This window comes from Oryzias latipes, chromosome 1 (assembly GCF_053564925.1).
Source record: "Oryzias latipes strain Hd-rR chromosome 1, Olatipes_Hd-rR_3.1".
Taxonomy (NCBI): Eukaryota; Metazoa; Chordata; class Actinopteri; order Beloniformes; family Adrianichthyidae; genus Oryzias; species Oryzias latipes.
The window spans coordinates 22681713-22970070 of NC_136237.1; the positions used below are offsets into that span (position 1 = coordinate 22681713).

The 288358-nt window shown below is 39.7% G+C and overlaps 7 protein-coding genes and 2 non-coding genes across 10 annotated transcripts in view; 4 read left to right on the forward strand and 5 right to left on the reverse strand.

The window, feature by feature from the left end:
- Positions 1-16804: 16804 nt before the first annotated feature.
- Positions 16805-20894, reverse strand: LOC144994315 (U6 snRNA-associated Sm-like protein LSm6). The gene is made up of 4 exons (XM_078951776.1): positions 20796-20894; positions 20275-20378; positions 20041-20154; positions 16805-17014 (listed from the first exon to the last, which is right to left on the reverse strand). The coding sequence occupies exons 2-4, from the start codon at positions 20366-20368 to the stop codon at positions 16980-16982; spliced, it is 243 nt and encodes an 80-aa protein (XP_078807902.1). The 5' UTR covers positions 20369-20378; positions 20796-20894; the 3' UTR covers positions 16805-16979.
- A 7183-nt stretch (positions 20895-28077) lies between these two features.
- On the forward strand, positions 28078-28150 carry trnaf-gaa (transfer RNA phenylalanine (anticodon GAA)). Its single transcript has one exon. It is a non-coding gene; the product is annotated as a tRNA-Phe (tRNA).
- A 6253-nt stretch (positions 28151-34403) lies between these two features.
- On the forward strand, positions 34404-34476 carry trnaf-gaa (transfer RNA phenylalanine (anticodon GAA)). The gene has a single exon. It is a non-coding gene; the product is annotated as a tRNA-Phe (tRNA).
- A 6315-nt stretch (positions 34477-40791) lies between these two features.
- Positions 40792-111791, forward strand: LOC144994316 (zinc finger protein 827-like). Its single transcript, XM_078951780.1, has 14 exons — positions 40792-41193; positions 66807-68051; positions 69972-70144; positions 70960-71449; positions 80067-80336; positions 89163-89417; positions 92288-92342; positions 92437-92537; positions 98033-98170; positions 100453-100624; positions 100960-101126; positions 103048-103257; positions 103964-104141; positions 107121-111791. The coding sequence occupies exons 1-14, from the start codon at positions 41151-41153 to the stop codon at positions 108118-108120; spliced, it is 4497 nt and encodes a 1498-aa protein (XP_078807906.1). The 5' UTR covers positions 40792-41150; the 3' UTR covers positions 108121-111791.
- A 16561-nt stretch (positions 111792-128352) lies between these two features.
- LOC144994317 (methylmalonic aciduria type A protein, mitochondrial-like) lies at positions 128353-134312 on the reverse strand. 2 transcript variants are annotated; one of them, XM_078951783.1, is made up of 7 exons: positions 134197-134312; positions 133457-133882; positions 131982-132104; positions 131655-131825; positions 131068-131153; positions 129869-130018; positions 128353-128789 (listed from the first exon to the last, which is right to left on the reverse strand). In XM_078951783.1, the coding sequence occupies exons 2-7, from the start codon at positions 133860-133862 to the stop codon at positions 128505-128507; spliced, it is 1221 nt and encodes a 406-aa protein (XP_078807909.1). In that variant the 5' UTR covers positions 133863-133882; positions 134197-134312; the 3' UTR covers positions 128353-128504. The 2 variants fall into 2 exon arrangements, with proteins under 2 accessions (XP_078807909.1, XP_078807907.1); XM_078951781.1 differs by having other exon boundaries at positions 134160-134282.
- A 2001-nt stretch (positions 134313-136313) lies between these two features.
- LOC144994330 (mothers against decapentaplegic homolog 1) lies at positions 136314-156449 on the reverse strand. The gene is made up of 7 exons (XM_078951885.1): positions 156153-156449; positions 150015-150576; positions 145189-145452; positions 144970-145086; positions 141270-141503; positions 140200-140456; positions 136314-139051 (listed from the first exon to the last, which is right to left on the reverse strand). The coding sequence occupies exons 2-7, from the start codon at positions 150412-150414 to the stop codon at positions 138908-138910; spliced, it is 1416 nt and encodes a 471-aa protein (XP_078808011.1). The 5' UTR covers positions 150415-150576; positions 156153-156449; the 3' UTR covers positions 136314-138907.
- Positions 156450-174002: 17553 nt separating this feature from the next.
- LOC144994318 (nephronectin-like) lies at positions 174003-181549 on the reverse strand. Its single transcript, XM_078951787.1, has 7 exons — positions 181342-181549; positions 180295-180419; positions 179399-179491; positions 179160-179282; positions 178856-178975; positions 177223-177354; positions 174003-174556 (listed from the first exon to the last, which is right to left on the reverse strand). The coding sequence occupies exons 1-7, from the start codon at positions 181425-181427 to the stop codon at positions 174348-174350; spliced, it is 888 nt and encodes a 295-aa protein (XP_078807913.1). The 5' UTR covers positions 181428-181549; the 3' UTR covers positions 174003-174347.
- Positions 181550-194437: 12888 nt separating this feature from the next.
- LOC101155746 (hedgehog-interacting protein) lies at positions 194438-229585 on the reverse strand. Its single transcript, XM_023957598.2, has 13 exons — positions 228869-229585; positions 225032-225224; positions 221505-221649; positions 219957-220158; positions 215480-215631; positions 213882-214055; positions 213616-213759; positions 213343-213461; positions 211792-211915; positions 210663-210808; positions 208954-209035; positions 197139-197287; positions 194438-196597 (listed from the first exon to the last, which is right to left on the reverse strand). Exons 1-13 carry the CDS (start codon positions 229151-229153, stop codon positions 196401-196403), a joined length of 2112 nt encoding a protein of 703 aa, XP_023813366.1. The 5' UTR covers positions 229154-229585; the 3' UTR covers positions 194438-196400.
- LOC144994319 (uncharacterized) overlaps positions 228503-288358 on the forward strand; it is a 79720-nt gene continuing 19864 nt past the window's right edge. The window contains exons 1-3 of the mRNA XM_078951800.1: positions 228503-228583; positions 230228-230268; positions 233257-233318. Of these exons, the coding sequence (XP_078807926.1) occupies positions 228577-228583; positions 230228-230268; positions 233257-233318 (110 nt within the window). The 5' untranslated portion in view covers positions 228503-228576. The remainder of the gene's footprint in view (positions 228584-230227; positions 230269-233256; positions 233319-288358) is intronic.

The following is a 288358-nucleotide window of genomic DNA, read 5'->3' on the forward strand; positions in this document are numbered from 1 at the left end:
GCTTTAAAATTAATGCCAGCCCAAAGGAAATATAGAGATACCCCCACTCCCATAAAAAAAAAAAAAAGTTCACATGATGGTGTTCTTACTTTAATCTCCTTGAAAAGCGATTTTGTTCGTACTTGTCGGCTTGTCGGGCACGGTGGCCGTGGACGTGCTGCAGCACAATAACAAACAGGGACATGGTTGTCTGGCCTCGGCAGCCTGCCTGCCTGTCTGCTTAGAAAGTTCTAGTGCTGATCAAGCCAGCAGCCTTTTAACGACAAACTTCCATTAAACACTTAGAGAAAAGAGGAAACTCCTTGAATCTGGGACACTTTAGGCTACTCAAAGATACTTCTTCAGAAATTTGTCGTAGCTCTTAAAATAGGATAAAACCTTATTTTGAATAAAAAGAAACATTCAAATAAATCTTCATAATTATTCTCTCATCAACTACGCATAATATAAACTGTTTTTTTTTTCGTGTTTTGCCTATGCCGTCTACTCTTTCTTATTTTTTACCACTTCAAACTCACCTGCATGCCCCACATTGTACATTTAGAAGGGACATCAGAAGCGCTGGAATCTGGGAAGGGAGTCAATGCAAATGCAGCATGAAAAAAAAATAAAAAAAGGATTAAAAATTGATCACCTTTCCATTTGAATTCAAGGTAGGCATCACTCTCCATAAGCAGGCCTGTCTCTTCAAATCAGAGGAACTGTCACTTTTGTGACTGCCTGTTTACAAAATATGAGCCTGAAAATGAGACCTGCTCCCTGCGGACAAGCTCCTTGTATAAACATAAATAATGAATATTCACTAAATTATTTCTGCCCTTTAATAATGTACAACTTTGACGAAATTCATGAAACAGGAGAATCTCACTAAAAGTAGATAATGCAGTGGCACAATAGGGGTTAGAGTGTCGCAAGCGGTAGACAGGAACGGGACAGGTTAGTGGCCCGCGTGACCCTCAGCTCATAGCTGTATGCACTTTACTGCTAAAACCATTCAGAATATTCAGTTTCCCTGATGTATAAACTGATGAGGAAGTGATGAATTAACTTGTCCTTTGGTTTTTGTTTTGTTTTAAAGACTGTTAAATTGAACTGTGTTTAACAATGTAATAGAAGGCTCCATTACATCCGTGCTCCCTCTAGGAAGCAACGGAAGTGTGGAACAGTCATAGAGAGCCCGGGTGTCTTCTGGTAATAAATGGGATGTAAAGTTGATGAATGGTTTTCCATGAAAAACCTTGCGCCAAAACTAAAGCTGTGATTAGTCTTAATTGGCTAATTAGGTCAAATTGGAGGATGGCATAACCGTAATTACATGACTTCATTTGCATTAGTGCAAAAATGAGTAGTAAAGACGAAGCTGATTAGGATGTGTAAAAATGAAACGAAAGAAAACCTGTTGTTTGGTTGCCTGATGTCACATTTTATTAAACTTGAGCAACTTTCTTGTTTGTTTGTTTTTTGGGCTGCTGACTTTTTTTTCCTCTAACAAAACCCTGAGTGAAGGAGTTTTTCTTTCCTCCAATCTGTTGATTCACAGCCTGCATAGATGGATTGGACCTCCCCTCTAGTTTCAGGTAGTTGAGAAAGACAGGAACTTTCTTTCCTCCGCACACCTCCTTCCCCTGTCTGAAACACCAACACAAACTCACACAGTGTATTAACGCAGCTCGGCTCAAGGTGCTCAGACTCTCTGCTAATAACACCATCTAGAATTCACGCCCTCCAAATAGGTTAATGTGTTTTTGCCCAGAGGGCCCTATCTACCTCGACAGGAGAACTCTCTCTGCACTCCTATTAAGCCAGAAGACTGCCGCCTATTAGCTGTTTTGGGGCTTGAAGTGAGAAGGTGAGTACAGACACAGATTTTGTGTTTGTGTGTGCAAGCTGGTCTGCCTCTGGACCACAGAGCTACTCTAAAGGTGTCACAACCTGAGCTGCACGCTGCACTGTGTTAACTGGTGCAGGAGAACAATGTTTTGGCCCTTGACAGCTTGTTAAAGACTTGACTGTGCTGTCTACAGGGTTGTGTAAAAACACACTGCAATAGAGCGCTTGTTTTTAAGCACACATACACTCACAAGACTGCAAGAGAAGAGAGAAATGCTAGAATGAAATGTGTGGGGAAAGAAGCAAAAAATTATGACACAAAAAAGTATTAGTTCTTTTATTTACATGTGGATTTCTGATTATTTTTCTCAATATCTTGCTTTTGTCTTAATAAATTACTGTTCTATTTGTAAATGTTATATTCACTTTAACTATTTAACTTTTTAAGTAATACATAAACTCAAATTAACACAAGTTTTTTAATCAGTTCCAAATTGAAAATAAATGGGCAAAGTCAGTAATCTCTATGTAATTCATATCACAGGCAAAAATGCCGACCACATGTAGTTTTTATTTTCTTTTTCCAATGTTTTTACATTTCTTAAAGCGCAAAGAAATGCATTTCTTAAAAAAAAGGGGGTTCCTGAATAGGTTTAGATTTGTATTTTGTGCTTTTTAAAACATTAAGTTATTGTCCAATAAAGTACAACTTCAAATGATGTTATTCTCTCAGAATACATTTTTAAAAATGGGCCAGGGGAAAACTTTAAATAGATTCTAATTTGCAGAAGCAAAAACTTAAATTGTAGATTTTATAAATTATCTTTTAGAAGTCATACTGTTTTAGCCTATTATCCATAGTTGTTTTGAATATAAGAAGATATGAATGGCAGGAATACTGACATTCAGATCAGGAAGTATCTTTGTCATAGCTAAGAAAATTTCTGACCGTGCAAGAAATTTGATTGATATCTTTTGCAATCTTTTTTAAAAGAAAAATAAGAACTATAAAAAACTTAAAAAAACTGTACAAACTCAGATATGGACGGAAACAAAATCATCTCTTTTTTTTCTAAACTGCAAATATCATATTTGGTACAGAAATAACGGATCGCAGGGAATCTTTAGCCTCCTGTGAAGACCAAAGAAACCAAAATTAATCAGTAACAAGGGTCCTTCCATTTTCTCCCCTTGACTTTTTCTATTTCTCTTCGGCTCTGAAGCTTTTCCAACAACCAGAAGCCTCGTCAAAAGATTTAAGTCCTTTGCAGAGTATAGTTTGTCAAAAAACAAGTTGTGTGATTTGAAGGATCTTATTTATACAATTAAAGAAAAGCCAGAACATCAGCTGCTCACTGTTGTTCATTTTTAATGTCTTTTTTTGCCACCAAACTACATTTTTGTTTTAAATAAGTAGAATGTACTTAAAGTGATTAAATGTCTACTTTTAAAGCCACAAGACAGAATTTGGGATGCAAGTTCAAGAGAAGTTTTATGTGATTTTGGCTTTATTTGTCAGCCCCAGATTCTTTTCATCTTTAATTTCCACTGCTGCTTCTCATCAAACACACAGTTGTCAATGTTTCAAATAACAACAGTGGTTTCATTCTTGTTTTGTTTTTTTGTTAGCGTTCCTTTTCTTCATCTACTCTTATCAACTTTGACTTTGTTTTGTTGTGTTAGTTCACAGAGCTTCTCATTACCAGAAAGCATCAAATGTTTAGAGTCAGCCTGACCCCTAGTGGTCATGCAGACCACCAACTCCTGCACAGCGTCTCCACTTGCTTTTCGGTCACATCCAAAACCACAAAATGAAAACGACTATAAAACTTGTATAAGTTTTGTTCAAATGAATAAATCATATGTTTGGATGTTGTGATTGGATTTCGCAAACACATGTCCTGAATTTCTGTGCAGAAAGAATTGAAGGAGAAATGCCTCAGGCCTTCATCGCTGGTCTGTCTCCATGTAAAATACATCTGTATTTAAGCAGACTGACCCATTATTCATAATGATACATGTCAAGATCAATAAAAAACTGTGCATAAATGTTGAGCCAGATTGCGCTCCATTCGCACAACTGTGCTTTAGCGAGTCTGGATGCGAAAACAATAATACAAACACTAAATATGAATTAGCGTGCGAATCATCCTCATGCATTGAAACACTTATTTGATTAATTCCATGAATGAATGACTGCACGTCCGCAGTGAAATAGATCTGGCCAACTTGGAGACAGCAGAACTAATTAAATGGATAAAAAATATCTACAGCCTTCTTGGACTATGTAAAATTAATAGTAGACCAAAGAACTTGCCTCATAGCCCCTTCATTCACTCTGAAGCTCTTTTGTCTGCATTGTGCTGAACTTTGAAGGGGAGATGAGGCTACATTTTCGTGGTAGTGAATTTATATTTCTGAGCTTTGTGATGCAGTAAAGTTTTTATTTTATTTTATTTTGTGAATTTATCTGCAAATGGTGTTAAGGTGTGTGCAATGATTCCATTTATGTGTGACTGTGAAAGTCTATTTGACTTAAACGTCAAAAAGCTTAATTGCACAAGCTGTATTTTTCTAAGTATAAAAAAAGAAGCGGTGTGGAAATATTTACTACTTCTTCACTTTTTTAATTATTCGGCGACTTAGATTTTAAAAAATGAGCAAGCACTGCCAAGATTTTCTATAAAATTATCACTTTTACACTAGGTTTTCAACCAAAATCAAACAGGACCAAAACGAAGTTATGTTTTCCCAGTGTGAAATACTTGGAATAATAAGAAGGAAACAGACAGTCTGCTGGCAACTGTTGTGTAGCCAGGGCCCCGTCTGGCTTTATCAAGTACAAGATAATGCTGAAAAACCCCAGCCGTCCAAACGACAGTGGAGAGTTTCCTGATCTCCATGCAGATTCTGGCATCTTTACTTAGGACCAAATCATTACACTTGAAGAGAAAACAAGCTATTTTACTGATCATCGGAAAAAAAAATTGCATGTTCTTATAATAAAAACAGGACATGATAGAAATCAATACAAAAAAAAACCAGATGCTAACATTTTTTTTATATTTTCTTAAAGTTTGAAAAGCAAGAGTTCACAGCTGGTCAACTAGAAAAAAGCTCTTTTAATCAGTAAAGTTGGTCAAAACGAGATCAACGGAAACATTTTAAATAATAACTTTCAAAGGAAAAAATAAAAGTAACTTTCAAAAATAACTTTTAACTTGGCATTCAGAACTGTTTCTGACCCTTTGCTGTTTGCTTCGATAATTTAAACAGAAACAACACAGACTGAATTCTAAAGACAAACCAGCATCTATTTCAAGTGAAAGAAACAATTTACAGCCATAATTGTTAAATATAGAACGAAGAGTGAAGTATATTTCATAATAGTCACTTTGCATCCAACTGCTCACTCAGACCCAGATTTACTGGACAATGACACAGCTGACATCTAGAGCCACCCCCCCCTCGTTTCTATAAATATGACAAACTGGGTCAGGCCTGCTTCATTTCAGTCTAGGACAGCAGGGTTTGTTTGTTTTTGTTTTTACCCCAAATTCTAGCAAGCTAAGTTGCATTAATTAGAGACAAGCTGATTAAAACCATGACCAAAAAAAAACACTTTTATTTTGAAAATAAGAACTTGTGCACAGGTTTGTGTGGACAGTGGTTGCATGCAGTGTTTATGAAGATTCACAACTGTAGGAAAATGTGTTTGTTCCATAAAATCCAGCCCTTGTGCGATCATATTCATTTGTAATTGACAACAACAAACATCAAGCAACTTTTGTTCCTTACTCTGTTGTTGTAATCCGTATTTAATTTTTTTAGACTGTTTTTATGGTTTTCTGTGACTCCCCTTTTTTATATGTAAGAACTCAAAGCCTGCACATGAAGACAGTTTTATTGTCTTCAGATAATGCTATTCTGCCCACCACCACCTCAGCAAGAAGAAATATTTCTATGCAATCTCATGAAAACATGCTCAATGATGGGGAGTTTTGTTTAAGTTTGGTGCATGTGATGCTTTGTGCACACTGACTTTTATTATTTGGTCTTTTTTTATGTCTACAGTGACCTGGAGAGACCTGAAAGACGCTTGAAATTACATGTATTATTAATAATGCTGGCAGTAAGATGAAGAGTGATGTCCAAGCAGCATCAGCAAGTGGATCAAAACATGATTTATTACCTGGTGTGGAGTGTAAGTGTAAGTGTTGCATCTGAGAATTTTATCATCCATTGATCTAAATGGTTTTATGTTTGATTTAACAATTAAATAAAACCTTGTGACAAAGCCAGGGTTCATGTATTAGAGATGTGCAAAGATACGAGCCCATTCATTCTAAAGTCCTTTTTAAGTGAACTTGGAGCTTGGCTGCATAAAAACCTGTCATAAAGTCCACAGATGTACTGTGTGAAATCTATACAAAGAGAAGCTTAAGCCCAGAATATGCCGTACATGTTTCCATGAAACCCATTACAGTTTGGCTTGGTGACTAGCACCAGAAGCTGTGTCCTCGCTGCAGGAGACCAACTCCAACTGCAACAAATAGCCTTTATCAATATGCCTTCAAAGTGTTGCCAATTAGGCTAATTGACCTGATCAGGCAAAACAAGAAAAGGGCACAACCTTTCTCCCGCTAAGAAAGCCGGTTCAATGACCCAATAAGAAAACCACCTTTGGGACCACTTGTGCACAAGCCTCTGCAAATAAACAAAAATAACAGTTGGACAAGATAAAAAATAAAAATAAACCACTCTTAGCAATCCACGATAGGGTACAGTATCCTGCTGCTTGTTTTTATGGAAGAATGTAAAAAAAAAAAAAAATAAATAAACTCCAACAAGGAAATGCTTTCATAGATGTAGGTCTTTCAAAATAATGACTAACAATTCTGACAGTTTCCAATGAGGATTTTGCACATTTGGCCAAACACAGGTTACGTCCCAGTCCAAAGTATCAACAAATCCAAAACTGAGTTGCTACAACAATCATCGGGACTACTCATACCATTTGTTTCTTGGTCGCTGTGATTGGTCTGATTCATGGAAAATCTATCCTGCCTGTAGAGACTTCCCACATCCCCATTACCTGGACCTGAGAATGGTATTGTCCTGCTGTGAGCGCAAAACATCACAAAGATAATCGTGTTATCAAGGCTCTATCAGTATCTGAATTTTAACAAATATGTCTCAAACAAGATGAAAAAGGGGTCTGTCTGGTCTGTTGTTAAAGTTGAGTGTTGACTTGAAATGTGGTCCAATGAGACAATCCAGATACAAAACAAAACACCAAAATATAACTTATTTTTATTCAGCATTACTGATCGAAGTCACACATTGCAATATTTAAAAATCAGCATGTTGGTGGCGTAAGTAAGCCAGGATGTGAATCTGACAGAATGTGCAAACACCACCATCCACTGCGCCTGCATCAGCATACTGTATGTAATCTCTGGATGTGAATTGTAAAGGAGTGTTTTAAGTGGAGCCCTGTAAGGAGGGGAAATTAACCTGCCGTTGCGTTGTGGATCTAGTACAAATAAGTTGCTGTGAGTGTGCTTATAGCACAGCCAAGAAGTGATCAATCAAAAAAACTGAAAGACCAGACGTAGACTTTTTATAGTCACTCTGATACACAAAGTTACAGGTTACCTAAGAAACGTCAGCATCAAAAATGAGCCCCAACTCACATTGGGTAAGTTTGGTCAGTTGGTTTTGCTTAACAACAAAGTCCAAAACATTTCATTTGCCATAGTTTGGTTTTACACTCTGCAGTTCTTGAGAGGGAACCAAAGAATGAACTGAAGTGGACTTTCCCTCCTAAAAACTCATACAGTTGTAAAAGCTGCTCATTTAGGGAAGTGTTTCCTGAAAAATCAGAAACGAAAAAAATGTTTGATTGAAGTTCAAAGAGGGATACATCTAATTATTTTTGTGGCTGTTGTTGCTCTTTGAGAGCTAAAAATACTGCTACATGGCCAGGTTGGTCTCAAACATTGACTGTATATGAGATCTGGACCAAGTGAGAGTGACGTGGTCCATAGGAAATGGATCCATGGATCAGCTCCAACGAAACAAGATCAGTTCAGTTGACATGCTGGAACTAGAAGTCGTAAGTAAGCAGTGATGGCTCCAAATTGGTTTGAGTCATCATTTCTATGGCAACCACTCTCACTAATCATGAGTGAGCTTGTTGGAAGTCCACACCCCTACCACTTGAAAGCGAGTTTGGGTGAATCTGTCAATCAAAAGCTTAATAACTTGCACTACAGCAAAAATATCATGAAAAAATAAGATTAGCAAGAACATGTTAAAAAAGGTTGATACAGAATGCAAGGGGGAGAAGTCAGACAGTCCAGTTCTCAGATACAGTCAACTCAGTCATATACTGAGCACTTTATCCATTTTGAAATATAACTGTAGTTAACACAATTCACCACCAGAGGGAAAGCTTGAGAGCATATCTGCTGCACATTTTAAAGCAGTGGCAAACCCTGCCAACTCGACTGGCCTTGACCATGCACTTGGGAAGCCATCATTTATTTTTGGAGCCTTAGGCTGCGAGGCTGCTACGAGTCTGGCAGAGAGTGAGGAGGGGAAGAAACGCAGACAGAGGGGTTAGCAGAAGCAACCCGCACCATCACCAGTGACACAAAAAGCATTGTCCTGATTTAATGGCTGTGAAGTCTTGCCTCCCTCTGGTCCAAAGTGCTGCTGACGCTTAATTAGGACAAACATCCATTCAACGACACACAATAAAGCCCACGCATGCACAGGCGCACTTCAGGCGCAGCCCTGCCAGGTTTCTTAAGCAGCTGAGAGGAAAGATGTTTCAATCAAACTCTACCGTCACTGGAGATGAGTTATTAAGACAGAACAGCTTTCTACTGTAGCCTCACACAACATATTCACTCTTTGTCTAATATGGGGGCCATAAAGTTGTCTCCGGGTTTTTAATGTGAACAGTTAAATCTCTTATGAGTCATCAGGAGGAATCAGACCGACCCATGGTGTGTGATTCATGAGCGCATAGGGAGATGTTTCTGTAATGATAAGATTTAACTAAGATTTAACTTAACGGCAGAATTTCTTTTATTTTAAGTTCACTGACTTTTAAGATCCAGCAGCATTTACCACATTCATATTGAGGCTACTAATTAAACATATTTTGTATTGATTCTAATTTATTTGATTTTTTTTTTTTCTTTTTTTAATGGACCGGCCAAGATCACTGACTGCCTTATTTAAATGTAGACACAGAGGACTGCTGACAGCATTAAAACCTAACAGGTTGTTGGCAGTCTTTAAATGCAGCACCCAGATGAGCCTGTGTCTCCTTAGCACAAGTTTCTGATTATTTTCCATGTTAAAATAGATGGAAACTATGCATGAAAATGACTCTTTGCTCAGACACAACCTCATGTGTAAGCATCCACCGCTCAATACAAGTAAATGTCAAAATGTTTTCTTTCATAGTTTCACAGCCAAATGTATTTTAATGCTCTTCCCTATTATGTGGAAATGCATATTTCTTAATTATTCATCTTAAGGCATTGAAGCACCCCAGTCTTCTAAATTTTTTATTCCTGCTCAGCTTCAAACAGGAGAGCTTTGAATGAGGGACCCAGTTTTGGGGTGTGGGAATTGCTGCAGGGTGAAGCTGAGAGGATTTTTACTCTCCGGGCTCCTTTCTCTCTCTCTCTCTCTCCCTCTTTTTATTACAGCAAAGCAAAATTACAAATCCAGGTCAATGTAAAGGAGTGAGAGGAAGTCACCACCAATATCTGCCACAAGATGGCATAAAGAGACTAAAAAGGCAATCGGAATATGAAAATCCACAGGGTCATCTAATGAATGGATGAACACAGCCTCTCTTTACCATCAATTTGAAGGTTATATGGGCTTTTCTGAAGATTATCACATCACTTGTCGGAGCAAACATCCCAAAAAGCATGATGTAAGACTGTGTTTCATGTTTCAGCTTTTGTGCTCAGTTAAAAGCCCTTTCCTATCAGCTCTCATCATAAAAGTCTTCAGCTTGTCTCGTCTTTCAAGGCTCAACTTTACATGTGTGTTGCCTGTAAAAGCTGGCCCTGCGCTTCCACACGCCCTTTCCATCAGGAGTGTCTGTGAGTGTGTCAGCGTCTCCTCATCACTTTCCCGGTCGGTCATTAAAAACTCTCAGAGTGACACGCCCACATAAAAAGCATCAGCCGCCAACCTGAGGAAAGTCACTTTAATTTTAATGGCCTCTTGTTTCCGCACTGCACAGTATAGAACATTATACCTTCTTCATCTTCCTCTTAATATGTCATGACACGTAGCTTCTTCACGTGCTGCACATTACTTCTTTATCTGTCCCGGACACGTGCACCCAATATAGACCTAACCCCAGCCAGAGCCTGAAAGGCTGTAACTGTGTTTATGGCTGCGCCCTGACTCGGACGCTGGCCACGGGCCAGCTTGTGTTTGTGCTCAAAGAGTGTTCTTGTGATCGGTAAATGGATGTTTGTGTGTAGCTGAGTGTGTGAGCCTCTATGTGACCCCCACCACCACCCCGATGGTGTGATGGGCCCAAGTCATAACTCTTCTGCTGGGCTTTACCCTTGAACAATATCACAGACAGTCTGAGTGCAGCGAGTCAAACTGCAAAGCTCCCCTCTATAACTCTGGACACACAAACTGAAAAGACCTCACACACACACGTATAGATAGGATTTTTCAGTGCGTTTCTTACACACTGAAATGGTCACAAACACAAGGAAAATACTGCTCTGTGGTGAAGACCTGGTGGGATTTCTCACTTTTGTGGAATTTAACGGACTTCCACTTTCCGGATCGGTCTCAGTCAATGAAAATGTTGATTTCAGTGCGGCTTTACCGTCAATTTAAAAAATCATCAATGAAATCATTTAAAAAATCATTATATTCAATAGCTACATATTCGGCACAACCATGCGTCAAAGTTATAGGATCCATGTTAAAAATTTTTACTTCTGCGATTCTCCTTATTTCTTAAGATTGTTCATTTTCAGCCACCAGCTGACTTTTTGAAGATGTTTTAAGAAGAAAAAGTATGAAATTGCAAAGAAAGGGGCTGCAAGGTGATGTAGTGGTTAGCACTCTAGGCTCACAATGAGAAGGCACTGGTTCAAATCCCAGCTGGGACCTTCCTGAGTTTGCACATTCTAATTTTGAATGTGTGTCCAAATCATCATCAGGATTGATCGGGGACTCTAAATTCTCCCTGAGGTGTAAATGTGAGTGTGGGTTGTTGTGTAGCCCTGTGTCACACATTTGCCCAACAACAGCTGGGATAGGCTCCAGCAACCCTGTGACTCAAGGGTTGCTGGTTGAATGTGAACATAGTGTAAATAAAATTGGATTTGAGCTAAATTCTTTGAAGTTACATTTTATAACCTTTAGAGAAAGACCAACCTCACTGGAGACAACAATTAGAGAGTGAAATAAATAAATTGCCCTAGCAGTGTCACATACAGGCATGATATAGTTTTACATATTTAAATACAAGATCTTGCAGGTTTCTGTTGGTTTTCTGTTATATTTGGTTCCGATCACCTTCACAATCAGTTTTTTTTTTTTCATGAAGACAGCATGAGAATTGTGAGGATCCTGACATGCAAGTCCTGAACCCTCCCCCTCCCTAATTTTAACAATTAATTTGACAAATAAAGTAAATAAAAAAAGTTTGAAATGTTTTTATGTTTTGATCACTTAAGGGAAAATGCAACATCTAGTTATTAACCTTTTCAATCATTTGGAAAAAATTGTTTTATTTATTTTATGTCAAAATAACATTTCAACAAAAAAATGAACCACTAAAACAATGTGAAATGTGTGACAGAAGCACGTTAGGAGCAGAAGTCCTGAAAATTTTCACCCAGTGACACAGCCACCGCCTGTGGATCAATCGACTCAAAACAGCAACAACCAAACTGATTCATTACCATTATTTCCATTTTGGGTGCTTTCCAACAACACTTCACACCACCTTCCATGGCAGACAAATTGGCAATCAGAACAGCCATGTAATGGGGGCTAATTGCCTGAGTGTAGGGTTACTGTGTACTCCATGCAAATGTGCTGCCCATTGTTGTGTGACTTGGCTCACAAAGACTCCTCTAAAAACAACTCCTCTACCTCAGATTTGTTAATTGTTGTTCACAAGCTCTAATGAGCTTGCCCTAAAAATTTTAGCCTTTATACAAGAGATGCCAGGCAACCACTGCTGTTATCCCCCCCAAACTTAAAAAAAAAAGTTTAAATTCCCTTGAATTTGTATTAAAATATAATGTATAATTTAGGAAGCTTAAACTCAGAATGGTTTTCCCTTTTAGAGTTTAGCAGTACTATCCCATAATGAGTAGTTAAAATCAATTGACATCTAATAAATGTTTACCAAAAGTCTGAAAGTTTTTCCTTCAGTTTTCTTGTACCAGATTTAAACCAAAACCACCAAAATGTAGAACATCACATGACTTTGCATGTCTCAAAGCAGCTTCTGCATCAGACATATGCAATTAATTACAGCTCAAAGCATGACAAATGTGAGAAAATGTCAATGAATAATCATTTGGAAAAAAACTACATTACTTTACAAAAAAGGGATTGTTTTCTTAGAAAAATAAAAAACAGAAAAAATATCATAGTACAAAACGTCTTTGCATAATCTGTGTTCACTCAAAACCCTGATAATTTTCTCAAATTTGATTTTATTCTTTTGTTTTTTTATGTTCGTAAGGGATTTTATTTTTATTAGTAACATTATGAAAATACATTCTACAAATAGTGAGCTGCATCCTCCGACCTGATTGTGTTTGTTTTGTTTGTATTTAAATTACACTTCATTAAGGGGTTTTCTGAATTTCACTCACACATTTTTCATGTTATTATTATTGTTGTTAATGTATTGTTTTAGTATTAGAATGCCTATTTTATTGTATATTTTATTTTTTATTCTTTTGTGTTGTCTATGCTGCTTTTGTCTCATAATTGTGTTTTGTCTAGACACACACATCATGTTTTCAGTGAAATGCATGACTTGGATGTATTTTGATGTGGTGGCAGAAATAAAAGTTGCATAAAAAAGGTCATGTAGAGGTCTCTTAAATGGTCCCTAAATTCTATCACCAGTCAGACCTACTGTATATTCTTCTACTCAAGTTTTACCATAAATCTACATTTTTTTTAAACATAAAATTATATATTTTACTTAAAACCCTTTTAAAAAATGATATATTCAATAAACAGAAAGGTACTTTAAGGTTTAGATGAGTTGGTGGAGTTCATCAGAATCTTTGGCCTTTTTCTTCTTTGAAAAATTCACATCAGAACACGAACAAAGCAGTTTGGCCCTGTCACAGCCAATAACACAATACAGTTAACTTTAGTAAGCAAGTGTGTTTCCAAAATAGACCCTACTGTTATGGGACAGCTGCAGTCTTTTGTATTTGAGGTTCAAGGACTCACATGGAGCGACTCCTTCCTGCCTTAGTCTTAATAAGTCTAATACTGCATTGAGATTTCAACAACATAAGACTGGAATCATGCCGCTCTCCAGCCTCCAGAGGAGCACCTAGTTACCCTCCTCTAACCTCACCATTTGCATCAAGCTGCCATTTGGAGCCAAGAAAAAAATCACAGAAGGCTCTGTCCATGCTGGGAATAGAAAACGCTTTTAGATAAGTGGGTCAAAGGTCACGATTCTGGCCAAGGTTGACTGTCCTCGGGGGCCAAATAAAGAGCCAGCAGTTGCAGAGCAGCACAGGCCCTCACACTCAATTAGGATCAAAAGAACCATCCAACGTGAACCGGGATTAAGGCTTTTGGAGAATCAGTTGAGGAATTGACAACCTGGTAGCTCCAAAAAAAACAACTGCAACTCTTTCCTTATATCATCACAGAGAATTGTTCTTTTGTCCTGTTCAATTCAGGCTCCAAATGATTGTTATTACTCTGAAAGAAGTTTGTTTATTCTACTTAAACCTAATGGGACCACAACCCAGCCGGCAGACTGAGGTCAACCTAAAGACATGACAGTCTGCCAGGGAGAGGTCAATGGTGCTCAAGTTCACATTCACAGGCAAGAGAACATGCTCCTCAAAAAAAAAAAAAAAAAAAAAAACAGGGGGGAGGGCATTATTACAATGCAGTTTTAACAATTTTTCATCCTGTTTCCTTCAATATTTGATCCAATAAATCCCCGTTTTAATAAATAATTTTTGTTTTAGTCAGGCAGATTTTAGGGACAAGATTGACAAAATGATGTATACTTTTTTAATTTTCCGTTGCATTTGATCCGGACGAAAAAGTATTCTAAACAGATCTGAATCATTTAAAGACCCACTCCGATGCAAATTCATTGTGTTTTTGGGTGTTTTTAACCTGTTTTTGTTTCATTTTTCTCGTGATTTTAAGTTAAGCTTGAAATTGCATTTACTCTAATCATTAGGAATTAGTAGCACACAAAAAATGCCGTTGGAAAAAGCTTTTAGTTGTGACGTAGAAGCTACAACGGCAAGCCACAAGCTTCCTGTTCCCATCTGTCCTAGTTCATCCACTTGTAGACAGCTCCATCGATGCACGTCTTCATTTTCCTTGTCTGAACCGGCATCTGGCTCCAACTGTATACGACTGGATAGCTCCGATATCGCTCGCCCTTTTTTGTTGCACCGGTAATGTTAGGTTGGGGCTATTAGGAGCTGTAAGCTAGCAGGGGAGAACATAAACAATTGGATGATGGAAAGTTGAGGCAGGCTACCTCTGTGTCAACAGTCCCACCCACACCTCAGAGGACCGTGTCTGATGAACTCCTGCTGCTCTGCAGAAACTATGTCCTAGAAAACAACACAGGGTTTTGATTTTAGCCACCAAAAAAAAAAAACATCATAATCACAACTAAAAGACAACTGGGAATGCTTTTACAATAGATCAAAAGATCATCAGAGTGGGACTTTAAAAAATAAATAGTCTCATTGCAGGGATTTAATAAAGGAAATAACTAAACATTTCATGAAACAAAAGTCCACAGATTTTCCTCTTGTCCTTGTCATCACTGATCCCCAGTGGAAATGCTAGACAGTCCTGCTGCAGCCATCCGTCAGGGTCAGATGCTACTCCGTTTTCCTCTCCCTCCTTCCAGTGCCGTCTCTGCTGTAGTTTTGTGGTTCTGACAGGTGGTGGTGCTGGAGGACTTCTTCCCCCCTCAGCTTTTTTTCCCCTCCACACATAACAAGGCCATCACCTATTCTATCCTCCTTTGTCCTCTCCCTTCCATCACTCACCTCCCGTATGTCAACAATGAGCCACTGCAGCATCCAGCTTTACCCTCCTATGATAGGCTGAGTGCAGACCAGGGCGCCGACACAAACAAGCCCGGACAAAGTAGGAAAGGAAAAACAGCTATGTAGACTAAAAGGGGCCAATCACCATTTAGCCTTTTCTCTGTGATGTAATAGAACAAATCCAGCGACTGCAAAGGATTCCTGTGTGCTAAAATAAGGACCGATACATCAAAATGCAAGATGAAGCGTCTGCATCATTTCAGAATGGAAGTTTTTTAAGGGCAGCACGTGGTTAAGTCGTATAATTGCCATGAGGTCATGATGTCCCTAAATGATATTAATTTGCTTTCTGTTGAGGCCACACGCTCAGCAGCTCATTTATGTTTTCAGTGGGTAAATATTTGTCAGTATGAAGGCTCACTAGGTGCTGTAACGATTCCTTAGGTTGCTTTGCACACAAAGCTTCACTGTACAGATCACTCTGTGCCTGTCTTCCTTTGCGTCTGTCTGTGTAGCAGCTCAATGCCCCACCACTCCATATTTTCCCTTCAACCGCAGCACGCCAGAGTTTGATCAATAATGTGTCCTTCATTCTCAAGTCAGGCCTGACCTTGGCAGCCTTTTGTCTCATTCTAGGGGCCAGAGTGCGCATGTACAGGTTGGAGAACAAGGCTTTTCAAAAACTGAAATTTGACCATTTGAGGTAAACAAACTGCCTTCACAATAGTCTTCTCATCAAGAAACCGGCAAAGCACATATTTATTGGCTTCTTATCTCAGAGTATTGAGGTGATTATAGTTTTAAACTCTGTTGTTGAGGCCAAACAGAATTGGAGAAAATGTATTTTCTTGGTAAACTACACAGCTTCACTAACTTTCAGAGGCTACAGCAGAGAAGCCAAACAGAACAAAGGAACACTATCAACAGTTGGTGATGGAAGTGCTCTGCATGTTTGAAGGCATAAAAAGGCTTTAAAATGGAGACTGCTGCAGAGGCCAGTGGGAGTCGCTCTGACAGGTCCGCTTACATGTTAATGTGGTCTGACACAGCCTGCAGGTGGCACCATTTATAGATTACTCCTGCAGTCACATGTCATTCATTTATATGCATTTGCATTACCTGCAGCTCCTTTCACAAAGAATGTCTGGAATAGTGCAATGAAACGAGCAACAGGTTACTTTAGCCTGGAAAGACGGTGTGGGACATATATTCATTTTAGATATTAGAACAAAACTAATAGTATCCAGCAGAGCTGCAGGATTACATTATTAATGCTCCATTTAAAAAAAACTAAAAAATAAACACTGGATAATTTGCCTTTTTAAAAATGTGAGCAAGAAATCAAAGATGATATCTAAGTATGAAACCATGTGTACACAAATGCACTAAAAGTGCATTAAAATCCATTTAAAAAACAACACACTTTATGGAATATTGTTAGATAATTCTCGTTTTTTTTACCCCAAGGCTGCAGAAAAGCTGCTCCATGGAACAGTACATCAACTTAGAGAGTTCTCTATTCAAGTTTGAATAGACAGACAGCACAACACAGTTCTAAAAGACATGAAACTTCATCCTTGAATGAGCATCAATATTTTGTTGTAATTTATGAAGAATAAACATACTTCTTTATACTGCCTGGACAAAGTTCACATCATGCAGAATCTTTAAACAATTTGCTTTATTATAACAAAACAAGACAACCCAAATAAAATGCATCAACTTTAAAACTTACAAAAAAAAACATCTTGCAGAGCTTTATCATTTTAAGAACTGAAAACTTCCACATTGACTAGTATTTAACAAAACAAAAATATTTTGAACAAAAGGCAATATCCATCACACCTTCCTCTTCTGGGTGCTGATGTACAGAACTGTGAGGAGAAGAGCAGGAAAGGGAGCAAAGTTAGTCATCAACTTTAAAAATTTTTTTCTATTTTTTCAAGGTAAGAAAAATTAGATCAAAGGAAAAATACTTTTTTTTAAGCGCAAAAAGCCTATTCTACCATCAATGGATGATTAACAGGGGTGTTAGTAAAAAACATCGTTTAGACGATATATCACAATATTTCATTTGGCAATACTTGTATCGATTCAAATGCTGTCAGGATGATGTTTAATTATTTCTGAGCGTCCTTCAGCGTCTGACTTTGTTTTCCACTTAAACCTCCGACAGCTAGTTGGCAGCAGAGCACACTGAGCCTCTTTGAGCAGCTCTACACCACACAAAACAGGAAGACCTCAGCTAGAGGCAGCTTAGTTTTTACTTGGGATGGTACTGAACCGAAACTCTGTGCCATGTTGCTGCCAGTAACATAAAATTCCGGTGCTTTTTAGTGAGCTTAGATAAGAACGAGTGAAGCAGCTTCACAGCTGCTAATGCACAGAGCAGCAGCCAAAATGCTGTCAGCAAAGCGGGCCAAAGTTCTGCAGAACCTCCCAGCAATAAATTCTAGTTTAGCAACCTGATGGATCACAACGATGTGTACAACGGTCTGAAAAAAGGCAGACATCGTGGCGATGACCTTTACTTCTGCGTGTGAGAAAGCGGAGCTGCAGCGGTGCAGACTGTGATGTAAAGAAAGCATCTTCTCCACATTAAAGCAACTTTCCTTCACCCTGTCATGCTGCCTCATCATCAAACATTATTGTTTCTGGAAAGAATTGGTGTTTTTTTTTTGTTTTTTCCCACCCTTTATTTTTGAAGTACCGTTCAGGCTCCTGAACCATTTAAAAGAACCGGAGAAGTTACATTAAGCAATATTGAAAATCGCACTTTATTCCTCAATCATACTTTTAGAACCTTGTTGGTTAAGGCTCACTCATTCTTTTTTTTTCTTATACTGAAAAATATTTTGTTGTGGAAATCAGACAATGTTGAATGTTCCCTATCCATATTTTATGTTACCAAAATAAAAGCACTCTGAATTTGCCTGGGTAAAAGCAACTTGTATATGAGATACAGTTGCAGTGCTCAACATTGTGATCATTAAATGGAATTTGACCATTTTTTTTACAATGAAAGACATATTGAAATTAAGTCAGATATTTTTCTAAGTCATTTTCTTTTTAAAAAAGAAAGAAAATGTGCTCCGGTACTATATAAGGATACGCATCGTATCGTCAGACTCTTGCCAATACACACCTCTAGTGCTTAGGCTGTCTCTGCAGATGAAGTAGTAACATTGGTATTGCCCTTATATAATTTTTTTGGATTTTTGTGTTGTCCACACATAGGAATAAAGTGTGTTTCTTTAGAAAATAAAAGGACAAAAAAGAGAAAGCTTACATCATTATGTAAGGTTTCCTTGATTGTGTTGTGTCAGAATATGCTAGGCTAGCTCTCCATTAGTGGTTAACATTTCAAACAAATTTCAAATATTCCCCAAACACAGATTTTGTGTACCTAAAGATGAAATCTCACAGCAGATGGTATAAGTTAGTGAAAGAATTTACATTTTTAAAGGTAAAGTGAAATTATTTACTGCAGTTTTAGAAATGCCATTTACAGATGTATCCAAAGTCTTTTTTTTAATATATTTTCCATATGCAAAAGAAAAAACTCAGATAAACTGGGAAGGTGATAGTTTTACCTTTTAAGACCCGAGCTAATATTTGAGATAACCCTCTACACATAGTCACAGGGCCCCAGTTAAGCAAAATTAACAACTGTGGTAATATGTGATGTTCGCACATGTGGACATCAGGTCTTAAGAGGTTAAAGATATTTTAGCCAGCCCATTCTATTCGTTTGCCTCCTAAACAATCTGCATCTGATCGTTTTTGTGTCACACCTATAGATCATCCTGCTTCGTACTGCCTTAAACCTTTAAAAATTTGTGTCATTACTGTCCATTTGGTTAAACCAATATAAATCAATCATGCACTTAAAATTGTTAAGATTCATTTCTATCACTTTGAAACGTTCCTATTAGCAAAATTGTCAACTTTTTTCTAATACTCCCCAAATAGTTTTTTGTTGGTTTAAGACATGGGTAGGCAACCTGCGGCTCCGGAGCCGCTTTCATCCCTGTGCTGCGACTGTCTGTATTTTTGTAAAATACCTATCATGTTCTAAGATTGTTGTAGAGCCTTTAACACCGTCGGGTAGCGCGAGCGGTCAGGAGGAAGAGCGCAGCGTGAGCACGCGGAGGGGGCGTGTCTGCACATGTGAATACTGACCAGAGTCTGGTATGGGATGGAAAGTTCTTCTATAAAGACAGTCAGCGGTAATCTCGTAGGGGCACAAGATCAAGGTTGTGTAAAATGGACAAAAGATCAAAGGAAACATAAGGCTCATAAATAATTAAAATAAATAATTAAATAAATATCCTGACAGCATTTTGAATCAATACAAGTATTGTCAAATGAACTATTGCGACATTTCAAAAGCAAAACGCTTTATTTCTAACACCCCTTGTGTTGCGGTTCCCTGTGCTTTCATTTCTGTGGGAAACGGCTCCAAATGACTCTTTGAGTGGTAAAGGTTGCCGACCCCTGGTTTAAGACATGCATTAAATCTATTTGATTAGGCTACTTTTACCTAATCATTTCTGCAAAGAAACAACTCCAAACCACATCTCTCTACCATAGTCACCTAAACTTGACCAATAATTCCAATTTCTTTAAATGAGTTCTTAGGCATGCCTTATGCAATGTAAATATTTTCACCATATTTGCATGTTTCAGACATACATCGCTGTATTTAAAAATAAATTAAAACTATGATGAATAGGTCAAATATCATTAACCAATGATTTTGGGTTATTTAACTGACTATGCATACCTACTATTCAGTGTAAAGTTAAAACATATAATCTAAAGGCATACCCCCTTGACTAACGTCATTATGTGCAGAAGGCTTAATCAGTATTTTTATTGTAAAAATGTAACCTCTTACCATTGTTTCCTCTCAGAAAGGCATCCCCATACTTGTTCTTGAGCTGTCCATTAACATACTCTTCTGTCTGTTCAATGGCGATGTTCATGTAACCATCCAGACAGGCCAGAACACCTGCATAAGTTATAGCAAACAGGAACAAAGTTTTGGTTAAAGTCTCATTCCTTAACAGACATTTAGAAATAACAATAAAGGAGAACCGTGCGGCTGAGCCTGGCACGCCAGGTGTTTTACCTCTGTAATCCACACCAGAGTTTAGTTTGACCACCACTGGTCTACCAATTATCTGCTTAAGGAAGTCACTCGGCGTTTGTTTTCTCATACTCATCTTGCTTGATCTGAAAAATAAAGGTTTTTGTATATTAGCCTTTTAGTTTCTTGTGCTAGCATCGCCATCGTCCTCCATGATTAGTTTTATGTTTAATAGCGTGGATTTAATACATAAAAAACGATGTTTTATTTCCGCTAAAATACCACATAAAAAGCCCAACTCTCATTTTTTCCAACCACGTGCTGAACTACAGAAATAAGCATCAATGAACAAATTAAATCACTGAGCAAGCGGGAGACGTTAGCTGCTACTGCTAGCGTAGCTAACCATCTGGCTACTGACGGGGTTAACTGTCTAATGTCTGTAGAGATAATGCCGGAGGTTCTTTAAGATTTTCTAAACAATTGTATCTGCAATGTAAATAGGCTAAACGCATGTTTGCTTTACAAGCAGAGGTAAATGGCTTGGTTTACATTCCACTCACCTGCTATTACGTCTAGCAAACGACTGTTTTCAACGACACCCGCGAACTACCCAATCATATACGTGCAGTCTATGGTAGCCGGCCGTTGTCAAAAATATCGAAATCGCATTAAGTAGCAAACGCGCTAAATTTAGAAAATCTGTTAATAATAATAATAATAATAATAATAATAATAATAATAATAATAATAATAATAATAATAATAATAATAATAATAATAATAATAATAATAATAATAATAATAATAATAATAGAACTGTTTACTGTTTTCAAACCATTAAACTCTTAACCGGCTTTTTTCTAAAGCAGGACACATGTCAAGACATTACATTCTAATTTAAGTCCTGTAAAATAAAATAAAAAGTTCAAAACTACTTTTTTTTATGTCAACACCGGTTGGATCAATTCACAATTTTTTATCCCAGAACTGAAGAGTTTAGCATATTACGTTTTTGCTGCATGTTGCACCAGTTGCTATTCATTGGCAAAGAGAGCAATAATTAGTAAGGGTTGTTTATAGGCAAATGTTAGGACTTAGAATAAGGCAGTCAGAGGAAGTTATTATTGAGACCTGAAATGTCAAGTCACATGCCTGTTTCAGCTGAAGAAACATTTAGTACCTTTGGACAATCTGTAAAGGCTTGAATCTGCAGAATAAACCTGTTAGACGGACAATGTTACAACCTAACTGGATGTTCTATGGCTTCAGCAATTAAACAGTGAGAAAAAAAAAACAAGTGAGCAATTGATCGAGCTCACTTATGTTTAATAAGCTGAGAAGGCCACCAGGAGAAATCCAGTTAGAGCTGGATGCATTCTTTTGCTGGGATGCTTTTAACATTTATTCACATAGTTTGGATTTAAACAAGTCCTAAACTGTGTCAGAGATACACAACTCACAAAGGGCAGAGCAAAGCATTTGATTAATCATCATTAGCTGCACTAAAATCAAGACAAATTAAAATTTGGAACAGTAGAAAACTTCATCAGCCAGCAAAACAACGCCAAGAATGAATGCCACACAGAAGACCGTGGAACAAGCAGAACATGCAAAGAACTGCAAACATTGTTGGATTCAGTTGAGGTCAAAGCGCATGATATTTTACACTTTCTGATTGTGACAATGTATTTGTGAAAACCTATCAGACAAGAAAAATAGAAATGCTAAGATTAAGTATTTGTTGTGTATAAAAGAAGTTTAAGTAGTTACAAAGTTTATACGGACAACATTTGGAGTAAGTTCAGTGATGAGGCAATCAAAACCACTACTTTATTGTTTTTGATGTTCTCACTGGAATGTCTATGAATAAAAACATCAAGGAAAGTTTAAAGTAATATCTAACACACTAAGTTTGACTGTTTTATATATGAAATATGGCGATCCGTTTTTGGACAAAGAACTTCCGCTTTTGCTAGGTCATGAAGATCAGCAATCTTGAAACTCTAAAAATCATTTCTAAAATAAAAACAAAGTGGTGGTAAGATATCAGAGCCAGTGTTTTTCTTTTTATTTAGGTTTTTTTCACAAAGTCCCTTTTTTCAGTGTAAAGTATACTATGAGTAAAAAGGTTTGTCTTTTTTTTTGTGGAGACAAATTAAGTAATCAGCTTCATGTCAAGCTAAGATTTATCTCTGGATTGTTTTATCCAAACAATGGCTTAAAACATTATTGTTTTAAAATAATACTACCAACCTGGCAAACATGTTTTCAAGAAAAAAAAAATGAATGAATATTTACACTTTGAATTTCAATTCATTTTAATTTTTGTCACCTCACTAAAATCACACAACAACTTTAGCCCCGTCAAAAAAGTCAACACAGTCAGTTCTATTGGATTCTGGGTAGCATTATTAGGGACCAAAGGAACAACTTCAACCTTTTTTGGTCTTGGTAATGGGGCTCTGTTACTTTATTTGTGTGGCAGTTTTCATACTAACCCTTTTAAACTTCCTCTCATTAAAGTCCTGTGGCAGCTAGACAATGGGCCACATTTATATCACTGGTTTAGGCTTGAACTGTAAACAAACAGAGGGAACACTGCTGGAATGTTGCCATGTAAAAAGTATTGTCAGTTGCTCATTATCTAAAATGTAGTTTCTAATTTTTCATCACAGATTTTCCAGTAAATCAAATTAAAATCAAAGCTCTTTTTAAATTGCATACTCTAAGTTTGTTTTATAGAATCAACTGTATGCTCGTGGTTGTTGAAATTAGCTTTGATACAAAATCAAATCCCGGTACATGTTTTGTTCTCCTGAGTCAGTGAAATGTATGAAACGATGGGAGGATTTGCTGGGGAAAGGTGAGGTCAAGAGAGAAGGAAAGAGAAAAAAGAAAGGCAAAGGAAAAGAAGGGGGATTGTGAAGGGGGTAATCATAAAGTACTTCTTGTGTGTCTAGACAGGTTGCTTGTTAGCAGGGCATGGATAGCCCTGTGGAGGCTAGAGGTTAATTTGGTATCTGCTGCTGTGTTAAACTAAGGTCAGTACTACAAGTCCTTAAGTCATAAACAAGAGTGGTTAAGAGCCATGTATACACCTAGGCACCAGTTAATGAATATTCAATAAGTTACCCCCCCCCCCCCCCCCCCCAATTGGTTCTCCTTTTCCTTTGTTACTACTTGCTTTGGGGGGAAATTTTTGGAAATAAAATAAACGGGTTATATCTTTGGTTTTCCAAACCATTCTTGTTGTGCATGATTTTAATATTAACAAAGCATAAAAAGAGGGGGTTTTTTTAACCTATTTTCACCCCTGACACACACTTCAGTCCTTGAACGAAACTAATCTAAGATTGTTTCTTGCAAATATCTTCCACCAAAAAATTTGTGAAAAATAATGTGGAAAAACACGTGTTGTGCTTTTCATGCAGTAAAAATTGCAGATTGTTATATTTTATATCATATATATATATATATATATATATATATATATATATATATATATATAAATATATATATATATATATATATATATATATATATATATATATATATATATATATATATATATATATATATATATATATACTCACCTGACACTTTATTAGGTTCACATTGCAAGTACCGGGTTGGACCCCCTTTCGCCTTCAGAACTGGCTTAATTTTTGTGACATTGATTCAACAAGGCACTGGAAACATTCTTCAGAGAGTTTGCTCTAAAGTGACATGATAGCATCATGCAGTTGCTGCAGATTTGTTACCTGCACATCAACGATGCCAATCTCCTGTTCTACCACATCCCAAAGGTGCTCTTTTGTATTAAGATCTGGGGACTGTGGAGGCCATTTAAGTCCAGTGAGCTAATGCTAATTGTCATGATGATTCCAGCTTTATGACATGGCGCCTTATCCTGCTGGAAGTAGCTTCCAGAAGATGGGCACAATGTGGTCAAAAATGGGATGGTCATGTTCAGCAACAATACTCAGGTAGGCTGTGGTGTTGTAACCATGCTCAGTTGGTACTAAGGGGCCCAAAGTGTGTCAGAAAAATTTCCCCCACACCATTACACCACCACCAGCAGCCTGAATCGTTATTACAAGGCAGGATAGATCCATGCTTTCATGTTGTTGATGCCAAATTCTGATCCTACCATCTGAATGTTAGAGTAGAAATGGAGACTCATCAGACCAGGCAACCTTTTCTTCCATTGTCTAATTTTGGTGAGCTTGTGCAAATTGTAGCCTCGGTTTCCTGTTCTTAGCTGACAGGAGTGGCAACCGGTGTGGTCTTCTGCTGCTGTAGCTCATCTGCCTAAAGGTTGAACGTGCTGTTCTGTCAGAGATGCTTTTCTACAGACTTTGGTTGTAACCAGTGTTTATATGAGTTCCTGTTGCCTTTCTATCATTTGGCCAATCTCCTCTGACCTCTGGAATCAACAAGGCATTTCTGCCCACAGAACTGCTGCTCACTGGATTATTTTCTCTTTTTGGACCATTCTCTGTAAACCCTAAAGATGGTTGTGGATGAAAATCCCAGTAGATCAGCAGTTTCTGAAATACTCAGACCAGCCCATCTGGCACCAATAACTTTGCCACATTCAAAATCACTTCACTCTTTCTTCCCCATTCTGATTGTTCGGTTTAACTGCAGCAGATCGTCTTGACCATGTCTACATGCCTAAATGCATTGAATTGCTGTCATGTAAATGATAAGAAATTTGAGTTAAAAAGCAGTTTTTCTAAGTCACTCTGGTGCATTTCTCACACCAGAATAAAACTTTGCAAAATAGTTAGTACAACCTCCCCAACATTTAGTGATTTGGGTATAACCTCGTGGCAGTTTCATGTTCTTTTTGCTTTTATCAAATCTGTCAAAAGCCAATTTGGACATACAATACAGAACACCTATGGACTTTATAGGGTCTTTATAGGGACATAATCCCTGAGAATGAAAGGGATAAGGCTGGTGACAACCTAACAAAGTATGTAGTAGTTTGGAATAGTGTGAGCTTCCACAGAATGCTTGTAGAGTACCTTTCTCCCAACTCTATTTCTTACTGTAATCCAATCAAAGAGTCTTTCTCTTCCTGGAAGTGGAAGGTATACAACTGGCATCCACATAGCCAAATGACCCTAGTAGCAGCCATGGATGCAGTTTATGATGACATCACAGCAGTGTTCTGTAGAGGGTGGAGAAAAAACTGCTTGTTACTGTTACTCAAAAACTATTGTTAACTAATTTTGTGCTAATTGTACTGTATTTATGATAGAGATGTTTCAATTTTATGAATGTATAGAAAGATTAGCACATCCAAGGCATGTAACACTGGAACAATATGTGCTTTTTTTCTTTGATGATTAACCCCTTTCTCTGAGAAACTTTTTGTTTTGTAAATAATATAAATATAAATATGTACATATATTTGTTTAATCGTTTTATTTGTTTATAAGCAATTTTATTTGGTATCAGCAAGCTTTCTTTTTACAGTTTTTCCCAGTCGCTTTTGTACAATTCTCACATCAGAATGAAATTCCCAAAACTATTTGTTCAATCTTCACATCATGATGTCACTTGTGCACATCATATAAGAAGTTTCTCACTTCTTTGAACAAGTTGCAATTGCTTTGGTACATCCATGCAAATGATTATGTACAATTCTCTGCTCTTTGCTACATTATCAATTGTTTATGTCATGTTGATCAAAATGTATTATATAGTTCACTGTGCAATAGTCTTACTCCTCAAAACACCTAGTCATTAGTTCATAGTATAAGTCATTAACTGCAAAATGGTTGACCAAGTTGTCATAATGTCATAAACATATTTCGCTGCATTGCAAGAGAGGATATTCGCTGTGATGTGGATGAGAATTTGTGGCCTAACATACAGGAACGACAAGCGGTGTAGGAAGACCACACCAATTCCTACTGCACTGCTTGTACTGTTGTACAGAATATTGTCCTATCTTTTTTTTCCCTTTGTGTCACTGTTTGCAGTGGGTTTTTTCTATGTTGGTATGACATGGTCTGTCAACAAATTACAATATGAACAATAAAAGTGTAAATGGGAATCTTGTCCAGTTTCTTGCAATCAAACAAAAAAGGTGTAACTTACATTTTACAATAATTGTCATCAAAACTTTAGCCATAGTTTACATCAGAACCTCCCTCTAAAGTACACAGTTATATTGACAACATGACTAAGTAATTTGACTGTCTTGTTCGTAGACAATGACACAAAGACTTGACATTCTGATGGCACTGATATGTTCAATGACAAAGACTTCGTTTTGAGAGATGAACTAATGATTTTGAGCAAGTTACAGGCTTTTGCAAGAAATCCATAGTGTTTTGCTGTTTGTACAAATTGTTTTGAGAAATGTACACACGTTTTTGCAAACTTCAATTCTGATCTGAGAATTGTACTAAAGCGACTGAGAAAAACTGTACTAACCATGTTCCTGTTATTTCAATTATGAACTGTAATTGAAATATTTGGAAAAATAACATTGGTTATTGATTCTGATGATCTCCTTGATGATGTTTTTTGTAATTTGATGTTCTGTTCAATAAAGTCGGGGAAAAAAGAAAAGAAAAAGATTTCCTCAGTGCATTCACAGAGCTTGTATTTGCTGTGATGTAGATGGAAAATATGTGACCAGACAGACATGAGCATCTAGTTGTCCATGATTGATTTAGAGCACTCTGCTTTACAGTATTCACTAAGCCAAAGGGTTTATTTTTGTTGTAAATGTGTTTTTCTAAGTGCACAATGATGTGAAAATTTGCAAATATGCATTATAAAGTGCATGCTCCATGTCTTCATTTTTATTTAATTGTAGTTTTTTAACAAGGCATGCATGGCATAAGTCTGTCTTTTCTTTTACATGACATTGGGGAGCACTTCCAGTGGAATCTGTCATAATGAAAACATTTGAAATCTTTTGACTTGATTGTACAAAGATGCTGGAGTCATAACTTGCCATTTTGACAAAACTGACACCTTCATTGACATAAAAACAATTGAACAATGGATAGATAGATAGATAGATAGATAGATAGATAGATAGATAGATAGATAGATAGATAGATAGATAGATAGATAGATAGATAGATAGATAGATAGATAGATAGATAGATAGATAGATAGATAGATAGATAGATAGATAGATAGATAGATAGATAGATAGATAGATAGATAGATAGATAGATAGATAGATAGATAGATAGATAGATAGATAGATAGATAGATAGATAGATAGATAGATAGATAGATAGATAGATAGATAGATAGATAGATAGATAGATAGATAGATAGATAGATAGATAGATAGATAGATAGATAGATAGATAGATAGATAGATAGATAGATAGATAGATAGATAGATAGATAGATAGATAGATAGATAGATAGATAGATAGATAGATAGATAGATAGATGGAGGAAACTTTGGGCCACATGTATACCCGGGACCCTGTTTTTCAAAAATGACCCAGAGCTTACGAATGTAGTGTTGTAACAAAGGTTGACAGGTAAATTGAGGGATGGACTTTTTGGTTCAACTCCCTTTACACTACGGTGGACTGGTACAGTGACCGCAGAAAAGTGAACACCTTGCCAATCCAGTTATTGATCTCCCACTGTGATCTTTCCTCACTCATGAATGAGTCCCCAAGATACTTAACTCTTCCAGTAACTGAGACAGTAGCTTTTCACATCCACATGACATGCATATTCCAAAGAAAGAACATACAGTGGTCACTCGTTCATCGCGGGAGTGAAATTCTTAAAAAAGAAACACAAAAGGGCAAATCCGCAAAGCAGGTCAATGAACTGCAACCAGCCGAAATAGCTCAGTTGGGAGAGCGTCAGACTGAAGATCTGAAGGTCCCTGGTTCGATCCCGGGTTTCGGCAGCAAAGGGATTTACAATTTCAACCATTTTTGGGCTGCAATTTAGCAGGTTGTGGCAGTTTAGCCAAGGCAGTAAAGCAGGTCGGCAAACAACAAAAGGGTTCCTTCCAATGCACGTCGATTCTATCCTAGATAGATAGATAGACAGATGGATAGATAGACAGATTGACATTGCTGTAACCAGAAGAATAGACCCTCATAACAGGCAACCTCAAGAGGGTTAATTGTAATCACTGACACTTTTGTCTAAAATCATAGCTAATGTCACAGACCTATTAAGCATGAAGTATGTGTCAATGATGGCTATACATTTAGCAGCTTTAACATTGTTTGAAAGGAAACTGTGTGGGAGTACACATCTAGATAGCCAAGCTTTTATGTGCAAAATCATAGAAAACATATTAGAGGAATGACTATACATTTGAATTAAATCTGTCTGTTCAGTAAAGACAGGTCAGGCAGGTATGTCTGCAATGTCATCAACATTCAGACAAGCCTCTTCACTTAGAGGGAGCGTATGTGAAAGAAGAAGGTTATGGGGAAAGGAGATGTTATTGTAGGTGGGAAATAGGCAACTAGGCAGAGGCAAGGGCTTTGGGTGAAAGGGAATAAAGGGAAGGTGAGCATCCTTCTCGTATCCTAAAGCAATATTCAGGGTGTGGGGGAAGGGGAGAATTTTGGACTTCATTGACCCTTCTGAGGCCAGGTTTTTTCTTGAGGTCATGTTGGATATGGAGAAGATAATGGAAAAGCTTGAGGGAGTTTCCACAAAAAAAGAAAAAAAAACTGATTGGTAGATAGAGTGGCCCTGCTCTTCTGTCTGTGTAATCCCTTACTGTATGGAGGTAATAGCTTGGAAGTAATAGGAAACCTTTCTGCCATCGAAAGAGGTCTGGAAAGCTTAGTTGCATGATTTTATGCTTGGATCTGTTGTCGGTGTTGCACAGAGGGTTAGTTTAAATGGTTTACTTGTTCAGAGCTCTTACCACTTTTCAGTGCCTTCCTTTTGTTCCTTTTTACAACAATAGAGGCCTTTTCAAACAGGTGGTCCGATCTTCACACCCACAATAACAGATCTGAATGCTGTCATCTTTGTAGGCAACTGCTTGCTGTGAAAATCTATATGCACTGGTAAGTTGCCCACAGAGTGCAACCAGTGTCCCTGCAGTCTAGGTTTTGCTCCTTATTATTTCCATACACATCGCTGAGCTTCCACTTAATGACTTTGCCATGAGCACTGACAGCTGACAGTGGTTGGTCGACCTAGGGGTCTCACAGTGAGAGGGACATGGTGCAAGGCAGACCAGGTGGGACGTAATCACTACATGTAATTTGGAGAAAATTTACAGAGCTGTTCAGAGTCAAGATGAAAAGCCTCCTCGTGATCCATCTCCTCACAGAAACCAAGCTCCACTGCTTCTGAAAAGAGAGGCTCTGAGAACCAATTCTGCCTGGTTGGCATCCCCCAGAGGCGTTAGTCTTGAGACCATCTCAAATCAGCTACCGCCCTGGAGCCTTGTTCGTTCCCCAAGGAGTGGCACAGCAGCCAGACAGTCCAGCACTGTATGGAACCTGGCGCAGCCAGCCACACAACTCTCCTGAGATCCTCCTTTGAAGAAAAGAAGCTCCACATATATTACGCTACAGATTCGCCTTGTATCGGCCTGCTTGTCCTTCTCCCAATTGATGTGGCCCTATCTCCTCCCAGTACACTGTATTTCATCAATCCACAGCAAAGAGGGGAGCTTTTTAGAGCTGGATACGTCAGAAAAGGAACAATGATTTTCGTTGATATACAAGCCACTATTGGCAGGCATTGAAAAAGCATCTGCTGAAATATTTGTCAGTTTATTTTATAGTCTAAATGACAGTCAATTTCATGAGAAAATTTGACTCGAGCCATGAGCAGATTGCCCAGTTTGATCACTTTGTCACATAATGCCATCCTACCAAGTTGTCAAAGAGACACTGTAGTGGTTTTGCTTGATAGATGGTGAATGGTGCTTATACAAGGAGCCACTCCAGTGCGCCCATAAATATGCATCGTGACATTTGGAACAAAGCCGCTCGTCCTCTCTTTCCTGATGAGCTCTGCCTGCATACTGTAACATATTGCCATACTGTCACACCTTGTGTTTCATGGCCAATCTCTCTGTTCATCAACTTGGCAGATAACCTCTAGATGTTGACAAATGATATGGGGAATGGCATTAGGGCTCTGTTCTATGCAAAGCCAGGAAGCAGTTTTCCAACAGTGATGCTCACACAAATGGTTAATCATTGATGCTTGTAAGTTTATGATATATAGGATGGACCAGTATATAGGAGTTTTAAAAGGAGGCCATGCCACTGCAAGTTTACAGTCTTGCTTTCCTTGAGAGCTTGGAAAAAAAGTCAATCTATTTCCCCTTTTCACCAACAACAGGTTAGAGGTGAGGACATGTTTTCACAGAGCATGCAGAACAGCACTTTCTGCCCACTGTAGCACTGAGAACGTATCTGGCCAATTTCTCCCAACGCTTCCTTTGCTTTACAGGGGAATAAATATCCAAGACAGCCAGAAGCAGTTCCTTTCAAATCCCACACACACATATATATCTCACTCCCTTCCATGTTTTTTTCCTTTCTCTCCCCCCGTCATTTGACCAGCAGTGTTTCCTGCCACCGAGGACCTGTGACTCAACAGCCGGGATATAGCAATGTTCTTTTTGCTCATCCTCTTGAATATTCATGGCAATAAGAGAACTGAAGCTGAGTCTCGTCCATCTTGTATCCATCTGCAATTTTATAAAATAAGGAGATGTGTATACTCGCAGGTTTGGGGGGTTTACAGGGTAGTGCTAGATATCTGAGTGGGTAGAATGCGGGTGGCAGGCCTGTTTTACACTAATTTCTTTATCCCTTTCACAGGAGTGCCATGTTACAAGAGAATTCCTGAGGCGAGCCAATGGCCCGATAAATCTGCCGGAGCCTCTCTCAATTTGTCTCTATGGAATGTTAGCTGGCAAGTGCCCAGACACTGAGAACCTCGTCTTACAATGCGCCAATCTAACAGACGAGATCTCATGCTGGAGCTACAGTACAAGGACTGGCGTGGATAAATTGCCACGTGCCTTATCTATGTCTCTTTATGTCTAACTGTCTGAGGTCTCGCACCTCCGAAGGCCACATTCTCACAGACCCAGCAGTTAACCTAAACGGCTGAGTGGGTGACAATGATAAAATGAAGGTGTCACCACAGAGGAACCTGTGATATGACACAGATGCTGTGTCAACCAGTTCCACTCCATATGACCTGCAGTGTGAACAGAAATCGCTCCGTTTGGTGTCGTTCATCACTGCATGCTGCAGTCTCCCACATAGCTCGGTCCAGGTGGCGGAATGGCAGAGTGGGAGAACAGACCATGTTTGTGTGAAGATGCAACAACTATCGCTCTGTTTTTCGCTCTTTCTTTCTCCCTCCTTCCTTCCCCTCTCCTTGTTCAAACAGACTGCTGTAGCACTCTTTGTGCTCTACTTGAAGGTTGTAGGTTAGCAAACAGGATGACTCCCCACCTGTACCCTAAATGAGTCATGATCCATCTATTTACTAATCTATTTATGTGCATCAAGCTTCAGAAAATGTAGATAAGCACAAACAGAATGAAAAAAAGAGCATTTTAACACAGGGACATTGGTTTTGTATTAATCTAAGTTGGCTATTAAATTTTGGTTATGTCAAACGTGTATGATTAATTTACCAAGTAAAAATTGGTGCAAATTTGTGGCATGTAAGCACTTTAGAAAGTTGAGTTAAAAGAGGATGTAGACCCTCTTGGGCCTTTTTCACCGCAGTGCTGATGTGACATGATTATGACTGCATGATTTCAACACAGAGGCTAAAGCTAAAAAAAACAATGCGTTACATGTTTTTATTTTCCAAACAAAAACTATTGTTTTTTTGTCAATGCCTTTCACAAAATCTTGCAAACAGCACAATACTTTTTGGTTCATTATTAGCTGCTTTAATAAATGAAAAAATATTGGATCGCATTGTATGTTTTATAATGTGCACTTCACTGGACCTTGGTGCCCAAGATTAATTGCTAAAACACAAACCCGTATTATGACCCATCCCTCACCATGCTTTATAACTGGTATGCAGTGTTTTTTGCATTTAGGGCAGAGGTGGGCACTGAGGGCCGCATTCCTGCATGTTTTCCAGCATACCCTGCTCTGGCATGTTCTAATTGGCTGGACACACCTGAACCAGGTAATCAGCCATGAGTAGGGCAAGATTATTGGCTGGACACACCTGAACCAGGTAATCAGCCATGAGTAGGGCAAAACTATCTGGAAATCATGCAGACACACCGGCCCTCGAGGCCTGGAATTGCCCACCCCTGATTTAGGGTATTTGATTTTCATTTGACATAAGCTGGTTACCTTTGTGTGTTGTGACTTTATTTTTAAATGTATTTGTCCAAAAGAAGTTATTTTAGAAGTCATTAGCTTAATTCACATGCATATTTGGAGACTTTTGGTCTTGGTGCTGCATTTAAAAAAAAATGCTAAATAAGCTACGTTTTTTTCAGTCTTTCAGACTTTTAGCATGGAACTGAGGTCAAAGCCGAACTTATTGGCCTTGGATTTCTCCCAATTTATATGAGGACTGCAGTAGTCTGAACGAGGTAAACTTGCTGAGATGTTCATTCCTAGGAAGACTAGCATCTGTCTTACTATGAATTTCATATTGTTTGTAATAATCTCTTGTGCTGCTCAAAGATGGACTCCAAAGTTTTTTTTTCAAAATGAACCTAAATGTGGTGTTTCTCACAAAAATTGTTTTGACGTAAATCATCTTCTTTGCTTAAATATGCTTCCAGTACTTCAATTTTGTGAAGTGTGGTTACACTTGCTGATGATAGATTTGGCAAACAGTAATTGGGTACTAGTTGTGTTAATTTCTATAAAAGAATTGGACGTGTAAACAGTTTTCTTGACACTTTTAAATTTGAGTTGAAAGAAATTTGAGAAATCATGTGACAATACCCTAATTAGCCATATGAGGGACACTTTGCTGGTGGATTAGACCCATACTTGGCTTCCGAAGAACTATTTTATAGCTGAGGTTGTTGGAAACCAACTTTCAAGATTGTGTTCAATATGGACATGACATCATTGTGCAACATCAGAACGTTTATCAGCCAACAATGCTGTGAGGTAAATTTCCTTATAGAGAATATGTGAACAAGGCCCAGTCATTAACCATGCTGAATGAGGTTGCTGTATATACTTAAAGAATATATTGTTGTATCCCATACTATGATCATTATTTATAAATGGCATTCATCCATTTTCTTCTCCTCATCTGGGGTAAGGTCATGGGGGCAGATGCTCAGACATTTCTCTGCCAAGCCACTTCCTTTAACGGAGTCCTGATGCATTCCCAGGCCAGCCAAGAGATGTAGTCTCACCAGCGTGTCCGGGTTTTTCCCCAGGATCTCTGCAGGTGAGAAATGCCCCAAACACTTCCCCAGGGCAGTGTCCAGGAGGCATCTGAACCAGATGCCCCAACTGCCTCAGCTGTCTCCTCTCGATTGGTAGGAGCAGCAGCTCAGCTGAGCTTCCTCTGGGTGACAAAGTTGCTCACCTTTTCTCTAGCACCCAGATAGATAGATAGATAGATAGATAGATAGATAGATAGATAGATAGATAGATAGATAGATAGATAGATAGATAGATAGATAGATAGATAGATAGATAGATAGATAGATAGATAGATAGATAGATAGATAGATAGATAGATAGATAGATAGATAGATAGATAGATAGATAGATAGATAGATAGATAGATAGATAGATAGATAGATGGAGGAAACTTTGGGCCACATGTATACCCGGGACCCTGTTTTTCAAAAATGACCCAGAGCTTACGAATGTAGTGTTGTAACAAAGGTTGACAGGTAAATTGAGGGATGGACTTTTTGGTTCAACTCCCTTTACACTACGGTGGACTGGTACAGTGACCGCAGAAAAGTGAACACCTTGCCAATCCAGTTATTGATCTCCCACTGTGATCTTTCCTCACTCATGAATGAGTCCCCAAGATACTTAACTCTTCCAGTAACTGAGACAGTAGCTTTTCACATCCACATGACATGCATATTCCAAAGAAAGAACATACAGTGGTCACTCGTTCATCGCGGGAGTGACATTCTTAAAAAAGAAACACAAAAGGGCAAATCCGCAAAGCAGGTCAATGAACTGCAACCAGCCGAAATAGCTCAGTTGGGAGAGCGTCAGACTGAAGATCTGAAGGTCCCTGGTTCGATCCCGGGTTTCGGCAGCATGGGGATGTACATTTTCAACCATTTTTGGGCTGCAAATTAGCAGGTTGTGGCAGTTTAGCTAAGGCAGTAAAGCAGGTCGTCAAACAACCAAAGGGTTCCTTCCAATACAGGTCGATTCCTGCTCTCCCCAGTCAGCTGTCACCCCCTCGAATGCGGCAGCTCACTGCTCCCCCCAGGGGATGGGTCAAAATGCGGACAAGAATTTCCCCATTGTGGGGTAAAATAAACTATCACTAGATGTTTTAAGGCTGTAAAATCCATCACTACACAATACACTTTTTTCTCAGACAGACATGAATAATTTTTCACTTTTCTCTCTTCTTTAAAGTGTCACATTTCAATAGTAAATAAGTCCAGTATTAGAATGAAAAAAAGATCTGCTTGCAATCTACGATTTGTATAGATTTGGAAAGCTGTCTGCATTCTCTGCAGGAGACACTGCACCGAGTAGATTGATTGACAATGGTCTACAGCCAATCGGGATGCAAATCACCATTTTTTACATTTGTTTTCATCCTTTGTAGCAGCAGAAAAATACCAATTTCCAAACATTTTAAACCAGCATCCATTTATGACATGACACAACCTTCACTTTTGACAAGTCATTGAAGCTAGAAAAATGTCTGCTGTCTTTTAACTATATGCTTAGTTAAAAATAAAAAGTAAATCTGCAGTTAAAGGCATGAAGGTTGTTAGCTTACGGTGGAACATTAGTCCACTGGAAGCTGGCATCAGAAGCTTGGGACACTGGCCATAAATGGACAGACATCTCCGGCAACAGCCCAGAGGTAGGCTTTGGCATTTTAAATATGCTTAATTGGAATCAAAGTGTGTGCCAAAATGTGGCAGAAAATCAAACCTCTCATGAGCACCACCATTTAAGATATTTCTCTGCATGCTTTGGGTGTAACAGGAGGTTATCTGACGTATAGTTGTCTTTTTCCTATCACAAACCAATCTACAAACTCTGCTGGGGCACAAACATAGTATTTTTATCCATTCTTCTCATTGTTTATCCTTCCTTTTCTCAGATCATTCTCTGTAAACTCTAGAAATGGTTGTAGATAAAAATCCAAGTAGATCACATTTTTGAGAAAAACTCAGACCAACCAGTTTGGGAAAAATATAAATAAATACATTTAAATTCCCCTTTTTCCCATTCAGATGTGTGGTTTGAACCTATTTAAAATTAAACATTTCTTTGCGGCGTACATACATCATCCAACAGATGATGTATAATAAAAAATCCAGTGTAAACAACCCTATCATACACAACTCTGAAAGTTCAACAGACCCAATCACACAAATGTATTTAAAGGGTTCATGGTAGTGCATGACAGTTGGCATGGCTGTGGAAAAAAAAAAGCATGTGCCAAGTAGAGCTGCCAGTGCTCAGCATGGCCGGTTTTAATATTTTAATATGCTACATTACAACATTATGGGCTTGATAGCCTTTCTGGGGTCCAGACAATTGTCTGCAAATGAACAAGATTACATGACAAGCCCTGAATGACAGAGCTTCCCACTGTTGCCTGCCCCAGCCAGTTATCTGATGGTAGCCTAGCAACAGATCCGTGACCTGGCTTTGACCTGCACCCGATAAGGTCAACACCTGAAGGCTCCCTCATTGGAGGATAAGCTGAGCGAGAGGCGGAGCCTGGAGATGTGGGGAGACAAAAGACTCACACAGGGACGGCAGCCTTTTCTGCATAGGGTTGCTTGCAAAACTGCTTGAAGTAAAGCAGATTTTGTCACAGGCATTTGCTTTTATGCTTCAAATGAAAGACGGTTGGCGTGAAGAAACGACAGAAAACATAAATTATCCAGAAAAAAATGCCACCCCCCTCTAGATATGCCTTTTCATAATCTGAGCCTTTGTGGAGAGAAATAAAAGCAGCACATCATGCAGGACAGGCTAAAAGTAAAAAGTAATCAAATAGAGTAGCCATTGCTTTGGATTTTTCTCTTTTGTGTCGTGTGTGTGCCCGCATACAAAACCAACTTAAAATAGAGACAGAGATATGAAAGTTTATTCAAATTGGATTAGAGGCAACATTACATTAAGTCGCTGTAAAAAACAGTGAGCCAAAGTTGTTACCAACTTAAAAGCCCACTTGAATCCAGCTGCAGAGATCTTTAAACAAAAACGCGTAAAGAAGCATCTAACTTCTGGTGGAAGGTAATGATGAATGAAAAAAAAGGATCTTAAGAAAATGCATAGAAAAGCACTGCAGTGACATGTTAAATCAACATATGTGTTTTTAGTAAAATTTCAAATTCACAACGAAAAAAAAGGAAGGCAGAGCAGAATGGTGGACGCAAAGAATCACACTCCTGTAGTAATTGTTTTTGCTCATCTTGCAATAAAAAGTGATTTAGAAGCAGGTAGCAGATAATATCTTTGTGCTTGGAAACGTTTCCTTTAAACCTGAACTGCAAAGTAATCCCACATGCAAACCGCTTGAATTGACAGGGAAAATTATTTTTAAAAGCACAAAGATTGTGTTTCTGATCAGCTTTAAAGTTCCAATTGCTTATGTTTTTTTAAGTATGTTTTCACCGTAGGACTACATTTCAATTGCTAACACCTCGTTATTTTTCACAGTAAGACAGTCTGCAGAATGATCATTCAGCCCTTTTAAGTTTAGCACCAAAATAACTTTTGTCTCTGAGTCAAAGGACCTTCATTTCCCTTCTGAGTCATTTTGCAAGACCTCTGCCCCAGTTCACCCTGGGCAACTTAGGCTCCTCCTTTGGGAGTGAGAGTGTGCGTTCACGATTGTGTGTTTGTACTGTCTCCTTACTGTGGGGAAACTGTTAAAGGTCAAAGGGCAGGAAGTTGGCCACCTGCCTCTGTCATACTGGTAGAAACAGTTGAGCAGAGACAGTTCGTGGTAGCAGGAGACATGACACAGACCAAGAACGCACACTGATGTATGTGTGTATTCCTTTGCCTGACAGTTCAATAAACAAGCTCAGATGGACTGTAACAACAAACAGACTCAAAATACATCATTGTCTTTAGACATCATGTCCCCTAAAATACGCTATGCTTTTTTCTAACCTTTTGTCAATGAAAAGGTATTTATCTAGCAAACGTTCATTTATCTGATCTCTTGGCAGGATGCTTGCTAAAAGTTAACAGCAATATGCTTTTGAGTTCCTTGAAGGGGCTGCAGAAATACCTCCATACAAGGATCCCTCAATTGGTATTTGCTAGAGGCGACAACCTTGCTTGCACCCAGCATAAATGTGCCAACCAAGGACAGGAGCGAGGAAGGCCAGAGGGCAAAAAGGGAGTGAACCACCTGCTTCTGTCAGACTGTCAGGATGAAGGCGGCTGAGTGCAAATAGGGTGAGGTGTGTACTGTATGTGTGAGCGTTGGGTTGTGGACATTGTGTAGGAGTGGGACAGTTGGCACGGAGGACAGCACTGGCACAGGCCACCCCAGGATTTATCACTCAGCGACAGTCACGGCTGGGCAGTGGACAGATGTTTCTGTTTACCCGAGGGCAACATCTGACTGGTCGAGCTTAACGTTACCACAACCAGCCAGTGGACCACACAGGACAAGGCAATCAAGGATGAGAGGAGAAAACTAGAAGAAGCACGCTTCAGGAGACTCATCAGCAAGCTTACTTATTTCTTTAATTCTAATAAAGCAACCTCGTGTACCGTGCATACAAACCTACTCGATGTAAATCCATATGCAGCAAAAATGCATTCTTGCTCAAGCAGCTCACATTTAGACATGTCAATGCAGCTATCTTTCCTGGTGCACTGCGAAATAACCTTTAGGTTCAACCTTGAGTGAGGTCATGTCACTGTTGCCATGGCTACTATCAGCCGACTGCCCTGTTGCTAGCATTACCTCACCTGCCTGGCATTGTCAGGGTCAGAGAACAGGCTGTGACCTCCCAAAGGTGACCAAACTCACAAAGGAACAAAAAACACCACCAGGATAAACAACACCAACCTTCTATAGCTTATTTGGCATTACTGTAAATATTTTGTGTAGACAGTTGTGTGAAGAGTTTCTCAGCCTGATGAATTGTGTTTAATCAAAAACACAGTATGCCGTTGTTGACTAATTGTTATATGTGGTAATATTAGGCCAACTATGTTCAAAGTATGAGATCTTAGAGAAAAGGGTAAATTTCAAATGTGTAACAAATGTATGTATCTGTGATATACATGCAAGCATTTGGAGCAATTCAAATATAGAGTGTTTCATGAAAAGTGTGTCATTAAACTGTGTATACCAAACTTGAGAACTGTTTTTCTCAAGGTAGCTGAAGAATCCTATAAAAACCATGCAGCAAGTGTTAGTCAAACCAACCCCTGAAGAAAAAGTTATCTTAAACATTTTGATTTTTTTTTTAATTTCTCACAACAGCTCATGCTCTTTCTGGTCAGACCATCTGCCAACAGGCAGTCCATGGCAGGTGCAGGTGAGAAACACAGCTGTTTGCACAACCGCAATGACAAAAGCCAACTAAAACAGCAACATAAATCATTGTAATATTCAGTATCACAGCCAAACATTACTCTCTCCACTACTGAAAAGCCTGTTAGGGATGTCTTAGTTATTTCATGCAGGAGATGCAATAATAAATCGCTCTTTGCTATTTGTGGAACATGTTTGTCCACTCTTCTCCTGATAGGCCCCATTTAATCATGTTGTTCTGTTTCCTAATTAGCAGAAATGCAAAGTGTCTTTGTCACCTGTGGACAGCCAAGAGGGCTAATTTGGGCTTTTCACTAATTGCCACGGTAACGAGCCTCCTGCGCCTCCACTGGGGGTGGGTGGAAGGCATGGCAGGAGGAGGACTCGAGCATGAAAGGATAGAGGGATGAAGACACAGCTCTCCTCACACACGGCCGAGGTGTGAAAGAACGCGGCAGGCCAACAGAACGCAGCCTGGAGGAGTCCAACAGCAGGGAGTGGGGGACAGCCTGGGCTGTGAAAAAGCCCCAACACCCAGATCAGGGGGAGGAGGACTCGGCTCTGGCCAGTTTCACTCTTGCAAAATTTACATGGAAATGGCTAAATTAGTTTAGAGGATTTTTTTGGAAAGATTTCTAACACTGACACCTATTTTTTGTTACCTACTTTTATATTTTTTCCTTCAGGGAATTTAAAACGTCCCGTTCTATTCCATTACTTCCACAAACTTGATACTTTAATAGGAAAAAAGTCCTTTGATTGACAATTAAAATGACTCAGTAGATAGTTTCCAACAAAATGAGGTGTATGAAACCTGTGTGTGTCCCATGTGACTATAGGGAGGTACACTTGAGTAAAACCACATCCTAGAAAGTCAGTGATAATTGTCTCTGGGAAGAAGTAGTGTTATTGCTTTTCCTTTTTTTATGTTACATGTTTTATGTGATTTTCTTAATTAAAACCAAATATATCTTTGAAGATCTACCAGGGGAGTAGTGCAAATAATAAACCGAAATCCCACGTGTGTTGGTTGCACAATGAATGCAGACATACAACAATGGTGTTAAAATTGCCTAATGATCATCTTCAGTGCTTATGAGCAAAATTGCTTAATTTGCTTCAGTTATGCATCAGACTAGTTCACAGTAGACAGCACACGTGATGGGAACAAAAAAACATTTAGTTATCATTACAATACAATGTTTGGAAACACGGAATTTTGCAAAGACGTGACCATACAGTGCGGTGGAATCTTCAAATGTTCCGTTTGCATTATTTTTATTTGTAAGAACAGCAGTGGGGGGAACTTTATGAAACTGAAATCTGAATGGATTTGCCATTAATTCTCGTTTACTTGTACTCATGTTTACTTAACACTTGATTATCCTGCGAGAAATACAAGGAATCTGGAAAACTTTGTCTGATAGGTATCTATCTCTGAGTAACACAGATATACAGGTTGAATTTTTAGCTAAAGATGTCCTGGATCGATTCTAGGTCAGTGAATCAGATCGTTCGAAATACATCAATAACAACTATGAATCATGTGTGTGTGTGTGTGTATATATATATATATATATATATATATATATATATATATATATATATATATATATATATATATATATATATATATATATATATATATATATATATATATATATATACATACATATATATATACAGTGTATATATATATATGTTCTGTTCTGTTGTTGCTGCTTAACATCCTTTGATATGTTTTCTTTTTAGCGATATACCCCGAAAGCTTGGGGGCACCTTGTCCGTGCGCTGTTCTCGGGGGTGAGCTCCTTTAGTGTATGTGCGTGCACGCCACAGTGTGTGCGAATGTGTTTGTGTGCGTGTGTAAGGGAGAGCGTTAGCGGGCTACTGTGTGTCTGTGTGAGCGCGCGCGCGCGCTTGCGGCTGTGCGCGCGCGCGTCTGCTCTGCTGTTGCTGCCCTTTGATCCCTGCATTAGTGTTAGTTAGGGGCTCGGAGACACACTTGCACCGAGAGCAGCCATAGTCAAGACACGGCAACAACAACAGCGGCACCTCCTCCGCCCGTGTTCCCATTCCCCAACAATACACTTAAAAAACCGAGCAAAGCCAGGTGCACGACCAAGTCCCTGCCATCACTGGCGCCTCCAGTCTCAATGGGAAAAACCTTTTTTCTTCTAATCCCCAAACAAGGACGAGAATGTGATTAAATACGGAGGAAAATGCCAAGGAGGAAGCAGGAGCAGCCCAAGCGCCTGCCTTCACGTAAGTCGTTGACTCGATTCGTTCAATTTTAAGGGCTCTCCGTGTGTTTTGCGCAGTAGTTTAGGGTTATAGAGGTGAAACAGACAAAAGACTCGGCGTAGGTTATTTCTCCCTTTTTAGGTCCGAGCGAGGCAGCCATGTTGTTGGCGATGGGTTAACATTAGCAAAGGCTGCGAGGAGATAAACGATACGTGGCTTTAATAAGAGTATAATCGATAAAGGTCCGGTTCTGTAAAAGGTTGCGGTCAGTTGGCGTATGTGTCGGCTGTGTGTGTGCGGTTAATGGACGAGCGTTTTCGGTTTATGTGCTCGCCTCCGCTTGGTCGCTTTTCGGGTAGAAAGGGGAGGATCTGGGAGTCTGGCCGCAATAAAACGAAGGGTCAGGCGGATCAGACGAGCCAGACTCAGGCTACCCATACCCCAGTGCTCCGAGTTAGCTATGGCGCTATGTAGCAACCCCGGGCAAACTTCATTTCCTCGGCTATAAAACGTCCAACTTTTGCCTCAGTTTTTGAGCTCAAAGTCGCTGAAATTGGTGCGCGCTTGTTTTGTCGTCGACTTTTGAAAAAGTGTGGCGATATTTCTGCCCCCCTCCTCCTCCGTTTTCGTGTCAATATGTTTTTTTTTTCTACCCCTCCCAGTCTACACGAAGGCTATGTCAGAGCCATGGTCGGTCACCTGAAGTTCAGGGTTTTTCCCCCCTTCTCTTTGCAGCCATTCATTGCAGACAGACTACGATCAATAACGCGGTTGGAAAAAGGAAACGACTTGAAGCTCCTCCACCACGCCACTCTCAGTCACGCAGTGCCGCATCACACATCTATTTTACTTCGCGAGCAGTTTAATTTAAGGGGAAGTTGCCTTTAGTTTTCTGCATTTGACCCTAGATATCCTCGATATTGAGCCTTAATGGGGGCCAGATAAAGCTGCAGTGGCACACTACGTCCACTGGAGGATTCCTTACAATGATTATTAGTGACAAATATCTTATCTTAATAATGTTTCCTCTAAATTCTTAGAAAAAAGCTCTGTTAGTTACAGTGCTATGTAAATGTAATGAAGGATTTTACTGCTCAGTGACTGAATCCATCAAGGTTTGGTGCATCTCCTCATGTCATGATGGTGCAGCCGGAGGTCAGCATCACTACTAATTTTGACATTTTCTGCTGGTTCTCTGGATGAACTTGAGGTAAACTTGTTGGTTTAAAAAAGTAGTGGTTAATAACAGAGGTACACACAGTGGTAGTTAGTGTTTCTCTGTATGTGTGTGATTGGCAGTGGGTCATCTGTGCTGCATAAGAAGTAGAGAAACTGAGTGGATGAGCAAGGTTTGATTTATGGTAATAATAACCCATTGAAGTTATTTATTTATTTTTTTTAATTGGGGCAATGCATCCATGCTCTTTTCATGGTGCTCATAACAAAAAAAAGCTATTTTGTGTTGCAATCCCATCGCCTTTTTCCACACCTGCTTAATCCCTTTTAGGTTATGTGTGGTTGCTGGAGCCTATCCCAGTTATCGTTGGGCAAAGTGAGGGTGCAACCTGGAGTCACCAGTCTGTTGCAAGGCATCCTTCAAGGAAATGATAAAATAAAGTGCTGATATATTTGCTCCCAATATCCCAACTTTTAAACTTGAGTTGCAAATATTTTTACAATTTTATTTTACAATGTGTGGCTCTCTGATTACAGAAAGCCAAAAACTTCAAACTGTGGCATTTTATTAGGTGTAAATGTGTTTTACATCACTTTTTGACATGATATGCACATGTGATTTTCTAACATTCTGGGATTTTTTCCCCCCATGAATGGATAAATTAATAATTATATATGTACTAAAGCTCCAAAGTGTATTACAATCATCAAAAAAAATCCATAAAATTTGAAAAAGCAAAAAAAAAAGAATACAAAGAAGCAAAAAGTTTTTAGATTAAATTAAAAAGACAAGTTTTTAGTGCATGATAAGTAATATTTTTTGTTATACTTAATGAAATATTTGCAGTGATTATTCACTAAATTATTGTATTTTAAATAAAAGTAATAATTTTAAAACTACTTTGCAATTAAGCTAGTATAAGGAGTCTGGTAAAAAAAAGCATTTTATGATCAAATTACACATTCTTAAAAAATGAAATGTTAGAGCCCACATTAAGATTTAATAAGGGTTTTAAATTTTTTTAACTAATCCAGCTGGTGTTTTAAATACCGTAAGTGCTTATGTCAGTCTTAATAAAAAAGAAAAACCCAAAAGGGCTAATCGATTATCTAGTTTAGGAATGACAATCCAAGACACAATTGAAACATGTCCTTTAACCTTTCGTTTTATCACTCTGTATAAAACATGTGTAAGAAGAACATTGTGTAAGAAGAACACAATCTCTTTAATAGGAGTGGCTATGCATGTGTGTGCATGGTTTAAAGCTCTTTTCTCTCTTTTATGAATTTAGGAGTTGTTTCCCCTCTCAGTTATCAAACTGTCACGGAATTTATGAATTTGTCAGAAGATTTCTTCACTTTGTTTTGGATCTTCTTACTCTAGGATGGAAGTGTCACCTCTTCCCAGCTTCTGTCAGTCTGTGTGTTTTCATTATGCAGCCAACAACACCCTGGTGGTGTGCCAGCCAGCATGCACAATATCAAGCTTCAAATCTCTTCATCTGTGGTGAAAAAGGGCAAGCTAATACACTGGCTTTAATGCTTGAGGTGTTTTATCTTAGCAAGGACCCAGATATATGGGTCTTGTTTCCTTGTGTGCACTTGGCTATTGTCTATAGCACAGGCTGTTTAAAAAGGGACTATTCTTTAAGTGTGTAAGCATGGCACGCACATGTCACAGTGAATACACAGCCCCCTGTGTGTGTGCATGTCAGTGTTTGTGTGTCTGAGGGTACATAATCTGGCTATGGAGGTCACACTACAGTATGGCGCCTTCATTCTGACAAGCAAACATGACCTTTGGTGCCACAATGAAAACTGCCATTCTTTTTGACCTTGCACCGCACTATTGTTGAAGTAATTTTGATGCCGTATTACTTACTTTTAAAAGCTAGGCATTGTTGAAGTGCTTATTTTCTCTTTCTTGTCTTTTTAGATTTTGTGACGAAAAGTTGAGTCTGTGAGGAAGTCCTAGTGCTCTTTGTTATAGTCCAAGCAAGAAGGTACAAGTGGTTGTGGTTTATATTAATCAGTGAGTTCTCCCTAACACCTCATAGTGTCAGGATTATCTGTTGAAGGAGCACAAAGTTTGAGGAGCACTCATATTCTTTGCTCTCTTCTCTTGATTATATATACTTACAATGAAGAGATGCCAACATTTGTGGACCTAATTTCTTTCCTTTTTTTTTGTCAGTCAATAACCGACTAACTGGACAGCTCCCCGTCTTACTGTAATAGTGGGTCGCTGGCTACCATCCACTTGCTATGATTATAATGACCTTGGTAGGACTGGGGCTTAAAAACATTGGATTACGGGGAAATGAAAATGATAGGAGGTTTCCATTTCACTCTTGGCATAAAGTCTTTAGGTACTTCTGCCAAGAACCCCCCCCCCCACACACACACACAAACACACATACCCCATACCCCTCTACTCTAAAACACAACTGTCATGCTTCTCATATCCCCCCGAAGCTTGATGAGGGGTAAGGGTTACTGGTAGTGTTGGGTGAACAGATAAACAAACGCTACCAGGGCTCCAGACTAACTTTTTTCACTAGGAGCACTGTGGCCCCCAACTGAAAATTTTAGGGGCACAACCAGAAAATCTAGAGGCGCATACCGTAAATCAACATTCTAACCAGATCTACTAATTTCCACTGTATTACGAATAAATACTTTAATAATAGATGCAGAAATTACAATGTGCTGTTTGAAATTCAGTGTCACATTTTATTCTGCACTTTTGAAGATGCAACAACAAGGTAAACTGACAGCACCATTGCTGTCATGACAGTACAAATAGTAAACAAAATACCATACATTCAGAATAAAAAAAAGTGCTTAGTAACAAAGTGATTACCGTAGTAACCTTTCGATCATTTCACAGTTACAAACAATACTTAAATGTATGTAAACATTAGGGGATGGAAATTCATGTTGGCGACACCAAATAGGTGCAGCCAAGATGGACAATAAGCGTGTTTGAGATCACCCAGATGGACGCAACGCTTCACAGATCACTTGGTGTGAGACATATTTTAGTTTTTGCTCCAACATCACCTGTCAATCAAAACAAAAATATCACCAGAAAGGGGCGGAAGCAAGACCCCAACCTGAGCGAACGCAGCTGGAAATTTAGTACTGAACTGACTGAAAGCTGCCCTACAGACTACAAAACAATGCATTATGGGACATGTGTCCTGATGGTTTTTTTGTAGTTCACTGATCAATTATAACAATTTAAAATACCAGCTGATTAAAAAAAGGCTACATCCATTACAAAACATTAAAATAATTATAAAAGATGTAATATCACAGATCATACTTAGGGGGAGAGGCATATTAAAACTAAATTGAATGTTAAGGACAACTCCTAATTCCTGTTCTCATTAAGTCTCGCTTTAGCTTCGCCTTCTGCGTGCGTGTGCGCTCGCGTCTCATTGATGATTTCATTGCTCATTTCATTGAGCATTGACTTGCCCCTTCCACGTTTAATGTATAAAAAATACGGAGGGTGGGGGAGACAAATTTACTGGGAGCACATGTGCGACTGGATGTAAAATTCAGTCGCACACTCTCAAATTTTGGTCGCAAAATGCTACCAATTGGTCGCAGTCTGGAGCCCTGGCTACACAAGCTGGAGGTCGGGAGTAAATCGTAGCACAAGGAAAATGTATTTTACATCTTGAATTAGGGTTGGGCGATGTCCCCTAAATTGGCCGTTGACGATGTTTGCTGTCAACCATCGGGATGGACGATGACATCGTCGGGGGGGGGGGGTATTTTTACATTTTTCGTCCTTATATAACTGCTATTCGTTTTTTTGCTTTTTTCATTTTATTTTCCAACTAATGACTAATCCGCGATGATCCAGTATAAACTGAGGGAAGTGACTTTAACAAAAAAAGTAACAAACAAAATAGAAAAGAAGTAGTCCGCTCCCGCACTTCACTAGTGAAGTGGACCGGCGGAGCGCGGATTTACAGCTTTGTGTTTGAGGGGAAGGGGGGGGGGGGTGCTTTGTTACATGAGCGGTATGTGTGGGAGATTTAAGACTGCGATCCGTCCCGCAGCTCTAGGGGTACAAGCAACCGAACTCAGAACCGGGTCTAAAAGTGTGTGTCTGAGCACAGCTCGGATCGTCAGCACACACAGCGGTTTGAGCTTCAACGCAGAAATGTCGCTCAGTCCTTAGAAAACATTCAAACAATCACGCGGATTTGTGTTTCCAGTCGTGTCCCGACTAAATAAAGGCTGATGTTATTCTTACATGTTTACGTGCAGCCAGCAAGCAGCGCCACCCAAAGCTAATGTTGTTAGCCCGTGTTAGCATACTGCTAATCCTGGCTACGTTCAGAAAAAGCACTGACCACACGGATTAAAATTCAAATGATGAGCGAACAGGTGTTTCATAATAACCGTAACATTATTAAAAGCACGTTTAGAAGATCGTCTCGTATATTACCGAGCTGACATGTCAATGTATATAGCCGCTCGGCGCTGTTTAACATTGTTTTGTATTGAATTGTTACATACAATAAAGTTTGGGGAAAAAAAAGCCGCTCAGCGGAGTTTATATCCTTCCGTTTTTCAAACCCTACTGCGCATGTGCGAATGATTTATTCCGACGGAAAGTGTGACCTTAGTGAACGTTTGTATATTCTGAAAACATTTTTCTGGGCCCATCTACACGGTTGGATTCTAATCCGACCATTGATTCCATCAAGATATTTTGCACATGTAACCGCGGCTTATGGTGTCGACGCGCAACGTGGCGGGGGCGTGGCATCACGATGGTGGTCTCTCCATCGGGATGTCAGTCACCCATCACGATGGACGATGATATCGTCCATCGGCACAACCCTATCTTGAATGTTATCTTACCACAAGAACAATCAGATACATCTAACAGACACAATCTAGTAACTGGCATTTGTGTTTCACTTTAAATGAGTGAATGGTTCGTTAGACTGGTTTTTATGGGAGTTGTTACACCAAAGTAGTATAGCTTAAAGACAAGGATCCATATTTAGACACAAATTTTACCTTTATGTGCTATTTTAAAGTGTGAAGCATATAGACTGGAGTGGTATGTAAAATAATTTTAGGCTTTGGCAATGTCCGAATTCCCTCCCTGCTCCCTATCCACTAAACAACGATATAGTGCAGGGCTGTCTTGTGTGTTGGATTTTAACTGCAGGGCAGTAAAAACCTAATAAGTATGAACATTTTACTATTTATCAATCCTATGTGTTCTGATAAAGAAAAAGTGGATGTTTTATAATATATTATATATATATATATATTATTTATTATATATTATAAGTTTAAATCGAAACACACACTTTTCACATGAAAATTTTTCTCAAACGCAATGCATTGTGGTCTATATTTCCCTGTCTAGTGAGCATTGATGCACATTGGTTTTTCGCAGAAACTTCTAGGTAATTTCTGGGGCATTGGATTTTGGAATTGTAAATTCAGTCAGCTGTTCAAAATGGGGAACGGACTTTATAGTGCACAAAGTAGCGAGTAGTGAAAGTGTTTGGACACAACCTTTGTCTAACATTGGAAACCTTCATAAAAATTACTTACCATCTTCACCTTACTGTTAAAATATTTTTGAAAATTATTTTGGAACTCATTTGTCACTAACATTTTAAGCTTTTTAAGTTTGTGTGGGGCTGCACGGTGGTGCAGTGGTTAGCGCTCTTGCCTCACAGCAAGAAGACTCCCGGTTTAAGTCCCGGCTGGGGGACCTGAAACAGAACATCAATGGGGGACCTTTCTGTGTGGAGTTTGCATGTTCTCCCCGTGCATATGTGGGTTTTCTCCGGGGTCTCCGGCTTCCTCCCACCATCCAAAAACATACTTCATAGTTAATTGGTCACTCCAAATTGTCCATAGGTGTGAATGTGAGTGTGCCTGGGTGTGTGATATGTGTGACCGTGCAAAAGACTGGCAACCTGTCCAGGGTGGTCCCTGCCTTTGCCCATAAGGGGCCAGGATAGGCTCCGGCAGCCCCGTTACCCCAAACCGGAAGAAGATGAATGAATGAATGATAAGTTTGTGTGTTTAACATAACCAAAATAAATGTCTCTCTCTCTAACTTCTTTATTATTTTGTTATGTATATTAACCACTATGAATATGTAGTGGTTAATTGTATGTTTGAATAACATCAAGGAGTTGCAGTCTTATTAATAGAAAAGCACACTTTAACCCTTGATGGTAAATATTCTTTGGTCAATCTTCTAAGTGGGATTCATTTTTAGTCTGTGCTTAAATTAAAAAAAACAACAACTTAGGTCTTTGTTTAACTTTTGCATCAATGTTCACCAAACTAGCTCAAAGAATATGTACTAATTTGTCAAATGTAACCCTTGACACCTGAATTTATTTTCAGCTATAAAAAAAATCCATAATGTTTTTGCTTTCATGTAGATGTTGAAGTTGGAAAATTTTGGAGCTGAAGTGGTTTGATGTATATTTGTATAAATATATGTCAAGAGATAAAAAAAATAAGCAAAAACAAATCAAACATTTGGGAGAGTGGTTGCAGGGGGCAACAACCTATAAAGCATGAGAGAAACACAAGATGTAGAGAACAGGGTAACAGTTGTGTCGTAAAAATGAACATTATAACGATTTAAGCCAATTTGTATTTTTGAATGATGATGTACTATATTAAACTTGGTATAGAAACTGGGAAGTTTAAAGTGTTTTCATTTCAGCCTTCCAGGTTCCTTATAGTTGAAGAAAATAATGGTTTTGCTGGAAAAATCTATTTTTTAAACAGTTTTTCAGAGCCGTAAATTGCAGTGGGATAAATGTTTTTACAATTTAGGTTTAAAAAAAATGTGACCAGGCCAATTTATTATTACTGTAAGACTGACTGTCTGAGAAAAAAGAAGCTCAAAGAGTTCATTGATAAGGCCCTCTCTACATCCAACCGGCCATTCTTTCCATTCTGTTTAGAGTTGTTATTGCTTTACAAAACCCAGTTTTTCACTGTATCTGTGTCAGAAAAAATGACTCAGCACTAACCACATTAAATTATAAAGAATAATAAAGTGCATACATTTTCATTATTCAATCAATCTTTCTTGATAAACAGTTTCACACAATCCTGTAATCGTTTACTGTAGCTGCCTTTTGCAGCAACTGTTGCTGACGTGTTTCAAATTTTACCCAAGAGCACTAGTAAATTGTAAATATTTTGATTTCTAAAGGTTATTTTGCAAAATATGGAACTTGAACGAGAGGTTTTTAGTTGATCAAGTAATGCAGCAGTCTAAAGGCAACGCCCTCTGGAGGCCAGAAAACGACACTTGTCCCATGGCAAGTCATGAAGGTTAAAATTCCCTTACTTGAAAAAAATATTGTTGAAATCACATTGAATGCTCTCATTTTAGAGCAGTCAGGGCAAGACTTTGTTAGATTACATTTTGTCTGAGACAAAAAAAAACACTTTAGAGAGAAAGTGGTTGTCGATTTCTGCGATTAAACTGGAGGATATGCCTGGAGTGAGTTGGCAGGTTATCACAATACACTTGTATTTGCTGGTAATAAGCTCAAATAAAGCCTATTTTACATATCTTGTCTGACAATTTTATCATCATAATGATATAATTTTTGGATTTTTACTATTGCAATGTACTAAAACCATGTAAACAAAGATGTAAAAACAGTCAGTTGGTGGGGTCTCCTTTCAAAATGAAGGAGTTGCTTACCTAAAAGAAGAGAAATCAGCTCCTGTAATTTTATGTAATTTAAAAAAAAAATGTATCTACGATCTTGGCTACAATGGTCCTGAAATTGGTGGTATGTGTTTAACAACTACAGTTAAGGAGTACCTCTTACATTTTATTTTAGAATGAACATTAAACTATTTAGACAAAAAAAAGCAATCATTTTTGTGAACTTTTATTTTGAGAACTGTCAGTAATGGAACTCTGGATGGACCATGGCTGTTTGAAGATATTGGAATAGTTCCACAGGTCTTGTAACTAGTTCAAAAGAACAAAAAACGTTTTTTCTTGTGTCTTTTTTACTTTTATTTTTGAGAGGAAGAACAAAAGCGCCGAAACAGCGTATCAGCTTTTGCCGTTCTCTGGCAGAAAGTGCACTGTATGCAGCCGTGTTGGAGCATTGTTTTTCTTTTTAGTCACGTCTTGTGACTGACAGCTATTAATAATGTGTCATCAAAATACAGGGACTGGTGTCTACAGTGCCTGTGTGCAGTTAAAATTACATTTTTGGGCCTCTAAAGTCAACAGACTTTCTTTTAGTAGGGAATGATTAAAGTCTGTTTAAAGTGACACCATTTCTGAGAATATTAGCTTACTGCAAACATAGCTTATATTTTGTTTACCCAATTATACGGTTTTTCTATCTTCTATTATATGCATTGTTGGTTGCAAAACTTTGATAAAAAAAGGGCATTTGCAAACTCAGTTAGGAACCTTATGGAATTGTCATAAAGTGCAGCAACAGCATAGAGCATAAACTATGCAAGGACAGATGCACTGATGGAATTGCTGCACGTCTGCCAGAAGCATTTAGTAGTTGTCAGGAGGCCTGTGGACAAGGCTAAGATTATTATAAAATTCTATACAACCGGCCTCGCTGTGATGAACTCGTCTGTGAAACGTAAGGATCAAGTTAAAGGGCTCCTTTTTTATTGGTTTTGATAATCATGGAAAGTTGTGGTAAATTAATTAGCATATATTTTGACCATTAACATTGAAAATTAATGACAGCTTTAAAATTAAATGTGCAACTTGTCATCAGATATGATGGTAAGGAGAAAAAAAACCCTTAATTGGCCTAAATTTAAGTTTGAACCTGGCAGCTTTATGTCTAAACAGAATTAATTCAAGAGATAATTAACGGCCATTGTAACTTCGGGATGTGCAAAGGAGCATGAAGCACCTGCATATCATCAAATTTATAGCATTAAGTATGGCTTCAGAGAAGTACTAGATGTTACTGTATGTAAGCAACATATCATTTCCATCCAGTTAAGTCTGCTTTTTACGCATTGATCTTAACTTTAACTCAACAAATGGTCATTGATGTCAAATATTTATGCTGCATTCACACCAGACACGATTCACTCGTAAAAGTTGCGCCTGCAGCCTCTCTTTTGATGCGCGTCAATTTTACTGCCCGACGCCGATCCCCTTGACTTCCCAGCCACAGAGCAACAGCCAACATTTTTCTGGACTTTATTTGTTGCCACATCATGGAAAACATGGATGATGTTGAGGGAGTAGCTTGGGTTTATGTGTTTTGGAGAGCTCTATAGAGGCACCGGCAAGGACGTCACTGTTTTTGGGTTCACCAGATCCTTCAGTCTCTCCCGGCACAGTGTACTTCCCTCCTGCAGCAGGAGCTACGCCTGGGTTACGGCCGTTTTAAACGTTACTTCCATCTATCTGTGACCCAGGGTCCGCTACGACAGCACCTGCGGCGGCTCTCCATCTGCCAGGCAGCCAACTGCCGGCGGGCCAGCATAGCGAGCACCGCCGGCAGTTGGCTGCTAGCTCTGCCGGACCCAGGGCAGCGCAGCTCGCCATGTTGTCCACCTGGCGGCTGGCTAGCGTAACAGGCTCGATTGCGCCAGCGCCATGGGCTCTGTGACAGGCCTGCGACCTGTCCAGGGTGTATCCCGCCTTTGCCCAACAGTAACAGGGGAAGTATCTGGCAAGAAAGAAAATAGATGGAAGTTCTGGACGAAAATCACCACCATGAGTAGCCATATTAGATCTTTTCTTTCCATCCTTTGATCGAATCACTGAAAATGTCATGTGCCCAAAGCTGAGTCCCTGATTGGTTGACGTGCTGTGTCAACCTCGCAGAGCCCGACGCCCTTATCACGCGACAGGACCTCAGATCGTGTCTGTAAAGTGAATTAACATTGAAACTTGACGGACAAATCGCGTCCGAGTTTAGCAAAAGATCTCTGCAGTGTTAATCTTACATTTTTCCCATGATGCTATTTGTTGTACCTATGTATATATTATAAATTTTAGAATTTCTTAACTTTAGCTCACCAAAACAAAGGTTGTTTGAACACTTAACAGCTCAAATATTTTTTTTTTGTTAGAGGTGGTTTGAAATTGTTCATATGTTTATTAACAAGTAAGAAAACCTAAATTTGTTTCTATCTGAAATGCTCTCTGTACTTTCTTGAAACTTTTTATGCAATGGCTGCATTTATTAGTAGTAATGCAGAGATTTGACTTCTTGTTTTTTCAAATATTCAACGTACTAGCAGTGTGCTGGCATCTCCAGAGCCCTAAAAGTCAACATGTCCCCTCACTTGAGCATCAACTCCTTTGCAATACAAAGTCGGACATCAGAAGTCACCCTAAAACCTCCAGTACTGTAACTGCCTGAATGTTTGGTCACATTCAGAACCCGTCCTGTGTGGAATGGAAGTGCCTCTGTCTCGTTAACGATTTTTTCCTGTGTTGACAAGTCACAACATGGAGATCTACAGCTCAGAGAGCAGCCCTTTGGCTACACAGAGCCCTGCTTGCACTGAGTAATAGCAATCTCACAGGAGTAGCAGGCTTTCAGCTGGCAGCAGTTCATACGGAACAGCTCGCCGGTGCAGCTGGGAAAGACAGAGCAGTGAGGGAGAGAGGAACTGGTGGTAGTAGCAGTGGAGATGGAGAGAGGGAGGAAATGGAGAGGAAGAGCTGTTAAGAGCTTTGGGCGGTTTCTCTGTTGTTGTACCACACAAGTGCATCCAGGCCCTGTAGGACAAGCCTTTAACAGGCATGAGGGATGGTGAGCATGAGAAGAGTGGAGGAGGCGGCAGCGGAGGAGGTAGTGGTCTGGGGAGCTGAAGCAGGCCGGTCGTGCCAGACGCCTGCTTTAAACAGGGATGTGATTTATTGTTTGCTTCTGTATCACGTATCACTCCTAAAAAGACACAAAATTACATTAAGATGAAGAACTTTAAAAAAAAAATCCAAAATGAAATAGCATCTCTTGGGAACCAATTCCTAAGCACGTTGAACACCATTAAGTACCGCTTGAAATTGGGAGAATTTTGGCACAAGATGAAATCTACATTTATTTATTAATCTTTTTAAACTGTTTTTGTTTTTTTAGCCTTCACACAAATACACCACTTTAGTGTATTAAACATTGACTGTTCAATAAGATACTTCTGAAACATTCTAATTTAATGTAGGTCGTCAGTGTGTGTGTAATTGCTAGGAGGCTGGCCAACACGTTGATCTTCACGGCCCTTGCTGAACACACTGCACAGTACAGTGTTAGGAGATGACCTCACTTCCTGTGTGGGTAGAGGAGGGCAAGAGGCCTCTTATACACACATGCACACACATTCCCTTCTGAATCACAGCCTGGCTTCTGTTAGCCTTTAGTGCACTCGCCAGGCTTCCAACCCCCCCATCTCTCCTTACAGTGTAAAAGTGTTTCCACATTGCACATTTAGGCAGTCAAGAGCAAAGCAGGGGCTAATGTCCTCAACTAGCTGGCCAAACAACACCCCATCTGGAGCTTTTAGGGACCCATGATCAGCTCAGTTGAGAGATTAAAAGTATAGCGAAGATATGGGGGCTGCTACAGACACAGCATTGTAGGGCTATAAGGCAGTGACAGCTCTCTAGGGAAACAATATATCACCTCTAAAAGGGGAGTGGAAGCGTTTGGCAGCAGGACAAAAAATCCTGGGAAGTTAAAATCATTGATGTGATGTCATCTCCAAAGAAGCTATTGTCTGTGGATTGTGATGTTATTTATGATGCCTAAGATACAGGTGAGCATCTTGACTAATTCCGTGCTCTATATAGACTGTGCCCTCGTTTTTACATTGGGGTTGTTGTTGGTTCTTGAAAAGACAGATTTCTTTTTGGCATTATTGTTTACCAAGGACTCGATTTAATCTTTTTAATTTTTATTAGATTAAGCGACACACTGGATATGTCTTGGTGACGATCTCTTTAAAGCCAAATAGTATGGATAGGACATATTGAAAGTGTAGGCCCCGGAGGACTAAATCAATGAAGGAATGCATATATGAAGCTGTTGAATAGTTGTATAAAGAAATAAATGAAATATACTGCATTTGTCAGTTCCTTCTTTCACCAACAATTGTTGTGAATGGAGGCCATGCTGGTTCAGATTGCTGTCAATCTGAAAGCTGTTAATCTCTTAAACTCTGCAGGGGAGTGGTCAGCAGCAGGTGTATTTCCCCCCCCAAAAAGGTTTGTCAGATGATTTTCAATCCTCCCAGAAAAAAACAATGCAAAACCTCAATTTGGCACGCACTACCAATCAATCTCATTGGCCAGGAGTAGCCACTGCTTCCTACACATGCCAAGCTTTTTCTACTGTTGCTGTTTATTTCTGGTCTTCTTTGATCCTCCCTGACCCTGCTCTTCTCAAAGTTTTGTCCACTTGCCTTTTACTTATTAAACTGCCCTCTTCATTGATTTTGACAGCATTTATGTGTTGATACGGCTGTGTAATTGTTTGGAAAGTCTGCTTTGCCGTTTGCTTGTAGCATGCAGTCGCTTTTCCATTGTCAGTGTTTTGACCTTGCTGTACCTGCCAGCCTGAAATGAGATCATCAGAAGAGAAGACAAGAAGCTGACATCTCTTCTCCACCTACCCGTGGCTTTAAGTGATGGTTGTCATAGCAATCATTATGCCACAGAACAGACTCAGTGGGTGAAGGATGGCTTTGAATACAGCAGCCTCAGGTCACAACCTAGTTATGACAGAACCACATAAACCTGTGAGGGTTGGTTGCAGTGCACATTCTTCACTGAGTAAATAGCTCCATGCATGGCTCATAAAACGTAGTAAATTCCTGGTTAAGATTTAAATTGCCAGTCTTCTTTTTATTCCATGAAAGCAGGGAAATAGGTATTGGTTTAGATGAGAGGGTAAGGTCAGCATAGGAGTGATAAAAGTCCCAGTTGAGGAGAAGGAACTCTTTTCTTTGTTCCTACAACTTTTGGAGAATGTTTCATGCCTGTTTTTTGTGTTTGCACAGAAGAAACTGCAGGCAAGTGTGTTTTAAAGTAGACCTGTCTTTCCACAAAGATTGGAGGTTTATTGATTGTTCTAAGAAACTTAACTATGAGCTCGTCTACAAGTAAGTTTCTAGAAATATAAACAAAACAGGAGTTTAATTGAAATTTAATTGAAATTGAAATTTCAAAGCTAAATTTAATTTGTTTATCTAAGCAGATGTGGAAATCCCTTATCTCTTTACGTGGAGCTGGTGGTTGCATCCGCTTTGTGCATTGTGGAAACACAGAGCCCATAAACCTCAGAGAACCTTGTTTGGTCCAAATGTGCCTACTGCCTCTCATTCCCATCAGCTGTCCCAGCTACTATTTAACATGGAGATTGGAAATGGAATAAGCTCTTCCACCATTCTCCCTGGACCTGCATGTCAATTAGGTTAGCGGTGAGCATTTCCTGCTGTGCTGCTGAGTTTCTTCTTCTTTCTATCTCATTTCCTTTTTTCTTCTTCTTTTTTTTATGTAATAGCATAAACTGCTTCTCTTTTCCTGGGGAAGGGACCAGGACCCATCTTTGGTTATTGTCCCTGTCATAATTGACAGACTGAAATCAGGCTGAGCCAGCACCGCCCTCAGTGCTTTTGCCAAAGAAATACCTCTGTTACAAAATACACCCATCATTTTGAGTTTTTTTTCTCCTCTGCGTTTGGTCCTTCTCCCTCATCCGATCCTCTTCCCTGCTGTTCTTTCTGAGTGCCTCTAATAGATGCTGTCTGTTCTGCACTGGTACACGCTCCATTTAAATACACAAGTGCATGTACAGAACTGTCTTTGCCCCAACTCTCATTGGACCCTTACTGTATATTCCTGGCGTTTGTGGCTGGTTTAGAGCCTAGTGTCCCTTTTTGCCAGCTGGTTGATTTACAAACAATACATGAAGGCTGTACACACCCACTTTCCACCCTCCTACTCTCGCACTGTCCTCCATAGAAACACGTCTTCTATGAGGAGCTTCAGAATGGCTGAAAAGTATGCAGCACAGTGATAGCGGATTTCCTTTACACTGTGTTAAGGACGTAGGCCATCTTTTTCAGAAAAATAGAGCAGCATCCATATCTCCGTAAATTTGTAGAATCTTGTGAGCCAGCAAGAAAATCTGTATAAACTATTTGGTTTACCAGTTGGGCTAAATCATAGTTGTTTTTAAAATTCAACAATCCTCTATAATACATTTGTAAATATAAAGAAAAAAACATGTTAGTGCTGTGCTAGCTGTATTATAAAACCATTTATGTTTATGAATTAGGGTCAACGAACCCTTTTACAATGGCAATCTGTAGAAAACATCCAACAACATGATCCCAGGGGACTAATGTGGAACAATAACTGGACACCAGCATTTTTTAAGATAAAAATCTGTTGCATTTACTGAAGCTTATTCCTTTTATGCGGGATAATTTAAAATGTTCTGCATGTTTTTATATGTATTCGGTTTCCAAAAGCAGAATCTGATACATATGTGCTTCATTGGATTTAACTAAATTGTCGAAGTTTCCATGAAATTCAAAAAAACCTTACAACCCTTAGACTTTACATTAGCGTCTTTTGAAAAAGCAAACTTACAATTTTCCCCTTCACCTTTTGACTCTTAAGTTTAGCTTCATTTTGCAAACATTTCTAAAGATTGTTACCACATACACTGGTTTACAAAATGTAAATTATAAACCTTGTGAAGTGTTAATCTTTTTGTAATTATTCTAAACCAGTTATTTGTAATTGAAAAAGACTTTTCACCAGCATTCACCTCATTGCCCGTTTGTATTTTATCCAAATTAAAGGACTTCATGTGTGCTTTTAGTTTGTTTAAAGAAATGGTTCTGCTGAAGTGAGTTTGGGAAATGCTTAGTTCAGAGCCTTTGCTCTTTGTCATCCAAAATGAATCTCAACACCATCTCACACTAGTTTAACAAATAACAAGCATAGTTGTTGTTTTATTAACAAATAACTATCTTTAAAGGATGAGTTTTCTTTTAAAAGCCAAAAGTTATTTTCTAAAATTTGTTTTTTATCAACATCAGAAGTCTGAGTTATGAAAAAAGTGTGTTGTGTTAGAAATCAGATAATTATTGATATGCCTTAATTATACTTTTTAATTTTCTTATCTTGTTTCACTTTTGCCACGTTGATATTCTTGGAGCTGCAGCTCTGCCCTCCACTCTGAACTTTCACCTTGAGAGCATCAGCGCAGCTCAGGCAGATTATTTGGTACCACCTTGTGGCCACAGATGCGCTCTGTGCATCTCTACATTTGCTTTCATGTTTTGTTGCAAAATCCATTATACGCATTATAACTGGAACAATTTAGAACATCCTTTGTGATGGGAGCTTTTTATGCAAAATTGCCTCTCTACTCTGTGTTCCCCATAAAAAGGTAAAGAAACCCAACTATGGGTGCTTTTGGAATGGTACTTTTAGTGAATCCAGCTGACTAAAATTTGGACTCAAACCAAGATCACAAAGAACACCATTTATTTGCCATCTGCCATCATGTTCAGGGAAATTTGCTTTAAAATGTTTTGAATGGAAAGTTGTTGACATTTTTTAAAGTGATTTATGGTTATTTAAAAAACAGAACCATTATTTTGTGTTGAAAAAATAACAGCTTTCTATTTTATTGTAAATTTTTTCCTTTTATGTCATACAAAATTAAGCTTAGAGAAAATAGCTTCTGATGAAACAATAAATGTGTTTTACAATTTCTGATATTTTTGATATATATATATTTTGCTTTACAAATGAAAGCTATAAACAGCTGGATAGCTAAGTTGGTTAAGTGCAGGACTGGCACACAGAAAATCAAGGTTTGACTCCCAGTCATCCAGTGTGGGTCCTTTGGCAAGACCCTTCACACTACTACCTAGCTGTGTAAGTTTGGACCCCCTGTGCCAGTCCCCAGCCCAGAAAAAATACAGGGTTGCGTCAGGAAGGGCATCCGGTGTTGTTAGCAACAGTGCTATTTTTTTTAAGTATTAAAAAAAGTATCTGTTTTCAATATTGATGAAAGAAACATCATTGCTAGTGATGACTTCCAGACAGACTCGCCTGGAGTGCCCAAATAGAGACCTATCCAAATAAAGACTATCACTGTGCCCAATTTCTTTACAAACTGAGTAGTTTACTAAACAAGCAATATTAACTGATCATTTTTTTTCCAGTAAGACCAAAAGATGCATTAAAAAACAACTATTCAAATAAGTCAATTATCTTTCGTTTGACCAGAAAACGCTCACAAAACTTCCATTTATGATTGTTATTGCAGTTATTTGCTAGCTTGTAACTTCTAAAAAGAACACATGATTTTGTATCTAGTAATCCTAAGAGGCCATCTTTAATTATTTTTTTTGTACAGCTAAAGTTACTTAAAGGAAAGGTTAAGAGTTTAACGTTAAATACAGCAGCAAGCAGGAAGAATACTGTCCTTTACAGATGCGTTATAATGCTATTCTCTAAATTTTCTGATTGTACAGTAAAATAAAAGCAAACGACTAAAACAAATTCATCTGAATTTAATGACCTTTTTTCAAAATCCTGCTAAAGCTCATTGTTGCTCTTTCAACACTTTCTATTAAATACGTTTCACAGGTTTTTGGTGTCATCGTTTGTAGGTTCCCTGTTCTCAGTTGTTTAGACCTTGAAGAGTAACTTTCTATTAAGAAAACTGTATGCTGAACATGTGCAAGTAAAGAAGGAACTGTGGCAACACGACTGAATTCTCTGGTTCTTCTGAATCTCTTTAAGAAATGGCATTTTGTCAAATAAATGTTTTAATGAGTTCAACATTTGATAAAATACAAACATTCAAAGTACTGAAATTGATTAATTTTCCCAAATATTAACAGTGGAGAAGGATGATCTTTGTTTATCCAACTCCCTTCTTTTCTAAATAGTTTGTCCCAAACAACTTCTTTTCTTTTATGATAAACAAACTTCCCTAGCCCCTTAACATGTGATGGCCAGTTCTTCTAGCCTAGCAGGGAAATGCAATATTTTGCAGTCTTTGCATAAAAAGAGTATTTGGTGGGTATATGCCCTTAAAACAACAATATTTTCTTTCACTTATCAATGCGTTCCAATGAGGGGAGGGTAGTTCACTGCTGTTTTGATTTTTCTTTATCAACCTGTTTATGAAATGATGTTTGGATTAAACCAAATGCTGCATCTACAAGCATAACCTTGAAAATCTGTGATAGTATATTGCAGTCATTAAAAATCAGTGGATCAGTAAACAAAGGCCTGACTTGGCAGGTTCTTGTTGTTGTTGTTGTTTTTTTGCAATCAAAGTTTATTCATTTGGAATCAATTTTAGTCTATTAACTGGGACCTTGCTTAAAAAAAGTTTTTTCTAGTGGTTGGCAAGTAAGTGTGGCTGGGTTTTGGTTTGATTTTGACTGTATTGTCACTAGCTTTGTTATAGAAATGTGTTAAGAATTCATTTTTTAGTAGTGCTCTACATCAACTTTAGTGCTACTTGGCATTCGCTGATGTCAGCTATGATAAGGTTTGGAACACAGACCTGTCAAATATAGAAATTCATTTGTGAGACATTGCATTGTAAGAGAAACAAGAATGAGCTGCTTTACTCGGTTAAGAGGAAGTTTAATGGAATGGTGGGTTACACAATGTAACATTTTGGCATGTAGTGCCTTTTTCAAATAAACATATTTTAACACCAGAATAGTTCTTGGTATTTACTTAAAATTGTTACATGGATTTGGTTAATTTCTCTTTTATGGGATCAACAAAGTTCAGTTCATGTCATTTCATGTTAAAGCTCGCAATGTTGCAACTACGCTGCACATATAAAATGTACATATTTACTTAGTTCTTTAAAGACTTCTAATCAAAAGTGCTTAATATTTTGGGCTGCTAGTCACCCCACCCCCCACCCAACCCATATATTTGTTTAATTTATTTGTTTTTGACATGAGATACTAAAAGCTGAATGGAAAAATAAGATGGTGGGTAAAGTGCACTTCTTCTGCTTTGAGGAATTCCGGAGGTCTCATGCTCTTGGTTGTCTCATTCTCTTCCAAGAACACTTCTCCTTCCTGTTTCACCTCTGGCATGCCGCCCAAAGTACCCACAAACCACGAAGGCCAAGGCCGAAAATACACACATGGTAATTTGCACTACATTTCAATATGACTCAAGCACCAGTATATATAGCCCTGCTGCTTGAACCCTGATCCTTTCTAAAAGTATCATCTCACCCCTCTATGGTGGCCATAAGATTGGCTCTGTGTAGTTTTGTCACAAACAGAGGTAGGCCAGAAAGAAAGTCAGAACTGTGAAAATGACACAGCTAAATACTGAAATGTCTAACATGAACCCTGAACCGTATTGGTGACGCTTGTTTTTCCGTTGGAGCTATGGTATGTTATCGAAACTAAACACATTTGATTTGTTTCACACATTTGATATTTGATTTGTTTCATTTTATACTTAAGCTCAAACAAGTTTTTATTTCTTTGAAATTCGTAAAAATAATTATAAATACTAGAATAAAACTATTTGAACTGTACAGTGTTCAAGTTTCGCAGTCTCTATGTTTTTGGGGAATTTGCATGTTATAGTTTTCCCCTTACACGGTATTGTACTCTGCTTCCTGACCGGCTGTAGACTGTTGTGAGTCAATCTTTTCCATGTCATGTCCCTTACAATGTGTCCAGCTCGCTAGATCTACATAAACCTTCAATTGCAAGCAGTTTTTTTTTCTTCTTCTTTTTGAGGGCTGTACAGTGGTGCAGTGGTTAGCGCTCTTTCTTTACAGCAAGAAGGCCCCACTTTAATTCCTGGGTGGGGGACCTGAATCAGCAATGGGGGACCTTTCTGTGTGGTGTTTGCATCTTCTTCCCATTTTCTCCGGGGAATCCAGCTCCCTCCCATTATCTAAAAACATGCATCATAGGTTAACTGGTTGCTTTAAATTGTCCCTGTGTGAGAATGTGGCTGTGTGTCAGACTGTCCAGGGTGTACCCTGCCTTCGCCCATGAGTGGCTGGGATAGGCTCTGGCAGCCCTGTAGACCTAAAAGGGACAAAATAGGTTCAGAAGATGAATGAATATTTTTCTTTGAACCAAATTGGTTCCATTTTTCTGTGAAGGATTTGAACTATGAGAATATTTATAGGAGAAAGAAAAGTTTGAAAATGATTATGTCTGACTATAGAAAAGTGTATAAAGTGTGTAGTCAGAACATTTACAGCTTTAAAACATCTAAAAGATTTGCAAAGAAAATTAAGTTGACAACTTTGCAAATGTCACCTATCGCCTATGTGATTTTTGGAACATAACTCCAGCGGCATCAGTACACCTTTTGGTGGGTATTCATTTTAGACTAGTTGATGATGATGGGTTTTTGTGCTGAACAACAGACCACCAGACTTATTGCCTAATTGATCGTGGGCTTCAAAACTTTAAATGCTATCACGCTTTATGAGATTCCAATCCAATACATTTATTAAAAAAACTCTGATTGTCTGAGGTTTGTTTTTGTGACCAGTAATAGCATTAAAAAAATTAACATCACATAAATTTTATTGATTTATTTTGCTTCTCAATGTTTTTAATATTTGCAGTTTTTGCTTTCTGAGAGAGTACTTGGACGCCAAAGGAGAATTCCATCTGAAAGGGACAAAACGAGTATCAGATTATGCAAAAGCGATCCCATTAATGGAATTATCTTCACCCCTTGAAAGATTTGGTCATTTGCTTCGACCAGACTCTGCCAGTGGTGCATCTTTCCCACCATATTGTCCAGTAAGAACTTAATAAGGCAGTCTTGACCACTGGGTGTGCTCATTAGCATAGCCCGCGGCCCTGGCAAGCCACGGTAAGGCTCAGTCGGACACTTAATTACTACTAAAGCTCCTTCCTCTCTACTTCCATACTCACTTCTTTCCTTCTTCTGTCCTTACCCTCTGCTGAACCTCCTTAACCCACCCATAAAGATGCACACATGCGCTCAGTGCCCTTAGCAGGAAAAAGAGGCTAATCATTTTGGTGATGTAAATGTGATGACTCAAGGCTGGGTGTGTTGTGGCAGTATTTTAAGTCGTCTTACTTTGTAGGGCTTTGCGGTCAGCAATCTTTGTGATTTTAGTGAGTATCTGACCTGCTCTACCTCTTTCTCTATTTCTGGGTCTCTCTCTCTCATTCTTATATTAGCTCATGGGCATGACTCTCCTTTTGACATCTGCACAGTATTGATGCACCTCATCCAACCTTAATCGGCTAATGGCTTCTTCTTCTTGTCTGCCCAGCCAAATCAACCCCTCCTTTCCTTGGCCTTGCCTCTATCAGTCCCTTCCTTCCTTTGCCTTGTTGTCTCTTACTCTCTCCATGCCTGGTGTCAGCCATGCCAATTTTCAAGCCTGTCTAAGCAATACAGAAGCTTTGAATGTGTTTTTTAGCAGTCTCACACAAGTCATGTAGTGGAGACCTCATGACCTACCTTTGCTCCAATTTTCTCCTCTCAAATTGCTTCTTTAAGCTTTGTCATTTCTTTTACAGAAAGATATTTTATGTGAAAAGTTTGGATTTGTGTAAATCCTGATGCTAAGTTTATGTTTATACATGTATATGCATAATACATTTAAATCCAACTGACCTAAAAAAAAAAGAGTAGCACTTTTGTCAAGTTCAGCATGAACGTTTGTACTGCTTAATGATTTATTTGTAGACTGCAGTTTCTTAGTGCCTTCTATTCTTTTAAACTAAGATACAGATCTTCTTTTATACCTGCTTGCTAAAGGGGTCACCACAGCCAGTCATCCGCCTCCATCCAACCCTATCCTTTGCATCCTCCTCACTTACTCCGACTACCCTCATCTTCACCTTTGTTTGGTCTTCCTTTAGGGCTCTTTCCTATTAGCTCCAACCTCAGTGTCCTTTTACCACCAAAATCACTGTCCCTGTTCTGAATGTCTTTAAATCATCTCAACTGGCATCCCTGTATTTATCTCCAAACATCTAACCTGAGCTGTCCCTCTGATGTTGTGATACTTGATCCTATCCATCCTAGTTACTCCAAAAAATAATTAAGAGATAGATTAAGTACACAACATACAAACTACGTTTTTGTTTCACTTTTTGTCAAAACAAAAAACATGGTATCGGTTTTCATCCATGTTGGGGCTTGTCTGAAATATGACTTATTATTCTTGTAGTATTTTTATTTAAAAAAAAACACCTCTCTCACTAGGCCTGCACAATATACCGCAAATTTATCGTTATCGCAATATCCAGCTCTGCAATAGGCATATCGCAAAAGACTGCGAATATCGCAATAAATTGTAAACCCAAAATGTGTTAAAACAATCTTATGGCAGCTTGATGCTTTTAACAATCAAATAAATCCCTTTATGCTTTGACCAATCAGATGGACGCCTTCCCATTGTTTACCAATCAGATGGAGGCCTATTATGTTAGATGTTTGTCACTTATGTCGATGAGGGTCATTTGGAGTATAATTTTAAACTGTTGCAATGAAATGGGAATGATGTTTTTGGCATTTTTCTATTTTTTATATACCGCAAATTATATCGTTATCGCAATATTAATCTCTAATATCGCATATCGCAAGTTTTCCTCATATCGTGCAGCCCTATCTCTCACCCTGTGTGTGTGTGTCTGTGTGTGTGTGTGTGTGTGTGTGTGTGTATATATATATATATATATATATATATATATATATATATATATATATATATATATATATATATATATATATATATATATATTTTCTTTTCTCTAGCATAGAAGAAGACCCATCTGCTGGTGGAATAAAATAATGTGTGTGTGAGTGATAATGTATCCAGACCACTGAGCACCCTGCAGCTGTTTGTCTCAACATGCAAGTCATCCCTGCCATTACACCATTAAACGTTCTCTTTTAAGTAGCAGATGGATGCTGCACAAGCCTGAAACTTTGTCTCGACTCAGGTTTAGGAGTTCTTTCAATACATCTAACAACTGTATCCAGAGGCAAAGCAGCTGACTTGTGACAATGACAGTTCAGTTGAAAGAATAGTGGAAAGACATCAGTTAAGTCTGTTCTACATGCAACTGCACATATTCCCGAAATTGAAGTGCAAATAACAGCAGTTTTGAGATCAAATAAACCTTTTTTGGTGGGGTTAGGTGGCAGTACAAAACCTTGGAAACTGTAATTTTGTCCGTAGAGGCGGTTCACTTTGACATTAAAGACGTGAAAGTGTTCATCTTTGAGAATCTGCACTCATCACGTAGCCTTGAGTTTTAGCCCTATTCACTGTTTTACCTGTTAGGTATGAGGGAATCTTGTAGAAAGTTCAGTGTTAAAGCTGAAACCTTGGGTCAGCAATCTAGTGATTTCCTTCTAACCACATTATAGCCATTAGTGGCTCTCGTTGCTTTTCACATGTCATATGAAAATAGGTCAATTTTTTTCCCTGTGTGACTCACCAGCTCTTTCTTCTTTTGTTTTATTCTTATTAACCTTAAAACATTTATTCAAGAGGAAAAATGGCTTCAAGGATCATGAGAAACTTGGTTCTCATTGAGTGCATTTTGGTGTTTTCTTTAATGCGGATAACAATAGTATAAGGAAAGATTTGCCAAAATGTTCCCATCAGTTTTAATTGATCTGTAATATTATTATTAAGGGGATGATTAGGGGATTTAGAAAGCGTTAAACATTTGGAGTTATGATGTTAATATTTTAGATGCCACTACAAAGCAAAAAAAAAAATATTTTGACTCGTTCATCACTAAAAGATGTGAGTCCACGTCTCAAACTTAATGTAATTGTTCTGCCTTTATGCTTTTGCAATTAATCTATTTTTAATGCATTGGACAATTTTTTACTTGCAAATTGTTATTTAATTTTGTTACGAAGTTGTATAATAGGTAAATAATAGAGACTTCCGGCATTATGAGAAAACTGTAATGAGACCCTCGACTTTAATGATCCCTTAGTATAATCTATATCACTTGTTTTTATGTTATTTATACATCTTATTACTACCTCTTACGCTTAAGTAAGAAGCATAAATCTGCTAAACAATGACATGTAAGTGTAATCCCTATATGATATCAATCATTTTGGGTTATGATTTTGTTGGCCAGATGTCAGCCAATTTATAAAAAACCTAACAGGTTGCTTGGCAACCCTTTCTTAGTTTGCCTATTAAAAGAGATCAAATGGAGCAGGTCTAGCTGAGGTCAGGGCCATCAAGGTAAAGATCTTTTTTCAGAGTGTGTATGTTTGTTTCAGTGATGTTTTAATTTATTTCTTCATTTTCTCTCCATTTTTGTACTACATGATTTCTTGGTCTGACAATTTTCTGAAAGTTCTTTTGGATTAGATGGTTGGTAGGGTTGTGTACACTAAAATAGAAATAATGTCAGTTTTGACATTATTTCACCCAGGCTTGGTGCTATACACTTACATTCTTTGGAAAGGTTTGTTAATACATATCTGGAATATTCACTTTTCTTTGTTCGCCCTTGTCTGGCAAGCTGTAATGTTTAGCTTATGAATATTGATACATGAAGTGTATATTAATGACCCTTGGTGACCTTAACCCTATCCTTATTGGCTCCCTGGTGGTATCTGCAGACTCATGAATATTAATCTAGTTCTGTAACCTCCATTACCCTAATCTTTGCTGTCTAGCCTCCCAGAAGGACCCGTTGTCATGGTAACCTCTTTACTAGGCTCTTCCAGACCAATGGTGGGAAAAAGTAGTTAAAAACGGACAGAAAATGAAATTAAACAAAATATTTTGTATGTGCCATATGAAAAGCTGCCATTGTACTAGAAAATTTGCCTGGCAGTAATTTTCAGAGTTGTCTTTTGTGCAATGCAAACTTTAACATTTAGGATTGTTTTTTTTAACTATCATGGTACAATGTCTTAATATTGTGTCTCTTAGAAGTTGGGTTCCCAGGGTCCCTTCACGTTTTACAGAATGGAGATTCCTCTTAAATAACTGTGGGATACAAGAACTCAGTTACCTGCTAAGTGACTACCACTTTTCCAGTCCCAAAAGGACCAACAATCAATAGTTAATTTAATTAAAATAGTATATTAAACTGCACAGTAAAAGAACAAAAAAGAACACAGAATTAACCTAGAATTCAAATGTAAAATAATGGGGAAATGAGTTCAGACTGAAAAAGGTTGCTCAGCCAGTTCCCCTTCAAAGAAATACACAATTGTTTAATCTACATCTTGCACCACACTAAGTCCCTAGGTCATTAACCTGGTACCAACTGAAAATGATGGATGGGAAGGTTATAGAGAAAATAATGAACACTTGCAAGTCTGGGTCACACATACGACTTGCTTCATAACTATTGTTCTTGATTAAATGGTCTGACTATTCCGTTTCTTACAGATGTGGACGGCAATGAGGACGGTGGGCCCAATGGTGGTGTTGAGGAAGAGGATGGCTGGTTTGGGAATGCCTCCGACACACGCTCAGAGTCTTCATCTTTTGGAGACACCCAGGATGAGCTCCTTCTCCATAGGGGCCTGTCTCCTGATGGGGACCACGATACTTGTGGAGGTGAAAGCTCTATGGGTTGCCCCACACCTGTTCATCGTGCCTCTTTGGAACTTCTTGGCTTGGATGGGGGTGCATTCTCGGCCCAAGACACACTCTCTTCAGTGGTATCATCACTTTATGGTGAGGCAGCCTCCCGAGCTCTTGGGAAACCTCTTAGTAGCAATCTGCGCCGCCTCCTAGAGGCTGGGTCTCTCAAACTTGATACTGGCGAAGTCCTTGGTCGATCATCTAGAGGAAGTGCAGGGGGAGAATCCCCCCCAATTGCATTAGCACCATCTTTGACCCTCTCCCCATCATCTCATCATGCCCAACAGCTAAGTGCTCTTGCCCGAAAACTGGCCAATAATAACAATAGTGGTTCTGCCTCACCAGCCTCCTTGGCACCCTCAGTCACAAACATTAAGCAGGAGCCCCTTGACCCATTTAACTCAGTCACCCCCAGCAATGGCAGTGGCTTTGTGTGGGCAGGTGTGACAGATAAGTGGCCTCCAGCCACTTGCTCCAACCCCTGCGGCTCCAGCCTGTCTCCAGATTCTGCAATCCAAAAGTTAAAAGCAGCAGCCAATGCTGTGCTTCAAGACAAGAATGCTGTTGCTTCGTCTTCGACAACATCTTCCTCCTCCACCTCTGCCTCATCTGCAGTGCCCACCTTGGGCGGGGGTAGTCGAGGAGACGATATGGTGCGCTTTGATGCCTTCAACTCTCCGTTTAGCCCACAGTCAGCTAGCTCTACCCTGGCTGCACTTTCCAAGAAAGTCAGTGAGAGGAGCCAAGCTTCATCAACAGCCAGTGCTGCCTCTGACCACCAGGCCTCAGCAAATTCCTTTCTTTCGCTTGTGTCAATGACGTCCTCTGCTGCCTTGCTCAAGGAGGTGGCAGCAAGGGCAGCGGGAAACCTGCTGGCAGAAAAGAAAGAAGGTTCCCCCCTGGCAGCTGCGGGGGTCCTCCAAGAGGATGCAAAGCCCCTGCTGGATATGAACCGGAAAGCACCGACGCCATCTACACCCAACCAGAATCTAGAGTTGCTGCTGCCGTCTACTCCAAAGGCCAGGGGCAAACCCAACAACCAAGCAGGTGATCTAAATGCATTTTACAGAAATGTTATATGCATATCTCTCATTATTGTCAAATGACTGTTCATTATTTTTTAGAAAATGGTTGCACCTGCAATGATAACCACCTGGCATGGCGTTAGTGCATTGGGGCAGTTAGCATGCAGTTGTAAAGGACATTGTTGAACAGATCTGGCTCAAAGGGTAGCAATTAAATTGAGCTTATGTTCATTTGGAAAGATGAGAAAATGGTATACTGAATTATTTAACAAGCAATTTAATAATTAGAATCAATTGCACGTGACTACAATAAAAAAAGATACATTTTTGCATTACTTCTCACAGTATTGGCATCAGAAAAACAACTCTGAACTTCCATGACATGTTTTCTCCAGTTTTGTAATAGTTTTGTTTTCACCTCACTGGCGCTGAAGTAGCAAGTTGTGCAGCTTCGGCTTAACTGTCAGTCGAGCAGAGAGCATAACCGAGAGAAAACAGCCCTGGCTGGCCTTCTAGTCTGGGAAATGGTCTGTGGGCTCAACGGGGGGTTCCGACTGAGACCTCACTGCCTTCCCAAACCATCTCGTTTGTGCTCAGATGTGAGCGCTGCCAAAAAGGGGCCGTCAGTGTGTGCACAGCACAGCGGGGAGCCCTGGAGTCCATATCCATCTCAGTAGCCTCCTCCTGGCTTCAGCCCCCCTAAACAGAGCCCTCTGCACTGATCAGCACAATAGACTTAAGGCCAAACACATCATAGTTTCCACTGACTGGAGACAGATGCGTCCTCGCACACTTTTCCATTTTTTACTCTGTTTCTCCGTCTCACTGTTTTACTTGCAAATGGCCATGCAGCACAAAATACAAGGATGTGCAGATATGTGAACATGTAACCACAACAAAGGTAAACACAAAAGATTTCATTGTATCACAGGGACACGGCTTTACTCTTACTGAGCATGTGTAAGGCAGAACTAAAATGCTTTCCAAGAGATTGATGTGCTCTTTTGAGGGATTGTGTCGCAACCCCGCCAAACCTAAAATGGCTGGATCAAATTGACTTCAGACAGATGAGGCAGTCGATGTAATATTCTGTGATCTGCATGCTAAAGAGGGGGGTCTGCTGTAGCCCAGCGTGCAGTCAAGGTCGAGCAACGCTGTAAAAATGCAGGTAGTTGTTTGGTTGCCAGACTGAAAAATCTGACCTTGATTATTGACTACCATGTCCTGTTTTATTGTCATGCCTCTAGTTAGAATATAAAAGTGTCATATACCATATTCTGCACTTTGCATATTTATAGCTTCCTTTTTTTTATGACGTGCTCGTAAAAGAAAAAAAAGAAAAAACTAACTGGGGTTTTTGACGAAATGTTAGAAACTTGCAGAAACCGTTTTTATTTTTGCTTTACACACCTTAACTTGGAGTAGGCAAGTCCTTTCTGCATCTCTGCTAGGCTTGGAGAGGTTGGGCCGCAGATGGCGGTTTATTGTTGCAAATAGGCAGTTTCGAGGTTTTACACCTCAGGTCAATGAATGGCTGAGCACAGTAATTTTACCAAACACTGATTACCAGATGTTTTTCAAGGAACAGCACTGGAATACTTATGAAGCCATCCTGACAGCCCCTTGTAGAATTTGTAATGCAATCATGCCTCTTTCTAATAAGACCAATTAAACAGTAATGAACACCGGATATGAATCCAACAACAATAATCGAGATACTAAAACATGCCTGAGTTCTTTCATTTACTTTTCTACTGGTTAAGGTGGCATTTTCTTTCATAGGTTTCATTGTGATCATCTATTTTTCTTAACTAAGGTTTAGTTTATGTGTAAAGGATGTTTTTCTTTTTTTAATGGTACAGATGTATTTCTGGAAAACTTGTTCTGAAAACTTACAGAATGTCTTTGTTAATGTTTAACAGTGTTCTTTGGTTCCCTCAAGGCTCTCCTGAGGATGGTGGGAAGCCATTCCAGTGTCCGGTGTGCGGACTGGTCATCAAACGCAAGAGCTACTGGAAGAGACATATGGTCATTCACACAGGCTTGAAAAGCCATCAGTGTCCACTGTGTCCCTTCCGTTGTGCTCGCAAAGACAATCTCAAGTCTCACATGAAGGTTTGACACTTTGACTTCTTTAAATTTGATCCAAATAACTTCCTGAGGCTTATGCTGCGTGCACACCAAAAATAATTTGCATTGTCAAATTCATGTTGGATGCCTCTCATCAAATTCCATGCTCAAAGCTTGATAAAAAATGTGTTCATAAAGATGACGCTCCAGACACGTGTGGGAGGAGCTACTGCTAAGTGTTTTTGCCTCATTGTTACATGGAAGCATTGATTGTATTTCTCCTTGACAACGCATGGAACACACAGATGATGTTGAGTGATCAGGTTTATTTACGGTATTTTGAAGAGCTCTACAAAAGCATCAGATACTACATCTCCATGTCTGGGTTCATGAGATCCCTCAGAGACTCTCTCAGTAAGGTGAGCTTCACCATCTACTGCAGGAGCTGCGTCTGAATGACTGCCGCTTTGAGTGGTACTTCCATCTCTCTGTGACCCAGTTTGATGACATGCTGTCCCGTTTTAGTCAGAGGAGGACAAAAGAAAAAATAGAATAGAATTAAAGTGCCCTTTTTATTATTGTCGCAACAGAAAAAATCGACATGTCATCAACATGTCACGGGCCAAAGCTGAGTCCCTGATTTGTTGGCGCGATGCGTATTCTTTGCCAAAGTTCAGATATTTGAAATCTGGAAGCGCCATAATGCCCAAATCGCATCGCGATGCCCAAAATGTGCTGGTGCCAGGCCGATGCGCCACACCCCACGCAGCTTTAAAGTTGTACTGGAGTTCCACTATAGCTGCTGTAATATGGTTGCAAACACTTCATTTTTAACTCTTAAACCTGTGCTTTCATTGCAGGTACATCAGCACCAGGACCGGGGCGAGACATTTCAATGTGAACTTTGCCCCTTTACCTCCTCCCGACACTTCAGCCTCAAGCTTCATATGCGGTGCCACCAGCACTTCCCCCGCACTGACGTCAAGGTAAAAGAGGAGCTTACCACCGACACTGAGGGCGAGGGCTCCCTGTTGGGTGACAGTGGTTCCACAGACCCAAGAGCGACGCAAGTGTCACCCCTGACCTCGGACATCCAGCAGGCAACGTCCTCTCCCGTCGAGGCCTCTGGCAATCACGTCCATATCAAGGAGGAGCCGCAGGAACGAGACCTCTCCGTGCTGTCCCCCTTTAGCATGTGCAGGGACCGTCCCAGCAGCAGTGCTAACTCTCTGGACATACCCGGGGTTGGAGTTGGTGTCAGATCAAGTCCGAGTGGTCCAACCGCGGCTTCTCTCTTCAGCCCCGACATCACTACCAAAACAGCCACTGACCTGCTTATGAAGCTATCAGGTAAAAAAAAGATTTTTTATACAAGTGAAATATTTTCAGTGCTTTTGATTTCTTTTTTCCATTTTTTTGTTTTACTTACCATAATGCAAGTTTAAACCTATAACTCCAAGGTTTAGCAGAGCAAATAAGAATAAATGAAAATGTTTTGTATTACTTAGGAAAAACTAAAGAGAGACCACAAATATTTGTCAGTTAAAAGACCTGGAAGAGATTTCAGTACTAAAGTACTAAGAGAAAAGTGATGACTAAAAATAGAACAGAACATTTCAATTGCTTGTACAGACAAATGACATTTTAATACATAAAAAACAAATAAACAAAACCTCTTAATAATCTGTAGTTAATTTAACATAGTTCTCTTATGAATTGCATTTTTATTAGAATTATTTTAACATTTTTACTGTTGAGAATACAGTCTTGCTGATGTGGTTATTCTGAAATGTTCTGCACTCAACAATAATGTACTCAAACACTAAATATGAGTTAAATAAAGAGTATAAACTGCACCACATTCTATCTAACACATAGCTGCCTAACTGTTTTTGATCTGAACAAAATGTTGCACGTGCCTTTTGTTTCTGCATGGGCTCGGTCAAAACCTGCTTCCAAATATTTCCCATGGGGATGATAAAGAAGTGGGTCATGGATTTTTCCCAAACTATAATTACTTCAGAAGCGCCTCATGATTTCCAGCAAAGAAACACAACCAGGGATCTGTTAAAAGTTTTCTTCTTTGCTTTTGAGGGAAAATAATCTCAATCTCTTACATAACTGATTTGTCTCACCTTTAGTTACTGTTGCCCTATTAATGTGTGTACCTTTTCAAGTACTTCCATTCATTAGGATGATTATAATCATCCGATTGTTATGTTCACCTTTAGCGGTTGACACACTCTCTTGCTGAAGCTCAGTTCATGGAGGGTAGCACTGAGCCCAGAACGACCACAACAGTTCTATGGCGTCTTTCTTCTGTCATGATGTTAAGCTCGATAGTAATGTTTTCTTACAAGCTGATTGCAACATTTGCATAATTTAGTCAGCGCTTAACAAAAGATACAGCCGCAATAGTTTCCATTGTTTCTCATGTAAAAATGTATGCATGTGCGACCAATTAACCCACAAACGAATACAAATGCAAAAGCCTTTTAGATTATGGCATAATTTGTGTACAAATTTATGTATGTGCAAATGTGTTGCAGTAAGTTAAATACAAAATAGTACAGTGTGTACATTATCTACTGTATGTAAAGTAGCTTAAAAAAGTCTGCCTTTTATCATCTAACGTAAACTACAGTGTACACATGTTCATATAATTTACTTTGTCAGCACCGTGCCATTAATCTTTGAGGACAATGACAAGAAGAGCCTTAAAATAGAGCTCTAACAACTTTTTTTTTTAAAAATATCTTTCTTATCTTCAAAGCATATTTTCAATTCCCTGCTGTTTCATGATAAACTCGTTTGATTTGCGTTATGCAAATCCTATATTTGTAGAACACTGATTTTTCTTTTGTGTGCAACCATGAAGACCAAAAAGAGACCCTTTGCCCTCATGCTTTCTTTCAGTAGATAATGCTGTTACAACTCAATCTCACTCCTGAATTGTAAGAAAGATGTTGCTGATAATGTTCAAAACAGCAGCTGCACTGTAATATATGGATATTTTTTTATTTTTTTCACTGAATGGGAAAACAAGATGGGAGGAAGGGGTAGATTAAAGTTAACTCTTTAAAAAGCTGTCACCTCCATCTGTTTTGCTGCTGTCCTACAGCTTCAGGGTAGTAATTGAATGTTGGATTATTATTTTTTTTAATTGTTTACACTGTTTCTAAACGGCTCATGATAGCTGCCGGTTTTTCCCTTTCTCTGCTGTCAGCCTCTGATTATCTCTTCTGAAACAGTTGGAGTTTAAATGATTTGCTCAGGGGCACTTCAGCAATAGTTGAAGGAATTGCTTTCTCCATCCACATTCTGTTGCTTGTTTGGGACCTGACAACGCATAACCTCTAGACATTTTCCCGCTGCCAACAAATCCCATCATCAGTTTGGAGGGGTTATTCTTCCTGACAATTGGGAGCAAATCTTATTCCTGGAGATGCTATGGGAGGGGGGGATATAAACAGAAAGTCTTTGGATAAACAAATAGAATTAAAGCTTTATTTTTAAAGTATAAAAACAAGATCGTTTTTACAAAACTTCTTCACTTATGAAAAGTGAATTTGCAGAAGAGGTCATGTGTTATATCCTCAAATTATCTTGCCTTTTAACGCGTTAAATAAATACGCTTTGCAAATATGCTGTTGTCAGGTATGCCAGGTCTTACCATGTTTAGATGCTTCTTACAGTGTTGCAATTCATGAAAGGATGAGCTTGAAGATAGTGGCAAGATTGATGGAAAAAGGTTGATCGAGGTCAAGCGCCAGGGTCGAGGCTACAACTGCCACTCTCCCACTTAATGCTGTGTAATTAGATTGAAATCTTGAGCAAGGATGGAAGTAGGGGGGGGAATCCTGGCAACATTAGATTAATTAAAAATTTATGCATAATTCATAATTAAAAAGGAATTCGTAATTTGAAATGATTAGCGCCCTGAGCGCCATCCCGTGACCCTGCCAAGATGCGCGGGGACTGGGCCGGCTTAGTTAACTCCCTCACATTCTCGCACGTTCTGGCTCCACATGGATGCCCTCTGAGTGCCAGTCACACTTCTCTCTCAGACTGCACAATCGAGCACAGGCAACTCCCAGAGGAGCCGCGACGGCTACTTCCAGGTCCGGTGTGAAGTGGTGGACATCTTAGTCAGGACATCGCTCAAGAGGAAGGAAGAACATTAGAAAAAGACAGGGGATGATGTTGAGTTGGAATGCATGACTACATGACTACAGCCTCTTATGAATAGGGGTGCTTTGATCACGAACTTTTCTTTTGGTTGGGGGTGTGGAGTCACAGAAAAAGGGTGTAAGTACTGAATAGTGGACACCGATAATGGAATGAAGCATGAGGGAGGCAGAGGGGATGAAGTTCCTCCCGGGACCTGTAGAGTCAAACCCAAATTGAGATTGTACATGAACATCTCATCGCTCCTGCTTTCCCTCTGCTGCTTCAGTGCTGCTAGGTGGGGAGTTGTGTCAAAAGCTCCAATGGGAATTGGAAACAAAACAAAAAACAGCGACAGCAGCTGAGTGAGACAGAGCAAGACACCAAAAAGGGGCTGCGTTGAGTTCCCCAGGCATTTGGAAAACGGTGAACTCTTCCTGACCTCTGACATAATAAGCCTATCATTTTTAGGAGCTGCTCTGGTTTCTATCGAGTGCTAGACGGATATTCTATGGGGTGTTTTTTTATCCTCGTAAACCGACACAACCGTCAGCAATCCACGTTTTGATTGAGAGATGAAAGCCACCGAGGCTCTTTTATATGCACAGACCCTGCCCTGTGCCCAGCCAACCCTGAGTTAATAATGACACTGGGCATTGCACCCCCCCCAAACGCCACCCCCACCCCTGCTGCTGTGACACAGGCACAGGGAGCTTGACCCCAACTGGGTGTGAATAATTGGCATGCAGAGGATTGTGGGAGGTGTTGCGTCTGTCACGATGTTTCTGCAGTTGTCTTATTTATCGTTCTTCCTGGGAGAATATCTTTCATGAAGCACTTTGATTTATGAGCATGAAGGGAAACTGGAATTTCAATGTTGTAGGCAAAAGAACACAAGTATATTTTTTAAATGTCATTGTTTTTCGCATTTCTTTGTGCCCTGAAAACATATTTTTGATCTGTTAAAGGCAAATGTAATCACGAAACTTCTCAAAAAGTAACATTATGGTAAAGTCTTTTTGAAGCCTGGTTTGGTACAAAGATTTTTATCTGTAAACATCGAGATTGAATGTGATATGTCCTTTGCTTCCCAGCTCAGCATGAGCGGACACAGGCAAGCCTTTTGTGAGTGACCTCTGGTCCATACATCCCCACTGCAGCCATCAGTATCACTGTCCAGTGTGTAGCACACTGTCAGCTATTGTTGGTTCTCAACCTTCCCCATGAAGCCCTGTGTTTTTTTTTTCCCTCTTCTTCTCTCTGAGAACGGCAGCCAATTGTCAGAGGGGGAGCAGGCTGGCGTGACAGAGGTGGAAAGCTAATGAAGTTATTTGACGGCAGCCCTGGCCGCAGAGCTAGAGGTGAGGTGGAGTGGACAAGCGGCTGGCAGTGAGACGGATGAGGCGCAAGAGAAAAGAGCAGCGAAGGAGAGAGAAACAAGCAACAGTATGGCGATGAAAGTGGCGCCGGTGGCAGGTGTCAGAAGGGTGTGATAACATGGAGACAAACTGATAGCGTCGCTCGCCGCGATGTCGGAGCAGCCTCGCCGAATCATGCACAGAGAGTTTGGTTAGCACATAACCGCACTGCCAGGAAGCTAACACAACAGAAGCTCAGTCACCCAGAGATGCCCATCACCGCTGCAGATCTGTGCTCAAGTCACAACACGATCTGCCAGGGACACAATGCTACTGTGACTGTGAAACTTTGACAGACAAAAGGCCAATGTGTAAAGTTAGTGTTGTTCTCTGGGATTGTTCTTGAGCCACCAGAATGTCAAAAGAAAATCTTGGCCACCGAAGGAGACGGGCGATGGGCAGAGGAAGAAATTGAGAAACGTCGAGCGTGTCTCTGTTAGCAGCTTATCAGCAGCTCAGTGAGAATTTTCAAGTATGCGTACTGTTTCACTTGCAGCACAAGTAAAGAAAGAAACAACAATTTGTGTGCCCTCTTGGTTCTATGTGCATGTAGACGTGTATTTCCGAGGCCCTGACCAAGTGCGGTGTCCCTGTCTGATCCAACATGGCCCAACATGCTTCTAATTAGAGGACGTCCTTCCAGGTGCTGACCAGGTTATACTTAGCTTACCCGCTGACATCAGACAGCGTGACATTTCCAGCTGGTGCTGTGTTCGACCCTGCGCAACTGCCCCAGAACTTGAAGGTCACTAGCCCTCCGTTCCCTCCACCTTAGCTTCCTGTCCTCTCCCTTGCTAAACATTGTCTTCCTTTCGCCCCATTTAGTAGCGCCTTCACCTTGATGGGATGGCGCACAAACATGGCATCTTTTAGGGGGTCAGAACTCCAGAACCCGTCCCCTTTCAGTGCCCTCTATCCACTATACTGCAGGTTTTTTTTTGGGGGGGGGCACAGATCATCATTAATCAAAAGGAGCAGAAGCAGTGGAGATTGATGGGGCGGGCAGGGGGCAGCAGGCCTGTGGTGGTTAGAGATGTTAGGTGTCATGGTAGGGTAAGGAGCAGAGCAGTTCTCTGCTGGGGCCAGAGAAGACTGGACAGCAGTCTGCTCAACAAGAGTGATGGCCTGCCTCATGCTTCTATACATGCCTGTTTGTGTCCTGGCTGGGCCTCATGTGCTCATCTAAATCCACACTTTGTGGCCGTCAGGAAGCACAGATTTTCTATTAGGAGTCTTATGCCTGTTTGAAATCTAAGGGTCAAATCTTTGTCAAATCTGTCAAGTAACAAATTTCGTATATTGTTCAAAAATAAAAACAAAAAAGCTCATAAACCTCCACACTTTTCTATTATTGCAAACAAACATATCACATATCACAGGGAAGTAATGAAAAATTATGAAACCGGTTGGAGGTAAGAAAAATGAAAAAAACTGTTTTGTGCAAAAAAAATTATTTAAGGAAAAAGAATAGTGAAATAAACTTTTAAAAAGAAAAAAATAGTAAATGCTAACTATATAGTATTTATTAATAATAGTACTAAAATGAAGTAAAATCCTATTAAAAAAGCAATTTCTAAACATAGATACAAATATTTAACAACTATTGAAACAGGGCCAGGTGATAGATTACTTAAGAAAAAAACTGTTCAATATTTACATAAAAAATGGTTTAGGATGTTTTTAAAATAAAATGAAATCTGATAAATATGAAATGTCAAACCTGTTAAGACATTCCAAAATGTGTTTTCCAATGAAAAAAAAAAGAATTAAGAATTTGCTTTGTTCATACAATCTACTTATATGCACATATTATCCTTACATAAATATGTTTTTAGATGATTAATTTGGAAGTGAAGAACCCCCCCCCCCCCATAAAAAAAGATAAAAACGACATTGTCAAAAAATATGTAATGTTGGTGTGAGTAGTAAACCTCGTTATGCTTCCTGTGTCACAAATAGATCTCATCATGTGCAGAAGTGATGATTAATTTTAAGATTATATTTATACATTTTTGTTCATTTTTAAAAATAATTCTTAAAAACACTCACCAATGTAAGCTAAACCCCAATTCCTTTCTTGTAGAACAGCTAGAAAAAACATAAGAAATATTCTGATAAACACAAGAAGCTCTTGCCCTGCTGTTCTTTTCTTGGCCACTATTGGAAGATCCGGCATGTCTAATTAATTATTCATCCAAGGCGAATTGCATGTGGCCCACTTTCTTCATTCATTTGATTTTATTGATGTGCCACTAATTTACATTTTTTTTCTGAAGATGACTTTTGAGCAAAGCCCCTGATTTACTTTTTTAAATCATATTCTTACCTAAAAACCACAGAGATGCCAGATAAGAGTTACTGATGATTGATTTTGCTCTAAAACAAATGATTTCATATTGTCATGTTTAAATCGCGTCATATGCTGTATTAGGCCTCAGTGGGTAAATTAGCATGCAGTGGACTGATAAAGAAATTCCCATGGAAGTGCTCCATTTTACCAGCAAAACTTAGAAATCCTATAATTTGTCTGTTTTCAATTTAATAAGCAGTTTTAGCATGAGTAGGTTTGGTCTTCGATTCACATTTTGATTATAATCAACACTGTATTTCTTCCATTGAAAATGGATGTTGTGCATAGAGTTTCATTGTTTCAACAGTCTTTTTGGGACATTTTTTTGCGCCTTTCACTGACATAGCAAGCCATATTTGGACATATTTGGTTTTAATTTGCTCATCCTTAAAGTCCCACTCCGATCATCGCTTGATCTATTTCAAAAGCGTTTCATGTGGTCTTTTGTTTATGGTTAGGGCATTTTAAGGCCAAAATCACAAAACCTGTGTCATTTTCCTGGACACATTTTCTACAGAACAGAAATTTTAATTGAAATTTTTGAGAAGTTCAATTTATTAGAAATGTATTTGGTCCTACATTTGAACCTTACCGTAATGATAAACAACCAGTAAACCTGTCTGCTCTATGCTGCTTCATGGTCTTACCCCCCCCCCCCCCCTCACTATCACCCCCCCCTCTCTAACATCCCTCTCTCTTCTTCCCTTCTTTCCTTTTCCGTCCAGTCCAACACCAAAGATTTTCAAACATGATTGAAATTAATAAAGTTTGGCCTCAATTACAAAAGGGGTTTATTCAGACATACCTTTGGTTTGTCTGAAGATTCATAACCCCTCTTGTTAAAGTAAAATATGTCCAACACAAGAGCCCCTCAGTTCTCATCTGTCTGCCCAGATGTTGGACAGGACAAGTTGGAAGAAAAAAAAAAAAGTATTTGGTCCCTAAGAGCTCTCTGTTTACATAATCTCCTGCTAGATTACAGCTCTTCACACTCCCAAGCTAACAATACCGGTGCAACAAATGTGACGATATTGAACCTTGCTTTGTGCACTGGTTCACAGTCGTGTTGGGAGAGGAAAGGCCCACTCCAGACCGTTCCCACAAGGTTGGGAGCATGGAATTGTCCAAAATATTTTGGTATCCTGAAGTATTCAAAGTTCTTTTCACTTGAACAAAGGGGCTAAGCCCAAGAACAACCCCACACCATAATTCCTTCTCCACTAAAATTCACACTCTGCACAATGCAGTCTAAAATGTACAGTTCTCCTCATGCTTTGTACCGTTATCTGTACATTTAATAAAGTTAACTGTACAGTTATCCTCCTGCTGCGCCTCAGTCAACTCTGAACTGTATGTGTGTATTGTTGTATGTCTGATCTTGCCGGGTTGTACTGGAACAAATTTGGAATGTCAGTGTAAAAGCTGTGCATATGACAATAAAAGGATTCTGATTCTGATTTTCCATCCGACAATCTGATGGACAAGTCTGGGTTTGGAGGTTCCCAGGAGAACATTTCCCAGACTGCATTATGCAGAGTGTGAATTTTGGTGGTGAAGGCTTGGCCGTGGAAACCTATTCCATGAAGCTCTCTGCGTTCTGTTCTTGGGCTAATCTGAAGGTCACATGAAGTTTGGAGCTCTGTAGCGATTGACTGTGCAGAAAGTCAGCGATGTCTTTGCACTACACACTACAGCATCCACTGACCCCTCTCCGTCATTTTACGTGGCCTACCACTTCATGGCTGAGTTGCTGACAATTTAGTTAGGAGCGAGGAAGTTTCACGACTGGATTTGTTGCACAGGTTGCATCCTTTGACAGTTCCACGCTGGAATTCACTGAGCTCCTGAGAGCGGCCCATTCTTTCACAAATGTTTGTGCCTGTGTGCTTGAGTTTATACACCTGTGACCAGGCCAAGTGATTAGGAACACTGATTCTGATCATTTGGAGGGGTGAGCGAATACTTTTTGTAATATAGCGTATGTCCAAAGGTTGGTCTTTAATATCCTACTATTTTTTCTGTGTTCCTGCAGCAGCTAACCAGAGGGAAACACTCCAGTCTCCATTCCATCTGAAGGAAGAACCAAAAGCTGAGGAGGCACCAAGTCCGAGACCATCCTCACGGTCTCACAACCAGGCTCAACCGAGCTTTCCTGCTTCCTTCTGCCAGGACGGGGCTGCAGCAGCCACAGAGCGGCCAGGGTCGCTGAAAACAAGAGAAGGAAGCCCCATCGCTAAAAATAGCTTGCTTAGCCAGGATATCAACGTGAAGGTGGCTTCTGAGCTCCTAATAAAGCTTTCAGGTAATGGTTTACATTTATCTATGTTTTGTGCAATGGAAAAAAATGGGCTTGGAAAAATATTCTGACTTTCGTTGCTAAATTTGTAATTTTTCTATTTATAGAGAAAGCTCTTCAAATGTGGGAGATGGCTTTTCTCAGAAATACAACAGAAGAATTGTACATTTGTATATTTAAGTGGAAGACTTAAAGTATTCTGAATTGCAGAAATATTTACTTTACAGTTTACTGTTAGGTAAACTGCAGCTTTTCCATTTTGCTCTACATTGCCAAACAATAACCTTAGACACTCAGGGTTTTCCTGTCATTTTTTTTCTTTCCAGTTTCTTGCAGAGAGGGTTAACCCATGGCCTTTTCTGTATTGTGTTTGATTGTATTTTTCAATTCAGATTTAACGTACACATTCTGTGGCAGATGGTCTAAAATACAACAGTTTATAGAATCAGCTTGACGTATTAGCGAAATTTAACAGTGAAGTAAATGCTTAGCCTAGTTTTTTATTATTTTAAAAAAAAAATCACATTCAACATTGAAACACCAGGTTAAGTTCAAGTGTGTCATGTGTTTATCCACCGTGGGCTGCTGGAGAGCATGTTTCATGTAGTCAAGAATGAAAAAGGCTGAAGTACAGTATGTGTCAGAGTACACTAATGTGCTTTTTCTCTCTTTATAGAATTGTTAACATCAATGCCATAGTACTTCATTTTCAAAAATAAATCATGGCTGTGACAGCTGGCTAGTAGGACTACTTATTTGACAAATAAGGATGAATTAGACACCTGTTTTTGTGTCGGCGCTATATGCTACAACTGCGTTATTAAAATGCATTTTGTTGTAGGTTTGGGGCGAATGTGCATCCGCGGCACTGAAAAACTCAACGCAAATGGCAATCTGATATTGGTGCAGTGGGGCGGTGCTCCGTCTATGGCTCTTCATCCTGTGCCAGCATGAGCATGCTTGACAGACACCTCACACACCGTTTGCTATTGTTCTCTCTGGGTGGACTGGTGTTCACAGTGACTCATGCTGGCTGGTAGCTCTGTGGTAGTACACGTGTGCTGCTCCGCTGCCTGCCCCCAGGTCACATTTTTCTCTGTGAGTGTGCACTTGTGTGTGTGTGTGTGTGTTTGAGAAAGGTAGAAGAGACATATATTCCTAATGCAAAACACTAACTTATGAGGATAGGGGGTGATATTGATAGAATGCTGAGGAAAACATGAAACCCTGTTTTTTTAATCATGTCTGTGGTTTTTCATGCTCTGCTTTTTTGCTCCATCAATCCCCCCCACTTGTTTTTTTTTTTTTTTCCTTTGTGCCAGTTTTTTTGGTGCTAAAGCAGCATGGCGAGTATTTACCCCCTCCTATTACTTACATTAGCTCTGCTGGTTTGACCCAGGTTTGGGAAAGATGCTGCAGCGTTCACTCGTCCTGCAGCTCCCTCTGCCCCCTCAAACACTCATCTGAGTGCAGTGCCGTCCATTGCCATGGCAACAATGGGGGCGTTGGATTGAGAGGGCTGTCTGGAGTGACAGCCTTGACAAGAGTCTGGACCCTGAAATGACCCTAGAAGGGAGGGGTGGGGGGCAATAGGGAGGGGGGAGGGGCGGGGAGAAGCAGGAAAGGTCAAAGCCGTTATAGTCATGTGTGATTACAGTCATGAGGTTCAAGGGCACAACACTATAACCTTTCAAAGTCCTCTGTTAAAGGTTAGCCACAGTTAGAGTTCTTGTATGGGGAAAAGAAAGAGTTTAAATTTATTGTTTATTGTTGATTTTTTTTTTTGTTGCATTTTAGTCAGTGTCATTGTTCATTTTATAATATGGAAACACAGCAAACTGAAACTGAAAAGCAAAATCTGCTTCTCATCGTCAACCATGCTGCTTCAACCCTGCTGTCGGACAGTAGGAGCAAGAAGGGTTGTCATAATTATGCCCATTGTGCTGTAACATGGGTTGCATCAGCCCTTTAACTAGGTCACTACCCCCCCTATCACCACCTCTCCCTCCACTTCCCTCTTTCTTATCAAACATTTGTTGGTGGTGTTGTGCCGCCTTGCAAGTCCTGCCTCCCCCACATCTGTTTAAAACCAGGCTGCTGGCGTCTGGGGGCTAATTACGCCGGGCTAAATAGTCCCTGGCGCCAGCAGCTAACGTGTCCTAGCAGATGGGCATTGGTGTTGCAGGGCAAGGGGAACATGGCGTCACAGGAAGAGAGGGTGGGGGAGGGGTGCAGGTCCCTAGGTGGTGCCCTGGCAGACTGGCATCGTGCGGGTAACAGCCGTGCTACCCACTCACCATCCAGCCACCCTTCTATAGGTGTGAAATCACACTTTGTACTCACTTAACTCCCGTTTAGATAGCCTGGTTTAGGTCCTTTAGATTATGGTTGACGAATCTGAAGCAGAACAAGCATGAAATCAAAGTAACATTTTGAAATGATGACATGCTTTTTAGAGCTTAGTGTCTTGAAATTCTGCTCGATGTGCACAGTCAACACAAGCAAAGAAGCGTCAGTCTTCCACTGATTTACATTCACATGTGGACCTAAAAGAATCCGTGTAGTGTGTTAATCCATAACCTTGGCAGAAAAGTTCATGAATGCACTTAAATTTGTTATTCGGTATATTTCTACCCCACTATGTGCTGTATAGCTTTAAAAAAGCACTTAAAGCACTTACCAACATTGTACCCGCAATTTTAAACTGGTACTTACAATTCACAACAGTGTTTACAAATGCCTTATGTATATTGTTTTACTATAGGGAGAAATTAAGCCCATTTGCTTCCTCTTTTTGCCAGTGCTGCATTTGTGTATTTGCATCTGTTTTAATATAATAAAAATAATTGATCATCCTCAAATAATTCTTATTTTCCTGGTGGATGATATGCCATTTATGCAGCACTGCTCATCACGCCACACACCATTTAAGCAGCCCAACATTCTAATTCACATCTTTGCCATCATTGTGCGGAATTACCTCACGTTAAGCTCTGCACTGCTCTGACAGTGTCCTCTCCATGACCCCTCAGATTGGCCGCTCGCTGACCTCTCTTACTCCTGCCGGAGTCTGTACCTTCTGTCTCGCTTGCTCTTCATCACTTCCTGATGAAAAAAGATGCAAACAAACTTTCTGTGTGTTTTATTATGTTTGGTTTCAGGGCATGAAGGTTAGGATGATACACATATAGTGTCAATCAATTGCCCTTTTTTTCCTTACCTTTTTTATGGGGATAAGGTTACATGACAAACCATCAACTGCCTTACATTGACTCCAACTTTGGTCTATTTTTTGTTTGCTTTGCGTTGGTTTACTTGATTAGGGCAGTGTGTGTCTCCTTTATCAATCACACTGCTCCAGAGTCAGATGTAGCTGCAGTTTGGTACCGATGGAAGGCTTAACCACTAAGTGCTAGCTGGTCCAGGATCAATTGTAGCAGCAGCTGTCTGTGAAGTCTGCAGGCAAGGCTGCTGTGGCTCCCACATGACATGCAGCCTCCACACTGCAGCCTTTGAAGCGCATGAACTCTTCACCCCTGTCTGAGCAGGTCGACTAGAGAGCAGCAGAATAGAGAGATTGAGAGTAAGGGATGGGGGCTGGGATGGAGAGAGATGTGGAATAACAGAGCAGGGAGAGGGAAAGACCAGGATAACGGGAGGGGGAGAGGTGGAGAGTTGTCATTTAAGCTCTGGCCAACTCTCATCCTCCTGTCCTCCCCCAGCTCCTCTTTCTCATTCTGCTGTCTTCTTTTCCATCTTACCCTCGGGTGATCTTTTTCTAGCACTCCGGCAATTCTTTCCTTATCTTTGCTCTTCCTCTTCGTCTCTCCTCCGTCTTCCTCACAGCTTGTCATTTCAAGAACTTGTTTCACTTATTTAGAGTGGTACAATTTTTTTTATTTTCAGCAGTGCATCACTAAATATGTGGGGTAGGTTTATTGAAACCTGAGCATATCTATAACGGGATGAACCTGGATTTTCTTTTAGCAACTTTTGGCTTTCAGATCATTATGCAACTTTGTCTCATTCAACCTAAATTTAACCTTAAATCCTGATGTGTTACAGGGAACTGAAACAAAAACATGAATGAATCCAACCAAATCGTTAAGAAGTTCACCGTTCTTGCCAGAATTGGTATTGACCATTTGAAGCCTATTTTTGAGCCAAACTCACTGAACAACCACTAACTTTGGATTTTTCTTGAACAACCAGAGCAACATGGCGGTACATTTTGGGATTAGGTTTGCATTTTAATTTAAGAAAATCCTGAACTTCCCCTAAAAACAAGACAACAAAGAATGATGATACAATGTTCTGGTACAAATATGTCTTTATGATATTAATGAACAAGATAAAACTAGTTTGACTGTATTGATTTGTATTTATTAGCTTGTTTCAATAGTGTGAGTTAGGATGTCAGACAAACTTTAAATAATTGTTTCGATGCAAGACAAAATACAATAAATAGAAATCAAATAATGGGTATGACAAAAACCTAGTCCAGTGAAGTATTGTAGGAACCGGGGATGCCACAATTCTCCGTTTAAAACAGAGCGATATGTTACACCATTTAACTCAATCAGAAAGTGAATTATTCCATTCTTACTGCATACCAGGATGTTTACATTGAAAGTGTCAAACATGTTCTGCCAAATTTAAGAGAGATTTATAATTCATTGTTTTATTAAATTACACACGGCTTAGTACAAGTCAATGAAAGGTTTTTATTCACTTTAACTTGCTTACTGGCAAATTAAAAAAAGATTTTTCAGAATTTTAATTTTGTTGGTTATTGTTTTGTAATGCTCGAGTCATACAGCGAAAACAAAACCATGACTCAAAAAACGAGGTTTGGACCAAATTGTGGGGAAAGTGAATCCTATATATCGTCCCAAGTAGGAAGAGTTCAGAAAGGTAAACTTTAAATGGGTTTGGACTTCGGAAGTGGGTTTTAAAAAATGATTTTAGGAGGAGCTGGAGCAGTTAAGTAAGCCAAGGAACCAAACATTATTGTAAAGAGAAAGGCGTGTGCATCTTATAACAACACACACACTCCAAGCTACTCTACACAAAGCAGATTATGCGACCTTATGGCAGCAGATGTATCACAGAGGAGGCCTCTGCTCTTTAGAAGGTGACACGTGCAGAACCAGACAGACAGACTGGGAGGCTACTTCTCTGTGGGTCATGGTCATGACCCTTTAAAAAAAAAAAAAGACCCAGCTATTGTTAAGGTTTAAACAATGTTATGTTTTCTCACTTTTTATCTAACAGGTGAACTTCTGTACTGCACTGCTTTAGTTTGGCTTTTTTGTAACCAGATCTCTCTGTAAGGAAGCTAAGATGTTTCTCCAGCTTCTGGGAGCTCAGGTTCATTCAGCCTTTTAGCACATCGAGATGTGTTGTTTTTTTGTAGAACGGCAGCTTTCTCTGCCTCTGTCGCTAGGGTGGCGACCCACCGATGGAAGCCGCCGTGTCCCCTGGTTGACCCTTACAGTGCAGTGAACAAGCTCCACCCCTTCACCCTTCTCTCACTCCGCTGCTCCATCAGCCTCTCCTAGGTTACTCGGCCAACTCATGCCACCTGATTAAGGGATTAGTGGGCCTGATGGTTGTCAGTTCCCCCCACCCCCATGCTGGTTACTACCAATAAACCAGGCACCTGGCTCTCAGATTGGGTACAAGTGGGTGGTTAGCATGGATTCATAAATAAAAGCACAATCCTATATGTTAAGGAAATTCTTTTATCTTTAATAAATCGTTTTTTTCCAGAGTAATTTCACAGATGAGTGACGAACAGACAAAGAAGGGTGGCACAGTCGCAGCGTTTCGGTCACCCCCCACCCCCCCCCCCCCCCCCTTCTGTCTAACCTCCTTCTGGCCCTCCCCCTGCTCCCCATGCCCTGCCAAGTTCATATACTCCCTAATCACGCTGAGACGTAATGTCCGCCACACTGTATTAGCCCCACTGCTTTGTGGTGCTCCTGTTTGTCGTCACACCGAGACTCTGGCTTCTGCCATCACGCTGGTCAGAGATCAGCTGAAGACGTCCCGTTTACTGCTTCCTCCTTTAGCCTCTGGTCTTTTGTTTCCTTTATGTTACGTTATACAGCTCTACAGAAGGATTTCCTCAAATCAAAGTCTCAGAAATGTAGTCACTGAGATTCTTTTGGAAGAAAACATCTTTTTTCTTTTTTCAATACCGTAGTTTTCAGGATTTACACTGCAGTTTACAGTGTTTGTTTAAAATCCACAGACAGAATGAGATGACGTTTTGGTGCAGATGAGTCTGGGACATTCCTAACAACTGTCGTCTCTTGAATATTTTTAGCTCACTTACTATTTGAACTTGTAAGAGAAGTAAGCCAATGACTGTTTTTCATGCTGTTTACCGTTGTTGGTGTGTTAAAAAAAAAAATCAATTTTCATACGGTCAAACAGATTTTTCTTTTACCCCTATGGATGCATCAAAGTGTTTTCGCTACCTTTTAATGTTTGCTTCAGTGAACACACATAAGCTGCTGGAGCCATCATCCAAGAAACATCATGACCTCCCAGTAACCTCCTGCTCTAGAAACCTCCCAGATAAACCTTTCTCATCCCTCTTTCTGTTTTTTTCTGCCTGGATTTTGAAATTTGACATTTTCTTCCATCCTTAAAAAAACCTAAAGATGCTTAATTTAGTTGTCAGTGGGAATTTGCCTTGCAAAATGTTTGGTTTTATTTAGGTTAGAAATGTATTTATTAAAATCTCAGTAAAGATTCCCAGAAGTTAAAAAAAAAAATTTTTTTTGTCTTTTGAGCTCACTTAAAATATGATATTTGGTCAAACGGACTTAAAATGAATAGAGTACATTTATTTAGAAATAAATTCAGAGAAAGATCAGAAGCTAACAAAGCACTTGTTAATTGTTCTAAATCTTTTCGAGTCGGGGGAATGTGGATTCAAGTAAACATTTTACCGAGCATCATAAAAATGTCAATTATTAATGAACTACAGTACATGTAGGAGGGAACTCCTCCGTCTCTGCGCCCTTCACCTCTCCAGTATCACACGTCCCTCTTTGGTTCTTTTACATTTAGTTACATTTATGTTTGCCCATGATGTACATTGTCAAAAGACCATGTTGCTCTCAGGGACAAGATGTCTTCATGATCACGCCGAGGTGACTGCATTAAAGCATCTGCACCCAAACAAGACGCCCAAACAAATGACACGCCCACTGTGTCTATCGATAAACAAAACAGATCACAGTTTCTACATAAACCTATGCTGTCAAACAACAAACAAATCAAAGTAGTCAAGATTCATCGAAAAATATCCCACTGGCACAGACAGTACAAAAGCTGCTGACATCCTACTTTTTTCTTTTTTGTCCATTTTCTCGTGATAACAGCATCTACCTGTCTTTTCATTTTTTTTTTCTCTTGATAACATCTATTTCTACAAGACAGTATTTCCCATCAGCACTGAAAATCCTCTCCTTGTAGACACGCCCACGCAGTGTTGCCGGGCCAAACTTCTCAACTGACCATGGCTGATTTGGACTTTGTTTATGACAAACAAAATACACACAATCTCCGCTTTTTAGACCACAATTAAAGTCATCAATTATTAATTGATCAGTTGTTCTGGTGTTTGACATTTTCTCTATTGATCAACTTTGTTTTGCTGCGGATTGTAGAAAAAGAAAAAAGTATATTCTTCGTTATCTCATTATCACAAGATAATGAAATTTGTAATTTGTGATAAAGACATATACTTATTATTATGAGAATAAAAAAAGTTGTTTTCCCTTGATAATGTGATAGTAGACATATATTGTTATCACAAGAAAACATACGTTATAAAGCAAGGTAGGCCATTCGTGGATTCCTTGTAAAACATCTACATATTTTGTTTCTTATTTGTTTACTTTTAAATACGTTTAAATAAAGCTTTGAATTTATAGTAGTGCTTTTACATTATAGGTGTTAATTTAATGTTTAATGAGCTCTTTTAAGATGCGCTCTGATTTCATAAATCTATATTAATATGTCAGGTGCATCTCTTACATAATAGCAAATGCATCTTGGGGATAGCAGTGGTTTTCCTGGGATACACCTTTTCACCTATTCATACCAGTGTTCTACCAAGTAGAGCAGAAAACCTGTAATTAATTGTTGTTATGATTTAGTATATGAGACCTCACACAAAAAAGAAGCCAGTGGGGGAAAAAGCTATACTGCCTGAAAATGCACCACACAGTTCAATCCAACTTAGCACAAAATTAACACCATAATATTTATATGGACATTTACCAGTGATGGAGTGACTCTTTTTATTTATTTATTTGTTTATTTTTTACAAGAATTGCAAATAGAAGTAGCACTACTACAATGTTTTCATTTTATTCCTAAACAAACATCCCAAAATAATTGTGTGTTGAGGTAAGGGCAGTAAAGAGGGCAATAACACATAATGCAGGGAGATGAAAAATATGATACATTTGTCTGTCTTACCCAAAGTGCCCTTTAATCTTTGCTTCTTTATGCAACAGCTGATTACCTATTTGTCCTCAAACTGTAATTTAAATAAAAGCATCTGAGAGGATTAGAGGGGAACTCACTCTTATTAGATGGGTGAACAAAAGCAACTACAACTCAATCGAAACTTTACTTTTTAAATTTTCTCATACAGAATATAAAAGAAATCGTTCTTGAAATACTTATTTTGTTATTTTTTAGCAATCACTGTATGTCATAACAATACAACTGTAGTAATCTTTTACAATTCTTTGGGTTAAATAAAGTGCATTTCTTTAATTAGACTTTACATGTCTCCTTTTCCAGAGAACAACAAGGATGCCCAGTACCAGAAGGTGAAGGTCAAGGTCAAGGTGAAGGCGGAGCCCATGGAGGTGGACCCACCCCCTGTGGAACTCACCTCGCCTGGATCTCACCTGCTCCCCTTCAGCACTTTAGGGGCGAGCGAGAAGAATGAGCCAATGAGCAGCCTTCCTGACACGCTGGCCTGTAACCAGAAAGATCTCTTCTCCCAAGACATATCAGTCAAGATGGCATCTGAACTGCTGTTCAAACTATCAGGTTTGTTTTCCTGAGACACCTGCATCTACGACAGACACCGCACTGGGATAGCACCATGCCTCCTTTATGTGTGTTAAAGCACTATCCCTTAACACGGTGCTCGAAACACTTTGTAATAGTGAACCACAAAACCAACATATTTCCATCCTCCCGGAGCATTTACCTGTAAGTGAGGCAGCAGACAGCTGTTTATATGGCTAGATTCAAACATAGCTTAAAGGTGGATGTATTGTTCCCCAGAGGGGAGTACATAAGTGTTTGTAAGTGCGTGATGGTGTATGCATGTGTTCAGGCTGTATGTTCATCCAGCAGCTGATTTGCTTCACTAAAATGCCACACAGACAAACAGGCTTGTGTCAAACTGCTTTTTCTTTTTTTTTTTTTTGCTTCTTCTCTTGTTCCCGCATATCTTCACAAATTCACACATTGACAGTTTTTCTGTCCCACACTGTCTTCTGTGCACACCTTTACACACTCGCACAAGGCCCCACGGGTAGTGGTGTCTCCGCAAATGCCCCTTCTTCCCTCCTCCCTCGCTCTGTTCTCTCATTCTCTCTTCTCTCCCTAGACTCGTTTTCAGACATGCCAGCTCAAGCACACTTGGCTGCACATGCTCTTCCCCTTCCCTTCCCCTCCCTCCCTTTACATTTTTCCTTTGCGGCATCTCCATGGTAACGTGGAAAGAGACCTCTGTCCTTGGCGAGCACTGTGACAGAGTGGGGTGTTTTGGGTACGGGGGGTAGCGGCAACGGTGGCATGCGGTGCGGGGCAAAGTATAAGGCGAATGGAGAGGGCAGTAGGGGCACACAATATGCCCACCCAAGGAGCCCAGGGCATCACTGGCCTGGCGTCAGCGACAATCACTCCCTTTAGAACGTGTTTGAATGCGAAGGGAGGTTTGAACAGAGAGTGCTGCTGTCACACAATGAGCAATCAATATGAATTACCCAGAGCAGTAGGACCTCAGAGACACATCAGCAGCAAGGTCGCTGTGAACACTGAGATGATTGCAGCTTTGAAATTCACTTCAGTAGATCGCCTTGAAACTCACACATACGGCTTCACCATGTTTTTGAGTAGTGCTTCATGCTACCGAACAACGACTACCCGGAATCTGCGCTCCAGTTGTGACTGAGTTCCACCGTTTTCTTACTTTATCTAATACTAGAAGATGATTTTCAGCGACATGGTCAAACTGTGATGTTGCAGGAACCCAATCTAAAACGAGTATCTTAAACATTTAATTGAAAAGTCTGTTTGTGAAACCCTCCACCTCATTTCATCCACCTCTCACATGCTTTTATATGAAATAAAATGGTAAAACTTGTACTGACTGGTTGATGGTTTTCAGTATTTATAATCAGTTATTACATTTAATTGGTAAATTTAAAAAAGGGAAAACGTTTTGAAAATTTGACTTTAGGGAGAGAGAAATCCAGAATACCTGCCAGCCACAGTTTAGTAGACAGGTACATCTAACGTTTGTTCTATGCACAAGGTCTTTTAGCATCCTACAAGGTGCCTCTTTTTCACCTTTTAATTTAGAACTTGTTATTATATACATCAAGCGCTGTTCCTCAGTCATACATGCGTGAATAAAAGGATTGGTTTTTGTGTGGGTTCAGTGTCTTGCATTTTCGAACCTGTGAGGAAGCTGTAGATCAGAACATCAACCTTTCACTAGAAGGAACTACGGCATTCTACTTAAGGTCCAGGCTGGATAATTGACCAAAAGTAATCGGTTTAGCGTTTGACAAGTCTATTTTCTTCCCAATAGATTTGTTTATATTCACATTTACTGGCTCATAAAGGTTTTCTATTCATTTGTATTCTATTTTAGAGGTAGATACCTGCTGTTAAAAAGTATATTCATAACTGTTGAAGTAAAGAGACTTTAATTTTTTCCTGGTTGCTTTGACACACCTTTTGAGCGTTTAGCTGAGTAAGTTGAGAAGTTACTTCAGACTCTTATTCAAAGGTTTTCATTTTACCATACAGACATACAGCTATTCTTCTAAAAAGTCTGTTGCTGAGTTCAAAGATCAAGTTGTTCAATCACTTGAAGAGAAGAACGGAGTGTTTATCTTTGTACATGTTTTGAAATGTTTGAAAACATTGAAATTGCGAGAAAGATGTCTGCATTTTACCCCATTGACTGTACATGAGAAATGGACTGAGTGACATCCTCACCTCACGTTCCAAACAGGAAGTGTCCACTGGCTCCAAGAAGCTAAAATCCCATAGACTCCTGTTGAGAAATAATCAGATATTACTAAGTCATTATTTTTGTCAGAATAACTATTCTTGCTCTGCTATTTTTTTTTATGTGATTTTTCTAACCTTAATTGTTTATTCCTGATATTTTATTCTGTAGTGCAAGTTATTCAGTTTATAAACTGGCCAATCATATGTCTCAATAAAAGCATTTGGTCTCACATTGAACATTTAAAACGTTTGATTGACAGATTCTCCTAAGCCCACTTTACGTGGTAGAGTTGTGGACGTCCTACACGCTCACTCCTGATTGGCGAGAGTGGTTGTCATAGAAACGATGAATGACTCAGACAGATTAAGACCAATCACTGCTTTCTGACATTGCCTTGCTCCAACATGTCAGGGTCCATATTGCCAAAAAATGACGATTGAATTGACTTCATTACGCTAGCGGTGATGTCACACTCACTCTGTCCTGTTCTGTTATGCAGTCAATGATTTTAACGGTAATTAAAAGTTCTCTCTACCCATCAGCCCCCACTGTGAAGCATCCAGGAAGTGGGTTTAGCTAACCAGTTACAGAGACACTGCGATGTTCACCACATGCTAACGTATTACTGACAGTAGTTCACTGGATTTTTATTGTTGCTTTTCAGAAAAGGTCAGTAAAGCAAACAACCACAAAGACAGTAACATGGTGGGAATACACAGGTAAGGGCCCTGTATACTTTCATAATCAGCATCTTTACGATCAGTGAAGCTTCTTGGTTTGAGTACATGAGAGTTCCCCGTGTTTCTGTTTCAGTCCGTTCCTGGACGAGTGCTTCAGACAATCACCCTTTAACTCTCGCTCCAAGAGCTCCTCCCCCGCAGAGGCCAGCTCCTCTACCAGGGTACTTTTTCACGGTAAGGCTCTTCTTGCACACACAAATATTAAGGAGCTTTGACATATGCTGAGGCACAAAGACAATAATGATGCTCCTGTTGTGTAATGCCTGGTTGGTTAAGAGAAAATATTGATAAATATTTGTTTTTCTATTATTTACATCATTTCCTGTCTTTTTGTGACAGCGATTATACAGTTTTTAGGTCAATATCTTGACAAAAGAATTCGCCAAATGGATTTAATGTAGTTTAAAACTACATTTGAAAGGACACAGCAGGAAACACTTAAACAAATATTGGAGCTTGGAAATAAGTAATTCAGAATAGATTCTAATAGAGAAGTCAGCAGGCAGTGCAGTGGTTGTGAGAGCTGTCCTGTTGCACATTAAACCTCAGCGTGGAGTTCACATGTTCTCCCTGTTCAGGCGTGGGTTTGTTCAGTTCCTCCCACAGTGTAAAACATGCACATCAGACTGATTGGAGAATGGAAACCATTCATATGAGACTGTGTGAGCTTATCAGGTTGTGCGTCTTTGTTAGCCTCTGTCATGAACAGACCATGCGTTGGTCACCTAGTGACAGCTGGTTAAAAAGTTTTACAATTGCTAAAAAAAGAAGTTTAAAAATTATGCAACAAAACAATACAGGTGCTAAAAACAATGACTTCTCTGGAGGTTTCTTTAAAAATTGGCCAAAATTCTAAGTCAGAGTAGTTCTGTGTGTTTACAAATGCTCCTTCTACAATGAATGTGAATGCCCTGATTAAATTACTTTAATCAAAGTACCATGTATTTATTACTTTCCTTCTCTCTACTTTCCTTAAAATCTCACATATTCCCCAAACCTGCAGGCTCTGCCCAGGGCGTCCCCTTGTCTCACACTCATCCCTGGCATCCCAGAACTTCCCTTCATGCCTCTTTGACAGTTTCAGATCAGAGGTTAATTAGCTTGTGCCAGCTTTGCCTCTCCCTCTGCCGGTTAATAAAAATCTGATTGGCTTCTCTGTGTCAAGAGTGCCCTAAAAGATAATTCACCCAGGTCTTTCTCTAGTGTGTTTAAGCTTCACATCCAACCTCTGCCACCTTATTCCTCTTTTGCTTATCTTTTGTTATACTCGCTCGTTTGTGTCACTGTTGATGCTTATTTTTTTTCTTCTTACTGTTCACCCCCCCCCCCCCCTTTGCTTCTTTTATCATCACCTGAACTAAATGTGGTGCAGCTCTGAGCGACACAATGGTCAAATGGGTCCAATTAGCACTTACAAGTGGAGTTAAAATAGATGAATAAAGTTAACCCCACTGCCTTTATGAGAGCACAAAACCTGTTTTAATCTAAGAGGAGTATTACTACAGCTTGTCTGATTGGACATTTTTTATAACTGTTTCTAAATATTTGTAGGTTTAATAGAAACGAGGGAAAAATTACTTTTATTGTTTGTCTTTTTTTTTGTTTCTTGGTTGGGGGTTTTTTAGGGAGAAAAGAATAGTGAATCAGGAATTAGTGTGATTTGAGTTTTTGTTTCATATATAAAACATGCTTCATTTCCGTCTTCCTGTCCTTCTCCTTGACTCTGAACAGCTGTGATTTAAAATTGAAGCGCCTCAAAAACGCCAGACATTTTAATTTCTTTTAGTCACAAGTGTGTGTCTGCTGGGTCGCGCCTTCTAGTCACTCCTACGTCAAGAAGCAGTTGCAGCGGAAAACTTCCCTGCTGTGCGTCCTGATGTTGTCTGAGCCCAGAAAGAGGACTTGAACACACCGCGAAGACAGCAACGACCCACGAACGCATCTACAAGAAATGTGCTGGCACAGGAAGACCTAACTTTGTAGAGTACGAAAGGTTCCTCAGTCTGCATGTCAGTCAGGCTTTTGGCACATTAAGTGCTACATTTCGGTCGAAATACTTGCTGTTTCAACTTATTTAACGTTGAGCCTTTATATCAGCCTTTTTCCAACTTTTGTCTTGTAATTTTATTTTTACATTTCGACTTTACTTCTAGCATTCTATTCATCCATCCATTTTTTTAACCCGCTTTATCCCTTTCTGAGTCACAGGGTCGCTAGAGCCTGTCCCGGCTGCTATTGGGGAAGGCGGGGGTATCTAATTCAATTTATGCTTTTTAAATTAGCATTCTAACAAACTGTTCAACTAGTGTGGCTTTTTTCCCCGCTCTAATTTAGGATGTAGCGATTATATTAGCAATATTCACGTTCTTAAGGTTTATTTGACTATTCCAGCAATAGTAAGGAAGAAGTTTTCGATAATTGTCAAATCAGACATTTTTCTCTCAGAAAAAGGTCATGTTTTTGAATATTCTCCAATTTTTTCAACTGATGGTTTGATTTAAGGCCTTATTTTCTGTTTTACTTTTTGTCCCCTAAAGCAATTAGGCTGTCATCCAAACTTACTTGCTAGTCAGACTATTTGCATCAAGTTTAAGGGGAAAACCCCTCAAAGGTACAAAGTTTAAACTGAATACCTAAAATGACTTTATGAAAAAAAAGAGCTGCTGAGCCCAGATTCATGCTAATTCAGGTCAGAGAGCCTTTAATCCAAACTCACTTCAGTTTTTTTAGCATGCCTCTGGATGTTGCTTCTTCGTCTGCATGAACGTTGGGCGTAGAACCTCAAATGCTCGTTCCTTTCAACTCTTTTACATAGTTGCATGTCAGTTTTGCTGCACGTATTCACCATTTTTTCCTTTACATCACCCCCTAAATAATATTTAGGATAAATCTCAAAGCAGCAGCAAAGACTGCAGAGCAGAAATATGGTCACCAGCTGATTTAAGTTCAATATTGACACCATAACATTTTTGACTTTTTGAATAATGCCCTATTTTTAATCAAATTAAAAAACTCATTTCAATTTCAATTTAAATCAAAACAATGAAAAGGTTGTATTTATTCCTGTTTAGCTTTTATTTCTTATGACAAAAACTCTTTTAATCAAGAACACTTTAAATACCTAGTTGTATGTTGGTTTGGGCTCACCTCAAATGTGCCTCATCTCACGTTAGAACCTGCATAGATCTTGCTGTGATAATTAAAAACAATTGCACACTTATCTTACTAGTTTGCATTTAAAGGGCAAAGATCCAATTAAGCATGTTCGACAGAATCAGGATGAATGCTCAAGGTTGTGTGAGTCAGTGCAACAACAGCTGAATGTCTCCTCTCACCACCATCTGTTCTGTAATGCCAGAAAACAGGATTTTCTTTTCCCTATGAAGGTATTCAGCCCCTCCGAAATACCACATCAATCCACTGTGCGGGGAAGTCATTTAAGAATCCTTCTCCCTTTCCATTGTTTGTACTTAGACAAGGTTTGGTCAAGGTCAGTGTGTGCAGCCTGAATAAATATACTGTAGACACTAAATAAAAGTCTTGCCTTTGTTTATAAAAGTTGTTGAGCACTGCGGTGAAATGAAATGCAGGTTTTCCCCTTTTGAATGACCCCGTTCTCTGTTCAATTGCTGAGTTTTTAATTGAAAGCACCTATAAATGCTCCGTCTCCTTCTTTGACATGTTTTGTCAGAAGGGAGGGCGGACAGCAGGGAGAACGACAGTGGTGCCGTACAATTAAGTCTTCAGACAAAAAGACTGCTGCTGCAGGCACTTAACATTAAGAATGCGTTTAGTCGGCATCCCACCTGCAGGCCAGATAAGGAACATCTTCCAAATGCGAGCGAGCTGAAGCCAGACCTGTCATTGGCAAATGAACGCATAATCAGTGCTTCAGCTGCTTTACTGAAACTCATTCTTAATTCTTTTCTTTATTCATATCTGCGAGGTCTGAAAGAATAAAACACAAATATTTAGCTTCTGGATATATGACATTTTAAAAGATAATATGCAGTGAAATGGTTTAAAGACCCACTTTGTTTTTTGTGTTTTGAACATGTTCTTGTGGCATTTTTCTCTCATGATGGAGGACATATATAAAAGACTTTAAGATCAAAACTGCCTTTCTGATTTTTTTTTCTTTATTCAAATTGTTGTGAATCAGGAGCAGGCAAAAAATAACATTTAAAAAGATGGTATTTGTTCCGTAGAAGCTACAATCGGCGGGTCACGAGCTCCCTGCTCCACTCCATTCTGATGTGTCCACTTGTAGACAAATAGATCCATGTACATCTTTGTTTTTCTTGTCTGAGCTGACATGTGGCTCGAAACTGTATGCCTGGATAGCTCAGACATTGCTCGCCATTTTTGTTGCACCGCATTGTTAGGTTGGGGTTGTGACAGGCTGTAACTTAGTGGGAGAGCATGTAAACAGAGAGCTCTCAGTTAGTAATGGGACCATCACTCCACAAAGACTATGTCCTAGAAAACTACACAGGTATTTTGATTTTTGGTTAATTATAAAAAGCATGCTTTGTGCATTATTGATAGACCAAAAATCCCACTATTATATAATCCTAACTTAGTGTTGGCAGATCATGTGACACCCCTCACTTTTACTGAAAAACTGCTTTTACATTACATGATTTGGGGATCAAAAAGTGGCTCAGATTATTAACAGATTACTGAGGAAAGTCCCACTTCAATCATCTTTTGATGTATTTTAGAAGTGTTCCCAGTGATCTTTACTCATAATTATGCCATTTTTAGCTAAAATAAAAATAAAAACCTGTAACTTGCTAGGACATTGTTTCCACAGAGCGGCAGTAGAGGTTTGCCTCTAAGATGTGGGTGGAACTGTAGACGTGGAGAAAGCCCTCTCCAACTTCCTGTCATCCATCTTTTGAGATGCTCTCCCATAACTTAACATCACCAATGCAACTAAAATTGCGAGCAATATTGGAGCCATCCAGTCGTTCAGCTTTGAGCCAGATACCAGCTCGGATAAGGAAAAGGAAGACGTCAATGGATCTATTTGGATGAATCGAAATGGAGCGGAGAAAGGAGCTTGTGGCAATCCAAATCTTTTTTTGCATCTTTATAATAAAATACTCAGAACTGCAGTTTTAATCTAAATTGTCTTTATATGTCCTCCATCCTCAGAAAATGTCACTAGAACATGTTAAAAACACCCAAAAAAATTGATTTTTACTGGAGTGGGTCTTTAAAGAAATATATTTAAAAAAAAATAGCCTCAATTTGTCCATTTTTCTCTACTCACTTTGTTCAAGCAATAGGTTTCTAGGGCATCACTGGGAAAAGGCAGGATACACCCTGGAGATTTTGTCTGTCAATGTCAATCACACAGTCTCTCTTAATACCAATTTAGAGTCTCCAAATGATCTCAGAAATCTTTTTGGAGTTTGGAAGAAAGGCATAGTGAGCGGAGAGAACCTACACATGCAAACTCCATGGAGAAGCCAGTATCTTCCCTTCTGTAAAGTAACCGTCTCGCCCGAAAAAACCCTTACACCGGGTTAAGCCTCTTTGAATATCAAATTAGATTTTAGTCACTGCAGCGCAACGCGTTTGGTCCACACGCAGCCAGCAGGACTCTAGTGTCATCAGTCAGTGGTGTGTGTGTGGCTCATCCCCGTCTGTGTGTGCCTCAGACTCTGAGAAGGACGACGGGGAGCCAGGAAACGGGATCTCCCAGTGGCGGCTGCACGAGCAGCTCTTCCCCTGTCCCGTGTGCGGCAAGGTGTTTGGTAGACAACAGACCCTGTCCAGGCATCTGTCTTTACACACAGGTAAACAACCACACCAACACACATCTGCATGCGCGGGGAATGTTTCCTTCTTGGCCAATGTATATACATAGTGCTCATGTTTGTGTTTGCACCGGCCCCAGTAAATAAATAAAGTTGACCGGACTAGATTACCCCTCCTTTAAAGAGATTACCGCCATGATTAGTCCCACTGGGAAAACTGCCCGTCTAATTACCCCGTTAGAAGGATGCCTCTCACAGCGTCAATACACACACAGACACACACACTCACAAGCGCTTGCAGTTCTGACGCTGCTATAACTGTTACCTTTTCTCTCACATTTAAAGACACGCTCCTCCCTCGTGACCTGATTATTTTAAATTTTTTATTCCAAACTTTTAACCCCATCACAATCTTCCGGCATCTTTCTCCGTCCTTTTTTGGCTCCAGAACAAACTGTCTGCGCAACAAATAAAAACAATAACCTCTAGACTGGAAATTAACAGCATTCCTGAGATTCTAGCCTAGTTCACTGAATGCACAAATAAGAGACTTGTGTACCAAATGCCCTCGCACAATGGGACATGCTCTCACATTTAGCAACACACACACACCATCTGAGAGTGTTGGCTGTGAACAGCTTGGCCAAACCACAGAGAGCAGAAGAGGGGGCATATGTCAGTGTGATGGTCTTTTTGGTTTCCCCGGTGACATAAAGGTTGCCTGGCTTCATGTCCTTGGGGCAAATGGTGTATGTGTTCGTACATGTGTGTTTGAAGGGGGAGGAAGGGAGGGGGCGCATCAGAGAAGATGTGTTGTTCTGATCATTTGTTTTTTTTTTTTTTTTGGTTGGGAGGCAATGTGAAAAAAAAAGTGTGCCTTTGACTCTAAACTTTTTCCACAAAAGGACAGTACTAAAAACTTCTACAATTAGGTCATTCTACTCTTTAGATGAACAGAATTGAAATTTTAGGAGCTAGTTTTACTTTTAACAAATATAAGCACAACTGCATGGAAAACTTCTTGCGCTACCTTCACACTGCCCTCGTCAATGCGCGTTAAAGCGGCCACCTCCTATGTAATTTCGTGTTTTGGGCTTCCGTGTTCAAAACTCGTGTTCACGTGTAGCTATATAAGTTTTGCGACCCAAATGCACGTTAGAAGTTAAACCAGTTGAACTTTGACCAATCGGGGACTCGGATTTGGGAATGAATGTATGGATTTGTTTTAGCCGGTGAACCCAGACACGGCATATTTGTTATTGGAATAAAGATAAACCAAGGGCACTCTCCTGAAATGATGGTAATCCATATTTGCCATTGCAAGGATACTTACAATGAACCCAAGTGTTTCCATTTTGTGCCCAAATTGTGGGAATTGTACTGCTTCGTTATTTCTCAATCTACCTACTGTAGGTCGCAGAAGTGCCACTAATTAGTAGAAAAAGAAAATGGTGTTCACACGTGTCCAGTGTGAACACAATGAGCTAAATGAGCATATCAAACATCCGGTGTGTGCGTAGCTTCAGACTTATTCTACTTTTTCATATTTTAAAAATCTTTGCGGCACTACTCTCTGAGAAATCATTTAAAAGTTTAAAAGTTCTGAAGTTAGCCTCATCCTCTACACCCCCCTATTCTTTTCTTTTTCCACCACTCTGTGGTAGATGTCCATGTTGAACGGTCCAACAGATAACCAAGTTAATCCGTTTTAACAGACGCCCTCACATTTGGTCGTGAAAAGTACGGAGAAGTTCACGTTCTTCGGTTTGACTCCAACGCTGGAGGGTGTTCCATGGCGACAAAACAAAGCCCCCTCCACTAAGTTTAACAGTTAGAATTAGGCGTTAGTGCCAAATTGGTGTTAAGCTCTCGCCAAATGTGAAGAAAGGCATTGTGGCCAAAAATCTGCACTTCTGCTTTTGTTTGTCCAAATGACATCGTTCTGGACAAACACACCAACTTCCTGAGAAAATGAACGTTTGTTCATTTGTAACTTTTGTGTTTTATTTCCCTCCGTTTGTTCTCAGCCTGATAGACAAAAACCGGCATTCCTCTAAGATGATGGCTGCTCATCCATTCTGTGATCCTGAAAAATGGGTTTTAACTCTTTTACAGTTTTGTGGCGCCTCCAATAAATGCCCCCCCCCCCCCCCCCAAAAAAAAAAAAGGATGATTTGAAGCAGGAGGCTACAGCAATGATGTGTTACAGTAGTTAACTTCAACAAACCAAACAAAGCATCATCTGTGTTGGCGTACGCAGAAACCAGGGTCTTCTGTGCGTGGGTGTCATTGTGTTTCTTTCTTGTTGGTGTTTCTCACAGAAGAGAGGAAGTACAAGTGTCATCTGTGTCCGTACGCAGCCAAGTGCAGGGCTAACCTCAATCAACACCTGACCATCCATTCTGTCAAGCTGGTCAACACAGACGCTGAGCAAATTGTCAGCGCCGTTACAGCTGAGTCTGCTGAACGCAAGAACTACCCTTACTACTACAGGTGACCATCTAGAGACAAACAGCCCTCGCTGACATTGCTGTTTTATTCCATTTTATTATGTGTTTGTGTTAAAAAGATCAAATTATATACATCTATACCTAACACTTTCTTTATTTACAGTAGCTAATCCTACACCAGTGCCTCAAATATTTAAGTTGCTAAAAAGACTTAGTTATATAGTCAATACAAACTGTACAACTGTACAAATGATACATTTTTCTCTATGAAGAAGCGTTCAGTTGGACTTGTCAGTTACTGCAAGAGAAGAGTGAATGTTATTTTTCTATCCTCTTTCTCACAGTCTTCCTCCCTTCTCCTCTTGTTTCTCTGTCCAGCTGCCATGTGTGCGGCTTCCAGACGGAGCTGAACGCGCAGTTCGTCAGCCACATGTCGCTCCATGTGGACAAGGAGCAGTGGATGTTCTCACTTTGCTGCAGCACCTGCGACTACATCTGCATGGAGGAGAGCGACATGAAGAGCCACATCAGCGCTGGACATGCAGGTAGCCACGCCGTGTTTTTGTCAAAAAGCAGTTTGGCTCTGTGCCATCACATTAAGTGGAAAATGCCCCTATGGGCTGTGATTTCTGTCACTAGAAAACTTAAAGAAAAAGAAAGATACAGATAAATAAATTCAGAAATGATGGCTAAGTAGATAACTGAAACACAGAAACCTGGCGAAGCTTTTGAACAAATTCTCATGGGTGGACATTTTTGAAGGAATGTATTAATGCAGCTTAGTTATAGTTTCATTATTTTTATCTCTAAGCGGTTTAACAACCAGACAATTGACCTTAAACATTGTCTTCTGCGATAAAGTATACAGTTTAGTTGTGTCATAGAGACTTCATAAGCTCACAGTTCAGAGGGTAGCAGAGCTGGATCTAACCGGTGATCCTCCAATCGACTCTCTTCTGACTTTTGAAACTGCTGGACAATAGAAACAGTTTGGACTTTAAAAATAAAAGATAAAAAGCTTCATTTTGTTTATTGCTGGTGTTTGCTTCTTACTAAAACTCACTTTTGCTTCCTTTCTCATCTTGCTGCATTGTAAGCCCAACCCAGACAGTTGAGGGCTCTTAGACCACGGTGGCCTTGTTTGTCTGATAAGGTTGGCCCTTATCGTGCCTGAAGGGAGAAAAATCAATAGGCATTGGGGGGCCTTCAGAGACAAATTCAGTTTATGATGCCACTGTGGCCATCCTTAAAGTTTCTTGGCCTTGTCTTGCATTATCTCTGCCTCACACAAGATGTAAAAGAAACGTTAAAAGTGTCCAGCTCTGGACCGACCAATCCTGATCTTCAGCAAATACCACCTTGCTGGTTTTCCAGCGACCTCTGGCCTTACACTGTTTATTACCTGAATCACATGATTACAGGCACTGAACACACCTGATCCAGGTAATCAGCTGCAAGTATGGAAGAAAAGCTAAAAAAAAAACCTATGGTGATAGATTACGAGTAACATGCTTGAACAATCCTGGTCCGTACTGTACCTGTGCTTCTTGTAAGGATTTAAATACATTTGACAGTCACATTCAATGACTAATGATGCCAGGAACACCATAAAATGCTGCTTATCCGCTAACAAATGTGGACACCTAAGAAAATAAAATAAAATAAAATAAAGAGGTAAGAAGGTTTTGGAAGTTAAATTAACCCTCAATGAAACACTGATCCCAGGGGTTACCATTTGCTTTTAGTTTTGATTTTTTCCGTTTTTCCTAGAATGTCACCGGGAAGTCTTTGTCGTAGTTGTTCTTAACTGACGTCCCATTAAGCGCAGAAATGCGTCTTTTTTTCTGTGCCTAAAACCTTTTTCTAGAGCTGCTGGAAAGCCCATGCTGCGCGGGGCTCGTGTTTGTCCGCATTTGATTGAAGGCAATTATGAGCCTGCCATTACAGAATCATTTCCTCGTGCGGGAAAGCATATGCCCTGCATGTCCCCCACCTGGATATGAGTCTCACTTTTATGTGTGTGTGTGTGTGTGTGCCACTGCATTAAAAAGGGAGGTCAGGCGTTTCAGCAGGCTTTTCTCCCTCTGTTGACTCCCTTCAGAGCGAATGCCCTTTGTTGAGCTGTGCCTCCAGATACCCGCGCCATTTTAGCTTCTTCAGCCATGACCTGGGCTCCTCGGCCCTCCCTCCTGCCTCCTCCCCTTCTTATTCCCTCTCTCTTAACAGTGAATTGTGGACTTAGAGGAGAATCAATAAAAGCACGCTGAATCTTGATTGGACTGTCAGAGTTCCTCACTTGAGGCTGCCTGCTATTATTCTGCTTCTGTGCGTGCATGTTCAAAAATGTGGGGGTAAACAGAAATAGAGTTTACCAGCTAATGAAATATTGTTTTCATTTTGGTGAAAATGATACGGTTTCCTTCATTTCTGTTCTGAAGAATTAACTCTCTGCCTCTTTGTGCCCAGCTTTAAATTCAAGAAGTCCCCTCAGCGAGACCAAGAGCACCTCGTCGTCGCTCTCGGCCCTCAGTGACTCGCTCAACAGCTCGGAGGGCGGAGACATCACCCACGGTAATGAAGAACTCAAAAGTCTGCTAGCTCCGCCCTCCTCTGCAGGCAACCAGGCTGGCTCTGGAAGTCATCTGGGTTCAGGAACTGAAGACAAGTCAGACAAAGGCAAGTCAACGGAGAACTGTTGGAAGCAAGATGCTTTTCACCATTTGAAAAAATGTGGATTCCAGTTTTATTTTCTTATAAAATATTCTAATCAGGGTTGCATTGCCACAGCGAGACACTAAGTGAAAAACATGTGGTTCTCAAACCCATGAAGACTATAAAAAACTGTTGAATAACAAACAGAATCATCAAAATGACCTGCATGATGCTATAAACTTAAAATATCTGCAGTAAAGCCTCTGCTTTTGAGCCTGAATTAGGTTAAGTTTGAATTCATTTGTAGAATAGATTTCTTATTCATTGGTAGCTTTAAGTATTATTTATTTATCATTCATTCAGCGTGATTGACTCAATCCTTTAACACAGGAGATGTCATCTAAAAAACACGCTCATTAACTCTTCAACCGTTAATGTGTTTTTACGAATCAGTTGATTCCAACATAGAGAAAATTGACTTTCCAAATAAATGCTTTGTAAGGTTGTACAACACTTCACCACTAACACAGTGTTTCATCGTGGCGCAAAGGTGGGCTTTTCCCCCGCTTTAGAATCAGCTAGAAATACATGAATCGGGTAAACGGTTGGAGAGTTGTCAAAGCTGTGCTGTGCAGGTTGGATCATCAGGCCAAAACAGCTTCACCCCCCATGTGGAGTAACGTCAAGAGAGTCCTCTAACATCCACTCTGCTCTCTTCCGTTCCCTCCAGGTTTTGAGTGCGTCTTCTGCAATTTTGTGTGCAAGACGCGTAGCATGTACGAGCGGCATCTCCAGATCCACCTCATCACGCGAATGTTTGAATGTGACGTTTGCCACAAGTTCCTCAAGACGCCCGAACAGCTGCTGGAGCACAAGAAGTGCCACACGGTCCCTTCAGGAGGGCTCAAGTAAGGAAAGCAAGTACAGGCAGAGGTTCCTAACTCCACCGGTCCTTCCTCTCACCCATCCTTTCAGTTCCAGAAGCAACACCACAGCAGTACATCTACATCTACACCTACACCGGGGCTGTAAGGGCCAGCATATTGAAATTCGGACGTGTTTTTGTTGTTGTTACTAGAAAGTTGTCAAATAAACTGGGAGCTGTTAGTATCAGCTCCTACAGTGTCAGGTGTAAAGTGGGATTTCATAGACAGTAGCCCATATGTGCGGTCAAATCGGAGCTATTCTTAGCGACGGGGCTTCAATCAGTTATCCTATCTTTTATGTTCATTATCTGCTGCCAGCGAATAAAACGACACAAGATGTAGTTCTGCTGCTCAACAGCTTCTCTTGGCAAAGGAGAACTTATTAGTCCGTGGGTCTGCAGAGGCTTTTGTGAGCAGAAGGGACAGTGGGAACGAGATGGAAATGGGCTACCCCGAGGGGTCTGTTGTTTCTCTGCCCACAATTATTAGCAATGCCAAAGAGAGATATCTGAGAGAATCTGCAGTCCAGAAAGTTCTTTTACCCCTCTCAGACGAACCCCGAGAATAGCATATAATATAGCTGATTTTCAAAAGGAAAAAACCAGTGGTACATGGAGAGCCACCTGTTCTCATAGTAATCCTGCTGGATGTGAGTCCGTTTCTAGTCCACTACACCTGAACCAGCAGCAAGTGGGAGAGGGTTACACCTGATTTACACTGGTCCGTCTGTGGTGGGTCTCCCTTGGGTTCCGTGGAGAGTCCGTCTCACGACAATAACTTAGTTTAAATTGCCTCCATTGCGTCTCTGGTCCATCATGGTTTGTCCTGCCAACCCCATGTCCAGTAGTTCATCCCACTGTCCCTGCTCATGGCCGTCTATGCTCGTGGCTGCTTTGTCAGCAGATCTCCGACTTTTTCCTAATCATTTTGTGTAAAATTTGGTCTTTTTAACATCCAAAGCTTGGCAATGAGGCCCCACCCCCTCTCCTTCTTCACTGAGCCCCATCGTAAAATGCTTGCTTTGTGTCAGAAATTATGTTATGGTTTCGTACTTTCAAAGTTAAACTTTCCTCGTCCATGGCAAAAAAACTACAACGATGTTATCCGCAGGCGACATGCAGGCGATGTCAAAGTTCCGATTGATTAATGACTAGTCTTTGTGTCAATGCAAGGGAGACGCACCGCAAACGGACCAATGGAAATCCTGCTTTAGCTGGAAGAAAAGCAGGGTGGTAGATCCCAAATGGTAGGGTTGGAGACCACTGATAATAAAATGGCCTGGCCCAAATAAAAGCTAGACAAGACAATAATGTAGACAGACTTGAAGCCCATTGTTGTTTTGTGATACAATTCTGGATCATTTGAGCTTAAACAGAGTCTGTATCCACTCCAGAAACATTTAGACATTTGAAAACCTTCCACACACGAAGGGAATTGGAAACATTTTAACAAACAAACCACAGACATTTTGTCAGGGTTATACTTAATGGATACAAGTCATGTTTATTTTTATTGTTTTTGTTCCGTTTAAAAGTCCTTCACATACCTCCAGTCGTTGCATGCAGAGAGCCATTCAGCACCATTATGACTGCCGCCTCATCATGTCATGAACAAAAAAGTTTGTGTTGTGCACATTGTTTCTGTGCAGCCATCAGTGGAGCCGTCTTGCTGTGGGGTGGGGGCATTTCACTGAAAATAAGTAGAAAGCTGATTGAGGTGTCCTTACTATAGCCTCATGCTACGCTCACACCGGACAGTCGGAAAAGGCTCGGTTTGAAATGTTAAAGTGGTGCAAATCTTGCTCCGGCCTTTTCCTTTAATATATGTTTTCCGACATATGGAAGTCGGTGTCAAATGATTCCGGCCAGACACAAACCACATTTATTCACTTCTCCTCCGCAATCAATGTTCGAAAGGTTGGCACTTCCTTGAATAAATAAGGATGCCATCCATACATCACTGCCAAATCCGACTCCCTGATAAGTCAAAGTTCAACCAGGTTTAACTTTAAACGGGCGTTCAGTGGATGCACGTTTCGTTCGTACAGTGCAAAAATAGTTATAGAATGAACATATGAGTTAAAATCGCAAAGGTCCAAATGTACGTCTGGTCACATAGACTTTTCATTAAAGTGGCCACTTGAGCGCGTGTTGCTGAGGCCGGTGTGAACGTAGCTTCAGAGATTTACAGAGAACTTTTTTTAAATATTTGAAGCTGGAGCTGAATCTCTTTAGGCAGCACCTTTTAGAAACATTTTTTTGTGATAATCCTTCTTATCTAAAAAGTACCCAAAACATCTTTTTTTTTTCCCCTTCAAATTTTTTTTTTTTTTTTTACAGAAAATATTTAAAATGTACTTATTCAGTGTAGATAACAGCAGAAAAATCCAAGTTTTTTAAATATTTTCTATTGGGTGTCCACCTTTAATTTGCAGTGTAATTTTTAGAAAGGCATAGGAGCAGACAGAGGCAGAGCAGTAGGTGTAGGGTGGTGCGAGCACCACAGGCAGTGATGAGAGAGAGGGCCTTGACCATTTTGAGGTTTTTCTGAGGTGATTCTGTTCTGCAGGGTTTGTGAAGCGCTTTGGGCCCCAGAGCAGATGAAAGGTGCTATTTAAATGTAAGTGCCACTCATTCCTTCATTTCCCCTCATGTCCTGTTGCTCCAACCTTTTTTCCTCCAGCCTGTCACCCATCCTTCCTCCGCCCCCCCGAACCCCCTAACACACGCATCCCTGACCCATGCCAGCTCTTTCACCATTACCACATACTTTTTTTTTGCAAAGCCTGTAGAACTGTTGGTCATAGACTGTTTTCCTTTATCTGTCCTCCTTCCTTTGTCATTTTGTGTCCAATGAATGTCAAGGTGTGTTACATGGTTGTGAGCGTACACTTTCCTTTCAACTGTCCTCTGCTTTTTGTGTGTTGTGTCCTCCCTCCTTCCCTTGTGTCGCATTAACCAGGTGCCCTTTTTGCATCTACTCCACCAATCGTCCAGCGGCCATGGAGTGCCACCTGAAGACGCACTGTAAGATGGAGTACCGCTGCCGCATCTGCCAGGGACTGTGGCCCGACCAGGCCTCCCTGGAGGCCCACATGCGGGGGCATCGCCTGGGAAACCACTACAAGTGTGAGCAGTGTGGCTACCTGTCTAAAACGGCCAACAAGCTGATCGAGCACGTGCGAGTGCACACGGGCGAGCGGCCCTTCCACTGCGACCGCTGCTCCTATAGCTGCAAGCGCAAGGACAACCTGAACCTGCACAAGAAGCTGAAGCACGCGCCGCGCCAGGTTTTCGGCTGCCAAGAGTGCCCTTTCACCACCACACACCCCTTCGTCTTCAGCCGCCACCTCAAGAAACACCAGGGTGGAGCGTCGGAGGGGCTGGACGGCAGCTTAGTAGGAGGAGAGGAAGAGGGGGAAGAGGAAGGGGCGGGGAGGGAGGAGCAGCCCGCAGAGGGAACATCACCCGGGCGCTCCTCCCTGCAGAGGAGCCGGGAGAGCATCTTGTTCGGCGGGGGAGGAAGCAGTGGAGGAAGTGGGAGCAACAGCCCTCTCATGGGTCTGACGGCGTCTCAGGCACTCCAGTCCGTCGCTCTGTCGCTCACGCTGGGCAAGTCCCGCCAGCTGGACCCCGCCGGCCATCTCCACCGCAACGGCAGCGGCGCCACCAGGAACCACGGGGGCGTCGGCAGGAGCGGCCCCTCCCTCTTCCCCCCCTCCTCCCGCCACACGCTGGAGCAGTACAGGAACTGCAACCCGGCCCATCTGATCCCCCTCACCACCCTGTTCACCCACAACCGCCGCTTCACATTCCACCCACTGCTCAACTCCAAGTGTCGACCTCTCCTCTCCCCTCCTGACTCAGCACCCCCTTCCTTCTCCTCCCCCTCACCGTCCTCCTCCCACAAGCACTCCTTTCTTGCCTACCTGGGACTGATGGAGAGGGCCAAAACTGTCTGACACCCCACCCCCCATTTCCCTCACCCTTTGGACTGTGACCACTGCAGTGGGAGCAAAGTTTTTTCCTTGTTTGTTCTAATCAGACCAGCAGAATAAGCTGGACCAGACAAGCATATATATTAAAGAACAGAAGAAAAACAAACATTTATATGAGAAAAACGCTGTACATGCTAAAAAAAAATGCATTTATATCAAAAAGCTGCTTTTCTTATCAGTTCTATCAATTGAATTATTACTACTTCAGATACTCTTTTTCTGTTTTTGTTTCTGTTTTTAAGCATCGGAACGACCTGGACCCAGTGGCTTTATCTGCTGAAACGAACGTATCCGTTATTTTTTAGTTGTTTTTTTTTTAAAGATATCTTCTGTAGTCGTTTGACTAGATAAAAAAAGGTTAAAAAGACAAAACAAACTTTGCAAGTGCTATCTTTTAGTGCATTTTTGTCCAGTGCTATTATGCATTGAAAGAGCATGCCTGTCTCTGTGTCTCAGCTAGCTTTGACGTCATTAGGAAGCCGAAATTCGAGATATCCGAAAGTGTTAGCGGTGGGCGGAATCAAAGGAATTCTTTTCATTGAAAAGGTAACGTTTCCCCAAACAAAGCCTCAGACCACGCACTTAACTATTTATCAACTTTGTACAGTTTTTTAGCCCCACCCCCTCCTCCTTTCTCTCCTTTCCCATCTTTTTTCAGTTTTGTTGTATTTTTGTACGATGGTGAAACTGTGTTGTGTGCTGCTGCTGATTTCACTTGCGTCTCAGAAGGAACGTCGTTTTATCCGACTCCGAATCAGTACTTGTTGATAATCTTTGAAGTGTAAGCGGATAAAGTGTAAATATGGAAAACGTTCCCATTGATCTATGGTGAGGAAGCAAACAGAAGAACATTTCCAAGATAAATACAAACTGTTGAATCTGCACTCGCAGGTGAGGAATGTTGTAGATAGAGGGGTCCCCAACTCTTTTTCCCACAGTTCAGCAGCCATAGTTAGATCATTAGCAGCATTAGCATAATCCAAAACCACAGTTTTTGAATGAAATGTCAGATGTTGATGAGATCAACTGAAAAACTCTGATAGAAGTTTATGCTTTAGTACCCTTCTTCTATTAAAACCTTCTGCACCTCTTCTGAACTTCTGAATCAACTGTAAAAACGAGCCCCAAGAAATGAGTCAAAAATTCCTCAAATATGAAAAACTATTTAAATTAAAAAAAAATTAAAAAAAATCCGCCAATAGGGTAAGAAAAATACTCTTTCCAAGAATTCTTATTTTAAGAAAAAATGTGAATGACTGATGCTACGTACACGCACGGCGGGTTCCTGAACGCACTTTTAGCATGTGGTGGTCACGCCCGACTGTCGCTATCTGATACTAGCACACAGTTTTAACGTGCGTTCGTTCGGTGGCTGTGAGCGCCCATAAAAACGTCAGCGTGCGTTGCCGTGGGCGATGTGTACGTAGCATAAGGCACATTTTTTCCAAACTATTTTCTGCTTTTGAAATGGAAAATAGGTCACATTTTCTTGAAATGAGGATCTTTTTACTTTCTTAAAATTCCGTTTTTGCGGTGAAAACCACCACTGCAGCTTCCTTCTGAGACCAGGCTGATGTCAGCACGGCTCTGTCACAGCGTCACGCCGACCATATTTAGGAAAGATATATGAGAAACCTGTTTTGTGGAGGTGACCCGCTCTGGGTCAGGAAGCTGCCCACAGCCCAGGTCACCTACAGGCCGATTCAATGGTGCTTTTTGGAGCTTTTTTGTAATTTTTTTGTGTACAAAAAAAAGAGAAGAAAAAAAAACTTGTTCCCAAATGACTTGAATGAATGTATTTTTTTTGTTGATGTACATGGAAAAAAAAAAAGATGCGATACAGAAATCTGAACAGGGATGTCTTATGTGCTGGTATAGAGAGGAAAAGTTTGTGTTTGGTGGCCTTTCTGTGTCTGTTTCTTCAGTTTTTTTTTTTTTATTATTATTATTATTTTCACTTTTTTACTGAGCCTTTTACATCATACTAAACATTTTCTACTAACATATAAAAGAACCCATGGCGAGGAGAAGCTCCTGCAGGTGCAATGATGAAGCAAAGCCATGCGTTTGTACAGCGGTGAGTGAAACGGCACGGCTTCTGTCAGGCCGGCAGACGTGGTACTGCGTTTTTTTGGTTCCCTCTCCACCACCACCCCAACCCCCCACTTATGTCATCCTCTTTGAGTTTTAATTGCACTTAACGTGGTTACTCGTCAAGCCAAAAGCACTTAAACCTTTTTTTTTTCCCAAAGCGAAAAAGATGGAGCAAGTTGCAGAACTGTGAAGCAGATTTTTGCAGCTTGTAAATGAGTCGTTGGGAATGTCTGCTGGTGCAAAAAAAAAAAAAGGGTCTGTCTCTGTGAAATTAGAGAAAGTCAGTGAACACAAAATGCATGAAATGGACAGTTGAGGTTAAACACCCCCCCCCCTCCTGGGAACTAAAGGTCCCAGGCTAAATTCATTTTTGCACAGTGCTGCACTTTTTTTGATCATAAGAATATTTATCCATGTGAAAAAAAAGTCATTTGTTTTTAATTAGGCAGCATAGTACAAGTATTTTGTTTTCTAAAAGCTTTACCTGTTCTTGTGCTCAAGCTCCTAAGTGGTCTTCAAGCCAAAACCCCTTATTTTTACTGTTTCCTCGTTTTGTATCTGCTGTTGCGTTTTCTGTAATGAACAACCCTTTTTGCTGTTTAAACCGTGCCAGAAAGGAAAAAAATTAATAAAAGAAAACTTGAGTATTATCAAGACCAAAATTACGACTCACAGCGCGATGTGATGTTAGGATTCAATCCGTCACGTCCCGCCCCGCCCTGAAGCGTCCCAACACGACTGTCCAACCTCTAGCTTCCCCTGACAGCCTCTCTCCGTACTGTTTACTGTATCTTTTATACTCTAGTGCCACTTGGTGGAAGTAAACCACCTGAGACTTCTGAGAATCAGTCAAACTAATGATCAGAGTCCAAGGGGAAGGAATATAAAAACAAAAAAGGAAAAGATGTCCTTAAAAAGAATGTCTGATCTCAAACGTCTGCCTTTGACCTCAGCACGATTATGAATGGCTGCACTTCTTTTAGTTTGCAGATGAAACAGGTGACAGGGCCCCCTTTCTCTTTTTTTTTTGGTTTAAAAAAAGAAAAACTTGTATTTTGAGCACTTATTCTGTTGCAGCACGGTGACCTTCCCGAAAACTCAACTACCTTTTTTTGGGTGTGTTTTTTTTTTTTTTTTTTTTGCATGTCCTCCCTCTGGTCCTTTAGTGCTTCAGTTTTTTTTCGTTTTTTTTTTTTTTTCAAACTAACCCTCTCCCTTCCTTCGGTTGCATTGAATTAGCGTCATACTGAAACGTCTACAATCATTTAGCTTTAAAAAGCTGTATTTTATGGTTAGGAAAAGGCTCAGCTATGTAACTTTTGGCACTCGGTCAGGATTGCAATGTGCTGTACAAAGCTTTTTTTTATTACTCCATTGTTAAGGCTGTACAGGGTTGTGACAATAACTGGTAAATGGATCATTTGTACTTTTTTTTTTTGGTTTTGTTTTGTATTTGTTTTCTTCGTTTGGCATTATGTTAAGTTTAACTTGCCAGATATAAATGTAACAGGATTTGAAAGTAAAGCTTACATCAGATATTATTCTGGTTGTGTGTCTTTTTGCTCCAAAAAGGTCTTTTTATATTCATTTATTTATCAAACCAACATTTTGCAATCACAGGTTCCAGTTCAAAATCTTAAAACCTTAAAACATACAGTTAAGATAAATATTTTATTGTCATTTAATTACTTTTAAGCAAGCAGTTGGAGTTTGTGCATTTCCGACTGCAAATGTTTTGTATTTTTAGAGCCGACAGCCATATGGGAATAAAGAACTAAAAAATAAATGACTAAACATTGCTGACAAGTCCCTAAATCTCTGCATTTATGACCAGTTTTTTTCATTTTTGTCCTTTTTATAAAGCAGGAATAAGCTAACTAACTCTCCACACACTGCTGTCCACTCCCAATAATCAAAATTGATCAAAACAAAAAGAACGCTAATTAGTTTTTCCTAATGATGATGACAACAATCTGCTAAATGTAAATGTACCACACTGACATGCATAGTAGTGGATTGTTGGAGGAAACCTCAGAAACCTACACATGGCGTGGAGAAGACATCCGTCTGTTATCTACACCCACTTCATCCTGATTAGGCTCACGAGGCTCGCTGGAGCGTAAAGGTAAGGCACACCCTGGACAGCGGTACATCACATACAGAGACATCTGAGGAAACAGTCATTTGGTTTTTGGCTGTAGGGGGAAATGCCTGAAGAAAATCCATGTAGGGGGAGAATATGAGCGATGCAAATAAAAGTTGGAGTCATCGGCAGTCCATGTAAATGTCAAATCCTGTGTGCTTCTATAGAGCTTTTACATAAGGCTCAAAGTGCTTTACAGTCACAAATTCCATCCACCCATGAACCAAACCTGTGACCTTCAGGATTCAATCAAAGGTCGACCACTCCACCTCTGCAGCACAGCCGGCTCACTACAGAGTTGCACTGCAAAATCAGAAATCCTAGAAATAAGGCAACATTTCCTTAAATTTGAACAATTTTCTTTAAATAAGAAAAACAAATCTGTCAATGGGACAAGAAAAAATGGTTTGATCAATGATTACTATTTTAAGAAAAAAATCTAGTCTCTAAGATTTTTTCTTAACCTAAGATTATTTTGCTATTAAAATTTAAGATTTTCTTCTTTTTTTTTGCAAGACGATTTTTCCTGAAACAAGTCTTTTTACTTTCTGAACAGTCCGTTTTGGCAGCATGGGGGGGGGGGGGGTCTCAGTAATGTGAAATCCCAATTTCTCCAAGCTTTTAATGACATGCATTATCAAAAAGTGAAAGCTTAAGCAGACATGCTACTGACTACAGAGTGAATCGTTGTGTCTGCATTCATATGTGTCTTTAGGATCTAAAGACTTAATTCTAGTTAAACACTCCAATAAACAATTTACTGACCATTTCCATTACAGTTTCTCTAACTTACAAAGTGTGAAAAAATGGCAGCTGTGCAGCCTGTGACACTAATCCAAACCTCTATTGTGACAAATTCTTAAAGCTGTAAAATAAAATCTTTAAAATGTCACAAAGTGAATTCAGAATATTGTTTTCCCACAAGTTGAACAAAGACATTTTTAAAAAAGCCTCAATTTTCAAGTTTAAAGGTTTGAGAAACGATAAAACATCTTGGAAAGAGTGTTTTAACTACATCAGATCAGATTGGAGACTAAACCATAGTTTGACATGTCAGATGTGGGAAAGTTCTGCGATACTCATAACATGTTTGTGAACAGCAGGAAAATGTCTGCATTTGCCAGACGTTCCTGGGAAATCAGCGAGGGTGTGTGTGATGATTAGTTTATCGACTTTTCTCCGTTTGACAGCAGCTTCAACTTTTTCATTGCTTTAGAAATGCAGCTTTTTCTACCAACCAATGACCGAACTTGCAGAAAATAGCAAAACATACATGTTTGGATCATAGTTTTGGTTTGACCATTTAGGGTTTAAAGGTCACACGGCGCATAAACCGCAGGTCAGGGTCACTGTGTTATTTAACCCTTGTGCTATCCTAGGCACTTTAACATTGGGAGATGGGTCATCTAGACCCACTAGACAGTGCTCTGAACCTTTTTTTCTTCAATGATTTGTGAACCTCACTGGTGTCCATGGATTATATGAAATCTTTCCACCTTTATCCACCTTTGTCATGGCAGGGAGAACACGTCAATGTAAGGGTGGGGTCATCTAAGATAGCACAAGGGTTAAAGCTACAGAAAATTCCAACATTAGGCTTAATGTGAGTTTTGTGGCAACATCTCAATGGTCCCAAATCCCCAAAAGGTTATGAAGGTACACGTTTACATTGACCTTTCTAGATAAACCTAATTTGGGTATAAATATACCTGGAGAACACCATAAGATGGTCTTTAGTAAAGTCCCTATCCTATCATCTTATTGTAAAAGCATTCTTGGTGGTCTTTTACTTATGATTTCGTCTTTTTGAGCCAAATTAAAAAAAAAACTGTGTCGTTTTCTAGGACATAGTTTATGTAGAGCAGCACTAGCTCTTTAGAAATGTGCTTTTAAGTTGTGGGTGGGACTGTTGGCGTGGAGAACCCCCCCCCCCCCCTTTCCGGTTGCTGAGGGGTCTCTGTTTAAGCAGAGCTCTTTTTAACCCCCCCCCCCCCCCCCCCCCCCGCCCGATTCACAGCGATTCTGAATAAAGACATATAAAAAAATGTCATTTTAAGTTTCATTTTCTTTACATGTATCCTTCATCATCAGAAAAACGGCACAAGAACATGTTAAAAAAGAAAATTTTCATCGGAGTGGGTCTTTAAAAAGAGTATGAAAACAGGGTGGTAGGTTTAGGGGATGTTATCTGGACTTGGTTTTAAAGTTCAAAGACGTTTCGCCTCTTATCCAAGAGGCTTTGTCAATTCTGAATTAGCTGGTAAAAGGGCTGGTATATATGCGCTCATGGGGGAGGAGTCAGACCTTAAACTGGATGGTATTGTCAACTGGTATTGTCAACTACATGGTTTCGGGTCGTTAAGAGTCCTTTGTCCTCAGCTGGGGGTTGGGGAGCCAATGACTCCCTCTCTAAATTGGTCATCTCTTTCAGCTGTTAACGACTCAGGTGGAACTGGTTTGGTTTGTTTAGGTTTCAAAACACTGCCGTAGATGGATGGAAGAATAAACCTGAGACCGCCATTCTTATTAAGAGAAGGTTTATCCTTCTTGACAAAGATGGCTTCTTTCACTCCTCGTTCAAACCATCCTTTCTCTTTGGCTAGAATTCGGACTTCACTGTCCTCGAACGAGTGGTTTGTGGCCTTCAGGTGGAGATGCACTGCAGAATTCAGAATTGACAAAGCCTCTTGGATAAGAGGCGAAACGTCTTTGAACTTTAAAACCAAGTCCAGATGACATCCCCTAAACCTATTACAATGGAACCAACCTGGATGAATGAGAATCTTCATAGATATGAAAACAGGGGTTTACTAAAGTCTTATGTCAAATAAAATGCCTCTGAATGGTCTCAATTGTGTCCAAAGGCGACACTCTCACCACAGCTTCGAGAATGAGATGTATCAGTGACTACAGAAAAAGTACTAATGGTTTTTGCAGGGCGTGGCTTTCCCTAACATACAACAGTGGTCGACCATTATAATAATAAGGAATGGGCTCTGTCATGGTGTCTAGCTGGTGTTTTTATTAGACCAGTGGGAGGTCTCTCTGCCTCTCCTTTCTCAGATGTAGTAATGAAAGTTACAGCACGTTCTTGCCCAGCCAAAGGTTGGCCCTGCCTAATGAAAACAGATGAAGCAGAGATAAAGTGTTTGCCGACATTAAGGGACTCATTTATCACCGTTAGGCCCCGAGCTATAGAACACCTTGGTATGGAGCGCTGCTGTATCGGGCCTCTCAGCTCCTCAGCGTCTTGCAGGCAGGAGCAGCGACGCTCCATCTCTCCTCTCCCATTCGTTTTCATTTTTAAGGGGGAAGTTTTGCTCACATTTGATGTTTGCACACACACTAACCCGTAGAGCTGCTATATGAGGGATTTAAATAAAAAATAAAAAGACTTGGGTAGTTCTTTGTGGACTTTCCTTCACCTCTCCTTAAATATTGACCCAGGATGGTTCAACAGCCATCCAGAGCTGGATCTCGTCTGTCGAGGAGGTGCTCTTATCTCTGCGCTCGTCTCGACTCAGCATTAATGAATCTTTTCGGTGGTGTTTAAAGCTGCTTAATTAAGTTCAAAGCAGCGCTCGGGGCAGCGCGCGCCTGCTCGGCTGACCTCCCTATGAGTGGAAGTGTTAAGAAGTGACATGCAGGCACTGCAGGGGATAGCTATTGATTGAAAAGATAGAAAACCCTTCTTTTTTAATAATATTACACACATACGGACTGTTTTTCTTCAGCTGTACAACGATTCCCTTCTTGTTGGGGGGGATTTTAGCGAAGAAGTCGGCAAATGTCTCAGATGAAACCAAACGCCAGAGTTTTCCCTCATCCCAATAATAGCCCTTCACCTCAGACCGAGCTGTCTGCACAACGTTGACCTTTCGACACCACCTCGCTAAAGTTGCCCGCTGCCGATCAATAGCGTGTTAGCTGTTTGTTTGTAAGTTCAGGCTGCCTTGGCTTTATTACAGCTGCTGCGAGTCATGAGGGAGTCGTGTACTGCTTTGTGCGGGAGAAGCTCCCTCTTGTTTGCCAAAAGTGTAATCCCACCGTGACCTGCTGCAACCCTGCCCTGAGAAGAAAGCTGCTTAGACAGAAGTGTGTGTCTGCAGGAGCTACAGCTGCCTGGCCTCTCTCCGTCTCCTTCCTCTCCGGTTGCTCACAACACACTCCGCAATCTGCAAATCTTCCTCTCCACAAATATTCATCAGTACGCCTCACTCAGCATCTGTACTTTTGACTCATCCATCCACCAATGTGGCCACAAGCCTTGGAAGGAGTCAATGCTTTACTGAGTGAAGACAAATCAAGCTCTTTTTCTTTTCTTTTTTTTTCCTTTTTCTTTTTCTTTCCCCTAGCTCAAACAGAGAAAATAAACACACCAAGTCTTGCCACAGATAACCTTCAGTGCAGGCTGCAGAGCAGGACCACTGGTGCACAGAAAAGAGAGGCTGAAGAAAAGAAAATGACCTCTGAAATCGATTTGGTTTGGGTTGAAGTCAGGGCTAAAACTGCACGCAACGAGGTCCCGCTGGGGCCGCTTGTTAAAAATCTATTTGTCTTTGTGAAGATGAGAAACAGAAATGAACTAGTGAATGCAAAACTTCATGTTTATTTAAACCCTAATGCGTGGAAGTTGTAGGAGTTTTGCCTCAGCGCCTGGGAGCTCGCGCAGATTTATGCAGAGGGCAAAAGATGTCACACCGAAGCACAAAGATACCCCCGATGTGCACCTCAGAGAGCTGCAGTGAAAAATGGCCAGACGTGCATGTACGTGCATGCAGAAACATGCACGTTTGGTGGCCACCCAGGGGGCAAAGCACACCCCCCCCCCCACCCCCACCCCTCTTTCTGCCCACTCCTCCATGACATTTTTTTTTTTTTTACCAATCTCACGGGTGAGACCCCGTTTTGTGGGGGTCAACAGGAATCTGGCTCAGGAATCACCGCAGGGGGGTTTCAGGGGTTGAAGTCGAGGGAGGGATTACCCACAAGCATCTGGGCCTGGCATATCTAAACACTGGGGTCAGCAGGAGGGAGGGGGGTACGGACCACTGCCCCCTCCCTCCTGCTGCTCGGCCACACCCACCCAAGTGATGAATGCATTGTACTTGCGAGGAACAGGAGCAGCGACGTATTATCATGTCTGCGAAAAACAAGGCCGCCACCTCCCCTGCTGCTACACTCCACAGTTACCATGGTAGTCTGCGACAAGCTATAGGTCGCTCTGTTTCTACGGGTAACAATCGCATCTACATTATTACCACACTCAACTTACAGACTCAAATTACACCAAACGTCTGCTAAAACCTCTCATACTTTTTATTTAAAGCCATGATTTTAGGGGTCAGATGTAAAGACTTATAGTTTCACAGAACCAACTCTGTTTCCTTGGGTTGGGTAATGAAGCGAAACCCAACCCGGGAAATCTGCAAAAGTAAACCGAACCAATCAGACAAAAGTAAACTGGGCGCTAACGTTGTCTGAGTCATGCTAAGAAACAGCTTCAAAGTGTCTCTATTATGAATCATAAAAAAAAAGAAAAAGTGAAATCTTAAAGGATAACAAGCTTCATCTCAAACTGCTTGCTAAAGATGAAGGCTGATTATAACCTGGTTAAATCCATTAATTATCTCATGCACTTGAGCTTTTAATGATTTCCATGATTCAATTATCCTTAACCGAATTCCTGTCTTCAATCAATTAAATCTGTAGCTGCACACTCATCCATCTTCTAATCGGGACATCGGGAATCCCTCCATTCATTCTCATTTGGGAAACAAATTAGGAGTTGCAGTCATGTACTCACGCTCATCTTTCATCCACACGTGTTATAACCTTCACTGCAGTGTTTACTTTGACAGCTGAGTGTTGAAGAAAAAAAAAAGAAATATGGCAGCTTATTTTTATTTATTTTGTTAAAGTTTGCAGATGCTGGGAGATGTGGTGGAGAACCTGGAATAAACAGATTCGCTGCTCCAATCTGTGTCCCACTTTTGTTTAAAGGCTCAAACGCATCAACACCATTCACTAGAACCCTGAGGAACATTTCACTTGACAAGATCATTTAAATCAATCCTGGAATTTTAAGATCCACTCCGATGAAAATAGTGTTTTTAGCATGTTCTTGTTTTTCTGGTGATGGAGGGCGCATATGAAGAAAAGTGAGCTCAAAATTCTGAGTACGTATTTAATGAAATTGCTGCAAATCAACAGCAGGTGACAAAAATGTGGTTGGAAAAAGAGCTAATTTGTGACGTAGGAAATATACTGGGAGGGGCCAAAAGGCTCCCTGCTCCAACCTCTCATCATTGGGGAGGAGAAGGAGGCGGGGTTCCTTGGTGCCTACCATCCCGCCCATAATTCAGTGGCGAGTTTCTAATGAACTCCGGCTACTCTGCACTAACTATGTCCTAAAAAAAACAAAAAACATACTTTTTATATTTTTTGCAAAAACAGCATAATCCTAATAATAAAAAAGAAAACACTGGGAACACTTTGAAATAAGATCCAAAGATGATCGGAGTGGGACTTGAAATGGAAGCCTTAATATTAGGTAATCCAACACGTGGAACTGTGCATGACATTAGTTTAGTCCCTTCGCAGTCAAATTAGAGAAAGAAGAGGCAAAAAGTGTGAGAGGTGTGGTTGCCAAGGTTCTGAAATAGTCATTTAACCCCATTGGTTGAGACGCGAGCCAAGGGCAGCGCAGCCTTTCACATGCTGCTCTTTCCATCTCTATTATCACCTCTGTCTCATCCCAGCAGACACCAATATGGCTCCCGTGAAAAGGGTTTAGCATTCTGGTAAATGAAAATACCAAACTGTGCTCTTTCTGCTCAGACCGTGGGCTGAAGATCAGGGATGGTTTATCTCTGCTGTGCCCTTCTCTTTAGCAAAATGTTGCAACACCGGTGCCAGCAGCGGAGCCGAGCGTCAGGGATGGTCTGGTCACTTTTAACATTAGAGGAGATCAAAAAGGCCCAGCGAAAAGCACTGGCCTTGTTCGAGCTTCTTAATATGACTGACTCTGGCAAAAAATAAATAAAACAGACTTCAGACTCCTCACATCCAGCAGCAGCGTGAAGCAGCTTTAGATGTCTGTGGTTGGAGGGTAGCTTCTGCTCCATCTTTTCTTAGACCAATCTCTTTTACTTTTTTATTTTTGTGTGTGTGTGTGGGGTGGGGGGTGAGTGTACATTCCCTGGCATAATTGTCAATAGAGCTCCCCCTTGAGAAGCAGCAGAATGGCCATCGCAACAATTACCCTGACAGCTCTTTTCTAAAGTGCACTTGATTTATTTGATTTAGCTAAGATTAATGGCCCTCCCTGCTAGCAGGCCTGCCTGAGATGCGCGGGCACAGCGCCGGGCTTCCTGCTGCACATGCAAACGGGTGTGACAGCACAGAAACAGAAACCATATCCAAATCACAAATCATCTTTGACCTTTACCATCAAGCCCAAACCTTGGCCGACTGGACTAACCGTGTCCATTTGATGAAATGTCATATTTCTTCTGCACACAATGAGAAAAAAATAATAACATAGTAAATTTGTGTTATTTAAATAGACAAATGAAAAACAAAAATCCTAATCCACAGAAAACATGTTGGGCTTTCCTGGGAGGGGTGACCAAGTGCTTCTGGTGTAGTTTCAAGGTGTATAAGACCCCTCCCGCTTCCAAAGGTCTCCCCAAAGAGTAACCATGGTCTCTTGTAAAACTCTGGTTTGTTTCCATCCAACAGGGGCTGTTTTTGTGGAGCTGAGCCTTTCACCGGTGCCAAGCACAATCCAACTTCTGTTCAGTAGGAGAATTTCCACTGCATTCAGCAAAGCCCACTAATCTTCGAGCAGCAACAGAGTTCTTAGGTTCAGCCAGTCACTGGTGGTGGCTAATTAGACTTACTTGAATATGAAAAACAATCTTGCTGCAGCGCGTCTGACCACATGGACCTGTTTCCATAATGGGCTTTTACCAAGAAAAGACTTTTAGTTGTAGCTGTAGCTAACCCCAACAAACAGAAGCTGGAGTAGCTGCCTCTGGCTAAAGAACTACTAAACAAGAAGCAATCATTTTCAAAAGGCGCTCTCAGCTGAGTGTTTCCTTCTAGATGTACAACAATCAATCCCCTGCTTCCTTGTTTTGATGTACAAACAGAAAGAGGGGTTCAGTTAGTCAACTTGGTTCTGTGGAACACCAGACGTTGTCCTATCACAGGTGACATGCTGATTCTAGCAGCAGACATCTACTGACCACCTGCAGCAGGAGCCATGCATCTGACTGGAGGACCCCAGATGCTTAAACACCCATTCTGATGTTTTTAGCATGTTCTTGTAGCATTTTTCTGACGATGGAGAACAAATATTAAGAAAATAAAGCTTCACGTTGCATTTCGGAGTATTTTTTGGTTGAAATTGTTGTGAACCGGGAGCAGATGAAAAAATGGGGTTGGAAAAAGCTTGTAGCTGCAAGCTTCATTGTAATGCATCCACATTTTTGTTTTCCTTGTCTGAGCTGGCATCTGCCTCAAAACTGTACGGCTGGATAGCTACGATATTGCTCGCCATTTTTTGTTGCACTGGTAATGTTGGGTTGGGGGTTTGTGAGGGGCTGTAAGCTAGAGGGAGAGAGTGTAAACAGAGAGCACACAGCAACGGGGAGGGGAAGAGGGGACCGGGCTGCTTCACGCCAAAGGTCCCGCCCACAACTCAGAGGTAAAATTCTGATGAACTACTGCTGTTCTGCAGAAACAATTTTTTTTTCTCATGATTTAAAGACCACTGGGAATGCATTACAATAGTTGAAAAGACTATCAGAGTGGGGCTTTAACACATGAGGTGGTAGCAACAACAATAGATGTTTGGCACTGACAGGTAGGATTAAATTAGCTAAAAATAACAGACTTTCCAAAACTATAAGATTCACTGTCAAGGAAAATTTCTTACAACAAAATAAACTACCACATTTCCTTACTTGTTATTCTAAGAATAAATGTTTAAAAAACAAATCAGATATTTTTCAAAATCTAACTTGTTTAATCAAACATAAAAATGGCGTCTAAACATTTTGTTATGCTTTTTGTACATTTTAGTAAACATCTAACGAATGGAATTCATCGCACACTAATTATATTTTGATCTATTTTCAAAGCGTTCCTATTGGTCTTTCAATTATGATTTTGCCATTTTTAGCCAAAGTTTAAAAAAACTGTCATTTTTAGGACATAGTTTCTGCAGAGCGGCAGTCAGCCTGCCCCTGCTCTCAGATATACGTCTGTTTACACGCTCTCAGCCCTTACACCCTATAAATAACATCAGCGGTGTAACCAAAATGGCGAGCAATATTCGAGATATCCAGCCGTACAGTTTTGAGCCAGATGCAGCTAAGACGAGGAATTGAAAGACTTCCATGAATCTAGTTGTCTAAAGGTGTGGCCTGTAGCTTTTACAACTGTATTTTTTTGTCTGCTTCTGATTCACAATGCTTTGAATAAAGAAATACGCAGAAATGCAACTTAAAGCTTAATTTTCTTTATATGGCTCCTCCATCCTCAGAAAAATGCTACAAGAACATGTTAAAAACAGCAAAAACACGCTTTTCATTGGCATGGATCTTTAATTAATATGGTTTGCTTCTCTTTTTTCGTCTTGCGAGGCTTGCTGCTTTGAGGAGCACCTGCCCCCACCCCCAGCACAATGTGCCAGGAAGCCCCACTTACAGCTAGCTGGCTGGCACGCGGTTGCCAGGCCAGTGGTCCAATCCAGTGCAGCTGGCACAGAGTTTTGCCCATCTGCCTGCGTTGACATGTTAGCTCCCACAACCCTTGTCCGGGAGAATAAAATGCATGCTGGTGTTCTGGCAATGCTTCCCGAAATGTCAACCTGGCATAAAAACCCATGCCACCCCTTGGACCTCACAGGCCTGGCAGTGTGGGGTGCTGCCCTGGATCAAGCAGAGGAGCCAGAAACATGCCACGGTAACAACAACCGCTGACGGACTGCCGCGGTGCTACCATCTCGTCTGGGGAGGAGGATGGCTCTTCTCAGATCAGAACTTGGACATGAAAAGCTCAACTAATCCAAATTAGAGATCCAGAGCAACAAATGTATTGACTGGGTTTTTATTTTGCTAATGAATACAACCAATGGGTGAAAAAAAAAACTTTTTTTTTTTTCATCTTCCTAGCCGGTTTAGGGGAGAAGCTGTGAGGATCTGATACTGGCCGGTTCAGTCCTACAGCTCTTTCATTAACACAGGAAGCAGGAAAGCCAGGAGGCAGAGGACTCCAGCAGTACTTAACGGCCACCAAATCTTCCACTCTTATGCTAAACACCGACAACTTTCCCGTTTCTGCAACAAGAGTAAAACATCGTATGATGTGGCTGACTGCTCAGTTTTGCAGAGTCTTCGGTGACAACCAGAGCGTCTGGCAGCTTTCCATTCATGGAGAATAACGGCGGTTGTGTGTGTTTGTTCTCACGTGAAGGTGTGCGTGCAGGGACGAGCTGTGGACAGCTATGAGAGGCTGACCTCCACGTGTTATCAGAGGAAGTGTGCGGCCCAGTGTTACCTGTCACAACACGACCTGCCGGGAGCCCCGGAGCCCCCACCTGACCAGACCACTGGGCAGTCAGGAATAATGGAGACTGGCAAGGGGGCAACGAGGGGTCAGACGGAGGGGAGAGGAGATGGGGAGGAGGAGGAAGAGGGGAGAAAGGGACATATGATGAGAGGATTCCTGGAGGCATGACTGCAGACAAAGAGGGTGGGGGTGAAATGGGAAAAAAAAGTAGGAAAAGACTCTGCTGGGGAGAGCTACAGCTTGTAGAAATCCATCCCTCCTTAAGAAAAAATGAGCATCCTTTTGTTTTTGAAGTCCACTGGTTGAGGTTGATTCTTAACGTTGCCTGCAGAAACTGGAAGGCTAGTTGCACTTATGCAGGCAATTAGAGCCTGAGCGTAATTGCCTTTTGTATCCTGAGGAGGCGCTGCCTGCCATCTTGAGAGCTCTAATTAACATGGCGGCTGGAGGCTGCGCAGAGCGCTCCTAGAGGCGGACACGAAATAATGGAGACATAATCAGCATTAATGTCTTGGACCTGGAGAGCAGATTTTATAATCGCTACTGTGATGAGCCACAGGCCGCCAGTCGCGTGAAAGGGAAAGGTTGGATGACGATAACCTTTTTTTTTCTGACCAGACCCTCGCACAGATTTTTTTTTTTTTTTTTTTGATCAGTCATGACACATGGGGAGCCTAAGCAGCTGGATTTCATTAATTGAGTGCTGGCAGCGCTTCACTCTGGCGGCAGGGCTGAGTCACACTGGTGGGATTGCTCCGTCTCTCTCCCAGATATCATCTTCCAACCATAACTACAAATAATTATTCACTCAAATCCATTACTGGGGGTCAATCAAGTTCCCCAATCTGTTCTAAAGTCCAATTACTGCCGGCAAAGCTTTGTTGGCGCCTCTCTGCAGATGAAGGCCTCACCCACAGGCTGCTCAGTCGAACATGGTAAACAGAGGAATAAGCATGTGTGGGAGGGTGAGCCTCCTCAGGTGTGTAATAAAGCCGAGAGGCATTCTGCTCCCCCTGGAGCAGTCTGACCACACTATGGTGGACTTCACTGGGTTAAACAGATTTAGCTCATGAAATGAGATGCACTCTGAATACTCATCACTCTATGGGCTGGAGAACACACAGCATGCATAGTGCAGCCTGGTATTAGCATCCATCTCTGCGGCTGGTATAATACGACACGTTGCCGTGGGGGTCATCTTAAAAAGAGGCCTCAGAGTGGCCCATCAAAGCAGCAGAGCGTGTGGGGTGCAGTGCTGCAGCTCCGTCGGCCTGACTGCTTTGTTTGTGGCTACCTCGAAAGTGAATCCTCAGCCTGGAGGAAACGCTTCACACGCGCTCATCTGTCAGTACAGAGGGACGGCGGCGCGGCCAGTCGAGTCAGAGCAGCCGGGTGGCCAACAAGGCAGGCTGTGTGAGCGGCGTGAGTGTGTGAGTGACAGGGGAGGGATGGAGTGTAAACAGTGGGGCAGAGAAAATATTTGGCAGCCACGGATTTCGCAAGTTGTCCCACTTAAAAAGAGGAGAGAGCTCTGTGATGTTCGTCATAGGTGCACTTCAGCTGTGAGGGACAGGATAGAAAAAAGAAGAATCCCAAAAATCACGTTGTGATTAATATTATTGCAGAAAATAAGGATTTAGCAACAAACAAGCAGGAATTCTGTCCTCACAGACCAGTTACTTCCATCCTCCACTCGTTACCTGCATTAATGTCACCTATTTGAACTAGCTAACTGTATAAAAGACAACTGCCCACACCCTTAAACCGTTAGACTGCAAGCATCACTAAGAGCAAAGAGCTGTCAAAGGAAACCAGGGACAGGATTGTACGCATGAACTAGAGATCAATTAATGGGGAAATTATTAAGAAATGGAAGAAACACTAGATGATTAATCTCCCTCCTCCTGAGTCTCCATGCACCAGATCTCACCTGGTGGGAAGCATTGACTGTATAATAGAACTGGACTGAGCAGGAGTGATGTCACCCATGGAAAATGCCTTAGTTCCAGCTCCAGCTAAATAAAGCCAATCCAGTAGCCATTTTCTGCCAAACCAGGTTAGTAAGCAGTGATTGGTGCGAGTCGGTCTGAGTCATACGTTGGTAAAGATTCTCATTCATCAAGGTTACTTTGTATATTGAAGTTGAGTTATGGCATCTCCGCCTAATGTCTTTTTTGAAACGTTTCACCACTCATCCAAGTGGCCTCGAAATGCTTAAAAAAGAATACATTAAGTCCAGATGCCTTGACTCAACGTAAAGGCAATCTGTGGATGGAGTTGAAAGTTTTATGTTGCCCAGCAACAGTCCCGGAATGTCACAGCTCTTGAGCAGATCTGCATGGATGACTGGACCAAAATAGCAGCTACAGTATGGTCAAATCTGCTGAAGGAACTGTTTGACCCTCTGTCATTGCCAATTAGTTACATTATAAAGAATTGAGGTGAACTTTTGTTTTTGACCAACAAATTCTTTTCTGCGCCGTTATGCAAATAAATGTATGTGATTTCCTGGATTCTCTTCTCACATCCCTTCTCTCATGGTTGATGTGAATCTATGATGAGCATTACAGACCTCTTACATTTTTAAGTGGGACAAATTGCAGAATATGCACAAGTGGACGGGTGACGGAGTGTGTGTGTAACCAGGAAAAGACGGTGTGTAAGTGTGAAGTTACGTGTCTGCTTGTGTGTTGTGGAGTAAACACAGCAGAGACGACTGAGGCTTTGAGGATCAGCAGCTCTGACCGGTTCACACGCACAGAGCTACCAAATCAAGCAGGTAGCACAGCCAGTCTGACATTTTCCCCGCGCTCTGATCTGAGCACAAAAATCCTTAACGGAAACACAGAGCATGAGCACAAACTGTGGCTGAAACATGTTAGCTGTTTTCAGGGCTAACACCAGGCTTTGCAAGGAAAAAAAGTAGAGCTTTTGAAAATGAAAACCTGATGGTGGCACAGTCTTTTTTTTTTCTTGCATGTGCCAGGAGGAGCATTTGAACTTCAGACTGCTGACACAAAGAAATTCTGTCAATGCAGGCCCTCCATTAAACATGACTAACCTCATCAAAGAGCCAGTCTCTGTCCTCTGCTTACATTCAAGAGATCCAGGAAAATGCTCAACACATGTGTGCAGGCACTGTTTAGGCTGAGCCGGAAGAACACGAGCCGGGTTCATCTTTCCTAGTGAAACCACATGCTGTTGTTTACACTGGAGACAACTGTGTGTGTGTGTGTGTGTGTGTGTGTGTGCTGGTGCGAGCAGCTCCAGAGCATCTAAAGCTGCAGGACTCACTGTGCCTTTTGTTTTGCAAAGCTGTCTTATTTGTGAGAGGAGCACGTTGCAGGAAAAAAGGACGTCTGCATTCAGAAGGCCGTTCTGCATATTGTGCTGAGGCGGGAACAAGCGATCAGGGTCCCGGGAGCCAGTTCAGGGTTTGGGGGTAGGGAGAGTAGACTCAAGTATATTCAACAACAAAAAATTAAAAAATGTTGGGGTTTTTTTTAGCATGTACACTGTCCATGCTTCTTTCTGTTTAATTGTGACCACGAGTGTTCGGTCCAGCCGGCTGGGACTTCAGAAGTCTGTACTGCAGGAGATAACTTGACCTCGAGTGACCTGGCACCCTAAGCAGCCTTAAAAGGACGGGAGGCAGAGGCGTCGGGAAGGACGGAGAGCATGGCGCAGTGTCCCATCATTAGGGTAATGACAGCCAGGCTCAGTGGTATTTGGGAGACCTCTAGTGGTTATAATCTGACCATTTCATAACACGCGCAGGGCTAAATTATATATTATATATTCATCTTTGAAATTTTCAAAGTTCTTTCATTTTCAAATAAAAATCAGTTGAATGTGCATCAATGCACTCTGGAACTTTCTCAGTGCAGCAGGATGAATGGCGTCGTGAGGTCCAAAGTGGCAGCACCCATAATTCCACCTCCCACCGCTGACTGTCCACAGGAAGCGGTCTCTTTTGGAGAGCACATGGCATCAGAATGGATGCCTCTCACCCGCCCACAGACCGTTTTCCCTCCTGCTGTTGGGAGACGCTTCAGGAGTCTCCGGTCCAGAGCAAACCGGCTCCAGGATATTTTCTGTCTTACATCTGTTCCCCTGGCAGAGACGCCTAAACCTACACACACATACGCGCACACTCAGTGCCAGAGCTGAGCTGAACACATATACATGCATTTTATCAAGGGTCCATTGGAGATTTTATAAAAAGATTTTTAATTTTTGAACATAGATTTCAATAAAATTCAGTTATAATAGTTTAGTGTTCCTTTGTTTGGTGCAAGGAGCAGTTTCAAACCAGAACAAAAAAAAAAAAGATCAATAATACTAAAGATCTAACAAACAGCTAGGATTGTCTGCCGGCAGAGTTAACAACCGTAAAATCTCCACTTTTTTAATTTCATGAGCAAACAGAGAAAATGCTGCATATATTGATGGATTTGACATTATTCTACAATCAATTCAAGATCCACATCACACTTTAATGTAATTCAAGGCAGAAACAGCTTCATCAAATGAAATCTCTCAATAAAATCTTTTTTTGTCAGAAAAAGTTGAAAAGATTGCCGTAATTCTCTTGAATTACAATAATTGATGAGGTCAGTGTGAGCTGCTCACAGTTTGTTCTTTTAAATCTTTTCTTATAATCAAAGAATGTTTCCAAAGAGAATCAAAATACTGAAAGATGACCTTTGACAAACTTTCTCATGAAAGCAGTTCTAGGTGCTGTGGTTCTTGAGCTCAAACTTACGGTGGCCCTGAAAGCCCAAATCATGTCAATAAATCCCTCAATGCAAAAACACATGAAAGATCACAATGACAATTAAAAAAAAAAAAACAAATAAAAAAAGCACGACATTTAGAAAATATTAACAAAATAAAAACTTCATTCCATTTAAAAAAAAATTAAAGAAACAAAAAGGAAAATTAAAGTAATTTCAAGAAATGAAAATGAAATGCAAAGAAAGAAGAAACAAAAAAAGGAAACGGGAAAAGGGAGCTATTATGGGAAATCACAGATTGGATGATGACGTTATTTGGCACAGCCATATCTCCCAGACAGTATTTCTTTCAGCTTCTGGCCACACCCACTGCAGAAGTTCAGCGATTATCCAATGCTGCTTTACCTTTTTTTCCAAACTCAAACGTCGTCATCCGATCAGCAATGTTCCATGGCACCTACCTCTTCCAGTTTCTTATTTGGTTTCATTTTTTAAGATTTTATTTAGATTTCTGGAAATTCCTTTTGTTTTACAAAACATTTTTTTTATGTTTTCATTTATCAAATGTAATGTTACTTTTTTTTATTCTCCGTTTTGCTTTTCTAATTGTCATTGTGAGCTTTAACGTGTTTTTGCGTTGAGTGATTTGCACTTCAGGGCCACCGTACAAAGGGGAGGTCTTGTCACACAGCATGAGGTAAAGGCTTTCTTTTGTGTGGGTCGCACATGTTCACTCTGTAACTTGGGACCAGCAGCAAAACCTGCTTGCATCCCACGGCGTTCCGGCCTGCTGCTCACTGTGCAGAGAAGGCTTTAAGGAGCAGGTCAGCAGCCAGTCCAGGAGAGACGACTCCTCTGGTGACCTTCTCCTCCAGGTCAGGTAGAGCCTCCTTGACTTTTGGGTGATTTTGGAAATGACAGAGGACGTTCTCCTGGATCAAAGTCCACATCCACACCTTTTGCTGGGCCCTCCGTCTGTCCTGCAGCTCGCCGCTGCTCAGCATGGCGTGCCTGTAGGACTCCATCTTGGCCCAGACTTCTGGGATGCCCTCAGAGGTGTAGGAGGAGGCGTGCACCACCTTTGGATGAAGTTTGTGATTGGGAAAGTGGGGTTTCATAAAACAGGGTATTTAACTACATCCTCACTTTTGTTAAGGGCTTCTTCTTATTGATCATCTCACTTTTGTGCTACAAATGTTCATAAAACGCCTGCTGCTGCAAGAATCTGCTGACAAGAGCTTCTGCCTTAAGTGCATTCATTTGTCATAATAAATGGCATAATGTAAAGTACAGTTTGGCAAAGAATGGATTACAAACGATTTAGAGAGTTTCTGTCAACATCATTAAGAGGACACTTTAATGAGAACTGCTCTTTAGTCCAATAAAGAAAAAGTTATTCCATGCACCAGAAATGGACTTTTACTAAAGTCACTGTTCATTCAGACTTTAAACATTGGGACCAGGAAAGACCACGGCCTGCAAAGTAGATCCTGTTTCAGAAACATAACCAACATCTCAGTATGATAACGCAAAAAACAAAAAGCTTCTATGTGTGGAACTAATCTGTTGTCTGGGGAACTGCCAACATCTGAAATGTCTTCCAGGTTTGGGCTGCATGGCACTTTCATCTTAGAGTCGCTTTTTTACTTTTTGCTGACGTCTATTATTCACCAGAAAACATCATCTCTCTTTGCCCACAAAAGTGAACAGTTTCAAATACAGTTAGAAAGAAATCTGCTCCACTGTCCAACCAGAAAGTTCTTTTAAAAAAACAGGATTTTTTGTTCTGAGTTTGAAGATGGAGTTTCAGAGTTTTCCTTTGTCCGTTTGTTTCCCAGGACAGGAAGAGTTTACAAAGCTGATATGCCATTTCAGAGGTTTGCTTGTGGGGCAGCCTGGTTCACATTCATAAATAACAAACACAAGGCTGACCCTGAAGGATGAAGCTGCCGGCGATTTCAGATTTTTGTGATGCTTTCAGCTCAGCACAATGTTACTGTGAGCTCTTCCAGTTTCACAGGCTGCTGTGCGGTTTAAGTGCAGTTTGTGTGGTGAAACACCGTCGTGATCATTCTGATCACAGTGTGTTTGAAATAATCAACAGGAAACTGCAAGTGGTAAAAAAGAAAGTCTCATCTGAACCAGCAAATTCACACACCTTAGTGTTCCAGGATTTAGTCCTTCTCCTCAGCAGCTTCAGCGCGCTGGTGTAATCCGTCTGGATTCTTCTGGCCGGCACCACAAGGTCACCATCTGACTTTGTCACCACAACCAGGTCTGCCCTCTCAATGATGCCCCTCTTGATGCCCTGGACAAAGACCTAAGCTTTAAAACCACACTTTAGGTCTGGTTTCTTTACTGCCTGTCCAGTTTATAGACGTCATCTTTTATGTTTCAGCTCTTCTGTTGTTCTTCACCACACTTTACTTATGCAAATATTTTAAATCTGTACTATGTGTATCTGGGGGATACTGCTGGTGGTTATAGGTTGGCACATTCAGCCATCAGTGAGTGAATGGAGCTGTGACTGTAAAGCACTGTGGGCCTTTATAGTTATATAGGGCCAGAAAATGCATAGAAGAAAAAGGAAACGACATCAGAGATATATGAACATTCGAAATGGTTTAAAGAAAGACGTCAAATGTTTCAGATTGCAGATGGTTTTATAGAGAAGATGAAGGAAAAACACGTCCTGGACTATCAATTTAGTGGAAATCAACTATTTTGTAGGATTCAGAAAGTTAAAGGGCATTGTGTTCTACATCTACAATGAATAAACAAAAACATGTTTGTTCTCAGCACAAAAAAGCAAGATCAGTTTACAAAAGAACTGATATCTGCAGGCAGACAACTCTGACCGAAAACTGTTTATCCGCTTCGTTCATCGCCGTCCTGATCAAAGTATGACCCTATGTGTCACAAGAGTGAGAGCGAAGAAGACAAATACGTCTGCATGAAAGCAAAGCAAAGCATCAGAAATAAATGCAAGTTTGTTTCTATAAAAGGTCAGAAAAATGAGATACTTGTCTGTTGCTTTATAAAAGAGCAAAAAATAACTTCTGGATTCTTGTGACGGCTTGTTGGACAATGTGGGCGGTCCTAAAAAAGCGGATTGATCACATTAGGAAGGAGAGACAGAAATAAAAAGATTTGAGTCAAACGCTGATGTTTTTACATTAAACTCCAGGTTGTTAAATACAATTATGATAAATTGATGCAGTTTCATTTTCAGCCATTACAACAGAGAACAAACATGAGTGATATACATAAACCCTCAAAGCTCCATGTCTCGTCCGCCGCTGAACAAGACCAGAGGTTTGAGGAAAAAAAAAAAAAGGTGATGTTCCTCGAACCCACCTGGAGTTCATCGCCCCCTGCTGGTGGAATCAGAAGCACAAACATGTCCACCATGTCGGCTACAGCAAATTCAGACTGTCCGACACCTGGGAAAAAAAAAAAAAAATATATATATATATATACATATTGTTGCTGCCTAGAAATGAACAAATAAATCATGTCAATCTAAATTTATTCATACCCCCCCTCCTCAATCTAATTAAGTCTCCTGATCGGTTACATTAGCACATATTCTGTTGCACGCCTGTACAGTGAGAGTAAAATCATGCAAATTTTAATCAAGACTTCCTGAAAAGCTGAAAAAATGCTTTTGAATAATCATGAGCTTGGACAAACTTGAGATTCCTCACAGTGAATAAATTTCCTCCTTGAAAAAAAAAAAAGCAGTTCTGATGCGCAGATGAGACTGGCACAAATTCGTCCCTAATAGTTTCACTCAAGACCGCAAGAGAGTCAGAAGTACCGCGAATCCTTTTTGGACAGCTACTTCCTACTTTTTATGAAGCCGTCCAAACAACATTACAATTATCTTTAGGCTAATAAACATGATGCTGCGGCGGAGGAAGGACATTTGGGATGAGGCTCACCTACGGTCTCCACGAGGATCACGTCGTAGCCCGCCCCCTCACAGAGAACAATGGCCTCATTAGTGGTTCTGGTGACACCGCCGAGCGTCCCTGAGGTCGGCGACGGTCTGATAAAAGCATTCATGTCTCGAGAAAGCTCAGTCATGCGAGTTTTATCGCCCAGCAGGGAGCCTGCAGAAGCATTGGAGTCGGTGAATGACTTCTGCTTAAAGAGCTAATTAGGAGAAGAACTCATGAAACTGTGATGTAGATGAAAGGTGTCAACTCTTTAAAAAAAACGTGACAAACTTTGCATTAGTTCTGACAAAAAGTGTGGTCAGATGTTACCTCCTGTGGTGCATGAGGACGGGTCAACAGCCAGGACAGCCACTTTGTGACCACGCCCCGTTAACATTTTCCCCACTACCTCAATGAAGGATGACTTCCCAGCACCAGGGGGACCAGAAAGCCCTGACAAATCAGAACAGAGAAAGAGCACTCATCCAACCCTTTTCTGAATCCCTTCCGGGGTTGCTGGGGTCAAATCCAGCTACCTTTGGGCACAGGCAGGGTACACCCCGGACAGGTTGCCTTCAATTTACCTATGAAGCATGTTTTTGGATTGTGGGAGGAAGCTAAAGAAAAACCTACACATGCACCGGGAGAACCTGCAAACTCCACACAGAAAGGTCCTGGCAGGGATTTGAACCACTCACTGTTAGGTGAGAGAGATAACCCCTTCACCGCCGTTCAGCCCACTCATCAAACTTACTGATGGTTTATTTGAGAAATCCACAACTCACTAAATGTGCATAAGACCAGTTTAAACAAATGAAACCTAAAAAAATCTGACTGTTAATAACAAAATGCATTTAAAAAATGAAGACCCTCAACAGACCGGAATCTTCAAAATGAGATCAATCGATAATCAATATTGGAAAATGTTGTTTGGAGTGAAACACAGTAGGTTTATTTTGATATAAGGGAAAAACAACCAAGTTCCATCACAACAGACAACACGTATGTGACGATCAGTCCATCATTCCAGTCCAATGTGTGGAAACACTTTGAATTTAGCAAAGACATGTGACCATATAGTATGCTAGAATGTTCTAAGAATTTTCAGTTTGGATTATTTTAAAGTGGAAAAACAACAGTGGGCTGAACTTTAGGAAGCTAAAATGTGAATAGATTTGACATTAATTCTTGTTTGTTTACATATTTAATTTACACTTGATTATCTTGCAAGAAATACAAGGAATCTGGAAAACTTCACCTGCTCTGTTCTGTACCAGGTATTTATCTCTGAGTCACTCTGGTTGAAGTTTTAGCTAAAGATCAATGTTAGGTCAGTGAATCGGATCGTTCAAAAGAACCAAAAACGACTGTGAAGCTTATCGTTAATCACAAATGACAGGAATCGGATCATTAAAATGAATCGTTCCACGTCGTGCACTCAGATTGTTAGGCTGCATTTCAGTCAGGCAGAAAATCAAGACTTGAGCTTAATACAGAATCATCTTTTTGTAATGAAATATTTGAACACAAAGTGTTTAAATGATGAAATCATGCAAAGTTTTTCCCACACATTCACACAGTGGTTGAGGTCTGACATCTATAGAGTTCAATCCTGATAGAAAATACATAGTGTCAGGAGGGACAGAACCACATACAAACAAAAAATATCAGACATTTTAGGTTAAAGTGCACCCTCCACAGCAGAATGTGGTGAATGGTACTCACTATGCCAGCTCACTTTCATATAACTATCCTCAGAACCCTATCAGAGTACTATAAAAATGAATTGTTCCAAGCACACGTACCTACTCTGAAAGCCACTGGCCTGCCTCCGTTGCAGCTCTCCTGCGTCCGGCTGTACGCCAGCACCCTCTGCAGCAGCACCTGAGCCAGCTCCTTCTTCCTGGAATGCTGGGTCTCCACCAAAGTGATGGACTCTGCTAGAGACGCCCGCTGCCCTGAGACCAGCCCATCAAAGAGTCTGTTCAGCAGCCTTTGCTCCGGCCCGCTCAGCTCCTGTGTGTAGTGTCTGTCAGCGGTGCTGCTCACGGTCCTCCTGTGGGGACAGCTGTGACCCGGGATGCTGCTCTTGTAACACAGCAGGGGAGCTGGGAGGACCCCTGGATGAGGGTAGCAGGTCCTGGTGACCTTGTGGACTGAAAGTGAGGGAAAGGCGAAGTGGCGTAGGAGGCAGAAGGCAGGCCGTCTCATTTTGTAGTCATATGGGGAAGCTGGAAAAAACATAACTGTGTGTTGGCTAACAACTTATTTTCTGTCTTATTAAAGCAGTGACAACATTTTAGAAAATCTTTTCCAGATTTTTAGGCTAAAAATAATTGAATTTAAAATATTAGCATCTTTTGGCAGGCAGTGACATGACTACATGTCTGTGGACAAATAAATCCACTGAGTGACAGTGGGTAACGATAACTTCTGCAGGTAAAAAAGATTTATGCTAACTCAACACAACAACGGTTTCGTTTATCCTCAAAAGATAATTTGACTCACCAAGTTAAAAATAAAAAACGGTGTGAAAGTTAGTTACCCCTTCAGTTTAAATCCCAGAGATACCTCTGAATTTGCACTCGTTGATTTGGGATGTAACAAGTTACACACCGACCTTGGTTCATTCATCTACTTCCGGTTTCCGGTCAAATGGGCACCGCCCACCAAAGCACTTCCGCTGATTTTTTTTCCTTTCTTTTTTTTGTGTGTAAAAATTTAATAACATGAAATTTAACCGAAAAACTTATTTGATATTTGAACAATTTTTAAGTTAAAAAAAAAATCGGTGTAGTCAATATGATCATTTTTGTACTATTTGTTATCTTGTTTACTTTTCATATGCTGTCTATTTATTGTAAACTTACACACTGTACATACAGTATTATTATGCTGTCTATACTTATCCTCAAGTATAGTTAATGAAAAAGACTAAAGGTGTACTGCTTTATACAACGGGTAGTAGACCTGAAGTTTATTTTGTCACGCATATTTGAGTTTAGGTAAGCAATTTCATTGTTACAATGAAAATGACAAATAAAATGAATTATGAATCTTGAAAGCAGAGTAATTATACCATAGACCATGAACATGTAGTGAAAATGTACTAACTGAATGAGACAAAAGTGAAACATTTTTAAGTTTACTTTATATTGATAGTATTGAATAGTACCGGTAAATTTCATGTATTCTGTTACATGTGTAATACACTTAAATAAACTACTTGTGCAATAGGTGTTGAACAAAATAAAATCAAAAGCTTCTCTATTGATAGACAAGGTTTAATGTGTGTTTGAGAAATCTATGTTTGCAGTTTGGTGAGAGCATAAATTATACTTTTTAATAATTAAGAATATAAATGATTGGTCTATCTTACAAATCAGTGGTATTTTTTTACTTCAGTTCATGATGCCAAAAATATTTTTAGTAGATAATTGCAGCAAACTGCAGTATTTATGTTAAAGGTGTTTTAATAAAGAAAACCAATACTGAGCGATTAAAGGGGTAAAAATGTGTTTTTTTAGAAAAACGGCACACTGTGCATGTAGTGTGTAAATTCAGCCTGTGACAAAACATATCCTTTAATGTTTATGTAATGTGGCTTCTTAACTTAAGTGTAATAGCTGTCAAAAGAAAGTTTATATCAATAAACTCAGTAGGGCATCTACATGATTCATTTGAGGAATAACCAATAGAAGGCAGCCTGTCGATGGACAGTTTGAACCAGCAAGTGGCAGCAAAGTGTTTCTGTTAAAGGGAAAAAGAAACTTATCAAGCCTGACAAAAGCAAATAACAACCTGATGACTGGTGAAAGTCTAAGAACTCAGCCATGTTCTCCCTACCATGACAAAGGTGGATAAAGGTGGAGAGGATTTCATGTAATCCATGGACACCAGTGAAGATCACAAATCACTGAAAAAAGGTTCAATGGGTCTAGATGACCCAACTCTCAATGTTAAAGTGCCTAGGAAAGCACAAGGGTTAAAATGCTCATAGTTTTCACAGTATTTGTACAACCTTTTCATACATTAAATGATAAATGAAGACTTTAGTTTCAATTTCTTCTGATTTCCTGCAGCCTTTCGGAGCTTTGCCCATCATTCTTTAACAAGCTTTAAGATATCAATTGGTTATTTTATCAAGAAAATGCTTTTCAGAAAAATGAGAAATAGCACTTGTGTTCTCAGTAATCGTGACCTACATGTATTTTTCTCTCATCTTCCTATCTTTTTGTGTTCATCACCAGTAAACCTACGAAATTGTCAAGCTTTGGTTCCATAAGTTGGATTAAAGTTGTCTCCTTTTGGGTCGATTGTAGTTCCTTAACCTGCTTCTGATCCCTTCACCATCTATTGAACAGTGAGGACTTTAGCATATGTTGGTTTTTAAGATAATTATTTGCTATTTCTGCTTTTGATTTTTTGAATAAATGAATGGCTATTGACCAGACATCCTCTTATTTTCAAATTTTTCTATTTTTGACCTTTTATTAAGGCAACATGACTTTGAACTTTGGCACATCTACAAATGAATATATTAGATAATAAGTAAGGGATAATGGCCGATGAAATGTGCATGACCAATGTATTTATGTAAATTTATTTGAAAATTGATTAAATAAATATTGATATAAATTGGTGAAAAAACAGACACGACAATTATTGAAACAGTTTTATTGAATTTTCCAGTAGAGACTTGATATTCATGAACAAAACTGCCTTATTGAGCAAAACAGACAATGAAGCAACATGTGAAAGTGCAGACAAAGCAAAAATGTTGAAAATACAAAAAAAAGAATGTTATGTGTTCAGCAAAGCAAGAACGGATGAAAACTGAACAAATCTTAAAAAAAAGAAAAGAAACAAGATAAAGAGACATCAATAAAACATAGTTTGACATGAATAAGTGACACTTTCTCTTTCATTGGTTAACACCTGATTGCTTATTTTTTTTACTTAAGTCATTTTAATGAGTTTTTTTTCCAACCACTGTAAAAATGATATGAGAGATTTAATAAAATATTTACACTGTAATGGCAGAAATGTGAAGCAATCCCATATTCAGTGAATCAGCATTTTTGGGCCGAGGTCAACGAAAGGAAAACTAGTTCAGCTCCTCCAACAAAAACAAACAAACAGCTTTTCTGAACTTGCTGTGCTGTGTTGCAGCAGTGGAAGTCAGTTATGGCTCTAAATATGATCCAACAAATTGTAACTTTTGTTGCAAACCTCATCTGTATTTGATAATAGTTGCATTTAAAAAAGATCGCACCTTCTTTCAGAGTTTAAAATTAGGGATTTGAAGGAATTTTCAAGTGCTGTAAACAAAAACACTATTATTTCTGTAGAGTATGTCGTGCCAGTCCCCACTCTGCTTGTTTGCAAAAGCATTAATCCCCGTTACAATATGCTTTTACCACTATTTTTATTTTTTTCAAAATTGAAATGTTTATTTTGTTTTGTTTGCACCGCCATCATAGGATTAGGACAACACTTCACAAAATCCAAACTCAGCTGTCTGTGAGTATAGGAAGTCAAGGGAAAGTAATTCAATGAAAAAAAAAAAACAATGAAAGGACCCTAGACAAATAGTGAAAAAAAAAAATGACAAAAAACTAGCTAGAAAAGTCAGAAACCAAATCAAGACCTAAACAAAAAAATCCCTTAAAATGAAGAAATGAAATGTGACTGAAAAAAACTTTCATTGGAGTGTTAAACATATGTTTAAATAAATTTATCTGAGCAGAGAATTTCGTAAAATGTCGATAACGCTTATGGGCACAAATACGTTTTGCCGCAAAATAAAGAACTCAGTCCAATTAGCCTCCCACATTGGCAAATCCTTTAACATTAACCAGCAATGATGGTTTGCCAAAGGTGAAAAGGGAAGCAAATACCAGGAAGTAGGCAAAGGAAGTTCCACTAGGGTGATTAAAAATGTGTTGAGGAAAAAAAAGGTTTTTAATGCTCCACAATATAAAGAAAAGAGTGAGGAGGATCAGTTAAAAAAAAAAGGTGACAATGACAAATATTTTTGGAGCACCATCAACAATGTTTGCATGATTACTCTCATTGACAAAACAAAAGTGACAATATTTCCACAACACAGGTTACAGGGTTAAAGATTTTTCAAAAAAATATGTTTCCCTCTCTGTAATGCATTTGTTCTATACATGAGTCTCAGTGCATGAAGGTGGGTGGGTTTCACTGGAAGCATGGTTCTAAACAGTGACGTGTATATAGATGTGCATCAGCAGTGCCGCCACATGTCGGGCACGTTTCTTTCTGCAAACTGCTGCAGTTTCATGTTATCAGTCCTAAATGCAGAACACTACACTAAACAAACTATGCATCGCAAAAAAACAAACAAAAAAAACAGACTGCACAGCACATTTTTTAATAGTAAATATGTCATGATAGTATTTTTTAATCATTCTCGTAAAAGAAAACATGTAACAACAGTAACAACACTGAGATTTCAATTTCTTTTTTTTTTTATTGACTGAATTGCCCTTTGAGTCTCATGCCTCTAACTAAATGCTACTTTTTACACTTACACTAATTATTTCTGATTTATTTAGGCTGTTTTGTTGTTATGATTCATTTTTATTTTTAAAAAAACATTTTCAGAAGCTTGTTGAGTTTCCAGAGTTAGCTGATTTTAGTTAGAATTTAGTTAGCAATAACTAAATTCCCCGCTAATTCTGTACTTTTTAAAAGAACTTTCCGTTTATATATTCCATTGCAGAACATAATTCACGGAAAATATCGACCGACTGTAACATTTGGTGACCTGGTCCCATAACTACTGTCACTACTCATGTTGAGTTTTGAGTGAAATATTTGGATACAAAATGAGTTGTTTTCCAGAATGACAGAACAGTTGATAGAAGGAACAGTGAAAGCCAGTTCTAAGAGGACGCTCACCTCATGATGCATGTGATGGTCGGTCAAATGATTGGTCACAAAGATCAAGTAATTTCCAGTTGCATCTTTTAACTCTGCTTATCCCTCTCCCAGTCTGTAAATGTGCCCAATTCTGGTGTCCTTCAAGTACAAAACAAACCTACCTATGACCTGTTCAATGATGCAGGTCCCAGATCAGTTTGGGTTTTCGTCAAAACTCTACAAGTGAGGAGTAAACCGCAAACTACCTTGGGACCAGTTAGCTGCTATTCTTGCTACTTAGTCAAAAATGCTGGGGTGTGGACAGCCGCAGGGCTGAGGACAGAGACCACTGGGGCCACAGAAGCCTAGGAGACAGAGGATATAGGGTTGTGGGGGGAGCCCATCTGGGTCAGGACCTTATCCAACCATTGTAGAGGACCATGCAGATGGATCTCTATCCAGCAGGGTGTACTGGTCACATCCTGACGGTGGTACTCTGCTCCCCAGCCCTAGAAGAAGAAAGAACAGCACAAATCACTAAACTAGTTATATCTGTTCATTTTTCTTTTGTCTTTTTAAAAAAATATATTTTTAACAACTGGCAATTATTTATAGGAATGCAAGAATGTCTTGTAAATCAAACTATGTTTTCACATGAATTACAAATGTGCAGAACTTTTTTTAATATATAAGAAATATTTAAAAACAAATGTTTCCAGGATTACATAATTTACATAATCCTGCCTGTGTCCCAGCTCTCCCGGGACTACCTAAATCTACCTAAATCAAGTGTCTTCAGCCTATCAGGATGTGTGATCACCAGAGTCATCTAATAGTGTTTGATATCCCCCAGGCGGACGCAGTGCTGCACAGATCACCTGCTGTGCGGTGTATGCTGGTTAGTTTTATGCTTCGTCACATGTCAATCATCATAAAAGCATCTCGAGAAAAAAGGGCGGGTGCAATGCGCCTACCCAGTTCAGCGCAGTACTAAATTTGTATCTGCGAGGCACCTTATCACTACAAAACAGTGCATTGTGGGAAACCGTGTCCTGACAGTTCTAGTAGTTTAAAGTGATGCTGGAAACAGCTGGTGCTCAACGATGCAAATCTGTGTATTTTGTTTGTAACTTTTATTTCTGCAAATAGGGATTCACTGATGAAAAAATAAACATTTCTTTTTTTATACAAATGTTTTTTTATACAAATAGTAATTGAAATCAACATAACTCAGATTACTTTAATTGTTTTATGTTTTCTACTGATAATCAATTTGGTTTTAACATCAGACAGACATTTGCATTTATGCTACAAAAGGAACCTGTAAGTACAGGCAGCACCAACCATCTGTGGTTGTTGTTGCCAATAAAAGTTAACTTCAATTTCAATTTCAATTTAAAAGCATCCCTGCAATAAGCCAGAATTTGCCCGGCGGTTATTTGTTATCTGTTTTCTTTGTCTACCTTAAAAGCTAAAAATAACATTTATAAAGGAATCATAAGACGACAATTAAAATAACTGTTAATAAAAAATAGGCTACAGGCAAAGCATTAAAATAAATAGAAAAGATATAACAGCACAGATCATACTAAGGGGGGAGAGTGTTAAGGACAACCCCAACTTCCTGTTCTCGTTCAGTCTCGCCGAACCAACTCACCTTAACAAAGCTCATGCGGATGGTACACATCTTAGTGAGCTCGTAAACTGCCTCAAAGCCATGGTTGACAGACTGGGCCAGAAGCTCAGCAAACTCCTGGTTGTTGAATATCTTCAAGCTGCATCTGCTGGGAATCTTGCACACAGTTGTGGGGTGGAATCCATGTTGGTAGTTACAGTTACGACTCTGGACAAATATGCTGCTGTCACTTAGACATTCTGCATACACCTCTCCTCCAACGTAATACAGATGGACGCCTAAGAGGTGAAACAGAGAGACAAACGTTTAATCACCATAACTTCAATGTCAGAATCATCAGCCATGAACCTAAAACAGTCAGATGTTAAGGTGACATTTTTGTTTTTTTATCCTGGTGCAGACCCTCACTTAAAATATGAATGGGCTTAATGTACCTTGTACCTTTTTATTATTATATATCATTTTCTTCTCAGAAAATTGTCAGGTATGCGTTATCCCCTGCCCTTTCTGTTTTATAGTCCCGTGGGAGAGGAGCTGATACGGGATGCTAACACTGTGGTTTCTATTTTCTTTTGGGAAAATTGTCAGATCCGCAATTCATAGAGGTGGTCTCCATGGGTTCTGCTGTGTCCCAACATCTTTTTACTCCTTAAACAACGCAGAAGGGATCCAGTTACACATCTGGTTAATGTACTAATAATCAAATATTTGCTACTGAATATTTGCTATTTGGATGACTTTATTGGAAATAAAGTCCATGATGGACTTTATTTATCCATCATGAGATAAATAAAGTCTTATCTTATCTTATCTTATCTTATCTTAACCCTTTCCCACCTGAGCTTGACATTGTTTCAACTACCGTCACTTCTCAACTGTTTATGCAAATAAAGGTCAAAGAGCGAGTTATATTTAGGTGTCCGCAGTGATATTTCTGGTTTTAAAACGGTATGGTCTTTACTTTGCCCTGGTCTGAACCCCCCCCCCCCCCCCCCCCCCCCTTTTTGTGATTCCATTTTACTGAGTTAAGGTTTGTGTGTTCATATCAGAAACAAAAGCTAAGCTCCATAGGAACCTGCTTACGGGATTACCTTTGCCAATGTGCCGTCGGGTGTTCTCGATGGTGGAGTTCCGGTTCACATTGGAGAGCAGGCCGAGGCAAAATCGATTGCGATTGTTGGAGGGATCTGTGAAGCCGTCGACGAGAACACTGGTGGAGGAAGCCTGGAACGCTTCACCTACTCGATTGTTGAGTTCGTAGTAAACAATGGAGCACCAGTACTTGGGTTCTTCATAAGCCACTGGCTGCACATCTGGAGAGGACACTGAGAACATTCCAACATAGTCAGTCAGTCCACATCAATTCTAACTCACTCCTACAACAGAATCTCATCAATCGTTTTTTTAAATATTAAAACATAATATCTTTAAGACTTGAAGCAGAAAAAATGAATAATTTCATCATAAAGGTTCGCAGTCATTCCGGATTTCCAGTTACTTTTGCCAGAGTTCTGAGCTGGCCCCATCCCATAATTGAAAGGAACAAATCATGTGTATTTAGGTACATATGTCTCCCAAAATCCCTCTTTAGCATGGCACTGACTGGCAGGTGTGTTTTGTCTTTTGCCTAACTGGAGCTGGTACACAATAGAAACCTGCTTCCGGTGCAGGATGCAGCTTGTGGAGCAGAAAAAGACGCACCAACTCCCACTTCCAGCAACAGATTTGTTTTGAGCAGCTGCGCCCGGTACCATTATCTGTAGAAGTGTCCAGAATCTCTGAGATTTGGTGTGCAAAATTGTAGACATTTGTAGAAGCAATAAAACAAAAAAAACAAAAAAAAAACATACATGGGTCTGATATTATTCAAGAGAGTTGGGAGGCTTTTTAAAATAAAACTGTATAAATGAGCCGTTTATGAGCTGGACCTTTATTGTTATATGAATGAGGGTACTGAGCACAGCCGCTTCACAAAAATAAGAACCTTGGTTCTGTGTGGACCGGAGTTCTGTTGTGTGGGATTCCTTTTGAAACAACTGGCTGCCAATCACAGTCCGTTCTGTTGACTATTGAGGTGTTCCCACCTATTGCGTAATAGATACACTTCTAGTTCATTGAACCTGAAGATGATGAAAGACAACTGAGCAACTTTAGAAAAAAGTAAACACAAAATTAAAAAAATCCAGAGTACCCAGACAAGGTGCTGTAAGTCTGATTAGGGATAGTCATGAATATTTAGATTGGAGTTTGGCAAAAGCATACAAAGTGTGTCTTTATTTTCTGTCCATCCATCTTTTTTTTTTGATTTAGCAATAGCTGAATGCTTCTTTTTCATATTAATGAAATCACATTTTTGCACGTAATATTTTTTCATAATACTGTCACTAATAATGGAATGAAGAGTTTAGGCGTCATAGTCAAAAAATATTAAAAGTATATGAACACATAGACTAACATCCTTAAGTTTTTGATCTTTAAAACAGGATTTTTCCTGCATAAATATTTTAGTGGAGGTCACTACCACTAATTAGATTAGCAACACAAGCTCAAGCTGTTTAACAGAATGTGATCTGGGCTGTGATATTATGTGCAACCGCAGTTGGACACTCCCACTTGTCAGGGTGGCAGCACGATACCCAAATATAGGTATGAATCTAGGAAACTCCCAGCCACAGGTAGCTAGGGGTGTAAGGATATACCAACTCACAGATATATCGCGATATGTGTATCAATTTAAAATGCTGTCAGGCGATATTTATTTAATTATTTATGAGCTTCCTACAGCATCTGACTCTTGTTTACCACTGAAACCTCCGACCGCTAGTTGTCAGCACCGCCCACTGAGCCTCTTTGAGCAGCTCTACACCACACAAAACAACTACAAGATCTCAGCGAGAACCAGCTCGTTAAATATTCAGTCAGCATCGCGGTTTTGTTGTTATAAGACATGCACTACCCACAGAGCACATAATTCTATGCTTTTTTCTTATACTGAAAAATGTTTTGTTGTGTAAATTGGATCATTTTGACCGTTCCATTTAAGAACAAATATATATTCATTCACCAAAAGAAAAGCACTCTGAATTTGCCTTGGTAAAAGCAACATGTATATGAGATACAGTTGCAGTGCTTAAGGTTCTGATCATTGCAAAAAATTGAATTTTTCCATTTGATTACAATGAAAGGCATATTAATATTCAAGTGTTTATTCAGAGTTTTTTTTGCTAAGACATGCTCTCTAAAAAAATATTGAAAAATTGTTCTGGTACAGTCTTGGGATGTATCGCAATATGCATCGTATCGCTAGACTCTTGCCAGTACACACCCCTACAAACAGACTTATATCAGTCAATCTGATTGCTTCTGAAATAAAAAATAAAATATAAATGAAAGACAACCAGAAAGAGAAAAGCAGAAGATACTGTGCATTTCTCTGCAAAAAAAGATGGTGACAAATTCTTTAAAAACTACTTATATTTAAATTTTAATAAAAAAAATTCTTTTTGTTGTCACATGAATTTTACAAGTTAAATTGATTAGTTTTGCCAAATCAAAGGAAAAACTATTTTTTTTCTAAAAAACATAACAAGAGGAGGGTAAAACCCTCACAGGCGGAGAGTCGTCCCATTAAACACGATTACTAGAACTTAAGCCTCAGTTTGTTCATGCTAATGATGACATGGTGCATTTGTGACACATGAGGGAAAGCCAGAGGCAGATGATGAGTTCCTGCAGTTTGAAGGACATCAAGCCAAATCAAGAGTATTTAGGCAATTGAGCTGCCAATGTTGCAATTAAGGGACATTACTATTGTTGTAGTTTTTTGCCATTTCCATGCTCAATTTGCATATTTTTGTTTACTTCCTGTTATCCAAATTTTTGTGGGCACGTAAACAGGTTCAGTAACTATTATTAACCAACATCTACTCCAGAACAGATGGATAATAGCCGGTATCTTTAAAATAATGGATTAGATTGTAGAACCGGCAAAAACTGTAGAACTGCAAATGATTTTCATGTTTTCACTCGTCAACATCTAGGAATATGAACAATAATGTCATAAACTCCAAATTACTGGTTTTAAAGAAAATTGAATTATTTAAGTTTTTTGACATTTGCTCTATTCCTGGGCATTCATTTGGTGGAGGTGTTTGTGTGGCTCAAGTCCACCATCCTAACTGTTTTGCAGCACGCAGCACTGCAGCTGCAACTGCACTTCCAACACCTGTTTAAACGGCAGATGTTTTTTTTCTGCACTCAAGGCAGTAAAATGAGAATAAAGCCATTAGCACAACTTATGTCACATCAGAATAATGTCCACGTTTTTCAGGACAATTTTTTTCCCCCAAGTTCAAAGGAGAGACACCTGAAGTGTTTGCTGTAAAGTGACAAACATTTCCTGAGTTTTACAGAGTGAAACCTTAGAGGGTCCAGAGCTCTTCCACAGCATCTAAAGATCACTATCTATAAGAAGATAGGACAATGAGGGATACACATCGTCCTCCTGGGTAGAAGACTTCCCATTGAGATAGCAGTTTTCCCCTCATTTTCTTTGTCTTATCTTAAATTATTTATTTTATGAATTATTGTACATTTCAAAACTTTTAGATTTTGATTCCACGTGTATCCTGGTTAGCTTTTAGGACCTTATGGTTGTTGGTTTATCAGCAGATAGAGGGAATTTCCAAACTGAAGCTGCTGGCTCCTGAATGTTTATTGTTCTGCCATGAGTTAAGACTGAAGACAGATGTGTGTGGGTGTGTGAAAAATAATTTAAGCTTGCATGGTAACCTGCTCGATTGTTGTTTTCTAAGGGCAAGGGTGGAGCCATGAGGTTGGTGTCCATTGGTTGGGGGCAATCCTGAGTCATCTGCTCCTCTGGAGGCATATAAGCGGGTGGAGGAGTCTCTAAATGTGGGGAACACAATAAGGAGAACTTGTTAGGATTCTGTAAAGACAAATAGAAGAGGTTAACTTTTACCTTGCTAATAAATGTAACGGGTGACTCACCTGGCATCTGGAATGGACTGCCAGGATCGGAGCTAGAGGGTGAATGAGGAAAGGTGATGGTGCTACCACTGCCGGGGGAATTTGGGTAGCTATTACCGGGAGAGTGAAGGAATGGCACAGTGTTGGCCTGTGCAAAGGATTCTGGGAAGGTGGCATTCTGGGGCATGTGTGGCTCGTTTTGCTGTAGAGGGTTGCGAAATCGAGGAAGCATTGTGTGCTTAGCGTTAAACTCGCTGTTCCTTGGAACCAAGACAGGAGGAAGCACTGAGGAAGAGAGAAAGAAAAAGGCTTAATGACAATAAATAAAGACCAACAGAGCATCACAACAGAGCTTTCAATAGTGCATGTCATCTTACTCTATTCCAGGAAGGTTAAAATACTTTTTTCTATATTAATGTAACCAAATAAGCACCCAAATCTGAAAAAATTGGCAATATTAAAAAGTCTTCTCACCAGAAAAGTTAAAGAGTGACTGTGACTTTCACAAAATAATGCAAACTACATTTGTTTTTTCTTTTTTAGCCTCTCGATTAATTTTGGTTCCTCTGCAGAAAGATTACAATTTTAAAACTTTGCTGTCTTACGATAATCTCTGGCATCTAACTTTGAATTACATACATTGTGAATAATCCAAACAAAGATGAATATAAGATCCTCTGGTTTAAAAAAAACAACACAAAAACAAAAAATTGAAACTCTTTCTGGAGTTGTTCACAATTCAAGATCCTAAATGCAGACGGTGCTGGTTTTTTCGAAGTGTCAGCTTCTGAGCAGCTGGTCAGCAGTATTCGGCCCCGACTCTCATGTTTCTGCTCTGAAAGACGTCAAAGAGGTGAGCCATTCTTGTGGAATTCATCACTGACTGAAGGCTATTGAGGTGCAGCGAAAAACCGCAGTGATATGCTCCACTGGCATCTATAAATAAATGTGCAGATAAATAAAGCTGGTGCTGAAATTTCAGAGGACGTGCAGCAGGCTGTCAGTCTTCCAAAAGGTGGTCTCCAACAGGCCAGAGCATCAATGTTGTCATTTATTTCTGAGGTGAAATGCTCAAAAGAAGAACAGCTGTGGTGTTACTTAGAACAGTGTGTGTGCGTGTGTGTGTGTGCGTGTGTGTGTGGGGGGGTGTCTGACAGGATGAGTGTGTGGGGGGAGGTTCAAGAGAGGGAAAATAGACTGGAAAAGGAGGGGAGCAGTGTGGGTAGACAGGTGCTGCGGGGCTGAATCACCTTAGCCCTGTGTCGAGCAGCCGCCTCTACAACAAAACGTGTGCGACTCCGCCAGCAACTGTTTCCTCCCATTGTGTTTAAGTGGCCGTTTTCCTGTTCCAGCCAATTTTACACACTGTGCCTTTTTTGTTTTTTGTTTAAAGTGTGCAAGAGTTGGGTGTGCCTGTGTGTCGATATGTGTACAAAGAGCGAGAAAAAGATGGGCCTGACGTACTGGGCATGTTCAAAACAAAGATCCCGTTCTCCCCTCAAATGGAATTTCCTGACACATAAACGCACAGACAGGCACACACACCTTTTTCCTTTTACTCAGTGTTCTGAACACAGTTGTTTTTAGTCTGTCAGCTGACCCTCATTTTCTGTTTTCAATCTGATTTGTAGTAGTTTTGTAAAACACTGTAGAAACCCAAGCAGACACATTCTGCATTGCTTATCTTCTCGTTTATCAAACCCAAGCATCTTGAATTATTTTGCTACCTTTACTTCCTTATAAAGGTTTGTTAACTTTCCTTTTTTCAGCATTAATGCAGTATGTTTACAATCTAAAGTGGATTTTTTGGAAAGGAAAAATAAGCACGCTTGTATAGCAACTTGAAGTGCTTTGAAGCACAGGAACTGATATGAACTACACTTCCAGTCAAAAGTGTTTAAACACCACAATTAACCAGGCTATTTTTTTTCGGTTCAAGGCAAAGTCCAATGAATAACTTCAAATGGTGGAAAAGTGACTTGTAAAAGATTTGTCAGAGATTTAATTAACAATGAAAAATTTCAGGGCACTTTTAGCCTTAAAGTGTAAAATAAAAATCAACAATGGAAAGCTTTTTCTCTGCAATACTAGTTGGTTGTGTTTCTAAACTCCTTCATAAAGATGTTCCAACTTTTTATATTTACTTACAAATTCCTCTTTAGGCCGTACGGTGCCACAGTGGTTAGCCCTCTTGCCTCACAGCAAGAAGGCCCCCGGTTCAAGTCCCGGCTGGGGGATCTGAACCAGAACAACAATGGGGGACCTTTCTGTGTGGAGTTTGCATGTTCTCCCCCTGCATGCGTGAGTTCTCTCCGGGGTCTCCAGCTTTCTCCCACCGTCCCAAAACATGCTTCATAGGTCAATTGGCAACTCTAAATTGTCCCTAAGTGTGAGAGTGAATGGATATGTGATACGTGGCCCTGCGACAGACTGGTGACCTGTCCAGGGTTGTCCCCTGCCTTCTGCCCACAAGTGGCCGGGATAGGCTCCAGCAGCCCCATGACCCCCAATGGAACAAAACGGAAGAAGATGAATGAATGAATTCCTCTTTATGCACGGAAGTAGTGCTAGAACACAGTGCCGCTGCTTTAGTCAAACAATATTGTACTGCTGAAAGAAGTGTGTAGTTTCGAAAACGGTAGGAGCAAAAGCAGAGAGACGAGCCATCATACACTAAAAATGTGGGTCTTTTTTTACAGAGGGGTTGCACATAAAGTCAAAGGACTTTGAGAAACTGGGGGAAACTCTGACAGGAAGAGGTCTGGCAGACCCAAAGTCACAACCACATCAGAGGTGAAGGTTCTGGGACTTAACACCTGCATGATAGATGGCTCAAGAGACACCAGATTCGAGGGCAGCTTGAATGTGGTTGCAGAAGACCAGTCTCAATTGTAACTGTAGGAAAACTTTAAGCCATAGGGTTGACAGGATGAGTTATAGTAAATAAAGATGTCTGGATAAGAAGAAGAGGCTTGCCTGGCCTGGAAACACAGTCACTGGACTAGTGAAGACTGGGAGAAGGTGTTAGGGATTAATGAACCAAAATCTGAAATCCCTTTTACATGATCAAAAAAGGGGGAAAGGACGACTCCCACAAAATTTGAAATTAGTTGTCAAATATGGAGGAGAAGGTGTGATGTTATGGGGCTGTTTTGCTGGATCCAGGGTTGGTGTGGTGCACAGATAATTCTACAGCACCATGCAATTCTCTTTGGTCTGCATCTAATTGATCAGAGGGTTTATTCTACAACAAAAACCAACTGAAAACTTAAAGTTCCACTCTAATAATCTTTTGATCTGATGTGAAGGTGTTCCCAGAAGTCAATATCAAAAAACCTGTCATTTTCTAGGACATATTTTCTGCAGAGAGGCAAGATTTTATCAGAAATTTGCCTCTGACTTGTGGGGGGAACTGTTGGTGTGTGGTGTTTTTGTCAACACTCTCCTGCTAGCTTACGGCCCCTCACAACCTAACATAAGGCAGTTCAACAAAAATGGCAAATAATATTAGAGCTATCCAATCCGGTCGTGCAGTTTTGAACCAGCTGTCAGCTCAGACGAGAAAGACAAAGACACACATGGATCTATCTGTCTCCAAGTGGATGCATCAGAATGGAGCGGAGCAGGGAGCTTGTGGCCTGCCGATTGTAGGTTTTTTAAACCTGCAAGCTTTTTTAAATGTCTTTTTTTCGTCTCCTCACAACAATTTGAATAAAGAAAAAGTCAGAAAAGCAGCTTTAATCGTACTTTTCTTTATATATGTCTTCATGATGGGACATTACTGCAAGAACATGTTAAAAACAACAAAAACACAATTTTCATTGGAGTGGGTCTTTAAATTTAAGCTATTCTAGAACTACTTGAAAACAAAACAAGAAGATGGTACCAACAAAAAACCAACAACCAACAACGTCTCCAGACTCAAACCCTTTGAGCTGGTTTGGGATAAACCAGAGTGAACATAAAGCAAACATAAAGCATATCTGTCCAAGGTGGCTAGTTTGATGGGGGGGAAAAAAGAAGTCAAGGGAACATTTTGGTGTATAAATTGGTTACATTTTAAATATTTATTTTGCATCTCCAGTTGGTGTTTTGTGTTCATTAAAGTAACTAGATACATTGAACTATTCTTTTGAGTGGTAGAGTATTTTTTTATTCATCTTTACAGTTACATTATAAATGAATGCTGAATATCTTTGTTGTCAGTTTAAAGCAAAGTTCACGTTATTTAATTAAAAATATCTTATTCCTGATTTGGTTATATAACACATATGATCACTTTTATTAGTTTTCATAATATTTTATGTAAACAGCCAATGAATAACTACAGGTCGTGGGCAAATTTTTGAAACCAAAAAGGCATGATTCATTCATTCATTCATCTTCTTAACCGTTTATTCCCTTTCGGGGTCACGGGGTTGCCGGAGCCTATCCCGGCCACTTGGGCGTAGGCAAGGGATGCCCTGGACTGGTCGCCAGTCTGTCGCAGGGTAGAATATCCTCAATCACACATCCATTCACTCTCACACTCACACCTATGGTCAATTTAGAGTTGCCAATCAACCTATGAAGCATGTTTTTGGACAGTGGGAGGAAGCCGGAGATCCCGGAGAAAACCCACGCATGCACGGGGAGAACATGCAAACTCCACACAGAAAGGTCCCCCATTGATGTTCTGGTTCAGGTCCCCCAGCCGGGACTTGAACCAAGGTCCTTCTTGCTGTGAGGCAAGAGCGCTAACCACTGCCCCACCGTGCAGCCGGCATGATTCAAATTCATTTATAACCTAATAAAAGAAAATCTTTATTAAGAGTCTATACTTGTGTAACTGCACTGATATTCCTTACCTGGGCTGTCGACCCGTTTGTAGTGGTAGGGGTTAATGCACACATCCTTTTGTTTGGAGCCAAAGGGGTACTCGCAGCACTCCAGCGCCTTCAGTTCATGGTGGGACTGCAGGTCAGGCCAGCGCCACACCCGGCAATAAATAACATGTGGCAGGCCTTTCCTGTGGGACACCTGCAACCGTCCATCCAGTGAACGAGGGATCGTCACACAGTTACTGGGCTGCCCGGGGCAGCTGAGAGCCCGTTCCAGCTCCTCCATGGCTCCCTTCTTCTTTTTCAGTTTCTTAACCAGAGCATCAACCGCTTTTTCTGCCCACTTCTCTTCTTCGTCTCCCTGCTTCCATCCGAGCAGCCGTTTGACAGCAGGGCTGGTGAATGAGAAGAGTGAGGTGACATTCATGGTGGACGCACTGTCCTCTCCTCTCCTAAAAGAAGTGTGAGGAGTGTTAGGACACTATCCACCTCCAGAAGGCAAACGGTAAAGTGTTCTTTGATTTTGTTGTTGTTTGTGTGTTTTAGGGACTCCTTAGCGCTGAAAGGTCCAGTGTCCTCTTGACAGTCACTAGAAAAAAGAAAAGAGAAAGTTAAATCCTTAACCTGGAGATAAATTACTCATCCTTGGAGAGATAAACACTTCTTTGTGTTTCCTTTCTCTCACAAAGAAAACAATAATGTCATCTGTAGCTGCTAAGGGTACGTCACACACCCAGAAGACATCAGCCACCGCTCCAAAAAGCTTCCCGTCCATATGGCCTGTCACATTACGGCTAATAAGTAACATGGCTCACATCAAAGGGCTGTATGTACTAGAAGCAGCAGCCCACGCAGCATTATTGCATTGTTTCTTCCTTAGCTGTTATCTATACAAAAACCTGAGTGGAAGAAAATCATCTTTTCTTCAGTAAAGTCAAATAAAATGTACACAACTGAGTTTTTTTAATGCACTTTTCTATGAGGCCACCTCTTAAAAACGGACAAATATGCCCGAGAGTGCCTTCCTTTTGACAGGATGAGGATGCGTTGCGTAGACTGTTGTGTATTGGACTACATATCTTTGTGGTTATTCTTGGCCCTCAAGATTACGTAAGAAGTTGGATTTCTGTGTCATACAAAAAAAAAAAAAAAAAAAAACTGGTAAACTAGGCAGGAATGTTTCAACTATTTAAAGTTCTGTGTACATTAATGTGAACATGTTGTTCTGATCTTCTTTATTTCAGTAATACTGTTGGGGACTTTGAATAGGGCAAAAATCACCAATTAAAAAATGGATATATTAGCATTTTGCAAAGAACCGAAAACAAAAAAATGCAAATATCTTTGGGAAAACATTTCTCTTTTAGGTCCTAAACAGTTTTGAAATTCTTACAATGACAACACATTTGTCATGGCTTCAAAAAAGAACAAGTTGTACCACTTCCTAGAGCTAACAGGGTGCAAAGACTCTATAAATACATCCGTTGATTTCATTTTAATAAGGTCAACAACTGTAGAAGAAAAAACTTATTATAGTTGTGCAACCATGTCAGTCCCTTATTGGACACTAACTAAAATCTGTGTTTATTACATTTGAGTAAAGGCTTATTCTATCAGCAATTCCACAACAGCTGCACAGACACAAAAAGGGAACCTGTTTTGAATTAAATGTTTTCCAAATTCAGCTTTGCAACATCTGGAGCAGCCTCACCAATCCTGTGCTATGATTCAGCTGCAGCTGGGAGCCAGGCCTCCTTGCATGTGTCCAACCCTTGGCGATCAATCATATCCAACTGCTTGTCTAACCACATGCTTATTTCAGCAGTCTGATATGGCACTGTGTTGCCACTCAGGACAATGCTAGTTTAGAGTTGTCTGTGAGGTAGTCAAAATATGAAGGCGCCAATGCGCCCCGCTCTTCCTATATCTATGTATAGACTAGGACGACTGCATAAAAGAACATACTTTTTCTTTTTTCCTAACAGCACTTTTCTGAACAATTCATTGTACATTTGCAGTGTAAACAGAATTTCCGTCTATATTCAGGACTTTTTATAATTTAGTATAGACACTAGTCCCATCCAGATGCCTGAACTACTCTATTCTACAATGAGAGTTTAATGGCAGATCCTTGTTAGTGATGTATTTCAAAATACTTTTTTTTGGTCAAGCTAAGCTTTTTAGGACTCTTAAAAACAGCTATGTGGCCATCGGGTCTTTTGTTTTTTGCCCGTTCGACTTGGACACTAGGAGGTCACACAAATGTCTGCAGTGTTTTCACAGTTACACTCGTCTGTCCTCGTACAAAAACACACATCCTCATTTAAACAACACAGCCACAAATGCCCTTCTGTCATCCCCCACAGCCAGCTCTGAACACCCGTTAGTCCTCTGGACAGAAACCGAAACTAATGGAAGGCCGAAGTGGGATCATGAGCCACTGACAGGCGGGGGCTTTGACCCGCTTGGTGCGAGCTGTTAGCCACTACACTAGCCACATGGATCATTTTGCACCGCTTCAGTGTCTGTTAATCAATTTAAACTTGGGCTGTGTAGGATGAGGAGGCAGTAATGATGCTCTCTGGACCCTCCCCGGGGAACAGCATTATGAAGAAGCTACATTATTTATCAGCAGGGTTCTGGATGGGGCCTCCATTAACCCCCGCTCAATGGAGTCTGTGGCTATAAACAGCGGAGTGCTGTAGGAGAAAGGGTGATAAATAAAGAGAAAGAAAGATGAACTGATTAAGAGAAAAAAAGGGGCGAGTGACAAACTAGGGGACTGTAAGGAGCATTTGACTTAAACTTCAGGATTACCAAGTGAATAATCATGCTTCAATGTTTTTTTTTAAATAGCTTTTGTGACAATCCATCAGCAATACATAGAAAACTGAACTGCCAAAACAAATTTCCAATCTAATTATTGAATATATTTAACAATTAAATATAATTCTGATGAAATCCTTAGCTTCTAAATAGACTCCAAGGCTTTTTTGGAATACTTTCTTTTAAAATTGACAAAACGTTACACATAAGAAGTCAACTGAATGAGTATTGATTTATACTTATTTAAGTTATATTGATAACTATAAAAGAAAAATAGAAAAAATATATATCTCTAAGTCTGGCAACAAAAAAGTTACTGCTTGCCTTCCTTTTACCATACTGTAAACATTAGCACTTTATCCATAGCCTCGGGACAGAACATAAAACATTTTGAAAATGTAACCTTGACCATTGGAGAATTGCAAGACAAATACATCCAAGTCCCACTCCGATCATCTTTTTATCTATACTTATATCATTCCCAGTGGATTTTTTAATCATGATTATGCTATCTTCAGCATAATCATTTTTAGCCAAAATTTTAAGAAGAAAAAAAAAGGTCATTTTCTAGGACATGGTTTGTGCAGAGCGGCAGGAGTTCATTAGAAATCCACCTCTGAGTTGTTTGCAGGCCTGTTAGCCGCAAATTACCATAAATGGTGCAAAAAAAAATGCCTAGCAATATTGGAGCGATCCAACAGGAGAGTTTTGAGTCAGATGTCAACTCGGACAAGGAAAACAAAGACTAACATGGATCAATGCATCTACAAGTGGATCTATGGGAATAGAGCGGAGCAGGGGGGTTGTGGTCTGCCGGCTGCAGCAGCACCTACATCACTGCTACAGACTTTTTCCAACTGCTCTTGATTTACAACCATTTAAATGAAGAAATACTCAAAAAAGCAATTTTGAGCACTTTTCTTTTTTTTTACATGTCCTCCATCATGAGAAAAATACTATAAGAACATGTTAAAAACACCAAAAATATTTTCATTGGACCAGGTCTTTATATAGATTTTGAACAATAAAGGCTTGATCTGTTAAAAAAAAGCATCCTGTTTATTTTCAAATCTTTAATTCTTATGTATAAAGAGATTATTTTGGACAAAATAAAGATGACATCCACAATTATTTAAAATCTGTTAGGGTCCACAGTGAGCAATGAATGCAGATTTCTGCCAAAGTTATTTTACCCAGCAGTCTATGTATAAGTAAAGCTTAAAAATAACCACAGACACACACAAGATGCCTTCTGACTAGACATAGTCATTGACCAGAGTGTCCTTTGAGTCACCGGGCCACGGTCCCCCACAAACACGAATCTGTGCAATGCTCAGATTCGGCAAGGATTGCACGATAAGTTAGAGATGAAGCTCTGAATGGGAACAGCCTCTGCAAACGGCCTGGAATCACATTTGTCCTGACTACAAAGCTACAGCCGTATTTTTACATTCCAGATACATCAGTCAACACGCAACCGGACAGCAGACATAAATAGCAATCGCATGGGTTTGTAGGCAGCCATCTCAAACATGCTTGGCACTCAAGAGTCGGGTTTGTGTTGTGTTAGGGTGGACACTTCCCCCTATCACTATGAGGCCACAGTGCTCAGATCACACAAACACACAAGAAAAGTGTAACAAATTAATCCTATATATTCATACTTTAGTACATTACACTATAGTCAGAAATATTTCATTTGCAAAATGAATCTGTCAGTGTAGTTTAGCTCAGTTTTCTGATTGTAGTCACCCTAAGAAATGCCACAGCTGAAAGACAGACAACAATAACACTGGGAACTCTACATGCTAAAGCTAAATTTCTTTACGAACATGTGTACAAAAAAACCCACAGACAATAAGCTAAATAAATACATTACATTTATTTTTCTTATCAGTCCTAAAAGACTGAAAAGAAAAGGGAAGAACACACAATTTCTCAAGCATAACTCATCATTGCATACCCCGAGAATGCAAAACAACAACAGGGTATAGGCTGTAGCACGAACAAGGGCAAAATCCCGTCCTTTGAGTAATCTGATATGTCATCTTCAATAATGTCAGGAGATCTGGGCTGAGCTGCTGCAAGACTCTCACTCTGTGTTTTCCCTTGTTTACCTTCCATGGACACAACTGCAGAAAAACTCTAGTACACTACTGTGCAAATGCAAGGAAAAGTACTTCTTAAAATTCAGCGAAAGGTAGTTATCATTAATCAAACAACAGTAGCAAGTAGTATTCCTGCAATGTACTCATTTTAAGAGTATTGCTGTACTGTTTGACATTAAAATAGAATGGAAAATTGTTCATGATTAAATTATGATTACTCATTAACAGCAGTGTAATAAATCAAATAACACTTCATCAAGACATGTCAGAATGTTGCATAACGAAGTAAAATCAATAACTTTTCTACAATTTTTGGTGTTTTTGTAGACAAAAAGAAAGCACAGATAAATGTCACTTGATCTTTATACAATGTCTATTACATATCCTCAATCATTTTTGTGTGCATTCTAGTATCATGACTTGTTTCAGTCTACAAAGCCTAAAAAAACTAAAAAAAATTAAAATATTTATGTTCTTCATTTCTTCAAAGCCATTAAATACTTCATTTACAAAATATATTAAACACTCAAGTTGGAGACTCCATGATTAGCTTGTATCTTTGTCGATCATCTTTAAGTGGAGTTTCATAATGAGGATGATTTAATTTCTACAACAACAAAAGTTGATGATGTAGATCTGCCTTGTTGGTTTATTATTTGCTGAGTGTATTTAGTTTATGCACATATAAACTGAGTTTACATGATCAAAGTAATTAGTCATTTTTCAAAATGATCACTTTTGGCCTTATAATTCAGTATTCTGACATTAAACAAAGAAATAACGTGGCTGAAATGGGATACAACTATATAGCATTACATCACCTAATATTGCTTTTTTTCATGTGAAAAGAAAGTATTTTTGAAATTGAACCAAAATGAAGCCTAAATTCTGTCATTTAAAGAGATTTGAAAACAACAGCATTTGCAGCTCCCCCCCCCCCCACACACACACACATTCTAAATCTGTACTTCATAAGAGTTTTCTAGAAAGCAACGATGCTGAGCTCTCATCATCATCACTTCATGATTTCCACACAGAAGAAAAAAACAACATAAGTCTCCCGTCAGAGACTTTGAATTAAAGGGGGGAAAGTTTGAAGCTTCCAACTGACAGACTACTGCTAACCTGCTAACCTTCTCCTTCCTCTCGGTAAAGTGGTGCGCAGTATAAACAAGATATGCTAGAATTAGTTTTATTTATAAAATTTAAAGGAATAAAAATATCTCCGTACCTTTTTTTGTGTGTAGTTTACGCTTTCTGGGAATCACCGGGCCCCTCCTGAGCGCTCTCGCTGCCTGAGTTGGGTCTTATCGACCTGGCGTCACAGAGTCGCCGAGCCGCCTCACACTCCCCCTGTGCGCCAGTATTACGCCGCGGGACACAGACCCCAACACAGAGCAGACCTACTACATCTTCATAAGTGGATTATGTAATTGTAAAACAGTTAGAGCTTCTCGCAAATTGTCAACAATTTCTTACAAGGAAAGGGTTTCCATTCTGTTCCTATACTACATAACAGTTCTGTGTTTTTTTTTAACTTCAAAGCATAAAAACTCCTCCCATAACTTCTCTGTAAATCCATATTATTTGGACTGTGCATTTTGTTGGCGTACACACCTTTTAAATGAGAGTTAAAAAGTGTAAATTGCTAAGAGAATTGAGCAAGCCTGCTTGGTTTTTTTCTGTTTTTTTCTGCAATCCTGACAGGCAGTTTGTCTGATCCTGAACTTCTGAACTGCATTTAGGCATTTTGTTTCCCTCAAGCTGTGATTGTGACATGATAAGCAATTGCCTGATAGAGGAAAAAAGTAAATAGACGTCATAGAAACATGACCACACGTGCCACGAAACAAAGAATACAAGCGTGAAATGAAATAAATATATTGTATCTTAATTGGAATAAATGCTAATAGTGTATCATAGATATTAAATATATGAAAGGAAGTGTATATACAGAGTAAAGCTAAAATTCTCCACTTTGCCTGTGTATTGCGATAAAAAAAACAACATACAAGTGTTTTGTAATAATGTGATATTTTTCAAACGAAAGAAAAAAAACGTCACATTTTTAAAATAGTTTTTCTAAGATTTGGCGTTTCCGCCGCGAGAGGGACTAGATTATCTTGAAGACAGGCGGAGGCAAACGCTCTCGACGCAGAAAGCTTCTGGCACACGTGACGTCACGGCGCTGGCGACAGAATGTCTGAGTGAGGCGGGCGCGAGCAGCACGTGAATAAATGTGGGGGGAAGAAGGGAACGGGGTGGAGGGGTGGAGGCTCGCTGATGAGGATGATGATGATGATCGTTATAATAGGGATCATGATGGCGGGGGCAGGGGGAAGGCTCTTCAAACTTGAAGCAAAAAGGATTCCCTTCAGACAGACACACTCGGGCGCGCGCACACATCCACTATCATCCTCTTATTTTACCTTCCTAGATGCACAACTTTATTATCACAGACAAAAGTTTATATGCCAAAAATAAAAACTACAGTTAAAAAAGCATGTGTCTAGAGCTATAGCTATTAAAAGCATAGTCACTGAATTGGCATGATAAATTCAGATTAGTTGACAAAGTACATCCCAAAACGTTTTCCTTCTGTAATATAAAACTCACTTAAAAACTACTTTATTTATTGACTTACAAAAACGTCTTGATACAATTGTTATCCTAACAAAGCAGAAATCTTTAATAGTTAAAAGTATTTTCACTACTTTGTTTGAGGTCATGTTGTGTAGATGATAGGAACCCTTATGTTGGAAGACAACAATAGCACACAACTTAGTTTTTTTTGGCAGGTTAAAAGGGAAATTCCTCTCACATAAAAAAATTATGCAAATAATAATTCCTTCTGCCTGTTGGAGGCGATGTGGCAGCTCTCCCATCACTCTCAGGCTAATGCAATATCACAGAGACATTGGAAGGCATTTTGGTTCTATCTGAGCTCCCTAAAAGCCTGGAATGGACTCCATTATGCTTTCATCAGAATGAATGGATCAGAATGTATTTCCCTTTCTCTCACTTTGCCCATAGTTACTCTCTCCATTCCAAGCAGCAGACACTAACATCTTGAAATGCCTTTGTCACAGGGATCCCATCCATCCAGAACAGCACTATTAGGGTGGTGGATGGACTTATTTCAATCAAATCATGAAATAGGATAATTCATGCATGGTCCACTCCACCACACACTGATGCAGTTGCTCAAAAATTCATTTTTGTCACATATTCCAGAGTACTAAGAGATTCATTTTAAAAAATGGAGTTTCCTCTTGATGGCCAACAACAACTTAAATGTTATGTTTAAAAAATTAGATCCTGTTGTATCACAATTTTTACAGATAGCAGAATATTTTCTTATCAAAAGTAAGTCAAAGATTTCCCGAGGTAAAAATCTAATAAATGTGAACATTTTATGAAGACAATTAATGAATCCACTGAGTTTTAAAGATGAATTATTTCTCAAACATAATTTTTTTCATAAAAAAATCATTCAAATGCAATGCATTGTGGTCTATATTTGGCAATAGAGAGTATTGATAGACAGTGGTTTTTTGCAGAGACTTCAGGGAAACTTATATGGCACTCTATTGGCGAACACACCCCGTGCACTGTGAGTATTGAAGGAATTCGGACACAACCATATTCTTGTGAGGGCAGGATGTCACACCAGACACGCACTGTCTCATTCATGAGGTGGCTCAAAAGCAGCACTAAGTGTGTATTCAGACCGGAAAAGTCTGCCCGAGTCAGCCTAATTTGGTCCGGATCGAGTCTTGAACTGAACCTTATGCTTGGTCTTTATTCAGACTGATAAACAGCTGGACATTTCTGATTCGAACCAAAGCTTGTAAGCAAAAGCAGGTGACCAAAGATCTCTTCAGTCATTGGCCAAGAATTACAAATAATGTAAGTCCTGCGCTTTGCAATCATTGTCGGGATAGTTGACTTATTTAAACTTTATATATCACTGAATAATTTTGAACGTCTGTTTTAACGTCAGGTACAACACTTGTTCTTGCTACTTTGGTACGGCTGAGGCAATCTGCTAGGCGGTTACTGAAGAGACAACGGCTAAGAAGGTATGCTGATGAATGTTTATGACATAGATTTTCAGGAAAACAGTGTGAGCGATGTAGACCACGTTATCAGTTGTTTCAATGAGTCTGCATTCATCCGACTAGATTTCAATGAGTTGCTGTGTCTTATTGTCATAGTTGCTAACTTCCTGCTATGTTTACGTCTCATAATAACCAGCTACAGTTGGTGTTTGGTCCGGTACGAGCACAGAGCCTATTCAAACTGAGGAAACTCAGTAAACCGTAGCTCAGCCTGATTAAAAAAATCAACTGAGACCGCATCGAAAGTTGGTTTAGAAAGCGGTTCCTGGTCCTGGACCACGGTCTCCTTGTGTGCATTCAGACTGAAAATTTGTTCCGGATTATTGGAGAAAACCAATTCTGAATGTATCCAGTCTCAATACACCCTTAGTTTAGAGACAAGGTTTATTTAGCTGGATGGAATTGTCTGCGTTGTGTCTAATTGTGCCTGGTGTGGGCCATGGAGTGCCATGGACAAAACAACTTATAACTATTACAGGCCTGCGCAACAATTGTGAAACAAAGATAAATAATCTGAAGATGAGACATTTTTGTCTTTTAGGGAATGGTTCAGTCCAATAGAGTAAATACAAACATTTTATAAACATCCCACACTAAATGTTTTTTTTCTTCCAGATTTTTATATTTAATTGTGTAATTGGAATAGCTAGATGGTTTTATAAAATTAATCCCTTTTATAAATTATTTGTTCTGTTTTGATGGAAACTTCAAGATGATAGAAGCTGTATTTATTTATTTCTTCAGCTCCTGAACATCTTTTCAGCCCTCATCTCCAGATGTGCCTTTAAAAAGATTGGGGACTAAAGGAAGGAGGAGGTGGAATAGCTTTCAGGTCGGAGGAAGAAAAGGACATTGAAGGAAACATATGTTAGTGTAATGAAATGCTTCCATTGTCTGTGCTTAACATCGCTCTCCCTATTCCATTGGTGTGCATCCCCCTGATCCTGCCATGCGAAACACTAATAATATTTCAAGTCTACCAAAAGGCCATGCACGTTTTTTTGCTGAATCCCATTTAGGTGTTTTCCAAAGATAAAATTATCATAATACTTCAGCCCAAGACTATGGGCAGCAGACATTATGGACATAATTCAATAATGTATTTGAAAGCACAGAATAAAAAACAAGCTTTCATTAACGTTCAGGTATAAACAGAAGTGGTCCTCATTCTTTTCTTTTTTATCTTTTGTAAAATTACAAAACAAGTCAAAAAGGGGGAAAGATTTTAAAAGTAACTCCATTTATCACTTTTAATTATGTTCCTATATGAAAGCATTTTTCTTATTTTACCAGAATAGATTAATCTAGTCTGCTTTATCTTCTAAAATCAGTTAAAAATCGACCTGTAATGGAACAGTACCTATTAAAATGATACTGTCTTAGTAAGCACAAGAGGACATTGGCAAAAAGATTTCTCTACAACAGGAAGCAGGCCCAGTTAAGGCATTTGTTTTGCTTTGACCCCCTATAGAAAACAAGAAGAGACAAAAGCAAAAAAAATTAACCCGATGTGGACAAAATTGTTGGTACCCCTCAGTTAAAGAAAGAAAGTCCACAATGCTCACTGAAATGACTTGAAACGTTCAAAAGTAACAATAAATTAAAATGTATTGAAAATTAAATAATCAAAATCAGCCATTACTTTTGAGTTGTTGATTAACAGAATTATTTAAAAAGATAAAATAATGAAATAGGGCTGGACAAAAATGATGGTACCTCCATAAAAGACTGAGAACTAATTGCCCAGGGGGTCATGATGAACTCAGGTATGTTCTATAATTGACATCACAGCTGTTTTCAAACCCATAATCAGTCAGTCTGCCTATTTAAAGGGAGACCAATAGTCATGTTGCTTTTTGGTGAAAAGGTGTGAACCACACTGAAAATGGACAACAGAAAGCCAAGGAGAGAATTGTCCCAGGACATTAGAAACAAAATTATAGACAAACATCGCAACTCATGCAAAATGCATGTTGACAAGCCACAAGGCTTCTGGGAAAATGTCCGTTGGACAGATGAGACAAAACTGGAGCTTTTTGATAAGGCACATCAGCTGTTGGTAGACTCAAAAATGAAGCATACAACAAAAAGAACACTGTCCCTACTGTGAAACATGGAGGATGCTCAGTTCTGTTTTGGGGCTGCTTTGCTGCATCTGGCACAGGGTGTCTTGAAGTTGTGCAAGGTCAAATGAAATCTCCAGATTATCAAGGCATTCTGGATAGAAATGTGCAGCCTAGTGTCAGAAAGCCTGGTCTCAGTCACAGGTCATGGGTCTTCCAACAGGACAAGGATCCAAAACACACAGCCAAAAACCCCCAAGAATGGCTAAGAGAAAAGCGTTGGACTATTCTGAAGTGGCCTTCTATGAGCCCAGATCTGAATCCCATTGAACATCTGTGGAAGGAGCTGAAACATGCCATTTGGAGAAGACACCCGTCAAACCTGAGACACCTGGAGCAGTTTGCTCATGAGGAGTGGGCCAAAATACCTGTGGACAGGTGCAGAAGTCTCATTGACAAATACAGAAACGTTTAATTGCAGTGATTGCCTCAAAAGGTTGTACAACAAAATATTAAGTTATGGGTACCATCATTTTTGTCCAGCCCTATTTAAATAGTTTTTTTTTTATATTTCTGTTAATCAACAACTCAAATGTAATGGCTGATTTTGATTATTTAATTTTTAGTAAATTTTAATTTATTGTTACTTTTGAACGTTTCAAGTCATTTCAGTGAACATTGAGGACTTTCTTTCTTTAACTGAGGGGTACCAACAATTTTGTCCACCACTGTAGAACCCAAAAAAGCTCAAGATGGAGCAGGAGCTGTGTGAGTCATACATCCATAAAATAAAATATTTTTTTGCACGATGCAGCCTCTCTAAACGTGTGTAAAAATATAAAAGATTTGTTCCAAGAAATGAGGAAAATGGAAGTACAAAGATGGTTTTATCATGGGATGTTGCCTCTGTTTGCAAAGACAAAAGACTGGGGACATCATCAAAACATTTTACTAATAATGTTCTAGTATGCAGCAGCAAAAAGGAAAACTTGCTAAGATTTTAGCTTTATCTAATGCCTGTTTGCTATGTTTTTTCGTAAAACATACAGTTTTTTAAGATAACGATTAAAAAGGATTTGATGCTCCCAGAATCCCGGGTGGCTGTGGTGCAGATTGGAAAATTGCAGGCTTGAAGGCCTTACCAGCCCTTGTGTCAAGGGTCCTTGGGCAAGACACTGAACCCCACATTGCTTCTGGTGGTTATAGGTTTGTGTCAGTTTGGGGCAGTGGAGCCACTACCAGTGTGTGAATGGGTGAATGGGACTGTGACTTAAGGTAATGAACAAAATCCCACAGGTGTGGGAATTAACTGAGACCAGGTGTGAACAATCACACCTGTTATGTGGGAGTTCTAAAGCGGTCGTCTTCTTTGGAAGACTACCTTGTCTCAGCCACTGTCATTGTAATGTCAAACATCAGGCCTTGGGAGCTTACGCTTTGCTGTTTTTTTTTTTTTTTACTGAAATTGCTTCTTAATCTGCCGCTGAACATGTGGATCAGGTTTGCTTTGCCACTAAAAAGAAAGACAGGACAGGTTTAGTGGAGAGTAAGTAGGCCCTTAAGGCCTGGAGTTTGACACCCATCTGACTTTTTGAACCCAGATTCTTATAAATTACAAGAACATTTATTTTAAAGTAAATTCAACCTTAAAAAAACTCTAAAATAACCATAACTAGCATGATCACAGATGCCTGAGCCCCTGTGTGTGCGCCCTTGTGCATGATCAGTCACAGGACTTTAATGAGACCAACACTAAAAGCTACATTTCAGAGGACAGTTCTAATGAAATGTATCACAAAGCCATGGTGAGACTGCAAAGCTTGGTACATTTCAGTCCTGCTGTTCTCAGCTCACCCTTATGTTGTGGACCATGTACAACAACTTTAGCTGTGTCAAAAATATTAGGTTGATGGGTATTGTGACTATGAGCAAATACACAGATGCTTTTGCAAGGTGACAACTGACTATAGTTGCTCATGCACCAATTGTTTAGTTTTATACTAAAAAAATCACATCTTCCAATTAGTGAAGGGCATTGCCATGTAAAATGTGCTTTTTTTTATACTTGCTTTGACTAAATTTGGAAAACACACCACAACCTTAGGAAGAGGCACTGGAGTCGACCTCATATTTTTGGATGCTATCATGATTCTGCAAGAGGTGGCAAAGTTTACTGAACGTAACTTTTTCTGTTTTTGATTTTTTTTTCCAAAATGTGTTGGGCAACCTGGACATAAATGGAATGCAAAGCTTGCTGTAATAATGTTTTATTAGGTGGTAATTGTTAATTAAAGATTTGTTAATTAAAGAATAATTATTGTATTAATAATTGTTTTTGTGAAACTGTCAGTTTTACCTATCTTCTCTGGCTAGAATACAATAAAGGGTGTCTTTGTGTGTAGAAAGCATTTGAAAAATAGAGCAATGAGAAACATGTTTTTTTTAACAGGCTTTCACTCAAATGAACAATTGTCCAGCTTTAACTGCAAGTCCATGGAATATCATCTTGATTAAGTCTCACGCTGAGCCACATATACTAAACCCAACAAATATCCCAGGAAGTGGGGAAGAAAGTTTTAATTTGGGTCACTGGAAATAGTCAGGCATTTTCCTATTAACATTGACCTAAATAGGACCTTAAGACCTACATGCTGGCCATGAAGCTAGAAGACAGGGGTAATCTGAACTAGGTTAGAGTTAGAGAGAAGGAGTCATTTAGAAACCTTGGAGAGTTGCCTGTCTCTAACCAGACAGAGTGAGAGTGGACTCCAAGGGTGGGATTGGTTACAGCATTAGCTACAAAGACTTCCATGAATTAGCGCAGGGTTCAGACACTTTGTGATGACTGACGCACTCTTTCAAGTATGCAATTCATTTAGCTCTTCAAGGTTTTTGGCAGGTCCATCCATTTTTTTGGAGCAATGCGAAGCATGACTGCAGAGCATCTGGTCAGCTTACATTTCATGGCTCCTTTGGATTGGCTTTTTTCAAGTCCTTCTAGAAATAATACTTAGGGTGTTAATATTTGAATCTTGTCTCTAGGGACTCTTAGTCTTCCTTCCCCACATTTAGAGCACAGACAGACACCAACTGTTTATTTATTAAATTACATTCATTTCCATTTCCTGCCTCAGGTATTTCACAAAGAATGTGTTGTCCTACTGTCTAAAAACCTTTGCGGTACATCTTTGCTCATGTTTCCAAAAGATCAAGACCTACTGGAACTGTCCCAATGCTTTAAGCACTCTAAAATTGTCCCTCTACCCAAGAAGTCACTTATCTTAGGGTCCCTGCTTGACTCTGTAGAGTTTGGCTGCTGGAAAAACAGATCTGTGGTTGATTCAGTCAGCATGGAGATATGATGCATCCTGGCAAAGCCTGCCACCACCATTGACGCAACTTTCATTGCCAGGTGCCAAAGTTCCAGTGAACTGTATAGGAGCAATTGCAAAATTAGTCCCAAATGCAGCAATGGATCACAGGCAGTATTTCCTACATAAGGATATGGACCAAATAATGCAGGAGTAGAAAAAGCAAAACAAAACCGAAAAGCTTTGATTTTAAAGTCCCACACCGACAATCTTTGATCTATTTTAAAATCGTTCCCATTGGTCTTTTAATTTAAGATGATGCTGTTTTTAGTCAAAAGCAAGCAACCTGTGTCGTTTTTATTACATAGTTTTTCTACAGAGCGGCAGTTGTTCATAAGAAACTTGTTGTGGGTTGAACTGTTGGTACGAAGTAAGCCTTCCCTCATTTCCCATTATCCCTTTGTTCATACTCTTAATGCTAGCTAACAGCCCCTCACAACCTCAATCAAACATTAGCAGTGCAACAAAAACACCAAGCAATATTGGAGCTATCTGTCAGAAGTCAGAGCTCTGCCTCCTTTTTCTGGTGACCAACGGGAACCGTCTCCAGAGTTCTGAGTACACTTCATCTTCCAGCAATCCTGGCGCACAGTTTCTGGACACACACCTGACTTTTATTTGCAATCACTCACAGTACACTTAAGCACTGCACTGTGCCTCACTCAGTGCGGTGTGTTGTTTTTGCCACTCTACCAGCATTACTGAGCGTTATAGCCAGACCTGATCTTCTGCTTTCCTGACCCTGTTTTGTCTCTGACTCTGTTTGCCTGCCCCGAATATCGCCTGTCCTCAATGAGATAATGCCATAAGAACGTGTTACAGTAAAAACACCAAAATACATTGCAGTGGGTCTTTAATAAGATAATAATAACTACAGTGATAAACTTTATTTGTATAGCACCTTTCAAGATAAAAATCACAAAGTGCTTCACACTAAAACACAGTAAAACACCAAGATGAACGGAAATGTTGAATTTTCCTTCTGTAAAGTGAAGGCTGTTCACTCAAGAAGGACAAAAAGATTATTTTGTTTAACATTGTATCTTCATTTGTTTATTTGAAGCAAAATGTCATTTGTTTCGATTATTACATTTTATTTCAATTTAGTAATCAGTGTTATTCATTCAAAACTGTTTAAATTCACAAAAATTAACACATGTATTGCTACAAATAACATCAAATTTATGTTTCTTTCTTAAAAAGGAAGAAAGAAAACTTCCAAAGCTCCTACTGGAACTTTTTCAGCAAACAGTTCAGTAGTTTATGCATTTTAAAGCAATATTAGCGCCATAAGTGCATAACTTTCATTTATTATTTATTCTCTACAACATCGTGAGTGGGATCACAAGGGTTACTGGAGCCTATCGCTGTAGAATTTTTCATTTGTTAAAGACTTACGAATAATGTTCACAGCCAACAGAAAAAAATACAGAATGAAGTGTTGCACTTTGGTTACTAATATTGATGAAATAAGCAAATTGAGAGAAGTTTACCATGTAAGTTTGTTGCATAAATGAAATAAACCTCTGAAATGAAAGAGAAACATAGTAGAGTTTGGCATATTTAATAAGAATTTGTAGGATTGGATTGATCCCCTGTCTGATGAATTATTTGTTTTGTATTTTGTTGGATTTATTGATTTATTTTTTGCAAGTGTATTTCAGTGGTTTCGTTTTCTTTTTCCTTCCAGTGTGTATTCAGACTGGAAAAATCCTTTGTTCCGGATCAAGTCCACTGAATTTGTTCCGGATCGAGTCCCGAACATTGCGTTTGGTCTGTATTCAGACTGCTATCAAGTGGACCGTTCTGTTACAGACCAAAGCTTGTAAACATAGGCACTTGACTAAAGAGCTCTTCACTAATTGGCCAGGACCTACGAAGGCTGATCAAAACAAGAAAAAGACGGTTGTGCTGCGCTTTACCATTCTTATCGTTAACTTTATATTTTGATTACCAGTTTTGACTGTCGGGAACAACACTTTTTATTTTACTTGTTACTTTGGTACGGTGAAAGGCGTGCTGCAAGGCGGTTACTGGCAAGGCGATGTGCCATGTGTGCTTTCACTCAGAGGATGCCAGCAACTGCAGTGACGGGGAGACATTGGCTAAAAAGGCAGGCTGCTAAGAGTTTATGGCATATAGATTGTTGGGAAAACAATGAGAAGCAATGTGGATCAAGTTAACAGTTGTTTTAATGAGCCTGCGTTCATCCGTCCACATTTCAAAGTGTTGGTGTGTCTCATTGTTGTGGTGTTCTGCCATTGTTTTTAAGGGAATTTTGTTAAGGAACTACAATCTAGCTTTTAGCATGACGTCACAGCAGCGCTTGTCCGGCGCGTGCCGCGTAAAGAAAAACAGAAAAGCATGTGAGAATCCGTGTCGAATGTGTTGCTGCAAGGTCAGATGACAACTTTAAGCACAATGATCAACTTAACCCTTGTACTATCTTGTGGGGTGAAAATGACCCCACCCTTACATTGAAGTGTTCTCCCTACCATGACAAAGGTGGAGAGGATTTCATGTGATTCATGGACACCAGTGAAGATCACAAATCATTGAAGAAAAAAGGTTCAGCGCAGTGTCTATTGGGGTCTAGATGACCCAACTCCCAACATTAAAGTGCCTTGGATAGCACAAGGGTTAAGACTGGTGATTTCACCATCCTTTGTAAAGATCTGCCTGTGCTCACTCGTGTTCAGATGTTGTGTCTTCAAATTTGTAGTTTCCTACAAATATCACACTGTTGGACGGTTCAGACTTTAATGGCGTGCGTCAATTTCTGGTAATGCACACTCCGTCGGCCGTTAACCCTTACTTATACTATGGTCCGGGTGAATGCTTGATTCTGATTGGCTGCTGGGTGTGGATTAAAAAGTGGTAATGGACAATGCTAATGTACACCGAAAAAAGAGATTCCGGTCACATAGTTTAAATGTTCTATATCACTGTGCTGGCTTCTTTGAAACAAACTTTAGCTTCAGCATCTGGACAAAAAAAAAGAGGTGAACTTTCTCTCTGAACTGATGTTTTTGTCCCAATCCTCAGTTCTGTTTAGTGTTACCTGTTGGGTCCTGTGTGCAGGTTGTCTGAGCTCTATTTACGTGCTCTCTGTGTGGGAGATTTGCTTTATTTCAGTCTGGTGTCCTGGTTTCCTGGCCTGAGTCATGTTGTTTTTGAATCCTGTTACATTTGTGGAGTTTTTCCCCACCTAGAATGGTGTGTTCTGTTATTAAAAGAACTTCCCTCAACCTTGTTGTTAAGTCCTGCATCTGGTTTATCCTGAAACACCTTGACAGCTTTATCTAACGTCTATCCTGAAGCTCAGCATGCATATTCCTTTACTTTGCTGCGCAGTTGAGTTGAGGCGCAGCCATTACCATGACCATAGTATAGGCCCTTTAAACAAACAAAAAAATAGCAAAAATAAAGTACTAAAATAGATTGAATATTTATTTCTTCTGTGAGTGAGCATAGCATAAGTGGTATTAAGCATTTCGAAGTGTCCATTATCAGAAATTAACAGACTTCACATAAGCAACCATCCGATGTGTGTTGTCCATTGATTCCTGATAAAAGACACCTCATCAGCCATTATCCCTTACTTAACATTCAGTTTTTTGCAGTTTACAATTTTGTTTTTTGTTGTCTCACAAACACAAACTTCTATTGTTGTATTTCTACAGTTTTTTTTCACAAGATTCACATTTCGTTTTAGTTTGAAGGAAAAAGGTTTTTACTGTTTTGGGGTTCAACTTTTCATTTACTTTGCTTTTTACTATTGTCTTGTTCTCCAGATATGAAAACAAAATAAAACGACTACTCCTTTGACTGTAAAGTAGAAGGTCATTGTTGTCAATTCCTGTCAGGACCTGTTCAACTCCCCTGCAGGGTTTATACAAAGATTGCTTGGTTTCTTCTCTGATAGTTTGTCCTGTGTGCCACAAGCTGGCCTACATTTACCCCATCTGTGGCCCTCAATTGGTGCTGTTTTTAGAGAGAGAACATCATAGCACAGCAGTGGAACTGATAAATTTACAGATGCAGTTTGGAGGTTGTTGACAGGATCAGCAGATCTAATGTGGGCAGAAGAGGCCATGTGGATTTTTACATCTGTAAGATGCACTTCTTTGAGTCCTGGAATTTTCTGAAATTAAAAAAAAGATTTTGAAATAGTATTCTTTTTTCTTCCTTTCTTTCTTTATGTTTGATTTTGAGGAACCCACTAAATAAAAAAGCAAGCTTGGATGTGTGCACCGACACAAGCACAGGTGGGGAGTCTCAATGGAGTCTTTAAAAAAAAAACAGACAACCTTTCCCAGAGGTTTTTTGAGTCCCAATCCCAATCCCAATGTGATATATGGTGGTTTAATGTACAGATCAAGACTGCATGTTGGACTGAAGAGAGAACCATAGATCTTCAGTTACAAATTTTACATAATAGAGTTGTGTCAAATGTTTTTTTTTTATATAATTTCTTCTGTTATCTCTGTGAGACTGTTTTCAGAGTTTTTTATTTCTATATCCATTCATCCATCCATTTCCAGAACCTGCTGGGTCCTGTTGCCGCTGGAGCCTATCCTAGCACCTGTTGGACAAATGTGGGGTACTCACTGGGCAGGTCGCCAGTCAGTTGCGGGGCTTGTTTTTTTTATTTTCACCTCAATCTTTTTCCTTTGAGGCATCTCATCAGTGGAGCAAGTTACAACAAATAAGAACAAGAACAAACGAGGAAAGGTGGCAAATGCCACATGTTCTGCTTTTTGAAGCTAAGCACTTTATGTATTACAGAATCTTGTTCAAGAAAATTGCAAACTTAGGCACTCCCCTAGACAAATGTGCTACTTCAGAAAATATTCTATGTTTTTTTTTATCTTTCTTTAATTTTCCCTTTTTTCTGGAATAGTCTTGTAACTTTTACATTGAGTTTTTGTGACAAATCCTTTTGTTCTTTTTCCCTTCCTTTTATTATGTAATCTACTATACATAGTATGTTGGGATGCATATGTAGGCTAAAGCTGATATGTGTTGTCTTGTGCTGTTTTCAATAGGATGGGCAGTGAAATCACATTGTAAACTTGACTGAATGCACATCCTTACGTCACCCAGGAGATGTCAGTGTTACACAACGAAAAGTTCAAGTGTTCCTAGAAAGTGAGCCAAAGATGTCTTTGAGAGCGTCTTGGCAGCAACCTGACTCACTTTAAACATTTCTACATGCTGATGGAAAATCAGATTGTAAATCAGGCTTCAAGAAACACGAAGCAAACATTGAAGGTCAGTGTTGATTGGGGCCATTGGAGCAAAAATAGACAGAATAAAGCTAAAATTAAAAAAAAAAACTACATTCCACCAAAGCAGTTGGTTAAAACCTGTCAGTGATGGGAGACGCAATCCGTAGCAGTTGCAGTGCGGTCAGATTGAGGTGAGGTTTTGAGGTTTGTCGGCTCCTTCTCAAGTTTAGCTTTGGTAGACGCTGGTGTTTGGTTTGATTTGTTTTGTGTGAGCTTAGGAATGGCAAGGTTTCTTAAGCAAATGGAGATGTCTTTACATTTTAAGTAACTTATGCACTGCATGTATGCATTGAAATGGTGTCAGTTTAAGGGGCATTGCATATTTTTCTACTTATTGGCTCAGTCAAGGTGGATATAACTTCACAAGTTAAGTTTTCACCTCTCAGATCCTCTTAAAACAGGTGGGAATGGTGGCACAATGTGTATCAAGCTGTTATACAGAGGGCCCTACTGTGGCATTTGTGTGATTGAAAGCCACTAGAAGTGGAATTGCATGGGATCTTTCCCGCTTCTCAGTCTGCAGACCGCTGCCAGCTCCTGCAGTTAGTTCGAGTCCCACTCTATCCTTTCTTTGATGCCCCAGGCCTCTTAACTAGAGCTGGAATGGAGGAGAAATGGAAAGAGCTGCAGGGATATAGCTGGATGTGTGCATGGCATGACTGAGGCCAGGTTTATTAGCCAGCTCACCACGATTGCAGCTGTTGTGGTCTTTCTAACAATGATTGCACTGTTTGGTCCTGTTCAGCACTAACTAAAACTTACTCCTGCCAAAATACAGTGTACACACACGGTTATATGGACGCATGCACAGAAAAACATGCTCACTCATCCACTCCACATTCTAGGAACTACAATTTATTGCAGCCGTTGACATCGTACGACTGGGCTTTAAAGCATGTTTTTCACTAAACCACCTGCAGACAGAAGCCTAAAATACAAATAAATTGAACTCCTAGGAATAAAATGATATTTAGTCAAGAAATGGACGCACAAAAATATGAACGGACAAAGAATGTAATCAGAGCTACAGAAAAATGGAATGTGCTTCTTTTCAATGCCGTTGGGTTTTATTGTTGCACAGTATACCAGCATCCAAAAAAAAAAAAAAACCTTTGGTCCCAACCACTTCCCCTCACCTTCTCCAGAGTGGGCATTCCAATATAGATTAAGAGGAAATCTTTCCTGTTCTATCAGGGATAATCCCTCAAACAAGGCTTTCCCTCTCTCATATTAAGAATGATTTAGGCAAACTGAATTCCGGTCACTTTAAATCTTTGCTTTTATCTCATGATGCCTTTGTTTCTGCTCTTGTACGTACCTTTTGGAGAAAGTAAAAGGAAATAAGAAAAAAAAAACAGATTGAATAGAGTTCAAAGACTTCATTTGGTTTTTATATGTTAGTCTGAGAAGGAATTACAAGAAAGAGAGACTCAGAGGCTTTTTTTTTCTCGGGGTCACACAGAAAGCAGTGTCTCACATGGTTTTACCCAACATAATATGCTTTAAAAGTGACAGAGAGGACACTGCTGCCTTCATGATACCAACAGACTTTAATGGTGGCACATAACTGGGTACATCAGGTTGGCTAAGCCGCTGTGATGCCGTTCTATTTTCACCTCTGAAATCCAACAAAAGCTTTATTTTCATGTCCTTCTTTTCAAATCAAGCCTCATGAATACATTGAATTATACGGCCCCAGAAGCGATACGGCAAGCTTTATTTAGTTAAGCTTGTTTCAGTCAAATTCAGCTGTGTGTAACAAAAAATCTGATGTGAATGCTGCAGGCAAAGAGCTGTCACAGTCTTTCAGCTCCACTGCTGATTTTTTGGGCTGAGGCGAGGCAAGGCGAAGCGCTTGCTAACAAGATTTATAATTTTACGCCAAAGTTTCAAGTGTTTTTCTCTAAGTGGTCAGCATCTAAAAGTTTGAATTCGTTTATGGAAACACCACAGCGTTCCTCTGCATGAGTCTCAAAGGTTCAATGGAAACATAACACTGAAATCATTTGTGAAAAAGCCTTTTCTGATAAAGAACAGGGAGAATTCACAGGCTTTTTTTTAAATGCTAAAGTGAAAGGACAGTATGTGGAAGACAGGGTTTTAGTGGTTTTACAGTTCAGTGGTGGCGTTTGAAAGGACACTCTTTCAGCAACGTGGGTGGCACAGTTGTTCCAAGCATCTCTGCTAACGTATTGTCATTGGCTTTATGCACTTGTCAGCCTCTTTGCTCACTGTCTTGGGGATAAATGTTGATTCTGCTTCATGCAAGGTAAGCTGAGGCAGCAGAACTTGGATTTTTGCAACAGCTTCCATTAGTGTGCTTGTCCACCCGCAGTCATCCTCTGACATGCTTTTTGCTGTGTTTTCTCTCGCAGAAGTCATTTTCGAATACCGGTCCACTGTTCTTGTTGCTGCTCCTCCGTGTGAAGTCCTGTGTGGCGTGTAAACAGGGAAGGAGAAAATAACAAGCAGAAGAAAAAAATCAAAATTTTCCCCATTTTACCACACGCCCTGTTTGGCACACACATCCCTTGCTGTCCTTTATTTGTGGCCTATGTACTCCGGCATTAACTCTTACTATTTTTTGGTAAATAAACCAGTTTCTGGTAGGAATTACACACATCTCGGTGTGAGGTCCTTTCCTTAAAGGGGCCTGGATCCTTTTATCTAAAATGTTTTTTATTTCTGCTTTTGTAAGACACTTTTGACTGCTTTGAAAAGAGAGAAACCAGGTTTTTCTAGCGTTTCTGGGGGTGAGGTTAGGGATTTTTCTCAGCATTGTGGTGAGATTTATTCTAAGAGGCTGCATTTTTTCCTGATTTCGCTCTTTGTTCTCTGTAAGTAGTTCCAGGTTCCCCCCCCCCCATGCACACACCCACCCTTCCCTCTCACACACACTTGGGCCTGTGTGTGTGTGATGTGCACAATCCTTGCTGCTTTTCCACATGGGCATATGTGTGCGCCAGAGGGGCACATGTGTGAATGTGTGCATGCAAGGGCGAGGCGGGGACTTGATGTGACACCTGCCGCTGCGATGAATAGGGTCAGTGGCAGGGTCCTTCAGCAGGCGGCAGCTGCTTGTTGTCACTACAAACCCAACTCTCTCAGTGAATCAAAGCCTCCAGGACTACCAGTGAAGTCCTGACCCAACACACGGTGCCCTTTGCCTTCATCTGCTATCATTACAGCCATTACCTTCAAGCATTGCAGTCCCCCCTTCCCCTCACAGGGTCAAGATCTTTGAGGCTGGGAAGGAAACTTAAAATTGAATCTTGATTTCATGAAGGGAAAAGATCAAAAGCAACCTTCCGTTGGCACTCTCTGCACCTTCTGCAGGTGGTAAGAGGCTTCCAGACAGCTGCTGACAGGAAAAGATTCTTGGTATTTGCTCAGTCTGACCTGTCTATGCTCTCTTGCTGTGTGGTAGTCTGCCTTGCATGTGACGTAGTTGGTCTGAAAACATTCCCTATGGCATGGCAGGAGGAGAGGGGCAGAGAATAAACACAAGAAAAGCATCAGTCTGCGATTTGTTTTGCCTTGGTTTTCAAATGCCTCTAAACCAACTGCACGCCATCTGCTCCCTAACTGTAAATTTACATCGTAGAACCATTTGTATCATATTTGCTACAAACATTTTTGAGACCCCCTTTTCATTTACATGATCAACACCTATAAAACCTTTCATAAGAACAAATTGTGAATAACGATCCATGTTTTCTTCCATATAGTACACTATCCTTCCACTAGGGGCAGTAGAAGGGCTTTTCCTGCTTATTTTTAAAAATGGCTGCTTCCATGAAACGTCAAATTTTGGCGGGAAAAGGTTTGATCATTTTTAAAACTTTATGATGAGAATAACTAATCTATTGTTATTCGTGTTTTAAAATGACTACTTGCTGTATTGAAAGAATGAAAAAATTGTTGATAATTAACTCTTTATAACACAATTACACCTTGTTAAAAATGTGTGCTTTTTGAACAATATTTTCAGTTATTTTTTTAATATAAGATTTTAAACAAAATTTGTTGTGAGCTAAAGCTTTCCAAACCATTCAGTGTTTCATATTTGATCAAATCTATAACTCATTTAAAAAACTTTTTTTTTAATTATAGATTTCTTTAGAGAGTTTTAAAAAATGCCTTAATTTCAAAATATCTGAATTTTATTTTATTTATGTCAATGTAGAGAGTTTACACTCCTGAATGTAAAGAAAGAAAAGACACATCGTCTACCCTTATTCATCCAGCAGAGGTCAGCCTTTTATTGACACAGTTTAAAGTCACTAAAATTCATTTTGAATAAAGGAAAAAATATATAAAATGTACATTCAAGGGTTTCATTTCTGTGACTAGCTGGGGGGAGAATGGAAACAGAAATAAAGTAACTTTACTTTAAGCAAAATATTGCAGGCGCAGGAAATGGAGAGAAAAAACGTAAAGCGTGGCAACAAGTTTTCCTCATAAAAGAAATGAAATAGCTAACAACAGCTAATAGAAATTTCACTTTGCTTTCTTTATGTCAGCTAAATTGTCTGCAATATCCACTTCCCCCTTGCTTTGCTTTGAAAGGCCTCATAGAGTTAAAGTGAAGAATGTATTGGTTTGATCCTTTTGGAAAGTTTGTAGTTGAAGTAGCGGATATTCCTGGATTGTGGAATTCTTCTGGGCCAGCAGGTGTATCCGTCGCCAAAGAAGTCCCCCAAACACCGACAGGTGTAGGAACCGTCCATGTTGACGCACCAAGCATGGCGGCTGCACGTGTGAGACCCAGTCAAACACTCATTCTCGTCTTTAGGTGAAAAAGGAGGAGAAGGGATTAGAAAATCTGTCAAATATGCCTCTTTTGTTGTGAAGCAGATAAATGAATAACTGGGAACGCATGAAAGTAAGCTGGAGCTGCTTCATTGTTATGTCCGGACCAGCTGCTCCGAGCCTGCTTGAGAGATAATTTTTGCAGTCCTCATCACACAGACAAAAATAAAAACAGCTTGTGGGTGAGCTATGAGTGCTCATCAAATAAACATGGTTTCTGAATTCTCTGGTGCCAAGCAGTTCTGCAAAATCCCTCTCGCTGCCAATTAACACTGATGAGAGGAACATGTGGGGATGGACTGTGATCCATTTAGTCATTTACAGTGCTGACATGGTGAAGATCTGAGAGTGTGGGGAAAAATCCTGTGGCTTAGTGGTCATCATGGATTCCTGGTTTGATTCTGGTGTGCAGCCTGTGCTGTACGATCACTTACATATTTCCTTTCAATATTACCAGCAGAATATTTTTCTAAAAATGTTTGATTGTACCTGGGCATTTTGTGAACTCGTAAACTCACCACAGTCAAGTCAAAGTTTCTCAAACCCACAAAAATAATAAAGTTTATAAGCCTAAAAAGAATGTAAAATTTGGCAATTTGGAAAACATTTCTCCGTCTGAATTGACATGTTAGGTTATTTAAAATCTTACTGGGCTCAATTGAGAGAAACTTCATTATTTGCTGCTGTTCACTTAAATTAAACTAATCAAAATGGTCACATTTGACATTATTTTAAAGTATTGTAATCATCAAGATCCAAGATTTTTCAAAACATTTTTGCAAAAGGGCAAAATGTTTTGGAAGCTTTTTAGCCGCCTTGAAAATGAATTTGTGGTCATTGTTTTCTCTGGGAAGTCATTGAAGAAACATGTTTTTAGCCATTCCTCTATATCATATTCCCTGTTTTTCTAATAGTACACTGACATTTCTTTGTTAGGAACTCTATCAGAATTAGGACCAAGCTGATAAGATTTTCCTTCACTTTCAACCCTCTGGTCATGTTCATCTCCTGGCACTTACTTAAATTAACTGGTCTGTTTGAACTAATCTTAAATTAGTGCAAAATAGTATTTTTTATCACCACATTTTTACCCAGCATTCTTCAACAAAAACATTCTACACTTTTAGCTGTGAACAAATTTTTGGGGTGTATTCAGACTGAAAAAGTCAATTGGTGTAGAGCGAGTCCGTTTAATTTGGTCCAGATCCTTCACCTTGCGTTTGGTCCAGGTTCAGACTGCCGTCAACCGGACCTTTCAGCTCTAAACCAAAGCTTGTAAACAAAACCATATGACTAAAGATCTCTCTTTAGGCCAATAAAGGAAAAAATAATGGAAGTCCTGCGCTTTGCAATCCTTGTCAGGATGTCTCACTTATTGACCAATTTTGAACGTCTGTCTCTTTTTATTGCACTTTTTACTTGCTGTTTTGGTCCAGTGGAGGCATGCTGTAAGGTGGTTACTGAGGAGGCATCGGCCAAGAAGGTACGCTGATAAGTGTTAATGACACATAGATTATGTGGAAAACAGTGTGAGAAGCCTTGTGCATCACGTTAGAGTTGTGTTAATGAGTCGACTGCATTTCAATGAGATGCTGTGTCTCATTGTTGCTCCGCTACTGTGTTAACATCCTGTAACGACAGGCTATGGTGGGCATTTTGGTTCAGTTGTTCCACTCTGAGCACAGACTGAGAATACTCAGAGCGAAGTGGAGCTCAGTCCAATTGGAAACCTATGGAGACCACCTCAAAAGAAGGGCCAGAGAGCGGTTCCAGGTCTCAGACCAGGGTCTGCTTGGGTGTATTCAGACGGAACATTTGTCCCAGATCAGGGGAAACGAACTCTGGTTCACTTTGAATAAACCAAATGTGTTCAGTTTGAATGTACCCTTAAAGTTTCACTCCATTCATCTTTTGATGTATTATGCAAGTGTTACCAGTGGTCTTTTATTCATGACTGTGCTAAAATAAAATAAAAACTGTTTTGTTTTTAAGGACATAGTTTCTGCAGAGCTGCAGTACTTCATTAGAAATTTGCCACTGAGCTGTGGGCGGGACTGGTGGCTCGGACAAAGCCTGCTCTCATTTCCCATCATCTCTTTGTTTACACTCTCTTCTGGTAGCTCCCAGCCCCTCACACCCCCCAACCTAACATTACCAGTGCAACAAAAATGGCGAGGAATTTTAGAGCTATCCAATCGTACAGTTTTCAGCCAGATGTCAGCTCAGACAAGAAAAATGAAGACATACGGGGATCTATCTGTCTGCAGGTGATGAATCAGAATGGAGCTGAGCAGGGGAGCTTGTGGCTCGCTGACTGTAGGACTTAACGTCACTGCTACAGGTTTTTCAAATGGCTTTTTTAAATTCACAATAATTTGAATAAGGAAATAATCAGAAACACAATTTTAAGCTTAATTTTCTTAATACATGTCCTCCATTATGAGAAAAATGCTACAAAAACATGTTAAAAACACCAAAAACATGATTTTAATGTTAATGGAAGGATTCCCTCATGTTTGACTATCCTTTTTTCTGCGCATATTGCACAGGCTGCCCAAATCATAACCCATCCACCTCAACAAAAACATGAAACAACTGCATTTTTCCCACACAAAGCAACATTTCATTCAAGCAACTTTTTACCTCGACACTCCACAGAGTTCTTCACAGTCGCCATCACAAAACCTTTCGCACAAACACAAACAAAGCTGCCAAAAGTGTTCTTGCAGGTCTGACGTGATGGACACACATCACCTTCCTTACACTCATCGACATCTGCAGAAAAAAAAAACGTGATTAAAAAAGCAAAACAAAACAATGGCAGTCAAAATCTCTCTCTGCTTGTTAACACATCTTAGTCTGCCCTTTACCTTTTTTTTTTTTTTTCCAAATCCACAAACATGCACACACATGCCTAACCTTTTAAGGACACACGGCCAGTGATTTTTGCTCAAAACAGCAATTTGTTTCCAAAGGACACAAATTAGTACCTAGGTCCTGCAGCTTTGTCTTTGTTCTGAAAGGTGTGCTGCTGTTCAAAGACAAGAATGGACACAAACACTCACATGCTTCCCTTACGTTGTTTAGGGGATTTTCCAAACAGCTTTACTTACAGTATCACAGCTGACTAGGATATGTTTCTGATAATTGCCTGAATCTAAATCATTTGTTAAGTTCTAGTTACCATTGCATCCTTTGTAGTATAACTCATTTGTCTCTAAACGCTTACATAAATTGTGTTAGAGGATTTTTTTGTTTGTTTGTTGCAAACTGCCATAAAAAGCCTGACATGTTGCTTTTTCTGATGTTTGACCGATAATGTGAACACTGTACTCCTGAAGGAGCCTTTTTTCTGTTTGTTGCCTTTGTGGTCAGCTGAAGTAAAGTCTTGAAGAGCTGAGAAAATGGTTTTCATTTATTTCTGCCTTGGATATTGAATAATTCCTGAAACAGTTCCTGCAGTTTGAAACTGTTTTTCTTTCCATCTAAACCCAACTTTCTGATTGTTAAGGGGACTGAAGGTCATGAAGCATTTGCTTATCAAGTTCTGCTTTTCTTGAGATTACATGCTCAATACAAGCGGGTTTTGTTTCATAACTCCAAACTGACAAAACTCTGAAGGACTCTCTGGATGGATGGACACCTCACAGTTTGGTTCATATCCTGGGTGTGGAGCTTGTGGGTACAACATGTAGGTTTTCTGTGGCGACTTTGGCTTCCCTCCCACAGTCCTAAAAGATTCATGTCAGTTAATTAAATAGGGATTCTGAAAAGTGGTCACACAAATAATTGTCTATAGTTGTTTGCTTCTGTGTGGCCCTGTGACAGGATGGTAGCATGTTTAGGGTGTACCCCGTTTCCTGCTTAGAGTGGGTTCTGTGATTGGCTCCAGCAGACTTCAGTGACCCTGAACAGGAGACAGCGGGTGAAGAATATGGAAGTAGGCCAATAACACACATGAAACTCAACCTACTCTACAGTCCCCACAACAGCTTCAAAGGAAACTGTTCTTGCTTGCACAGTCACTTAAATACCATACATTGTCTTTGAACACATATTGCAGCTTATGTTTTGATCGAAAATGAATATATCAACACTTTATATATCATTTGGCAAAACAGCAACCTCTCCCGAATACGGACAGAGTCGCACCGAAAAGTGACTAAATTTGAATAGAACTCCAGAGAGATAACCAGATTAAATGCGGTCAGTGCAGAAATGTAAATCATCTACTACTTTTGTGATGTCATGAAATGTGTCGCTGCTGAAACTCTACCTTCACAGGTTCTACTGTCAGCAGCCAGACGGAGACCAGGAGGACAAAGACAGCGAGCTGCTCCAGCTCTGTCGAACTGACATCCAAACTGGCAGCGCATTGAGAAACAATCTCTCTCCTCTGGAACACAAAAACGTAAACACCGACGTAGGAATAAGCAACATTAACAAGAGTGTAGAAGTTGCTTCAAACACAAAAAAAACCTTTGCCAGCTCCATTAAACTGTCGACTCATTACTGAATTAAGAAATATTCACTGTTGATATTATTTGATTTCTTTCCTTGGTTAAAACCTTGTCACTCACTGGTACAGGTGTATCCATCTGCATTGAGCGAGTATCCAGACTCGCAGTAACAACGATAGCTACCGGGTGTGTTCATGCAGCGCTGGGAACATGGCCTCTCCAGCAAACCGCACTCATTCACATCTGCAGTTAATATGGAACATCATTTAAGCAGTTGGTAAAAATCCTTGCGGTAAATGATGCAGAGGGAAACAAGTAATGGTAAGAAATGAAAAACATAAGGCTAAATCGCACCCCACCTTCATCACAATGTGGTCCTCGGTACCCCGTGAAGCAAGAACACTTGTCGGGGCCCACACATTTCCCGTTAACGCAGGGCTTTCTACAAACAGCTGTGGAAGACGGCAAACAAAAGACACATCTAAATCTGCAAAGAATAACTACTTGCTTTTTCTGATTTATGAAAACAAAAGTACTGTTAATAAATCTTCTGCACAAGGTAATTTTGAGAGGTCATTTATTTCAGCAGTTTAACAGCTGCCAATCACAGCATGCAACTTTATCATTCGTTTGGGGCCGTGTGTCCTGTCTCCCGATGGCCCTTAGGAAGCAAAATGCTCAAATGTTTTTACCAAGTATGTTTTAACTTATCTGCCATTTGCTGGGCAGGCTGTGTAGACCGGGTTTCTTAATGACAACAACAGGCTGTTCATCTCAAAACAGTAACAGCGGGGCTCAGCCCAGGATCATGCCTGAGCTCGTCCCACTAGTCTACTAAAAGATGTCACGTTCTGCCTTGCATAAATGTGGAAAGGAGATGGACTATAGCATAAAGCCTTTACCAGCACATCCTCAAAGATCCTCAGTGGGATAGACGTCTAGACTCTGTGCTCAAAGTGTAAATTGGAAGTGGAAATTGGAGTCAAAGATCCAAATATTTCAGCCTGAAGTTTTGAGTAAAAATTCTTTACAATACTCTTTCACTTCAGCACAAAGATTGGAATGGCAAAATCAGTTAAATTATACTGAAGTATTTAGGGGGAAAAGGTTAAATTCTAAAGAGAAATAACAGACATAAAAGTTGCAGTTCCAAAAAATGTATTATTACTGCTTGCCTTTGTGTCTTTTTGTTGTATGACTAAAGGCTTCTGGCTAAAAAATCATTGTAGACAAATAGTCACTGAAAATGGCTTACGCTGACAAAGGCCATTAACATTCCTCCATCCAAAACAACAGGAAATGTCCCAGCCGTAGTTACAGAGTCCAGGCTGTCCATGACCCTGAATGGGATCCAAAGTATCTTTCAATAACCTGTGGAAACTGAGGTAAGAGTGTCAGGATATTGTGACAAATCATGTGACAAAGTGCCTTTCCTAAACTTTAAGGAACGCGTTATCTAAGAGGGTAAACAATGTCAGATAGAGCTAATGTAAAATGGTATTGTAATTTTTTAAAATACTTAATTAACATTTTTTTATTTATTTCAGTGGTATAAAATAAAAACCAGTTTATTGTAGTTATTTACAGGCTTACTGATGGCTAGGGACACATGTTTACATATAGCCAAACATAATCCTCTTGCTGTTTGTCTACAATGAATTTTAACACATTTCCTATATATACAAAAGAAACTTTACTTTTAGCAACTGATGTAAAAATGAATTGTTTTAAGAACCAACCTAACAATGTAAACTGTAGCCTATGCAGTTTTTAAAGTTAAGCATAAGTAAAGAATACAAAATAAAGTTTTGAGGAGCTTGAATAAGCTACAGAACAAAATTGCCATGAAGGAGCTGCAATCAGAACTCAACTGCTATTAGTAAGTGCCTATAAAAGAGTTGTTTTTGGTAGTAGTTCTAATTCTTTCTTGCAGATTTTTAATACAAGTTGATGAATCTTATTTAAATTCCATATTATTCTACTGAAGTTAGCATATTAATTTGAATTGGTGTATTGAAGACCACTGGATGACAACTAATTACGAAAATGCTTTAATTTTCCATCATCTCCTAAGGTTGGTGTTTATGTCATCCAGTTTTCTCACTTTCTAATAACAAAAAAGGGTTTAAAAAAAGAATTGATCGCATAACTAACTCACACTAATTGCAGTGAAGAAGTTAATTACCTGCACATTCTGGGCTTGATTGCCATGTTACTCACTTAGAAACAACAACCTAATTTTTAGACAATTTCAAATGTTTTTTTCCAAGGTAAAACCAGACGACATAAAAAACCCTCTCACCTTTCCTGATGATGGGCCACTGAGAATAGAATCAAATGTCCAATCACCCCCAAAAACTGTAACATGAGATCAGTCATTTTATCCATCAGAATTTCTTTCTTTCAGCCTAAAACTACATGTTAGATCTTTCTGAAATCTTTATCCTGTCAAACCAGGTCGCTGTTCTCTGAAGAGCGTCTTCTACAAACTGCAGTTTGTGTTTGTCTGAACGGTGAAGTGGGGGTCACATGGTGTAATTGTATGGTGCTGACAGTAAGAGGTGTGTTACCTGTGAGAGAAGAGTAAAATACAGAGGAACGCACAAAAAAATGTTAGGGTTATCACCAAAGCTCTTTTTCATAAATGTCTCTGACATGGTGAGGTCAGTTGAAGTGCAACTTTTAGGTTGGGAGTAAAAAAAGTTGTCCTTTGAGATGTCTTATAACGGGAACAAAAGCTGCTCGCTGATGAGATTTATTGTTCAGTGAACGAGACACTGATAACGTCTAATCTAAAAGTTTTTTCATTTTAGCTAGACAAATGTGGCTGCATGTTTAAAACGGTTGTATTTTAAAAATGAAAAAAAAAAAAAGAAGTCCTGCAGCACAATTTGAGCGTTGGGTGTGGCCGTCAGACCGTCAGTGGCAACCAATCAGAGACTAAGCTTTGGGCATGTGACATGTTTAATGATGGGATCAGTGGGTGGAGTCAAAAACCAACATGGAGGATAATCTAATTGCTCTTGTCCTGAACTTTTAGATACTCTAATTTTATTCTGGTCCCCCCCCCATAGTCGACCCCCTCACATTTTCACCTAGCCAAATCTGTTTTTTGCAAAAAGGTTGGACGTCTCTGACTTAAGCCGTGGATGCTGGAAGTGCAGAGTCAGCTGATTGACGGCTGCCCTCATTTCAACTTGGATCTGCACAGTGCACTGGTACAGTATGTCTCTGTTAATGCCTACTGACACAAAATGGGGGCATCACAGTTTGCTATTTAGATGTATACATATGTATAGATATTGTCGTACTGTGGTTTCCCGGTGATGGCGATTGCGCAACTCTTCAGGACGTGCATGGGGAGGGAAATCACTGCACACGACAAGCACTCTTTGCTGGGAAACTTTTACTCATCTTGAGCAGGTAAGTACAGGTAACGCATTTTAACAGCAACAGGCTTGCAATATTTGCTCAGGCTCTTGATCGGGCACAGAACAGCAGAGAGACCTGTCCATGCGATGAGCGTGAGCACTTACTGAAATCTCTTCATGTTACCCACAACTTAATCTGAACTCCAAGTATCGCGTTACTTCTTTAACCAGTAAGAATTGGCTGACAGGGGGTTATCCTATGTTGAAGTAACTGCCTTACAATATTTTATATATTAACTTGACTGTGATTCCTTTCTTTGAGTCCTAACTTCACCTTACCTTAACAAAACATCAACTTCACTTATAAGCACTAGTTCAATTGAACACACCAACAAGTCATTTAAAAAAAACATAACTTGAACAAATGTTCTTTGATTTAATTTTAAACCTCACCAAGTCAAACACCACAATTGTATCAGGACCTGCCTGTCAAAAAAGGGTCAAATCCCAGCGATGATGCAAGTTCAGGATGGGACAAGTGCAAATGTCATCTGAGAATTTAGCTCTGTCTTTCATCTGTTAGCACTGGTTCAGGGTCTGTGTGGATGCCTTTAGGATTAAGAGCAGAGAGACCTCCCCCCTCCCCAGTTCAATTCCTTGTACCATTTACAAGTGCATGAGACAAGTACCCCAGTGGAGGTCTTTGATTCCTCAACTTGAAAAGGGATGTCTCACAAAAGGATCAGTTATCAACTGAAGTCTCTTTTACTTATTCAAAAATCAAACAAAAAAGAACAACCTAAAAACACAATCTAGATGTCTGAAAAGATTCAACTCTGTCAAGAATTGGAGGTTTTACTGCTGGGCTAGAGTCTATTTACACAGAACCTACATATTTACTGTCAGTTGTACTTTTGTACATGTTTATACAAGTAGTGGTATTTTGTAATGACACCACAAAGTGGAAGAGTTGTGCTTTGTGTTTCTTCTCCATTAAAGAAAAAAAAAGTTGAATCATTGCATTTCCATCATCATATTTAAAATTCAAGATTTTTTGTGCCAGTTTTACAGTTATTTTGTTTCTTAGTTAATAAGATTTGTGGATTATGACTAGAAAATGATTTTTTGCATCCCTTCAAAAACTGTTTTTGTTTTCTCTCCTAAACCTTAATATTTATTACGATGATTGAGATCTTTTTGTCGTAGATTTAAACTTTTGCAGTTAAAAAAAATCTTCTCAAAGAAAGACTCAAAACCTGGGAATATAATCTTGATAAAACTGACTGCTGTCTTCATGTTTTGTGCTTGTGAATCATTTGTTTTATACACACCTGCTTGACAGAAAGACAAGAAGAAGCAGCCAGAGTTTAGACCTACTATGAAGAGCTTACAAAAGGGAAATAAATGGAAATGTCAAGCAAAGGTAACTAAATACATTCCAGAACAAGAACTTGATGTAGGAGCTCAGATGAACACTTTGTACCAAATTTGGGATAAACGTTGCTCGAGGAGAAAAAAAACACAAAAGGAAAAGAAAAAAAAGATGTTTTGCATCTTGTTGTAAAGATGGATGAGTGTAAGGAAAAATGAAGCATGTGATGGCAAACTCACACGCAGGAAAGAAATGAAGACCCCCAAAAAAGAATTGAAAATCCTCACAGAAGCATAGAACAACACACTACCCCTGTGTTTTGACTTATCCCTTTTCCTTTTTTTAAAAGAAGAAGAAAAAAAAGGTGCTTTTTGAGGGTGCTTCGCTGATTTATGACCTGGGACTTTCACCACCACATACCCGTGACAGATTTTGTTTGGAAAATGCTTTTAACAGGTGACCCTCGGATGATCAACAATCCGGGGTCGGGGATCAGAGAGGCTAAGCAAAGGAGTTGTCAAGGTGTGAGAGGTTAAAGGTCGGAGGCCAGAGATGAGGTCACCAGACAGGACACCTTCCAAGGCGTGATGAGGACAGCAGGGGTGCTCTGACAAGAAAAAAATGTTGCCGTTTTCTGTCAACATCAACTTTAAGCTTTCACGCTGACTTCCATCGCACGCTCCAAAAGAGAGTTGTGTAACGCTTTACCAACTTTAAGGCAAAAACATTGATGCAAAGCTGGTTAAAAAGAGACATTCTAAGCTTGCAAAGGCTGATATTATTCCAGAGGATGTGATACATTTTTGCTTATACTTCTATTAAGGAAGCTATTGAGTATTTAAAATTAAAAATGAAACTCCTTTATTCCTTTTTTGTGTCAGAACCTTTTCTTCACACCAGCCTGCATGGCTGTGGGCTTCACTTGAAGTGGAGGTACACAGTGTACTGAGCGGCAGAGCAGCCATTAGATACAGAGCTTTTCAGAGCTTAGCACAACACCACAGGCAGCTTCTGTACCAAAACAACGATTAAGGATTTGGCAAGTTGAGGTGGCCCTGCCAAAAAGCTTTCATTTTTCAGGAAATTTTTTATTTGGGTTATCTTTCTTTTTCTGTAGAAAGAGAAAATGCTGATAAGTGTGAAATTAAATTGATTGAAGTGTTGCAGCGACATGATTTATTTAGTCAATTTGGAAATTGTTTCCTGATGTTACAGCAAGAGTTATGACATTGCAATAAACTAAAATAAGCTATGCAAAATGCACCAATCTTTTTTGGTGCCTTCAGCGGCAGATATTGCTTTGTGGTTAAAGGTAAAGTTTTGTATCCACTTACAATGTTTAGATTGGGAATTCTGCTAAACTATTCATATTTAAATGTGTTTCTGGGGTAAAATCCACATATTCAAACTAAAAGAAACATGTGCTCTGGCTTTAAAACCTTAAACAGATCAAATGTGAGATTTGTTTCTAACACAGATTTGTATCATCCTTTTGTGCAGTTAAGTACATAAGAAAATGGGAATCATCTGGTCACGTTTAACACATGATAACTTTGTGTTAATGCTGGCATGACAGCTGAAATTAAAACATCTTTTATTTTGGTAAAAAATATTTAATCATGTGCTCAAAGCTAAAGAATTTCTGCACAGAACATCACAACATTTGTCTTGCTATTCTCCAGCAAGGTGATGTCTTAACATCCTCGATTTGTGTTTATAAGCTGGCGCAAACAACTGTCACTGTTTGTGAACGTTATTTGCCATGCAGATCTGCTTTTCCAAAATCTCGTCTTCATCTGTGAACTTTGCTGCAGAAATACACAGTTGGAATGGGATATGAATAATGCCATCTGGTGACGTGTTAAACCTCTAAAAAATGTTTAGAAATACATTTGGGCTCTTTATACATGATGCTGCAAACTGTCACTGCATGCAGCTCCTCTGGCAGTATTCACACACACTATATGTTACCAGATTATTACCATTGCAGTCCAGGATGAATGATCTCAGAATGTGCCTGTGAAGCAATTGTAAATTTCTATCTTAGACCACCATAGAATTTACAGAGTAGAAATTCTGTTACCAGCACTTTTGAAGTATCAGAACACAGTACGTTTAGTTTTTTAATTATGAGCTATGCATTAAGCTTAGACTATATGAACTAAAACCAAACTAGAAACTATGGCCTAATAGCAGGCTGAAGCCCCTTTTATAGAACAAAAGGTGCATTTGATGTCTGTATTTGCCCCTTGGACTGATTCAGGTTGATCTGTCAGGTTTGCAAAAGGCCTGCCCTTAAAGATCCACTCTTATGAAAATCTAGTTTTTGGTGTTTTTAGCATGTTCTTATAGCATTTTGTAATGATGGAGGACATAAATAATGAAAATTAAGCTTAAAATGGCATTGTGCCATGTTTTGTGTCATGTGGGTTTTTCATTATTCATATGGTAGTGAATCAGGAACCGGCAGGTGATAAGCTTCCTGCTCTGCTCCATTTCGATCCATCCACTTACAAATAGATCAATGTTCTTCTTCAACTTCCTTGTCTGAGCTGGCATCTGACTCCAAACTGTACGGCTGGAAAGCGCCAATATACCTAGCCATTTTTGTTGCACTGGTAAAATTAGGATGGGGTAGTGAGAGCCTGAAAGCTAGCAGGAGAGAGAGTTAAAAAAAGTATGACTGGAAGTAGGGATGGGCTTCCTCTGCACTAACAATCCCACGCCACATTTCAGAGGTAAATGTCTGATTAACTCCAGCCGATCTGCAGAAACTATGTCCTAGAAAACAACACAAGTTTTTTAATTTTGGCAAAACCCAGCGTATTCCTTACCGTCTAAATGCAATATTCATAACTGTGCAAGAGATTTTGTGCAATCTCACAAATAATCAATCATTTGTGCGAGGTAAAAAGAAATAGAAAATCTTAAAGAGACATTGATAGATGACTAGCTAACGTTCCAACCTGTGGGTTTTACAGAAGTTCAGGAGCCCGATGATGGTGGAGTATAAGCTCTAACGCAGCCTCAATGTTCTGCAAGGCAGGCTGCGGTTGACATTTGGACGTAAAAAAGCATATATGTTGTGTTTTTGTATTTTTATTTTTGAAAGCTCTTTTATATTTGTTTCGGTTCTGTGAGCTAAACATGCAGTATATTTGAGAATATTTAAGGGTACAAACAAGCAGTTATTTTGAAAATTAAAGATAAAGTTTCATTTTGAAAAGTAAAAAACCAAAAGTTCTTATGATTTTAATTGCCTGATTTATACGTTGTCAGTCATCTGTATATTATTTCAGATTTATGTGAGGAAAATTAAAAAATGTTGTAATTTTTTTAATATTTTAAAGCTAAAGTAATTATAGGGAGCGTTTGCTCAAGTTTTATTTTTAAATCTCGAAGAAACACATTACTTGGCATTATGTGTTGTTCTTTGTGCATTCACGCAAAGCCTCTGTTTATTTTCTTGCGCCGTGTGATAAACTGTTTGGCACATGCAGCTCGCTAGATCAAGCCATGCCAGTGCAGATAAAAAGGCGGCAGTCATCTGGCAAAGTTCACTGCCGTGTACACACAAACAACACCGGAGGGTGATGCCAATGACCCCGGTTCTGCCACAGCAAACCACAACTTTGAGAACACAAAGACAGAATGTACCTCTATTCCTTTTCCTCACACCCTTTAAAGTGGAGAAAATGCTTGTTTTGTGAGATAATAGGCATGGAGGCATGTTTATCAGAACATGCATATTTGTGACAGAGTGGAAAGAGTGCTCTGTGCTGCAGAGGTCAGGTGCTGGTGAGCGTTAGCAGACACGTTTATCCAGGTTGCGGATCCTTTTTTGGCTTTGCCTGCATGCGCTCACGGAGAATGCTGGGCCGCAGACTGGTGAGTGTGTCCCTGCATTGACTGTGAGTGATGTAAGATCGAGATGAGCCCTGCAGATTAAGACTGAAGACAAACCCAGACTCCTGCCAAGATGAGCCACAGTGTATACAGAATACTATAACAATACAGCTACACCAGCACTGGCGTAAACCATTTGCATAACTTCTTTTAATGTGTTTCGGAAAATTTCGTCTCTGCTGAGAGGACGTACCCCCTCATGGAAACTTATTCTTTGGTGGTCTGTTTCAGTCAACATCAGCTGTTTACTTTACCTAACAGAGGATCAGAAAAGGGGAAGCTGACCTTGAGGGAAGTGTTGCCTTTGACAGCAGCCACACATGTTCGTGTGGCTTCTATGCAGAAATATATTTGAAATACTTAGGTAGGATAAAGACCCGGATACTCCTGCACACTGACTAAAGACTCAAGCAGAATTGGCAATGTGATGCATGTCTAAAATTAAAAAAAATGTGTGAATGAATATGTTAAAACATGAAATGTGAAATATTGATTTCTGCTTTGAAAAATGTTTCAACACAAAGCTGATGCACAATTTTTAGTAACTTTTCAAATGTTCTCTACAGGCCCACTTATACTTGATTTACGACTTTTCCAAAATTCATGAAAAATATAGTAAAAAAAATCCCTTCATAATACTTTATTTAGAAAATGAAAGTTAATATTTTTGTTAAATAACTTAAGGAAATCCAAACGTTTTTGTTTTTTTTATGATTATGCAAAAAAAATGACCAGGTCATTTAATACAGGTAATTGGTTTCAACTATGATTGACCTACATGTATGTTTATTGTTATTTATTATGGACATTAATGAGCTGCAACGTTTAGCCCCAGAGGGACAGCTAGACAGTACAAACAATACTAACAAGTATGGGCTTTTCTGCTGTGTTTAGGTTATGGATCCAATTTCAAGGAAATGGGCAAGATTCAATTCAAGAATTGACAAAGCCTCTTGGATAAGAGGTGAAACGCCTTCTAACTTTAAAACTAAGTACAGATGACAGCCCCTAAACCTACTACTATGATGGAATCAACCTGGATGAATGAGAGTCTTCATGGACATTAAAGCTGGTCTACTTTCATATGCAAGAATGGATTTGATAGATTCCACTAAAGCACAATGATGCACAGTAGTACATTTATCAGAAAACGTCTTTAGGGTTCATGACATTCATGACCTAAGATCCGTGGTTGGATTGCTACTGCAGCATGCTGTGTTCATTTCTGCCATACGTTAACCTGTATTTTAAATGTAAATGAGTAATTGACAGTGTTAATTTGTACAAGTGCACATTTTTGTTTTGCTTCAGACACTTAGACCTAGAGTTTCCTGGATATTTTCATCATTTTTTGTGGTATTCTCCCTGCCCATTTAATTGATATAACAATGATATAAAAACACCCTCTTGACCAGCGCTAAGATGAGCTCAGAAGGTTTGCTTACATGCCTCTTCCCTGAGCATTTTCCCTACTAAGAGGCTTGTTTTCTATTAGCTCTTGATTTTATAAAGAATTATGCTCTCCATTTTTCTTGTTTGATTTCCTTAGATGATAATTCTTGTTTCATTTTCTAGCTCTCAAAGGTCCCATTCTGCATTTTGAATCAACTATTCATCTAAATTTCTGGCACCACTTTTAGGTTCTTGGATTCAATGCTTGTTTACTCTCTCTAACCACAGCACTGATTCGTATCCATGAAATGATGAAATTAAGGTGCCCACTGGGGCTCAATCTGTTATGTTAACACACGCTGAGCTATGGGCAGCACTGAGTGCCGTGGAAACAGGTAAGATGAACAAGGACTATGAGGGCCATCATAAAAGTAAATAAATAAATAAGAATAAAGTAAAATTTATGAGAATAAAGTCGTTAAGTTATGGGAAACAAGTCAAAGTTTTGAAGTTATATTTTCACAAGTCATAAATTGAGAATTTATGAGATTAAAGTCATACATTTATTAATCTACTAAGAAAAATAAAAAAAACAATAACAACAAAAAAGAACCAAAATCATATTTTAGTTTAAGAGACGTGGACCGCATTGTTATCAGTTACTTCAACCTTTTTGTCACAAATAAAGAAATGCTAAGTCTTTTAGTGAGTCAACATAAGATTTTTGAACAAGGACATTGAAAAGAATTAGCAGGAAAATGTCGCACAGATTTGGAAGAAATCGTGTCTTGGGTGGAGAAAGAAATGGTTGGATTGGGTGACTTTAGGGACATCGCTGGTTATGAGCAATTCAGAGGGGCTTTGTGGCTCCCCCAAGAGACATTGAGACTGGCGATAAAGATTCTTGACCCACAAGGAGTAGATTTCCATTCATGTCGTCAGCAGTATAGGTCCAAAATTTGCATCATGGCACATAAATTCCTATGATAAACTAAAGCCTTATGGCATCACCATAAATGGCTGCATTGATGGATTTGGTCGGCATGTAATGTACATCACCAACTTTAGTTAGTGGTGTAAAATGACAATTTTTTTCTCGTACTTTTATGACTTTGTGCTAAAAAATTCATTTATTTTCTTTCTTTTAGTACTCTATCTTAGGGTGGAGATGTGCCCTTTTAATGTTATGAAAAAACTAACGGTCCTGTTGTTCAAAAGACACAAGGAACAGAGAAAACAAAAAAAACATACAGAAATTCCACTTTTCGTCTGTAACGTTGATGAGATGATGCTTCCTTTGCGTTGTTTTAGCAATAGCAGTCAATAGGGGGTCCGACAAACACCAGCAGAAGGCTTGGAAATCGACTCATACAAGATAGTGCACTCACAGACATCCAACAATGAAATTTACTATTAGACTAAAAAGTGCAAAATAATACACACAAAAAAACTGGAAACAAAATTAATCACTTGAAATGTGACATCAACTAAGCTTACAATTTACTACACATTTACCCGTTATTTTCAATTTTTTGGTCAGACTGTGGTGAAGTGGTTTAGTGCAGCCCGACCATAGTGGAAACAGTTACTCATGCTGCACAGATAGTCAAGTAAAGATGTCATAATCATGGTGAACATCAGGATAAGTTTCAAACACTGTGTCCTCTGTGCTCAGGGGTGGCATCCAACAACTGCAGCTGCAGTTCCGAAATATTCATTATAATGTAGCTTTGATTCAGTGTCCAGACTTTAAAAAAAGGGTTAGTGGTTTTTTTTTTTGGTCCTTCTTCTGATTAGCTAGAAAAAAAGACATGGTGGTCATGGTGTTCCCTGTAAAAGACAGAGCAAACAGCTTTATCCAAACCACAAATCAAACACAAAACAGTAATATCATAGTTTTACTACTGAAAGCACTGATGAGGAATTGGATTGGCTGCTCAGAAGAAGAAAAATATGCATGTTTTAAATTATGCATGTAAGTCAGCATTTGTACCTGCTCCATCTTATGTTCACTGCAGGGTATTAGAATATTAGAAAGAGTTTTTGTGATTTTAAAGCAACTTTCATTATGATTTATCTAATGTTTTGGTTACTTGTAGTAGGAGCTTCCTACTATTTAGTGGTGCTATGCAACAGTGAATCAAGAGTTTTAGTAAGAAATGTCATTAGGTATAAGTTATGGCTTATTTATCTCATAAAAGGTCAAAGGGTCGTATTGATTGCACCAACACACCCAACCACGACGCAGACGAATAAAGTATTGTCGATCTGTAGAAACTATGTCCTTGAAAACAATATAGGTTTTTTGATTTTCGCTAAAAACTTCTAAATCCTAATTAAAGACCACTGGAAACTCAGAGGGGGACTTTAAATCAGTGACAACAGCTGACATTTAAAGCAATAAAGATTAGTTTGAGCTTAGCTTTCACAATTTGCACAACTACTCCAGATGCTTTACAATTTTTAGACAAAGTTTTGTGTCTCCCCATAACATGTCATATCATGCTGATAAAAATCATGTTTAAATGCCAAGCTATTGTTTTAAACAAAACGTTTGCAAATGGGAACGTTTTGGAACTGTTGGCTCAGTCTTTTTGTTCTAAATAAAATACGAAGAAAGAATGTTTCAGCAGTACTGGTACTAGAAATTGCATGTGTTAGGCTAGGTTGGCACAACTTCATAAATGTCTGACTGTGAATGTAACTTTGGCAGTTTGTCTCTTGAGTGGTTTTGAAAGAGACTTGTCACCACGTCCAAGCTGACAGCACACTGATTTGTTCACTGCATGAAAGATAACATCATAAAAACTGTTGATCATTCAGCAATTCCTTTGAGAACATGTTTTAGCAGTTCCTCCATTTATTTTTCTTAGTTGGCTCCAATGTAGAACTGGCTGTGCTTAAAAAAACCTGTGAAAAAATGGCTATTTTTATAAAGTACTGGACGTTTTTTGGCCTGTTTTTGAAGATGCCTTATTATAAAAGTGTTATTACTGAATTCCCAGCTTTCTTACCTGGGATTTCTTTTAAAACTAGTAAGAAGTATACAACACATAATCCTAACAGACTGGCTAGATCTGAAGTCAGACTTTCGCTAATTACAAAGATTAGACATTGAATTTAAATGAATAAATATTAGGGGCTTTGCAGGATGAGATGATCCATCCATCATCCATCTTCTTTTGCTCATGCGGAACAGGGTCACGGGGGCAGCAGTCTAAGCAAAGATGCCCAGACTTCCTTCTCCCAGCCTACTTCTCCAGCTCCTCTTGGGGGACCCCGGGGCGTTTCCAGGCTCGCCATGAGGTGTAGTCTTTCCAGCATGTACTGGGTCTTCCCCGAGGCCTTCGCCTAATGGGACACACCTGGAACGCCATCCAGGGTGGCATCCAGTTCAGATGCCTAAGCCACCTCAACTGGCTCCTTTCAATTAAATGATCCACTTGAAAAAAAGGGGTGACGTCTTCTTTCTGAAGTTGTCCTACTTTATGTCTGTAACTTTGTATGTTTGGCAATGATTAAGAGATCTTTAATAAATATTGATGTAATTTATTGAAATCTGTTGTGTCTTTGCTTTTGGGAAGGATTGACAAAGCGGTTTACAGACCTTGTTGAAGGGGTAATTGGGGGCATCAGACCCAGCAGGAGAATCTTTGAAGGTGGAAAAAAAGAACAATGGTTCACATTTTCATCATGAAGCTATTGTTTTTCTTCTCTGCAGGTTCTCTCCTGTTACCCTTTAAGTATTGCTTCCACTGACTCAGTGGTGTATACAACATTATAGCATAGCATTCACTTCCAACCATCTCAGTCCTACAAATATTTGGTATACAGATTTTTCATGTTTATTCAAAGTACTGAGTTACACTGGGGAAGATAGCCAGACAAGGGCCCTTTAGGAGGGAAAGAACTGTTCCAAATGAGAAGTAATGATTCATGCCACAGATAGTGTATAAACTCAAATATATGCTGGATCTTGCAGCACTACTGGCCGTTTCCATTTTATGCTTGTTAAATTGGACCTGATCGTAGCTTAGACAACTGAGTATCACGTTACTCTAAATATGGCTGTGTGTTCACATTTGTATGAGTGCATGTGTGAGTGTGATCAGAATGAGGTGGGTGGTCTCCAGTCACTTATCATTATACAATACGAAAGCCAAATTGGTATTTTGAAAAGGAAATTAATATTGCCATGATCAGTGGCTCCTGCGTGCCTCCACGAACCAGTGGGTTTGTGCTGATTGGAACGAGAGGTGAGATTCCGCTTAAAAAGAGGAACTTTTTAATTTTTTCTTTTAGAATAATACTGAACATTTCATTTGTATGTACAAATTTGACCCTGATTTTTCCCCGTTTAAGTGTATTTATTTTTTTTAAATCTATTTAGTGGGGAGGATTAAAACTAAGAAGAATTCAGCACAGATGAGCTGATGCTTGGAACTGGAAATTAATGTGGTAACTTTAGGGGCTCTCTTACTGTTGTGATTAAATCTGCCAGGCCAACCAGCCACATGTTTCTGACTGAAAAACTGTGCTTTCGTATCCATATTAAGCTCACCTTTCAGCATATCCCTTCAGGGGTCACCGCAGGTGGTTTGGCAGACAGTTTTTACGCCGGATGCCCTTCCTGACATAACTTTGTATTTTATGCGGGCTGGGGACTGGCACAGGGGGTCCCAGACTTGGGCCCCCTTGTGGCTACATAAGCAGTAGTGTGAAGGGTCTTGCTTAAGGACCCACACTGAAGGAAGCTCATTAGACCCTTGGTAAGTGAATCCCGGTTTCCTGCATGCCAGTTCTATTAATCATTCAGAATAATTGCAATATTGCTTATTCCAGCTTATTTTTTCCTTTTAGATTTGATATTTTTCTTAATCATCCTTTGACTTCTGGGTTGAAGCGTGTTCGAAAACAAAAGACACTAGAAATGCAATGCCTTGAGTAACCACTAGGGAACTCTTTAAAGCAATGCAATAAAGTAAATTTTACAGCAGCAGGAAACATAGTTACAAAAGCCTTTTTCAACTCAATGAGCTAAATTTTAAAGTTAAAGCAACTAAATCTTTTCATAAGGGTCTTTTTGACCTTTTAGTCAATATGTCCCATCTTGTTAAGACAGGGACAATTCCTTGCGTCTTAGAGGTCTAAATGTATACACTGTAATGATAAATATTTTTTCCACCACGTAAATTTTAATTTAAGCTTGTTGCTCTTGATAATTAATGTCAATATTTGTTTTACATGTACATGTTTTCTTCAGTACATTTTCCAAAAGGTAACATTCCAAAGCACCACACAAATATTTAGACATGCTATAAATTTTAATAGACATATGGGTATTTTTGAAGAAAAAACAAAGTTATCCTTAGTTTTATTTACAATAGAGGAATAAAAAAAGCCACATACAGCACAATGGTAAAAACAACAGACAACTTAAATAATTATTTTATTTGTGTAACTACTTAAATAATGAAAATGGTTATTCTATTCACACCACACCATCTCAGCAGCTACAATGGAACTTTCACATTAAGTGCTAAAACAATTCAGATTTTCATTTTACATCATGAATTCCATCTTTGATATATTAAAACAAGGTAGAGTGGATCTATTTTAGCAAACACAAGCAAAGCGGGAGATGAATACGTCATCAATTTTGTTTGGAATATGCCTCTCAAAGTAGCTTGAGACAATCGTGTTTGAAACTCAAGCCCAATTGATGGTCATCTGAAGGAAATAGAGATGAAAGAAATGGTCTTAAAAAGGTTTTTCTTGAAGGAATTTGGGTGTGCATGGATAAGGATTTGGCTAGTTTGAACCTCTGTTTGGCACTCATGCACACACACACACTAATGTTGCTCCTGACATTTCCAACTGCTATTTCAGCACAGGTCAAACACTCATTAGAATTTTATTTATTTTTTTGTTAAATTCCAGTCAGAGTGAAATCTGGCCGTCACTGATAAGATCTTCAGTCTTTGATCAAGCTCACAACAAAGACTGGTTTTGACAGTGGTCATCAAACCATATGCTGGGGAAGAGTTAGATGGACTCTACCAACCGCTCTGAATTACTCTATGCAAACAAGAAAGAAGAAAGTCTTACATGTACTTCATAAAAAGCTGCAATATGAATAGTTACAATATAAAAAAATGACATGACCTGACAAGCTTTGTGAGAAACTGCCTTCTATAAAACACCATATTCTCCCATATATTATTACGTTTAGAAAAATAAACCCTCCTCTATGATAACAATTATGCTAGCTTGTTTTTTTCCTTTTTTTGCAATGCTAAGTAGTACTTAGGTAAGCTCTACTGGAAATATACATCAGTTCCTCTTCCCTTTGTAGTTGAGTTTCAGCTTCTGTTTCAGTGTGTTTGTTTGAACGACGCTAGTGGAAAATACAGACGATATGTGTGAGAGTGACACCATTGGAATTTCGTTTGTGATACGCTTAAATTAATTTAGAATAATAAAGTGAATGAAACAAACAAGACACAAAATAAGATAAGCAATACAGTGCATGAAAGTGAAAAAAAACCTCCATTCAAGTTGTAGAAACTGATTTTTATCAATGCTGCTTAGATGACCCCACTCACAAACTCACACCATGTCAGAGTCATGTCCCTGAACTAAATACAATGGAACACATGAAGAGGCAGAATCCGTCTTTAGAATCGTACAACACAAAGCACTGTAAGCTCTACACGACCAATCACTTGTATTTCATCAGTCTGTGTTGACAGATCATTTATTTGAATGGACCATGAACCCCTCTTGAGCCATGCCACCCCTTTCAGTTTTGAATGCTTCAACAGCTCCTGAACAACCAACCGTCTCCACATATTTACCTCAAACTCCACATTTGGGGTTTTGTTACAACAGGGAACACCACGACCCTTTGGACTGATCCAGTCTTGGGTTAAAATGGTCCACTTCTGAGTAGCTCCTACTCCTACAAAAACCCAACCACTCCAGGTAAGCTAATTATTTACTTGAGCTTTCACAACTTTGTCATGCTTGTCAGTGGACTCGTTGCTGTCTGGAGGCCTCGTACATGTCAACGCGGTTTGAATGCCAGGGCTGGTGTTCAAAAGCAAATAGCTTATAGGTGAGAGGAAGAAAAGTTTGGTATAGTTATGTGGGTCCAATGCAGTCTCACAGGGATCCTGTATTTGGATGTTGGTGTGTATGCATTTCCGCGTGGGCTTGAGGGGGGATTTAAAGGCCCTGTTAATGACACCATATATATAGTCTGCTGATGGTTGTAGGTAGATTTGTGTCAAAGCGACCAGTCCCCTCCCCTGCACAGCCCTATACGATGTAGCTGCTCAGATCTAGAAGATATGAGGTCATATCGATGATGTGGTCCAGGATTCCATCTTTCTCCTGGTCGTTGGGCAAACCCCGCTCACTCTTCTCACACTGAAGGCCAGAGTAGCCACTTTTGCACAGACATTTATTGGGTTCCATACACACCCCTCCATTGCGGCAGGCCGGCTCACATTTGGCTACAGTCACACAAGAAAAAGAAGAAAAAAAACACAGGTAAATTTCAGTTTTTTGAACACATAAGAAAAACAAAGTCACAAACAGCATATTTTTGATAACTAACTTTTTGTGTCCTTTCTCACCAGAAAATTTCCAGCCTCAGTTTAAATAGCGGTGGTGGCAAAACATTTACACATTTGTTTGGTTTGGTTTGCTGGGAGAATTTGATCAGAACTGACCACAAGGGCTGGACATAGAAAAAAATAACTGATATTGACTTGTTCTCCACTAAAATAGTAATATCAACTCATAAATTAGTGATCTTTTAAGCAAACCCCACCAGGGTCCATTTGCAAGGGAACTGAGAACCTTGTTTTCGGGGAGACCAGGATTTACTTGTTGGGGTTTCTCAAAGGTTCATATAGTCTTTCACACATGCTAAACAACGTGGATTAGCAGAAAACACAAAATCAGGTCCAGAATAACCAGACCAATGAGAAACCACCTTAAGAGAAGTAACATGTGCATGTTGAGCCGAAGGCTACAACTAAAAACATTTACCAATTCTGCAAAAGGGTCCTTCCCAGCCTGGGCTACAGCAGCACTTGCCAGTTGGAGTGCAGTGTCCATTCTTGCAGTATCTGGAACAAGCTGTCATCAGGAGCTCTGGTGGCTCCACCTGGCGCTGGCACTCTTTGGGTGAAAGGGGCCTGTAGTAGGAAGAAGGACAAGAACAAGACAGTAGGAGTAAGGAGAGTCCATATGGTCCATCAGTTTAGTAATACAACAGTAGAATTAGTCACTAAATTAATGATTTTTTCTTTATACCAGCTGTAGTAAAAGTTACAGACATGACTCCTTTAATCCATAAAGCAGCAGTGTTGTATATATTTATTTTAACTTTATTTTTAACTTTTCCTGTCCAACAGCTGAGCAAACAGATGAGAGCTGAAGGCCTCTTGTCTTGGACGTATTATACTGTTACAACAAGGGTTATGGATCTTCTGACATACGAGGTGCATATTTGTATAAACCCCTTTTGTAATTTAGACTAAACTTTATTTATACAGATTTTATTTGTATCAGTTTTTTGGTGGACCAGACAGAAAAGAACACGAGGGAAGAAGAGATAGGGATGTTAGAGAGGAAGTAGGGGGGATAAGGGCACAAAAGACAGGGAGAAAAGAAGAGGTGTTAAGGAAATAGGAGGATGGTTATTGGGTGGGTGGGGGGTGGGTCAAAGCAGTCCACACACACACTCACAAGTTACAAAAATACCTGTTGGCTCCAAAACATGTCAACATGTACACAATACAACTAGAGCAGCAGTGGGCAACCTTTTTGACTTAGGGGTCACATGGGGTTCTAAAATTTGATAGAAGGAGCAGATGCTTGGAGTGAGAAAAAAATAACATGGAATCTGGATGAAAACATTTGGATTGAAAATTATATTTGAAAACAGAGTTTTTAGTTTAAAACTTTTGTTTTCATTTTAGAGCAGATAGCTCCAACAGCTTGATGTACCTCGTGTAAAACTTATAGAAATGCTGCATTCATGTGGTGTTTGAATGATGGGAAGAATGAAAAACAGCAAATCTTCCAACACCACAAGGATGTTAGTGCAAGGGTCCCCAAACTTTTTCTTTTAAGGGCCACAATAAGTCTTTTTCTTTAAAACTTTAAACTTCTTTCGCCTTTCTTTTGTTGTGAAGCCCTTTGGTACCCTTAGGGAGTGGTAAAGTGCTATTTGAATAATATTTTATTTATTCATGATCCATTTAATGAAATAATATTTATGAAATTAAAAAATGACCAAATAAGTGAAACAAGTGATATGTAATTTCGAAAGACAAAAAAGTCAGGAAAAACTATACTGATACATAAAAAAAATATATATATATATATATATATATATATATATATATAAAAAAGTCTGTTTTCTCCCATCGTAGTCCTGTTGAGACTTTGAGGGCTGCAGCTCCTCACACGTCTCACAGTTTGCACTATACTTCCAGTATAAAACTGACTACTCATCCAGTAATAATGAAAAAAAGCAAATTTCTGTCTTCTGCTGCAGCTAAGCATATACCTGCGTTACCTTTTCACCAGTACAGAGTTTCCTTGTTTATTGCAGGAGTTATGTTCTAAAAACAACCAGTGATCAGTGAAATCTGCAAAGTAAAACTCCTCACTACACTACAAACCACTTTTCTCAGACATGCATTTTCACCCTTTTCTCTTGTTTCCATTCAAACTTTTCGTAGAAATTAGGTCCAGGACATTAGAATGAAAACAAAGATCTGATCGTGATCACAGATTTATGTAGATCTGAAAAGCTCTGCGTTTCTGTACAGGAGACATGGCACGGAGGAGATTGATTGACAAGATCTTCAGCCAATCAGGAAACAGAACAGGGTGCGCTGTTTGAAAAAGAAACAAAAAAGCAGCATAATCGTTCTAAAAGAATGAGCGAAAACACGAAAGATGAGATGCAACACAGAACAGTAGGAACGCCTTCTGTTCTGTTTGACAGGGATTTTAGAGGGTTTCAGATCGGGGCAGAGACTGCAGAAGGTTGGATTAAAATGTCACGTTCTATGAGGGTCTCGATCTTGTGGCCAGATTAAAATAAAATCATGCAACTCTGATATTGTTCAGTGGGCCGGACCAAACATGGAGGCGGGCCACATCCGGCCCACGGGCTGTAGTTTGCCCACTCCTGAACTAGAGTTTGCATGCACAAAAAGATGCATACAAACCAACACATGTAAAGCATTTCATTCAATCACACAAACTATTTGTGCAAAGGTTAGCTGACACATGTGCTCGCGTGAGTGTTTATGTTCTGCTGAGGTGGATGATGGAATGTAAAAAAAAAAAAAAAAAAAAAAAGAAAAAAAAAAAAGAGGGAAAGTGCCCGGTCATCCCCACACCAAGAGCCCCAACGAAGCACCAGTGGTAGCCAGGACCCCCCACAAACACCCGCACAGTATAGCAGACAGAGGAAATCCGCCCGCAGAGCAATCATGTCCACCACCCACTCTGGGGCCAGAAGGGACCGACACAGGGGCCCCGAACGCCAGAGAGGCACAGAAGCACAGCCAGAAGAATTGCCCGGGGGCCCAGAGCGGGGACCCACCAAGGGGAAAACACCCCCAGCCCCAGGAGTGTTATATTTATTTGTTTGGTTACTGAAAAGAAACTTTTGATTTATTTTATTAATGATTACCCAACCAACTGTGCAGCTGCAATACACACAGGGGCTTTCACTTTTTGAGTCTCACAGATATAAACAGGATTTGGAAAATTCCCACAGACACAAACATGAACATCTTCACACCATATGCATCAAGTCTGAACCCAAAAAGACATATTGTGATCATTCCATAGAAGCACAAACATCCAGACACGCACACCAGCAACTTAACTAAAAATGAATTATTAAATATCACGCTCTAAAAAATGTGGAAATAATACAGCGCATATATAATCAAGTTCAAATGGGAATTGTTTGCTTGTGCCAGTTTTTCAAAGACACATCCTAGATACATTCCAATGTGAACCCTATATGCATTTGTGAGACAGGACAGATATCATTTGGTTGTTCTGTGGTAGAAAAAAACCTTCGGCTCTGTTAGACAATGAGAAAATGTGCACAGATGCAGACAAACAGGCAGAGTAACTGGAATTCTGTTCCGAGCTGCTGGTAGAGCTGAGAAGCATTAGCAGTGAGGTCAGTGTGCGTGTTTGTGTATGTGTGTCATGTTTAGGCCACAACATAGCAGTCCTCATCGATCATAGCCAACAACAAAACAGTCATTTAACAGTAGGAGCCAAAACTCGATGGCTCTGAAAACAAGTGTGGCACATCATTTTTTTCTCCAAACACCCAAATTAGTTGCTTCTTTCATTGGCCAATTTTTTTTCCTGCTATCATTTACAGATCTTGTGTTTTTATTGTTTAAAACAACAAAACAAAGAGAAAACAAAAACACTGAAGCTCTTTTTCTTTGTCAATTCAATTCCAAATATTTCTTTGGATTCATAAATAATGTCGAGTTGTTGTTAAAAAAGTGTCTTTGGCTGCTACAGTGATAGATTCATTGGTCTGGCAGATTTTTCTACATTTTTCTAAATATTTCAAGTTTTGACAAATTTTTTTCAGAGGGGAGGTTTCTTCAGAGATTTTGAAAAAGACATTTTTTAATTTTTCAAATCTTCTCAGAGACAGCACTGGGTTGTTCTTTGGCTGTTTTTTTTAAATGCAATATTCACAAAAAAGGCTTAAAGTCACAATCCAAGTATATTTCTATCTATTGTAAAAGCATTCCCAGTTGTCTTTCAAGCATGATTGTGTAATTTTGAGCAAAAACCTGTCGTTTTAAGACATATTTTCTGCAGTGCAACAGGAGCTTATTCGAAATTTGCCTTGGAGTTGTGGGCGGGACTGTTGGCGCAAAGTAAGCTACTGTTATTTTGTCAACAACTTTAAAGGCAACATGCTTTATTTAGATTATGTCTAGTGGCAGCAAGCCTCCCCTACACCTACCTAGTTAAAAAACAAACAAATAATAATGCACCTGACTGGCTGTCAATTCTCCCACATCACCAAGTTAAGACAGCCACCAGTTTGAGCAATATTACCATAGAACATCCAACATTTACATTTAGATGGTAAATTCCTTGATATTACCGTGTTATTCAGAATATTATTCATACATTCAACTAAATATGCATAAAAAAAGGGAAAGGAAAAATCGTATAGAAGTCACACTTTTAGGAGAATTTATTTAACAAAATACGGAAACAAGATCGGGCACCCACTCTTGAAAGGCAAGTCATAATAATGGAAAATATAGCAATAATAGACTAAATATATGCACACTTCACTACCAGAACACATTGATATGTATTTAGCTTCCTGAAATATAGAAGGAATCTAGTATATTAGTACAACACATAAGCAATTATTCAGATAACCATAACATGCCAACAAGCCAACTAAACTATTTATATCAGTTCAAATCACTAAATCTGTTTAATTCTTTATCATCCGTGTTGCTTTAAAACAATGTAACCAAGCATGGCGTAAGACTGCGTCGCTGTCAGTAGCTGCTATACATACACCTACAGCTCCCTCTATAGGTCATTTCCGTTTATAAAAAAAACAAACACATAAGTCGCACTTGATTATAACTAACACCCCCTGCCAAACTATGCAAAAAACGTATACTTAAACTGAAAAATACGGTATGCGTTTGCTTTAGAGAAAGCATTGATTACTCTTCTCTACTCGATATTTTTATTTCCTATGTGACCAAATAGAGGTTATTCATTTGATCATATTTACTTAGGAATACAAATAATGCATTTATATAAATGGTACATTTTTTCCAACTTTCATTTTTTAAACGTGCTCCTTTAAAAAAACAAAACACTTCTACTGTTGTGGTAGATGCAGTAAAGAAAAACATCCAATTCGTGTCTCTTAAAGCGGTTACAATTTTGGAGGATAGAAGGTAGGTTGATTCCCATGATCCTTTCAGCACCCAACTCCAGACCTCAACCCTGCTGGCTTTTGTTGTTGCAGGCTGCGTGCAGTTAGAAAAAAGGGAACTAAAGAAGGAAGAAAAGAAATAGAGAAGGAAAGAGAAAGAGGGAGAGAGAGAAAGAGTCCCTGGAGAATTGGGGCGGTCTATGGCTAACACTGTTAATAGCAGGCAGGGGTCAGCAACACAACTAAACAGTCTGTACGACTGCCAGGGTGACTGTGAAAACAACACCTGCTGGTAGCACCACTTGACAAAGGCAGCTGGGTCAACAGCCACTGTGGGAATTTATCAACTTTAGAAGGGGTGGTGTGTGAGAGAAGGAGGGAAAGAGAGCCGGCAATAGTGCTCTGACATGAGTTAAGTACAATAACAGAGATAGATAATGAGAACGACAAAAGTTAAATGGTGGCATTAAAATAAAAATAGAGTCTATGGGTTTAGAAATGGCTGCATAGCTGAATAGACAAAGACTGCAGGTTAGGATGAACAATCTACACCCATTTGCTTTTCTTGTTCATTAATACATCCTAACAAAGACTTAACAGTGCTCTTCCTTTAATTTGTTTGTGATGTGTTTGGCTATTATCTCCATCCTGTACATGTCCATTAAGTATATTACCTAAAAAGTTGGCAAGACAAACACCTCAACAATTACATAATTAAACATGGCTGTGTGGTCTCTTTTACTGTTCTTTTACTGAACATATTATTTATTGTTATGGTGTGTGACATTTATTATGTATTGCGGAGGCTAGGACTTTTCATCCAAAGTAAAAAGGACATTTATATGCAGGATAAACATATACATATAGTACAGACCAAAAGTTTGGACACACCTTCTCATTCAAAGAGTTTTCTTTATTTTCATGACTATGGAAATTGTAGATTCACACTGAAGGCATCAAAACTGTGAGTTAACACATGTGGAATTATGTACATAACAAAAAAGTGTGAAAAACTGAACATATGTCATATTGTAGGTTCTTCAAAGTAGCCACCTTTTGATTTCATTACTGCTTTGCACACTCTTGGCATTCTCTTGATGAGCTTGAAGAGGTAGTCACCTGAAATGGTCTTCCAACAGTCTTGAAGGAGTTCCCAGAGATGCTTAGGACTTGTCGGCCCTTTTGCCTTCACTCTGCGGTCCAGCTCACCCCAAACCATCTCGATTGGGTTCAGGTCCAGTGACTGTGGAGGCCAGGTCATCTGGCACAGCCCCCCCCATCACTCTCATTCTTGGTTAAAATATCCCTTACACAGCCTGGAGGTGTATTTGGGGTCATTGTCTTGTTGAAAAATGAATGATGGTCCAACTAAACACAAACCGGATGGAATAGTACGCCGCTGGAAGATGCTGTGGTAGCCATGCTGGTTCAGTATGCCTTCAATTTTGAATAAATCCCCAACAGTGTCACCAGCAAAACACCTCCACACCATCACAACTCCGCCTCCATGCTTCACGGTGGGAACCAGGCATATAGAGTCCATCCGTTCACCTCTTCTGTGTCCCACAAAGACACGTTGGTTGGAACCAGAATTCTCAATTTGGACTCATCAGACCAAAGCACAGATTTCCACTGGTCTAATGTCCATTCCTTGTGTTTTTTAGCCCAAACAAGTCTGTTCTGCTTGTTGTCTTTCTTAAGCAGTGGTTTCCTAGCAGATATTCTACCATGAAAGCCTGATTCACACAGTCTCCTTTGAACAGTTGTTGTAGAGACGTGTCTGCTGCTAGAACTCTGTGTGCCATTGACCTGCTCTCTAATCTGAGCTGCTGTTAACCTGCCATTTCTGAGCCTGGTGACTCAGATGAATTTATCCTCTGCAACAGAAGTGACTCTTGGTCTTCCTTTCCTGGGGCGGTCCGCATGTGAGCCAGTTTCTTTGTAGCGCTTGATGGTTTTTGTGACTGCACTTGGGGACACTTTCAAAGTTCTCCCAATTTTTCCGACCAACTGACCTTCATTTCATAAAGTAATGATGGCCACCCGTTTTTCTATATGTAGCTGCTTTTATCTTGCCATAATACAAATTCTAACAGTCTATTCAGTAGGACTATCAGCTGACTACTACCACTACAACTATCCACCTGACTTCTACACAACACAACTGATGGTCCCAACCCCATTTATAAGGCAAGAAAATTAAACCTGACTGGGCACACCTGTGAAGTGAAAAACATTTCAGGTGACTACCTCTTGAAGGTCATCAAGAAAAAAGGTGGCTACTATGAAAAACCTAGAATATGACATATGTTTTTAGTTGTTTTACACTTTTTTGTTATGTATATAATTCCACATGTGTTAATTCATAGTTTTGATGCCTTAAGTGTGAATCTACAATTTTCATAGTCATGAAAATAAAGACAACTCTTTGAATAAGGTGTGTCCAAACTTTTGGTCTGTTATCTATCTATCTGCATACACACACACACACACACACACACAGGAAGAACAAAATAGAAGTTTTTTTTTGTTATGCAGCATTCTGGGAGCTGATAGAAAAGGTGACCTTTCAGGCTAGACGTTGTAGATATGCAAGAGAACGAACAACCCACTGTTGATAACAGTGCAAACAACACGTAAAGACACGTGTCTCTAATAATATCCACAGTAAGACCTCAGCGGCCAACGCAGTTTATAAAGGAAGTCTAAAGACTTCATTTGACATTATCTACATTTTTTTGAACTGTGCTCAGTATAGTTTAATCTGTCTTACTTAAAGATTAAATGAACCAAACTCACTCTAAATTTGTTTTGAAAAGTTGTAATTAAACCCAACCTTTTCTGATTGAATGAAACCTAACTTGATCTTTTTTAGTTAAAGGGCCTATACCATGCTATTCTTAGGCCTTTTATAGTAAACAATGCACATGTTTGTGATACTGTATTACCTTTCACTCACAAAATAATGCATTTCTTTATTAAATAATAGTTATTTTTCTGAGCGTTTTTCCAACCTGGAAATAAGACGACTCAATCTCTGAAGCACCGGCTGTCGATCACCGCTAGCCCCATGGAGAAAGTGGGTGTTCGCTTTGGAGTTTCTTTTCGTGAGGAATGAACATTATAATACACTTAAAAGCTCAAAAAATTGATTTTGTATGGTATAGGGCCTTTAAATACTTTAATATTGATGGCTTAGGAGAGGAAACTTAACTCTGTTCCTGTAACTAAGAAGGCAGAAGTTCAAAGTGAAAAGTAAACATACACCTTCAACAGAAGCACAATTCTAATGATCAAGAAGATCCTACAGAAAAAAAGGGACCAATTAATATATGAGGCAAGAAACAAAAAGCTTTTCTCTCCTATCCCAAGCCTGCCAGCCTCTTTTCATTAGAACCTTCAAAAAGCATTTTATATTAGCGCAAACATGTTCAGAAAATTTGTTTTAAGGTAGTACATCATTTTAATGTGGTATCAAATATAAAACCGATCTGTGTTTCAACATCACAAGGACAGTGCACTGTGTTCTGCGTCCTGATTGGCTGCTCATCTTTTCAATTTCTTCTGTGCCGTGAATTCTGTACAGAGAGTGCAGCTTGCCAGAGTTACATAAATCTTCATCGGGATCAGATCCTTGTTTACTGGACTTATTTTCCTAATGTTTGAACTGTGAGACTTTAAACAAAAAAAAAAAAGTGAAAATGTTCATGCTATCTGACAAACGTGTATAAAGTGTGTAGCTTTTGGGTTTTTCAGCCTTTAACAACTATAACCATACTAAGCGGATTTCACCTATCATGGATTATTTATGGAACGTATCTCGTGCGATAAACGAGGGAACACTGTATCATGTAAATGAAAGAATATACTACTAGACATTGTGTGACACAATGTATGTAGATAATGGTCATTTCCTGGTCACTATGCATCATCAACTGCTGAAACAGAAAAAAAATGTATACCAATGCACAGCTCTAAGTAGACAGAGTAGACATGTACACACTGGGAGATAATCTTTGACAGCGAAAAATGGTTTCTAAACAACAGAAAAGAAACCTAAGGTGGGACAGGCACTGGCGTTTAAATTGCCCGACTCAACAGTCCCAAAAATGGCAACTGGGTGGGTAAAAGTAAAGTTTGAAGACATGGAGGGTACATCAATGGGTATTCCATCTGCCAATCAAAAAAAGGATGCCCATTAATATGTAAAAAAAAAACAAAACCTTTTATTAAATCAAAATAAGATTTGGAACCAGACTGTAATCACAGGAGTCCCTCATTAATCACTGTAATTACATTCCCATAAAAGCAGCAACAGGGGAAATCTGTGAAGCAGTCAGCTTTTTTTTTTTTACAATTACTTCAGATAATTTAAGGTTGTAAAAACCTTCACTAAACACTTCGTACACTTTTTTTTCCGCAGACATGAACATTTTTCCTCGTTTAAACTCTCAAAGTTTAAACCTTCATAGTATTATAAAATGAAAACAAAGATCTGCTGCGATCGAAGATTTGTGTAAATTTGGTGAGAAGAAATAGGAAGGAAGAGATTGATTGACAGTGGTTTATAGCCAAACAGAATGTAGAACACACCTGTGTTATAGCGAGGAGCCACTGCACCTTTATTTTTAGAGTACCGGTACATTTGTACTTTTTTAAAGGGGGAGTTAAAAGGAAATTGCTCCCCTTTTCAGTGGTCTTCTAAGGAATTGCAACATTTGATACTTCCTGGTTTGGGACAAATTTGAGAACAGAAGATGAAGGATTGACTTTGACCTGAACTTTTTAGTTTCGTTTTAGTACATCTGCAAACGTTCACCTCATCAGTGAGGTCAAGATAAAATATTTAAGGAACCAGACTTTGGAGCTGAGACATTCAGTCCCTTCAAGAAAATATTTGCAAAGTTTGTACTATTGAGGTAAGGATGGCATTAACGAATGTGAAGGACATCAATATAACAACTGATGGGTAACCATTCTGTACAGTTCAGCATCAGGCTAAATGTCACCACATTGACAGCTCTTTTTTTCCCCTTTTTCTTCAGGTTTTCACTATTTAAAAACAGGAAATGCAGGAACTCAAATATAAGCATCACGCACACCTTCTTTTCATCGCGTCCACCTTAACTAACACTTTACACATTCCACGTGTTTCAAAGTGCCTGGTGGCCTGTGTATTATTAGTGGGGTACTCCAACTGACAAACAAATACCTAGCAATGAAGTCATCTGGCCAGGACATGTTTACACAAACACTGCTGAGCGATTTTTATGGCTGATGTTTTCTTGCGAGCCTTTAACACTCTAACAACTCCCACCCCCCTCAATTTTTCCAAACACAGTTGATCAAAACACGGCACACGATTCTATACTGGACCACAAATACCACTAAAGCAAGCCTCCGTCAGATTAACGTTTAGGATCTAGACGTTCCTGCAGTGTGAAAAAAAAAAAATAGGACGAGCCGCCGGACATGATAAGTTACTGAGTTACTACCCCCGCTTCCGCCCTTTTTCACCTATTAACAAAATCCTAATAACGAAGCCAGTGTGTTAGTAGCCAGGACTTCCACACCACAGGGTCCACACAGACTAAACACGTCCAGTTAATGGTGGAAAGAATTATTCTGTTGAAGAAATGCGTCCACCAGCTTTGCCAGAAAACATAAATACAAAGAAAGCCACTAAAACCTATTTAAAACATCTGTGGTGTAATTAATTGAGCTAATGCCTGGGTGGCACTGTAGTCACCAAGGAATAATCATCCGCAAATATGTTTCTGCTGTGATTAGTTTTATATTTTTACCGTTAAAAAACCAAACAAACAAGGAATTATGTTTTTTATGTACATTAATGTGATTGATTCATCTTGGGCCAACACCTTTAGATTTTTTTTTATTCCCATGCACAGAAACTGACAGTAAACTTTACAAAACGATCAAACAGCACAAACTTTAGATTTATTTAAAGACCCATTGAGAAAAAAAAACATGTTATTAATGTTTTTCCACATGTTTTTGTAACCTGTTTCTCATGATGGGGGACATTTTTAAAGAAACTTAAGGTTAAAATTTATTCCATCAATAAAATCCATAGTGTCTGTAGTTACTAACTGACTTCTTGGTTCTTTTGTTATCAGACATGGGTTTTGTCTGATAACAAAAGAACCAAGAAGTCAGTTGCCTCAGAACTGCACAGCTGGATAGCTCCTACATTGCTTGCCCCTTTTGTTGCACCGGTAATGTTAGGTTGGGGTTGCGACGGCTGTAAGATAGCGGATTAGAGTGTTAAAAAGGGATGACGGGAAATGAGGGAAGGCTTATCCATAACATAGAGGCAGATTTCTAATGAACTACTGCCACTCTGCAGAAACTAGAAAATGATTTTGGCTAAAGCTGGCATAATCATAATTTAAAGACAACAGGGAATGATTTTACAATTGATCAAAAGTTGATCAGAGTGGGACTTTATCAAAATATTTTACCAAAATAGATTGTTGCTTAAGTATTAGCATGAGCATAAAGACTTATTTTTCCGTTATACAAATGAGAATATATCTTTTTAGTTGGATCTTCAAAAACAGACAAACTTAGAGCAGTTAAAAAACTATTCTTTATTTTAAAATTGCAACTTCATAAATGTTGCTTGGCATTTTTTTTGGCAGAGGTGAAAGGTCACATGACACCATTTCCTTGTCTCAATGATATATGCAAGCCATAAATTAGGAAAGAATTGTAAAGAAAATAAGTGAGGAAGTATATTTGATGTTTAATGAGAAAAGTGTCAGATCATGAATGGTATGGCACAAAATTTTGATTCACCTGGCTATTTTTGCTTTTGAAGAAAAAGTAACTTAATTTGGAAGGATTTTTTGATCTTACCTTTTAGGATCTACTAGCTTGAAGAGCTTTCCACTGTGTGACTGAGCCATGTTTTTACTGCTTGCCAGTATGTAGACTTCACCTGCGAAAGAGAAATGTGAAATCTGCTTTACTATCTTACAATTTATTCATTTTCAGAAGCAAACGATAGAATAAAAGTAACATACTCCTGTGTAAGAAGAAAATAAGTGCACCTAGGGCAATGCTGTACATGCCAAGGGACTGTAAGGAAGGGTTTTAACGGGACCATTGGATACTCATGACTGGGAAAGGGGGAGATAATTTAATGAAGAACAAGCCTGCAAGAAAACTCCATAAGGGGACAAATTGTAAACATGTGTCTGTGGGGCCCCTTCTGTGGGACCTACAGTTCTTGCACTGCTTGCAAATCATGATCAAATGCAGGAATCCTGAAATACCTCATCAAGTAATACAGTGTTTTTCAACCTTTTCTGAGCCACGGCACACTTTAACCTTAAAAAAAATCCCGCGGCACACCAGCATCCAAAAATCAAAAAAAAAACAAAACGGAGAAACTCAGTATGTATTGATCTACAGCCCCTCCACAATCTCACATGCATTTTTGAGATAATTGTTGCAGAAAAAGCTGGAAACTGCAGCTGTTTTTTTTCCTAAAAGATGCAATAAAAGTTAAGTTAGAAGATTTAAAAACAGTTTGTGTGTTCGTTGGTTTCAAGACGTTTAACAACAGATCTCCTTGTGCGCTGTCACTCTCACAACCCAATGCATCATGGGAGATGTAGTGCATAAAACGGCCGGCGGAGATCGCGTCTCTGAGCTTCATTGTTTTGTTCACTTGTTCCACGGTCTGATACCGGATTCCTCGGAAAGCTACACCGATAAAGACGAGATTTAGCAGGTATTTTTGTTAGAACTGAGCGATTTTACGAGCTAAATCGGGACAAGGAAGTGAAGACTTTAACCACTTCTGATTGGTCAGACTGATGACATGTGATTAAGTTCACATGTCATCACATGTCACATCACATGTGATTAAGCGACGGGACTTTTCTAAAATACAGCCGGAGCTGCAGCTGAATCGCGGTACGTCATTCTTATCAAAATGTCTTTAATAAAATAAAATAAACGCAAAGAAAAAGTATTTTACGATCTTTTATATTCCTAACTACTCAGTGTTTTATCAGGGGCTGTTTTGATGAACAGAGAGCTGAAATCCCGGAGATGGGAAATGTTTTTATATCAGTTAATGAGGGTGATTTCCCACGGCACACTTGACCATCTCCCACGGCAAAATAGTGTGCCGCGGCACACTGGTTGAAAAACACTGAAGTAATAACTCCAAGACCTGGCAATAACTGTGATCAAACATCTCTAATGGCTGTGTGAGTGATCATCTATAATCAGAAACATCAGAGATGACAGTTATTAATTCGGCAAGTGCCTGGTGGACGTTTACCAGGTAAAATATGAGCAAGTATTAGCAAAGGAAGCCAATTAAAGTGGTTCAGTTTTCAGAAAAACATAAATGGTTTGGGGTAATGGATTTTAAATTGTAGTTCATGGGATTATTGTTTTAATCAAAACCTGCAATAACTTATGTGACGAATCTGATAGGTGATTATAAACAAATATAGGGAAGCTGTAGAACAACAAGGGCAGAAAAAAAAAGGGAGAAGTCCTAAAGTTGTGATCTGTACTTTTTTTTTTAATGTCATGGCATCACCTACCTTGCTCATCCTCTCCAAAACCCAATATGTGTCCAACAATAGTGGAGCCGCAGGAGCCTGCTGAGCCAAGACACATAGCCTTTTCCTGCCACTCTTCACCGCTTGCTGAAGTTGAAAATGAAGACTTTTGAAGAATCTGCAAGTTACTGCAAAGAAACATAAGCAGGTCAGTTACAGCCATCCTGCCCTGTGATTCAGTTTCTAGGAAAGCGACAACTAAGAGCAATAAATGTTAAATAAAAAGGTTTTGCTGTCAATATTACGCAATCACACTGTTGTGGAAGAATACGGCTTACTCCTCTTTATAATCTTCTTTGGGCAATTTCTGTTTGTAGACGTGTTTTTACAGCTGTCATGGAGTTTCAATCAGGCTTAAATGTGGAACATGGTTTAGTCCTCCTAAACTTATATTGGTTTCTCTTAACTATATATAAAAAAAGTAAACAATATTGATAAAATGCTTGTTTTATTCTACAGATGACATTCACATACTCTGCTGTTGCTCCATTTAACATCTTAAAGCAAGGTTTTTACTTCTGATAATATGGTTCAATGACCCATCTTCCTTTTCAGTTGCATAGCTGACGTGATGGTATTGGAGACCTCAGGTTTTAGTTTCAAAACAAACATCAAGCTGGAGCCTTTTCTCTGCCACAACAACATGCTCCCAAATTATATTGACACACAGAATTCTACGACCACACATTGTGTCAAAGGCAGTGCCAACTCCTCATAGTGGTCCCCCACATTATTTACTTCCTATGCTTACTCAAACGTCAGAGTTTGACATCAGCAGCGTAGGATAAATTACAAACCAAAGAAAAGTGTGAACAGGATGTCTAATCTCCATTTACACTCAGAGGGCTGTGACAGTAACACAAAACTTGTTATCCTCTGCATGGGTGGAACTCTGTATTTACGCTGGCACATATCCATGCAAGGAGGAATTCTTTTTGTCATTAGATTGTAGGGAAAAGCCTCAAGAAGTCATGGATCAGATGCTCACTTCACCAAAAGAATGAAGCCAATTTTTAACATAATGTAAACAAAGAATAATACACAATTTTACAAAGAAATGTATTTTTTTGCTATAAAAACAACTACTTGGGTTCCTTTTTTTGGCACTTACCCATTTTTATCACCGAACACATAACTTCCATAGAGTCTTCTAGACTGGCAGCCCCTGTAGATAAAGCCCCCCACAGGTGGTGCCCATCCGTTGGACTGCAGGTCATAGACAGAGGGTTCATTTTCTATAAAGGCACAGGAAGACGCAGGCTTGATTTAAGGAGATCATCTCAAACTAGGAAATGCTTGATTATTTGCAATTTATAAGAATAAACTAGATTTGGCTGAAAGTCAGGACAAAATTGCTGGTCAGCAGGTGATTTGATCACATAAGGAGGCATTAGTGACAGAAACCAAGCATCAAGACTTTACATTTTATCCACCCCCAATCTTACTCTGATAAAAAATAAGTTCAAACTTAAAGATCCACCCACGTAATATTTTGAGCTATTTTTAAAAGGTCTTCCCAGTGGTCTTTTAATTATTATTATTATGCTGTTTTTAGCCTTATTAAAGAATCTATGAAGACAGTTTCTGCAGAGCGACAATAGTTCCTTGGAAATTTGCCTCCGAGTTGAGGTTGGGACCATTGGCTGCCTCTCCTTCCTTTCTGTGTTGAGGAGCGAAGCGGAGCAAGGAACTTGTGGCCCAAGTAAGCTCATTTTCCAACAGCATATTTTCTTCTGCTCTTCATTCACAACGATTGGACCAAAGAAATACTCAGAAATGCGATTTTAGACTTATTTTCTTTACATATATCCTTCATCATCAGAAAAATGCCAGATGAACATGTTAAAATCACCAAAAAACACAATTTTCATCAAATAAACCGTCACTGTGAGGTTTGTTCCCTCCCACTTTACATCTTTAACATAAAGTTTGCTTATAGTCAGTTGTTTTTCCAAATATGAATTTGCAAATCTGTTTAACTGTAGTAAAGACTCATATGTATTCAATACAGTTTGTGCCAAACTATTAGATTTGATGATTGTCCAAACACTCTAATAAAAGTAGTTTATTGTGTGATTAAACAAATGTTTTTGCTTTTTCCAAAAGATTTTTTAAGAATTAAAAAATAATTTAACATTTCAAATAAAGTTGTTACACAGTATCTTTTTGGGATTCCCATCATTTTAGAAGATTTGAATAAATGGATAGAATTTATCTTTTTAAATGTGTGCATGTGCTGAGTTTAATTTCTAGGAAGTTGGTTACATAACTCAAAAAGTATCAGGCTAAATAATTGAAGGTGAAATAAAAAACAAAGAGAAGGAATTCTGATTAACAAAAAACTACATGTATAATTTATAATTATATAATGTCTTTTCAAAAAGTTTTTTTTTGTTGGGGGGTTGCCAAAACTTCATTTTTACAAACTTCAACACAAGAAAGATGTAATTTTCAAAATAAAAGATTGTGAAAGATTGTTTAAGAGGTTGACGGTTTTTCCATTTCATGTAATGTCGTGAAATTAAACTCAAGCAAAGGTTGCGTTCAGTTACTGTTAACATGGGATCTATCAACACTGCAAAACAATGAACTTTTTCCAAATGCAAAAAAGGTAAATATTATGACCATTTCTTTAGGAAGTCTCATGGAAATAGTGACTCACCATAATCTTTCCCCTTAGTGATTTCCAATATTCTTCCCACCGATGTGTTTTTGCCACTGGCGTCTGTGCAGAGTATAACAAGACTTCCATTGTCTGACGGAAGTCGATCCACTGCACACCTAGAACCATATTATACCAGAAATTAATCCAATATAAATAATCAATGATGTCTTTATACTTTGACAATGCAAACTGTTTATTTTCTATGAGTGCATCTACCTCTGTAAGAAAACTTTTTTTTTATACAGAAAACTTCCATCTGCTGTCCCTTACCTGCCTGGATCGTGTAATCCATGTGCAAAAATTTCAGGCGGCTGATTTGTACTGTTAAAGTAGGGATTGTTCCTGGGTATGGAGTAGGCCGACGAGCAGGAATCTGTGTCCACGTCCACCCTCAACACAGAGCCTGTGAAGTCACTGCAGCCCATCACACAAACGCAAGAGAAGAATTGTAAAGGTAAAAGATAAGATGAAGTTCGAACTTGAGTATGGTTAAGGTATATACATAAAAAAACAATTCCATTCACTTTCAGGCTCACCTGAGTCCGTCCATTTCCTCCATATCATCCAGTGTAATCATGCCGTCTCCCAGAATGATGTGCAACAGCCCGTTGGGGCTGAACAAAAGTTGGCCGCCGAGGTGTTTTCTGTGCAACTCGGCAACTTCCATTAACACACGGACTGTCCTTGTGTCCACCTGGTTAGGGTTTTTCCTGTTAGAAGCGTTTAAAAGCCATATCACTGTCATGCACATTTACTGCACACCCATATGGCTGCCACACAAACAAACAAAAATAATATCAAGACATTTACAAAAATGCAAGAAGGACTTCAATTCATCCAATCTTGTAAAAAACTAGTTTTCCAAACCATTTTGGATTAAATCCCATCTATTACACAACTACACCTTTCATTACCCTGTGATTATCAGAGTTTTCTGAGAAACAATTAAAAGATGCCTTGAGGAACAAAATGCTGACATTGCACAGCAAAGAAAATCCAAAACTGGATGAGTTTACATTCTGTCTGCAGATTTAGTCTAATTTAATCTAATGTATGTTGTTGTAAAAACAAGACAGTGGGTGGAGATGTCAAACTATTGCACAATTGCGTACACAAAATATGAAATTTCGAGTTTTGGTAAGAGACAGGTGCCTAAAGACATAACTAAAAATTTTAAGAAATACAGGTCTTGATCAATCACAAAGTTTTTTTTTTTAACTGTCCTCTTTTAAATGGCACCATGACTACTAAGGAAAACTGTAATTAAGATATGCTCATTAAGCAAATTCAAATGCAACATTTGGCACATTCGTGAGAATATGCAGTTTCTATAAACCTCAAACATTGTGAAAGAAACTTGAAGTACCAACCAATGTGACCAAAAAAAAATACTGCCATCATCACGTAAGTGCAAAATCTTAACACCAGGCTTGACTTACATCCCAAATCTCCCTAAAACCATATTATTTTTCATCTTTTTGTCTTATTGCATATCAACAAAATTACTTGACATGCTCTTGTTTTTGTTGCCATGGTTTCTGGTACTAATAGTCTACAACTCATTAGAATTTTATGAGACATAGGTTGTGTTCAAATCCCTTTCTTTATTCACTACTCAGTGCACTTAGTGCATTGATGCTCACTACATTGGCAAATATAGACAACAGTGCATTCCGATTTAATGATTCTTATGTTACAAAAAAGTGATATTGAAATGTATCTTTATAAACCATGCAAGTTTTCATTATTAGAACACAAAGGATTCTTAAATAGTCTTTAAAAAATGTTCATAGTTTAATAAAAATGTGTTTCTATGAAATCAGTGACATCATATTTGGCGGGGGGAAAAAGGTGAGAATGCTGTCCGAATTACTTATAAAAATCCAAAGGCACTAAATAGTCCAGCACAATATAGTTTTTTAGTAGTTGGATAGTAGGGAGGGAACTTGGATACAATTGATCGATACAAGCAATGGGAACTTCTAACAGTTTTTACAGTTTTGTTACAACATTAAATTAGTAAAACACCTTGAGAACTACCCCAAAACCGTAAAAGGCCTGTGGTTTCAGTGTTCCTTCAGGCTGATGAGAGTAAACATTTAAAGGTAGATGTGGAACACACTTATCCCATTACCTTGAAACAGTGTATTCAACCACACGGAGAATGTGGTCATGGGGACCGATGGCCCAGCGCTCTTGGTTGGTGGTATAAGAGACGTAGAGTTTGCCATTTTTTTTGTAATTGGGGTGGAATGCCAGGCTGAGTAGGCCCCTTTCATCTCCACCCTGCAGTCATTTAAAAAGAAATACAAAAGAAAAAAACAAAGAAGGACCAGAAGTTAATTACGTCTTTCCTTGGCTTCTGCAAAGTAGAATGGTGGTGAAATCAATCCCCTGCTCATCTTCATGTGAAAACGAAACTCCTGCAAGCCCCATCCCTCCCCACCTCCATTTGCCCTCAGGTTGCCTAATCCACTTATATTTGTCCATCACACCCCCCTTTTCACAGCCATACTATTATGTCAGTTCTCCTCTGCACACCTTTGCCTTCCTTCTTTAATATTCTATTACCAGCCTTTATAAAACATTTGACTGTTGGAAGAGATATACCCCCCCCCCCCCCCCCCCAACAAACACAGGCACACACTCCCACACACACAGACACACTCCACCCCCCACCCCACTCAGACCAACAAGAAGGTCTGGGGCCCTGTGCCGCCCAGACCCTCCCGGTGGCCTCCATTGTGTGGTGATTTGTGTGTGTAATCTTTGGGGGATATTTGTGAATGCTGAGCTGAGTGGTTAAAAGAATTTATTAGCTCACTCACAGTTCATAGAGAGCACAAAAGTGCAGGGTGCTTCAGTCTGTGCTTTTTGCTCCCAGTCCCCTTACCCTTTCCTGATTCACACAGAATCTATGTAAAATTCGAGCCTTGGATGTGAAGGGGAAAGAATGATGGAGTCGAATTAAGAGGAGAGGGGAAAAAAAATAAAAACTAAACAAGAAATAAGCTGCCAACTCCCACTGTCTTGGCAACATGTTTAGAAAACATCTAAATTGCTTGTGTAATATGTAAACCTTTGTCTCACCCTGGAGGCAGCAGCATCAGTTGTCACCACCCTGGTGGTCTACCCATCACAGTTAGCTATAATCATAAGCTATAGCATTTCATTCCCCAGGCAAACACAGCCAGGTCTGTCCTTTTAATGTTGCATTCTCTTCTACAAAAAGGACGAATGACCAGAATCAAACCTACAGCCGTTTACGTGAGCATCTCCGTCCATACAGCTTTCAGAAGATATTTATTTTTTGGTAAAGAGAAAGCCTTCTGCCAAACCTAACTTTTATTCAGCGAAAGGTGGTGTAGCAGTTTAATCATTTAGGCGTCAAAAAGGTAAATAAGAAAAAATGTGCTTTATTTCTTGGTGACACTTGGAGTGAAACTTACTTCACATGAGGTCTAATTACAACAGTCAAACCAGGGGTGTCATCATTAAACACGTTTTCTTTTTGGCAATGTAGTTGGATTCAAGACAGCCGTAATTTTTCCAGGCAGCAGGATCAGACCAAATTTCCCACGATGCATTTATCTGTGTATTTTTTCCATAATACATGACACAGCATTCTTTTATTTCCTTCAATTCTGAACTCAGGAGTTAAACTTTAGGCCCAGTCCAACTCTTGGCATCGCTCCACGGAAAGCGGAGAATATAACGGATGAGGTGTGGTTATTATCTGATGATCCATTACATGGAACAGTGATCTTGTCTGAACGACAGTGAAACATGGACGCAAAAAGCCTCCTAAGTGGGCAGATAACAAGCTGTTTCATGGAGGATTCTCTACCTCCACGTCAAAGCAAAACCTCATGACTCATGCTAACAGATCATTCAAATCTTTGAAGCAGGAGAAATCTTTATCTGATTGGAAAAAAAAGTAGCTTAATAACATGTGCATTTTCACAGCAGTTAACAAGTATGGCTGTGGCTTAATGTAAGCATTCTGTCAGTAAAGCTTTATATCGCTGATTGATTGCTTTTATCAAAGATTAAAGTTTGTTTCTATAATCCGCAACGTTTTTAGGAACTGCTGAAATAAGTATTTTATGAGTTAAGCACAAGCATTTATAAATAAAAACTATAATTTCCTTAAGTATAAAATTTAACTAAATTTGAGAGTAAAAACAATCAGCCAAAAATGTGGAAAGGTTTACAATTTATAGAAAAGGGGAAAAATCCAAGCGGCACAACATGCCTCGAATTGCACTTGATGTTTGTAAAAATCTGTAATTTTGAACGAAAGAATGGTTTAGAAATGACAACAGCCATTGACTATTGTTGTATGCAGCCATATTATTACCTGTGATTAATACTAAAACAATTGTTTTAAAATGTGCTGATGTGACAGCCATATTAACTCGGTTTTGCAAAGCGGTGTGCTACATATGCAAATTTAAACCTTAATCTCAAATGGTACTGAAACAAAAACATTGCTTGTAATGTTGGAGAAAAAAAGTCCATCTCTAGAAAAAAAAATAAACCACCATGGGGAATAACAGAAGAGTGCAGTTTGGCATATTCTACAAATAAAAGATTTGAGCAGTGCATTTTAAAGGTTTGTTTTGCAGCAAGAACATAAAAGAAAAATAAAACTTTTATACTTTGATGACCAGTAAGGCAAAATTTTGCAAAAATATGATCTATTTTACTATCTGTAAGCAAGGTATCTTTGTTGTTCTGACACTAAAACCTATGTTAATCATGTTCTACAATGTAGGAAATAAGAACCTTTGCAGGTTGGCAGAGGTGTACTTTCATTTTAATAAATGTAAATTAATACATTGATTTTAGCTGACAACAAGACATCTAATCTACCACTTCTGTTTAAATAAGCATCTACGTGACTGGAGGGGATACAGACCGTCTCTAGTTTTGGATAATCTAAAACCTATTTTATAGTATAAGAAGCTATTTGAGGAAAACGTAATATTAGAAACAGGAATTCTTAAATTGAAACATCCTGGTATGTTAAAGACTACTTTGCACACAAGACTTAGAACCATCATCGGTAGGGCATGTTTGATTTGGAATGTGGATGATGACCGGAGAGTCATGAGTGAATTTCAAGAGAACACCCACAACGCAGGTAACGTCAAAACACAGCACCAGTTCTGTGGTCTAATTGACACAGAAGGGATCCCAGACAGGAGGGGCATAGAGGAGCACAAGGAAACACAGAACATTACAATCAAAGCATGTGCGTGGAGCTAATGATAAACTCATTATCTGCCTTATCTTCTGGCTGCCTGGGTTCCTCTGTCTGTATAAAGGCAGCTCCATCCTGTTGATGCTCCCAGTAAACACCTTAGCCCTCCCCAGTTCTGTCAACCCCCAAGTGTTTGTGGGCCTGTTCTAGCAGCCAACATCACAGAATAGGACTCCTGGGACCTGCATGGGATTGAGCCACAGCTAATTGTCATAACAGTCATTCTATCCACAACCAGTTTGGACTAAATTATGATAAGAGAACTGAGAAGAGCAGGAAGTGTATCCCACAGAGTGTAGTTGCCAATTCAAAAGCTGTGGTCTGTTTGACTCTTTGTAAGCAAAGGGGTTTGTCAGCAGAGAGGCAAGGGGCATGTAAGCTAGATAAACTTCCTGTCTAGGAGTGTGCCCCCCAAACCTCCCAGCTATCTCATACCCTTATGGAATCTAAACAATTTCAGAACATTTTTTACACTCGGCATCCAAGATCATGTTGCTGTTAAGAATGGTAAATAAATAGTCTCACCACTAGAATGAAATTAACTTTGCAACCAACATTTCAAGATAATTTTTGACATATTTGGACCAAAACACTAAATGTATCTTTTAGAAGACATCCACGGTACTCAAAGATAGAAAGTGTTTTCACAATATGATGCAAAATATTGATAAGATGAATGAAAAAAAAAGGCTTCTGTCACTGAACTTGGACTTGTTATGCTCACTTTCTTAATAACAAACAGAGTATTGCAACAATGGTGGAAAATCCTTCCATGGATACAGACAGCATTTGTTTAACGTCTGGGCTCTTTAAAGCATGCATTACCAAATACACCTGACCGTAATAAACCAGCCAGAGAGACTAAACAGTGTCAGACCTCTATTAAAAAAATACTTAAGGCAAGGTTTCAATTAAAAAGACTATTAACCCTGTTGGGTGTACTGCTTTGTGGGCTGTATGAAAGTTACAATCATTTTATCTGTTTCAGACCTTCTCAGTGCGATACCAGGCAGTTTAGGAAAACCATTAAAAAAAGGTTGTAGGGAAAATTAGCAGAACAATTTGCACAAAGTTAACACACAGGTAATGTATGTTGAAACCCATTTGATTAATTAAAGATTGTTTGGTTTGGGAATAAAACTGGATACCCTTAATAAACAAGTTCCACTTAACAGGCATTTATCTTGGCTTTGGTCTTTGTATAGTAAGGACTTGCATTTGCACATTTGTGTTTCTGTGGGACAAGTTTTATAACATTACTTGTTTACCTATGTGCTCAAATGACATTGATGTTAACATTTTACTTTTATAAAACCTAAACATTAGAAAGCCAACAAAATCCTACCTTAAGGCCGTTCTGCACCAGCTTGTGGATGTCTAAGAAAGGTTCCTTGATTAGCTCGAGGTTATGGGTGAGTATCCTGACAATTCCCTCCCTCTCCAGGACAAAGAGCCGTTGAGAGCCATCGCCACAGTGAACCACAGCTACTGGCTGCTTTAGACCACTCAACACCTCCTGAGCACAGTAGCAGTTGTGTTTGTGTCTCCTGGGAAACAAGGAAGGTAAAAAGGTCAGTGAAGGATGCCGACACTACAGTTATGAGAAACAAGGGATGTGTACATCCTGTAGACCTAAATGAAGTACAACAGAATATAGGCTTACCATTAACTATTCATGGCATAAAGGAAATTGTCTTAGTAAAAACATAACTATACCCCCTTTAACTGTACAGATTTGTTTGCTGCAAAACTATGAACACCTTTTTCACTAATCCCCCTTTCCTTATTTTTTCGATTCTGTACATTTTATTTTAGAAAAGAACCACACTTAAAAAAAAATGTTCATTAGCAAGAGGGAGTCTCTGGGAGTTGGTGTGTGGTATTTATGTTATTGCCAAGAAAAAACACAAGACACAATACCAATGCTGATGCCACTAGAGTGCTAAATTTATTGTTGGGATATAGAAGATTGGCATAAGAAGGTTGATTGTTATATTTAACCCCTCTTCAGTTGTGTAGTGGTACAATTTAGTATTAGTATTATTTAGTATTAAAGTATTACATTCAAAGCATCAAAATGTCAACCAATAAATATCTTTCTTTTTTAAAGATCATTGTTTTTAATCCAAACAATCCACTGCCATCCTTGCTAAAACCTTTAGAGGAGGAGTTCAATCATTAACTGGCCCAACCTTTTATAAGATCTGGTACAACAGGAGTTTTGTCCATTCATACCATGCATCTCTATTGTCAACATTAAAAAAGCAACAGCCCTTTTGGCTTCCCAATTATTATTACATGGTCATCCATGTAGGGCCAGATATAAAACATTTTAAACATGATAATGTGACTACCTACCACTTAAAACCACATCAAACTGTCAAACATAACCTACAGTCATATGTCATGAATTATTTGTCTTTTTTCTGTTTTTCAATGTTTCTGTTCTTAATCATTCTATACAGCCACTTCTGCTCTCTGGACTCGTCAACCTAAAAAATCTAGGGACGACTAAACGGCCTGTGATTCAGGTGCATGTGCCCCATTGCTGTCTTGCCTCAGGAAAATCAAAAATAAAAGGTAACCCCAGAGGACAGAAAGCAAAACCCTTGTTGACGTGGGGAGCTTTTTTTCCCCACCAAACCTGAGTAAAAACAATTTTAATAAGACCTGACATGACCTGGAGAGTTAAATACCATTTCTGAGGAGTTTGCCAAAAAGGAGCAGTAAAACACCATGGCCGTCTATAACATAAAAGTCACATGTTTACATGTCAAAGCTTAAGTCGTAGAATTGATGAAACATAAGAAATCTACCGTACTTTATTTAAAAAGTAAAATAATTACTATTGTAGCATGCTTGTGTTCCATGGGGCAGCTAGGCAGCAACAAACCTGTTTAGTCCATCTATTTTTTCATCTTCCAAGTAGTTTGAATCTTGCCCGAGAAGTTGCCTCCGTTGAAAATCTGGAAAGCATAAGCCGGCACCTCGCCTCCCATAGTACTGGCAGAATTCGTCCACATCGGCTTGGAACAGTTCTATCAAACACAAAAGATACAAACATAAACGCCAAATCGCAGCTTTGGGTGTTTCTTGATCACTTGATTTGAACAAAAAACAACAAGAAAATGCAGTGTGGTCAATGTGGCATTTCTGAATAAACAGAAACATTTCTTTTAGAATGAGCTATATTGATTTACATCAAAAAAAAAAAAAAACTCCAAAACTCTGACAGGAGATTTGCATTAGCAGAGAGATTATTCACAGCTGTGGTTTTTCACAACAATATAGTTTAAAAATGAAAAAAAGGAAAGGGAAAAGTGGGGTCTCACAGGCACTCAGTGACTTTAAAACAATCTTGACAATATTGTTTCCTCTACTCTATACCCCAGAGGACGGAGGAGAGAAAATACACTGGTGGTAAAAACACAAACAGGGTCTCCCAGTCCCTTCTTTCATCTCCTTCTGCTGCCACACACTGCACGGGGCTGACCACATTAAATACTGGAGGTGATAGGATATCCCCTCAAACATCTAAACACATCATGAAGATCAAACATGTGTAGAAACACTTGGACAGGTCTGGTCATACCACCCACATGCTTTGTGTCTGCAGTTATCTTTAACATGTCGGTTGGGGACCTTGAGTTCAGGATAAGGGAATGAGTGAAGGGAAGATATATGAGAAGAATGGAAAAGGTGGGAGGCCCATGAGCCAAAGTCGGGGAGGTAAATATCTATATGGGAGAACAGTAGTCAAGTATGTCGCCTAATCAAGTATGTCGCCTTCAATGTAAAACCTATGGTCAGTACTTTTAAACTATCAAACACATGTATTTTTGCAAGTTCTGTTTGACGTGATCATGTAAAACGAATCAACACTAAATGTATATCTGAAATATCGACCAGGGCTGCCCAAGCCTGGTCCTTAAGATCTTATCAGCCTGTCTGATTTCTAGCTTTACTTGCAGCTGATTACCTAGATCAGATATTTTCAGTCAATCAAAATGTAGACACCTGAGTCACCAAAAAACCTGTAGAGAGAATTGTGAAATTGGTAAGCGGTAGAACTTGAAGTTGTAAAGAACAAATCCTTCTTTTAACTCTTCCTCTAAAACAAGCCCCAAGCATCTAAAGATAATGTAAAATGTAGTCAAACTGAACAGTATGTTGCCATTACGGTAAATAGTTGAACTTTCTTTAAGATGTTACTAAAAGGAAAAACATGAGTGGAAGGTAGCATGTCAAAGAAAAAAACAGGCAGCAGACAAAAAGAGGGTGAAGAAAGAGGAAGAGAAACAGAGAAATAAAACTCTGTCCATATCCCTGGCTCCCCATGCTAAAGTTATACTTCCATCTGGTTATCTTCCAAAGCAACCTGGGTGGCCCACCCAAAGTACTTGACATCTTGATGCACTTCAGCAGTTTTACATACACACAACCTTTGTAGAAAAATAAATGTGTCATTCGTCACCACATATGCTGATCTGTGGTGGGCTGAGAGGGGTAAGCAAGACAGAGCATAGCAGCGAACACAGGGAAAATAGGATTCTTTTCTGGATTCCTCTCTTGAGCTTTCTGGGTTTGACTCAGAGCCAATGTTTGTCAGCTTATAAACGTGCAATGTAATGTAATGTAACTTCAGACAGACCGTCTTCTTCTAGTCTCCTTCAAAATTCTACTAGGACTCAATCTTAACGTAAGAATCGACGTTATTTATGTGTTACATTCAGATGAGTATGGTATGTATGAGGCTGATATATGACTGACTTGTGGCATTTGGCATGTAAGTGGATTTAAAAGTCTTTAAAAGTGTTCTGTACTTGCAGATCTCAGCAAATCGAATCAATTTGAGACAGAGATTGGAACATGAGCTTGCTTGAAAAGATATTGCTATCAAAAAAAAAAAAAAAAGGATCATATTTGGTATTGACTTTGAAAGCACAGCCACCAGTTTCTCTGTAACCCTTTAACATGAATGAGAAAATGCTTTGAGAGAAGTTCCTGTATTACAGCACTATAAGAACAGAAAAACTGATAACACCACTGGATTCTTACCAACTGAATACTAGAAATAACCTGCCTTCTAGTATTAAACTACACAATGTTTTAATAATCAATACTTAACCCACAAAAGCAGCTACTTAGTGTCTTCACGGCATGTGTTGTTAGTGGCTAATTAAACTCATAAGGGAGGAGGATGTTTTTAATTGTGCATAGTAGCCGTTCCTTCCCTGGTAGGCAACAAACTTGACTGTTAGGTGAGTAAAGGGTGTTGAAGTATTTCCTCCTGCATCCATTCAAAGAGATAAAGACATGGCATTATTTACATATACTTAAAAAAGAGCCCCGATAGATTGTGCTAGGAGCCAGAGTGTTTGACAACAGTGGCTACAAGATGAAATAGTTATTTTGAACAATACTTAATGCTGGTGCACATTTGTAAGGGGACAGCAAGCTTCCCTTTTAATATCTGTGCATCAACACTGCAAAAGATATCCTTTAACATTACATTCGTATTGTTCAAGGGCTTTTAATGATCAACAACAGACACCATGTTTTCTAACTTGATTATGGTTTGCACATTTAAGATCTTATTTAATGAGGAAAAATGTAATACTTAGATTGACAATTTAAAATTTGCTTTCCTAGGGTTGCAGATATTTAGAAAAGAAAGTTTAATTTTTTAAACTAAAACTATTAAATCAAACTTTAGTTACAGTATAATGATTATGTGATACTTTAATGAGGATCGGAATCGCCTACTATCAGTGTAAAATAGCCTGAAAGTCCAACTGTCAAAATCAACTCGAAGGCGGGAAAGCATCTCAGTCCTATCTCGACCGAAGCTTAAACCCTGATTATAAAACACAAGAGATACAAAACAGGTTGCTTTAAGACAGTTCTTGCTTCTATTTCTAAAGATCTTGAAATTTGCCAATGAAATGTCATTTTGGCGAACTAAAAAAATAAAAAGAATTAAAAAGAAAATATCACCTGTTGTAAGTGACAGAAATGTTTAAATTTTGCTGTACACAATGTATCAGATTTGTTTACATTCTATTTGGCTGTCTACGCACCAAAACAAGGAATAAATGGTAAAAAAAAAAGGATTTACAACATGAAGAGGAGATAATAGATAAGATAAGAGTGGGTTTAATACATTTGCACAGACCAGAATACAGAGTTTTTCCATGAGTTTGAAACCCGGACAAGACTAGAGTGAATTTCCTTAATAAAATAAGATATGATGTAATTTTTAGTTTTTCATCACAGCCTTAACATTACTGGTGTATCACAGAAGCAAATGTAAATTATGTTTAATTATTCTGGATCTTTGTGTTTAATTATGTATCACCAGTTAATAACATGAGCAGTGGTTTCAGTTACATTTATGGTCTGTGTTATAAGTGTGTTTACCTGGTATGTGGCCCCTGCATGTGTAATAGAACTTGTGACAGAAATCCAGACAGAGTCGTGGCAGATCTGGCTCCCTGTGTGGCTGTCTATCTATGTCCAGGGAGTGGAACAACACCTGGGCGTTCGGGGAGCAGCGAGCACACTTGATCTCATCCAAGAGATGTGCACATTCCGTATTATTGGTGGAAAAAATCTGGAGAGAGCGCAAACACAGAAAACAACATGGTTTCAAACAGCAAAACCAAGTCAACATCATGATTAGAACTAGTAAAAGTTTATGGTAATTCTGAAGATGTGTGAAGATGATTTCAGAGTAGGAGATATAGAAAAACAGACTGTTGACTGAGCAGTTAAGTAAACCTTCGCCGTTAGGTCTCACCATTAAAAAAAACAGTTTAATTATTCAGCATTACCTCTTTAAAAACAACTGTGACTTATTTGGATAACATATTTAGACTTTTGTCTGCCTTTCCATGAAATTTGCAAAATGAATTGTTGCGATTACACGGTTGAAGTGATTAAATAACGGAAAACAGATGCCTCGCCAGATTTTTCCTTGTTACCTTCCCCAGATACCAAACAAAAGAGCTAGTGATCTTTTTCCTCAACCCCTGCTTCAGCTTGACTCAAGCAAATTCAGATATTCTGATAAACCCTCACTCTTATTTCCGTTGTTAAATCACATGTTAAAGGTTACTTTTAACTCCTTATGTGATTTTAAGATGTCACTTAGTTATTGCTGGTAGGGGTTGCCATTTGTATTTGTGATATAATCCCATCTGAAAGAGCTGTGGACATTAAGTAAATAAAGACAAATAGCAACTTCAAGTGTGTAACTTGGTAGGTGGGGGGGGGGGGGGTAATTTGCAGGAGTACACAAAGAGTTAATCTAAAGGAAATTAGTATGATTATTTACATAACAAATTAGCTATAATAAAACACAATGTAATCTGTTTAAGGCCAAGAGCAGCGATGCTTGGACAAGCATGCAGGCTGGCTGGTAGTGTTTTGCTTTGTGTGGGGTCCATGTGTAAACACCAATTTAAAGATAGACATGCACATCATTCCCACTCTGGTATCAACAAATTAGCAGTCTGTCGAAGTCAATTAAACCAGGGGACCCAAGAGCTAACATATGGACACCTTGCATTGGGTTGCAGTACAAACGGCGACTGTGGAAAGGGTTTTACAAGGTCTATTGAGCTACGCTGAATCGACAGGTGGCGGAGCTGCTGAGAAAAACCTGATGTTCTAGCTGGGGGAAAGCTTACAGGAAATCAGAGAGGATTAAAAACATAAAAATCTTACAAAAGGAATAATCAACTCAAATCCAAATATAAGACTCGGCGACCTGAATAAATATCTAACTAGAATTTGATCAGAAATTCGATTTTCAGCAATGAAAGGGAGCCTTGTGCTGGGCATGACCTTGTATGTGAGCTATGTTCCTCCATCCTTTACTTTCATGCCATGTAGTAATGTGGGCATGCCTGCTCCCCTGCTCTAAATTGCACATTGATTCCGTGTGCCATGAACTGGCACAGGGTCTACAGAGAGTGGCATTTGTGTGCTCTCAGCCATGCTCTGTGTCCATATGTTACCGGGATAGACTCCAATATTGCCATCATCCTACCAGCACAAGAAGACCTTTGTATGTTTCTGTTTTGGTAAGTTTCACAGTAATGTTCCTCAAAATGCCAAAAGAACGCAGGGGTGAGACATGTAGGCTGATAAGGTTTACATGAAAATAGTTGACTTCTGAATCCAGATGCTCAGCTTCATGCAAGAAAACAGCTGACAAAATTGCTTTATTATCAAAAGAGTTGTGGCAGCAACATTGAAACGTAAAAATCTTTACAGATTTACACCACTTGTGTCAGCAAATCTTTTAAAGCTGTTTAGCTTGCTGTTTCTTCCATACACGCTCCAGGTTTTATGCAGTCAATAAAACTGGCAGGAGACATGGTATATAATTTGTTGCTTTATTGCTTGTAACAAATGCTGAAAGAGGACATATTGTCCATCAAAATATAACATTTTCCTAATCTAAGTGCAAAGATAGATATTCATACGGTCGGAAAATTGTAAACACAGTGGTCTTTTGATTATGAATATGCCATTTTATCCAAAATAAAAACACAAACAAACTGTGTTGTTTTCTAGGACATAACTTCTGCAGAGCAGCAAGAGTTCATTAGAAATTTACCTCCGAGTTGTGGGCGGGACTGTTGGTGCAGAGCAAGGTTGCTTTCCGATAACCTATTGTTTACACTCTCTCCCACTAGCTTACAGCCCCTCATAACCCCAACCTAACATTACAGGTACATCAAAAATGGTGAGCAATATCAGAGCTATCCAATATAGCCATACAGTTTTGATCCAGATGCCAGCTAAGACAAACAAAGTTGTACATGGACCTATTTGTCTGCAAGTAGAGCAGGGAGCTTGTGGCCTTCAATGCTTTTTTTTGTCTGCTTCTGATTCACAGCGATTTAATAAAAGAAATACTTAAAACAATTATTTTAAGCGTAATTTTATTTATAGATGTTGTCCATCAAAAGAAAAATGCTCAACTTTCAGGGGAGTGGGTCTTTAAAGGTGATAGAAATCAACGAAAGAGGGATAGACAACTCTAAGCTTTATGGAAACCCTTTTCCTTAGGGATAGGGATGCAAGTTTTCTGGCACAGTGAGTCAGTGAAGAACACACACACACACACACACACACACAAAAAGCATCAACTTGGACAGGGCTGATGACTTGAGGGGGGGGGGGGGGGGGGGGGGGGGTTGTTCTCCAGCTTCTCCTATTAGCGAAACCAACAAACACAATAGTGTTGTTGTTATTCCTTTGCCATAATCAGAAAGGGCTCTGTGTGTGGGCAGTGTAGTGGGGAGGAGGAGAAGTCGAGTTCGTCCTATTCAGGACCCCCCCCCCCCCCCCTCTTCGTTCGTATTTGCATGACTTGAGCAAAAGAAATGATGCAATATGGCTTTTTGTCGCAACACAAAGTGAGATACCACCCAGCTACTGAAATATCTGAAGAGTGCTTTACATAACAAAGGACCAACGGAATTTATTTTAGAAAAGTTTGGTACTTACAGTGGCGTCTTTTCTGCATTTCCGGTGTTTACGATATACTACTCCCCTCTATATTTTGTTTTAAGTAAAGTAGTTAGGTACATGCTAACTCTGTGAATAGTGTAATAGGGTTCGCCCAACAATTTTAACCTTTTACGTTAAGTACAATTTGTTCGTCGTATTGTCCCTCGGACGTAGCGTGGTTACATTTTGAAATGAATAAGGGTAAAACAAAATCCTACCTTAGGAGCAAAACGTTTCAATGGTTTCGTAACAGTATAGCAGCTTTCTCTCCTGGCATTTGTAGCCGACTGTTGCAGGACGTAACGTAAATCGGGTTATTGATTGCCATGGTAACGCAGAAGCGCATTGGACACGCCGCATTAGGGCTGCACTCGTATGTGATGCACCTGGTAACGAAACGCTGTTTCACCCAGGAAACTTCGACGTTCTTCTAATTTTAAATGTCAGGTAAACTAAACGAAGCACACAGGTCTGCACGTACAAAAGCGGGAACTCACGACATCAAATCCAGTCATAAATTAGCGGGGACGTAAACGCTAATGTCGCAAATTCGTAGAAATCGACCCAATTCAAAAACTGCTGGCAAAAATGTTCCCCCTAAAAATTCTGTACTTTCCCTTCACTTGCTCATTTCGACATATAGCTGACACAAGAAGACATTAATGTGAATTACACCATCTAAGATCATTTTCTGGGAGGAGAAAACAGCGTGGTAACTGAATTTCAACCTACCCTGGCATCCATACGGTGCAGAATCTGATAGGCAGCTCTCCTGGTGGGACAACAGGACACACGGGAATACAACATGTGGCAAAGTTCTCCGCTGTTGCTGCTGCTGCTGCCGCCGTCATGCAGTACTTTCCGCTCCCTTTTCTTCAGCCGCTTGGGCAAACTCCCGTCATAACATCTTCTACGCCTGGGGCTTATTATTTCTCCTTTCTCGCCGAACTTTGCGTCCCCACATTCCCAAACGTTTACAGCCACGACCAAGACGAGCACAAACTGCAAATGCTTCATAATTTCAGCAAAGCATCAAATGTTTAAGAAAAAAATAGCACAAAAAAAAAAGCTCACAAAATGTATTTTAGTTTTTATAAGCGGAATAAAAATGTGATAAAAAATATATTTGTAATTGTTTACACGACTGCCCACACCTAATGTACTGAAGACTGATGCAAAAACATAAATTATCCTAATTCCCCCCCAAATGTTGATCAAATATTAAAAACACAAGAAATATTTTAAAAGAAACCAATATATCCTTAATTAAAAAAAAAAAAAAGTCAAAAACAAAACAGCTTGATGTTCCTTTCAAATGTTATTCCCTTTGAGCAGTTTGTTCGTGCACGGGACTAAACAACTATGAAAATAAAAAGTTGCCTCTCACTAAAGTCCTCAGAGCGCTCACATGTTTTCCCGTGCTCTTTCCTCCTTCTTTTTAACCATCGCGCGAGAAGCGGGGCGAGCGCGATGACGTATTACCTCGCGGGAGCGCGCGTCGGGCTCCAGTCGCGTCCACGAAGAGGTAAACAGTTACCTGTCAATGCGGTGAAAGGACCCACACACACGCTAGAAATCCCGGTGTTGGAACAGTTTATAGAAAATAAAATAATATTATTGAATAAGTGTGTTCTATTATATTTCAGTTTGCATAGGTTTCCATTCTATATTTTTACGGCAGCTAAAAACAGGTGTGTTGTACTTTAGGCCAGCTTTGACAACAAAGTCGCAAGTCAAATTCAGTTCAATTCAACAAAAGGCTACTATTTGTATTATCAGAGAACTCTTAAAGCTTTTTTATTGTTTTAGGTTTTTTTTTTGTAATTTAATTGTTTTTGCAAAGAAAAAGAGACTACATTATATTTATTGAACCAATAAATGCTTTAACATAGTTACAGTAGACGGACGTACTCTAAACTTTACACAAAAGTCAATTAATTCTCACGTAATTTATCACTTGAGACATGCTATGTTTTTTGTTTTATTCTGCAACACATCACATGCTTTATGATAATGTGAAATCAGGCAGACGTCACCTGATCTTGGGGATCTGTAGATCTCACCCGATCCCTTTTCTCATCTTATCTACAGGAATCTGGAGGACGTGGAATCCAGGAATTGCTGATTTGATTGTAAGCAATTATGGAAATGACTGCGGGTAGTGAAACTGTGGCTGGATTCTGCCAGATCTGACCCTGCCACCCTCACATTCTTTGCATTGCACAGCTGGAGGCGTTTCAGGATCACATATAGCTTGGCTGCATAGGATTTTGTAAACCGAACTGAGGTGGAATAGGAAGGGAAACAATCTGACACCATCACCACTATGCCCACAAACAGAGCCCCCATGTACAGAAAAGAACATAACTGCATTGTTGAAGAGTGGTATCATATGGGATGCAGCTGTGGAGTACAGATTGGAATACATCTGCGAGGAAGGACTGACAAACAAATTCAGTTTATAAATGAAGACATTTGCTTAAAGCACTCTAAACTAGAAAACCTGTCTTTATATTTCAACCCGTTTTAAAGAGGATATGAAGATGATTATCAATAAGTACTCTTTTGTTTTCATTTATGATATTACCTGTTTCAATCTTATTTCTGGGTAATTCCCCATGCTCTCTCCTGTGCAAGGATGTCCCAAAGGATGGTGGTTTGTTTCCAGTAACCACATAGCCATCAACAGTATTTTTCTGTAGCTCCATGAGCCCTCAGTGCTACACCCATTATTTCCTCAACTGAGCAGATGTTGAAAGTACACTCTACCTCAAGTTGTGTTTGATGGTCAAAGCTAAAGTGCGGGTTCAGCAGGGCTTGTCAGCTGAGCTGCAAGACTAAAGAGTATAATCCAAATTTGAAAGTAAGACAATGTCATGGTGAGAAAGCTATTATCGGATATTTTTTTTATAATTTGGAAAGGTTGCTATTTGGGGATACAAGCTTCCCCCTCCTCTCTCTCTTTTTCTTCTATATCACCCCTCCTTTTATTATATATATATATATATATGTGTGTGTGTGTGTGTGTGTGTGTGTGTGTGTGTGTCCAACACACGAGTTCAGTTCCATTTGTCTGCTCAGTTGTTGGACAGGACTAGTTCCAGAAAAAAATGTTGTTGTTTATGTTAAAGTCACAAAACATGAAATATTTTTCTAAATAATCTAAGAAAATTCTAAATGGAATGCTTCCAAAAGTAACGAAGCAGATCTTTAATTTGAATGACAAATGAATTGTAAAAATAAACAACTTTGCAAATGTGCAAAAAGTTTTTTTTCCTTCAAGAAAATTGAGTGAAAAATACTGTTATGTATTTGTTTACATTATTAATGTGCAAATTACTTGAAAATGTTACTGGCTTTATCAGTAAAAGAAATTCATTGATATCAGCCAATTAATTGCTAACAGCATTTACTGTACTTTACTTTGATGGCAGGTATCCTTCACTTAGCTGCACACGGCAGCATTGTATCAACACTCTCACTTTTTTTTTTTAAACCATGCTTTGGCAGGTGTTTGTCGTAATGCCTCTGAAAGTGCTCACAAAAGTCATTAATAGTCTCCCCCTCATCTATTTCTTCAGACTTCAGGGAAAAGCAAGCAAGACACCAAAAGATCAAATTCAGTAGCTAGTTCCAGCTGTGTGAGAATGGCTGATTTCCACTTGAGCAGATCTAAACACATGAGGACATTTTAAGTGTAGTGACTTATGCAGCGTCATCCACAGTGAGGCAGTGACTGAGCCTGGGCTGTCTGCCCAGCATCAACAGCTTTTAAATCATGTCCTTCAGCCACCAGACCACACTACCTCACCTACGGCTTCCTTTACTTTCCTCACTCTGCACCACCCAGGAGTGTCCTTAGGCCTTGTTTGGCTTACGTATACACATGACACGAGAAAGTAAAGCCACCCAGGGCTTCTTAGTGCAGTTGCATAGCACACACCAAGTTGCACAAAGAGGAGTGAGGAGTATAATGGTTCATTTTAACAGTGATTCGATACATATCATAACTTGTGGTTGCGGCTGCGATTCATAGTCGATTTTAGTTCATTTTGAACGATCCGATTCACTGACCTAAAACCGATCCGGGACATCTTTAGCCAAAATGCAACCAATGTGACTCAGACAGTTTTCCAGATTCCTTGTATTTCTTGCAAGATAATCAAGTGTAAATTAAATATGTGAACAAACACACAAGTAAAAAAGAATTCATATTAAATCCATTCACATTTTAATTTCATAAAGTTCAGCCCACTGTTGATTTTCCACATGAAAATAATACAAGCGGAACATTATTAGAACATTCTAGCACACTGCATGGTCACATGTCTTAAATTCAAAGGGTTTCCACACGTTGGCCTGGAATGATCAGTTTTTGCTGCAATCACGTGTATGTTGTCTGCTGTGATGCACTTTTCATTTTTACGTTATAGTAAAATGAACCTACCATACCTCAATGCAAATGGTATTTTCCAAGATCAATTATAGATCAATTTATTTCATTTTGAAACCATTTTTAATGGTATAGGTTGATTGGATTTAATTTGATTAACAGCTTCAGACAGATTGATCTGATTGGATAAATAAATTAATCGTTACACCCCTAGAGTGAGTCCAACTGTTGAAGCTGATCTTGAGTATGCAAATGTAGAATGGATTGTAATAATTGTCTTCCTTTTCAGATCTACATTAATGCTTACTTTGATTTCTCAATGGAATGAAAAGGAGAACAACAGAGTTGGAAATAGCTCTTTGTTAGTACTCACCTAATGCTTTAGAAGGAGTTTTAACCATTTCTGTCCTCTCTTGTAATGGAGAAACACAAATTCCCCAAAGGGACGCAAGAGGTTTCCATGCAGATGGATGACTCTTTGTGGTCACTTGTTTGTAAATGTTTCCATTGGGGGGGGGTCAAACAGATCCCAAAGCAGTACCATGTTAGGCACTGTACATATGTGTGCAAATTGCAGATTCATTACAGTCAAGAATCGCTGCACTGAAAATGATTTGGTGAGAGGGGATGGGGGCAGGCAGCTGGTGGTAAATGTAGCCTGGTGTGGGCAGCAGTGATGGTGGTCCCTAACAGTCCATTCTCTCTGCCTTCCTTCCTTCTCCTTCAGTCCCAGTATCCTGCAGCCCTCGACCCATCTGTTCCTATTTGGCCTCTCAATCTCACCATCAGGTAGGCCGGAGCTGCTGAGAGCTCTTTCAACTCAAGGCATCTGAACAAACCTGACAGAGGGGGGTGCAAAAACAACTGTGCACCTGCAAGTCTTTGTCCATACACTGGAGTCGTTGGTAAATTAGACCTAACCAGTGGGATTAATTGTCAATCCATTGTAGGTTTGTTAAGAAGAAACTCCAAAAACACTTTTCTGTCCTCGTTTTATATATTTGTTTTGGGAGTTCTTTTTTTTCTTGTAAGTATAGGCACCACCCTCCTTCATTTTAAATACATTGTCTACATTCATAATTGTTCATGCTTTGTAAATAAAACAAAACCATGTTTTTCTCTAGTTGCAAGCATTTTATCCAAAGAATTCTTCCAGCTAAACATAAACTACAAGAATTTAATTAATTCTAACTAAATAAGATAGATCAGATGCACAGCAAAATATGGCAACATATGCTTTTTATGGAATTTACAGTCTTAAAACATCAATGGAAAAAGCTCCTAGAACCTGTGGTTTCCAAAAAGGGAAACATGTTTAATGACTTTTCGTCAGAGTAATTTATCCTTGCTTGTAAAGTTCTTTATGTAAAAAAAGTGATAACTTCCTTACAGTTTGAGATCTTTTTATCCATCCCTATCCTATGTATGGTATGCAAACTCTGCCTGACTGGTTATTTAGGTCATATATCATAATTATGTATTTTAAAAAACAGTGTCAAGTGTGGAACATATTTTTCATCTTTTTGCTTCAAATGTAATTCCTCCTAGTCTCTTTTGAATTAGCTTCATAGTAGCCCTGGTATGTCTTTTGGTTAAAGTTTTGTGGTTTGAAAAATGTAAAGTGACAGCTTTGTCACCTCTTGTGTCTGCCTCAGTTTTTCTAAGGTCAGTGTGAGATGAATATGTTTCATTGTTCATGCCTCTGGCACATTTATGTTCTGTCTTACTGTTATTCTTTTTATATTACCTAACACTTAATAGCAGCAGGGATTTTTTTTTCTCCTCATGGCCTTAAGGTTTTCATTAGAAGCAGTCTAAGCTTTTTGTCAGATGGTGGTCTCCATGCTGGCCTAACTCATGGAAGACTTTAATTAGTCTCTATAAACAATAAAATTGATTACAGAAAACAACATGAAATTGAGAATCTCAGATACACAGAGAAATAAAACTATCATTTGCAGGGAAAGAGGATCTTGTGGAAAAAAATTTGGCAATAACTAAAGCTTCATGTGTGATTGCCTACGTGCATCGTACCTTCAGACTCCTCTCAGCAGGGTTCATCTCAGACTAATGGGGTCACTGGCCTGTCTGCCACTGTACGCCCTTTCCCATTCTTCAAACCCTCCAACACATTGACAGATGGACAGACAGCTTGTCTCATGCGCTCTCAAACTAACGATATCTTCGTGCGCGGAGCAATCTGTACAAAATATGCAAACAGTTGCAGGCTTATTAACTACTAAGAACTCAAAAACATAAACACTGCATCATTATCATACCCCTCTGCTCCAACAGTCATCCAAACCAGACAACAAATTAACTAAAGGCAATGACCATAAACACAGGCGAGATGTTTGTACTTTCTTGAGGGAAAAATCATTTTTGTAAATAATTGAAGAATCAAAACATGAATCAGGACAGTGTAAAACCCCAGTTTATCTCAAGTTAATTGCAAATACACAAAACCTTGTCAGTGCAGTGCCCATGATGTTATAATCCAGATGCTGATAGCAGTATTGGACCACCAAGGACTTTAAGTATACTTACTCGAGTTGTTATGCACAAAAAAGTGGATATTTTTCTCGGCACCACCTTAATCTTTGTCAGGGGAAATTTGAGTGTGAGAGAATTCAAGAAGAGCAATCTGGCTGAATTCTGTACATGGAAGCATTTAAAGAAATTACTCTTGAAAATTAACTTCATTTAATGTACTTTATGAATAATCAACAGCATTCCTGAGTCATTCCATTCCTAAACATCTGACAGTCTCTAAAGGTGTCTTTTGGCATCACTGCTATAGATCACAGCAAATGGTCTATGTCACACATGAGTGTGAACCTGTAACCAAGTCCATGCTTGGAGGATGAAGAGGTGATAGTGGAATAAGGCAGCGAAACTTCAAAACTAGTGACCAGAGGTTTAACCCCAAAAAGATTCAGTCACAAAATAAGAGAAATCCTTAAAGTAGCTGTTGCATATGGGACAACCTTAACCAGACGATGAAGGAGTTGTTTGGGTATTGAACAATTTAGCTGCATTGACCATGCTTGCACATCTTTTTTATCCACACAGTCATGCAGCCTCTAATCTTAACCATTTTTATTTCACATGAACCACAACTATGGGCTAAGTCAACATTTTATCAAATGATTATAAACAGCAGTGTCATTACAAGAATTGTTGCCAGCATAGGCAGGTGTTGAACTTCAGCACTCACAAATCCAGCCTTTTTAGTAACATGCTGTAAATTGCCGTCTTTCTATTTACTGCATGACAGAACCACATAAAAAACAAATGGGATGCTAAGACAACATCATCTCACAACTGGAATCCATATTTCTTAGGAAATATGTCTTAAAGTTATGTTGTTTTGGTTTCACAGGCACTGACGTTGACGCATGTGGCATGTTTTATGTTACAATGTTAAATATTCTGGGCCTTTGTGTTCCTGTGGCGTGCCTTTAGCCCACCAAAAGAGTTGCGTGAATTCTGATGTCAGTCGACTGACGCCAACAGCGCTAGTGAGGAAAAACAGCCAGCAAATTGGAGTATAGATTGATCATAAATCATTTGTGCTCTGCAGTGCACCAGTCACACAGAATTTCAACACTTGTGCGTCTAGGCAAGAGTTTTTTTCCCCAAACCATCTCTCTCAACCTTTGGCTTGCGTGCCTTTTCAAAGACTGAAAAAAAAAAAAGCTAAGAAGTGCTGCATACTCAAAATATTTGTGTGCTCATTTGGATACAACAGTACAATCTGATTAGATCACTGTCTGCCATGTTTTTTTACATTTTGGTTTGGCCTGCATTTTTTATGATATAATAGAAGGATAAGTGGTGCAGAAGTTAAACCCTGTTTACACCATCTTTTAATTTTTTTTTTCCAGTTTTGGTCATGATAGAATCCAAATAAAACCACATAAAAAGGCTGAATGAATGGTTAATAAATGAATCTATTTTGCAAAATAAGGGCAAAAGACATCTGTAAAACAAAAACAGCAACAAAAACGGTCATGATGTTCAAAAAAAACCAAATTAAACTGAAAATCTGGAAAAAGTCTCAGAATACACAAATAAAGGGAGAGCACATGAAAAAAAGAAAGGTTCAGAAAATAGAACATTTCGGCTGAATTTGCTGGATAAGAAAAAAAACAATTAAATAATTTTTTTTAATTCTTAATTCAAATTAGAAGGTAAAGTAAAGAGTTTAAGTTAAATTAGGTATTTATATCATAATTTATACAAAACTACAAAAAAGTTTTTTGTTTTGTTATTTATTTTTATTTATATGTAGTTTTATGTTGCATATTTGGAATTCCAAAAGCCAAGTTCCATGACTAGGGTTTGGGCCGCTGAGGCACCCGCCTTCGACTGCCACACAAACCACATAGCACCGGCCCCTTTTGAGGTCTCCTATGGGTGGTGGGCCCATGGAAGAGTGGTCCCATGTTGCTCCTTCGGGCTGAGCCCGACCGGGCCCCGGTCACCAGGCACTCGCCTCCAAGCCCCAAACCCAGGCCTGGCTCCAGAGGGGGGCCCCGGCGACGCCAATCTGGCCTTGATTTTTACTTGTCACCTACGGTCACGAGCTGTGGGTCATGACCGAAAGAACAAGGTCCCAATACAAGTGGCTTAAATGAGCTTCCTCCGTAGGGTTGCTGGCGCTCCCTCAGAGATAGGGTGAGAAGCTCGGTCACCCGCGGATAGCTCGGAATAGAACCGCATCGAGAGGAGCCAGTAGAGGTGGTTGGGCATCTAGTCCGGATGCCTCCCTGCAGAGGTGTTCCGGGCATGTCCTACTGGGCGAAGGCCCTGGGGAAGACCCAGGACACGCTGGAGAGACTACGTCTCTCGGCTGGCCTGGGAACGCCTCGGGGTCCCCCAGAAGAGCTGGAGGAAGTGGCCGGGGTGAGCAAAGTCTGGCCATCTTTGCTTAGACAGCTGCCCCATGACCCGGTCCCGGATAAGCGGAGGAAGATGGATGGATGGATGGATTTGGAATTCCATATAACATTTCCTCATTTTTTCCTGCAATGGGAAATTATTCTGCTCTTGTAAATTTGTATCTTTGAATTAAAGGATGTTTGACTCCAGATTAATTTAAGATACCTTTTATTGCACTTTTGTTTTTGATCACTGTGCTTTTAAACACATTTCAATTTGTTGGTAGACCAGCTACAAATCCCACCAGTCCTTTTTTCACATTCCAATACTTGTGTTCCTCCTGTGGTCTGTAAAGCTGCTTCAAATTGCTCAGCTTCGTGCCCCTACCCATGAGTCTGATCTGACAACGGAAACTGTTGACTTTTTGCTGTTGTGTCAAATGAACCACATGCTCCCATTTGAAAAAGATTAAAAAAAAACAAGGGAAATAATTAGATTTATTATAAACAGGGAGGTTTCCAAGATCAACTCCATTCTGGACATCCTTAAATCACTGTGCTTAGTAAGAACTTTCTTAGTTCTTACTAAGAAAGAACCATAGGAGAAAATTAAGCCGTACTTTAGGAAATGTTTTCCTACAAAAGCGTGACAAACTCACCAGAGGCCAAGGACGGATGTGACATGTGTTTTTAACCATCTTTGTTGCATACTTAGCAACCAGTGATTTAGACATCTATTAATCTTGTACACCACATGAACAAATTACTTTCCAATATAGCTTGCACTCAAATGCAGGGATTTCCAACTTCCTATACAGTTTTCCAGTGGAGGTGTTGTGGAGATGTTCCAACAGGGCAGAGCCTAAGGAGAGACCCAAGATTCCAAGACCCAACCTCCTTTGCGTTCCTGTGGATGAGTTGAGAAGAAGGACCATAGTAAAGCCTGGAGATTTTGTTCAGACTGTTGGCCTTGTGAACCACTTCTGTATCAGTATAAACACAATATATTAATGACCCTCCTGAGATCTGTGCGTTGAATGGGTGCTCATTTGCAAACCGAAATGAATTATCTCCATATTTAAATCCGCCAACAGACATGGAACCACTTTTTCACAAAGAAATTACACCTATTTACAACACTTGGAAAACCAAATGTGCTATTGATTTTGTTCAATTTCAACATTTTTTTAGAACACAACACTACATAATGATAAAAAAGCTACCGTAATTAAGTCAGAGGCAGTCAGAGTGTGTGTCATCAATATGTCCTAAATGCCTTTTAAAGAAAGTTTTGAGCACTAACATACCTCCTGATGAAATTTTTGAGTTTTGTTTCATCATTTTTGTGACAGTCATTGATACCTCTACTGTGCTCTCTGGGGCTTAGGATTGATCAACAAATTTTCAGGGTAATTTGTTAGCTTATTAAGGAAATACATTAAAGGTAATTTTCTTTAGGCTTTACTTTATATAACTGATCTGGTCATTTGGTTTAGATACTAAGTGTGGAAGAAACAGAAAGCCAATCAACTAGACATTTTTTATAGCATGGCCTAAAAGTTTTCTAAGGCATTTTTGCTTGTTTTGTAGTATAAGACTTAAAATGCACAAATTGTTCATTCATTTTGACCTTAAAACAAATTATTTCACATCGTTTCATAACCAAAGACACAAAAGAAGATGGTTAAATGAAAAAAGGCAGCACAGTGCTGAGATGACGCAAGTGGTAGTTGTTTAGCAAGTTGTTTGGAATGGTTTTGTTTCACAGTCTGAAGTTCTAGCTAAATATTTACACGGTGTTTGAGGTGGTCAGAAAGTACACTGAATTCTGCATCTTTCTGTTCAGAAGCAGCAAGATAAAACAGGGCCAAGGTAATGAAGTCAACTTCATCAACTAATGTCATTAGTGAGCAACTGACCCTTTTACCATTAAGGGCCCTTAGACAGATATGAGTGTCATTGACCTAGAGGCCATATGTGGCATGTTTGGGGCCTGCAAAATATATCCAGGGCTCTAACCTATACAACTGAGCCAATTAAAGCTGTGAAAGGCCAAACAATACAATCCATCAGTCAGGTTTCTTGGGTAAACAGGGGTGGGCGGCCCATGTTCGGGTGTAAACTCCAAATCCCAGAGAAGCTAAGGGTCAGTAGAGTTGTTTGATTGTCTAATTGGGGGTTGCCTGGACTGTGTGAGAGAATGAGCGATAAAAAGATGGAGTAATGGAGACTGAGCATGCGATTTTATGTGTGCGTGTATGTGTAAATAAATAGCTATATGTAAATATATGTGTGTATGTGAATGTGTGTGCATTACTTCTCAAACAGTACCGGTCCAGAGGCACAGAGACATCTAATGAATGTGTGTTTGTTCTTCAGACCCCACACATATCTGTTTATTTGAACATCGGATAGTGTTCCTGAACTGTTTTATCCTCCCCGTGTTTGCCACTTAACACATGCACCACAGTGTTGGCTTGTGCGGCGATATGCCAGGATTTTTTTTTAACGGAGAAAAGTATAAGTCAGCTTGACAATAATAATAGACAAACAAACCTTATCTTGTAGTTTGTGGACACAGTGTTCCCCTTCATTATAGTTCAGTCTTCATTATGAGGCTGAGTTATAACCTAAACAGTTCCAGAAGCGTCTGTGCCAAAGGCAATGAGCCAGCGGAAGATTGGCGGTCGGTTTAGTGTCAATGATGTGGTAATGTGGGTCAGGGATAGCAGCAGCAGCGGTCATTGCACAGTGGCTAAAAGCCCAGGCAGACCACCAGGGAGGAGGCCTTCACCTTTTTCTTCAGCCATCAATCACTTGTATAGACATGTGGATGATACAAGCAAACAAAATCCAATGTTCTTCTGTGTACCCTACCATAATAGATGGCTCTTATGAAAGCCAGAGTTACCTTCTGTCAAATACAATGTAATCCCTAATGATTCATGCTGTGTCTCTCATTTATAAATACGAAGGTACACCATGCATCACTTGCAAATGACCAGTGTGTGCTTTTTATGTCCACTCACTATGTAGCTGATATGGACAGCCACAGTCCTCCAAAGGTTTCACAGTTTTAAGGCTGGAGAATGACTGAGACATAGTTAAGCCATAGGAGGAAAATGGCAATTTCAGAAAGACACGTTAGACAGATTTTATCAAAGAACATGCATAAAAACAGCTTCACATAGTCCAGTCACAACAAAAACTTTAGGTCTTCTGAAATCACTATCATCTTCCTATAAAGTAATAACATTAAATGTTTATAGGAGTTGTCCAATGTGACGTATTCATTAAATGTTTTGTATTCTGCTTTTTCTGTCTGTCAACCTGGAGCACACTCTGATAAGATTATCTCAAGATTTATGTAAACCTTAGCATATTATAAATGACAACTCTTGTTTACAGTTATCTTCTTGAAATTCATGCCTAATAACAGTGACAATAAGAAAGAAAATTGCTTTCTTGGAGCTTATTAGGGTTCATTTAAGTTTTGCTGTTTACAGCACGTTTTCTTGTGCATACATGAGTAATGTAAGTATTGAGATATATGTGTACCTTTTAGGTCAGTATAAAAATGTTTTTTTGTTACTGTACTTTTAGATTTCTGTCATGTAGGGCCCTGAGCACTTGTTTTTCTTTGGTGGTGTTGTGACAGTTTTTGCGGGAAGTCATCCCCCCTGAGTCTTTCAGTTGCTTAAAACACTCTACTTCCGCGTAAGAACTTATTGCCCACCCAAAGAGGTTATAGGGATTCTCGACTGCCCTCTCTCTGCCTAAGTGGGTGGTCCTCTGGGGTATGACTGAGGCACAGGTGGAGCATTGTAGGGGTGCTCACAAAAATAACCCCCCTCTTCTCACCAACAACCTCTTTTGCCACCGTTTTCTTTTTTCTTTTTTTTTTTCCATGTGGCCCACAGAAAGGTAGACCGCATATTGCAGAAATGTTCATTACATCATTAAAACAAAAATTGACATACACAAGCCTTTGTGTTCTCTATGCAGGGAAAATTTGAGTGCATTTAGGAAAAAACCTTTAGGAACAAAAAGGAAAGAAATGTCCCCTTCCAAGCTGAAAATATTCTCGTGCTCTGCTCTGGTAAATAATTATGGTTTTGCTGAGCAATGTTTTATAAAGTTTACACAGTTAGTTTAGTTCACCTTATCTGTTGTTTAGAACCCCACAAACCTCCAGGAAGATGTTGACATATGGCAGCTCTGATACAATGTACAAAAGCATGGATTACTCGTGACCATAATAAACAAGAGTATAAAGGAGAGATCTGTGCTAAGTGGGCACCCTGTGAAGGCTGACTCTCCTCAGACCTCCGTGCCTTATTATGATTTCTTTCTTTTTTTTCAATTCAGCTTACTGTATACTAAGGAATACAGGATGTAATCACATTCGTCTCAAATAATTCCACCATGTGACTCAGATGGTAAGTGACTGCCGGCCACCTGCTCCAGTGTTAACAGAGTGGTTTATTGTTAAAGGTCTGGAGCACATTAATGAAGATTGACAAAGAACCCCACCTCCAATTCTTGAAATGTCGAGAATATGTTACTTGATAGTTGTCATGCTTTTTGGCTTGTGTATGTGCAAAAAATGCAGCAGATGCTGACAAATGCTAATGTGCACAGACATATGTGCGTGGTTAATTTACCTGCTCTGAAAGAGGATTTTTAACCAGCAAAACATTGCCCCAAAGTTAGGAGTCAGTGTTAATCTCATAGAACATGCCCCCAAAAACTTAGCATAAAATGTGTCTTAGATCTTCTTTTTTTATCAGAAATATTACTGTTTTTACAACACTGGGAGAAACAAAAAAATATTTTAGGAAATGAGAATAATGTCAAAGAATCAGCCAGCTGCATGTGAGGATAAGTATCTATTATCAGAGTTCCTATCCTCTGACGTCTCGCATAACTTCCTGCTCAGATCTTTGCAGGGTCCAGATGGTCACATTGGCCACTTGGGAGAGTAAGAAGCCTAAAGAGACAGTTTAACAATGTGCAATTAAGGGACAGATAAACTAAATTCTCAACAAAGAGAGCCATTTCCAGATCACTGGCTTCTGAACTTCTATGTTGCATCAAACTGCATTCCTCTGCCATAATAGTAGACGCACATAAATGAGCTTGAATAAGAGATTTTGTCTCCTTTTAATGATAGCATCCAAACAATACTTTACTGATCCAGCCGGAAAACCCTTAGTGTGAACCTAAAAAACTAAGGATTCAGAGCTGACTGATGACTTTTGTGCTTGGATGCATGCTAATTGATACCCAAGGAGATAAGAAATTCTTGACCAATGAGCCTAGCTGCACATATCATTACACTCTTGAGTTTCAGTCTGTTTTGTTCCACATTAACATTTCACAGAAGATCAGGCGCCTGCCCTCTGTGTTTTACCCCAGGGAGCAAGAATCCCCTGCAAACTGACACTGATACAATCTCCAGGTAATAGCTGCAAGACTGAAAGCCTGAGGGTGACTGAGAAATAATGTTTGCGTGTATGCATGCGTGTGTTTGACTCAAAGAGGTGCCCAGTTCCACTGGTGTGGTGGGGGCCAAAGTTCACTCAGAAACGTGCGGGTTGAGGTTGAAAGGTGCCGAAGCCACCGTCAAAGGTGAGAGTAGGATTTCAATCTCCACACTTACCCTCACCGTCCTCCCCTCACTGCTCTGCCACCTACATTTCCCATTATGACAGACATGAAACCCCCCACATATTTTGATATGACTTAGGTCAAAGAAAATGAGGACGTGAAGACAACAAAGTAAAACAGCAGGGACTTCAACTCTAAAAACAAAACCTTTTGTCAACTTTGATTTAATGGACACAACAGAAAGGGATCATTGTTATACTAATGTAGTCCTGAATCTTTTGTTCAAAGTTTTTACGATATGAAGTGTCAGCAAGCCTAAATAATCAATTTAATAAATAGAAAAAAATGTTTTTAAATAATTTTCGAAGTCACAACATTTGTTTTTGCAGTTTAATGTAAGATTACATCTGCTTAAGTCTGTGGTTGAAAAATTTTACTCTTTTCCTTAGAATAATTTACACCAGTTGGATGAATTTAGAGGTAGTGTATTTACATTGTAGCATGCATCTTTAGCATTAGATGACTGACTAGTTATTGAACTATAAAAAATCATTATACCTCTGTTAACCCTAATTTTTGAGTAACTTCCTTATACCTTGACCTTTTAGGGGTTTGAAGTCAGTGGGTGGCAAAAAAATGCTGGTTTGTTTGGTTTGGTTTGTTACTGTTCTTTGGTCAAGTGTGTTGTTGCATGCCTGTAAGTCATAGGGCTGATTCTTAGAAATAACAGAAACAAACAACCCCCAAAACAATAGTCATTTAAGACCCACTTCCATGAAATCGTGTTTTTGGGTGTTTTTAACATGTTCTACATGCATTTTTCTAATGATGGAGGACAGATACAAAGAAAATTAAGATTAAAACTGTAAATCTAAATATTTCTGTATTCAAATTATGTTAAATCCAAAGCAGACAAAATAATGCCATTTAAAAAAAGTTGCAGTTGTTACTTATAAACTACAATCGACAGGCCACAAGTTCCCTGCTAATTCTAAATCCTCCACTTGCAGACAAATAGATCTATTAACGTCTTTGTTCTGAGCTGGCATCTGGCTCAAAACTGTATGGCTGGATAGCTCCTATTTTACTTACCATTTTTGTTGCACTGCTAATGTTAGCTTGGAGTTGTAAGGGCTGTAAACCAGTGGGAGAGAGTGTGAACAAAGGGATGATGGGAAATCAGCGCAAACTCACTCTGCGCCAATGGTCCTTCCTGCAATTCAGAGGCAAATTTCTTATCAACTCCTCCCGCTCTGCAGAAACTATGTTAATAGTCATTATTAAAAGACCACTGGGAATACTTTAACAAAAGTTTAAAAGAGGATCTGAGTGGGGGATTCAAAAAGTACAGGATGAAGCTCTACATTTTGATATAAGAATTAGTAAAAACTTTGTAAGCATATGATTTATAGCTCTACAAAAGGTGTCATATGAGCAAAAATCAACTTGATGGCGGCAGGGCTGGGGAAATTGCAGAGCAGATACCACAAAACTTTTAGTCTTTTAGTCCACCAAACATGTTTTGACTCTATTTGCAAAGTGTACATAACTCATAGTGGTAGTACTTTGGTTAAAGACCACTGTAATCAGTCTAAAAAATCGCACTCAAAGTGGGTGAGCTTTTATGGATCACTTTTCCTGCATTTAATTGGCCAGATAATGTCCATTTACCCATGATTACACTGACAAACAGGGTGCAGGACCTGTTTTCACCAGTATATTCAGTAAATTTTGTTATATTTTGAACAAAGAATAGTTTTCGTGTAAAAAAACTTACTGCAACCAAAAGTGTGAGAACATGTATGACAAGGAAATGATCTATACAACGTCAGAAACTTGAGTTTGCTTAAAAGCAACAACAAAAAAAGCTTGCAGAGCTGTACAGTAGAGTGATGTTGCCTTATAGTGAGAAGGCTGTGGTTCAAATCCCAGCTTGATCATTTTGAGTGGAGTTTGCATGTTTTACTATGTATGCTTGGGTTTTCTTCTGGCACCTTCCTGCAGACTTCATGCTTCATAGGTTAATAAATTACTCTAAATTGTCCCTTAGGGGTGTGTGGCCCTGGCAAACTATTTAAGGTGTACCCTGCTTTTGCTCTTAAGTGGATAAGACAGGTTGTGGCAACCCCAGAGACCCTGCACAGGACCGTGTGAGAGTACCAGATCGGCGAATGAAAAAACAACCATGAATAACTTATTATGAAATAATAACTTTCTCACATGTTGTCAAAGAGTTAACAGTGCTGGTTGGAGAGGTTTTCCTGGCTGAACAACAGACAAATGCAACACACACATTTTCTCATGTGTGCAATGTCATTGTGAGATATTGTGAGTGGGTTGTGGAAATCCTGCTTCCCTGATGCAATGTACACACCAGGCATGTGATCTGTGTTCAAGAATGCGCCAAACTGGCATTTTTAAATGGGCTGTTAGCCTGCTGTGTTCACACTAGACTGCCGCTCGGTGTGAAGTGTCGAGTGGTGCAAATCTCATAAATTGGACTCCAGGCTTTTACTTTCACAGCTCTATTCTGAAATATGAAAGGGGTTGGTGTATAGAATTCTGGCTGGGCACAAACCACAATTATTAATTAATTCTACATGATCAATCTTCAAATGGTTGTTTTGAGAAAACGATACCCATAAGTCATCCGTCTGCTTCCTATGGGGGGGGGGGGTCTTTTGAATGTTTTGTATTATGCAATAAAGTTAATCTATTTTATCACTATGAAATCCAAGTTCCTTATTGGCCAAACTTCAACTGGTTTAACTTTTGATGCGTGTTCAATGGCTGTGCATTTTAAGCCCAAAAACTGACTTACAAGCGTTCATAGCTATGCGTTAACATGAGAGTTTTGAACATGGAAGCCTGAAATGTGCATATTCCACCTTTACATAGACTTTTCATTGGAACTGCACACAAAAACTTTCTAGGACTAAAGGGGATCCATTCCTCTCATGCTTTGTTCTGGAAATTGCCAAATTTTGTGTGCTGCAATGCTACTTACATAAAAAACAATGTAAGCATTACATATGAATCACAAATTAGCAACAGATTTCATTTAGAAGCCCACTGCATTGAAGCTACACCGAAAAAAAGGCACAAAGTAGTCTGACATTCACAGAGACTTGGTGGAACAAATCTTCATGGTGGTGAGCATTTGTATTTGATTACATGTGTAATTTTTTATCCTATAGTGTCTCATTACAGTATTAACCCCATATTTGCGGGGGTTAGGGAACAGAACAGACTATCGAGTGTTTTTTTTAGTTGAAAAAATGAGACTGAAGGTCCTCTTATTGACATATGTTCTGAAAATCTAAATTGCCTTAACACCTGAGCTTTAGCTCCAGTGATTACATTCTTTTAATTACAGTAATTCTTTAACCGTCGTTGCAGTTAATGTAACTCCAGAGGCTTCTGAAGTGAAGATGGATTTGCACCAATATGCAATGTTTAAGAACGTAAAGTGTGTCAGAACTTTGAGGATGGAAAAACTGTGGAGACATTTTTCAGGATTTGTTGTTCAATGATCTAAAACAACAGTGATGTTAGTTTTTTCAAGTTGTTTATGTTACTACTGACTTTAACTAGCAGGTTGACTTGGTTAAAACATGTTTAAAATGACAAACATGGGCCCAAGAAGCCAGCACCTGAGGGACACAGCCGCTGTTGCTGAGGGCCTTTTCCCCCTCTGTCAGGGATGGGGTAGGGGACAGAGGATCAGAGGTCCCATCTTCCTTGTGTAATGTATGTGTGTTTGTGAGCGTTTGTGTGTGCGTGTATTTTTGTGGGGTAAACGGTGTGTACTAAAGGGTGAAGTTAAAATTGGCGGGTAAGGCGCTGAGGGTCCTATAAGTCTGAGAGGGGAGGGACCCAATTTCAGTAGGGGACCACTGCCAAGTAGCTCCTCTCCCCAAGGTGCATCCCATGCTGATGAGCCATCCCCGCACACACACATGACCCTAAAAAGAGATTATTATATAAGGAAGAGGTAAGTCGGGGACAGCTGGTAGACTGTCCCCCGATTGGTTCCTACATGAAATCTAATGTACAAATTAAGTTCAAACCAGCTGCAGATATTTTACAGAGGATAATGATAAACTTTCCTCTCAATAGTTAAGGAAATTGGAGGCTAAACAAAAGAAGAAACGTTGTACAGGCCAGTCCGTAAAAATATTGTCTAAAATTAATCGAGTTAGTGACTTAAAAAAGGTTGGGGACCACTGATATAAGGGACCAATTACTTTCTCTACAAATGGCCAGGGGGATATGTATGATAAAATAATCAAGAAAGGGGTCAATACTTTCATGGTATCATAAGCACTAGGATTTTCTTTCACAACTGTGCTTTAGATGTTGAAGGAGTGGTGGGTGCATGCTTTAAATTGAGCCATGGTTCCTTGGATAGCTGGCAAGTCATTCATTTAAGTAGATTATGCAGTAGTTCATAAAAAACAAAAAGGTCAGGAGTGAAATATGATGAATATAATGCCAGCAGTGTGTCTTCTGCATTTTGAGTTGGGGCAAATTTACCATCCTGGAGTCTTGGAAAAATTGTTGCCCTCTTGCCAAAAGTGCAATTATTTGAAGTAAGGAATTTTTTTGTCCTTCAAAGTTTAACAGTTTTGATATAGAGTGGCCATTATTGGAAATTGTTTTCAAGTTATTGAAATATTTTCTTTTCTTTCTTGAAGAGCTAATGACACTTATGTCCTTGCAGTCTAATCTTAAACTGTCTGATGAAAGTTTAGAACTGTCTTAGTATGCTCTAAGTTCTTACTTTTGACACATTTAATTCTCATTGTGTTTGTTACTGGCATTGACCTCTTGACTAACAAAGGTCCCATGCAGCTTGCCTAGTATTTGATCTGAAAGTGGGAGATTTTGGCTTCCACAACTATCATGGTAATTTCCCATTTGAACTCAATGGTGAGTTTCTGCAGGTGCAAAAATGCTTGGACAGCTATATGTTGGGTTCTGGATGGTGAACTGTCCTTAGAGGTGGCACTTTACCCAAAAAATTAAAAATCCACAACTGTTGCTACTAAGTAATATTATGAATAGTGTTAATATCCCCTATTTCCCCATTATGTGTGGACTTTATATATAAGTATATCTAATCCCAGTGTCTTACTTTTTTTTTTAGCTCAAAATATTTTTGCTTCATTTCAAAAGTCAGAGCTTTCATATAATGTGGATCTTGCCTCAGAATTGCTGATTTTGTATTGGAATCTGTGGAAAACCAATAGAAATACTGTCATGGGTTTTGTCCCCTGTTTTGGTGATAAAAAAAAAAAACCCTGGGTAGTGTCAAATGGCCACAACATTCAGACCTATAAACCATTACCTGAATAAGCCTGACAGTTGCGGTTGTGAGTGATGTTGTGGTTCAGCAGTTTATAAAACGTCAAGTTGAGGAGCTTTATAGCTCTTGACTGAGGCCAAACAACATGTGGGTTGTGCAAGAAGTCAACTTTGAGAGTTTTGGTGAATCATTTATGATACAAATAACTAAAACTCTTGCTGCTAATTAATAAAAAAAAAATTGGAAACTTAAGTGGCGTGATTGATTTATCCTAAGCAACTTTAAATCCACAGTTCTGCAGGTGGGTTGCAACGCAAACACATTCGCTCTTGCATGCGCTCAGCTGACATTCATCTTTTTAAAAAGCACACATAGGTGATATCCCATAAATTCCTTTTTAATGGAGACATTGCGGCAACTTTGGAAAAAATAATATTTTGGAGCTCCCAAATCTGGGGGGTTTAAAACAACAATGGAGCGGAAAACCTGTAACGTTCTGTCTGAAGACATTTTTTGAAAAAGAGGAATCGAAAAACCATCTGTCGTGGTTGATAATTAAATATTACAGACATAGTACAAAATATGTTGTTTGAATGTTTTTGATCATTTTGACATTCTAGTGTTTTTGTTGTTGATTAAATTAGCTAAAATGAAAATATTAACCTTCATATTTGGTGCAGTTGCAAAGAAGTGTTGAACAAATAAGGTTGTGCCATTTTACTAATCTGATTATTCATGAACTTTCAAAATATGTCAGTGTGCTAATTTCTGCTTATTTATACATGTGTTATACAGAAGGGGTGTCTCTCAAAATGATATAGTGACTGAAGTCTACCCAAACAGAAATTTCTGACCCTTTCTGTTTTGTATTTGAGCAATGTATGGTATTTACTGGTACATCCTGCAAATTTGGACCCAGACGGTATGTGATCCTCAGACAAGACAGAGTTTCCTCCTCTTGTAACAACGTTTTATCTGAAGGATCAGTCTGGCGAGATTTTTCAGACACTGGGAGGGACTGAGAGAGAACTTCTCTCCTTTATGATGCTTTAGAGCCTTGAGCTTTATGGAAAAGGAATTCTTGCTTTGTTTTTATTTTCTGTTAATTCAACAATACACGCATTAAAGATTCTTTTAACTGTTTTTAGCAAAGATTTTTTTTTCCAAATATTTTTATTTCAATTTTTCCTTTTGTGTGTGTGTGTTCTTGTGCTGGTTTGCATCTTCACCACTTTCTGTCTCTCCCTATCTCTGCCTAATTGTTGGTGTTTCTATGAAAAATAACAAGGCCCAGGGCCGTGCGTGTGCATGTGTTTTGCACTGGCTGCATGGACTGGATGCTCTGCCTGCACTGGGCCTGCTTCTTGTGTGGTCCTCCAGCAAACTTTATGATTTATTCAGCTAAAGGCAGAGGAGCACGACCCCCAGTGACCACAGAGAGTGAGCTGCACGTGTGTTTAATGATTTCACCACAAAAATGTCTGCTATGGCTTGGCCGACATAGAAGCTCAGAGTCCCCCCACTGAATGGATGAGGGGTGTGTGTGTGCATTTACCTGTTTATGCGTGGGTGTCTAGGGGAGTGGTTTGAAAACATGGTCTGCCTAAGTTAATATAAATTCCTACCACTATGTCTAGATATGGGATTACAAGAAACAAAGTGAAGAGACAAAAAGCGGTCTTCTTGGCATGTTGCAAATGTTTTAGACATCTGTCTTTTTTGCAAAACCCCGTTGTGGTATTTTACTCTTCACCAGAGACCCCTCTGTGGTCTTGCCCCCTGTCTTTCATTACCAGAAGGAGATTTCAGGAGCAACAATTGTGGACACAGACCAAGTTTTCAGAAACATAGAAAGATGCCGAGATGGAGAGGGGGTTGTTATTTAAGAGTTTTTTTTTTTTTTTTTGTCCAGGTCTGCTGGCTCAAGGGAGCCATTGCTGAGAGTTTGGATCTGGATGCCTCATGTGGTGCTGCTTCTCTCTGTGTCAGTTTTGCCGCATCTCCCCACATCTCATTTTTGGACATTCTTGATATTAAAACAAAACAGGGACTTTGCCTTATTTTTCGCAGATTACAAGTAGATACAAACAGGTACCTCAGATGTCGGGAAGAATTGAACAATATCCTTAAAGTGATTGCGCACAAACCTGATCCAGTCTACAAGCAGATTGGAAGAATTTCTGACCAATCAGCATCAACCTTCATGTCCGTTTCAGTAATTGTCTGACTTTCGTGGCAATTTTGTAATGCGGTGCCCTGCTCTGTTTCCAGCACAGAAAAGAGAGAATTTCTCTGCAGCGATTGTTTTGAGACCAAAAATAGTTTTGTTTGCACGTATTTTTGAGTTTCAAGTGCATTGTTCTGTTTCAAGTGCAAAATAATTTTTTTGAGCACACTAAATTTTTTCGCTCAGGGTCCAAGTTTTACGCTCATAATAGTGAGTGTTGCACTTGGGATACTTGCACAAAAATCACTCAATAAAGAATCAACAATGTTTTGTTTGATGAAAAGTCAGTATTGGCTAACAAAAACAGATTTAGACACCAAGCTAATGACTCCTGAAATCTGAATTTCCAAAGATCAGATCCTTTGAATGCGACTAGTTAGACGCTTTTCTTCTTGTTGTCCTCACATATGTTTCTTTTTATTTTCTATTCATTTCAACCATCACCCGCCTCACTATGTGATACAGAAAATACCTTATGTTCCTGATGGCTTAGGAAAATATAAGTTTAAAAAGTAACATTGCAAGAATTATTGCAGGCTTTCAATCACTAGAGAAAACACACAGGGTGCTAAAGCTAACACTTCTTTTCACTGGTGAGAGGTCCTTTACTTCAAAAATTGATTGAAAGACCTTTGTCACAGTTGACTTACAAAAGCGAGAAGAGCACAGATGGAAGCAGCCTGATGCTTGCGATCTGCTGATGACCTGTTCAGGCTTCAGCAGACCCCTGTGACCCTGAACAAGAAGGCAGTCATAAAATGTGTAAAGAGACTTAAAGTTGAATAACCAAAATTTAATTGACCCATTTCTAAAATGTTATCACTCAAAAAGAAAAAAAAAAAGGCAGACATGTGGCCCAAAAAGTACTAACAATTGTCCATCATTCTACCACATCAGAGGGATAAGACCAAAGAGCTACTTGAGAAATGCTCACAGAATTGTTTTTTTGTCATGCTACGGAAATTTGTTTCTACCATGTGAACCCTGCTGTGGACAGAATCTCTCGTGTTGTCATATTGCTTACATCACAGCAGGTTTTTGTCTGTGTCTGCATGAATGTCTCCAGAGTGTCTCCACATGTGTGTCAGGGAGTGAAATCGTATCAAACCAGTCATCATTACAGGCTCATTCCGAAACCTCAGGGGGCATTACACAACGGTGCACAGTGCACAGTGGGTGTGACACAAGCGCGTTCATAAACCCCAGGCTCAGGGCTCACCGTGAGTAATGAGTCCACCCTGCAAAACCTAAGCACACGCCCAGGGGCCAAGGAAATGTATGTGCTCACCATGTCTGGTATGACGACCCCCCTCCTCCACTGGCCAGGAGCAGAAACTCATATCTACTTCTGTGTCTTTGATCTGCTACAATATGGCAAACTGTGTAAGACTTTTGGGCTTATAGCTTATAGCTCAAACTTGCTGCTGGAACCTTAGACAAATACTAATTCTGTGTCTGTGAGCTTCTGTCTTTTCTTTAGATTTTTCTATAACTTTCTCTGTTTTACACACACCCAAAACAAACATCAGCAGGCTCAGACATAAATCAAAATGACTAAAAATGCAAAGCAAACATTTAGTGATGATAATAGGATTTGTTTCTCAGCAGGACTTGCCGTGATTGGTTGATGTACCACTTTTTGCAGTGAAAGTGGAGTTGGATTTATTTAATGTCCTTACTTAGATTAACTTAAGTATAAGTCAGTGGAAAAGTCTGATTGATACAGTGTCTCAAGGTGGCACCCTATATGGGTAAATCCAATTAAATCGTTGTGCTGTCCTAGGCACTTTATCATTGGGAGTTGGGTAATCTAGACCCACTAGACAGTGCTCTGAACCTGAAATTATTTTATAGATAAAACAAAGAGCATCTTCTCATTGTGATACCATAAATCAGTACAAATGTAGTCTTGCCGAATGAACTATTTTTCATATTGGCTTTCACCTTTTGTTTTTTAACTCTACTGAACTTTCTCCTGATTCCAGGATGATGGAAATCAGATTTGTAAGCCATTTGTCGATCTTTAGTATTAATGCTTTTTGGCTATACTGGGACTACTGCTACTCACGGTGACATAACATTTGGTCAAACCACACCACAGACTTCAGGAAAAAAATAGACAACAAAAATATTGCTTGTCAAATATTCTCAAACGGGCAATATTTGGTGAACATCCTGAAAAGTACCCCAAAAGGTAAACACACACATAGCATAAAATCACTTGCTGCTGTTACATGTGCAAAACGTCTTTGATTGGATCAAAGATGTATGTACATGGACCCAGAAAACTTTTATGTGAATATAACAAACATTTACATACACTACACTTTCGATGGGAATAAATCATTTGACAACGCACAGAACTCTCTAAAAGTTACCCGAAACGGCTGTAGAAGAAGGAATACCGAGTTCCATTGTCATCAAACAAAGCTGGAGCATAGAGCTTGATGTGATAATGCTAGATGACCTTGTTAACCTGCGTTTATTGTTATGATTATTATTTAGTGCAGGGGTCGGGAACCTATGGCTCGCGAGCCATATATGGCTCTTTTAATGGTCACATGTGGCTCGTAGACAAATCTTTAATTATACTTTTTTTTCATTAGACCAGTCCTTTTCGGGCGCGATGCGATGTCAGAGGCGCGCAGTAGTAGCGGTGCTTGGAGAAAAAACTATCAGTTTACTATTATCTATTATTTCACAGAGTTTGTACCACCCGGAAACCTGTGAATTGCCGTGCCTAAAACTGCGCGCTCTCGTCTCTGAGAAAGAGCGCGCAGTTGCGGGGACGGGATGTGTGAGGGAGAAAGCAGAGGGTGGGGGTGAGGGGTTGTGGGGACAGGCTGCAGGTGAATCGCGCAGGGATTGTAAAAACGTAAAACCCAATGCCCGTCACTCACTGCAGCGTTTGAGTGTGTGTTTGGCTCCGTATCTGCATGTGAGCAGTCTTTCTCACATCTAAAGAACATTCAGACCAACCTAAGATCACGTTTAAAGTCTCAACGCCTGCATGAAGCAGAAACTCACCACGTATCAACCAGACTAGACAATCAACAAAACTACCACGAGAAATACTCATCATTTATTAGCAACAGCATAACAATGTTATTAAAAAGGATCCACAGACTTATTGTACTTTAAAAATGTTGAAATTACATCAAATGCACACATTCATTTGTATATTTAGTTTTAAAAAAATTGTCGCGGACTGAGTTTAATTTGGCTGTTGGGCCGCGTTAAAAGTTCTGGGGTTCATTGAAGGCATCAAGCAGAGATCTGATTGGCTCTCAGTTCTGTCGCTCAGCCTGTTGTTAGGTAATTTGGACCAATGGGGTTCAGCTATGGGCCGAATAAGGAAAATGGGAGGGCTGGAGCGGGGCAGGTGAATATAAAGTTGGGAGAAACGCTCTCTCTCGTCTCGGCAGGAGAGATTCAGGAGTTGATGAATTAGTTGTACGGCGCTTGTTGCGGTCTACAGTAACCAGAATAAAGAGCTTTAAAAGAGGTTAAGTCTCCGTGCATCAGTGTGGGAAAGAGACACAACATTATTGTATGGCTCTTTCGAAATTACATTTAAAAATATGTGGCGTTTATGGCTCTCTCGGCCAAAAAGGTTCCCGACCCCTGATTTAGTGCCTGTTCGCTCATAATTTTCTAAATATGAGCAGCCAGTGCATAATTCTTGGTCGCACAGACCCATAAGAAGAGTTAGGTTTAGGCTAATATGGTTGCACGTAAATACGTGAGAATAACATCAGCGTTTATATATATATATACAAAATACAACGTTATTTATATATATATATATATATATATATATATATATATATATATAAATAACGTTGTATTTTGTCTCAAGATTGGTAACACAAATTCACGTGATTGTTTACAAGGTTTCTCAGCACTGTGCGGAGCGGCATTTCTGCATTCAAAAGCCGCCTTCGCCAGCTCACACACCGTCACGCAGAACAGCCGGACGGACTTCTGTCTGAAGCCTCCTCTGGAGCGCACACCGTAACAAAGCACCTTCCCTTGCCCGCAAACACGAAGCTACCAGTACGGCTGCTCTTCTTAGTGTCATGGTTCACTTGCCTGAGCAGCTGACCAGTACTGTTTGCGCTCCACCGTCTACGCGTGACATAAAAGCCAGAGCAGTAATGACCCACGATCAGAATAAATTGTTTACATCAACAATCGGCATAGCCCACCCATCTTGATCGGAAGGAAATTTTGATCCGAATGAATCCGATTGGGTCAGAATATTCCGAAAGATGTCTTTACATGACACATTTTTATTCTGACGAGAATTGTATTCCGAATACTTTTGGCAAAGGAAACGCAACTATTGATTTATTAGAAACTCCAATCCAAAGTCACCGAACGGTTTTTACAATAGGGACTATCATGAGGTTAAGTGTCTTACCCAAGGGAAGATTTGCTGTCAAACCTCTTACCAAACAGTGATGTTTCAGCCACTGCCACAGTCCATCTCCAACACTATTGTAAAGAATCACTGGCAAGTAAATCTTTGAAAAACATACCTCACCCATTTGTCTCAGTTTTAATCAAGCCCTCACCTTCCGTTCTCAGATTTGAAGCAAACCCTAAAATAGTCTGGGCTGGTTTCAGATAAGAAAGATTTCCAATTGCCGCCCGTGTAAATAAGTTCAACTCAAGACCAAAAATAAAAAACATATGTAAAGCCTAGTGTCAAAACTAAGTTATAGTTACTAGTTACATTGCCCAAAAAGCCATTGAGTTAGTAACTCAGTTACTGCATCTTAAATGTAATGAGTTACTCAGCAAAGTAACTACTTTGCTGAGTAACTCAGACACAGGTTAAATACTTCCAGCGTAATTTGCCACAGGTGAAAATAATGACAGAACGTAAAGACAGCGAGAACGAGAACGGCACGAAAACCGGAAACGCCAAAATAAAGCCCAGAAAAACCTGGAAGTGCAAAAACAAAAGCCTAACCACACCGCCCTGGCCCCAGTACCTGACAGTACCTCCCCCTCAAGGGGCGCCCCTGGGCGCACCACCAGGCTTGTCAGGGTGCCGGCGGTGGAACGCCCGGATCACGTCCTTGTCCTGGATCCTGGAAGCCGGCTCCCAAGTTCTGTCCTCGGGACCATAACCCCTCCAGTCCACGAAGTACTGAAGACCCCGACCACGTCGTCTGACATCCTTCAGGCGGCGGATCGTCCAGGCATGAAGTCCGTTGATGACACGAGGAGGTGGAGGCGGGGGAGCGGTCTGCTGGAGTGAGCTTGTGGCGAGAGGCTTGAGCTGGGACACATGAAAGACTGGGTGGACACGCATAGTCCGTGGCAGGCGCAGTTGGACCGCCACTGGATTGACCACCCTCACCACCTCGAAAGGGCCGTTGAACCGAGGAGACAGCTTCCTTGACTCAGTCCTCAACTTGATGTTCGCCGTAGACAAAAGGACTGACTGACCCGGCACATAGGTGGGTGCCTGTAACCGATGCCGGTCAGCCTAACGCTTGTTGGTCGCGGACGAGCGCAGGAAGGCAGTACGGGCCTCCCTCCAAATGCGTCTGCAGCGTCGGTAGAGATGTTGGACCGAGGGTATGGCCACCTCCTTCTCCTGCTCGGGGAACAGCGGGGGTTGGTATTCCAGGGAACATTCGAACGGTGACATACCTGAAGCCGACGAGGTCAACGAATTATGGGCATACTCAACCCACGGCAGTAATGAGCTCCAGGAGGTCTCATGGCGTGAGCAGATGCATGGAAGGGCCACCTCCAGGTCCTGGTTAGTCCTTTCGGCCTGTCCGTTGGTGGAATCCTGAGGAGAGGCTGGCAGTGGTGCCAAAAGTAGAACAGAACGCCTTCCATACCTGCGAGATGAACTGCGGGCCCCGGTCGGAAAACATCTCCATCGGGATGCCTGAATACGTGATCCACGACCAGTGCGGCAGTCTTCATGGTGGAGGGCAGCTTCTTAAGGGCCACAAAATGGGCTGCCTTGGAGAACCGATCCACCACTGTCATGACCACGGTCCTGCCAGCCGAGGAGGGCAACCCGGTCACAAAGTCCAGTGCGATATGGGACCATGGTTGACTCGGAACTGATAGGGGATGCAAGAGGCCAGCAGGCGGTTGGTTACTCACTTTGTTCTAGGCACAAACCAAACAAGCAGCAACATAGTCCCGGGTGTCTTGCGCTAGACTGGGCCACCAGAACCGGCGGCGCAGGAAGGGGATCGTTCTGCGGACTCCGGGGTGCCAGGTAAGGCGCGTGGCATGACCCCAATGGAGGACCTGACTCCGTACAGCCCTGGGAACGAAGAGTCTATTTGACGGTCCTCCGCCAGGATCCGGCTCCCGGGCTTAAGCGTCCCTGATAGTCCTCTTCAGATGCCAGGAAACAGCACCCAAAACACAGTTAGCGGGAATAACAGTTGTGGGCTGCTGATCCCCTACAACCGGTTCCTGCTGCCGAGAGAGAGCATCAGGCTTAACGTTCTTGGAACCAGGGCGGTAAGACACTGTAAAATCAAAACGGGTGAAAAACAACGACCACCTGGCTTGCCTGGGATTCAGCCGTTTTGTGGTCCGGATGTACGACAGATTTTTATGATCTGTCCGGACCACAAACGGCTGAGTCGCCCCCTCCCGCCAGTGCCTCCATTCCTCAAGAGTAAGTTTAAGGGCCAGGAGCTCCTTGTCCCCCACGTCGTACCTTGACTCTGTTGGAGAAAGCCGATGAGAAAAGAAGGCGCAGGGATGGACCTTACCGTCGGTGCCCGACCGCTGAGACAACACCGCCCCCACCCCTGTGTTGGAAGCGTCGACTTCGACTTTGAACTGGCCGGAGGGGTCGGGCTGGATCAAAACAGGCGCGGTGGGAAGCAGCGCTTTCAGACGTTGAAAAGGAAAAGAAAAAAAAAAGCGGAATCAGCAGCCTCAGTCCACTGAAAAGGCAAGGACGGGGAGGTCAGACCCGTAAGAGGCGCGGCGACCGAGCTTTAGTTGCGAATAAACCTACGCAGAAAATTAGCAAAACCCAAAAAACGTTGCTTTTGTTGCAAGCACTGGCTCTGTCGGTGAGGTGTGAAATGATGAACGCCAACTTGGCACGATCCGTGGGGTAACTGGCTGCCTGGAGCTCAAAGTGAAGTTCACATTGTGTGATGAACGCCCGACAGTCCCCCGAAGCACCGGAGAACCTCTCCGGGCGGCCCAGCGAAACCGCAGGGGTGAAGGACCTCTGATCCGGAGCCACCGGAACAGACGCGGAGGAGGATGGCTGGAATGAATGAGCCGATGGCAGCGGCTGCTGGATCTGTTGCGCCAACTGGTAGAGGCGATCACCTATGGCAGACATTTGCTGCTCCTGGCGGGCGGACATCTCCAGCATTCCCCTCCGCAGAAAGTTGAGCCGTTCCTCCTGCTGGCGGAGGGAATCTTCTGCGCCTGCTGCGTCCATGATGACGGGATCGTAATGTCAGGACTTGCAGGAGAGGACACAAGCACAGGACGCAGGAGATCGTAGACGAAAATCGTTTTAATGCTCAAAGCTGAACAAACACAACCAGGTTAGCAAAACGATCCCGTAATGAGGACAGGGGAGACACAGGAGAACAGCACGAAAACCGGAAACGCCAAAATAAAGCCCAGAAAAACTCGGAAGTGCAAAAACAAAAGCCAAACCACACCGCCCTGGCCCCAGTACCTGACAACTACTCCAGTTACTTTGGCAGTTAAAATACGGCAATACATTTGATATTTTTCTTTAGCTGCCCGAAAGCATAACAAAGCTGAAATGCTTCTAGTAATTTGGCATGGTTCTACCAGGACATTATGTTGGTTTATTACAATAGAGAGATAAGGGATTGAAGTGTAGAAATGTACTTATTTTTTTATCAGAATTATCACACAACACTGCAATAAAATTAATAAAATTATCGTATTGAAGTATGACGGTTTTTAGTATTTTAGCATTCATATTTTTTGTTTAAATAAACAAAATAGTTTTAATAACAGTAACAAAGGGGGAAAATGAATATTAAAAAACATCAACAAGAATAATTAGCAACAATTAAAGATTTCTCTGTTGCACTTCATATTTTTTTATTATATTGCAGCTTAACCTGAACTTTGACAATGATTTGCTTTTGTAGGATGAGGTCATGACTTTCTGATGATGTTCAGTTTGTAAAAGGCTAATAATTACATGCAGATCAGGAATGTTATTTTTTTAGGACCATTTGTGATTCAAATCTAGACAGCACAACACACACCTAGTACATGGACAGACACAAACATTTTAAAGCCTCCTCCGGTCTGAATCATTGATATAATGAGATTATGTTGTTTACTGTTTCTAATCAGGAAAAAGGAAAAATATTTATCGGAAATATTCAGTTCTGATGAGATTTTCTCCGCCTGTGTCTGCAAAGTTAAAGAAAATATTTGCAGTTGACAAGAACACGTTTACGGTCAACCACAAACGTCACTACTGCGACAGCTAAAAGATCCTTCAATCGCTGCTCTTTTTAGAATGACTTGCTTGGAAGGATGTAACTTATGGGGGGATTTATTGCTGTCATTGCATTAGTTTAAATTTGTAATAAGAGTGTAAGAATGGTAAATAATAATAATAATAACTTTATCACAAGCATTACAATTACATTAGATAAGGTGAGCTGTTCCAAAACAATAAAATGTTGTTGTTTTTTTTAACTTGAGATATATAGATAGAACTGAAGGAGCTCCATGGTCTCATGCAGAGGATGATGAGGAAGATCCAAGATGCTTTCCAGTTTCCATAACATCCTCTTATTACCCACCAGAGTCACAGACTCTAGGGGACATGCCAGAATGGATCTCTGCACCGGTTTGTGGATCTTCTTCCTGTTCCTGTTCCTGTTCCTGTCAGTGCATCTGCACCCCCAGCAACACACTCCACAGAAGAGGCCAAATGCAATAACACAGTCCTGCAAACTCTGAAGGACAGCAGTCTCCTCAGTCTCTCCCGCAATCACCAGTTGCTTTTCCGGTGGCATTTTGTAGTTATTTTCATAAAATGCTCCAAATTGGATACAACCTTAAAATCAAGGGCAATAAATGGGGATGTCTTGCAGGATGCTGCTGTAATTTTGCAGTTAATTACTGTATTATATTAAACTTAAGTCACTTTATACCTTGGTCTTTGAATTTTCTTTCTTTCTCCTCCTCTTGTTGTTTGGCAGAATCTAATAATTCTAGTCATATTCACTTGACTATTTTTTCTGATCCCTTTTAACACCCTAATCCCACCCCAACGTTCACTGTCTTGCCACCTTGTCTCTCTTTTAGAAAGTGCTTGTTTTGGACCCTGTCATCAATGTGCACACATGGTACAGTCTTGCTAATTACCACGAGTGAGTCATGGAGTGTTTGAGACACTGTAAGGGATGTTCTCTGCTGTTTTTGGCCACCAGATTCAAACCCATGACAGATTTTCCTATCGCTTCTCACCCTTTTCCGTACCTATGATCTTTAGACCTGCTCAAAAGATGAAAAAAAATGGAAAGGACCTTAAATCACTTTAACCGCTCCTCTCCTCATTTGCGTCATATGAACAAATAAATTTTAAGTTTGTGTCATAGAGAAAGAACACATTTGTAGAAGGTGTGACAGTACTGCAATGACATCACTTAATCCTTTTGAGTGTGTTTGAACAGCTGAACTAGAAACGGTAAAAAGCGTTTTCTACCTTCCCTGAAGGCCCAAAGCGCCTTACAGTCACAGTCCCATTTGCTCATTCACACACACATTCACACTCTGATGGCGGCTCACTGCCTTACACTGGCGCCAACATGTCACCATTAGGAGCAATGTGGGGTTCGGTGTCTTGCTCGAGGACACTTCGACACATGGGTCGGTAGGAAAGGAACCGAACCTGCAATCTTCTGACCTCTCTATCTCTACACCACTGAAGGACAGCTTTAGCGCTCCTCATGTCCCACTAGTAAAAGTAAAGTGTTTGTGGGCACTCCTTGTTTAAGTTGTGAGTGGTGGTCTGCAACTGGTACGGGGACAACAATAACAAGTTCACTTTGTTTCTTCTTCTCTTTTACTAAATCTTTACTGACACGGATTACCTTCAAACATAAGATGAACTTTAGGCTATTTTTTTTTAAGGGAGTTGAGTCAAGGCTGTATTGTTTGGTATTAGTCAAAAAGACGATTTTGGGGAAAAAACATTTCAGTGCAAAAATCTTCTTACCTGAAAGTTCTGATCTACTCCATGAAAATTTACCAAACTCAACAGTAAAGTTGACTGAAGGACTACTTCAGGTGCTATTTAGCACAAATGGGTAGTAGCGAAACTGCAGACTGTAGGATCTAATGGCAACAAGTTGGCTAATAAGACAGAACTGTACTATTGATGTAGTTTTAACAACCCAAGGAGTTTACCCAGCAACAGGTGCTTAGTGGACACATCATCCTACTCTTTGTAGTATGTGTAATTTCACAGCACTAGTTGATGAATAAAGCCTTTAAAATTCAGTGTTTGCTAAAATACTTCTGAATTTATTACAACTGAAATTAAACAACTACATTACATTTTCACTCTGGGATACATAATACATAGTAAAACTGTTTTCAGACTGCTTTTACACCACCACAGAATGACCCAAATTAGACTATATGCCTCTGTTTTAATGACTGGCTACGATTCCAATTTTACCCTTGACAAGATTTAAATAAGGACTCATTTGCTTTAAAAGCAATGGGGTAGGTAGCAGAAGAATAGGCAGAAAAGTGTTCTTTCAGCCAGAGAAATCTATCATTATCCATGTAATAAGGGGCTAACTGCCTTTTTAATGTTGCAACTGAGAGCAAAATGAATGCTTCCAGGCTAAGTGATAATCACAATGCCTTGCCAAAGGACAGGTTGCCAAAAAATCCACAGCAGCTTTCTATTTCTGTTTTTCTGTCTATAAGCCTGGTTTAGAGTGGGTGCTTGATGACCAATTGCTGTCTTAATTTAGAGATGGACATCATGAAAGGCTTTTGATGTCAAAAATCTGTTCCTATATTTATACTTTTTAATGAAAGAAACATGTGGGTTTGTAATGGTGAAAAATGTTTCTCAGTGGGTGGCACTTCTGTAGACAGGATGAGAAGCTCAGCATTTGAAAGGTCAGAGCAAAGGTGGCATTTTAAAAGAATGCCACCACATCTATAAAATTATGAAGAAAATTTGATTAGCTTTGAGGCTCGACAAGGAAGAACAACAAGAGCTGAAGGAGACACGGCTTACTTAAATTTTTTCTTTTTTTCGTTATTGTTCTTTGTTTTGAGCATCTATTACCTCTACAGTATATGTAGAATGAACCTCTAGTCTCATAGGAGGCTTTTCACACGTAAGATTTATTTTCTACTAAAATTGTGGCAGCAAAGAAGATCTACCAAACAAACAACTTTGTTGCTAAATTGAAGTATTGATGAATATTATGAATACCGGTATTTATTTCAGCACAAAGAAGCACAAATACATTTAATTATGTTTGGCCAATACCTTTTTATACATCTGTCCGAAGATCCATCCATTTGTTTGTCCGTGCATCCTTCGTTCCATTTATTCATCTTCTGGATTTTGATTGCACCAATATGAGCAAGGATGCTTTTCTCTTTGATCACCTTCTCCAGATCTTCCTGAAGAACTCTTAAATGTATTCTAAGACACCTGAGGTATAATCTCTCCTGTGTTGAGGGTCTCCAATGAGTCTTCTTCCTAATTTGGTGTGCCCATCACACACAACAACAATGTTCTGTGTAGTGGTATTACAACCCAAATCATGATCATGTGTGCTTTTTGTCTGACTGCTCAGTTGCAGTTATTTGATCATGTTAGATAGAAACCCGTCTCTATGTCATGCATTGGCCATACATTTTATGTTATCTTTATCAGCATTAATTGTGTTGACAATGGAACAGCCTGATCGCTGCATTGTCTTCACTATCAGTTCCTAACATTTTTACCAAGCTTATGTTTAAAACTATAGGTGTTAAACTCCAAGGCCAAGCGTTCCGCGTTTTCCGAGAAACCTGCCATTGCAGCATCGAATTGACAAAACACCTGATCCAGGTTATCAGCAGGAGAAAGGGGAGGGTTTCTGAAAAAATAGAGAGCGCCGGCCTTTAACACCTGGAGTATGACATCACTGATCTAAAGTTTGTGGTGGCAAAACTCGATGACACAATCACCAAGCCTTTCTCATTTTAACCCAATAAATTGTGACTTTGTCATCTTGACATATCTCAGTGCCTTCAGAGGAAAAAACAACAAAGATAATTGCTTTTTTTCTTCTGTCTACCGTGACTTATTAATCACTCTTTTGGGGATCCTCCTACCATACCCGCTCTAAATGTGTGTAATGAATTATTTTAAAAGGGCTTTTTTTATATCTTTTGAAGGGCTCTCCTCTTTGAATCTGGGTATAGGGCAGCCAATGGGTTCAGCTGTCTTTTATTTCTGTGTGGTCTCCATCCCTTCTGCCATAGTGTGGTCAAAAGAATTGAGAGTGCCTCATATAGTCCTTCATCCTGCGCAGTCAACAGAACAGGGGGGCCTCTTACAGCAACCAACAGTCATTTGAAGATGGGGTTTGTGGCTGGTTTCCACCCACAATACCAAGCTGTGTCCCATTAGACTTTGGGATTTAATTTGGGAAAAGGTCTCAAATTGTTTTTGGGACATAATGATCTGTATGTCAAAGCTGTCTTCACCTTAACATATATCTGTTTTTGAGTTAATCCTAAAAAAAAATCAGAATAAATGAATTAACCAGTAAAAACAGAATGCAGTAGTAAATCGTTCCTACAAGAAACTGGTACATGATAGGGAGAATCGTTTTGTTGTAAACATTTTTTGACTAATATTTTCTGCTCCAAAGCACGCCTGTCCACCACTAAACCTTGAGGGCCAATGTCTTGGAGGCTTTAAGAAATTCCATCCTTGCCTGACCAACCTGCTGCTGATAACCTGGACCAGGTGTGTTTTGCTAAAGAGAAGCTGTGAGGGCAGGATCAGATTACCCTGGAGGATTGTAGTTTGACACCTGTGCGTTAGAGATCCTAGCATTTGTTAGGTTGTAGTTGTAACCATTGATCATTCTGTATTGCTATGTTCTTGTTAGAGTGAAAATTCTTCTTCTTTCTGACATCATCAAAGAAGCCATGGTTGCAAAGTTTTCTTCAATTTATGCTTTCATAAATGCAATGCAATTGAGTCTTGGAGATAGCCCTTTTATCATCTTCCCATGAAGTGAACTCAAAGCACTTCAGGTAAAATTGGCAATCATTTTGATTTTTTAAAAGGTTTTTGGATGATCTTTTTTATAATTCCTAACAAATTTCAAGTGGCTAAATACCCCTTTTCCAGATTCCATGGTAGCAACCAATGTGCTCTGATAAATGGCAATGCCTGCCCACCCAGGGCATTAAAATCTGAATGCTACCAAACCAGAACCCCTCCATGCCAATCTTTAAGAGAAAGTTGAACTTTCTCAATTCAACTTCCATACTTCATTTGTCATTTGGGCCATGATATCTGGCTTTTATGTCTTTTAAAAAGGGTTAGGTTTACAATTTCATTTGACTCTTTTGAAAATGTTCTTGGTTGTTCAATAAATTAAACAGTGTCATTTGTAATGTGCAGTAAGTAATGCGCGTTAATTGGCCTGAATGTTATTGTCTTTGGTTTTATTTTCTTGGTATTTTTTCTTTTGGTTGTTTTTACTAATATTTGGTTTTAGATTCAGTAACTTATCAGGTTGCATGGTGTTTCTGCTCATGCTTGTCACAATAACACCTGGCTTTGGTTTGTATTCATCCCAGCTGCTTCTTGTTTGTTAATTGTCTTTTAGTTACACATTGTCAGGTCATGTCACCCCTCTGACATGCCTTCTTGGCACATTTTAGTGATGTTTCAGTTTGGTCTTCTTTTAGTTCAGATTTTTGAGTTGTGTCACATACACTATAGAAGGGTGCCTGTGTTTTTTCCTCTTTCCTCGTTGCTGTCTATGCAGCTTTTCTGATCCTGGCAATCATGACCCTGGCCAAACCTTTGAACTGACTAAATCATTTTTGTGGGGTTTAATCTCCTTACATGTGTTTTCTGGCTCCAGTCTAGGTCATGCTTTGTAAGGAATGTTGATGAAAAATGGCAGGTCATTATTGCATAGCATATCTCTTCTGTCCTGTTTGCCTTAATGGTAATAGAGCTAAAATGGTATGAAATTACTGTCACAGTAAGAGGGCCTTTGCACAACCTGGGTGTCTTGAAAAGCTAGTATACAAGAACAAGGTTGAATATAAACTGAACAACATTTTTTGCAACCTTCCTCTTTTGTTCTACAGCCATATCCTCTTTACTCTTTAATGCTACTCTATTAGGTTTTTATGAACTCAAGTTTCTCTGAGAAGGTCATTGGAGTGCTAATGTTTTGCAGGGTGGGGAACAAAGCACAGAGCCTGTAAAAGAAGCCGAAGTTCCTGAGGGAGGAGACCAAGCAGCTGCAAGCATGGGGTGTGAAGGTTTCAGTTACCTGTTTGTTGCTCGGACACACTGAATCTTCTCCCCACAACTCTGGTCTACCTGGGTGGGCCATATTTGCTTCTTAAGAGATCTTATGGTGTAAAGGAAAGCAAAGACACACACAAAACTAAATGATTATTGTACTCTCTGATGTGATGGACTCTAGCATTCTAGACCTCCGTTGACCCATATCTACTGAGCACAAGTCCTCGGGGTCTTGGGTGGATGTCAAGAGGTGTGGTGGCTGTCAGTGGTTGACCCTGCACCAGCTTTCTGATATCTCCTGTCACACATCACTAAAGCACTTCCCTTTCTTTTTTGGCCTCCTCACACTTCATTCTCCTCTCTAAGGCCTCTCTAGCCCCATACCACTGAACTGAATGTGTTCATGTTTTCTTGAATGTGTGTGTTTTTCTGTTGAGCAGAAATTGTGCCACATTTCAGTTTCAACATGAAACTAGGGATTTGGTTTCAGTTTAACATCTGCTTTATTGTTGATTGGGTTAGGGTTAGGGTTGATTGAAAATCGCACATAAAATGAGATAACATCAAGGAAGTTTATCCTTTTTTTAACAAAGCTAATTAAAGAAGGCCTCATAATAAGAGCTCACTGCCACTCCAGCAACTTAAATCTCAGTTCAGCTGTTTCACCGCGTAGATTGCTTTAGTGAAATTTTGAGGTTTTTCTTGATGAATAAAAACTTTTCCCAGCAATCAAAACAATGAATTGTTTCATTTTAAATTCACACAACAGGTACTAAACTGATCGTTGCTTTATGATTATTTTTTTTGTCATTTTTATATTTCCAGGGCCCATATGGAAGTCATAACACTGAAATTGTAAACTAAGTTCATGAGTTTTAGGATCATTTCACAGAGCTTAAACAAAAAGCAGGAGCATCTGATAATCAAAACAAGAGAAGCAAAAATGAGACTGCACACCAAACTTGGGAATAACACTGGACAATGACATCCAGGCAAGACAAATAAAGCAAGAAAGTTCATACTATTTTTGTTTTAAACTCATAACCCAAAGGAACAAAAAGATGCATGGGGACAAAACAATAATTATTGAACTACACATTTGTGCAAGTTTGCTTCATCTATCTATCTTATTTCAGTACCTTTTCTTTACAGACCCACTGATCAAAATTGTGTTTTTTGTGTTTTCAACATGTTCTTGTAGCATTTTACTGATGATGAAGGACATAGATGAAGAAGTAAGGGTAAATGGCCAACAATGTATGGATTATCAGAAATTAACGCACGACGTGGAAGCCTGAACTGTCCAACGAGAAGAATTAAAAGCCTGCCTTAAAATTTTGAGTCAAGAAAACAAAAATGATTTGTTGTGTTAACATCATTTTTTGTTGTACCAAATTAAAATATCTTCTTTAAACAAGGTACTGGTGTTTTATTCTGATAGAGATTTGAAAGTCATGTAAACTTCTTTTGGTTTTGTTATAACTTAAATAATTTTTCTCACCCTTATTAAAAACTTAAATTGTTTTAAGCAAGGGGTTTCAATTAAATGACGCTGCAAACATTATTGAAAAGGACTCATGTATTTGAGTAGACCTAAAGAAGACTATAAAAGAATTAAAAAAAAAGATACCCTAAATTAGAACTACAATAGTTGAACACCAAGATTCCTCCACACTCTAAGAAATGTGACGCTGAATTTACTTAAGGCAACAGGTTGCACACAATTAGGCTAGTTATGTCACGGTGCCTCTGTCAGGTCCCCCCCCCCCCTTCCCCTCTCTGCTTGGCCTAATTCTCCGCAGCTGCCGCCACTCATCTCATCAGCCTGCCAGACCTTCAAAAGGAGCTCCAGGACCAGTATTCTACGTGAGTTCGTTGCCTCTAATGGTGCATGTTCTAGCCTCCTGTGATCCATGTTTGATTACCCTCTACTTCTCGCCTCACGCCTCTTTGTCCTGTTCCAGGAAAACCCTAGTCCACGAGTGAGCGGTCAAGCGGACGTGCCGAGCAGTTTCCATCCACACTCACCTCCTGCAGTGGAGCACTATTGGATTCCACGTCAACTCTCAAGCCACGGTCGGTTCCTCGAGCTGCGTCTCCTGTCCTCGTCTTGTCTCGGATCTACGAACCCACCTCCAGCCACGTCGCCTCCCTTCCGTATCAAGACAACATCACCAGCTGAACCAATAAACCCACTACTTACCATAACTCACCTCTTGTCATCCTTCCGGGTTCCAGCATCTGGGTCTGTCTAGCCTAGTCAGTCATGAGAAGTTAAATATAAACTAAATAATGCACTTAATTCAAATGAGAAGGTTAAAGTAAATCTGATGTAACTGGGAAAATTAAATACAAATTAACTTAGCTATACTGAATTAACTTAACTTCATAATATTAATCCAACAGTTATGTTTATTTAAATCAAAAACTTAAATAACATCTACTCAACCAAAACAAGGTTTACTAAATCTATCTGACTAAGGGTGTATTCAGACTGGACAGATTTGGTTTGGTTAAAGTGAACCAGAGTTCGTTTCCCCCGATAATGCACAACACATTTTTAGTCCAAAGCTTACCCTGGTCTGAGGCCAGAAACCAATCTCGGACTCATCTTTGGAGGTGGTTTGGGTTTGTTTCCAATCGGACTGAGCTTCAGTTTGCTCTGAGATTCCTCAGCCTGAACACAGCCCGTCCTTGGAGTGGAACAACTGGACCAAAACGGCCACCGGAAAAAACTGTTTCCTTGTTCACTGCTTACATGCTTTTCTTTTTTTTTTTTTTTTTTTTTTTTTCTGACCGGACGGAAAAGGAAAGAGGGGAAGAAGAAAGAGGGACGTTAGAGAGAGGGGGGGTAGGGGGTGATAATAGGAGGGGAAGGGGGATAAGACCATGAAGCAGCATAAAGCAACAAGTTTACTGGTTGTTAATCATTATGGTAAGGTTCAAATGTAAAAAAAAAACAAAAAAAAAAAAGGGCGGAGCCTGTCCACACACACACTCAAATGTTATAAACACACCTGTTAGTTGCAAAAATGTCCACCTGTCGACATGTACACAAAACAGATAGTGTTCACACGCATACTTATGCCTTAAAACCAACTAGTGTGAAATATTTCAGTCATTCAGTCTGTTGAGCTAACACCTGTGCTCAGGTGAGTGTTTATGTTCTTCTAAAATGGATGGTGGAACGTGAAAAGAAGGAGGGAGAGTGCCCAGCCATCCCCACCCCAAGACCCCCACCGCACCAGCAGCGGCAGCCGGATCCCCCCCAACACCACACGGGTTGTTAATCATTACCGGCAGGGAACAACCGCCGCCCGGGCGACCAAGCCCGCCACCCAGGCCAGGGCCAGCAGGGCCGCCGCAAGGCCCCCAGAGCCAGAGAGCAGGGAGGCACGGAGGGAAAGAGGGCGCCGCCCCAGCCCAACCAGGAGAGCAGCCCCCCCGCCGCGCCGGGAGAACCCAACGCAGGGCCCCACCGGAGAAGGACGCCCACAGCCCCAGACGAGCACCCCACCACCACCCAGGAGTTCCGGGCATCCCCCCGCCCCAACCCCAGGTACGGGCCAGGACCCCCCAAGGGAGACCCACTCCGCACCCCAGGCAGCCATCCGCCCGGCCCACAGTTGGTCCAGGGAGGAGCGAGGCAGGGGCCCGCCGCCCCCGCCCAGGAGGGGGGAACCCCGGGGAAAAAAGAGGGCCCACAAGGGGTGTTGTAAATATGGCCCGACCAGGCTCGGCCACAGTTGGAAATTTGGCGGGGCCCAGCACTCAGGAGCAAGGACCAGAACCCACCCCCCAGGGACACGAACACCCCCGGCTCAGATGTAATGTGAACCCCCCCACCGCGCGGAGAGAGCACCGCCGGGCCCAGGAAGCCAGCACCCCGGGGACACAGCCGCCGTTGCAAAGGGGTCCGTACCCCCCACCAGGGAAGAGGCAGGGGACAGATGGTCCCAGGTCCCACCTTCCTTGCGAAATGTGTGTGCGTGTATGTGTGTTTGAGAGAGTGTGTGTGTGCATGTGTGTGTGTTTATGTTGGGATGTATATATTGAGGGGGGAGGGGTGTGTGTACTAAGGGGGGTGCGGTTAAAATTGGCGGGTAGGGCACTAAGGGGACGTCTCCTGATTACTCACAGTGACGTCCCCTCACCCTCCCCACCAAGGGGCCCTAAATGTCTAAGGTGCGGTTAAAATTGGCGGGTAGGGTGCTAGGAGGACATCCGCTGCTTGCTGGCAGTGATGTCCAAGCACCCCCCCTACCAAGGGCCCTACATGTCTAAGGTGCAAATAAAACCGAAAGAGGGGGGGCCCACTCCATACGGCAACCACAGGAGGGGGGTCACTGCCTAGTAAACCCCCCCCCCCAAGGCTCATCGCAGGCTAAGCCCCCCACCCCCTCACCCTATTATGAGGTTATATGAGGAAGGGGGTAAGTTGGGGACAGATGATAGACTGTCCCCCGGTGGTCAAACAGCCGTCCCCCGCCCCCCCCCCCCCCCCCCCCCCCAGCAAGGGGGCCAGGCCCACCCAGCCCCGGGGCCCCACCCCCGGAGGCGCAGACACCCCAGGCCCAGCACCACCACCCCCACACAGAGAGAGGGGAGCCAGAAAGCGCCGGCCCCCCCCGGAGCAAGCCCAGGCCCCCACCCCCAAACGCCGGCCCTAGAAGAGCTCTGGTCAGGCCTCGACGGGACCGAGGCAGCCAACCGGCCGGGGAAACCGCCGATGGCCTCAGCGGAGACCCCGACCCGTCAACCCCCCCTGCCCCGTACCAATAGTGGCCCCCCCCCTCCCCCAGAATGCCCCCCCACAGGACAGGGCCGACAAGACCCCCACCCCACCCCACCCCCAGACCCCGCAGCCGAAGCGGATGACACCCAGAGTGACCGGGGGCCCCAAGAGGGTTGTCCCGTCCCGCCCCAGAGCCAGGGAAGGGCCGATCCCAGCCCCAGGTGTAGACGGGAAGCCCATCCAGCGCCGCTGGGCCCCCCCCCCGAGCAGCGCCCCCCGCCAACCCCCCCCAGCACAGGCAAAGGGACCACCCCCCCAAGCCAAGCCAGACCACCACCCCACCCCCCCCCCCACCACGCACCCCCACACCCAAGCCCAGAGGACCACGCAGCGCCCCAGGCCGCCCCACCCAGGCGCCGGACCCGACCCCCCGACCAACGGAGCCCCCACCACCCCCGGCCAGGCACCGGAGGCCCCGACCCCCACCCCGGCCCACGGCAGAAGGGCAAGGAGCAGCGACGACCATGCCCCCCCCACCCCCTAAGTCACGGAGTTAGCTATGGGAGACCAGAGAGACCGAATTCTTTCAAAGTTACTTGAACTTTGGGCTGACATTTTTTCCAAGCTGATATGATCAAGCAGCAGATTTCTGTGTTGACTTATATTTATATTTTTTTTGCTTTTCCAATTTATTAAAATAGTTTTTTTAGCAATGCAAAGAGTTATGAAAATGATAGAGCCTAATCCTCCTTCTACATCGATGGCACTCATGTCACCAAGCACACAAAGTGACGGTGAAGCTGTGATTGAAACCTTAAGCCAGACTGATAGATCGGCACATACCTGCTGCCAGAGAGCCTGGACAGGCGTGCAGAACCATAGTGCATGCATGTAATTGTCGGGTAGATTACTGTCACAGTGCTGACAAATGTCTGAGTTACTGAGACCCATCTTGAACATCCTCTGTCCAGTGTAGTAAATTCTGTGAAGAGTTTTGAAATGGATTAGCTGCAGATTTGGATTTTTTGTCATTTTAAAGGTGTTTAGACAAAGTTCTGACCAAAAACTTTCATCTGTGCTGATGCTCAAATCCGCATCCCATTTTGTTGTCGGAAGTGAAATATTGTTATCTAAATTACATAAAAGTTTGTATATTTTGGAGAGAGTTTTATTCATTGAGAAATTGATCAGAGTGGTAACTACATCTGGTAGCTTTAAATCGTTGTCTCTGTATTTAAACTTTTTAGTAATAATTGATTTAAGTTGCTGATATTCCAAGAAGTTATATATTCCATGTTTGTCTTGAAGTTCCTGGGGAGTTATGAATCTTCTATCAATAATTATGTGCTCTAGTTGTTTTATGCCCCCTGCTTGCCAAGCTGGGAAGTGGATAATTTTTTTGTTTATGAGGATGTCTGGGTTGTTCCAGATGGGTGTCATTTTGCACGGTTGAATTGATGATTTTGATATTTTGAGAAATTCCCACCAGGCTGTTAAAGTGGCATTTATATTAATACTTTTGAAACAATCCTGTTTTTTAACTATTTGACTAATAAATGGAAGATCTGACAGGTTGATCTTTCCACATAACGCCTGTTCCAAGTCTAACCATGAGTTTGTTTCTGGATTATTTTTTAACCATTTTAAGATGTATTGTAATCTATTTGCAAGAAAGTAATTGTGGAAGTTAGGTAATTCTAATCCTCCACAGCTTTTTGCAGATTTTAAAGTTTTTAGACTAATTCTTGCAGGTTTATTGTTCCATAGAAAGCTTGATATGGATGAGTCTAATGTTTTGAACCATTTTAATGGCGGTTGTGTGGGAATCATTGAGAAGAGATAATTAACTTTGGGTAAGATTTTCATTTTAACCGTGGCTACCTTGCCCATAAGGGACAAAGGCAGGTTGGTCCAGCGTGTTAGGTCGTCCTGTATGTTTTTCAGTAATGGGGTGTAGTTTAGCAGCACCAGTTCTGATATTTTGGGGGGAAAATAAATACCTAGATATTTTATATTGCCTGATTTAACTGGTATTGTGAGTCCTTGCTCCGCATTACTGTTCAGTGGTAATAAAACAGATTTATTCCAATTAATGGAATAGTCTGATATAGAAGAGAATTCATTAATGATTGTTGCCGTTTCATTTACAGAATGTATATTACTTAAAAACAGTAATATGTCATCTGCATAGAGACTAATTTTATGATGGCTGTGTTTGGTTTTAATTCCTTTAATACTCTCATTCTGTCTTATTGCTGCAGCTAGAGGCTCGATAAATATTGCAAAAAGCGAGGGGGAGAGTGGGCAACCCTGTCTAGTTCCTCTTCCAAGAAAAAACCTGTTGGAAGTCTGTTTATTAGTTCTAACTGATGCATTGGGGTTGTGATATAATATTTTGATCCAATTGATGAATGATTCTCCAAACCCAAACTTATGGAGGGCAGCAATGAGGAACTTCCAATTTACTCTATCAAAGGCTTTTTCAGCATCCAGTGATAGTATAGTCATTTCCTGGTTTTTGATGGTGGCAAAGTCTATTATGTTAACGAGTCTGCGGACATTGTCATCCGAGTGTCTGCCTTTGATGAATCCAGTTTGATCAAAGTCAATTATGTGAGGAGTGACTTTTTCTATTCTCTGTGCTAGTGCTTTGCAGATAATTTTTACATCTGCATTAATTAAAGAAATGGGGCGATAGCTTGAAGGACTCGTAGGGTCTTTGTCTGGTTTTAGAAGAAGGATAATGTTGGCAGAGTTCATGTTAGGTGGTAGAGATTGGCTTTCATTGATAAATTTTACCGTTTTATAAAACGTTGGTGCCAGTTGTTCCCAGAATTCCTTATAAAACTCTGCAGGAAAGCCGTCAGGCCCTGGTGCTTTACCATTAGGCATAAGTAACAGAGCTTCATGAAGCTCAGACAACGAGAGCGGAGAGTCTAAATTTGTGATTTGATCTTCGTTTAACTTGGGCAGGTTTATATTGTTGAGAAATGAGTTGATGCTTTGTTCTGATGGATTGATCTGTGGAGTGTATAAGTTTTGATAAAAGTCTTTAAACGCATTATTAATTTTTACCGGGTCATGGGTGACATTCCCTGTTTGGTCCATAATCGAAGTGATTGTTGATTTTTCTTTATTAATTTTAAGCTGATTAGCTAGAAATTTGCCAGATTTATTTGAGTTTTCATATCTTTCCAGTCGAAGCCTTGTTATCTGGAATTGTGTTTGTTTATTGATGATGTCATTTAACTGCAGCTTTAAATTTTTCAGGTCCCCCAGTATGTGTTCCTGTGCAGAAGCAGCATAAGCAGTCTCCAGAGTTTTTATTTTATTTCCTAATTCTAATAAATCTGCTTTCTCCTTGCGTTTTTTATGCGTTGAATAAGAGATGATTTTCCCTCTCATGACTGCTTTTGCTGCTTCCCAAAGAATACTTGGTGATATTTCAGAAGTATCGTTGAATTCTAAGAAGGTTGCCCACTCTTTTTTAAAGAATTCAATAAATTCCTGGTCTTTTAACAGAGACGTATTAAACCTCCAGGTTGAACCCGAGGGTCTGGGTACTTCCCTTGAAATAGTAACAGAAACTGGTGCATGGTCACTGATAATAATTGGATGAATGTTGGAACTTTTAATTTCTTTCAAAAGGGAGTTACTGACTAATAAATAATCTAAACGAGATTGTGAATGGTGAACTGGAGAAAAAAAGGTGAACCCCTTAGTGCTTGGATGACATGAGCGCCACGCGTCGCAGAGACCCAAATCATTCATGTACTGCTTTAGAATACTTGCAGACTGCCATGTACGCTGGTTTGCTGCTGTGCTGAGTCTGTCAAGTTCAGGGTCCAAAACAAGGTTGACGTCTCCTCCTATAATGATTGTGGAGTCAGAGTGAACTGAGAGTGAGGTGAAGAATCTGTGAAAGAAGGAAGAGTCGTCAACATTAGGACCATAGATGCTGGCGATGCAAAAGTCTTTATTCTGAATGGATATATTAATGATTACAAATCTGCCTTCTGCCTTACATGCTTTTCTGTGTCTCATTACGTGTGTGGCGCTGTGACGTCATCATAAAAGTTACCTTGTGGTTCCTTAACAGAATTCTCTTAAAACAATGCCATAACACGACAACGATGAAGGCAACTCATTGAAATGTGGTTGAATGAATTCAGGCTTATTAAAACAACTTTTTACGTGACACACATTGCTTCTCACTGTTTTCCCCATAATCTATACGTCATAAACACCTTTCAGTGTACCTTTTTAGAAGTCTTCTTGTCAGTAACCGCCCTGCAGCATGCCTCCACCAGACCAAAAAAGCGAGTAAAAAGCATTGAGCCTGATGTTGATACAGATGTTCAAAACCTTTGAGCAAAATATAACATTTACATAAACTACCCCGAGAAGGACTTTAAAGGACTTCCATAATTTCTGTCTCTAGTTGCTTTGCCCCACCCTCATCATTCCTGACCAACGAGTGAAGAGATTTTTTTTCACGTGGTTTTGTTTACAAGCTTTGGTTTGAATCAGGAAAGGCAGCGTGATGGCAGTCTGAATATATACCATACGCAAGGTTCAGAGCTCGATCTGGACCAAATAAAGTAGAACAAACGGTTTCCCTGTCTGAAAACAATCTGCAAACTGGCCAAACTGCAATTTACTTTATTTAGGTTTATAAAGGAAAAAACTTTCGGCTTCTCCCATCAGGGGTCGCCACAGCGAAACAACCCTCCCTTGAGGATGAGTCGCATGGTTAACTTGGCAATGTTTTTACGCCGGATGCCCTTCCTGATGCAACCCTCTCAATCCAACCGGGCTTGGGACCGGTACAGCAGCAGAGAAGTAACGTCTTGGTAAAATTGAATAGTGGGTTTAATCTTTAAAATAAAACCATTACAAAAATGTATACAACATAACTTTTTAGTTTCCTAGACTGCATCTATTCATTCATTTTCTTTCCCTGCAGCATCCCTTTTAGGACCTAGCCTAACCTGGCCACTGTTGAGTGAAGGCAGGGGATATCCTGGACAGGTTGCAAGTTTGATCCAGGGTCACACAATCACACTCACAAACCCAGGGACAATTTAGAGTTATCAATCAACCTATGAAGCATTATTTTAGAGTGTGGGAGTAAACATAGTTGGAATGAGCATGCAAACTCCACAAAGTAAGTTTGAACCACAGCTTTCGCACTGTGTAGGTGAGAGCGCTAACCACTGCACCACTGTGCAGCCCATGGAGTCCCAACTTCAAAAAGGCTTCATGAGGCTTCTTTTTCTCCTGAGCAAAAAGCAAACATTTTCCTGCTTAGCACCATTTCATGGTTGCAAATTGGAAATGTCAAAAGAAGATTGTAGTTAAAATGTTAAATCAACTGAACGTAAAAGCTCATATTAAGAAGTTTTGTTTATTTCAGACATATCTGACATAACATTTTAATTTACACAAACAACATGACCATGAGGTTGATCAATTGAATCACAATTGCACTTCTGTCAGTCTGCCCCAGGGCAGCTGTGGCTACAACCGTAGCTTACCATCACCAAGTATGAATGAGGAGTGAATGAATAATGGACACAATGTAAGCGCTTTGGGTGTCTTGAAAAGCGCAGATAAATCCAATCCATTATTATTATTATTAATATGCTATAAGAACAAAAATGTTGAAATGCAATTTAGTAAGTCAAAGGTTGCACACAAGTTCAGGTGAGTTTCCCTATAATTTAAAGAAAACCTTCTGAATCCTTTTTATGTGTTTAATATGTATCTATTTGGCGTGCTGACTTTTTTTAAAATCCATATGTTCAATATAGGAAGAATGGTCTCAAGTTCTGTCCCTTCTAAATGAGTCTCAGAAAGCAGAGAGTAGTTTGTCTATATCTGGAAGCACTTAAATGTTGTTTTAGTTTAACAAACACTTCCGAATGAAAAGCTCTGTGGTTGACCTCAAGGAAATAACTATGGTTTCTGATCAGCTCACTAATTACTTTTCACGGAGTAAATATGAGCAGAAAATGAATAAAAAAGAAAACATTGTAAGCCAGCCTGGTGAACAAGTTCCCTACCGCATAAATGTGGTTTTCAAATGCTTATAGTCTTAAGTGATGTGTGTGAGCTCTGTTTGTGGGTTATTACATTCCATTGTTCATAATGCTGCTGCAGCAGCTCCATAATCCGGGAATTCCATCACCATTCTGGCCTCTTGTCCTCCTTAATGAATGCCTTGTTTGACACTTACACAAATGCAGCCTTTTTTGGTCTTTGCGCTTGTATCCGCAGAGATGCAGCTTCCGTGCGTGTCCTGTTCTGTTACTGACCGGCCTGGGAAGAGTTTGTCACTTCCACACAAACCAGTAACCGACAACTTTGACATCTTGTTTTCATTCAACAAACTGAACTTTCTGACTCACAGTATTAACAGAAGGTGTTGACAGTTTTTTTTTTTTTTGGTGAATGACAGACACTTGGCATAATCCAGACTGCCCTCCTTTTCCATCATTACAGATAGTCACAGTCATGACATTTCCTGCCAAACTTTTATTTTTGTTGCTTTTGAGCACAGTCCAGCTTGGAACATGTATAGTGCGCTTTGACATCCACTCGCTTATAGGTCAGAATCATGGGTTAGGTTCATGATTTGCCTCTTGTGCACCTTCCTCTCCCTGCAATGTAATGTAAACAACTTCAAGTGTATTGCACTGTGCTGCTTCCTGCAGCTTTGTGTGTGGCATACGCACGTCAGCTGATGAGGTTTAAATTGAGTCTGTTTGTGATGTTATAAATATACAGTCTGTAAATGGAAGCAGCCAAATTACCAAGGACTGTTTTGATTTTACTCTCACAGTGTGGGGTAGAATATCGTCCATCAATTGACAATGACATAAAACTGACAATGACATAAAAATCTTTTTTGGATAAGTTATCGTTTCTTTGACCACAGACACCAGCGCTGAATTTGTGTTGCAACATATTTTCCATGTGCCTTGATGATATCAAGAAGGCACAAAAATGTTTCCACGAAAAAGCTGGTGTTATTCAGATATAAACGAGCTTCAGGCTTCATTAGATTCCTTCCTAGCTTGTTTCTTTTTTACATCTAAAGCATGACATCCTAAGTCAACCAGCCACAGTGGATTTTGGCTCATTTTGGGCTTATTTTTTTTTTTTCACTGAGTCATATTTTAGGCTTTGTATCAGATTTGTGTTCTATAAACAAGCAACACAGTCAGATCTTATCCTAAACACTGTTCCGGCTGGTCCAAATGATAGAAACGTTGCAAAATGCTAAATATTGTTATGGCTGAAGCTTTAAGAGAAACAGAACATGAACGGAAGTCTTCAAATGTTCTCGGCAGCAGCCATGGCGCATAGGTAGAGTGGTCAACTTCTGATCGGAACATCACAGATCCTTGGGCAAGACACTGAACCCCACATTGCTCCTGGTGGTTATAGGTTGGCGCCAGTGTTCAGCAGTGGTGCTAACACATGTATGAATAAATGAATGAATGAATGAATGAATGAAGCTTTATTTTTGCAGCGCTTTACAACACTTTCAGGGTACCTACGTGCTTCACAATAAAAGGAAGACAGAAGAAAGTTTAAAATTAGGTAAATTAAGAAAAAATTTAAAACAGCACAAAATTACAAGAAGCAGTCAGCAATAAAATACATAAAAGATAAAAAAGATAGCAATAAAAAACAAGAAAAAGGAAACTAAAATGCCACTGACTACAGAGCATTAAAAGTACGACTGAGTTTTAGGGCCACCAAAAAAAAAAAGACAAAAAAGTAAGATTACGAGATTTGAAGTCCTAAATTTATAAGATTAAAATGGAAGTCAGCATACAGTGCAGCAAGTGAACGCAGCGCAGCAGCAGCTAGCAGATCGACTAAACATAATTGAACAGGTGAGCTGAATGTTTATTGATAACGTTGATAATGTTTGGAAGCTCATTTGTTTGATTTATGATTTATAAATGTTTTATTTATTGACGGGTGGCTTGCAGGATCTCTGCAGGTCGTTGATGAAGACATCGGTATCTCTGCAGCTGTCCTGTCTTCCTCCACAAAAGACAAGATCTCTAAGTCTGTGTGACGCTTCCGTCTGAGGAGGCGCTCTTTTTGGCATTTTCAACGTTCTTATGGTATGGTGGCTGAGAGGTGCAAGACATGTTTACATTTAAGATACAACAACAACAAATCCAAGTACAAATGAACAAATACTGAAACACAACAGCAAATCACGCAACAAATTACAGAGCCTGAACCAGAAAAACAAATCCGGAGCAAAATACAGAATCACAAAAAACAACCCCATTACATTCAAATGACCAAATTCAGAAACACAACAACGAAAGTGGAGACGCGGCTTCTAACAGAAAGGGATGTAATATAAAACCAGTCGTGTATTATTTTTTAAAGCTATTTATTACGTAGTAAAGTTTTTGTGTCACTTCTGCTATTTAGGGTACAGTGATCCCTTGCTATAACGCGGTTTACTTTTCACGGTTTCGCTACTTCACGGATTTGCATCGTGCATTGTGTTCTGCATTCTGATTGGCTAAAAAAGTCACTCCGCTTCTTCTCTACCTGCGTGTCAATAATGTTGCAGTTTAATATGTACACGTACGTAAATCAGCTTTCCAAATTACGTACATGCAAATCATCTTGCAATTTCAAGTTTCTCTAAAACCCATAGAAAAAGAGCAACACCAACTGTCAATCACTATGTTCTTCTCCCGAACACACACAGCTGCACCGCGGGCTTGAGAAGGATAAAACACTGCAGCTTCTCAGACTGAAGAGCATTGAAATACACCTGAGCCACTATTTGTCCGTTTGGACTTTGTATTTTTTTCATGATCATTTTAAATTTTCTCCCGTTTAATCCAATTCTTCGGGTCGCGGTGGGCGGGGCTAATCTCCGCGATTTGAAGCCTTCTGTTCACATTGATGATTAAAATTATTATTTGACAGTACAGTACAGAAGTTATTTGTTGAAAAAAAAAACGTTTTTAAAGTACTTTGATTTGTGAAACAAATGTTTGAGCCTGTAAAATGGTTTGTTCTTTCTTTTCAATGTATAACAGAGTATTTAATTGTATAATAATTGTTAAAAAAATAGAGGTTTCTACTTCACGGATTTTGCCTATCACGGGTTCTTTTTGGAACGTAACCCCCGCGATAAACAAGGGTTTACTGTATTCCCTTTACGTTAAACTGCCGGCCGGTAAGTTTAAATTATTATTATTTTTTTTATTAGAACTTCAAAAGATGACTTTCCTTTTTTAACATGTATAGAACAGAGAGAAATACAGATGAAAAATAATAATAAAATACAAAATAAATAAAATAAAACTAGAATTGTAGCCTTGTACAAATGTCATAATATATTGCAATGCTAGGGATTGCTATACAGAATGTTATCTTCAAGGAAAATGTACATTTTTGTTGCGTTTTTGTTTTTTTTATAAATTTACGCAATATAAAATATAAACAGGTCTCTTTATGAAATGTGTTAAATAATGGTTTGATTTATAAAAACATGCTTTTGTGAATGAAAATTTTTCCAGATGTTAATAGAGTATTAAATGTCAAATCAAATAATTTATCACCAGAAACCACTCCAAATAATACAATGTGTTTTTGTAGTTGAATAGGAAAAAGAAAAGGAACCTTTGAAAAGGATAACAAAAAACAATTCTCCCAAAAACTGTTAACATATATACATTCAAAAAACAAATGATCAAGTGTTTCTATAATGTTATCGCAGAAAGAAGTCGGCCGGCAAGTGCAAAAAACGACAGCAGAAGATGGAAAAAAAATTAACGAAAGCGAGCAGCTGCTAACAGAAAGCGAATACCTTTAATACTGAAAATGACGCATAAACGTTACCTTGCTAAAAATTGTTGTAATTTTTATTGTAGTAACACAATTAAAAAAAAATGCTTTTGGATTGTTTCATGTATTTATAATGTCCACATAAAGAAAGCAGTAATAAATAACTTTAAAGAATCATAAACGATTGTGGTACCCCACAGGACAGAGGTGTCATATTCTAGTCGAGACAGGAGGGCCATAAGGTCTACTACCATAACTCTTTGTACGCAATTCATGTGATAAAAATAGATTCCGACGCTTAGACAATCGGCTTTGTGTTGATATTTTGTTTAATTGCATAAACGGTCAAAGAGTTACTGTAATTCAAAGATGGTCAACACTTGAGCTACAGCTCCGGTGTTAAAGGGTTAATGGCCTTGAGATTGAAAATCCACCCCGAGGGTTAAATGCTCAAAAGAATAAAAAAATGAAACTGCAGTGAATAAAAGAGCTCCCACTAAAATCTGTGCACTGTCTTTTTGTCATATGTGGGGTAAATTAGGCTGAGAAGAGGAAAGGGGGGAGCATAAGGTGAGTGAAATAGAGAGTACAGATGGACCACAGCCGCTGACTATAGTTGGACTGATGTGGACGTTTTCACTCCAGGGTCAGATATTTACTCTTAATTAGCTAGAGGAATGCAACGCTTGAGAGCGGAACAGATACGTTACCGTTTTGGACGGAATTTCCTTTCCTTCCGTGGCATGCGCTGCTTTAACCTGATTAGGTATGGCACTTATCAGGGGAGATGAAAGCACTGTGGAGATCGCTGGTGCATTGCTGGACACCCTGGCTCTGCCCCCACTTCACCCCCTGTTTCAACTGCGACCCTCCTCATGGTCGTTACTGGTTGAACTCTGTGTAATGGTGACACAAAAGAAATAGAACAAATAATTAACTTTAACCTCAAAGTTTGACATAAAAAATACAACAAATTGTAATGCATATCCTTTAGGTGCAGGATGAGGCTTAGGGAAGAGTGGCAGGCAAGCTTTGATGGTGTTTCAGAGCTATGTGCTAGTGGCCAGATGAGTGGAATGTTTAACCGAGCCCACTGGAATACCCGTTCAGTTCGTTGACTCTCTCCAGGCTTCCATCAGATGAATCCTTCTCCTTCCTGAAGTCTGAGATTGTTTTCATTCCGGACCACACATCCATCACATTGTTCTGTTGTAGTTGAACTGCATAGGTGTCTGTTACCACCAGTTAATGAATCCCCAGTAGGAATCACATTTGGAAGTCAACCATGTTATAATAATGTACAGCACACACAAAGTTAATTGGATATGAATGCTGTGTTTGATTGTGCATTTGGCTTGTCCGATGCAAATAGAAGAGTGGAGATGGGGGTTAGGTCAATTCAATTCAATTCAATTCAATTTTATTTGTACAGCCCAAAATCACAACAACAGTCGTCTCAATGGGCTTCGAAGTAAAACATGAAATCAAAAGGATCACGAATACAAAGAGTTCAATAGAAAAATACTAAAATGAACTAACAAACTGACTAAGCTATACTGGCATCCCTGCCCTTAGACCCCCCTTCGCATGTAATGTAAGTACCTGGTGGTCTTCCTATTGAAGGGGGCTCACTCACTGAATTCAGGCTAACTGTATATCTGTTTTAAAAAAAGCCTCAACGCAAACAAAATCAATCACTCTCTGTCACACAAACCACTGCTTCATAATTACCGGTACATGCCTTCCTTATCAGTATCCATACTTTGAACCCACTTCTTTTAAAAAGGTAATAATGACTCCCTTTATGTTTAATGGTGTTACAATTCTCCATCCCTGGAGGTACATTTCCAAATGGGAATGATGTCAGATTTTACTACTGTTGCCATGGGCCATATGAGAGCTATCACTTGAAAATACAAGACCTACTTCTGCTTTTGGCCAGCGGCACATCTGGGCACCTTCTGTGGTGGGCTTCAGTTGTGTGAGTGTGTGTTGTGGAGGGTGCATGTGTGAAGCAACCAGTAACGCTTGATGCACAATATTATGGCCACTCACCTTTTAAAGTGATAGTTTCTTTATTTCTTTAATCAATAATCTCAATTTGGACCCTATCTTGAGCTAGTAGTTCCAAGTACCACACATGTTGTATCTGATGTCCAAGCAGACCACAAGCATTTTGGGGTGCCTCAGAGCTGATAGCAAGACTAATTATGCGAATAAATAATAAGTAATGTGTGTTACGGTAAATGACAATGAGGTAATACCCCCTAATTTTCATCTACTACCCGACACAGATGTTGTTTCCTGCTCATACTTATGCTAAAACCTACTCTCTTAAAAACATGAAAGCACATACACACACAGAGCTCAAGAGTCTGTATTTGCTCACAAGTTACTGGAACAGACCACACTTAAGTCTGGAACAGAAGGACATCCAGCCACACCGCCCCCAGGTCCCATTGGTTCCACTGATTGACCTGATGAAGACAAAAGAGTCCCAATCACTAAGTCAGTCTGAATCTGACTACAGTATGTGTGTGGGCATGGATGTGCATGTGTATAAATATGCTTGTGTGTATCTCACCACCTGGCCACACACATAGCCTGGAAGAGGCATTATCATTTGCACATTAAACTCTTGTAAATACTCCAGAAGTTCTGGGGCCAAAATCTGGCTTGTCCCTGTCTTCACCTTCCTTCTTCTTCTCTCCTTAATCCCACACAAGAAGAACCACATCAACAGTCTGTAAAGTGCTCATGTCTGCCTGTGAGTATGCACAAGAACTTAAAAAAGCACCCATTATAGAACAACAAACCTTTGCATCCACTGGTCCAGCATCACCTTTAGGATTACAGTTTAAGTATTTTATATGCATATTTCATTTGCTCCTTAATTAGCTGGTATAATCTTAAAAGTAACTGAAAATGGCATACACAAGAGATAAAGTTCAAAAAAAATGTCAGACTATCAAATGAGATTTTGTCTGTGCAAATGAACATAGAAACAACATCAGCTGGACTTTAGAAATGCATTTAAATTGAATAAAATTAGTTTCCATTGGGGGTTGCACTGTGGGGTAGTGGTTAGCGCTCTTGCCACACAACAAGAAGACTCTGGTTCAAATCCTTGCTGTGACTTTTCTGAGTTAATTTTGCATGTTCTCATGCATGCGTGGGTTTTCTCCGGGCACCTCGACTGCCTCCCACAGTCCAAAAATTTGCTTCGTAGGTTAATTGTTATGTTCTAAAGTGTTAATATGTGTGTCCAGGGTGTACCCTGCCTTTACCCAGCAGTAGCCGGAACAGCCCTGCAACCCCAAAAGGGATTCTGCTGGATCTGAAAATGGATAGTTTTAATGGGACAAAATCAGCAATTAAGAAGCATGTATTGCTTTTTGACTGATTGCACAGTTATTTAAAAGGTTGATACCTGCTCATTGGAGAAACTCTGAGCATCCGATTGTGTGACCACAGGCATATCTAATGAAGGTTTGACAGGTTGTGCTCTGAAATATCCAAGAGTCCTTCAATTAATTGAGAAGGAGAAATGGCTTCAGAAGTGTTATCAGAGAAACAGCTGCTACCACTCTGACATTTTTTCAAAGCCCAGGAAAGACAGTTGCTTTGCATGAGAGTATTGATTGATCGACTTCATTGATGAATCAATTTATAGTCCTATGATCCAACTAGATTGATTTGTCTGAGACAAGTTATAAGTCGAATTGACCTATATATTATAAAATTGTTTAAAAAAATAAATCAATTAATTAATATTGGAAAATACTGTTTGGATTGAGACACGGTAGGTGTATTTTACGATCACGTAAAAACGACCAAGTCATCACAGCGGAGAACACATGATGGCGGCAAAAAATGATCATGCCATCATTCCAGTCCAACGTGTGAAAACACGGAATTTAGCAAAGATATGTGACCATACAGTGTCCTACACTTTTCTAATAATGTTCCCTTTGGATTATTCTCATGTGGAAAAACAACAGTGGGGTGAACTTTATGAATCTAAAATGTGAATGAATTTGCCATTAATTCTAGTAAGTAGTAAGTACTTACTGTCACAAGTCAGAGCTCTGTCTCCCCCTCTTGTTACCAACGGGAACTATCGAGTTCTAACCACAACATCTCCTAGCAACCCTAGCGCATGCCTTCTGGATGACGCACACCTGCCTCCAATTCACTCGATCAATCACAGTTGCTCAAACACTGTGAGTAACAATACTTTGCTCAGTGCAAAGTATTATTTGTGTCACTCTACTTCATTACCAAGCATTGTATCTGGATCTGATCATCTGTTTCCTGACCCTGTTTCAGTACCCAGTTATTTATTTCTGAGTCACACTGGTTGAAATTTTAGCTAAAGATTTTCTGGATTGATTTTAGTTCAATGAATCAGATCGTTCAAAATAAACCAACGTCGAGTATGAATTGTGTCGCCAACCACAACTTATTATATGTATCAAATCCTTGTTAAAACGAAACGTTACTCTCCTAGTTTACAAGCATACATACAGAATAGGTATAAGTATGTTTAAAATTACTCTTTACCTCAACTGGGACATTATCATGTCTTTTAACCCAGGATAGCTCTTTTACTTCCTATTTGAGGTTTGTTTAAAAATAGAAGCATCTAAAGCCATGTCAGTTCCCCATGTAACTGTGAGTTGGCTTGTTACCCAAACAAGTCAAGCCACATTCAATCTGTTAGAATTGTTTATCCTTCCAATTTTTTCCATGTTGGGAAAGGCTGGGGTTCAGTGACATCAAAGGCACCCAAGATGGCACCAACAGTCAGGCCAAATCTAATTTGCAAACAAAATCTCCCTCCAGAAATCACTGTTCTGGTTTACATGACATTTAAGAAACGGGTAACTCAAGTAAGCTGATTGTAGCCTGGTTGCATTTGCAAATCTTAACATGCCCAGCTTGTATGCTAAGCTTTTGTTGGTTTTATGCTTTGAGTCTTACCTTGTGCCCTGTATCTGCTGGTCTGGTGTTTTTCCATTACTTACCTTGTAGCTGTGAGGTTGTGGACCTTTAGGTTCTTAAAAAAAAGTCTGTATTTTTATAAAAATAGCCATGCTAACTTGCCATTTTTACATTGTAAAGAAGTGACTGACTGACCAAATGACAGCCTTCTATGCTTTATAACAATATTGCTTTTATGATATTGAATTTTCCTTAGCACTTAAATTAATCTTCACAGCTTCACATGTTAAGTTAATAAAGTCTTTATGTTTTGCTTCTCCATCAAACAAGCTACCAATGTCAGTGCTGTGAGCTGCTTTCATTCATCAAGCAAACAGACATCAGCTGAATGATAAATCCACCCAGAAGTGTGTGGGTGGCATGGGCTGTGTTCTCTGGGTGGTCATATTTGGGAAATGAAAAGTCCAATAAAGGTGTATAATTTGGAGAGACTTTTCATTCAGCCAGTTCCAGATGCACACAATGCTTGGAGGAAAGCAGTTCTTGTAACACTTGATGGATATTTTACAGGCATTGGCTTTATATTTTCTTTCGCAAGTAAGTATTAAAAAAAGGCAATAAAATTCCCTTTAAAACCATTTACAAGAAGAGAATTAAGTCTTTTAAAAAAAAATTTTTTTTAAAAGATAAGCTCTGGGTTGCTTGAGCCCAGAAGGCAGTTGAGCTTGCTCCAGATGAAATCTGTCTTACCTACACTTTCCTGTTGAAAATACATTAAAGATTTTCTTAGGGCTGTTGTCGCTGGATGTAAGCAGCTAACGGATCAGAGACATTTAGAATAAGATGACTGACAGAGGGCAGCAGGGAAGAAAGGAGAGAGCCAATGAGCGTTCTGTCTTCTTGACCTCTCGGCACAAGAAGTCCTCTAAGTTCAAACTCCAGTGATTACAAGCTGAGCTGGTATTAAAAGTGCAGTTTCTGCCCCATTCCCACCCCCTCCCCCTCGGCTCGCTCCCCTCATTCACAGCAGGCTCGTGTGAGCTGTGTGTGCAAACGTGATCATGTCTACAACTTCAGCATGAGCGTTTTCTGCATTAACCTCTGTGTGTATGTTTGTGCATGTGAGGGAGGGTCTGCATGTGTGAGGGTTTAGTAGAGTAGGTGGGCAGGGTCATGGGCTTCTTAGTGGGGTTCTGGAGCCAGTGGGCCTTCTTCATTGTTCAGGCTTGAGGAGCCAAAGGGGGAAACGAGTATTGACGCCGAAGGTATTGCCTACTTACAACAGGGGGTTAACAATAAATGTGTATGGGTGTGTGTGTGGAAGTATGGAATCTTGTTACCGGGGGCCACAAAAGGTGGGAAAGGGAGAGTTATCATGGATGATTTGGAACAAAACAGAGGAAATTGATTAAAGAAAAGGGAAGACTGGAAAGTTAGAAGGAATCTTTGTTTTCCCTTCAATTTGAGCTGCACACACTGGAATAATGGTATGAAAGCTCTCCCTTTGTCCTTGTGCTGCTGAGGTGATGTTGGCAGCCATTTTACCCTCCAAAACCTTACCATTTATTTTTGTTTGTTTACACAGGTCTATTAGCCATTATTACATTGTAAAAAATGTAGCTTGAAAAGAGGAAAAGAAAACTATTCTTAATTTTATAAGAAGATACCAAAATCTAAAAATAAGGAGTTACACATAAGCATCCAAAAGGGGAAAAATTAGCTTAAAAAGCTAACTGTTAGATCGAATTAATCAAAAACCAAATGTTATATAGCCCAAGACGTTTTGTTTTTTTTTGCTACTTCTTACCAAACAGTTTGTATTTTTTGAGTTTTTGTAATTCATTTGCATTACAGTGACAAAAAATTAGTGTACTAAGTGAAAAAATCACTTATTTTGGAACAAATTGAGAAGACAATCTTGGTACAAGTTGGCCCATCTTAATAAATCCTCATATCATGGTCTTCAAAACAACTGTGTTCAATGGTAAAAACTGTCTGAGTGATTTAATGTGGCATCTCCATGTTATGAAGTAGTTTTTTTTCATAAAATGCTTTTAGATGTCTTATTAACATTTCTTGAAACCAAGCAATTTGAATTGTTTTTTATCTTAAATCAAGTTTTTCTATTGTCGTGAGTTTGGAGCAAAAGGAATTTGAGTCATTTTAATAAAAATTTCCTTGTTTTCATATCCCAGCCCTTAGACAAATAATTCTTAAACGTTGAGTTTGAAAAAAGCTTGGAAAGATGTAGAACAAAGATAAATTAAGACCTGGTAAAAATATTTAGATTCTATAGAACATCTAAAGTCATCTTTGCAAGTATCAAAATATTTGCAGTGCACCTTAAGGCAGTGGTCTTCAACCTTTTTCAGGCCGCTGATCGGTTTAATGGCAGACATTATTTTCTTAGCTGGGGAGGGAATAAACGGAATAGAAGATGAATAGATTTTTTTTTTTGCAGATACGAGGATTTGGTGAAGAAAAGTTGTTCATTTGTAGAAGTTGTTTCTGATTTGTCCCTAGGTGTGAGTGTGAGTGTGAGAGTGAATGGATGTGTGATTGAGGATATTCTACCCTGCAACAGACTGGCGACCAGTCCAGGGTATCCCTTGCCTACGCCCAAGTGGCCGGGATAGGCTCCGGCAACCCAGTGACCCCGAAAGGGAATAAACGGTTAAGAATATGAATGAATGAATGAATGAATGTTTCTGATTTGTAAAAATGTAAAAAAGCAACATCACAGTTTTTTTCTCTCCATGGAATGCATTATAACATTCAGAACTCAACACAAACTCAGATCATCTTTTAGAGCAAAATATTTTTCACATCTTGTTTTTATATTCAGTTTAGTTTTATTTATGTAGCCCAATATTACAACACGGTAGTCTCAATGGGCTTCACTAACTGTTCATAAAATCAGTTATAAAAAACAATAGCTGATTGCTAAATTAAACTATTCAAAAATTAAACTAAACTGGGTATCCCTGCCCTTAGACCACATGTGTCAAACTCAGGCCCGCGGGCCAAATTTGGCCTGTGAATAAAAGTCTTATTTTTTGCACACTTTAATTTGTATTTTGTTGTGGTTGCAGTGTTTTGTGTTGTTTTGCCTCAGGTTTGTTCAAAAAGGAAACGGCTAAAATGTATGTGGTACAACTACTAAATCTGATCTACAGGCTGATTTTTTGTTTAATACATCTAAATTACTGTAATTTTTGGACTATAAATCACACTGGAGTATATGTTGCAGCAGACAAAAATGCATAAGAAGAAAATAAAAATAAAAACATATAAATTACACTTTTGGGGAAAAGTGCAACGCTTTTAAACAAATATGCCAAACCCGGCATAATGCTGCATTCAGAGTGAATGTGTTTCACGAGTCAAATATGCAACTGCTGCCTCTTTTTTGATATGCGTTTGAAGACTTCTGCAGAATGATCTGTAAACACATCGTCATGTCTGGGTTCATGAGATCATTGAGTCTTCTTTTTCAAGGCAATCTTTACCATTTACTGCAGGAGCTGCACCTGAATGAGGGGCGCTTTCAGTGGTACTTCCATATCTATTTGACCCAGTTTGATGACATGCTGTACCGCATTAGTCCGAGGAAGTAAAAAAATAAAACCAAGGACTGTAATGTCTCGATGCAAATAAGAAAAATATCATAAAGTCAGGAGGGAGTTCAGATTCTCTTCCTTGTTTGTTTTGGACGGCGCTTCTTCTTCTGGTTGCTG

Coding starts and splice junctions, on each gene's coding strand:
- LOC144994315 (XM_078951776.1), bottom strand. CDS start 20,368: ATGAGTATGAGAAAACAAACGCCGAGTGACTTCCTTAAGCAGATAATT. Junction 20,155..20,274: donor CTCTGGTGTGGATTACAGAG/GTAAAACACCTG, acceptor TAACTTATGCAG/GTGTTCTGGCCTGTCTGGAT. Junction 17,015..20,040: donor CTTTCTGAGAGGAAACAATG/GTAAGAGGTTAC, acceptor TTCTCCTCACAG/TTCTGTACATCAGCACCCAG.
- LOC144994316 (XM_078951780.1), top strand. CDS start 41,151: ATGCCAAGGAGGAAGCAGGAGCAGCCCAAGCGCCTGCCTTCAC. Junction 41,194..66,806: donor GCCCAAGCGCCTGCCTTCAC/GTAAGTCGTTGA, acceptor CGTTTCTTACAG/ATGTGGACGGCAATGAGGAC. Junction 98,171..100,452: donor GCATCTGTCTTTACACACAG/GTAAACAACCAC, acceptor TGTTTCTCACAG/AAGAGAGGAAGTACAAGTGT.
- LOC144994317 (XM_078951783.1), bottom strand. CDS start 133,862: ATGAGACGGCCTGCCTTCTGCCTCCTACGCCACTTCGCCTTTCCCTCA. Junction 131,826..131,981: donor GTCCTCATGCACCACAGGAG/GTAACATCTGAC, acceptor ATGCTTCTGCAG/GCTCCCTGCTGGGCGATAAA. Junction 128,790..129,868: donor CTAAATCCTGGAACACTAAG/GTGTGTGAATTT, acceptor CTTCATCCAAAG/GTGGTGCACGCCTCCTCCTA.
- LOC144994330 (XM_078951885.1), bottom strand. CDS start 150,414: ATGAATGTCACCTCACTCTTCTCATTCACCAGCCCTGCTGTCAAACGG. Junction 145,453..150,014: donor CAAACGGGTCGACAGCCCAG/GTAAGGAATATC, acceptor TCTCTTCCTCAG/TGCTTCCTCCTGTCTTGGTT. Junction 145,087..145,188: donor CAGTCCATTCCAGATGCCAG/GTGAGTCACCCG, acceptor CCCCACATTTAG/AGACTCCTCCACCCGCTTAT.
- LOC144994318 (XM_078951787.1), bottom strand. CDS start 181,427: ATGGATAAAATGACTGATCTCATGTTACAGTTTTTGGGGGTGATTGGA. Junction 180,420..181,341: donor GTGGCCCATCATCAGGAAAG/GTGAGAGGGTTT, acceptor CTCTTACCTCAG/TTTCCACAGGTTATTGAAAG. Junction 178,976..179,159: donor AGATGGATACACCTGTACCA/GTGAGTGACAAG, acceptor TTTGTGTTCCAG/AGGAGAGAGATTGTTTCTCA.
- LOC101155746 (XM_023957598.2), bottom strand. CDS start 229,153: ATGAAGCATTTGCAGTTTGTGCTCGTCTTGGTCGTGGCTGTAAACGTT. Junction 213,760..213,881: donor GAGGAAATGGACGGACTCAG/GTGAGCCTGAAA, acceptor GATGGGCTGCAG/TGACTTCACAGGCTCTGTGT. Junction 210,809..211,791: donor GTGTTCGGTGATAAAAATGG/GTAAGTGCCAAA, acceptor GTTTCTTTGCAG/TAACTTGCAGATTCTTCAAA.